The 228,461-nt window shown below is 40.5% G+C and overlaps 4 protein-coding genes and 1 pseudogene across 5 annotated transcripts; 3 read left to right on the top strand and 2 right to left on the bottom strand.

The window, feature by feature from the left end:
• Positions 1-9,200: 9,200 nt before the first annotated feature.
• Positions 9,201-48,211, top strand: LOC139443127 (tight junction-associated protein 1-like). 2 transcript variants are annotated; one of them, XM_071224075.1, is made up of 8 exons: positions 9,201-9,577; positions 16,221-16,303; positions 20,438-20,481; positions 41,204-41,368; positions 42,155-42,221; positions 42,480-42,587; positions 43,384-43,467; positions 44,917-48,211. In XM_071224075.1, exons 2-8 carry the CDS (start codon positions 16,247-16,249, stop codon positions 45,346-45,348), a joined length of 957 nt encoding a protein of 318 aa, XP_071080176.1. In that variant the 5' UTR covers positions 9,201-9,577; positions 16,221-16,246; the 3' UTR covers positions 45,349-48,211. The 2 variants fall into 2 exon arrangements, with proteins under 2 accessions (XP_071080176.1, XP_071080175.1); XM_071224074.1 differs by lacking the exons at positions 9,201-9,577; positions 16,221-16,303; positions 20,438-20,481 and adding an exon at positions 25,463-26,091.
• Positions 48,212-56,270: 8,059 nt separating this feature from the next.
• On the bottom strand, positions 56,271-85,417 carry LOC139442456 (xanthine dehydrogenase/oxidase-like). The gene is made up of 34 exons (XM_071223266.1): positions 85,365-85,417; positions 82,937-82,994; positions 82,480-82,576; positions 82,193-82,301; positions 81,734-81,860; positions 81,303-81,364; positions 80,277-80,339; positions 80,075-80,167; positions 79,543-79,687; positions 78,789-78,956; positions 77,958-78,034; positions 77,155-77,248; positions 76,646-76,758; positions 75,900-76,084; positions 75,598-75,760; positions 74,823-75,033; positions 74,042-74,220; positions 73,730-73,849; positions 72,049-72,270; positions 71,448-71,511; positions 71,222-71,291; positions 69,716-69,803; positions 68,924-69,010; positions 67,818-68,009; positions 66,762-66,907; positions 65,913-66,000; positions 64,465-64,560; positions 62,981-63,109; positions 62,008-62,076; positions 61,463-61,515; positions 60,861-61,062; positions 58,096-58,263; positions 57,114-57,281; positions 56,271-56,817 (listed from the first exon to the last, which is right to left on the bottom strand). Exons 1-34 carry the CDS (start codon positions 85,407-85,409, stop codon positions 56,764-56,766), a joined length of 4,005 nt encoding a protein of 1,334 aa, XP_071079367.1. The 5' UTR covers positions 85,410-85,417; the 3' UTR covers positions 56,271-56,763.
• Positions 85,418-92,065: 6,648 nt separating this feature from the next.
• LOC139443807 (xanthine dehydrogenase/oxidase-like) lies at positions 92,066-112,981 on the bottom strand. The gene is made up of 33 exons (XM_071224720.1): positions 112,937-112,981; positions 112,058-112,115; positions 111,545-111,641; positions 111,312-111,420; positions 110,462-110,588; positions 110,050-110,111; positions 109,509-109,586; positions 108,950-109,094; positions 108,404-108,571; positions 108,225-108,301; positions 107,795-107,888; positions 107,256-107,368; positions 105,003-105,187; positions 104,702-104,864; positions 104,013-104,205; positions 103,040-103,218; positions 102,677-102,796; positions 102,293-102,514; positions 102,139-102,202; positions 101,874-101,943; positions 101,362-101,449; positions 101,041-101,127; positions 100,414-100,605; positions 99,175-99,317; positions 98,300-98,387; positions 97,755-97,853; positions 97,066-97,188; positions 96,557-96,631; positions 96,137-96,189; positions 95,633-95,834; positions 94,542-94,709; positions 93,699-93,866; positions 92,066-92,119 (listed from the first exon to the last, which is right to left on the bottom strand). The coding sequence occupies exons 1-33, from the start codon at positions 112,979-112,981 to the stop codon at positions 92,066-92,068; spliced, it is 3,909 nt and encodes a 1,302-aa protein (XP_071080821.1).
• A 31,702-nt stretch (positions 112,982-144,683) lies between these two features.
• Positions 144,684-169,849, top strand: LOC139442826 (xanthine dehydrogenase/oxidase-like; annotated as a pseudogene).
• A 23,925-nt stretch (positions 169,850-193,774) lies between these two features.
• LOC139442867 (xanthine dehydrogenase/oxidase-like) lies at positions 193,775-221,413 on the top strand. Its single transcript, XM_071223771.1, has 33 exons — positions 193,775-193,855; positions 194,164-194,221; positions 195,195-195,291; positions 195,441-195,549; positions 196,607-196,733; positions 196,943-197,004; positions 197,260-197,349; positions 197,808-197,909; positions 198,023-198,161; positions 199,430-199,597; positions 200,566-200,642; positions 200,980-201,073; positions 202,238-202,350; positions 202,602-202,786; positions 202,929-203,091; positions 203,847-204,057; positions 204,732-204,913; positions 205,510-205,629; positions 206,578-206,799; positions 207,391-207,454; positions 209,149-209,218; positions 209,690-209,777; positions 210,387-210,473; positions 210,952-211,143; positions 211,596-211,741; positions 212,868-213,051; positions 213,746-213,874; positions 214,470-214,544; positions 216,144-216,196; positions 216,978-217,092; positions 219,628-219,714; positions 220,453-220,620; positions 221,180-221,413. Exons 1-33 carry the CDS (start codon positions 193,799-193,801, stop codon positions 221,411-221,413), a joined length of 4,068 nt encoding a protein of 1,355 aa, XP_071079872.1. The 5' UTR covers positions 193,775-193,798.
• Positions 221,414-228,461: the final 7,048 nt, after the last annotated feature.

Raw genomic sequence — 228,461 nt, 5'->3', positions numbered from 1 at the left:
TTCTTTCATCTTGTTCATGATGTGCCTGTCTGAGAGAAAGGATTTCTGAGAGTAAGGATTAACCCTTGTTTTGCTATAGTGGATGAAGATTTAGAGTAAAACCTTGAAAAACAATTTTATTTTATTTCTTGTTTGGTGCAGGTTTAGATTAATAGTCTAACTTGTGTCCATTTTATATTTGGTGTAGATTTAGTTTAACATATATCCATAAATGAACTCATGAAATACAATATTTTGGTGCTGATCACTAAGTTGTCATGACAACGTGTACTATGACGACTTGACCACAAAGCAGATTTGCTCGGGAAAGTCTGACAACAACCGTTGTCCACTGACAGTTGTAGTGGCAGCACCAGAGTGTCAGTGTTGTTTCAGGAGATGTTTGATTGATGCAAAGTAGTTTTACAATAACCTGGCAAATAGTACACTTAGAGTTATCATTGTTTAGTTGTATATTGAAATGCTTTTACTTTCTGATAGCCAGTAGTAGTGTATGTTAAATAATCTCAAATTTGGAACATTTTCATCTTTAATAGGCCAACTTATTCATGTTGCTTGGATCACAGATCAACCTGCTTGCATGTTCTTTAAAAAGAGAGATGAGAATTTTTTTTGGGAATTTTTGGTTTCTGCTGATCATATTTACATTTACATTTAGACTCAGGGCAGACATTGCCATGTAAGTTTGTCTTGAAACTGCTGCCACTGAAGTGAGATTCGAGAAAAGGACAATTTGTCTGTATTCTAATGAATATTACTTAAGTTTGATCACAGTATTTCTTGTCCAGTAAATCTCAGAGTGCTGCTGTTAGGTGACCATTTTATTTTGTTGTTTCTCAAACTGCTGAAGCTCAAGTTAAAATTGTATCCAAGTAAAAAGAAAATGTTGGCCTTTTAGTCCCATTGAAAGGAGATATGGTAGAATGGACCATTGAAAATACCTTTAGTGTCATGGTTAACTCTGCTGTGATAAACTGTATCTTTGTGTGTAATAATGAGTGTTGTTTGTAGTGTGTCTCGTGCTGTTGCTCATCAATGTTGTTATGCTTGTTCAGTGCTGTTTCGTGTGTGTTATATTGTGACCCCTCTGCCCTAATCAGTACCTGGACATTTAACAAAGCAGGGGCCATTTCATTTGGGGGTGACCTTTAACAAAGCGCCTGTCAACTGGGTTCGACAGTAGCATTGAGAGCATTAAAGTGTGTCTCAGGTATCCTCTAGGAGTTGGGGGGACGGTTGGGTAGCCTAGTGGTTAAAGCGTTTGCTCGTCACACCAAAGACCCGTGTTTGATTCCCGACATGGGTACAATGTGTGAAGCGCATTTCTGGTGTCCCCGCTGTGATATTGCTGGAATATTGCTAAAAGCGGGGTAAAATCATTCTCACTCACTCACTCTAGGAGTTGGGGACTAGTTTTAAAACATGCGGCACAGAAAGTTGACTCAAATCAAAACAAGTACTGAATGAAAGGATGCCATATTTCATTATTGTTTGCAAATGCTCACATAAGACACTCAAAGGGTTTAAACCTTTTCCTGATCATCCATTTTACATCATCAAAATAATATTTTTATAACATACTTGCATTTTATGAATCTTTTGATAAAATGAATTGAAAAACAATTGGGAAAATATTGCCATCTTTAAAACCAAGTCATGTTTGCCACAAAACAAGTCATATACCTACTAAGAATGTATGGAAAATAAATTTGCCATGAACCTATTGACTTATAATTGTTGAATGTGTCCCACACTACTTTCTACATTTGATGTTCATGGGCATGTTCTGTGCTGCCATCCAGACTGTATCACATAGCTCAAGAGGATTGCCTTCCTTCTGTCTAGGCCCAGTAGAGGGGCCGACAACAGGTGTCCAGGGCTTTCAGATGTGATGTCCCTTCATGTTCAGATCCTAGAAGTCAGGCAAGACTTCTCCTATTTCTTGGTTTATTGGTGACAAATCTTGGTTGTAGTTGGAGAAAACAGATGGAACATTTGAGTCGTGTAGTTTTCTTTAAAACATGACCTGAATTTGTTGCCGTGTTTACAGCGGTGGTTAGGCTGGTCCTGTTGGTCTTGTGACTTTACATCATGTATTTATACTTTTTCAGGTTGAAAAATATTAGAAAAATACAAAATGTCAAATAAATTGAAAAAAACAATTATGAATTTTATAGGGTCGTCAGATGACAAAACCTATTTTTCGAAAAGATCTCACCTCATGAACGTATGTTCAATCCTCTGTAAGAATACACTGTAGGAATGTTTTGTTCTGGTAGATACCTTAGAAAGAGGGATAAGTACCAACTCCCTTTTCAGATAAGTACCAACTCTCTTTTCAGATAGTGTGGAGAGCTTCAATACCGTTATGCCAAGTATACAAGCATTCATTGTCAGTCTACATGTTACGATGAAACTCTGTTTTCCAGACAGTACCTTTCCAAGTAAAATCATCAAGATTATCAAATTTCAAATTTCCAAAAACAAATGTCATTTTTTTTTTCTATATTCCAACAGCCTGGAAGTCATGGTTTCCATAGTAGCAGGGTCTGGATTAATAAGGTTTCAGGGTATATATGTAGTGAAGAAATGGAGGACATTGTCTCTGGCACTGTCTTGCTTAGTCAATACAGAAGTGTTTCTTGTTACTCAATGTATCCAGAAGGTGTTTAGAGTTGTGGCTTGTGTGAAATTTGATCAGAAGTATTCTTCTATTATTGCGTGATGTTATACACTAAATTATCAGTATAGTTTGTGATGTGAAGTTTTGAAATATTATCCATATTGTGTGTTAAAGTGGTACTGGGGTATATATATATATATATATATATATATATATATATATATATATATATATATATATATATATATATATATATATGAACTGCTAAGTAATCAGAGACTTGATGCCTTTGGGCAAGAAGCATTTAATTTTTATTAATATTCTGGGAAAACAGAAATATAGCAGAAGAAAGCACACACCCGCAGGAACTGCATATGAACAAGACCAGACAGGAGAGCAATGTCAAGATCAGGTGTTGACATGACGCCATGACCAATGAATGATACTTCCGCGTATGTTGTCTTAATTGTCATCAGTATGTGTAGATGCTAGATCTGTAATGACACAGCTATTATAACCACAGTTTTTTGTTTGCATTTCTGTGTTTCTGTGATCAGGAAAACATTCATTTGATTTGTAAATAAGATACTAGAATCGGATAGGCATTTAGAAAAGGAAAATTCATCCAGTCTGATATATATATATATATATGTGAGTTTTGTTTGAAAGTAATTTCACAAGTGGTCAGTGAATTATGGAACCTTGAATACTTAAGTCAAGTCAAACAGTAAATTTCTTTGTATATGTGGACAATTTTGTTATGTTTATTTGTGAATCTAATTCAGATGTATAGAGATACTGTTTGTAAAAATGATGTTTTTTATGATTATATTTATTTTTTAAAGAATATACAATATATGCAAGCATTGTTATGGAAATAAAATACAGTTTGACAAAGTTGTTTTTTGTTCACAATGTAGCGGAAAGCTTGTTTTTCAGAACGGTACGTGTTGATGCGTGTAATCTTCATATTGGAAGATGGGAACGTAAAATCCTACCTTCGTGGCGTTCAGACGACAAGGGCAGATAACTCAACAGACACTTCAGTGTTCAGCGCCACGACCTGTGACAAGAAAATGGTTGTGCAGATCATCAAAAACGCGCCGTGTATGGGCACCAGTATCATTATGATGTTGATAATGTTTGGGGAGCTAAAAACGAAACATATTGGACATTATAACATAGACTTGATATTTCTGAAATTCTCCGTAAGCAATACGGAAACATTTCAGAGTTGTGCTCTCGTAAGAAAACCTACTCGTGATTAAACTTCAGCCTAGTTCTAACAAATCGAAGGTACAAAATAATTTATCTGGAATGTCTTGGAGAAGTAGTGAAAGGTTGATAAACTTGTAACTGGATACAAACCCTACCTTCAGTTGAAATTTCTGCTAGGAAAGCGAAAGAACTGAAATTTCATATTCCTGTAAAGCAACAGGCTCCAGTTCAGTTGTTCAATGTACATATTTGTGTGTATATACAAAGTAATTACAAAGAAAATAATTGAACCGTTGATAAGTTATGTTTCAGCAGTGAACCCTACCGATATATGAAAAAGTGATATTTTGTTTTGCCTTAAATTGGAAACGAAAAATCTAAACGTTTGAGATATCAGGAATGGCAAAGGGAAACAGTTCAATACTTCGTCTGATTTGTCTGCCAAGATTAACATGTAATATTCAGTTAAGCAACAAAAATCAACCCCGTACCCTCTTTTGGACTTAAGCCCGGCGGTGTTGCCATGACAACGCACAAGTTTCCTCGCGAACTACTTCAGAACCAGAATGCCTGTATAGCAAAGAGCATTAGTCTTGTTTGATTGTATACACAGTTTTATAATTAATATCAAACAAATTATAACTTAAGCTCGGGATATGAACCCAGCTTGTATTTCTATGTGAGTCCGATTTCCTGCCATGTCAACGCAAATGGAAAAAAAACTTACAAAAATCCTTCGAAAATACTGGTTTGTATACAAATTTTCACGTTATTCTCCGGAAGCGAACGCTGCCATTAAATTTGACTAACATACAGTAAATCTTAGTGTAAACGCCGGAGCAACGAAGAGATATCGAGGAGCGTAATACTTAAAACGAAACTTGATATAAAACAACGTCTAGCTCCGATAAGTGAGTGAGTTACAATTTATCATCCAAAACTATCGCTTGGGTGAGATCAAGCGTTATCTCCTCTGTAGATATCGCTGCAATGAAATTGCAACACAATGCTTTGCAGACCATTGTGACGTCATTGATTACCATGACGTCACAATCAAATGAAATCGCTAATGGCTCTGCTATTGAAGCTGTTAGCAGGACCTTTTACGTGGAAGACATTGCTTATTACTGCCTATATACTGAAAAAGTTGGAAGAATGATGTTGGATGATCAATAAAATCTCACCCGAGTGTCTTTGATATCAAATATATCAACACTCGTTGATAAAAGTGGGGAAAAAATCCTCGGCAAGCCCCGGAGTTTTTCCACTTATCAACTCGTGTTGATATATTTGATATCAAAAGACACTCGGGTGAGAGTCTCTATTTAACGTCACATCGGTATTATTTCAGCCTTATGGCGACTAGCTCCGATAAAAACGCCAGTTGATCTGAAATTCAAGTCGGACGCTTATTCGAACATTTGTGGTGATTAGCGTGTGCTACTTTGAAAAGGCAAACGAAATAAAACAGTTTGTTTTAATGAGATTGTATGACTGGCGTAAAGGACAACCCATTCAGTACACGAAATGTTGTGATTATACCAAACGTCTCCTATAAATATAACAGTGTCACGTGGTCTTTCCGCAGGAGGTGTGGTGAGGTGAGGTGAAATGGAGTTTAACGTCGCGTTCAAGATTGTTGCACTTATATAGCGACGCGCGCGAATTCACCTTTATTTTCTTGATTAGATAAATAAAACATGTTGAAGACGCCCAGAAGAGATAAATTGACTTTTGGGCGACGCAGATTGTTAATCAATATCCTCCCGACAACCTGTGCTATATACATTACATGATTGATGCGAAGTTACAGAAAAAAATCGTGTTTTATCAACCGTCAAAACAGTCGCTTGACACCTTCCGACATTCAAGTCGATGCTTATCGATTTGTTTCCGAAAATCGACGATTGAGTAACAATAGCAAGTCAGTAGACGGGGTATGGTATTACCTTCTGTGTCAACCTCTTTCCCTATGGCGATAAACCATCAATATTTCAGAGTTAGCTTGCCTTCAATAAACAACATGTATTTGTACGTTCCAGCTGTTATAACTGTTTATAAACCATCAATACTTGAAACATCTTCCCGAAGCAAGTGAGTTAACTGACTATAACAGTCCAGTTTCCACCCTTGCCGAACCAGGCTGGTATTATGGAATTACATTTTGGCTGGACTAACGAGTCTATGTATCGTCCAATTAAAATCGCGCAACGAAATCGAATGCCGGTTCGTAAACTATCGCGAGATTTTGGTCGATTGCCGGATTTGCAGTACATGTGCACCGCCAACTCGTTGTTAACAGATATTTTCCAAATCTGTTCCTTTTTTTTAATCAAGGTGCTCACGTGTTTTGATGCATTTCGCGATGTAAGACTCGTTTTACCACAATATACATCTTGATTATCGATCAGATCGTCCTGAAAAGGCGTCGATTTATTTTATTGAAGCAAGTGCGTAGTACGAGAGGTGGAATCTGATTGGTTCATAGGAGAGGCTTAGAAGGGACATAATAACTCATAACTCATAATAGCCACTGGTGGCGCTATGATCGAGGCCAGGAATTCCAGCCTAGTTCGGCAAGGGTGGAAACTGGACTTTTATAGTCAGTTGACTCTCTTGCCTCGGGAAAATGCACTTGAGAACGTAGCTTGCAAACAATAAACAACTCATTGTATAATTTGTATGTTCCAGCCTTAATAACTGTCTGTAAACCATCAATATTTGAGAAAATAGGTTGCCAAACTAACAACTCCTTGTACAATTTGTATAATAAATTACATTTAATAATTGCAGAAAACAGAACTGTTATGTGACAAACAACCTGAAATAATACTACACTACGATTGATATACAAGTTATTAAACACGTCTGGAACACACACGCACGCATGCGTATGTTCGTGTGTGCGTTCTGGGTATGAGTATTGTCTCAAAATATACTATATACGAGCAATATCTATGCTTGCGATAACGAATACGTCAACATTCTACGTAAGATATGCGGAGCTGACGCCTCTTTAAGGATTTCCCATTGCGTATACGTACGCGTACGCTTACGCATTCGTAAACAAGTATATGAAATACGCGAACGAAAGAAATGTGCTTTACCCTGCATTATTACTTTATACCAAATCGATTTTTCTGATACGGATAACGAAAACGAAAATACACAAATGCAAAGACTGTGTTTGAAATAAGGAAAAGCTTTTATGGATGTCAACGTTTTTTTATGAGGAACACAACGTTTCGGAAGACACGTGTATATACTTACTCACTATCGAGTAATATTTTCTTTATTTATAGGGGAACTTTCAAAAGCTATAAATGAAAACGCTAACCATGGCATACAATTATTTCCAGATACTAATGAAATTGTGTTACTGTTATTTGCAGATGACGTCATCCTTGTCTCAGAATCTATTGGGGGTTTACGGACTCAGCTTAATATCATTGGTGTTTTTTCAGATACATGGGACTTAACTGTTAACATACATAAATCAAACGTAGTTGTTTTCAGAAGGGGAAGCACCCTGTCTGCGAAGGAGAAATGGACATACAAAGACATCCCCTGCCCATAGTTAACAGCTGTAAGTACTTAGGTGTAATATTATCTTCAACTTTCAAGATGACAAAGTGTATTGCTGATCTAGCAAATCGTGGAAAACGGGCTTTGATGGAAATAAATATAAATTTAAATAAAATAGGAATGATTGATCCAAAAGTATATTTTAAAATATTTGATACACGGGTATTGTCAATACATGTATATGGGTCAGAAGTATGGGCTTACCAGCGGTATGATCAATTAGAACGAGTTCATCTTTTGGCATGTAAAACTTTTTTAAAGGTGGGACAACAAACGCCAAATGCAATTGTCTATGGTGAATGTTGTCGCAGATCCGCATTATAAAGAATGGGTTAAAATTAAACAGGATGCATGAAGGGCGTATTCCAAGAAAAGTATATAACATGTTGATGTATTTAGACAACATTGGTCATAATACTTGGGTAGTATCTGTTCGTAACATTTTATGTTCCCATGGTTTGGGATTTGTATGGTTAAACCAGTCTGTTGGGGACAATCTAGCTTTCATTGGGGTATTTAAAACGTATTTTGTAGATGAATTTCGTCAAAACTGGATGTCAACACTCAACAGTAGTACCGGATATGTCATGTATAAACAAAATAAAACACTGTTTGAACCTGAAAGATTTTTGTGTATTTACAATAGCAACATGTACGCAGTGTTTTTATTAAATTAAGATGTAATTTTTTACTTTTTAGGACAGAACGAGGGTAGATGGCAATCTATTGAATCATATTTACGTATGTGTCCTGTTTGCAATATGTCTGTTGAAGATGAATATCATTTCGTATTGATCTGTAAACATTATACTGAACTGCGTAAAGTTTATTTGCCAGAATTATATTGGAAATTTCCAACTATATTTAAATTCAAAAGTTTATTGTGTACAACTCCGGATTAGTTATTAAAACGGCTGCAATATTATGCATATTAAGCATACAAAAAAAAACATGAAGTCGTAAAATCCATGTAATGCGCTTCACTATTTGCATTGCATTTCTTGCACATGGGCCAAAGGCCTACACACAAATACATGTAAACTAATTTTGACTTTTGACTACATACTTACTCCTTCATCAGGTAAATAAATGCCCTGAGTCCTTACCTGGTGAAGGAGTAAGTTTATAATAAAGACATCCAACAATTCTCTTCCTGATGTGTATCACTTCTAAATGCCTTTCAAAGACTTGAGTGTTTGAAATAATTTAAAACCCAAACAAGACAGTCAGGCAGGTGACCCATAAGTGTTGCCTGTCGATCTTCAAAGTTACATACCCGCATTCATAAATAAGAAACTACTAAAAAAGCGCTAAATGAAGAGACCTATACGAGGAGTTATGTATATATAATTATACATAATAAAACTGAATACAAAATTAGTCTTAAATATATCGTGCAGACGGTCTGGCACATGGAGGAAAATTTCATGCAGCCTGACAGATATGTTACCAGCCACGGGTTCTTTCGGACACTGATTGTAGATCACATTTTGAGAATGATATCTTAAAAGCTTCATTTGACACAAATACACGATGGAACTGTCAAGCTAGGCAGTAATTTGGACATGTTAAGCTTATGTGGTATCTACAAAGTGCATCTGATCTATCAAGTAAAATTATACAGTTTGGTTCAACACTAAATGTACTTCCCCAATCAAGCAAAGACAATCTCGAAAAGTCAAAATTGCGAACAACGACTTCGCAACAGCCCACTGAGTTATCATCCTCTGTAGGGAGTTTTAGATAATATTTCCGATCATGCGCAAATGGTTGCGGAAGTGAGGATGTTTGTTTGGAAAAATGTGTACACGTCAACTTGTCAAAATAAGTGATTTACCACGAAAGTAATCTGCACACCCCGACACCCCCAGGTCTTCACCACCGGGGCTCCCACATACTGGTTTCAACCGCACAGTGTGAATTTTACATCAAGCAGCGTCCTTGTTTCGTCACGGAAGGCGACCAAACACCTGTCCAACGTCCCGGTTTTCGTGCATACTGATGACGACAGTGTCTGTTAAGCTTACATTGTTTCATATCAATGTCGACTAGTTAAACTTTTTGGACAGTTGATAGTTTGTATAGGAGCCTGTTGGAGTTGAAAAATGATGGGTTCTTATTCAAGAGAGCAGAAACGCAACGTACAATAAGGTTGGTATGATTCTGAAAATGCATTGCAACCAGCTGTAATCATCTTAATCTTATGTCAGTGTGAACGCAGGATCTATTTAATTTGTTTGATGGACACGTGAAGATCCTGGGTATAATAGGTGTTTAGCAACCCATGCTTGTCGTGAAAGGTGGGTTTGGGTGGTCAGGCTCGCTGACTTGGTGGATGCATGTCATCGTATCCCACATTGCATGGATCCATGCTCATGATGTCAATCACTGGATTGACTGGTCCAGACTCGATTATTTACTGACCACCGTCAGAATTTTGCTGAGTGCAGCGTTAAACAATAAACAAACGGACAATCATATGTTTGATGACATTTTAATTTCTGTGTTGATGTAAGGTTAAACGATACAAATGTTAACAAACGCTGTTTTATATTTATTAACAAATATACCAAAAATTATTGCACTACATACAGTTTTTGCATATTTGCTGTTTACAAAGTAGACAGAATTTATGGATAACAACTGCTTTATTTACTGTAAATCGACATTTCGGTATAGATCCTTCTACCGTTATCAAGCAAGTCCACTTTGTCATCTGTCAACTGCAAAGCAATGCCTATCAAAAAATTTATTGCCACAACTTCAGTGTATTGCAGTACTTGTTATGTACACTAAACAGAACAAAATGCACTCAATAACCCTCATTATTATTTGTGTTCTCTATATCAGATGTCCTTGATTTTATCAAACTGTGCATATTATACCGATTAAAGTTCATTATTTACATAAGTCATGCTTAGTGACATCCAGGCATCATTGACAAGGGAGAAAGCTCCAGCATATCACAATAGGGAAAAGTTGTGTATGGGGCCTGAATTGAACAATAACGGGCATCATTCTACATCCCACAAAGTATGATTGTGCCAGACTTCAGTAATTTATCCAGGCAAGTACAAAGACAGCAATTTAGATGACACATCACAAAGATTTGTCCAATAAGGATAAACCCCACTATGAAGATGATAAACAAAGATATTGCTGTGGTTCAGGAGGCAATGTAATATGTCCTAAGCAATGAAATAAAACAAAACTAAAAAATATTTCGAGGCAATGTTCACAAGGCCCTTGAAGAAGAGTGATATCCAGTCAATCTGACCTTACACAGAAGGCTGATGATTGAAAGTCAATTCTACACATGATAAAACATTGGCAGAATGTGACATATTGTGGCTACTAAACTGGGCAGCAAAAGAAAGTATAGGTCCAGTTCCATGATCGATGAAAAAATAACAAGAAGAGGTTTTGTTGTGAATTATAATATAATCTGGGGACGGGTAACAAATGATTGATCAACCACAGTTTGAATGAAATTGTGCAATCACAGGTAATGTAAGCTCAAGGTAAACAATGATGGGGTAAGAAATTTCATTTTCAAAAGTTGTCTGAAATGTCACCAAAACATTTGTCAGACACTACAAGTTCATTGTCGACACAGTTGCCTTCAATAGCGTGTATGACCTCCAGCTGTCTCAATGCATGCTGTGATACGCCGCCTCATCGATGACGTTAGTCTTCTGATGACATGGACTGGAATCCGTTGCCACTCGTCTCTCAGGGCCTGCTGCAATTCTTGTCTGACGGGAGGCTGATGGCGTGCTCTAATCTGTCTGTCAAGATGGTCCCACAGATGTTCAATAGGATTCATATCGTGTTGGTTGGTTGGTTGTTGTTTAACGCCACACTCAGCAATATTCCAGCTATATGACGGCGGTCTGTAAATAATCGGGTCTGGACCAGACAATCCAGTGATTAATATCATGAGCATTAATCCACACAATTGGGATCGATGACATGCATCAACCAGGTCAGCGAGCCTGACCACCCGATCATGTTAGTCGCCTTTTACGACAAGCATAGTCACCTTTAAGGCAAGCATGGGTGAGTGGGCAGGCCAGGGCAAAACGTCAACATTCTGCTGGTTTAGAAAGTTCTGAGTCAGTCTTGCAGTATGGGGCCTGGCATTATCCTGTTGAAACAATGTCCCCTGCTGTTGGCTTTGTAAGAACGGAAGCACAACTGGCTGCAAAACTTGGTCTCTGTACTGCACAGCGTTCAGGTTTTCCTGTATAATTAGTACCATTCCTCGGAAAGGATGATACGCTCGGATTCCAGCAGCACGAAGTCGTCGTAGTATGTTGATTAATGGGATGTCCCAATGCTGTTGCTGCCGTCGCCGTCGCCGTTACAAATCTGTTTCGCAGGTGAATGAGCCGTATCTCACCGTCGTCCAGTGGTGTTGTCACTCGGGGTCGTACGGTTCTAGGCCTGTCCTGTGTCCTCCTTGTCTGCCTGTACCGTTGAATCAGCTGGGCTACTGTCAATGGTGTACAACCAAACCTTTTATAGCATTTATACAGCTAACATGCATGTGCAGTTTATGCCATAGGCGGGAAACCTGTTTCACCATTTTTTTGTCACCACACGAGCGCTGTCAAAGGTGGCGCATTCGGGTGAGGTGTTTTTTGGTACCTGTTCCTGGGCAGTCATATTCCCAATACCCACTTTCCACTAGTTATCGCTGTTTTTAGGAAAATTACAAATTGCCAACCTATACTTTCTTTTGCAGCTTAGTTTATTTAGGAGATAAACATACTGTGTTTTCAATGTAGAGCTAGACTGCCTGTAGATTTAACCCCACTGAATGGAATTTGGACCTAAACGTGCAGCTAGAGGTTTCAGATGTTAACAATTTACATCAAAGCGGCTGTTTAACACAGAGGGGGTTTATTTTGGTTTGATATCTCTGATTGACCAATCAAAATGGAGTATTTTCCAAATTCAAGCTGGTTATATGACATAGTCAGACATACATTCAATTAATCAATAATTTGTTTAATGACATTGATGCATGTTTTTTGTGGAGGCAATTGAACTCAAACAGGGTTTAGCCCTCTGTCTTTTTAGGAAATGAAGGGTTTTTAGCAAGGTTCCTGGACTGGCAAAGCATGTGTCAAGATCTCTCATGATGAGGACAGAACACTAACAGTTTGAATCTGGCCCACTTGTGGCGATGCAGTTGCACAGGCTGAGAATGTGCCATAGACCCTCTAGGCACTGCCTGCACTCTGGGCACTGCCTGCACTCTGGGCACTGCCTGCACTCTGGGCACTGCCTGCACTCTACTTACTTACTTACTTACTTTGGAGATTTAACGTGCGCTTTCCGACTGATGCGTATTTCGCACACGGGCCCGGCCAGGCCATTTAATGTGTTTCCGAAAGGGGCGAGGGTGGTCTGTGCAACCCAAGAGGGGGCTTTAGGGGTTGCTTATATAGAATTTGGGAATTTTGAGATTTGGGATAGATGCCGATGGGGTTGGGGAGGAGAACTAAGGGAGCTGGGTATGGTGGATGATTGTTTGTTTATGTGATTTTGATTTGGTAGGTTATTATGGTTTTAGATGCGTTTGATTAGTTCCGTTTTTATTAAGAATACGCCTAAGGCCTTGAAGTTTTCTAGTTTATTTTGTGGGTTTAGTATTGCTTCTAGAGTGAGAGCCTTGTTTAGATTGAGGGTGGTTTGTAATGCGGTTCGATGTGTTAGGTAGTGTGTGCAGTGGATGAGTGCGTGTTCTGGGGTTTCTAGTTGTTTGCAGTGTGGGCAGTTACCTGTAGTGTGTTTTTTAATTTTTTTTAGGTGGTTATTTAGGTTGGTGTGTCCTGTTTGGAGTTTAGTGATTACTCTGTCGATTTTTTTTGATGGATGGAGAATTTTTGGTTTGGTTAGTGGTTTGCTGAGCACTCTTTTGATTTGGCTATTTGAGTTTAGATATAGGTTATGCCATTTTTTTGTGATTTTTTGTTTGTTTACACTTTTAATTTCTGATTTTGAGATGGGTAAGTTTAAGCTTATTTCTGGGATTTTGAGGGATAGTTTAGCTGCTTTATCGTCGTTTTCATTACCGTATATTCCTACGTGGGCGGGTATCCACAAGAAGGTTATTTGTTTGCCTGCCTTAGTTAGGTCGTTGGAGCTTTTAAGTATTTGATTTATTAATTTAGGTCGGTTTTTGGTATTTTTGTTTTGGAGGGCTTGTAGTCCACTTAGGGAGTCAGTAAGTATTAGGATTTTTTGGTGGTTTTTGGATTCTTGATTGTGGAGGGCTGAGGCCATGCCCATTAGTTCTGCCGTCAATATTGATTGGTTATTTGGGAGTCGGAAGGATTGTGTGGTTTTAGTTGGTTGTGTGGTATGGACTCCGAAACCTGTGTGTTTGGAGGTCGGATCTGAGGATCCGTCCGTGTAAATGTGACACCAATTTGGCCAATTTTTGTGTATGTATGCTAGTGTGGTAGTTTTAGCTATGTTTGGGTCAGTTTGTTTATTTATTTGGCTAGCTAGTGTTGTGTCTATTTTGGGTATTTTAAGTTTAGGGGTGAAGATATTTGATTTTTTGCAGTTTTGTTTAAGATTTTTAATTTGGTGTTCATTTAGGTAGTTTGTTATTCTTTGGGATATTGGGGTAAGTAAGGGGTGTTTACGAGCTAGAGCTTGGTTTTTAGGGCTGATGTTTTGGTTTATTAAGTTTTGGATGAGAGGGTTTGATTGGGACGCGGCCCAGAAATTTAAGCTTAGCTGTTCCCTGCGTAGACTTAGTGGCATTTCTCCTGTTAAGGCCTGAAGTGAGGTGTAGGAGGTGCCATGTTGGGTGCGTGTAATGAGTTTGAGAGCCTGATATTGTATTGAGTCAAGTTTTTTAGATAGAGAGTTGTTTAGGGTGTTGTATATGGCGCAGCCGTAGTCTAGTTTTGATCTAATTAGTGATATGTAGAGAGAGAGGAGAGTATCTTTGGAGGCTCCCCAGTTAGAGCCAGTTAGGCATCTTAGGGTGTTTAGGTCTTTACTGCATTTAGTTGTTAGGTTTTGGATGTGAGCATCCCAGGTGAGATGTTCATCGAAAATAAGTCCTAAGAATTTGGTTTGTTTTTGAAATTTGATTGTTTGATTGTTTAGCTGGAGGATTGGGGAGGCGGGTTTCATGTTTTTATGTTTGAATACTATTCCTGTTGTTTTTTCTGAGTTAAGGGAGAAGCCCCATTTGTCAGCCCATTGTATGTCAGCCCACCCTGCACTCTAGGCTCTGCCTGCACTTTTAGGCTCTGTCTGCACTCTTGGTAATGGCTGCACTCTGGGCAATGCCTGCACTCTGGGCACTGCCTGCACTCTAGGCACTGCCTGCACTCTGGGCACTGCCTGCACTCTAGGCTCTGCCTGCACTTTTAGGCTCTGTCTGCACTCTTGGTAATGGCTGCACTCTGGGCAATGCCTGCACTCTGGGCACTGCCTGCACTCTGGGCACTGCCTGCACTCTGGGCACTGCCTGCACTCTGGGCACTGCCTGCACTCTAGGCTCTGCCTGCACTTTTAGGCTCTGTCTGCACTCTTGGTAATGGCTGCACTCTGGGCAATGCCTGCACTCTGGGCACTGCCTGCACTCTAGGCTCTGCCTGCACTCTAGGCTCTGCCTGCACTCTGGGCAATGCCTCCACTGGGCATCATAATGATGTCACACAACAACTGGCTTCTAAATTTTTTATGAATGAGACAATCGGCAACAGATCAATCAAGTCTGGACCAGATAATCCAGTGATTGCCGTCATGAGTATCATTCCACGCAATTGGGATACAATGACATGCAGGCCCCCTGATCCATTTTGTCACTGACAATGGTAGGTTGCTGGTGACCTGTATTCTCACCCGGATTCCCTTCACGTTCCATATCTTATGGAGGAGTAATGAACAGGCAACTGTTTATCTCTCCTTATATAAACATCATATATATAATAAAATTTGCATTTATCATGTATTTATAAGACTGGGTAAGAAATAAGCAAGTACCACATATGTATCATGATACATTGGATTTGGAATGGACTTCCTTACATGCTGTACACACTTCCATGTGTCTCCTCGTAAAACATAGCACTATGTATATAGTTTAAATCATACTTTGCAACAATATTTGCATGTATGGATTTCTTATAGATGAAGAGAATCATAAATTTTGTGAGCTTCCGGTGTGACAAGTTAATGTTATACAGTAGAGTTTATTTTGCTGCAAGACACAGAGAAATAGGAGGACGAGTATTGACCATGCCTTCTACAAGGAAGTGTTCACAAGCAGTGGCGTTTTCATGTTATAACATCTTTGGAAACCTTTCAGAAAACTAAGCACAGTGTCCTCAATGATAGCAGTTAAAAAGTTGCTGGATAAAAAGAGTAAAGAAGTTGAAACCTACAAGTCAAAGCTGTCTTAATTGATTCTACATCTTTGAATATTTTTTTTCAAAGAAAAGTTCATATCTATTCTACTGGTAGCCTAGCCACTGGTAGCCTAGTGGTTAAAACATTCGCTCGTCATGTCGAAGACCTTGGTTCGATTCCCGACATGGGTACAATGTGTGAGGCCAATTTCTCGTGATATTGCTGGAATATTGCTAAAAGCGGCGTAAAACCATACTCACTCACTGTGTCTATGAGGCCAAAACAGTGGTCAGTCTGACTTAAGGAATTTCAAAGAAGAAGACTGATAATAAAGCACATACTAATAAGAACTGATTACTAAGGATGCTTTTAGAAGCCCTTTGATATTATAATGCTTGTATGTTTACAGGGTAAGAACTGAAGGACAGGAGCGCCATGCATCGGCGAACCAACTCCGAGGTCACCATACCCAGGATGGCTAATGTATGCAAGGTAATACTTGTACTTTCATTCCATATTAGGCCACATTTTTTTTTCTTGCTTTACAGTTTTTTACAGTAAATACCTGTCGGTTAGTGAAAAATAAAACTTAATTAAAAACAAGCAATTCTGATATATATTTTAGTTTTCTCATCCACTACAAAGTTCAGGCTGGTATTAAAATAGAGTTTCTTTACGTTTATACATTGATTATTAAACATTGATGCAAAATTATTAACAGTGGGACCTTGTTTAGAAAATATGTTTGGGTGCAATATGCTATCAGCTTATCATGCTTATCGGTGATAAAAAGAGGGGTAAATTCTACATGATATATTTTTTCCATTTCTACCAAATGTACAGGATCTGTAAAGCAAGAAAAAGAAAGTGTGGCCTTAGCATGGATAGCAGAATAGCCATTGTTGATAACAGTATTGATAAATGAACAAAACAGATGTCAGCCTACCCAGCACTGTCCTACCCAGAGTTCCATGTGGCCAGCATAGTACCCCTGCCACAGGCCAATGCCATGTTACGATTCATCACATCTTACAGTCCATTCAAGATACTGCATATCTTTTACATCTGTTTCGTTTTTGACAAGTCTCCACATCTAGATAAACATAGGTCATAGAATGGTTAACTTTGATTGAGAAAATACTGTGAACAACTATTTCCATTTGCGTAGTTGTCCTGTGTTTACGTTGGTTGTACGGCTCCACGTGCTGTCATGGAAGCTCAAGGGATATGGCCAGCTTGATGTATAAAGACATGGCCAGCTTGATGTATAAAGATATATTGTCATGGACATAACCGTTGCAGTTGTAGTAGCATATCTACAAAATTAAACAAAACAATATGTACAGCTCACCGAAATATGGAAGCGTAGTAGGGCCACTATGAAATTTTATTTTGTCTAAGTATCTCCTATGTAGGACTTATTATCTCCTACGTAGGACTTAGTATCTCCTATGTAGGACTTACTATCTCTTACGTAGGTCTTAGTATGGCCTAGAATCACTATCTTCTTACGTAGGACTTATTATCTCCTACGTAGGACTGAATATCTCCTACATAGGCGATAGTTATTCAAGTCCATACTAAGTCCTATGTAGGAGATAGTAATTCTAGGCCATACTAAGTCCTACGTAGGAGATTATTAGACAAAAGAAAATTTCACCGTGGCCCTACTATGCTTCCGTACCGAAAGGCTTACATCAGGCCAGTATGTTTTGATTTCAGAGAGAGCATGTTTGTTTACAAACAAGAGAAAACTCTGATCACGTGATATGCAAATTAGCCTGTGGCAGTGGTGTTATGCTAAGTCACCACTGTGCTGGAGAGAGCCTACCTAGATCAAATTTCCATGTTGATCTCTGCCAGTACGACCAGGCAGACCATGTAGACATGCTTATACATGAGTAATGCTGAATGAACATTCACAGAAGTTTTCCATGTAATGCAGTTACAAGGTAGCCTGATCTGGTGCAGGCAGAAAGCCAGCAGCACAGATTAGTCTCGACCTCAGAGGCCGATATTTGGCCCCTGGTCTGCAGCAAGTGTCAGTATAAATTCCCAAATTGGAATTAAACATTTCCAAATTCATGTAATATAGTAATAACTTATGTTATGTCTTTGAAGAAGTTAAGTTTTTCACTGACCAATTTGAGCAAAATGAATTCTTTTTCCAAATTACCTGCCACTGGCATGAATCCTTGTAAAATCTGTGTGGCTGTGTGATGTAGGGAAACCCTTATACCAGTGTATACCATTCTATGGTCTTGTTGAACTTTCTACAATTGTAAATATTTTGCAGTTTTGTAATTTAGTCTATCTTGCTATTATTCTTTGCAGAAATAAGACAAATAAATGTTATATTTCTTTAATTGATGTGATAAGTGTAGGTAACTGGAAATTTATTTCATGTTCATTTAAGTGAAAATATTTCACATTTAACAATAATATTGATCTAAATTTATGTTTGAATAAAACTTGCAATACAAAAAGCATTTATTTGTTTATTTACCATGTTTACAATTGGCTAAGTTGGTGTATTAGTTGGCTCTATACTTTTGTTGAACACGATACAATCAGATACACGACATGTGATTAGTGCTGGATTGAGAAATATTGACATCTTGAGGACTGACAATAACACATTTCATTTTGATAGATTGGAAATGACTAGAGAGAAATAATGGGATATTAAAACTGTGTAAGATCATTTTTTCAATCATCATCAAGGCCAAAATAAGTGTATCAACACCCAATTTTATTTTGCAAATCATACCGTACCTTAAAAATGTTAAATGTGTCCACATATTCATAATTTTCCATGTGCCTTTCATTTTATTAGTGGTTTCATATATTGTCACAAAACACCATTAAAAATACGATTTTCTGGCATGCCCTTCAGGCAACCATGGCAACAGGAGCTTGTGTTAACCAAGCCATCCTGATGTTTACCATTCCATTGTCACTAAAATACAATGAGTTGTGAACCCTGTGATCCACCCAATGTAATCTGGCAGATATTTTATCATTGTACAGTAAACAATGGCATATATGTATTTCTAAAGTATGTTCAAATGCTGCTAAAGATTTCAACACAGACAATAGGGCTGCAATGAATACACTATGAGCATGATGAGGTGAATATGATATGTATCAACGAATACACTATGAGGAGAATATGATATATATCAACGAATACACTATCAGGCGAATACGATACGTATCAATGAATACACAATGAGGCAAATATGATGTGTATCACAAATATAGGGTAACGGATTTAAATATTTCTTCAAGTCAGCAGTTGATATATTATTTATTATATTCAGTGAAACTGTAACAAAATAGATTATTTGACATGGCTTGACCATGTTGACAGTGTTACTTAGTATTATCACATTATGCATTAATACACTGCACTTATCCAGGTACTAGTATCTGCTCAAAAACAACAATAACCAGTGACTACATTTCTGTCAAATTATAAAAAAGAGTGTTGTCTTTGAAGAAATCTGTGTTTGCATATAATAAGGATATTTTAAGGTACAGGGTATGTAAATGCACATGACTGCATAACCATGGTTGCAATAATATACAATGACCGCTTGCAACAACGCAACAGTTGGGGTAATTGATGAGCGTTTAACGAGTTGGAGTTGTAGATGACCCACACAACAGTGGGTGAGTGAGTGGGTATGGTTTTATGCCACTTTTAGCAATATTCCAGCAATATCATGCCGTGGACACCAGAAATGGGCTTCACACATTGTACCCATGACGGGAATCGAATCCTGGTCTTCGGCGTGATGACAGAACACTTTAACCACTAGGCTACCCCACCGCCCCACACACAACAGACTACTACATGGCTTGTGTATATTCCATCTTTCATATCTTCCTTTGATAAATAACAGACAACTTCAAGTAAAACAGAATCTTTGTTAATCATTTGTTGTTGTCAATATTCTATTCTTGTGACCATGAATAACAAATTCAATTCATTAAGGGATACGGGTTGATTCACCGAATACATAAGTGAATCGTAACAGCCCTTATAGACAAGTTTGTATTGGCTATACATGTAGCACCAGTATCCAACAGTTGCTCAGTGTGGCAAGTCTTAGGCTTAATGGAAAAGGATAGTCTTGGTTCCATCTGGAATGTGATGAAGTCCATGATTCTCTGTATTTCGTTTGGGGGGCGGTCGGGTAGCCTACTGGTTAAAGCGTTCGCTCGTCAAGCCGAAGACATGGGTTCGATTCCCGACATGGGTACAGTGTGTGAAGCCCATTTCTGGTGTCCCCCGCAGTGATATTGCTGGAATATTGCTAAAAGCGGCGTAAAACCTCACTCACTCACTCACTCACTCACTCACTCACTCACTCACTCACTCACTCACTCACTCACTCACTCACTCACTCACTGTATTTCATTTGGAAGTTCGTTCCATAGAATGGGCCCTGCCTTGGCAAAACTTCTGTCCCCTTAGGTTCTTGTATGGTTGGTAGGTGGGGTAGCCTCATGTCATGACATTGTTTTCCACTGGCTTTGAATGTAATTTATGCAAGATCGTTCATGTTGTCTTCTCACCCATCATTTGTGTTGTGGTCAAGATGATGTCTGTATTTTCAGGACTGTGGATGTGCTTGCCAGAGCTGCTTCAACAACGGTTCCAGGTGAGACACAGACACTTATTATCATGATTATACAGCATGTACAGGTAGCCATGTTATAGGGCAACTAAAGTGCCACAGTTGCATCCCTTACACGTGCCAAAATCCTAGAGTGTGTTCAAATCCAACATTTGCCTTATTGATGATGATTCTTGGTATGTCAGCACCATACATCTGATCAAAGTGGTAAACATCTAAGACCTGCACCTCTCCAGGCTTTCCGCTCACATTTAAGGGCAAGTAAACTCAACTTTGCAGATTTAAATACTTTAGGACATACTTAAACACAAATACCAGACAAAAAGCTAGTCTGAAAAAAGGAAATACGGTAAAACAGATGATACAAAATGACAGGCGAAATTGTCCCCCTAATGAAAAAAATCTGCCACTGTGTAATTCCCCTCTCTCTAGGGTTAAAATGTGTTCATGGTGTTTGATGTGCTGTGCAATTTCCTAGTTCACTCAGTGTGAATTAGGGATTAAAGCTTGTCCATGTGTCGTGGTTGTGTGAAATGCCAAGGTCACTTGAAGGTCATTATGCTCTTGAAATGACTTGAATGCAGTTTCAATCTGAGGGTTTGGAGACATCATATTTGTTGTACCACTATAACCCACGTCAAGAAATCTTCTTCCATGTGATAGACTGGTCAAGTTCACTAAACCTGCATATAACTATCTTATTAAGGTAGAGTACACAGAGGCAAAGGACTTCACGTGTGTATGTTGTACTGCACTGGGCTTATGTAAGCACTGAAAATGATGTCGTTACTACAAACATGATTGAAGGGCCACACTCAGTGCTCCAGATAAGCTGCGTATCTGCGTGAAATACGCATCAGAAATGCAGAAATACACAGTAAAATATAATCTAAGCGTATCAAATACGCAACGAACATTACAGATACGCTACAAAAATCAAACTTGTGCGTATCATCAAAATATTGTGAAGTAACCCTGCGTATTCGATTAGCAAATCAGCAACTTATTTTGAAATTATAATGGGCATTCCGTCAACCTTGCCAAACTCCACGATGACAGTTACATCATGATCATTTGCCATCACACTTTCTTGTGGAAGTATCGTGGTATTTTTTAGTCCTTTAAAGCTCGCGAACCCACACGACACAAGTTTTTAGGGACTCCATGAATAGTGTTTTTAAATATTTAACTTAAATACCCACATGTGTAAAAACTAGTGGGTAACAGAAATTTGAATACGCAGATAGAATTACTGATACTCAATGATTTTAAAATGCATGGGTAAAATACCCACAACACCAAAAGCTTATCTGGAGCTCTGACACTATAAGTTGTAGCAGTATCACAATGGGTATATGTGGTTATAACTTATATGTATTTGATATAGGTTTGATACCAGTCACTTACGGCTCGTATAAAACCTAAAGTAGGAAGAATAAAACCACATGTGCCCTTGTGATACTGCTACAATGAATTTATCTTGCTGACATGTTTCAATCTGCCATTGAAAAAGAATTAGAACAAACTGAAAACTGATAGAAATGTCTGTTGAACCTTGGTGAACTAACTTGTGCTGTGTCGCTTGACTTTCATTGACTCAGTAGCAACATGCAGCTTTTTTCTTCGTGGCCAGGAATATATTCTCCCCCTCAGAAATCCGTTTGCAGCCTGTTTTCTTCATGGTGGGGTATAAGAGATATATTCTCCTGCTCAGAAAGTTATTTCCCTCCCAGGCTGGATACATTATAAGTTGTAGCAGGATCACGAGGGGTACATGGGGTTTTACGCATCCCACATTAGGTTTTAAACTTAACGAGGGACCCATAAAACCCCATGTACCCCTTGTGATCCTGCTTTAACAAATATATCCCACCAACATGTTTTAATGTGAAATTGTAAAAGAGGTAACACAAATTCAAAATTGATAGAAAACAGCTGTTCGATTGAGCTGAGGTAACACGACTTTCATTGACTCAAAAAGGCGTGTTGCTTTTCGCTTTTCACTTGCAGCCTGTATTGCTTGTGGAGAGTGTAAGAGATTTATTCTCCCGCTGAGAAATTTATTACCCTCCAAGGCAGGTTACACAGTATTTTATCAAGATCATGTGGACCAATCAGATGTCATCATTCTGACATGGAGGCAAGATGAAGATGCTTATACATGTTATATGTGTTGATTGTGTATTATTGTATGGTATGAAAATTAAGTGTCAAATGCTTGTCTCTAATGAGATTGTCAAGAGTTCTCAAAACTTTGCTAGTTAAACATGTTTAATCATATTAATTAATGTATTATACAAATGTTGGGTGGGCATTCATTGATGGAATATGGCGCTTTCCGATGATACTTTCATGTATCATATATTTTGTTAAAATTGCAACCGTTCTGTCATCATACAGAGCCATATCATATTGTGACAATGAGCTTCATTAAAGGAAAAGTGTTGGAAAAAAGTTTAGGTCTTGGCTCTTCCTGCCCAAGATCCAGGTTGAATTCCTTACATGGTTAAAATGTGTGAAGTCCATTCTTGATTCCTGCCTTAATCAGAGAGTGACACTAAAACCAAGCATTCCTTCACACATAGTTAACCCATGAAGATCTGGAGTAGAAAAGGTCTTCAGCAACCCATGCTTGCCCTAAAAAGCAACTATGATTGTCGTAAGAGGTGACTAATGGGATTGGGTGGTCAGACTTGCTGACTTGGTTTGATGCATATCCCAATTGTGTGTTTCAATGATCATGATGTCAATCACGGGATTGTCAGGTCCAGACTCAATTATTTACAGACTACTGTCATATAGCCCGAATATTGCTGAGTGTGACATTAAACAACTAACAAACAAATCTCCGATAGTTACCTCCCTTGTCAGTGCTCCCACTGTCTATCACAGGCTCATCTGCTTCACTGCAGGGATACAGCAGTAGGACCTTTAATGTATAATATTTGTTTTAACGGATCCTCCCAACTGAAAAAAAAGGAGTTTGGAAAAGCTTTTGAAGCTTTATTTATATGAACGTGATTAAAGCCAAACCTGACAATTACACTTGTAAATATAAAATAACCTTTTTCCTCCTACCTGACTAAGACAAGTGCTCAATGACCTACAATGTTTTGCACAGTTTATGCCTTTTTACCCCCCACACCAACGAAGTTGGCAGGGAATATTGAAATGGGTTCCGTCCGTCCATCCGTCCGTGCATCCAGGTGTGCGTGGGTCCTGAAATCGTTTCCGGTAAATATTTCCCTACGACACTTTGCATGTCTATCAGACACATGCTGAACTGGTGCCTTTTGCTATTTAGGATTTTTAGAAATTTTTATTTTTTTATGTTTCCATGGCAACAAGTTGGACTTGGGTTCTATAAGGGTTGTGTTCATTTCCGGAGCGTAACTCAAAAACTATAAAATACTTTCTTACAAAACTTTGCATGTCTACCAGGCACATACTGAACTGGTTTTGCTATTTAGGAATTTTATAAATTTTTATTTTTTATGTTTCCAAGGCAACAAGTTGGACTTAGGTTCTTTAGGTGAGAGTTTGTTTCTGGGGTTTAACTAAAAAACTGTTAAGTACTTTCTTCCAAAACTTTGCACATCGACCAGGCACATACTGAACTGGTGCCTTTTGATATTTAGCACTTTTAGAAATTATGGTTTTAGAATTTCTATTGCAGCTATTTTGACATGGGCTAAGAGAAATGTTGGGTCAGTTACCTGGTTTGGGACCATAACGTGTTAAAATGGGTGGGGGATATAGATGACTTCGTCAACTATATGCTTGTTGTTTCTATTTCACATTTCACAAAATGTCTAACATGTCTAAAGGAAAGTAGAACTTTTGAGAAATTGGCTTTCTTACCGGTATCCTATCGACCCTATATCTGTAATTTCAAACAACATTGTTCAAAAACAAAATAAGAACATGAAGGGTCTAAGTTTATATATATTTCATAAGAAACTAATAAAAAGGGTTGGTGACTATAGCGTAAAACCTCAGACCCCTCATTGAAGTCGGCTGATGACAATGGGACGGATGATGAGGCTCCTCTCTCTTTGGCTGTGATTGATCCTGGGCCAGCTGCCGGCCCTGGTCACTCATCTCCCCCATGTATTGATTCCCCCATCTGTAGTGTCATTAACAAAACGTCCCCTTCCCCCACCAGTAATTGATTTATGTCTCACAAGTGAAGTTCTGGTAAACTACTGGCTTAGAACAGCCAGGAACTGGAGACACTTATTTCTTATCCGGGATTGTATTCGGACATGTGTAGTTTAATTATGTGGAAGGAGTTTCTTTGACCACAGAAATATTTATCTACATTTATTGACTACCTGCTACCTATTATTTGGTCATACTGACAACTATCAGTTTAATCTATAGGATCAGGAAATTTATGCTATTTTTGAATAAGCTTTGAAAACTGACCAAGCGTTTTCAAAGGAATCAGTAAACTTTGGGTATTTCCTCCAAATGAATGAAACTTGGGTATTTTTTGTTATTGATGTGAGTGTAATGCCTATTATTGGATGATTTGACAGGGAAGTAATTTGATGAGACGGGGTGATGGAAATAATTCAGCATTGAGCATTGTTAAGAGCCATTTTCATGTCACTCTATATAAATATCACAATAGCTGAAGCTGTCAAGCAGTAAGATAGCTTGGCATGAAGGAAGATTGGTTTCTAGTTTAAGCTGGAGAGTTTCAGATCTTAGCAAAGCGGCAGTCACTGTGCTGGTATCTTAGCGGCAGGCACTAGCTTTCTTTGCTGATGAGCCTGCAAATCCTTTCATTGAACGGTGCTGTAGTTTGTCATCATCACGCTCAAACAGTGAACTGAGCTCGCCTCACAGAAATAATCAATTTCATCTACTCCGGAGTTCCCTAGAAACAAAATTATTAGGCAGCATTTGTGTTCAGTCTGCTATTAATGATTCATCTACACTGAATGTAGGGTCGAGGACTTGTGTGCTGGTTCCCGTGTTGATCAGCCGAACTGTGAATCATAGAGGTCATGCATTGATGGTTCTGCATGATTGGTATAACCTCCTGCGACTCTCCTGACTCTTCTGACGGATCTGTTTCATTCCCATGCTTCATAAAGATGGAGGTGCATTAGCATGATGGCAGACAGTTATTCTGAGTGCAGTACGTGCATGCATGTAGTTCCGGCGGACATGTGTGGGTGACATCACATCGCCAGCCTCATTACTTCATCCTCCTGCGCTTTCCTGGTGCTGTTACTGAAGCTGGCATCAAGGGGATTTTCTACAGCACTGTGATAATAACACCATGTTGGACTGTTGTGTCTTGAAACTGCACTGAAGCCGTCCCTGCCTGCATCAGCTTTACTGCCTCGTCTGTGTTGCACCGATGCCTTACACCACCTAATGCACAAGTGCCTAACTCCATGTCTTCAAGTGCTTTAAAATCAGCCGTGATCCAGTGTTGACCTTTTAGGATACCATGGATGAAGAATATGGCATTTTTTCGATGGATGTAGAAATTGGGATTTCCTTAAACGATGATGAGGTCAGCCCGACCTAATTAGATTTTTACAGAGCAAGTTTAGAGTATTGATTGTATTGTCATCAACATCGCAAGATGAGTAAGAGACATTGTGGACCTGTTTGGTAAGACCTACTTCCTGATAATGCCATTATATCTTTCCAGACGTAACAAAATTGTGCCTTCTGCTGTATATTTGCTATCTAGCACAGCACTGTATGGGGAGCACTGGAGACTATATCACTGTTGTGGGTTGTCAGCATTGTTAAGTCTCCAGAATAGCTTTCGGTTGTGTGTCTCGTCACCAGACTAAGTAAGCGTGTGTACCTGTGGTTCAGTTAGATTTGGAATCAGTAAAATAATGAGGGTTTAATTAAGTGTTTGAATCTGAATGCTGAATTGGCCTTTGTGCTCAACATGCTCAATATTTCTACGATAATATTGATCAATGTCCATACCAATAAAAATCATTGCAAGGAATCGGTTCTGGCATACTGTTTAAACAACACTATGACATAAGAGGCATAAACAGTGAAAATTCATTGCTATGCTTGAAAATTCAGTTAAAAATTTATTCAGAAACTAACCTCTTTCTATAAATGTAAAGTAACGTCATGATTCTATGTGTTATTAAGGTCAACTGAATCAATATCATGGTAACTTGCTAAAACATATGAAATACGGATTATATTGTATAGGAATTAGGTGTGTGAATTATAGAGTGTATCTCATACATGTTATAATGTTTAGGTTGAATTATGGAAAATTGCATTTGACTGCTTGCTCGTTTGGACCTTCCGATCATTCTTCGATTATGACAATTAATTGGAACACCTCTGGTAATATATTCTTTTCACACTCAGCAATATTGAGAGAAGGCTGCTTATGAAACACAAACATTATTGATTATTATTCTGATAAAATCAGCTGTCAAATGGATAGATGATAAATCAAACTTGAAAACAATTAATCTTTAAGTATTTAGAAATGGGATTCACTGAAACAGCAATGCACTTTGATTATTTTGTTATAAGTATGTCACTCATATTGTGGCTTTGCACAGTCAATTTCAGTGTATCACAGCAGAGATTTTGACTGTTTGTCTTCATGTTTGTTAAATATGTTTGTCATATCCTGACAGCAGCTATGTGTGAGCGAGCAGTGAATATCTACCTAACAAACATGTGTTACGTATATTGTCGGTTTATATAAAATTGGGTATGCTGGCATATAAACCAAATTCTACAATGGCATTGAAGAATTCTTGATTCTGATTGGTTAAAATAAGGTATCAAAGCATTCGGTTCCAGATGATAAATAATAGGTATTGAATCTACAGTGATACACCCTCAAATTTCCGAATGCAGTAGGTTTATCTCCTAATTCACTGATGTACTGAGAATGCTTGGCTTTCATTTGTTTAGACTAAAATATGTTTTATAAAATGATGGTCCTGTAAAATATTGACGTAGACACAGAGCGAATTTTTGATAAAATTTGGCAGATAAGCTGAAAGCACTTGTTGGGAAGATAGGAATGTAGCGTACCACTTAAACAGATAGATGTTGTCTGTCTCTATTTGAAGAATGATTATGGGGATAAGATATGTCATTAAGCCAACAGTGGTTTAGGTGGTCAGGCATGCTGACTTGGTTGATGCATGTCATCGTATCCCAATTGCATGGTTCGATGCTCATGATGTCAATCACTGGATTGTCAGGTCCAGACTCGATTATTTACAGACTGCTGTCATATAGCTGGAATATTGCTTAGTGCGGCATTAAACAACAAACAAACAAAATTAATTAATGATGACATTCCATAATAAAGAAAACATTTATTTATGAAAGGTTAGAGAGTGCTAAAATAACTCAAGTTGACATGGAAAACCACCGCAAAGTAAATCATGACCACAAACTTCTGATTTCTTTAACATTCAGTGTTGATAAATTATCGATTATAATTTTTCAGGTCGATTCCCAATGCTAGTGTTTAGTATAACCAAAAAGCTGAAATGTATTTCTGCCTAATATGTGTTGGGTCTTTAACAAATGGAGTAAAAGACGACTATGCTTGTCGTAAAAGGCGACTAACGGATCGGGTGGTCAAGCTCGCTGACTTGGTTGATACATGTCATCAATCCCAATGTTGCGGATCGATGCTCATGATGTCAATCCCTGGATTGTCTGGTCCAGACTCGATTATTTACAGACCGCCGTCATATAGCTGGAATATTGCTGAGTGCGGCGTTAAACAACAAACAAACAAACAAACAAACAAACAAACAAATAATAAATGGAACATTTCAAAATGAAAGAATGTATGTATTGACAATTCTTAACTATCTACATTTGTATATTAAGACGAGCATCTTTGTAGTCCAAAGAAGTTTGTAATGATAAACTTTTTTAACTTGATGTTAATGTCCATCTCCACATGGTTGAATGTTCATGTTTGGTAATTTTGAACCAGTGAGTCCGGTGAAAAATAGATATAGGTTTAACACCATATTGAAAGTCATTTAGGAAGTCTAGACTATCAATTAAGTACTGTATTTGCCACGATATGAATACTGATGAATATGTATCACAATATGTAATATACTGACAATGAGAGGTGCACGGTATTACCCGTATTACACGATATGAATACTGATGAATATGTATCACAATATGTAATATACTGACAATAAGAGGTGCACGGTATTACCCGTATACCACGATATGAATACTGATGAATATGTATCACAATATGTAATATACTGACAATAAGAGGTGCACGGTATTACCTGTATACCACGATATGAATACTGATGAATATGTATCACAATATGTAATATACTGACAATAAGAGGTGCACGGTATTACCCGTATACCACGATATGAATACTGATGAATATGTATCACAATATGTAATATACTGACAATAAGAGGTGCACGGTATTACCCGTATACCACGATATGAATACTGATGAATATGTATCACAATATGTAATATACTGACAATAAGAGGTGCACGGTATTACCCGTATACCACGATATGAATACTGATGAATATGTATCACAATATGTAATATACTGACAATAAGAGGTGCACGGTATTACCCGTATACCACGATATGAATACTGATGAATATTTATCACAATATGTTTGGAAAGTACTGATGTATTGTGTTTTTCAAAATCATGCATATTTTTATCTTGTTAGCAAAGTTTACAGAAGTGACAAGTCAAATCAAAGTTATGATATCCAGAAATAAGCTACTGATTCCTGTGATTCGCAACATCATTTCTGTGTATAATATGTCTATTACGCATGCATTGTGACCATTGTAACATCTAAAAAAATGGCAGACGATTACAAAGTTGTCAAAAATGTGCAGAGAAACTTATTTTTTTCAGGTTCAATAAAAATTAAAAGATGCATGTAATTATTGTACATAGGGCTGCAATGATACAGGAAGGTCATGGTACGATATGCATCTTGATATTCTGGTCACGATACGATACGTATCTCGATACACAAGGATAAAAAAAAAAAACAAGATTGAAGGCATGTCAAGATTGAACCTTTCATGATTTTGGAACAGTCAAAATTATTTTATGATTACAAGAATATTGAAGTTGTTAAGCTTCAAAGTGGAACTTTCCCTAAATTTCCTTCAAAACAAATCAAAGTTCAAATGCCAGAAAATAATTAATGTACTTCACCAATGATACAACTTCAAAGAATTTTAATGCAATGGTTGAAGAAATTGTATCTGAAATTATTGTTTTATCAGGAATAATATATTTTAGTTGCAGCTTTTACTATATATATATATTTAAAATTATAAGAACCACAAACACAGCATTTTGGTACTGGTGATTGCTGTTGCAGGATATTTTTATGTATGGAACAATTTGACCAGTCACCGTAGGGACTTCCCGGGCTACATGAATTTCGATTACGAAAATGTTATGTTGACATATATTAGCCAGATTGCCACAAATATGATTTTTAAAGAGTCAAAGTATAGCATTTTTAATATATGTATCCATTCTCAAGGAACTAATGTTTGTTTCAATGCGTCAAAAGTGGTAATCTGACCGTGGTTGCTGTATCTCTTCACACACGATTTCACCTAACTTAATGAAAACAATATTAAATGAAATTTTGAATAAGATTAATAAAATATAATACAAACACAAGTCCAGATATACAATGAACATGTTTTAATAACAAGAAAGTATAATAATGGTATTGTATTGCGTACTTCAGTTCGGATTTGCTGACTGGTATTTCTGGTGCTATGTGCTTGCGGTGATTAGTTGATAATGTTTTTTGAGATGGGGAAAAACATCTGTCATTGTAAAACCTGAGCTTATTAAACATGTAAGTATGTTTTTGGGAGCCATGCATTACCGGGCGCTATGACCTAGTAAGCGGTTTAATGAAAGGCACAACAACAAGGAAACGCTGTACTTGAGATTTGCGTTCCACATCATGGCGCATCGATAAATGGGCCCACGTTTATCGTATATCGTATCGTGTGTCAAGTATCGCGATGCATCGGAATATCGGTGTATCGTTTCACCCTTAATTGTACGATGCATGTAATATATTGTACGTATTGCAATATATGTATCATTATTGCAATAAATTGCAATATGGAAGTCAGACCAATACCCATTTACTACTGACAACATCTTGCTGAGGCAAGAGTGTTAACTGACTACAAGAGTCCAGTTTCCACCCTTGCTGAACTACGCTGGAGTTCCATGGCTCAATCATAGTGCCACCAGTGGCTGTTAAGAGTTATGTCCATTCTTTGTCCATCCTATTGACCAATCAGATACCACCTCTCATATCACTTGCATTCGCTTGATACAAAATGGCAGCGCCCAGTCAAGACGATCTGATCGATAATTAAGATGTATGTTGTAATAAAACTGGTTTTACCTCGGGAAGTTCATGGAATTATTTGAGCAGCTTGATTTAAAACATGAAGAGATTTGGATATATCTGTCGACGCCCAGTCGACAAAACACATGCTTTTCAAATCCTGCAGTCGATGAAAATCTGCATGTTGAAATCCATGTTGTTTATGAACCTGATGTCTTGTTCGTTACACAATTTTGATTGGACCATGCATAGACTTGTTAGTCCAGCCAAAATATAACTCCAGAACTCCAGACAATTTCGGCAAGGGTGGAAACTGGATTTTACAGTCAGTTAACTCCCTTGCCTTGAGAAGGTGTACTGACAATGGGCTTATTAAAAGCTTATTAACATATCACTAATATTGATTTTTGAAAACGTTATAATAGAAACACATGTACCGTATTCGACGTAATAAGCGCCCAGGGCGCTCTCAAAATAAGAAATAGAGAGCTCTTATTAGAATATTATTTTGGTGGAAAAAACGGAGTTGAAAGATAAATTTCGTGGTTTATGCTGACGGCCTGAACTGTTTATATACGACAGATATATTTTTCCTGAATTTAATTGCCCATAATTAAGGGTGTATATAACACACGCGTGCGTATTATACACAAATAAATAAGTCTTGTGTACATTGATCAGTCGGAAGGGGTGCTAATTGGGATTGTTCACTTGCCAATATATTAACAAATATTGCCGTGGGCGTTTATTAGAGCGGAGTGCTTATTACGTCAAATATGGTATTAAGAAACCGCAAACACCCACACAATGCATGTTCTTGTTAACTTCACAAGGGTAAACCGACATCGTCAGATGTTAATACCTTGTACAGTTATGGATTTTTCAAATTGTACCTGGGTAGTCGTTTAGCTGACTCGCTCATCTCTTATGATATGCTTATCATCATAAAAAATAAAAAGCGAATCAGATTTATTTGGCCATGATATGATATAGCAAGATAACTTGCGATTAACACCTTATATCATAGGCTACCTTACAATAATGACACCATAAGTCTTTTAATATTGCCAGTTTTATTACTTTTCTATGAAACTGACTGATGTTGATCACAGAATGGCTGTAAGGTGGCAATACATTAAAAACATCATCTGCCGTTTCTCCCAGATAGGACTGCTCTTGTGCTTTCTGTTGCCAGGATACTTGGCATGCATAATCCAATTAAAGAACGCTATGGGACATAATGACAGTGAAAATCGTTTTCACTCTAAATGGTTTATGTAATATCCTATGGAACAGAAAATATGGAGAACTCATGAATCATGTCAATGAAAACTCAGTAAAGCGATGATTATTAGTGATTAGTTGATAACTAAATCCACATAATGTGATTATCACAAGTCTTTTTCTCCAGTTTCAAGCAACATGGCAACCGATATTTGACAGTCGGCAAATTGATGCCATTCAATTTGACACCAGCCGAAGGTTATTTAGCCTGGTTTCCACAATTTCTCAAACGAATGATCTCAAACTAACTGACCCTGCTAGATCACATAGTTGTTCAAGTCTTTGAAAGGCATTTAAAAGTGATACACATAAGGAAGAGAATTGATGGATGTCAACTTCTTTATCATGAGCAACACAACGTTAACGGTGTTAAAACCCAACTCACTCACTCACTCAAGACTGCCGATGATATGTGAATATTACTATTCATATTCATACTAGTGTTGGAAATAGGGACTGAAAGCAAGGGCCTATGTCACAATCCTCAGGTCAACTCGTTAAAGGGGCTCTGTTTGTGATTCAAATACCAGTACTGTAGCAATTACCCCTGAGGATTCCAGCACCCCTGTAATTTCTAACTCTGCATACTAAAGAATCTGTCCATTAACCTTTATGTAATGAAAAGTGAAAAAAAAAATCTGAAATGCTCTATTTATTTATTCTGCCGAACGCAACTTGCTGATCATATCAAGTAATATGTCAGTGGGGAATTCTGTTGCTGACCAATTTCCATGATGGACTAGCTTATCACCTTGTTTGAAAGTATAATGCAACTCACCTCTACGACATTTAGTTGCTTCTCGGAAGATGGTATTAACTAGGGATGAATCAGATTGGAATATTACGTTATCTCTAAGTGCAGTCCCACATCTCATCTCAAAACACAGTCTGTGTAACGAGGTAATTCTTAGTGTGATTTTCTCATGAATAGCAATGTTTTGTCAATGATTACTTCAACCTGAGCTAATAGTAGATTTAACTGCCTGTTATTCATGGTATTTGGTGCACTGCAGTGATATTGATGGAAACTGATTGTAGTGTAAAAGTTTACGTACAACAATTTCAAGACCTGTGAAGATTAGGGGTAGAATAGGCCTTCGGCAACCATGATTGCCATAAAAGGTGACTATGCTTGACGTAAGAGGTGACTAACGAGATCAGGTGGTCAGGCTCGCTGACTTGGATGATGCATGTCATCGGTGGTGAAAGCTGGGGTTAACGTGTTTTCATACACACTTGCGTGTAGCTTCACTGGCTGACTTACAAGGTACCATGATGTCAACATGACACAGGACATACTACCGGATGTCAGGAACGTTATGAAAGTGTTTTCATTCTTTATTGAACATTACATTTTACACACTTCTATGACCCGTGAAGATCCAGGGTAGAATAGGTCTTCAGGAACCCATGCTTGTCGTAAAAGGCGACTATGCTTGTCGTAAGAAGCGACTAATGGGATCGCTGATTTGGTTGATGCATGTCATGCCAATTTCGTGGATCGATGTTCATGATGTCAATCAATGGATTGTCAGGACCAGATTCGATTATTTACAGACCGCCGTCATATAGCTGGAATATTGCTGAGTGCGGCATTGAACAACAAACAAAAAAACCCAAACATTTCAATGATTTCTCTTGGGCTTGTTTAAATTATTCAATATATTTAATTGAAAGAGCTGTATGTATTTGCTTTCTGAACATAAGACAGTTCCTTCGTTGCTTGTTTTGTCCCGTCGATTTATTACCACAGGAAGAAATCACTCGCATCAAAATTTAGACTCTAATAAAAACATTGTTCTCTTTTCAATGACCCTTTTGCCCCACAAAATGTACACAGTACTGGAAGTAAATCTATTAGTATGGTATCCTTTTGAATGTAGGTAGGTATTCAAAGACAAAACAAATAAAATGTCTGTGTACCTGCCAAAATCAGCCAGTCATGATTTAAGCCAAATACTGTAAAATAATCATGTTGGTTGTTTGGTAGTATGGGCTGTGTTAAATACGGTTGAACAAGGATCTTGCCAAAAATTTCAGTTTCCATTTGAGACTGCTATGTTTTGAGCAAATGTATAAACATGTTATTTGAATCAAGCTATTTTCCTCTGATTTAAGCTGTATCATTTATTGCAAGATACTTTTATCTGTACAATCCTGAGATCTGGGTATTTTTTGGTTCTTATGAAGTTGTCTTGACTGAGATCAAGGTGTGAAAGTAATGTGTTTTGACTGGAAGTACTTGGTGGTACAGTGAGCGCTTTGAGGAAATGGTGATGAAAGGGGCCTGCTTCTGTTTTTGCAAGTAAAAAACGCCTCTAGTTTAAAATTAATATGCAGTTGTCATGGTTACAGGTTCCATCCCTGTGTCATTATGCTCTAATAATGTCCCCCAGAGAGGTGTGTTTGGTGCAGCCATGTTATTGTTAAGGAATGTCATGGTGCAACTCATCGTTATAAGCAGTCTGTTGTGGTCACAATTAGTTGACTCACATGTTATAAGCAGCCTGTTGTAGTCACAATGAGTTGACTCACATGTTATAAGCAGTCTGTTGTAGTCACAATTAGTTGACTCACATGTTATATGCAGCCTGTTGTAGTCACAATCAGTTGACTCACATGTTATAAGCAGTCTGTTTTAGTCACAATGAGTTGACTCACATGGTGTTTGATTGGAATGTTGTATCTTTGCCAAGTTGCCATGGAGTCTGTTCTAAGCTGTGTCTCTGTTACCATTGATACACTGACTTGAACTATTTCCACACTTTAAGTTATTAGTGCCGTAATATTACACTTTTTGTGTGATGAGGTCACAAATTGACACAGGATATAAGCTGCAGTAAGCGCTTAGACAATAGTTCCTGACCTGCCCTTCCGAAGTTCCATTTGTTTGTTAGCTTTTCAGTTTTGATATCGCAATCTAACAATCGTAGCATTGAAATAATTATGGTAATGTTTAGAGCTTGAGGAAAACCGAAGGCTTTGATCATTGCTGATAACCTTTGCAACCACTGGAATGACGTGTAAATCATGATGAAGGTGATTGTCGTGTTTGAAAAGATTCAAATTGTTGAGTATGAGCAAGATGAGCTGTTATTTGATTGGCTGGAATGTAATCCTCACTGCCTCACTCTAAGACTCTCCACCAGTCGTTCAGCTGCTTTTTTTCAAACGTGAATCATGGTAAATCACATATTCATGGTATATGCAGAAACAATGAGTGAATGAGTGAGTTAACGCCGCTTTTAACAGTATTCCAGTTATATCGCGTCATGTCAGCTTAATGTGGGAGGAAAGCCCGAAGTGATGCAGGTCTCAGACGTTTACCACTTCGGTGAAACCCACGAGCATGGGTATGGTGCTGACAAACCTAGAAACAAAATCGGGGTAAACCGGGATTCGAACCCACAATCCTGGGTTTCTGGCGTGCCCAAGGGTCGCAACTCTGCACAGCGAATCGCAGCGCCTTAGACGCCTTGGGCATTTGTGTGGCCTTTGACAAGAGACATTTACAGAAAGCTCCACGTGTGTGTTACTTACGTCTTAATCCCTGCTTAATGTGTGCCAACCCATCTCATCTATACAGTGACAGGGGTTGATTTAAGTGATGGCCCGTTGGCCTGTGGCCAGTTAAAATTACGAAAGGCTGACTGAAACATGAAGTAGATGTGAAAATTTCACCCCTTCTCTGTGTATGTGTAATTTGATTTAATTGGACACTGCTAGTATTTTTTTAGGGGGCATAAGATATTTAGAAGGCATGAGGTTGTGTGAATGTTTAACTCAAAGATCATCTCGGTAGAATGACACAACCGATGTCAATTATGTAATGTTCTGTATAACAACATCTGTATTTGCTCATACAATCGTCTCTGATGAGGCCAATGGAAGCCATACACACACACACACACACACACACACACGCACATGCATGCACGTTGCTATATAAGTGCAATAATCTTGGACGCGACGTTTAACCCCATTTCAACTCAGCTCACCTCAACTTTAAAGCAGTCCATAATTTATGTTACATCTGAGACCTTACTTTCTGCTAGCTATTAGCTATAAAGACAGCCATACCGGTTCGCCATAACCTCAAGTCTATATATCCTAATTTCAAGTCTAGACACAAGTATGCTAAGCTGAGAAAATGTAAATACTTACCACTGAAGAAATGCAAATAAAAAGTCATTGTAAGCCTGTAACTATGACTTGAGAGAACTATTTTGGAAGTTTGTGTTGAGTTAAACGTAATTAACATGTTTTAGGCTACATGTTCGTCGCCCCTTAAGACCATCTAAACATGCTAAAGAGAAAGATATCTAGGAGAGGTTTTCGAAAATTAAATGACGTAATTATGATAAAACACAGCGTTTGATCTCCTTCTCAATGTATGGAAAATGGAGTGATTTGGTCTGGTGTAAAGGATGCAAAACAAATTATTTGGACACAAAAAGAAATAGTCCTGCATTATATAATATGTCAGTGTTCGAGATTAAAAATGAAAGTCAAGGTGTCCTTGTCAATACCCTGATGTTAAAAGTTACAGATTTGGGGGTCCTTGTCATTACCTGATGTTAAAAGTTACAGATTTAGGTGTCCTTGTCATTACTCGATGTTAAAAGTTACAGATTTGGGTGTCCTTGTCATTACTCGATGTTAAAAGTTACAGATTTGGGTGTCCCTGTCATTACTCGATGTTAAAAGTTACAGATTTGGGTGTCCTTGTCATTACTCGATGTTAAAAGTTACAGATTTGGGTGTCCCTGTCATTACTCGATGTTAAAAGTTACAGATTTGGGTGTCCTTGTCATTACCCTGATGTTAAAAGTTACAGATTTGGGTGTCCCTGTCATTACTCGATGTTAAAAGTTACAGATTTGGGTGTCCTTGTCATTACCCTGATGTTAAAAGTTACAGATTTGGGTGTCCTTGTCATTACTCGATGTTAAAAGTTACAGATTTGGGTGTCCCTGTCATTACTCGATGTTAAAAGTTACAGATTTGGGTGTCCCTGTCATTACTCGATGTTAAAAGTTACAGATTTGGGTGTCCTTGTCATTGCTCGATGTTAAAAGTTACAGATTTGGGTGTCCCTGTCATTACTCGATGTTAAAAGTTACAGATTTGGGTGTCCTTGTCATTACCCTGATGTTAAAAGTAAAAGATTTGGGTGTCCTTGTCATTACTCGATGTTAAAAGTTACAGATTTGGGTGTCCCTGTCATTACTCGATGTTAAAAGTTACAGATTTGGGTGTCCTTGTCATTACCCTGATGTTAAAAGTAAAAGATTTGGGTGTCCTTGTCATTACTCGATGTTAAAAGTTACAGATTTGGGTGTCCTTGTCATTACTCGATGTTAAAAGTTACAGATTTGGGTGTCCTTGTCATTACTCGATGTTAAAAGTTACAGATTTGGGTGTCCCTGTCATTACTCGATGTTAAAAGTTACAGATTTGGGTGTCCTTGTCATTACTCGATGTTAAAAGTTACAGATTTGGGTGTCCCTGTCATTACTCGATGTTAAAAGTTACAGATTTGGGTGTCCTTGTCATTACTCGATGTTAAAAGTTACAGATTTGGGTGTCCCTGTCATTACCCTGATGTTAAAAGTTACAGATTTGGGTGTCCTTGTCATTACTCGAGGTTAAAAGTTACAGATTTGGGTGTCCTTGTCATTACTCGAGGTTAAAAGATACAGATTTGGGTGTCCCTGTCATTACTCGATGTTAAAAGTTACAGATTTGCGTGTCCTTGTCATTACCCTGATGTTAAAAGTTACAGATTTGGGTGTCCCTGTCATTGTCCTGATGTTAAAAGTTACAGATCTCAGGGTCCCTAGATTAGGTACTGCAGGGGCAGACTTCAAGGACCCAGGACCCACCTGCTACTTAATGCAGTGGGTCATGGTGGACTGTGAGTCTTCATATTTTCAACTGTGTCAGATCCGCGTTGGCTGCTGCGAGACTCTGTGTCATCCCGGCTTGGGTCTGTAACTGTCGGTCCGCCGAATGTCAGACGATCAGCCTAATATGGTGAGAATGTCAAACACGATACACACTGAGGGACATTTAACCTGTTTCAGCCTTAACATCACCATGTGATGAATGCTCTCAAGGAATATGTCTGTCACCCATTGTGGAGGCCCCTGTTTACCCTTCAGCTATATCTGTGTATAGCGATTTAATAACGATTTGGGATGGGAATGGTAATTGAAAGCTACTCGCAAGCAAGTAAATTCTGGTGATTACATTTGTGAAGGTTGTTGATTTGTATGCTTGCTTATCTTATACAGTAATCTCAGTCTTTCTTTATGAATTATCCTGTGCCTATCATGCTTCAGTGATTTGAAATCCAATATTTCTCATCAATTTGGAGATGGGAATACATGTCTTTTAACAGCTAAACTTTAAAAACTGAATAGACTTTATCTAACCATGCAAGATTCTGAAGTGGTTTCTGGATTTCTTCAGTTGAAAGTGAGTGAAGTAAAAACTGAACACGATTAAAAGTGCCACTACCAGTAATACAGTAACTACATTAGCAATGAAACGTATTGAAAGTTGGGACCAGTTTATTGATTCAGATGTGACTTTTGATCTTTTCAAGTTGTGTGAAGTTGTAATTGTACCAGAATGTGGGCGGTCCTTAAAAACTAGAGTGACCTTTGCCTATAGATAATGTACTTTTAGACAGTGGCAAGATTAAGTGGTCCCAGCATGTCTCCCTGGTACGTTCATTACAGACACAACATGGGATACGTTGCTGGAATGTAAATCTCCAGTCTGTGCTGTTAATGTGAGGACTGACACATTGTATGCATGATGACGGCACAGCTAGACAGAATGAGACATTATTGACATCGTACATGTTCGGCATGTCGCTAGACTCATTAGGTCAGCCAAGGGAGATTGCCTGAGTTTTCCACACAATGGGAACTGGCTCTCTTTTGATCTGGCAATTTGGACTTCTTAATGGTTTAAAAATTCCACAATTACAGCGTTTACTTCTGTTGTTTCTGAATGTCTTGGCTTTCCTACAAATAATCAATCAATTTCAACCATGTTAACCTAACAACTGCAGTAAGAGATTCAGCCTTATTCACTGAGACAGAACATTTAACCAATGTAGACAGTTCAGCCTTTCACCGCTGCAGAACATTTAACCCATGTAGACAGTTCAGTCTTTCACCGCTGCAGAACATTTAACCCATTTGTTTCTGTGCAACCATATATTGATATAAAATGATGTGTATTGACAGGTGTAAATCATCCTCTAGTTGAGCACTAGTAGCTTACGGTTCACTAACATTTCAAACTCGACCTTTGTATTCCTTGAAACCGTCAGGAGAAAGTGCTTATGAAACCTCTTTGTGGCCATTACTCTGCCCTTTTTGTTCAAATTGTGATTTGGTCTGTGTGTAGTTAGTCACGGGGCTTAACATATATTTCCTTCTTGCAATATTATATATTCTGACTGCGATTTGACCTTTGAACTTCAACCAAAGTTATAAGGTATTTGGGGCAGTCGGGTAGCCTAATGGTTAAAGCATTCGGTCGTCACGCCGAAGACCCGGGTTCGAAGCCCATTTCTGGTGTCCCCTGCCACGATATTGCTGAAAGCAACATAAAACCATACTCACTCCCTCACTATAAGGTATTTATGCAGAAGACATTTTTATATCAACGGTATTCATAGTCTGTCAGTGTTTTCTAAGATATTGACACTTTAAACTGTTGACTATATATGCAGGTGAGCTACAGTGCCGCCATGGGACTGTGTTTGAGATATGTCATTTGTATGTCCCGCAGTGTCTTGTTTATAAGGAGGAGCTAATTAAAGGGAAAGCTTTGCTGTATTTCAAGGCACAAAAAAATCAATAGGCACTACGGTAATTGATGAAGTTGCATTGGTCCTGCCATGCTTGCAGGTTAGATTCAATACAACAACACTGGCATGTGTTGTACATATTGACCAGTCCTTGGAGTGTTGTGTGGATTTCTGGAGGCAAGTTGTGTGTGTAGGGTGGTGGCTGGTATGCCGCAGTAATTGGTTAAAGCTGCCCGAAACATGTAAGGTATAGCAGTTCCTATAGTAAGGTTCCAATGTAGGCCTAAAGCTGTGTCATCATTCTTTAAAAGTATCTGGACATATAGCCCCTACATAGCCTTGTCATTGGTATTGTGTCATAACTAACATGATTTGTAGTAATGTATTCGTTGATGCAAGAACCTACAGGCTAACTGCAGTCATGGATGACTCTCATCCCGCTTGAATCCAACTTGGCAGTGATACTGCTGTTGACTGGGGTGGACGTAGGCTTACCTATCACATAGGTTCTTGCTTGCAATTCCTTTTTCCGAAACAATCATTACTGAGGGCTGACTTAATGTCAAAATTATACCTCCACTGTGCAATGTGATCTCATACATTTACAGTACAGCCCTACACCTTCATTATACAATGTGATCTCATGTCTACTACAGTACAGCCCTACACCTCCATTGTACAATGTGATCTCATGTCTACTGCAGTACAGCCCTACATCTCCATTGTACAATGTGATCTCATGTCTACTACAGTACAGCCCTACACCTCCATTGTACAATGTGATCTCATATCCACTACAATACAGCCCTACACCTCCTCTGTACAATATCACCTCATATCCACTACAATACAGCCCTACACCTCCTCTGTACAATATCACCTCATATCCACTACAATACAGCCCTACACCTCCTCTGTACAAAATCATTTCATATCCACTACAGTACAGCTCTACACCTCATCTGTACAATATCATTTCATATCCACTACAGTACAGCTCTACACCTCATCTGTACAATATCACCTCATATCCACTACAATACAGCCTACACCTCCTCTGTACAATATCACCTCATATCCACTACAATACAGCCCTACACCTCCTCTGTACAATATCACCTCATATCCACTACAATACAGCCCTACACCTCCTCTGTACAATATCACCTCATATCCACTACAATACAGCCCTACACCTCCTCTGTACAATATCACCTCATAATCATGATATGTTTCAGTCTGGACCTCCACCAACAGATAGAGGAGCTGCAGTGTCAGCTGATCCGGAGCAACTCACACATCTCTCTCATAGAGCATGAGCTGATAGACAGTAAGCAGCTCGCGGAATATGAAGTGCTGAAACTGCGGGAGGAGTTTGCTCGACTCAGGGACAGATACGACAGGTAAATAACTTAAAAACAGAATAAATGACAGTATTTATGAGTATATCATATGTGACTTTTGCCAATGATAAATAGCCAAAGGATTTACTATTCTTTAAGATGTATAATATCTTTTTGTTTCCTGTGATGCCAATTTGTTGAGGATTAGATCAGTGTTGTAAATAGGCAGAAGGTTGCTATGTGGACCACTGTCAGATTTAATCCTCTATTATTGTCAACAGTGATAAATAGATCCTTTATGATGCCTTGAAAAGTCCTCTCTTATTGTGTTCAGTAATGCACAGGATCTTTATTCCTTGAACAGTCCTCTATTATTGTGTTCAGTAATGCACAGGATCTTTATCCCTTGAACAGTCTTCTATTATTGTGTTCAGTAAGGCACAGGATCTTTATCCTTGAACAGTCCTCTATTATTGTGTTCAGTAATGCACAGGATCTTTATCCCTTGAACAGTCCTCTATTATTGTGTTCAGTAATGCACAGGGTCTTTATCCTTGAACAGTCCTCTATTATTGTGTTCAGTAATGCACAGGATCTTTATCCCTTGAACAGTCTTCTATTATTGTGTTCAGTAATGCACAGGATTTTATTCCATGAACAGTCCTCTATTAATGTCTACAGTAATGAATAGATCCTTTATGCATTATACAATCCTCTTTTATCATCTACAATAATGATTAGATCCTTTATGTGGCCTTATATGATCCAAGGTTCTGATGTTCGATAATGATTAGATCCATAAAAGTTTATGCACAGTGCCTTAATGATGCCACATGCTGTTTGCAGGCTGCTAGAGAGCCACAAGAGGATGCAGAAGGTGAACCACGACCTGGAGGACAAGCTACTTAAAGTGGTCAGTACGGGCTGCCTTCATCCTACAGCTGGAATACTGTCTCACTATCAGAACACAGAAGAAATGTTAACACTTGTGTGTCTTTGATAGTGTGCATTCATGGGTCATGTTCATTGACAACAATGGTTTAACTTCAACTTGATTGTCACATTATGTACAGGGCCTATAAATGGATGTTTTCTTTTGCATTAGAATATATGTGTTTTCAGGGTTAGCTATGTAATGTTCAAAATAATGATATAATATTTTTTGTTCAAGGTTAACAAATTTGAGGGAGAGAAGGTGTCCCTGCAGCGAGAGGTAGCAGCCTTGACCTCCAAACTTGTTGATGGCAAGGTCACTATCTGTGAGTTAGAAGAGGAAAATGTAAGTATTGAATTACAGGCGGATCTTCATTGTCCTCTCGTTACAGCCACACCAGTGTTTTAGAGCTCGAGGACAATTGCTGAAAGAGTAAATAGAAATCGAACCAAAGATGGCAAAACTTTATTTCAGTATTAGGTGCCTTGTGGCCAAATAGAATGATCTCTCACAGTTGTGTTGCTGAGATGGGCATTTCATTTTGATTCTTTAAAAGTTTTAGACAAAGGAGATGGAATATGGAATATCTTTGGTTGAAGTACTTCATAGTTTTTTGCTGTTACTTTCAGTATTTGATAAAATAACAAGCAGTTTTGAAGTGGATGTACTAGACAACATTTAAGTGATGGTGATATATTTCTCTCCTACTGGACTGCCTCTGTGGTCTAGTGGTAGAGCGCCTGCCTGGATAGTGGAAGGGTGTGGGGTTTTATTCCCGGCTGAGTCATACCTTAAGACTTGTTGTTACCCTGTCTGATGCTAGGGATTAAGGGGCTAGAACCAGGACTGGTCAGTTCGGAGTCACTAACTGTGTCTGAGTAGGATATTCATGTTAAACTGCGGCATGGTATCTCAGTGGGCTAGCACTATAAATCAGCATCATTCTGGACTAGCAGATGAGTACAATAATCGTTAAACGTTAAACTCCATTTCACCTCCATTTCACGAATCCCGACATGGGTACAATGTGTGAAGCCCGTTTCTGGTGTCCCCTGGCGTGATATTGCTGGAATATTGCTAAAAGCTTCGTAAAACCATACTCACTCACTCACTCACTCACTCATGTTTGCTTCCCTCCCAGGAGCGGTACCGCAATGACTGTAATCTCGCAGTGCAGCTACTCCACTGTAGACCATCCAACTTTGTGTCACATAAACTTAATTCGGTAAGCTTTAGCCAATTCTTTGTATATTTGTTATATTTTATCATTTAGAGGCACTATTTAGAGTGGTCCTGTGATCTATATATTGGTCACAATTTGCTCTGCAGAGTGGGCTCCCTTATCTCTGTCAGGATCCACTGGGTATAGTTATGGGTTTGAATCCTTGATTATGATCCTTGGTTTGTCAGCACCATACCCATGCTGATGAGTTTCACCGAAATGATAAACGTTTAAGACCTGCATCAGTTTCGGCTTTCCCTCCACATGGCATTTTGTTGCCATGACATGTGATGGAAACAATGCTCAATCCAGCCTTTATTCCAACTCACTCATGCAATGATGCATGTCATCCCAATTGCCTAGATCAATCACTGGATTGTCTGGTCCAGACTCGATTGTTTACAGACCGCCATCATATAGCTGGGACATTGCTGAGTGCGGCGTTAAACAACAAACAAACAAACAAACAAACAAACACTCATGCAATGTGTGACAGTAAACCTAAACTCACTCACTCATTACTGTGAAGACCCGTGAAGATCCGGGGTAGAATAGTCTTCAGCAACCCACGCTTGCGGTAAAAGGCGACTATGCTTGTCGTAAGAGGCGACTAACGGGATCGGGTGAGCTTGGTTGATGAATGTCATCGTATCTCAATTACGTAGATCGATGCCAGTGATGTCAATTACTGGATTGTCTGGACTGCCGTCAGATAGCTTGAATATTGCTGAGTGCAGCATTAACCAACAAACAAACAAACAAACAACAATCATTACTGAGAAACAAGAAAAACTGTTACCAAGTTTACTCTTCAGAAGGAGAGTGTCTGGCTTATGCTTTAAGGTTTACATTGACTCATTAAAAGTGTTGTGAAGATTGTTATTAGTGTGAATTTAGAATTAAATTATCTCTTATAGTGTCACAAAGATGGCGACTACCATAGGCGACTACCATAGGCAACGACCTAGTCGATCAAAAAACGAAAAACATTCACGATTTCATCCCTGACTCAAAAACACAGGCAATCGTTTAAAAGGGGGTTTAAAAGATGAAAAAACATATTCATGTCAACAATGACAGGCAGCGGTAAATCACTTTTATAGAAGGTGTAGCAATCGTGGATGTTTGATTTTATGAAACGTAATCCGATTGGACTATTGATATGTGCGATACTCCAGTCATATTTAGCACAGGAAAGTAGGCTTGGTGTGCAAGGGTGGAAACAAGACTTTGATAAAAAGGTAGTGGACACTCTTGCCTCGGGAAGATGTAAACTAGCATACCGGAATTAGTATCAAGTCAGTCATCTTATCTAGTGAGCATTTGTAAGTTCTGCCTTTGATTGGCAGGTTTCTGGAATTAGTATAGAGTCAGTCATCATATCTAGTGAGCATTTGTAAAACGTTTAGATCTCCTCCATCTCAATATTCAAATTGCCACACTCTGCTGCAGCTTCCAATGGACTTGCAAGACAGGGTGAAAAAACACATGACCAGAGAACAGATTCTCAACATGGAGAACAGTGTCAAGGAGTCCAAGTTGATCCGAGTGCCGATGCAGACTTTCCCACCATGTGCCATGGTCTACTCCGTCAACAACACCGACGCCGACACCAACATGGGGAACGTGTCCCCCACAGAAGCAGTGCCAATGTCCCTCATAGCCAAAGTGCTAACCCAACCCGAACCCAGGCGGAAACCTCAGAGGACTTACATCTGTTTGAAGTGTAAACGGGACGTTGTGTTGATTGACAAACAGGTCCAGGCGACGGGCCTGCGTGACCTTGAACGGAACAGTTTGCCGATGAGGGTGCATCGGACAGGAAGTACGAGTAGTAATGGTAGTGGTAGACCCAGACACAATTCTACGGAGACAGAGATCTGATACGAACTGTTGTGTCACTGTGTGATATGCCTTCATGGTGAAGTCGCCGACAACTGTAGTCAGACTTCATGTGTGACTGAGTGTTTTTAGCATAATTGCATTTCCAAACTTTCCTGTATGATGATGTATGATGCGTAGAGTCCACCAGGGTTCCGATTGGAACATATTCAGGTTTGCACAGAATTTGATACAGTTTTGCAATCTAAATATTCACAATTTATGCCTTGGATATATGAGTTTCAGGCCACTTCGTATGCAGCATTGTGTAAGGTCTTATGGATCCTAGAGACAGGCACAACTACCATTGTACCAATATAGTGACTGACGACTGTAAATATTTTTGCTACAACATTTGGCTAACATGGTAAATAACTCTTTAAAAACTAGTGCAGGCATATTGTCTTGTTGCTGAGTTGAATGTTGTTCTAAGGTTTAAAAAAATAAAAGAATTGGTTGTCAGGCAATACTTTTCAAAGTGTAGTGCAGATGGGCACTGTTTTTTGTTTGCTTGTTAAAATTGGTATGTAACCAAATATACAGCTGTGTATCATCAACCTTTGGAAGGGGCCTCACTATATATTAAAACAAGCCGCCATGACTATAACACGAGATGCGCCATAAAGTAGTGCACATGTAAAGGGAAGTAACTATGTGCTACATTGGATGACATTGTTTTATTAGGTTTATAAATTTTTGGGGAAAATGGAAAAAAATGACGTGCGGCGGACTTTGTGATGAAACGTGTCTGAGAGCCAAGACTATTATTTTTTTAGCCTAAGGTGGGTTGGGAATTGTCAGCTCACCTTGATTTGCTGAATGTGTCCGTGGCTGCTATTAGGGTTGTTATTTTAATAGATTTAAATGACATCCATATTTCCTAAATGTAATTTATTTTCGGCGTCATGTTTGTTACCAATTGTTTTGCCCTTTTAATTGAAATTTTTTTAAAAATATTTAGTGTTTAGATTTAATTATAAGAAATCAGCTAGAAATTTACGAAATTGTGTGCTATGTAGTACACACCTTGTACTAAATCACTGAGATGGCAATTTTAATACCTGGATCATTAGGACAGTATTGTTCAACCAGAATAATTCATTAACAAGTGATTGTGATTGAATCTTCTAGAAAATAGTGAACGATGGAATTATTATTTATTTTAGAAATTTGATTGTTTACATTGGTATCTTGTGTCCAGTCTGAGCTCTATCATTGGTCTTGCCTTTAATTGGCAGCTTTTCTGAATCTTGTTTCACATATTTGCTACCTCCAAATAACTGACTTGGGTGGAACAGGTATTGTTCTATAAATAGGTATATCGGGAACCTATTAGAAAACATAATAAACCCATCTATCTCCTTGTACCTTGAGAATGTTTTATGTGATTGCTCTAGCCAGTGCCAGTCGGAGCGAGGTTGATTCAGGTCCAAACTGACTTTGTCTGCTGACTCTAATTTTATGATGTATATAAGTGCAGGAGTTCATGTTTACCCTGGGGGCACAGGTGGCCAGTCGTCTAAGGCGCTGCGATTCACTGTGCAGAGTTTCGTCCCTTGGGCACGCCAGAAACCTATGATTGTGGGTTCGAATCCAGGTTTGCCCCGATTAGGTTTCTAGGTTTGTCAGCACCATACCCATGCTCGTGGGTTTCACCGAAGTGGTAAACGTCTGAGACCTGCGTCACTTCGGGCTTTCCTCCCACATCGGGCTGACACGCCGTGATATAACTGGTATACTGTTAAAGGCGGCGTTAAACCCAACTCACTCACTTACTCACTCATGTTTACCCTAAATACACAGATTACACGACCACACCTAGACCTAGACTGGAAGTAGACACTAGACTGTGGAACATACTCTTCTTCAAATCCCAGATGGGCGGTTGGGGAGCCTGGTGGTTAAAGCAGTCGCGCATCACGCCGAAGTCATGGGTACAATGTGTGAAGCCGATTTCTGCTGTCCCCTGCCGTGATATTGCTGAAATATTGCTAAAAGCGGCGTAAAACCACACTCACTCAAATCCCAGATAAGTTTTGTAGCCGCTGTTCTTATCATTCGCATAAGGTATTGATAGTTTCTATTGTATCTCTTGTATCTATATGGCTGAAATATTGCAGATGCGATGTTAAATCTTAACATTATATAATATTTCATACTCTAAAAAAATTCTGCTTAATATTCTATGTGAAATGATTTCTAATTTGTATGTTTCTGTAACACAAATGCACAACAGTGATCATGATGTTCAGTTCTTTTTAACAATAACCAAGTCACTTTCTTATGCATTATTCACTGCAGTAGAGCTCATGTATATGTGATGCCTGCATTGTTCCAGTAAATATAGATCTATAAGGAAATACAGTTATTCTACTTAAAAAAGAGAGAGGATACATTGGGAAATAGACTAACATCTAGTCTCATCTAGAATATGTTTTGCAAAAAAAACCAGTTGTAAATTAATAGTTATATGATATAATCAAAAGGAGCCAAGAGACTTTCTTCATTTTCAGCCTGACGTAATCCAGACTTGCCAAATAGTATAGACTTGCATGGGCTTTATTGGCTATATTTGTTTTGGGTGTCTGCATGATAGACCAATTGGGTAATTACTAATTACGCAGAGAGTTAATATATGATTGGTTGTTTTTGAAGTTTTCAATCAGTTCAAAATTAATTTGGAAATGGTGATTTATTTTATTTTGTGTATTTTACTAAACTATCCATCTAGTCTTGAACTCTGAATCCTCTCTATCACCTGAGATATTTGACACATGCACACTTCTGGGGTATCTTCCTGTGCCTAAAGCCTGCCGCTCTCCTTACAGCAGTGTAACAACACACTGTATACTCTCTTAACTGACCTTCCCACTTGATGGGATGTCTGCTAGTCTGGTTCTGAATGCTTCTGCTGTCTGACCAAGTCAGTTTGTCTGTTTGTATCTAACAACTAGATGAAGAATTTCCATTGTAGGACAGATAACTTCATGGCACTGGAAAGAGTGAATATTAAGTGAATATTGTGGTTATTTATGCTGTCATACTTAATACTCATGCCAGAATTTCATTTTGGCAGTGGAATGTCACTATATTGGAGAAATTCAAGGAAATCGATACACAGGGTTTGGCACTTTTTCGGAAATATAGCACAGGACATGCTGAAACTTTTATTTTCCAAACAATGAAAGCTCTATCAATATGTCAGATGTTTTAAAAAAATACAACCTAGCAGACATCCCAACGCTGAATGTTAACTTGACTGGGGCTTCAGGCCAGTGGGTACAGAGAGCTATAGACCATTACAACAATTTTCTGAAAAATTTCCTTTGGTAGAAAATACTTAAATGTTGTATCTTGTATGATTGTTATGATTACTGTTTTGTCAAGAGGATGTAAAAGATTATGTTCTTGATGCGTGGTGTTTGTGATCAACTATTTTAACATTTTTACTACCGGGTACTCAAAAGGAATTAAAAAAACCCCAATGTTTTCATATGACTATAGTTAACCTGTCATGCCATGACAGATTATCCATAGTTATGTGAAAAGTTTGGGTGTTCGGGATCGGGCGTTCAGGATGCTGACTTGGTTGATGCATGTAATCATATCCCAGTTACGTGGATCAATGCTCAGGATGTCATTCACTGGATTCTTTGGTTCCGACTCGATTGTTTACAGACCACTGTCATATAGCTGGAATATTGCTGAGTGCGGCGTTAAACGACAAACAAAAGAAACTTTGATAATGATTTTATGAGTGCTTGTATCAGTGTGTCTCACTATATCCTGCTTGTCATGAAACAGCTTCAGTCTTCCAGTCATGCAGCCTGTCTCCGGGACCGTGGTGATGACACTTAAGTATTTATTTTATCAGATGAGTTTATTACCACTGTTACTTATTCTTCTGTTAGGCTAAAAAATTAATAGTCTTGGTTCTCAGGCACCGCCCACATCATCCTAAAGTTTGCCTTACATTTTGTTTTTATTTCCCTTTTAAATTTAAAAAAAATAAAAATCCTTAAATATTACAAGTCCAATGGTAGTCAAAAACTGTATTCCAGTATTTTACTCAAGGAATACATTTATGTAGGGAGGCCTTTTCCCAGCTTGATTGTACACAACTGTTTATTTGATTACACACTAGTTTGAAGAACCAAAAAAAACCTCAAAAACATCACCCTCCCGCACTACATTTTCAAAAGCCATTGCCTGAGAACTAATTCTTTTATTTTTTAAGCCCCAAATCAGGGCAACTCAATGCTATACTTACCAGCTCTTCTTAACGTGACCATGGCAACAGTTGCCTTCTATGCTTGGTGTGAGCAAGATGGTATTTCAGTTTGAAGAACGTTTGTATTTATTTTTTAAGTTGTTTTGGGTGTGTTTATATATTGTGGGTTTGAAATACTTCATGTTTGTATATTGTGAATATGAATTTGACCAATATGAAAATGGCATGTGTATGTAGGACTGCCACTATGACAGAATGGTACTATTAAATTGCAGCAATATAGGTTTAGTGTTTGTACGTAGCCATTGGTTAGGATCTCAAGGACATTAGAATTGTAATATGCATGGTAGAGTATGTTTGTTCTAACAATGAGAAGTCAACTGAATGAATGTTTAACTGTTCTTATTCACAACCATTCCAGCTGTTTTAGTCCAGAATGATTAGAGTGACTGTCTCCAGAGTGTATTCATTAGATAACAGAAATTGTTATTATCAGAAGAGGGGGCACGGGTGGCCCAGTCGTCTAAGGTGCCGGGATTCGCTGTGCAGAGTTGCATCCCTTGGGCACGCCAGAAACCTATGATTGTGGGTTCGAATCCCGGTTTGCCCCGATTAGGTTTCTAGGTTTGTCAGCACCATACCCATGCTCGTGGGTTTCACCGAAGTGGTACACTTCTGAGACCTGCATCACTTCGGGCTTTCCTCCCACATTAAGCTGACAGGCTCACTCACTTACTATTGTCAGAAGAAAACCATGGTTGTGTCCGTCAGCCATGCCAGGATTTGCTGCTCATTTGTTCAAATCTCAAAATTGGACCTTTGATCAGTTGATCCAGGCATGGAAAAGGGGCATCACTCTGCATAGTGAATTTCTATGCTTTAGACTGATATCATCTGGTCATTAAGTGTTTTGATATTTCAAACCAAACTACTTTTGCAATATTATTAGATTAAAAAAGTAGTTGTAATTTAGTGTTCCATTGAAAGAGGTTTGTTACTATTTCGTTTGTGTATCATCTATTAAGCGAAAGAAATCTTATTCATAATCTCATCTGAAGCATACCATTTTGTTACATCTGTGGTCTATTCAATCTGCCTTAAGTCAAGCCATTTTAAGAAAGAAACACCTGGGCATCCCCTATTTAAGTGGGCATGACAACATACTCCATGATGTCCATATGTGTGATACATCTAATGTCACCACTGGCTATTGCTTCCAGTAACTGGGATGTAAGCCTCTCAATATGTATGTCATACGTCATTCACTTCTCAAACAGGGCATGTTGTAAATAACTCAAGTCTTTTCTTTAACTCTCAACTCCTTTGTGAGTTGTGAAAATGATCTGTCTATTGAAAGAAAGGCTGGCTACCGAGATTAAGATGTTCCATGAGTATGAGTTTGCTTCCATTTGAGCTGCAAGCCTTGCTTATGCTCATTTGTGACCAACGCGTGTTATTCAGGGACAAGCCGAATAGACTCGTGCCCCTCTCGTGGCCATTTTTATGACCGGGTTCCGTCTTAGTGCCAACAGGCATACCTAAAACAATTGTCAACTCGTATATTTCAGATGCAATTTAAAGCACATTGGAATTATACAGTATGATTGAACACATTTAACTGTGTCTTAGGTATATTTTTAGATGCAAGTCATGTAAAATCAAAAATTATTTCTGAGGGATTCTTTGACGAAGAATTTGAAATCATACGCACATTCTGATTGGTTTGTTGTATTTTCGCACATAACATTCATCGATAGGGGGACGAGTCTTCCTGCAGGTTACAGAAAGGGGTGAGTGGTGACAAATGGTTTATACTGAAGGGTTTTTGTTGTTGAACAAGGCAGTACTTATATGTACCTCAGGTAACCTTCTTCATATGCTTAGAACAAGTGGACATGTCCATTCCATAAACTGGAACCAGTTCTGCACCCAGTTCCGTAACTAGGGTACATATATGTATTCCAATTTTGGTTAGAGTACATATCAATAGCAGAAAGGTATCTGGGGTACATATTTATGCTACCCACGTTTGATAACCAGCACCGAATGAAATGGGATGAGGGAGTGCTGTCCAAGCAGGACATATATACCAGAGTCCTCCTCTTAACACTTAGCTACAGTATTGCATCGTATTGACTGCATAATGACTATTTACACTTGGTGTTTACTATACAGTTATTTATTTCTGTGAAGGAGGTTGAAGAATCTCCTGTTTAACCACACAAAGTTGGGACACATGATGTAAATATCTTGTCAGTATTCACTGCATCAGGGGTGCCACTTTCACATTCTCAACATCCATTAAAAACATTCTCAAAACATATGTGTACTTGTTTTGTCATGACATGTTCCAATACTGCTTGAAACAGGTCCATTGCTTGTTGACATGGGGTAGAATAGGTCTTCAGCAACCCATGCTTGCCGTAAAAGATGACTATGCTTGTCGTAAAAGGCGACTAACGGGATCGCGTGGTCAGGCTCATTGACTTAGTTGATGCATGTCATTCCAATTTTGTGGATCGGTGTTCATGATGTAAAGTGCTGTGTGCGGTGTAAAACAACCAACCAAAACCAAAATTTGTTGACATAAATTGTGCATCGGAAGTCAGGTCCAGCTATAGCGTGACGACATACATTCTGCTGGACTAACTAACTGTGATGAGTAGCACTGACCATCAGTGGCCAAGCAAAGTCCTTGATGACAAATCTACATCATAAGTCTGGCCAAGCTAAATCCTTGATGACAAATCTACATCATAAGTCTGGCCAAGCTAAATCCTTGATGACACAGATCTTGATCAGAAGTTGGATCCATCTAAATCCTTGATGACAAATCTACATCATAAGTCTGGCCAAGCCAAATCCTTGATGACACAGATCTTGATCAGAAGTCTGGCCAAGCTAAATCCTTGATGACAAATCTACATCATAAGTCTGGCCAAGCTAAATCCTTGATGACACAGATCTTGATCAGAAGTTGAATCCAGCTAAATCCTTGATGACAAATCTACATCATAAGTCTGGCCAAGCTAAATCCTTGATGACACAGATCTTGATCAGAAGTCTGGCCAAGCTAAATCCTTGATGACAAATCTACATCATAAGTCTGGCCAAGCTAAATCCTTGATGACACAGATCTTGATCAGAAGTCTGGCCAAGCTAAATCCTTGATGACAAATCTACATCATAAGTCTGGCCAAGCTAAATCCTTGATGACACATATCTTGATCAGAAGTTGGATCCAGCTAAATCCTTGATGACAAATCTACATCATAAGCCTAGCCAAGCTAAATCCTTGATGACACAGATCTTGATCAGAAGTTGGATCCATCTAAATCCTTGATGACAAATCTACATCATAAGTCTGGCCAATCTGAATCCTTATTGACACAAATCTACATGAGAAGTTAGGGAAAGCTGAATCCTTGATGACACAAATCTACATGAGAAGTTAGGCAAAGCTGAATCCTTATTGACACAAATCTACATGAGAAGTTAGGCAAAGCTGAATCCTTATTGACACAAATCTACACGAGAAGTTAGGCAAAGCTGAATCCTTATTGACACAAATCTACACGAGAAGTTAGGCAAAGCCGAATCCTTATTGACCCAAATCTACACGAGAAGTTAGGCAAAGCCGAAAGCTTACTGACACAAATCTACAGCTCTGCATTCCAGCTCAATTCTTGATGACAAAAATCTGCATGAGAAGTCGTGCCAAGCGCTAAATCCTTATTGACACAAATCTGTTCCAGAAGGCAGATCCAACAAGGTCCCAGATGACCAAAATTCTGCTGTAGGAACTAAGCCTAAATATAATATTTCTTATTGTTGACTTGCATTTGCAAGTGTTTGTTATGGGTGCAGGATATGCTTAGCTTTTCTCGAACATCTGGTATCGACACTATTTCATAGTGATTCGCATAAACACATGCTTATGATATGGCAATAGTCGTACAATGGACTGTTCTTTTAGCAGATATTTCTTATGATCATGGAAAGCACCTTCCCTTTTATTTGTTTGATGACACAGACTGCCATGCTGAAGCGAAGATCTTTATGATTTACAGACGCTTTCATCAAGATCACATATATCAAGCATATAGTCACCTCAGGTTGTTACTGCATTCGGGATTTTGGTATGAACTCTGTCTTGGTGGAAAAAAGCCAGCCCATATTTTTCTTGCAAAACCTCCACAAAAGAGGCAGACCAATACACTGATCTGCCAGTCATTTGTATTGCGTTATATTAGCGTCAAAGAAAGATCGGCCTTGTATAGAACAAGTTCTGGAACCACTGATCTGCCAGTCATTTGTATTGCGTTATACTACCATCAAAGAAAGATCGGCCTGGTATAGATCAACAGTTCTGGAACCAGTGATATGCCAGTCATTTGTATTGCGTTATATTAGCGTCAAAGAAAGATCGGCCTGGTATAGACCAATGGTTCCAGAACCACTGATCTGACAGTCTTTTGTATTGCGTTATATTAGCGTCAAAGAAAGATCGGCCTGGTATAGACCAATGGTTCCAGAACCACTGATCTGCCAGTCTTTTGTATTGCGTTATATTAGCGTCAAAGAAAGATCGGCCTGGTATCGACCAACAGTTAACAGTTATGTTAAAATGTGGCATGGTATTACAGTGGGCGAGCATTACAAACTCGGGAGTAGTCCGGACCTGTACACGCACGCACACACACACGCCGCTACATAAGTGCAATAATCTTCAACGTGGCGTTAAACCCAATTTCCCCTCACCTCCACGTGCATGTTTCAGACATATTAGGCATGGCGTCTGACCTGTTATATTTTTTGCTTTGAGGCAGATACTGTAATTGTCCATAGATTGTCGGTGGTGAAAGCTGAGGTTAAGGTGTTCTCATACACACTTGTGTGTAGCTTCACTGCCTGACTTACAAGGTACCATGATGTCAACATGACATAGGACATACTACGGGAAGTCGGGAACGTTATGAAAGTGTTTTAATTCTTTAGTGAACATTACATTTTACACACTTCTACGACCCGTAAAGATCCAGGGTAGAATAGATCTTCAGGAACCCATGCTTGTCGTAAGAAGCGACAAACGCGATCACTGACATGGTTGATGCATGTCATCACTTTCCAATTGCGTGGATTGATGCTCATGATGTCAATCACTGGATTGTCTGGTCCAGACACGATTATTGACAGATCGCCGTCATATAGCTGGACTATTGTTGTGTGCGGCGTTAAACAACAAACAAACAGACAGACAGACAGACAGACAGACAAATGTATTCGGTACTTCAGGCCATCGGCCCATAATACAATGGAAATATACTGTATATATATATTTGCATGCTGAGTAGATTTAATAATGATTTACCGTTCAACACTGTGTTTCCGTTCGACTTGGAAGAGAAATTTACCTAAGCTTTTTATAATTTGTTCGTTTTCAGCTGACAGTTTTATGAAATTATCAATGGCGGGAGGGGTAACGAGACGCTTGGGAAAAGAGTTTCTTCTTGCTCTGGAATACTGGTCACAAATCATAAGAACATGGAATTCATCTTCAACATGGTTATGTCCCTTCGAAAAACAGAAATTGCAGACACGTTCATTATATGGGATGTTGTTGTGACGCAGCAAGTCTGAAATTATTACACCCGAACATGGCAATAAGTCTACGTTGGTAAGAGTGAGTGAGTATGGTTTTACGCCGCTTTTAGCAATATTCCAGCAATATCACGGCGGGGGACACCAGAAATGGGCTTCACACATTGTAGACATGTCGGGAATGGAACCCGGGTCTTCGGCGTGACGAGCGAACGCTTTAACCACTGGGCTACCCGACCGCCCCACGTTGGTAAGAAGACATATCACAAACAAACAAAACACACTGTTCCCAAATACAATAAAGTAACTGAAAACATGTATACTGTCAACATGGATATATTTCCAGTAATATGCATGTAATATTCCTGATACAGACGTTGGTTTAACACTTTGTTAATCCTTCTGGACATGTTCATGATCACAAAGACCGTGCTTCTGCCACATAAGTAATTACACATACACTGAGTCGCTACTGTGAGAGCGACATTCAGAGATCATGCTGATCAGAACAGATTACCTTTTATTCATTTAACAACTTGCAGTTCACAACAATTTGTTGTAATTGATATGGCATATATTAATTGCATCTTAACAGTTCCAAGTCAAATATCAGTTATATTTAATAGTCCAGTTTAGTATTGTGAAAGGTTATTAACCTTCCAGCCCTGTTTGACACGTGCATGTTCTTCATCGGGAGAATTGTTGCTTGAGCCATTGAACCGTCTAAATATCCAGGGTTATGTACATAAACATAATGCTATATAAAAGATATGTGAAACAATACCTATGACATGCTTTGAAATTAAATCGTTTGTCAAATTTATATTAAACTTTATCATAATTTTATTTTTTGCTCTGTAATATTGATGTTCACAACAGATTGTTGTCATCCACAAGTTGTTGTTCAAAACGATTGAAGATCCGGATGAAAATGGTCTTCAGCAACCCATGCTTGTATTGAAGCTGTGCATACACATGCCGTGCAACGTCCAACCTACTTTCATAGATATAAGATCCGGGGTAGAATAGGTCTTCAGCAACCAATTCTTGCCGTAAAAGGCGACTATGCTTGTAAGAGGCGACTAACGGGATTGGGTCAGGCTCGCTGACTTAGTTGATGCGTGTAATACTATCCCAATCGCGTGGATCATAGCATATTGAGAAAGATTCTGTAGGCATGATATATTTGCGATATATTGACGCGAACGCAGTGTTATGGGGGGAAATCTTATCAATCTTGAAGCTCTGTTTGACATTTAGATATTCTCAGTTAAAAGTAATAACGGAAAAAGGATTTGACTTAACTGACCCTCAACTTCGTCAATGTACATCAGTCATAACATATTGAGAAAGATTCTGTAGCCATGATATATTTTCTAAGAACTCTTGTGTAGAAACCAAAACAATTATATATCAGGTAACAAAGCAACAAAAAGACACTTCTCAGCAGCTGTACATCCAGCTCTACCTTTCGTGCCAGTATAAGCGTAAATTAAGCTGTCACGTCTCTTCTTCCTGGTTACAGAACGTCATTGTGGGCAATCCTTTTATGAATTGAACATGAAAACGATGGACCCCAAGGATGCCTAAGACAATCGTACGGTCCATGGCTTGAAGTCTCCCTCTGGTGTGGGTTTTACCTAAAACATATATAGCATATGGGATATAAAATAGCATGGTCATTATGAATACGGTTAACTGCAGGGAAACACACCTGTTAATCTTTACACCCATGCGGTCACAAAACATTTAAGTTGCTTTTTTGAGGTTAAAAAAATACCAAAAAGTCTTCCGGTTACTGGAGTAAAGTCATGAAACGACTAACATGAACGAATGAAACCATGACAATGGATTTCTACGTTTATCATGAAGGCAGACCACAAGTTGAAACGTGGTTATACTGCAGGTATTTTTAGAAAGAATACAGGGAATCAACCTTTTTGGTAAACTGGTCCTGACAAGCCATTCTGACTGTTTCTGGAGTAGCCGGACAGTCCAGTTGGAACCGGTCTGGGCAGCCTGCATCTGCCCTGGATGATTTGACGGCGTCAGCAATGGCGAAGAACACGGAGAGAGCGAGGCCATATGACGCCTCTCCAACACCCTGTAATACAACAAGCACACGATACAGATATACAAGAAAACAGCCATCAATGTTCCTTGAAGCACATTTCCTAAGGGGAACAGATGTCATTCAAGAAGAGAATGAACTGGGTTTAACGCCGCTTTGAATATGACGGTAAGGGGTCAGGGTCATATGACACACACGTTTATCAGTTCTGTGAAACGAATCAGCACGGGTAGGGTGCTGGTTCGCATCGCGATTCTGATGTTCGAACTTATTCGAATTTATTAATTCAATTATTCCTTAAACGTGTTCCCTTCCATGACGCCAGTTCTCTTTTTTCCGATAAAGCAGCTGGCATCAATCTCGATACTATTGAACATAACGTAATTTTTCAGGGCCTTATCATTTGCAGAAGCCCGAGGTCTTCCATTAATTGACCGAGGGAATTTGTTATAGAATAAATATAAACAACAGTGTCGCTTTTGAAACATTTACTGCAATCAACACACAACGAAAGTAACTGATCCACTTTTACAAATATGGAAACATCATAGAACAAACAAGATGACGTCACCTAACAACGGGCGTGATATTGGCCCGCCGTCAAGCAATATGAGGGCATTATCAAGTTACAGTGGCCAGCTCATTTCTGATAACATGCAGGCGGTTTTATGATAATTCTATTCATTTTAGCTATACAATTTAATATAGAGCATACACACGAAGACAGACACATATTCTCGTTTAGATTGTTATATATAACAGAAAGTCAACAGAAATCATTTGGCCAATTGTTAGATTTATTTTTCTCGTGTATAAGTTCGGAAGATAATAAAATTCTTCTACTAACCTTGGAGCCATATATGGCATATTTATTGTGGCTGTCTCTGAGCAGTTGCACGTTCATCTGAGAGGGTATGTTACCGATGGAAGGTATCTTGTAGGTGCCGGGCCCCTGGGTGAGCAGCACCCCGTCGGGGCTGACCTGGTAGTCCTCGAGGACGTAGAGACCGTAGCCCTGTTGGATATACGTATAGAGTGCCTGTAGCAAGTTGTCTATATCCTGTACCACAGACTCAAAACGCTCAGAGGGTTGTGTGTGTCTACTTCATGGTTGACAACCACTGACAACGTACACCTAGGGTTCAACTTCACTGTTGACAACCACTGACAACGTTTACCTAGGGTTCAACTTCGCGGTTGACAACCACTAACAACGTATACCTAGGGTTCAACTTCGCGGTTGACAACCACTGACAACGTTTACCTAGGGTTCAACTTCGCGGTTGATAACCACTGACAACGTTTACCTAGGGTTCAACTTCACGATTGACAACCACTGACAACTTTTACCTAGAGTTCTACTTCACGGTTGACAACCACTGACAACGTTTACCTAGGGTTCTACTTCACGGTTGACAACCACTGACAACGTTTACCTAGGGTTGAACTTCACGGTTGACAACCACTGACAACGTTTACCTAGGGTTCAACTTCACGGTTGACAACCACTGACAACGTACACCTAGGGTTCTACTTCACTGTTGACAACCACTGACAACGTTTACCTAGGGTTGAACTTCACGGTTGACAACCACTGACAACGTTTACCTAGGGTTCAACTTCACGGTTGACAACCACTGACAACGTACACCTAGGGTTCTACTTCACGGTTGACAACCACTGACAACGTTTACCTAGGGTTCAACTTCGCGGTTGACAACCACTGACAACGTACACCTAGTGTTCAACTTCACGGTTGACAACCACTGACAACGTACACCTAGGGTTCAACTTCACGGTTGACAACCACTGACAACGTTTACCTAGGGTTCAACTTCACGGTTGACAACCACTAACAACGTATACCTAGGGTTCAACTTCACGGTTGACAACCACTGACAACGTTTACCTAGGGTTCTACTTCACGGTTGACAACCACTGACAACGTACACCTAGGGTTCAACTTCGCGGTTGACAACCACTGACAACGTTTACCTAGGGTTCAACTTCACGATTGACAACCACTGACAACGTTTACCTAGAGTTCTACTTCACGGTTGACAACCACTGACAACGTTTACCTAGGGTTCTACTTCACGGTTGACAACCACTGACAACGTTTACCTAGGGTTGAACTTCACGGTTGACAACCACTGACAACGTTTACCTAGGGTTCAACTTCACGAATGACAACCACTGACAACGTACACCTAGGGTTCTACTTCACTGTTGACAACCACTGACAACGTTTACCTAGGGTTGAACTTCACGGTTGACAACCACTGACAACGTTTACCTAGGGTTCAACTTCACGGTTGACAACCACTGACAACGTACACCTAGGGTTCTACTTCACGGTTGACAACCACTGACAACGTTTACCTAGGGTTCAACTTCGCGGTTGACAACCACTGACAACGTACACCTAGTGTTCAACTTCACGGTTGACAACCACTGACAACGTACACCTAGGGTTCAACTTCACGGTTGACAACCACTGACAACGTTTACCTAGGGTTCAACTTCACGGTTGACAACCACTAACAACGTATACCTAGGGTTCAACTTCACGGTTGACAACCACTGACAACGTTTACCTAGGGTTCTACTTCACGGTTGACAACCACTGACAACGTACACCTAGGGTTCAACTTCGCGGTTGACAACCACTGACAACGTACACCTAGGGTTCAACTTCACGGTTGACAACCACTGACAACGTATATCTAGGGTTGAACTTCATGTTTGACAACCACTGACAACGTACACCTAGGGTTCAACTTCTCGGTTGACAACCACTGACAGCGTATACCTAGGGTTCAACTTCACGGTTGACTACCAGTGACAACGTATACAATACACTTACAATTACAGATGGTGTCAAGTTGTTGCCTGTCTGGATAAAGATAGTTCGTACAAACACAGAAGACATATGAACATTTCTAAAGTGTATTTTGGGACAAATGAAACAGTTGAACATTGTCCTTACCTTACTATTATATAAACGGACCCCTTTAATCATAGAGACTAATATTTTTATCCCGATTCTGTTATAAATACCATCAACCCATTCGACTGCATAACTTTGTGACCCGTGAAGATCCGGGATAGAATAGGTCCTCAGGAACCCATGCTTGCCATAAAAGGCGACTATGCTTGTCATAAGAGGCGACTAACGGGGTCGGGTGGTCAGGCTCGCTGACATGGTTGATGCATGTCATCGTATCCCAATGGCGTGGATCGATGCTCATGATGTCAATCACTGGATTGTCTGGTCCAGATCTCGATTACTTATAGACCGCCGTCATATTGATGTAATATTGCTGAGTGCGGCGTACAACAACAAACAAACAAGCATAACTTGGTAGCTAGTGTAATACTATGCTAATTAAGTCACTAGGGAGATGTAGAAGGTGACGTCACTTTCAAACGAAGCTAAGACAATCTAATCAGTCAAGGGTACTTTAACAGTACACTGTATAATCGAGAATGCTGAAGAAAGCCACATATTAACGGTGCTGTGGTGCTCCAGACGTTCACGCATACTCCTTTTTTCGAGTGTCACCGAAATCACACCTAAGATATTATATAATATACAAATCAGGTACCAACCTGAATAAATGCACCCTCAATCTGACCGATGTCCACTGTCGGGTTCAGACTGTCACCGGCATCCACAACAAGGTCAGACCTGATCATGTGATGCTCGCCGGTCAAACAGTCAATCTCGACCTCCGAGCAGGCGGCGCCGTACACGAAGTAGTTGTACATGACGTTGTTGTAGCTAGTGGCGTTGTAGTGGAGACCATCCATCCTTTATCATATAAATGTATGTAATAACTTACACAGATGTCTTGGTTTCAATATCATGGTTTTTTACTATGTCGAAATTCACTTTTAGGCACAAACAAAAACCAAATGAGAAAATTTGCGTTGCTGATCTCTATCTGGGTCGGCTTGCGCACTATTGCAACTCCCATTCTTTAACATAGACTTTGCGACTGCTTTGTGCAAGAGGCCACTTAACTCACAGCTGAAGGCTCCATTCGCATAATAGTTCTACTTACAAGAAGTAATTATGCAATAGGATATTAACTTGAGGGAAATTTAAAGGATTGTTTTGAAATGAATTATTGGATAACACGTCTATAGCCTGCTTTCACTGTAAACGTATTCAGGGGTATGCAACCCAGTAAAGATAAAGCATGTGTTACTTGAAGAATCCTGTCGCCATCAGTTGGACTCGGTCCATGTAGGCGGCATTAACCTGGTAGTAAAGAGGTCACATTAGAAACAGGAGAAATATAGACGATGAGAACGATCTATAGGTAAAGGCCCTGAAGCGTTATGTCCAGGACTATCCCGTGGAACTACAGTAAACTACGGTTATAACGAACTCAAAGGGACCATAAATTTTAGTTCGTTATAACCGTAGTTCGTTATATGCATATATACAGCATATATACAACAAATGGCCGGGACCAAAAGAACTGTTCGTTATATCCGCCAGTTCGTTATAAGCGTGTTCGTTATAAACGTAGTTTACTTTATAAGAATAAGCATATGTTTAATTACTTCCAGAGAAAAAACGTTTTTGTTTCTGAATATTTCCAACGAACAATATTTTATTCGACGAAACAGAGACATGATTTTAATGTTTGATGATGTGTCGACAGTTTTTTATATTCACAGGAAATTGCCCCCACTTTCTAAGACATTCAGTTTACTCTGAATTATTCACAATGTCAATGTGACATACCCACTCCTTCCATGTTCCCTTGGGTTTCATGTATGGTTTAAGGCGGTTGAAGAGTTGGTGACAAGCATCCTAGGAAATATATAAATACACTGTTCATAATCACAGAAACATCATCAGGAAACAGACATGCACTTATCTTCGTCATGAAAACGTACAGGTTCCTATATTCATCATGAACACGTACATGTCCCTATTTTCGTCATGAACACGTACAGGTCCCTATCTTCGTCATTCACGTACAGGTCCCTATCTTCGTCATGAACACGTACTGTCACAGGTCCCTATTTTCGTCATGAACACGTACAGGTCCCTATTTTTGTCATGAACACGTACAGTACCCTATATTCGTCATGAACACGTACAGGTCCCTATATTCGTCATGGACACGTACAGGTCCCTATTTTCGTCATGAACACGTACAGGTCCCCATACTGGTCATGAACACGTACAGGTCCCTATATTCGTCATTCACGTACAGGTCCCTATTTTCGTCATGGACACGTACAGGTCCCTATTTTTGTCATGAACACGTACAGTACCCTATATTCGTCATGAACACGTACAGGTCCCTATATTCGTCATGGACACGTACAGGTCCCTATTTTCGTCATGAACACGTACAGGTCCCTATTTTCGTCATGAACACGTACAGGACCCTATTTTCGTCATGAACACGTACAGGACCCTATATTCGTCATGAACACGTACAGGTCCCTATATTCGTCATGGACACGTACAGGTCCCTATATTCGTCATGAACACGTACAGGTCCCTATCTTCGTCATAAACACGTACAGGTCCCAATCTTCATCATGAAAACCTACGTCCTTATTTTCATCATGAAAACCTACATCGCCTTATTTTCATCATGTAAACGTTCATATACATATAAAACACTTAGATTCGGGACGTGGATTTCGATGTATTTCGTTCGAAATATCAAGTAAGACAGTGCAAGGACCTGGTCACATACCTGCACCGCGACTCCATTGATGTCTGCAGTGGCTGAGCCAGCACTTAACGAGGCGTTGTTGATCTTGTCTGTGCTGCAGGCCTCAACGTGGATGAAGGAAGGGGATATACGCAACTCTCGACTGGCGACCTGCGACAGAACTACACCGTCAATCCTCGTTTGGGTCAATCTCATTAAAATCAGATCAACTTTGTTCTCTCTATCGCTTAACAAAGATCTGAGAACATCCCATTACGGGTCACGTCAGAACGACCTTTCATCCGACCAATCAACGCGGTGCTTACCAGATGATGAAAATGACAGTCGGAATGTGTTTTCTAATCATGTAACCTCGAAAACGTTAACAGGGAACGTTTGAACGGGAAGTCGTTGCACAGTACGTGGGAAGCACTGCTATACAATCTAAACCATATATTAGACATTCCGGACTGTTCGTTTGTTCAGTTTTCAAAATTTTAACCGAGAACTGTGTCAACATATTTTTGAAGCGTAGTCTGAAATGGAACTCGCCAGGTTGAAACGGGTGCATATAGCTCGAGAACGCTGCTTTCTAATTGGCTGATGTCTACATCTAGTTAGTGATTTCAGTGGTCGGTCAAAGTTCGCGAAAAGTCGTTCTGACGTGACCCTTAATGTGATATCCTCAGATCTTTGTTTTGCGGCAGCGAGAACTTAGATCTTATTTTAACGAGATTGCGTTGTATTAGTGTCGTGTTTGACCCGAGCCTTTAATTCAGGTTCGGCCTTCCTCAAGTGGCACTGCTAGGAACAGACATTGATTCCGAAGAATGGAAAAAAAAGCCGATATAGTCTCATTGCAGATGTTAATATTTCACCATCTGAAGCTAAAGTCATCATTATATTTCCCTAAACTGAGTGGGGCGGTCGGGTAGCCTAGTGGTTAAAGCGTTCGCTGGTCACGCCGAAGACCCGGGTTCGATTCCCGACATGGGTAAAATGTTAGAAGCCTATTTCTGGTGTCCGCCGCCGTGATATTGCTGGAATATTGTAAAACCATACTCACTCACTTTCCTAATATTGTGAGTATAGTTCTCATCTTCACTAAAAAATCGAACATTTCTGATGCGTATCCTCTATATTTCCAGTGCTCGCACCTACACCACGCCTTGCATCCATTCCAGTGATTCTCACGATCACAAATTACCCGTCCTTGATTGTTATTAGCCAATTTCATTTGCTACACGACTACGCCGATAAGAATCTCAGCCTCAATGTTTGGTTGGAGATATGAACAACATGGCGGCCAGTCTTATTGATCACGACAGAATTTAGGTGTCTAGGCAATACGAGTTACCTCCCTTACCCATTTCCAGTTTTCTTATCTCGACGTTTCATTGGTCGCTAAAATGTTTTTGAAAATCAAGGGCGGTAATCACGTGAATGGATCCAGGGGTTAGTGTAGGTTTACCGGAATGCGAGCCCTTGAGATACAGAGGATGGATAATCTGAAAGTGGACACCAACCTGTATCATCTTGGTGTGGATGCCCTGTCCCATCTCTACTCCTCCGTGTGCGATGAGGACAGAGCCGTCCAGGTAGATGTGAACAAGGGCACTGGCCTACAGGCGAACATGTGGCAACATATACACATGTAATAAGTCTTCATATTTTGAAAGCATCCTTTAATGTCAACCTGAGACATGAAATAACATACACTGTTAAAAAAAAGAAACGCACAGGTAGTATGTAGTTCACTGACCCTGACTACACCAAAAATCCGGTATATAAATTGGATGTATGTCATTGGAAAATGTTGGTGGCCTGATATTCGACAAACGGTGCGTCAAAACGCAGCCATTGTCAATTTGCAATGTCTTAAACGGCATTGTTTCCACACTTGTTAAAAATGTCATGGAGGAAAACAATAAAGCAAATGCAACAACGTCTTGCCCCGACCGTCGAAATCTCAAGATCTCAACCCAATCGAACACCTCTGGGATGAACTCGATCGACATGTACGTCAACGTCAGAACACGCCACAGACATTCCCTAAACTGGCCAACGTGTTTCAAATAGAATGGCGCAGAATTCCGCAGGACAGAATTCGTACACTTATTCTGTCAGTGCCGAGAAGAGCCGTGATTCCTGCCCGGGGCGGTCATGGGAGATACTTAGTTCAGCGCCACCTTGTGGCCTTCTGTGACATGTCCATATACAGTTTTCAATGCCTTTGTACAACATCATGTGACTATCGAGCTCCAACATTTCATATTTGTATCTGTGGTATTAAATTAAATATATCGACTTATTAGGTACAATTAATTTACTAAAAAGCTGCCTGTGCGTTTCATTTTGTGAAGAGTGTATACTTGAATTTGTGTTATAATCAATTTAGTTGAAGAGGGACACGAAATTGAGATTTTAAATTACTTCAACAAGGAATAGTTCTTGACTTTGTGTAGAAGAAGCCACTTTGTGTGCTGATCAATACGTCATGTTTCATGTGGCAATAATTAATTTGTTTGTATATTTGTTGTTTAACGCCGCACTCAGCAATATTCCAGCTATACGACGGTGGCCTGTAAATAATCGAGTCTAGACCAGACAACCCAGTGATTGACATCATGAGCAAGCATGGATTGCTGAAGACCTATTCCTTCCAGATCTTCACGGGTCGACAATAACTAGTACAGCAAGGGGTACTTATATTTTACTGAACCTTGAAGATCCGGGGAAGAATAGGTCTTCATGCTTGCCGTAAAAGGCGACTATGCTTGTCGTAAGAGGCGACAGACGGGATCGGGTGGTCAGGCTCGCCGACTTGGTTGATGCATGTCACCAATCCATTTGCGTGGATCGATGTTCAGCCACCTTGCACTGTGGCACTTTTTGGGAACCAAAGATAAACGTATTATTATTTCACTATTATCCAGGAGATACATAAAAGAACATGCAGTAAAGCGTCACATACCTGGTTTAACTGTTTAGCAGTTGCAGCAAAGCAAGCACTGAATTTCGCAGGTACCATTGAAAGACCTCTTTTCTTCCATCGGTTCTCACTAAATGCAAATTCAAATACACCCACATTGCATTGTATTTGCACCTGTAACTGACTATGGACAGTGTTTGTGACATTGGATATCTTTCTACTCAAGTCCTAAACTTGCTAAATTTCCGCCCCTCTGTGAAAATGTTAAAAACTGGTTACCTATAATGTATCTGAAAAAATATCTAGTTCAAAGTTTTGGTCAATTGTATTAATACTTGATTTTGTTTTCTATATTACAAGAGACTGTATACAAGGTGGTCCACTCTCGCCATATGGATTTATTATGAGCTGAAATATTATGAGAAATGATGAGAAATAACAGAACAATCAAAGGAACATCAGCAGAAAATTAGAACAAATGCTTCCGCAATTTACTGACACTACTATAACACTACTGTTATTTTAGAAGGAGCAGCGGCTTGTCTCCAAACCATGTTGAGCACTACAATCACACGCTGAATGGATAAGTAAAAGTTTTACTGAAATCTTTGTGAAAGTTGGAATTTGGAATTCTTTCACTTAACTCCTGAAGACACTGACCCATAATCAAGCTGAAATAGTTGAAAGAGAAATTATGAAGACAAACCTATGCTATTGATTCTGAAATGAAATTGGGGAAGTTAAGATTTCTTCAAACAGCAACACTAAAAAACGTGCGTAAGTGGTTCACTATACATAAGATTATATTCAACAAAATAAATAAATTGTCAATCAATTGTACAGATGTTTGTCCATGAGAAAGATTCCTCTGGTTTTTGTTGCTATGGTTACCTGTTGAAGACATCCACCTCTCGGCGGCGCTTTTCAAATTGTGAATTGGTCAAGCATTCATCCCAACATCTTCGACCACTACAGGAGGAAAGCTCTTGCTCAAAATGCGTGACATCACCAACGTTGTACATATTGAGAACGCGAATCTGGAAGCCGGAAGAATGAATACATTTACACACAAGGCCTTATTCAGTAAGCTAAAACCCAGTACAGAACAAGTTATATCCATTTCCATAAGTAATGTAAGATTGTAACATTATAATTTGATGTCAAATACACCACTAATGATCATGGTTACCGGCATGTGACTCAACACTGTCTTCACTGGTACTAGAGCTTGTAAACTGCAACGTTAAGATATTATACACCTCTTTCTAGACTAACCTTAAGTCTGTGAAACCTTATATTTCACAATATCCCTATGTTGATTTCATATAGCTAGCTAGCTAGAGCTGGCTAGACTTGCTTTTGTATGCGTTTCTAGATTTCTTTTTTCCTAAAATAAATATATTTCACAGTCATGGTGCAGGACTAGCCTCTTTCCTACGTAAAGAGTTAATTATAATAAACATAGATTTTCTGATTTCTGGGTGTTGTGATTATTGTGACCAACATCACAATAACATGTTTCACTTTTATTCAATTCAATGCATATAGGCCACCGGCCTTTGTGCGCAGAATATAATAATAGAGGCAGACTGTTAAACATTGGATAACACGTTTCTTCAACATGAGCATTATAATGTATTTAGCTAAATTAACTACAGTGTTAGGATCTTGCGATGATAAAAGGAGGCTGATTTTGTGATAGTTAGGATGGAGATAGAACTCTTTAACTCTAATTTAACATCCTGTTCAAACAATTGGTTTAATAGATAAAATGATCCGTAGGTATGTAAACAAATACACATATTGGCTATTATAAACCTAAAATTTGACTTTTAATAATGTTTTATCGTTGGAAATATTTCGGTTAACCAAACAATAACAAATCTAATGCATATTAGAGATTTTGTAATCTCTCAGCAGGAATCAACGGTAGGAACTGACAAGCACCTGTTCGGGGGCCATCTGTAGGATGTCAGCGACATGTTGTATCATCTGTTCGGTAATCAGGGTGGCCTGGGGTACCCCGAACCCCCGGAATGCTGTAGTTGAGGGTAGATTGGTCTTGCATGAGTGACCTATGCAGATCATATTTGGGATGTTGTACATTCCGTCGATTTGGAATATTATTTTACTTACAACCTGCGGTACAAAGGAAAAAGAAAACCAAATTAAATAAAGTATTTCTGATTGTCAGTTATATGTTTGTTGGGTATTAGCTGAATAATAAGGCAACACATTGAAGAACAAGCGACTATAGTGAGCTCAAGTATTTGTAAAACATTTAGTGACACAGGGCCATCAAACAGTATTCCTTGGACGTGCTGTACATTGTCCACTGTAAAGGCTTGAACTAGTACCCGCGGGCTCTTGAACTAGTACCTGCGGGCTCTTGAACTAGTACCTGCGGGCTCTTGAACAAGTACCTGTTACTGACAAGTTACTGATGATAGTGAGCCTCTTTTTTTGGCACATGGGTCTGCAGGTCTTCAGCAAGCCATTGATGCCGTAAAAGGCGACTATGCTTGTCGTAAGAGGCGACTAACGGGATCGGGTGGTCAAGTTCGCTGACTTGGTTAATGCATGTCATCGTATCCGAATAGCGTGGGTCGATGCTCATGATGTCAGTCACTGGATTGTCTGGTCCAGACTTGATTATTTACGCCATCATATAGCTGGAATATTGCTGAGTTCGGCGTTAAACAACAAACAAACAAACAAATGAGAAGCAGTATTCATACAAATAGATGATCCCTATACACTGGACCGATTGCTTCGGATCTTTGAGAACATTTGCATTATAGTTCAACTCAATGCTTTCATCGCGTGTGTAGCAAAAACTGGGCTTCACTTATTGTAGACAATCAAATCTGGGTCTTACGTGTGGCCTGCGTACGGTTCATCCATCAGAAACATCGGCACCTTTCAATAAAGTTGAATCCCTGACAATATTGTTGAACTTTATTTGTAACACCTGATTTAATGTACTGAGATGCTGTCTTTTATTTGTCTTGAGACATTTTTGTCTGAAATAAGAATACCAATTCAATACACACCGCCCGTGATTGGCTGACAGACATCCCACCGTTAGCAAAGACGTTAACAGTGTAGGCGATGATTTTGCCGTCATTGTTGAAGCCGACCTAAAATGGTTAAAGACAAAAATGATGTCCGATGCAATTCCCTATTTTGTCTTGTACCATATGTTCTCATGGTTTTTTTTCAGGTGAACAATTGACTTGCCTTTGCATGCATTTATAACTAGTGCCACCGGTGGGGCAGGATACGCTCACCTTTTCGCGAACACCTATCGTCACAATCTCAAACTATGAGATATTATATTATATATTTACATATTAACAATGTTAATATCGATATCAAGATGTTATTGTAAGGCGACAGTTCAAATACGGATGTTTTTCAAGAGGGTTGTGTATCAAGTATATAATCATTTCTTCCAAAACAACCTTGAAATATAAACTCAAAACTGTCTTAAGAATATAATATTCATTTTCTGAGTGAGTGAGTGAGTTTGCTTTTACGCCGCTTTCAGCAATATCACGAGGGGGAGCACAAGAAATGATATTCATTTAGATTCACTTGTTCCAACAAATACTTAAAATATGAACTCAAAACTGTCTTAAGAATATATTCATTTTTTGAGTGAGTGAGTGAGTGAGTTTGGTTTTACGCCGCTTTTAGCAATATCCCAGCAATATCACGGCGGGGGACACCAGAAATGATATTCATTTAGATTTTGAAGAAAGGTCTCATGAACATCCTCTGAAAACTTTAAACACAACTTGTCAATGAGCGGACACTGATGTCATGGTACAAACGACGCATACCTTGTAATGTGCCCAGGTCGGGTTCCGCGTCCCAGTAGTGGCCATATCCACCTGTCTGCCTAGAACACATCGCACTGGCCTCCCTAGTCTGTGAGGACAAACACCATACGTGGAGATCAACATAGTATCTGTAGTACTGAAGAGATTCCTCACAGTATATTGATATTAGAACAGTGACTAACATTGCCAGAAGAGGCTATGGATATCGTATTGAAGCTCTGCATACACATGCCGGGCAACGTCCAAACTACATTCATAAATATAAGATTCCGGGGTAGAATAGGTCTTCAGCAACCACTTCTTGCCGTAAAAGGTTACTATGCTTGTCGTAAGAGGTGACTAACGAGATCGGGTGGTCAGGCTCGCTGATTGGTTGATGCATTTCATCGATCCTAATTGCGTGGATCGGTGCTCATGGTGTCAATCAGTGGATTGTCTGGTCCAGACTCGATTATTTACAGACCGCAGTCACAAAACTGGAATATTGCTGAGGGCGGAGTTAAACAACAAATAAACAAATCATAAATATAATATGTCACCCGAGCAACCAAGTCGCTCAATTCACAACAAACTATATAATAGTACCCAGTCTGAAGCGTTGCACTATTTTCTTCTTTACAGCAAGATGATGGGCGGTGGGTGGCTTAGTGGTTAAACCCGGGTTCGATTCCCGACATGGGTACAACATGTGAAGCCCATTTCTGGCCCCCTCCCCCGTGATATTGCTGGAATATTGCTAAAAGTGGCGTAAAACCATACTCACTCACTCACTCACATCACGACGACTGTTGACCTGCAAACTTTGTGCTTTAAGAATAATACATGCCTATTAAATGGCCAATCAGAATCGAATATTTTACACATTCATGTGACAATGTGGACAACAACACCAATCTCATTAAAATCAGATCTTAGTTCTCGCTACCGCTAAACAAAGATCTGAGGACATCCCATTACGGGTCACGTCAGACCGACCAATGGAATGACCAATGAGAAGGCAGCTTTCTCGTGTTTCACGGCACAAATTTCAAATTGACGACTACGCTTCGAAACATATTTTGACAAATTCTCGATTACAAATCGAGGGGGGGGGGGGGGGGGGGGGGGATTTGTACAAGTATGATTTGTCCCCAACAGAATAAAGCTGTTTTCTATAAAAAAAAAGTCCAGGGTGGAGGGCAACTGCCCACCCTGCCCACCCGGCTGGCTACGGCACTGCGGGATGGCTTATAGATGGTCTAGATTCAGGATTCAGTCGTTAAGGATTTAGTCGTTAAACCCGTAACTATCGTTCGGAATACCCCCTGTTTTCGAGATTGCATGATTGGAAATCACATCCCGACTGTCACTTTCATAATCTGGTAAGCGACGCACTGGTCGGATGATAGGTCGTTCTGACGTGACCCTTATGGGATGTCTTCAGATCTTTGTTTAGCGGTAGCGAGAACTAAGGTCTGATTTTAATGAGATTGACAACAACACACATATTTGGTGTCCCTGACTTACTTGTGTGCGGCCACTGCTGCTGGGAGGGCGCTGAGCAGGTTTCGGGACTGTTTGCCGCCAAACGCGCCACCTGAAGGTGTTTCCGAGGAACGTCATTAAAATGAACACTGCCTTAATAGTTTGTATGATGATTGGCATGAATGAGGCTCATGTTTTCTCTTTGTTGCTGAATAGTTAATTCATATTAAAGCGCTAACGTACCAGGTAGCTAATACGCCTGACTTACCCGTTCGCTTGACCTTGACGACAACATTGTTTGAGGTGAGCGCCAAGGTCCTGCAGATTGTGTCCTTGGAACAAAAATAAATCTTAGATGAAACACGTTTGCGTTAATTGTGTAATGCTAAGAAACTGCGAAAATGTCTCTGAAACCATTTTATTGCAGTTTAGCTTTAAGTCAGTCTTTGCTTCAAGGAGAAATATCATTGCATTGCGTAAATGGATCTCCTTCGTGGTCTAATGGTAGAGCGTCCGCCAGGTGAGCGGAAGGTCCGGGGTTCGATCCCCGCGTCATACCAGTACTTTAAAGATAGTACTTGTTGTCATCCTGTCTGGCGCTCGGCATTAAGGGGTTAAAAGAAGGATAGGTCGGCTCGGAGTCAGTATACTGTATCTGAGTGAGGTATTCATGTTAAACTGCAGCATGGTATCTTAGTGGATTAGCACTATAAATCGGCATAAGTCTGGACTAGTACAAGCACACACACACACACACACACACACACACACACACACACACACACACACACACACACACACACACACACACACACATGCATGCACGTCGCTATATCTTGGATGCGACGTTAAACCCCATTTCACCTCACCTGTGTCAATGTTGGATTCTGTGTGCCGGTATAGACCTCCATCTTCCCATCCTCCACCCCAGGGATGACCAGGCTGCCCATTGTCTCCAGGTAGAAGTGCTCCTGGGCCCCGGTCCGAGCCTCCCCCTCCAGCACGTGGTCGCAGGTGTTGAAGGCAGACTCGGGGTCGCCACTGGTCAGAGTCTGGGGTGCTCCGTGGAAGGAGACGTTTTCGATGGCTTCCTGTTTCATGGAAATATAACTAGATCCGCATAAACCAGAACTTTTGTGTCGGAAGTAACACGCATTTGCACATCTTACACTGGAGCCGTGAAGATCCGGGTAGAATAGGTCTTCAGCAACCCATGATTGCCGTAAAAGGCGATTATGCTTGTTGACTAACGGGATCGGGTGATCAGGCTCGCTGACTTGGTTGATGCATACCATCGTATCCCAAGTGCGTGGATCGATGCTCATGGTGTCAATTACTGGACTGTCTGGCCCAGACTTGATTATTTACAGACCGCCACCATATAGCTGGAATATTGCGTAGTGCGGCGTCAAACAACAAACAAACAAACAAATCTTAACACTGAGTGATGACATATTGCGAACAGGACAAAAATGTACACGTGTCCAATATGAAAACGTTACAGGGACAATAACAGAAGTCGAGATCCAGAGAATATATCGTGTGGTACCATTAGCGCAAAGTATTGCGTATCCTGCCAATGGACGAAATGAGAGATCGCACGTTTGGGAATGTTAGCCCACTCGCTCTGAGGTGAGTCTGCAAGTTGTTGCAGTGGTTGTGAGTCAGGATGACGCTATCGTACGCGGAGACCAAAATCGTGTCATAGGAGTTCACATCTGGGGATTTAGAAGGCCATGGGAGGACATTAAATCGTGGTTCCGTACGCATGCTGTTGTTACACGTGTTATATACGCTTCAGCACGGTCGTGTTGAAAGATGACGTAACCGTTCGGCTGTAAGAATTTTTCACAGTAGCAATGGGCTTGAACTTGAACTTACATCAGGTTTGTTCTAATCATTCTGGGAAATTGCCGCTCACAAAGTTACTTTACAACCACTCAAACTGTTGGCGGCGAAACGTTTATGGCGACGACAGTACACCTTGGTTCTCTCCCTTTAGCACGATGCAGCATAAATTCTCACTAGTCGCTGAACCAAACGTTCTCCATCTCTGGTAAGGCCATATCAGTTGACGATGTTGTTCCGTCAAAACAAGGGCTCTAATAGGCCGGCCGTCTGTCTCGCAAAGGCGGATTTTAATTGTCAGATATCCTGCAAGAAATTGCTGCTGTTGTTGAGGATGACACTTTTGTCGCCAATGACGTCGACGTATAAAGCAGTCAAAGGGCGGCCATTGTGGGTCACGTGTCTTACCATGTCGTTGGTACTGAGATGGAGCTCTGGACCGACAGCGGCCGTTCTGCTTCCAACCGCCTGACGACGTTGTTTAAATTTTTCGTTTTGCTTAAGTTGGCATGACTTGGCAGTTAAACAGTTGCTAACAGACAACGCTTCGGCAACCGAGAATACACCTTGTGTATGTTTCAACTATGTGTTTCTTTTTTAATATATTACTCTCTATACGTAACAAACATAATCTGTTTCTCGACTTTTATACATTCTGCAATTGCAGAGCAATTTAATTTATGATATTACAAGCCTACACACCTGTATCGTAAAAATTGGTTTCAGATCTTCATAAATGACCTTGACCTTGGTAGCAGCATGTTCTGCGACCCGTCTACTCTCTGCAACAATGGCGCCGATTGTTTGGCCCCGACACAGCACCTGATAATGTTCATGATACTGTTACAATACAGAAACAAGAACAAGTTTTGTTGAAAAAAGACGTGATGTGTGAAAATTCTGGTATGTATCGGCGTTGTGTGCATGTCATAGTGTCACGGATCTACACATACGTTTGTCCTTATTTGCTTTAGGCCTTTAGGTTGAAAATTTAAATTGAAAGTAATGTTGCACCTTGTCCGAAGCTAACACCTCCTCTTCGGATCCCGGCTGTCCCCAGGTTGTCTCCCCTGGGATGTCTTTGTGCGTGATGAAGTCCACCACTCCAGACAGAGTGAGCGCCTCTGTAGCGTCAACACTGACAAGGCGAGCGTGTGGTCTCTCACTCAGCACCAGTGCCATGAACAATTCTCCTGCAATATACACTAGTAATGTCAGCATAGAAAATAGGGCCACATTCCACCATTTGAACAATTGTGTGTTCAGGTATACATTTGGTCTCCTACTCAGCTCCAAGGCCATGAACAATTTTCCTACAAATATATGTCCATTGATATCATCATGAAAATGTGACCACATTTCCACCCTTTATTGGAGAGCTAAGCGTTCCAGTTTAGTAACGCCATATGACATGCAAATTAGGATTAAGATAATCGATCAATGAAATTATAAAGGAGCAATAATTTTTATGCATTTTTAGTCTTGAAGTTTGCAGATTTGTTCAATGTTTTTAACTGTAAAATGTCGTCATTCAAGAAACTTCGTCATGACGCCGACCTTGACAACTTCACTTTCTCTTGCAACCTCTCCCATCAACCATATTTCGTTCTCATACGCCCTGCCAATGTTCATGCACGCCAAGTCGTCCACCAATAGGATTTCACCATTTTCTTGGGTTTCAAACAAAGTTTTCTTTTCTTCACATAGCAAAGCTGATATTTGCTTCCAGGTGAAGAGAACACCAAGAAAAAATCACCTTCACTTCGTGTCACGTCACTCACTGAGAGAATCTCACCTTCTCTGGCTGCCATGTCGTCCAGATACACAGCCTCGCCTGTAGCGTGTTGCAGTCCAGACTCGTGGAGCAGTGACCTCCCCACAGTGTCGTCTGGTGGCTGACCGGAACTGACGTCATCATACACGTGACTGGTGGTTGGATGTGGGCAGTTGATGTCAGGCACAGCACTTCGGTAAGACATCGGAACCTTTGTCTTTGACACTCCGATCTATAAAGATGCATTTGTATAGGTGAGGTGATGTGACAAGGAGTTTAACGTCGCGTAAAAGACTTTTGTACATATATAGTGTGTGTGGCTGCTTGTACTAGTCTTGACTAATACCGATATTAAGTGACTGATACAATGACTCCGAGCCGATCAGTCCTTGTTTTATCCCACTAAGTCCCGAGGGCCAGACAGGGTAACAACAAGTACCATTTCTTTTACATGTTTTGGTATGAGGCGGACAGGGGAAGGAACACTACAAATGTGTCGTAGAATAAGTTGATGATGAATAGTGAGTGAGTGAGTGAGTGAGTATGGTTTTACGCCGCTTTTAGCAATATTCCAGCAATATCACGGCGGGCGACACCAGAAATGGGCTTCACACATTGTACCCATGTCGGGAATCGTACCTGGGTCTTCCGCGTGACGAGCGAACGCTTTAACCACTAGGCTACCCGACCGCCCTGATGATGAATAGATGTGTGACGTACAGTTTTCCAATTGAACGAATACATTATAAAGACAATACGAGCACTAAATATGCACACACTTGAAGCATGGGCCTACCTGATGACACAAAGCAAGTTGTACAGACAGGTAGAACTTAAAGAAGAAGCTGGTTGTAAGTGATTGTCTGTATTCACACATCCCTCCAGGAACCCCCGGTTCCAGCTGCAGTTCCTCAGCCAGCAGGGAGGTTGCCTTGGTTACCAGATCGTTCTGCCAACGACTGGAACAATATTCACGTATATATGAACTGTGTGTTATTAAGCGGAATATATTGTCTTTTATTTGGATTGATAACAGTAGCATTAATGAACATATAGGAGACAAGTATGAGACGAGTGACAGATAAGTACAAATTTTACCTTCCAACCAAAGAGGTCATAGTTCTGGTAGCCATGATGGTCGTTGGTGCCATACCGCCATAGACTAGGTGTATTTCTTTGATTATATCCGAGTCTTTCTCAAACACAACCCTCATACCAGCGTTCACTATGGAGATGCTGTCTTCCTTTCGTGGCCCTTGTTTGAAACTTTGGAAAAATTCGTTCTGAAATATTATGTCACGTTACAAAATGATGATATGAGAAGTCAAACTCAAGTGTTGTCATGCCTTCTTATGAGAAGAAATGACATGTTATTTGACACGACATGATTTTAAATAATAATGAATAACAATCTAAACCATGGGCAGTAACGAGGGTCAATACAAAGACAGTAATTCCTCATGATATCTTTAAACCCTAATTCTATGATATAAACGAAGAGTGAGTGACTTAGTATGGTTTTACACCGCTTTTAGCAATATTCCAGCAATATCACGGTAGGGGACACCAGAAATGGGTTTCACACATTGTACCCATGTCGGGAATCGAACCCGGTTCTTCGGCGTGACAAACGAACGCTTTGCCCACAAGGCTACCCGAAAGCCCCGTATAAACGAAGAAGACTATGGAGGGACTATGATGTATTTTGAAACAGGGGCAAGAAGACAATATGCATGAGATAGTCAAACATCTCCATGTAATAACCGATAAGCAACACTTGTAAGTCTGTGATGGTAATTTGACGTAGTTCAGCGTTGGTATTAATAATTGTTAGAAGCGCCCACCTTGTTTGACGCAGGGATTTCTACAGACAGGAGGACGTCCTCTGGTGCGAGACACGTGGTTCGGTACTTGGTGAAGAAGTTGCTGTCAACCTTCATCCCGCGCACAGCACCACCTAGTATAAGACATTGCAGACTTCACCTCTTCAGCAAAATGCATAAAAACTAGATTTCCCCGCCAGAAATACATGCGCTTTTGGGAAGTTTCTAACTGCAAAATGGCACTATATAAATGAATATTTAATTTTAATGATTGATATTAAATGATTTTACCAGGCATTTAACATGGCCCAATGATGAGAACCGAAACCGAAACCATATATGCCTGTATAATATGTTCTCGTGTTTATTCATGAGAACACTTTCCTTGCCTTTGCAAGTGTTTGTGCCGGGTGTCACCGGCGAGGGAGGATATGCTCACTATTTCGGGAACACCTGTCATCAACAATATTCATGGACACATGCTTATCATATACCATGATCATAGAAAGGGTTTTGTCTCTTTTATTTACCTTTCCTGGTAACCTTGACGGTGGCACCTGCAGCCATGAGGAGAGGATTGAGATCTGACACTGGACTGGCCGTCATGATGTTACCAGCGATAGACTTCAAATGAAACAGGAATAATATTTCTGCGTACAAACAGTGAGAAACCGATCATCCTATTATCTGGGTTGTTTTTCAAAACCATTGTTCGCGAAATTTCTGGAAATTGCATCCTTTTATGATCATGCGCTGTGTCTAATTCCCTCAGGTCATGAGTATTTAATGAATTAAAGTTTTGTCCCGTTTTAGAAATATTCCATCCAGACAAGCATGGGTACAGTAGAAATGGACGTGGCACATTCTGTGTTGAACCCGGAGGGTCGATCCAATGTTTTAACTACAAGGCAGCCACACAAACCCAACAGCGCTTTTTCCACAAACGGACTTATTATTAGATAATGTAGTATCAGCCTCTTAATGCCGAGCGGCAGACATCAAGTAACATCTTTTAACGTGAGTATCCTAGGATCGAACCCGGACCTTCCGCTCTCTGGGCAGACGCTCTACCACTAGACCACGTAGGCGGTCGTAGGTGGTATGAGTGTAGATGCATATACAAGTATACAGATAACAAAGCGGTTTGAGAGATCACTGTTATTTAAAATACCTTTATCCATTTCTCTACTGTCCCTTCTATCATATAATATATCAGTTGTAAATGCATACATGCAAATAAATAGAAGAGGGCTATCTAAGATGTGATAACTTATGCCCAAACCTTTTCATGAGAATAAAATATTAAACACAAGGATCATGCATTGTCTCTTACAGCCACGTTCCTGATCTGTGTACTGGCGAACCATCGGATAACGTCCAGAAAACCACGGAACACACGTGTTGTCGCCTCTAGGAAAATAAGGACACTGATTATAAGTGTGAACAAAAATACTAGAATATTATTGTTCACATAACATTTTGCTTACGTGTGTTGTTTGAAAACTTTTATGGTTGACATGTGCAGGATATCCACACTTGACGCATCAATGACCTCAATTATTTCCGATGCAATTCCTTATTTTGACTTGTACCATATGCATATATTCAGGTGACTTGACTTGACTTTGCATGTGTTTGTAACGCGTGCCACCGATGGAACAGGGTATGTTCATCTTTCCGCGAATACCTAATACCATCACTATTTCATCGAGATAAACACATTCTTATGATGTCGGAATCGTACATTGGACTTTCAGCAGAGAGTTCTTATGATTATGGAAGTGGTTTTATAATTTATGATAATTTATAGAGGGGTAGACGCATTGAAATAAAACATGTACCTCATCTTGGAAACAACAAGCACATTTAGTGATGTATACATAATAATTTTCTGTTATTCAATACAAACTTAAAGCAAATGTATTATTCATCCGAAAGCAATATTCGACAGTAGTGCTAATGCTGATGTTTTCCTTAATATCGCGATGCGATTTTCAAAAAGAAGAAAACCAAGTGTATTAGTACAGAGACACTTATTTCAGCGTATCGAGGTAAAATGTTTATCAGTATGTGGAGACTTTATTAAGTAAGGTTACTAGTACTGATGGTTTGTTTGTACCCCAATCGTAGGCCAAGTGAACACAATATACTGAATGGTTTTCACCTGGCATATCTTTGACTGCAGTCTCTAATGTATCTTTGATTTCGGTCAAGGTGACTGCAGAACCAAACGTGATGCCGGAGGGGGCCTTTGTGATCTGGTTGAGCTCAGGCACCTTGGTGACATCTATCTGAACAGGATAGCTCTGACCTTTGAAGCGAGTTTCAATAGCTGAAATAGTGAAACAGGAACGTATATCACATACCTTACATCTCATTTAAATACAATAATGATAATGATGTGGGTGAAATTGGGTTTAATGTCGCGTCGCGCATTTATATATCGACGTGTGTGTGTGTGTGTGTGTGTGTGTGTGTGTGTGTGTGTGTGTGTGTGTGTGTGTGTGTGTGTGTGTGTGCGTCTGCTTGTACTAGTCCGAACTGAAGCCGATTTATAGTGCTAGCTCACTGAGATATCATTCGCAGTTTAACGCGTATACCTCACTCCGAGCCGACCAGTCCTTGATTTAGCCCCTAAATGCCGAGCGCCAGACAGGTTTACAACAAGTACTATCTGTCAATGTCTTTTGTTATGACATGTCCGGGGATCGAAGCCCGGACCTTCGGCTCTCCGCGCGGACGCTCTACCACAAGACGACGGAGGCGGTCTGATGATGATGTTGATGATGATGTTGATGATGATGATGAAGACATTGATGCTGCTGCGGATGTTGGTAATTTTACGAATGGTTCCAGAAGAGCCAATTTCGCGCACGGGTCAAAGCTTGAAATACACATAAAATACAAATGACGTTCACCTATTTCTGTGTTTCCTCGGATTATCTTTGAACCTGGATGTCGGGTTTTCAAGTCAAGCAGCTCGGTCAAGGTAGTTGGTCTGTACCACGTGACCCGCTCGTTCTTGAACACAAGTGGCGTCTCCTGGTACTTGCTCCAATTGTTCTAGTAACAGATATAAACATGTTTTTTTTATAGACAACACTTACCTGACGTTCAATGAAAAACCCGTCTTGGATATCCATTAACGAGGAACACGTAGGCATGAAGCCTTCGTGGATAACAACTTCTTTATCGTTTGTTAGGCCCTTTCATGGTATTTCTTATCATATGAACGGGCAAGGGTTAGCCCTGAAACTCTGTTACAAATAGTACATAATTAGTTATGCATTTTTTTTGTGAATGTAGATCTGCCCATTGACGTCACGATAACCGTTGGCTTCCAAGGCTTGTTATAGATCTACAGATGAAGCGTGGACATTAACAAAAGTTGAAGATCACGTTGTGGGAAGGAATGCAGTTGAACACAGTGATGTTCGGTTAACTGTTTACCTTCAACTCTGGTGGGAAGATAGGTTCTTGCGTTTGGTCATAGGGCGGATGATATGTTCCCTTGGTGGCAGTGGTGCATTGTGCAGACACCGGCTGAAAATATTCGAAACATGCTACACTGTGCATTTACATAATTCTTCGAAATGCGTAACTTACTTTTACTTTTGCATCGCCTTTGAGTATGCATAAAAGAATATCTTACCCCAATGGCGACGTTGTTGTAGATTGAGTTCCGACAGCATTCTTCTCCCTTGCCACAGACGCCCTGCAGAACGTGAAGAATTTCATAGAGTATGACAGAGAGTACGACAGAGAGTGAGTGAGTTTATGTGGGAAGTGAATGCAGGGGTAAATACCACTTTGGTGAAACAATACCATACTAGCGCCGACAGATCTAGAGACATAATTATGTTTAATCTGAGATTCGAAACCACGCTGATAGATCCACCTAAGGGACGCATCCCTGCATCTATAGGACGGCGGTCTGTAAATAATCGAGTCTGGACCAGACAATTCAGAGATTGACATCATCAACATCGTTCTACACAACTGGGATACTACAAGTCAGGGAGCCTGACCACCCGATCCTGTTAGTCGACATGCATCAACCAAGTCAGGCAGCCTGACCACCCGATCTCGTTAGTCGACATGCATCAGCCAAGTCAGGGAGCCTGACCACCCGATCCTGTTAGTCGACATGCATCAACCAAGTCAGGCAGCCTGACCACCCGATCTCGTTAGTCGACATGCATCAACCAAGTCAGGGAGCCTGACCACCCGATCTCGTTAGTCGACATGCATCAACCAAGTCAGGGAGCCTGACCACCCGATCCCGTTAGTCGCTTCTTACGACAAGCATGGGTTGTTGAAGACCAATTCCTACCCTCATCTTCACCTAGGTCCTAATGTATGAGCATAACGCCTGTGTATATCAAAACAAAGATATACGATTATATTTGCCTCGCGTCTCTCGTAACACTGAAGAGAATACTTAACTATTGTTTTGTTGAATGGTAAGCAAACCCAAGAGATTTGATTATATTTGTCTCGCGTCTCTCATAAAACCGTAGAGAATACTTAACTATTGTTTTGTTGACTCGTTAGGAACATATGGTGTCTACTGACATGCTGATCATGGGTATGTTTATCCGTTGTTTGTAAAACGTGTCATTAATTCCTCGATATAACGAATGTACACCACATGTATCAGCAGATCAGGGGTTCTCACCTTTGAAAAGGTATTGAAACCATCCAGTATTGGTCTGTACCCAGTGCAGCGACACAGATTCCCTTCAAGAGAACCAATATGCAGTAGAAGAATATGTGCGTACTGCTAGACAGAATCATTAACCAGTGGCATTTATTTAAAAAACACCAACGCTCTTTCGGGTATCTTATTATCTCGTATACCTTTGTGTGAATGACGCCATTGTCTCTTCACAATTGTTTCTCGGTCAAAATAAAACAACACTTTAAATGAAACCAAAAATCCATCAATTTCCACTCACGAAACAAGCAAAAACTTAAAATATCTCTTCCATTGAACCGATTATCATGGTCAAGTGTGGTAAGTCTTAAATTAGCATGTTAATATGTGTTTTTTTAATCAATTTTAAATCTGGTGAAGAAGAGTGTCACAATTATGATCCTGTCACTCACCGTCTAAAAAAGTTCGTATTTGGTCTTCAGTTGGCTGAGGGTTGTTCCTGAGGAGCGCGTACATAGACATGACCATACCAGGGGTACAGAATCCACACTGGGAGCCGTGCGCCTCCGCTATCCTTTCCTAGAGTTTGAAAGAAAAGTCTGTTGATCTTAAACTTAAAGAAAAACAAAGAATTGTAAGAATTGAATAGATTGTAACTGTAACTAAGTATTGGTCCTGCTAATACTGATTTATAGAAGGTAAGGCCGTATAAATTGATATATGCTGCTTCTTCTGTGGTGGCAGCAAGAAACGTGTTAGGGTCTTGTGGCTGGCTGCCTTTACCCTCTACTGTAGTGACAGCCCGACCATGGAGAGAGAACACACTTACCTGTACTGGGTGTAGCCTGGTCTTGGTGCTGCCTATGCTCTTTACTGTAGTGACAGCCAGACCATGGAGAGAACAGACTTACCTGTACTGGGTGTAGCCTGGTCTTGATGCTGCCTATACCCTCTACTGTAGTGACAGCCATACCATGTAGGCAGCATAGCGGCAGAATACAGGCATTGGCAGAATAATGTCTTCAACAAAATATATTGGTTGATATATCATATTATGCATACACTGGATTAACTTAAGAGAAAAGTATATACGAAACAATGTTATTACCTATATAAATCATTCTTTCAGATGTTTGACCTAAATATTGGTGGTCCATTTGTTTTGAAGAGGGTTTCATAAATGTATGTTTTTGAATACCTGATTTTTTCTGAAGTTTTGTCGTATTCCGACACCATGACGGTACAGGCGCCGCATCCTCCTTCTTTACACCCAGCCTTACTTCCGGTCAGGCGCACTTCACTAGTTAAGGTGCATCAAAGGATGTTATTGCATTGTTCTCGTGACTTAGGCATTGCCGATGCCACGTCTAATGTTAACCAGCTCACTCATGGTATATACCATAACACAAGAGTGATAGAGATTATGTACTGAACCTCAAGCCTTTTTTCATCATCCATCTCTGTATTAATGAAGCCTTCAAAGTAATTTTATTTTTTAAATGAATAATATTTGTATTCATAATACAATGTATGTAAATCACAAATGTGAATTTTGTATTTATAAATCATTAGTGGTTCGGAAGCCGAGTAATGAGAAAAATAGCCTTGTTTAAATCCCTGCATTTATTAATGCATACGTAAGTAGATAAGGATACGCGTGTAGCGTAGATAATCCAAGAGACTGGTGAGGGGTTCCGGATCCTTCTCTTCTATCTGTAGAGAAATATTCATATATTTATGGGAAATAAGCAAAATATGAATGTGCTGTTCACGTTCGAAATGTTGTGTAGCCCTTGTGATCGGAGTAATTACTTCCCTTTAACTGATTTGCCCACCTGAACTGGAAATAAAGGAGACCAGTCAGACCGCTTCATCTGTTTCATATTGAGATCTTTGCAAAAAGATTCGGAGTGACAAAACACTCTCCGCAAGACTGTATGACAAGAGGGATGACTTCAACTTTCCAATAGTCAACTTTCTCTTCATGTTCAGCAATATTCCTGCAGCTCCAGCCCTTGGTGTCTATACTAGTATTTCACAACTTTTAAGAAACAATCAATCAAGCTCTTTCTCCCAAGATATCAAAAAGCGTCATTCAATCCCTGCTCAAAAAGTGTTTGATTAAGGTGCTAACATTCAAGGTCTCAGTAAGGCTTTCAAAAAGTCTTATGGTGGACATGTGGAGGACAAGTTTGACCCATCAGTCACAAAAACGATGTCCGATACAATGCCCTATTTTGACTTGTACTATATGTTCCTGTGTCTTTTCATGTGAACATTTGACCCGCCTTTGCATGTGTTTGTGATGGGTGCCACCAGTGGGGGTGGAATACGCTCACCTTTTCGTGAATACCTGGTATCATAGTATTTGATAGTGATTCATAAACCCTTGCTCATGATATCTGTTTTTTTCAGTTATTTCTAATGGATATTGAAAGGGTTTTGTCGCTTTTATTTCAAATGATAAAAAAGATGAAAGAAACATTCGTGAACTGGACAGTCAGTTTTGGAAAAGGCCTCAATTAGTTGTACTTGTGTAATAAAAAGCCCCAAAAATGTGGTTAAGAAAAGTTCACTAATTATAAATTATTGGCAAAAATGTTTCGATTTCAGTAAAATGACCTTTCTCTGTCTCAACAGCCTACTGCAGCGTGCTCGAACTAAACTCTACTTATTCGTTACTGGCAATGCAAAGGACCGAGCCAAATGTACTCATAAACGAAGGTACGTTTTCATCAGATGTCATCGTGTTTAAATGTCTGTATTAATTTTCTGTCCTTCGTTTTCTTTTGTAAACTATAAACATGTAAATACAGGTAGCAGGGTCATGTTGGGCTTGTTGTAAGAGGCGACGACTGTGATCGGGTGGTCAGGCTCGATGATTTTGTTGATGCATGTCATTGTATCCTTATTGCGTGGATCGATGCATATGATGTCAATAAATAAATAAATAAATCGTGTAAGGTTTGCCCTATTATTGCATATGCATAAACATTGTTTAACGTGATTCACATGATGTTTGCACTTTGCACTTCTGTCTCATCGCGTTCTACGCGGTGTTAAGATCCGTGAATATCTGGGGTAGAATAGGTCTTCAGCAACCCATGCTTGCCGTAAAAGGCGACTATGCTTGTCGTAAGAGGCGACCTGCGGGATCGGGTGATCAGACTCGCTGACTTGGTTGATGCATGTCATCGTATCCCAATTGCGTGGATTGATGCTCATGAAGTGTATCACTGGATTGTCTGGTCCAGACTCGATTATTTACGATTATTATTTGCCGCGTTAAACAAAAAACAAACGAACAAACAAATCATACTTAACACCCACGTCAGCCTAAGACCGGTGATCAAATCATTTTTAGTCACCGAACGGTGTTATAAATCACACTGACCTAAATACATATACATGTACTGTGCACTGAAAGCACGTACGGTGCAGATCGGGTTATCAAGTAGGACGTTGCCCTGGAGGCCTCTACGCTATTAACTCCTTGTCCTTGACAGACAAAGTCACCAGCTATCCTATGGTTGTAGAGGCCGGCTGTTGAGGATCGGGTTTCAATCGAAAGTTAAAATATTCTAAAAGAATCAGTCAGAATAGGTAGACAAACACTGTAAAGGGGTTTACGGATGACTTACAAAAGAACAGACACGCATTTGTTTCTATATGTAATGAACACTTACTATTACTTCCGACGCAGTATTTACCAGGTTTCATGTTAAGAGAAAGAAGTAAAGTCAATATAAAACATCAACGAACGAGAACAACCAGCATCGATTATCAGCCGAAACATTGGACAAAAAAGACAAAAACAGCGATCACTGAAACGCATGTTGTCCTACAGTGACACCTGCTACTCACAGTGAGCGTTCGTTGCCTGATGCCGGTGCACTCAAGAACCATTCTCAGCTCCCTGGAGAGTATACAACCCATGCTGCCTGTTAGGCGCTAGAAGGTTAACAACATTGCCACCTCCTCCTACCGGGTACCGAAAACCACGAGATCACCCGGATTAACAAATGTTCGGATTAACGAAAATACACGGAAATATTATTGATTGTGTTGTCTAAACCCACGTACCTTTCTTCCATTGACAAAGAAAATCAAGGTGTCAGCCCCCGCCATCGCGTGGTGTCTCGTTACACTGAGGAACCTGATAATGACAATCTATGTATAGTTGTAACCTAATTCGGTGCACATAAGTGCTCTGCCATACGCTGATCACAGATTAAGTTTGTTTAAATTTGGCATCAGGTCTTGATAGTTCAGGCAGAGTTCAACATCAGGCACAATCTTCAAGCAGTTTGATCTAACTGTACAGTCGTCGGAATGTCACCATGTTATTTGCGTACAAGATAAACACGCGTGAAGCACACATCGCTAACATGTACATACCTGTTCCAACCGGGTGTCGAAAAATAGGAAGGTCATCAGCTGGAGGTACGTGGGATATGGAGAATCTCACCCGAGTGTCTTTTGATATCAAATATATCAACACAAGTTGATAAAAGTGGAAAAATTCCGTGGCTTGCCGAGGATTTTTGCCACTTTTATCAACGAGTGTTGATATATTTGATATCAAAAGACACGAGGGTGAGATTTTATTTATCATCCAACATCATTCTTTCAACTTTTTCAATTTGTAGACAGTAATTAGCAGTGTCTTCAGTGTAAAAACAGTGTCTTCAGTGTAAAAAGTACTGCAAACAGCTTCAGTAGCAGAGCCATTAGTGATGTCATTTGATTGTGGCGTCATGGTAACAATGACGTCACAATGGTCTGCAAAGCATTGTGATGCAATTTCATTGCAGCGATATCTACAGTATAGATATCACTTGATCTGAGATCAAGCGATATCTCCTGTGGGAGCCAGTTTCGGATGATAAATGGAGAATCACTCCCAAGTGTCGTTTGATATCGAATATATCTACACGAGTCGATAGTGTTTTAAACTTTTAACGACGAGTGTTGATATATTTGATATCAAAAGACGCAAGCGTGGGATTCTATTTATCGTCCAACATCATTCGTCCAACCTTTTTAGTTTGTAGACAGTAATAAGCAGTGTCAAAGTGTTAAAATTACTGCTAATAGCTTCAGTAGCAGAGCCATTAGCGATGTCATTTAATTGTGACGTCATGTAACCAATGACGTCACAATGGTCTGCAAAGCAGTGTGATGCAATTTCATCGGAGCGATATCTACAATGTTCGCTTGATCTTACCCAAGCGATATCTCCTGTGGGACAGTCCTCTAACGTGTTGTGTCATGTTGCGCTGAATCTTTCAACACAGTTTCTCTCACATACATCATCCCGTCACACAGAGTCTATTTGCTTTCAGACAATTATATTCTGAATATTCATAGAGCGACGTTTTTTTTCCATATTACACCGCACCACGAAACTGATTCATAAACCTTTAAAACTAATATGTCTACAGTAGTATTGAGAGAGATGTGACTGGAAAGTAACCGACGATAGTCTGATCAGCTTTCAGAAATCGGACCCGTGAAGATTCCGGCGTAGAATAGGTAGAATAGGTCTTCAGCAACCCATACTTGCGTAAAAGGCGACTATGCTTGTCGTAAAAGGCGACTAACAGGATCGGGTGGTCAGACTCGCTGACTTGATTGATACATGTCATCGATCCAAATTGCGTGGATCGATGCTTATGATGTCAATCACTGGATTGTCTGGTCCAGATTAGATTATTTTACAGACCGCGGTCATATAGCTGGAATACTGCTGAGGGCGGCGTTAAACAATGCAAGGACAAAGCGTGATAAAGGCGATGTTTGGTCACAGGACATTTTTATTTCACGGAAAACAAGAGCGAACACAACATGAACAGCAGTCTAACTAAAAAGTATAACATAACACTGAAGTCATTCAATAAAAGAGTAATACAGTTTACTGCCTTCTCAAATTGATATCAGATCGATTTCTAACAATATTATATCTACAAGTAATTATAATCATCGGAAATAATACATTATGTACCTAGGAACAATATTGACTATTCTATTGACATGCTACTGGCAAAATGAGTTGAATATAAAGGAAGATAAAGAGGTGTATATGAAAATCTTCACCAAGCCGTTATATGGTTATACAATCCTTGTCTTGATAGAGGGTACTGCGAATATTTATGTCCAGTAAATATTAAACAGAGAGATATTATTACATCTCACCCATAAGGGTAGAAAGAGTGTAATAACTTTGCACATGTGTATTTTAGTGAATCTGAATGTTGGTTTTTCATTTGAAGCCATACGAGGGGCACGGGTGGCCCAGTCGTCTAAAGCACCGCGATTCGCTGTGCAGAGTGGCGTCCCTTGGATACGCCAGAAACCTATGATTATGTTTCTAGGTTTGTCAGCACCATACCCGTACTCGTGGGTTTCACCGAAGTGGTAAACGTCTGAGACCTGCATCACCTGCTTTCCTCCCACATTAAGCTGACACTCCGTGATATAACTGGAATACTGTTAAAAGCGGCGTTAAACCCAACTCACTCACTCACTCACTGAAGCCATACGACTACACGGTGCTTCATTGTTGAGAAACATACTATATGACGTCATCGATTGTTCATGACGTCACAGGCGACCAGCTTGACATTGGAACAAGATATTATTACTCGCCCGTGAAGAGATCATCGGTTTAATATACATACATGAGATTACTACACGAGCACCTGTCAGATACCTACGCTCGTTTTGAAACGTACCAGATAAATGGTATCTGACAGACACGAGTGCAGTAATCTGTTTCTTATACACCCTAAAATCGCACCTTTTTAGCAACGAATCGATGCATTTTGTCTGTTCTCATGAGTGAGTGAGTGAGTTGGGTTTAACGCCGCTTTCCAAGAGAATTTGTCAGAAATGCAGTTAACCACCGTCGTCGTTGTGCGTGAATTTGCGTCGGTCATGACGCAATCTCATTGAAATCAGATCTTAGTTCTCGCTGCCGCTAAACAAATAAAAGATCTGAGGACATCCCATTACGGGTCAGACCGACCTTTCGCGAACTCTGACCGACCAGTGGAATTACTGACAAGAAGTCGACATAAGCCAATCAGAAGGCAGCTTTCTCCTGCTTTACGGCACTAATTGCAAATTGGCGACTACGCTTCGAAACATATTTGGACAAATTCTCGCTTACAAATTTGAAACCTGAACAAGAGAACATTCTCGAATGGCTAATATATGGTCTAGATTGTACAGATTCAGACGTTAAGTACGTAACTATTGTTCGAAATACCCCGTTTTAAAGTTTTCGATGCTGCATGATTAGAAATCACTTTCTGACTTTCACTTTCATGACCTGGTAAGCGACGCTCTGATTGGTCGGATGAAAGGTCTTTCTGACGTTACCCCAAATACGATTCCTCAGATCTTTGTTCAGCGATCTGATCTGATTTTAATGAGATTGCTCATGGCGTCACACAGGACGGAAACTTCTACGATTTCTGTTGAATTTCCCTGATCATTGTAATGTATACATGTTGGATTTCATAATTCGTGCTACGATACTCTTCCCACGAATATTCAAAACGCGTCAGCCAATGTATGCAACAATAAGACGAACTGATCTCTCAAAATAGGAGAGTGTTAAATCAGAATTTTGCTTTGTTTACATTTCGACAAGTACGGTTTTCCGAGCACAGTGTTTGTTACCACACCTAATTTATTTCGCTTGATGTCATCTCAATAATTTGTATTGGTGACAAAAACCATTTGTCATTTGGTTCTAAAATGTATGCGGAAATCAGGGATGCATGTATCGCAGCTAAATTTGAAATGTACGTGATCTAATAGGTCTCTCATAACCCGCATACGTGAAACGTGATTTTGTAAACACTATCCAATATGGCGGACTGTACACTTCGGCGTTCGTGTTTGCGTATTTTCAAAAACGATTCCAGGTTCCTCGGCGACGTTTCAGAATTATCATTGGTATTTTGGTGAAAAACAGAGTCCCGTGATCACTAATATGCTATTTTGAAATTCAATCCTTCGACTAAATATCTGATATTTAGATTTCTGAACACACAGTAATTTTGCTTTGCCTAAAATGACAGAGGATGATATCACAGAAGTGGGAATTTCCAACATAATTAAAAATAATTAGTGTGCGTGATGTATTTCGAATTTTAGTCGACTTCGAAGCGAGGGTTGAAGAGGAGAGACCTATATATCGTCGGATCATATGTTTTCGAACATCAAACGTTTTCAGACGGGCATGTATATCGCGAATTGCTCCTGCTTTAACGAGGTTGTTGTGTCAGCAGACAATGCAAATACTCAGATGATGGTTTGATTTTTTAGATAAAGCTGTCTCTGATAAGTGAATGAGTTGTTTCACGGTTCTTGTGATTAGCGAATGTTTCTTAAGCGTCCGAAAACCCACAACACGGGAATATATCTAAAATACCACGTGTTTGTTTACAAACAAGAGAAAAGTCCGATCACGTGATATGCAAATTAGCCTGTGGCAGTGGTGTTATGCTGAGTCACTACTGCGCCGGAGTGTGCTATTATACTCTTAAACCATTACGTTCAACACAGACGTAGGTGGACATTCCACTGACGCACGAGCAACTTATCAGTGACTTACGACCTGGAAAGTAGTCCCACAATCCGGCGCAGCGGTGACTCAGCACAACACCACTGCCACAGGGTTATGTGCATATCACGTGACCGAACTTTTCTCTTGTTTGTAAACAAACGCGCTTTTTCAGAAATCAATATAGAACGGACTAATGCAAGTATTTGGGGTCGCTTTACATATTGTTTTTCATAATTATATAGATATGCTACTACAACTGCGACAGTGAGTTGCATGACAATATGTATTTATACACCAAAGTGACCGTATTGCTAGCTCTCCTTTGGGCGGATGACAGCACCTGGAGCCGTACTACCAATGTAAACAAAGGATAACTACGCAAAAACAAGTAGATTTTCACGTATTAGGATACTTTCTTAATGAACCGTAACCATTCTTTGACATTTGTTTATGAAAATGTGTAGACTTGTCAAACATGAAACGGATGAAAAGCATACGCAATATCTTGAATGGACTGTGAAAGATGTGACGAATCGTCACATGGCGCTGGCCTGTGGCAGAGGTACTATGCTGACTGCCTGTCGGTGGCATGGGACTCTCGGTAGGAGAATGAAGTAGTCCGTCATAATCTGACCTCAGGTCATCACCACGGAGAAACCAATCACTGGCCTGGAATTTGATCTCACACATATGTTTGATACCAGTTATCTCAAACGGGTTTCTCACCCACAGATGTGTAAGAAAGCTATATTACACATTGTGTAATACCAAAGCGCGTGTTCATGAACTGCGGGAACACGTTTCATAAACAAATATTGAAAGCTCTCAACATCGATCCCTTGGCTTATTCAACGACATTGCGTGTGGAGATGATAGATCACTGAGAGGAGCTTATTCATACTCGATGACTCCAGCAACCTTGTTGCTAGGCTGACGTCACATGGCATTGTTTCGCCGGTGAATCTTGCAACACAATTCCACAAATTACGTCATAATGTATTGTGACGTGATTGTAAACTTTGTGGTGCAGGGCCCCGTTCCACAAGGCGACCGTATTGTAGCGCAACGACAGTCGTAAGTCTGTGTTAAAGTATGTGAGTTGCGATAACCTTAGCGCTACGATAACTTTGTGGAACGGACGCCTGAATTCTAAAGGTGGGCCGTTGTACGTTATTAAATTAATACTTGTTAACATTTGACGTGTTTGAAGTATTATTCTGTTCAACTCAATTGTGTTATGCTGTGGAGCGTGTATGTGTCTGCCTATTTACATGCGACAGTTAGATTCTAAAAAAAGGTTCTAAATTGCAAGTAATACATCTAATACTAAACTCCTTCCCGTGTATTACCAATTTTACGAAACTCATGAATAGTTCTGGTATACCAGAACTATTCACTTGTTTCATAATATTGGTATTACACGGGAGGGAGTTTAGTATTCTATATGTATCTGTCCCTCATGAATGAATGCCGGACATCTTACATTCACCCATAATTCCCTGTAGCTCCTTCATTATTCTCTAAGTATTTTCCACCTTGTAGAAAATAGTACTCTTGAATCGATATATTTGTTTTGATACGGACAGATAAAGACATATGTCTTCTCAGTAATACACACACACTCTGAAACATCGTTTATAAATTTACGAACATATTTACAGTGTTTTTTCCTACTAATTTTCAAAACGCATAAGGGGCGGTCGGGTAGCCTAGTGGTTGAAGCGTTCGCTCGTCACGCCGAAGACCCGGGTTCGATTCCCGACATGGGTACAATGTGTGAAGCCCATTTCCGGTGTCCCCCGCCGTGATATTGCTGGAATATTGCTTAAAGCGGTGTAAAACCATATTCACTCACTCAAAACGCATAAGCATGTATAGTACATGACCTTCCAACCTCAAACCTTGAAATTATATATATTATATTTTGCTTTTGTTTGCAAATGTTCATCGTTATAAATGGGTCCATATAGCTAGGTGTTTGAACAATATATAACACATTCTTCGAACAATTACATGAAAGGTAACCCGACGTAGAGGTTTCGAATGGAAATAAACCGTACAAAATGACAACACAATGCTCCATTACCACAATTCTCTTTCAGCACACCGTGTCAATAACTAGTTGCATGTGTGACAACTAGTATTTTCCCATGCGTAATCACAATATGTCAACTCGCCCAATCCACACTGCCATCACAGGATGCCTCTAGGACAGGTCTATGGTCGTCGAAGTATATGAGTCGTCTGACGAATGATGGATCTGTTGAAAAAAAATTCAGCATTACTCGTTTAAGGGTCTAGGCGTCTGATTGGCAAGTCAACCACACGAACTTCGTCTTATGTCGCCTATGCAAGTGTTTGTGACGGGTGCCACTGGTGTGTTTGGATGCTCTCATCTTTTTCGCCAACGCTTATATCATCTTTATTTGATAGTGATTCAAAACACATGCTTATAATATAGGTTGAATCGTTCAATGGACTCTTGACCCGTGAAGATTCCGGGGTGGAATAGGTATTCAGCAACCCACGCTTGCCATAAAAGGTGACTATGCTTGTCGTAAAAGGCGACTAACGGGATCGGGTGGTCAGGCTCGCTGACTTGGTTGATACATGTCATCGATCCCAATTGCGTGGATCGATGCTCATGATATCAATCACTGGAGGGTCAGGTCCAGACTCGATTATTTACAGACCGCCGTCATATAGCTGGAATATTGCTGAGTTCGGCGTTAAACAACAAACCAACCAACCAACCAACCAATCAATGGACTCTTATTAGAGATTTCGTATCAGAAGGAAAGGTTTTTGTTGCTTTCAGCCACAAGGCTCTACGGATATAATGACGTCATAATGTTTGACGTGACGATTCTCTCTCGTCACTCTTTACTCTGTTACCATACCAAAGGTCTGCGAGATAGCATTTACATTTTACACGCAAATATTTCACCGAAATAGATTCTTTGTAACTGACCTCGTAATTATAAATCCGTTGTATGTGTCAATTCGGCTCGTAAAACCAATATCACACCGCTGGTGACAAATTTGTATATGAAATATAAAACACAAACGACAAAAAAAAAACAGTCTCGATTATCCGCCGAAACACGATATTGGACGTAAAAGGCAAACGAGCGGTGTTAGGAATAATATGAATGGATCACTGAAAATCAGTGATTGCACCTGGTGTTTGCGGAAAGCCAAGGGTATGAACATTCATTAAATGTTAACCACTGCCATGGCTGCAACCACCACTTGTATTCAAATATATACGCAATTAAGATATGTTGAAATGCATCATCAACCAAGTCAGCGAGCCCGACCACCCGATCTCGTTAGTCGCATCTTACCACAAGCATGAGTTGCTGAAGACCCATTCAACACCGGATCTTCACGGTTTGTATTCAAATTGAAAGTGTACACAAAAAGTAAATAATCTCAGTAGAGATTTGCACTATTTGTATATACTTCGGTGACTGAAAATGTTTTGACCACAGGTCTTAGGCTGACGTTGGTGTCAAGTGTGATGTGTTTGTTTGTTCGTTGGTTCGTTGGTTGGTTGGTTCGTTGTTTAACGCGGCACTCAGTCATATTCCAGCTATATGACGACGGCTTGTAAATAATCGAGACTTGACTAGACAATCCAGTGACGGATGTTATGAGCATCGACCCATGGCGTTCGGGTACGATGATGTGCTATCAACAGAATTACCGAGTTTGAATACCTGATCATTTTACCCGCCTCTTACGACAAGCATCCGACGGAGTGTGAAAGGTCAATGTGGGATGATGCATTTGACGAAATGTTAATTTCTAATGTTGAATCTTATGACGTGTGTAACCTGTTGAGTAAACTGGTCTTGACACGCCATTCTGACTGCTTCAGGAGTAGCGGGACAGTCCAGCTGGAACCGGTCTGTGCAGCCTGCATCTACTCTGGCTGATTTGACGGCGTCAGCGATGGCGAAGAATGCAGATAGTGAAAGAACCACTGACATGTCGGTAACACCCTGCAAGATGATGGACAAGGATCTAAATGACCATTTGTATGGTTCTTAGTGGTAATGAGAAGTGAGTGAGTGAGTATGGTTTTACGCCGCTTTTAGCAATATTCCAGCAATATCACGCTGGGGGACTCCCGAAATGGGCTTCACACAAAGTACCCATGTGGGAAATCGAACATGGGTCTTCGGCGTGTCGAGCGAACGCTGTAACCACTAGGCTACCCCACCGCCCCTGAAACATGGTGCATGTATACTTCTGTATGTACAGCAGGACGTTCAGGGGTAGTTCCTTACCCAATCTCCCACATGGCGATCATTCTTTCATTGACAATGAGAAAAGAGTTAATTGTGTCAGTGAGATGGGGTTAGCGCCGCTTTGAAACGCATTGATTTATTGTTACAGTATTCCACTCAGCGGTGTGTCAGTTTCTGGCGTGCAAAAGGGACGCAACTCTGCAAAGGGACATACGACGCCTTTGACGACTGTGTCCCCCGTGCCCAACAAAAGACCTTAGACAGTATACGTAAAGTACATTTAATGATGCAGTGCTATTTCATCATGGTGTGTGTTTGGGAAGAGCGGGACACTGATAAATACTGGCAGCTTCAAAATACCTTAAACCTGAATCACCACATCTGAGTGTTGGAACCCCTTCCAAATTAACAAAGTGTTCTACCAACCTTCGGCTCGTGCATTATCCTGTCACTGTCGACATCTTTTAGCAAGTGTACGTTCATCTGGGTGGGTATATTCCCGATGGAAGGTATCTTGTAGGTACCGGGCCCCTGGGTGAGCAGCACCCCTCTAGGGGTGATCTGGTAGTCCTCGAGGACGTATAGGCCATAGCCCTGTACAGAGGAAGGGACCATGAGTAGGGTGGAAAGCTTAGTGAAGAAGTGAGTATGATTTTACGCTTTTTTAGCAATATTCCATCAAAACCACAGCGGAGGATACCAGAAATGGGCTTCACACATTGAACCCAGGTGGGGATAGAACCTGCGTCTTCGGCGTGACGAATGAACACTTTAACCACTAGGCTACCCCACCGCCCAATGTTTCTATACATGACAACGGTGCTATTAAGTTCATATGCAGGCGCACACTGTCACTATATACTGTGTGATGGTGTTGTGTGTGTAGATTAACTTAATAGTATCTTTCGGATGTATGGCTGATAGAGGTTCGCTGTACTAAACCATTGACGACTTTCCAAGGTACCTTAAAGTCACATCTGTCTTTTAAAGCCATGGCTGTACTGGTATAAATTATTGGTTTAACAATGTACGCCTCCGACAACAAACTGTCACAAAAACCTGATTTACACAAGGGTATTGCGGTGTAGCGCTGCGACGCGTCACTGAATGCCATTCAACACAAATGAACAAAATGTCAATAATTCAGCTGAACCCTTTCCATATCCAATAGAAATCACATGTCGATGATTTAGAAATGTCCCCCACGTGACTCTTTGAAAGCTTTACTGAGGCCTTGAATGATGTAACCTTGATCAAACTTCTGAGCAAGGATCGTATGACACTCCCATCACGGGAGGATTCCTGGGTAGAATAGGGTCCTGATGAAGGGACTAAACTACAATGTGTGACAAGCCTGATTGTGTGTTTTCGTACCCTGGCAGCGAGGGTCGTTGTTTATACACTCATACACTCACTCACTCACTCACTCACTCGATCACTCACTCACTCACTCACTCACTCACTCACTCACCAAACGCCCACCCACTGATTCCCAAAAACAAAAAAAACAAACCCACTAGTATAAATGCACCCTCAATCTGGCCAATGTCGACCTCTTTGTTTGAACTGCGACCGGCGTCAATGACGAGATCAGTCCTGGTCACGCGAAGCTCCCCGCTCAAACAGTCGACCTCGACCTCAGAACAGCTGGCCCCACACACAAAGTAGTTCCGGTCAGAGGCGTTGGCGCTAGCGGCGTCGCAGTGAAGACCAGGCTCCCTGTAGCAATATGCGTCATTTTATAATCTGTGTTAAGCCGTTCCGTCCGTGTAAACGACTACTTAATAACAATGTAATGTAATTATAACTCAAATATTAATGTTCTGGTGTTCCCCGCTGTGACATTTCTGGAGTATTGCTTAAAGCGGCGGAAACCCGAAATCACTTACTCACTCAAAAATCAATGTAACAAATTTGAAAAAGGCTATGAAACGACAAAGACGACATGTATTCCGTGTAGATTTAGACTTTTTATCATTTCGCCAAGATGCATCTTATGGCGGTTTTCTATTTGCTGTTACCTGTAGGCACCAGAAGCCATCAGGTCGACTCTTTCGCTGACCGCAGCAAAAACCTGCAGAACATAAACCGCTAAAAGTAGGAATCTGAATAGTTCACTGTTAAGTACCAATACGATCCATATCTTAACATCTACGCACGGTCATGCAAGAGCTATGATAGTTTTTTTCAAGAATAAGGCTGTGGTAGTATTTTAATGGTTGTACTTTGATCGAAACTATTTTGATGGTTGTACTTTGATCGGAAATCAGTACTTAGTGAGAATGAGCCTACCAGATCCTATTTTGATGGTTGTACTTTGATCGGAACTATTTTGATGGTTGTACTTTGATCAGAAATCAGTACTTAGTGAGAATGAGCCTACCAGATCCTATTTTGATGGTTGTACTTTGATCGGAAATCAGTGAGAATGATCGACCTACCACATCCTCCCATTTTTCACCAGAGCCGACACCAATAAAAGGAAGTAGGCGGCCATGGAGTATCTGACACGCATCCTGGAGATGAAAATATGATGAGACGTGCATTGAAAAAAACACGAGAATTTATCTAAAACTTCCGGCCAAAATAGTATACAAACAGCTCACTGTTACTCACATTCAATCAGTATACTGAAATGTAAAATACCACTAAACACTTTAAGGCTGGGCTTATTACGTAACAGTCCCGGGCCCACTTGCACACAGCCATCTTAGCGCTATGATGATCGCAACTCCCATACTTTAACATAGGCTTAGGACAGTATTTGCGCTAAGATCGCTTTGTGAAAGTTGGCCCAGGTTACTAATTCAACTATGACAGGCTTACGCAAGGATAATGGGGTTCGCCTCGTTGTTGGGCACAGGGCACAGCCCATTTGAAAAGTGCACAAAAGAACAGACAGACTATAATGTTGAACTTTACGTCCTTGTAAACAATCAACACGACTGACCAGCACCGCAAGGCCCCAGATGTCTGCATTGGGTGCGTCTGCATCAAATGACGGGTTGCCAGTCTCGCTGCTCTCATCAATCCGGATGAAGGATGTGGGCACATTTAGCTCATCACTGACGATCTGTTGGACATACACCAGGCAGTTGGTTGTGTAGGGTTGTGAATGCAGATTATATGGTATTGTATTGTAACTATAGTCTGACTTTAGTCAGTACCGCTGAAGTACCTTCTCAGGGAACCACATGAGTTTGTTTATTTGTCTGTTTGTTGTTCAACTCCGCACTCAGTAATATTCCAGCTCTATGACGGTGGTCTGTAAATAATCGAATCTGGTTCTGACCCTCCAGTGATTGACATCATGAGTATCGATCCACGCAATTGGGATACGATGACATGCATCAACCAAGTCAGCGAGCCTGACCACCCGATCCCGTTAGCCGCCTCTTACAACAAGCATAGTCGCCTTTTACGGTAAGCATGGGTTGATGAAGACTTATTCTACCCCGGATCTTCACGGGTCTCGAAATTGGTGTACGTAGACTTATACACTACAATCAGTTTCCAGCAATATCACAGCAGCGCACCGTCTTGAGTGGTTTAGAGTTTCTACGGAAGTGTAATGATTTATGAAGCCACTGTAATCTTCGTTTGTATAATGTCATGAGTTATGTGATCGTGGACAGCTACCTGGACCATCCGGGTGTTATCGTTATGCCCTGGTGTCCCCCCGACCGGCGAGATGACGACAGATCCATCCACGTCAATCTTCACAGTGACACTCACCTCCTGGGGAAGTACAAATGTATAATATACATATGTGTGAATGTTAGGTGTAAATGTCATGTGTAAAAGACAGATGTGAATGTTTAATATAATTATCAAGTGTAAAAGATAGGCGTAAATGTTTTGTGTAAATGTCAAATGTAAAGGACAGATGTGATTGGCTGGTGGCAATGTCATTTGTAAATCTGAAGACTTAGGAGGAAATCGACTTGGATGTGAATTAAAGAGCACAGGCATAATTATACAATCTCACAACGAAAAGTAAATACTGCCAACCCTTAATAACATGATTATCCTGAAACATGTTGCATAACAAAAAATCAAATGAAAGGATATGCATTCTATTGGCATTTCTTTAGTGTATTTTCAAACTAATCTCCTTGTGTACGGAGATTGGTGAACAACACGGAACGCGGTTGCAACCTATCAAAGATTCGTGTTGTACTGACCTGATGTATGCTGTATTCTGCTGCAGGACAAGGAGTGGCGAGTCTCACTGGTACCATTGATACTCCGCGCTTCCTCCATCTATTCTCACTACATACAGAACAGAGAAACAGCATGACAGACATTGCGGGACAGACAAACAGTGAGATTATCGTGGACAAGCATTATCTTATATACTCCCGTTAACAATAATTATACACGCATATTCCCGTGAGTGAGTGAGATGGGTTTAACGTTGCTTTGAACAGTATTTGATGCAGGTCTTAGACGTTTACTACTTCGGTGAAACCCACGAACACGGGTATGGTGCTGACAAACCTAGAAGCATAATTAGTGCGCATTCAGCGCATTGCTGAACCCCAGTAGACGACTAATGCATATTTATAGAAAAAAACCTTTGACTCATTAAATGCTTATGTCATGTAGTATTACATGCACCAAGTAGACTACTACTACTACTACTACTACTACTACTACTACTACTACTACTACTACTACTACTACTGCTACTACTACTACTAATGTGTCAGGATCACCCAAACCTCTTTGCTGCATTTTTTATTTTAATCTATAAATAATAATAATAATAATAATAATAAATACACAAATAAATAAATAAATAAATAAATAAATAAATAAATAAATAAATAAATAAATAAATAAAAAAAAAAAAATAAATAAATAAATAAAAAAATAAAATAAATAAAGCTACAAAACCCTTTCCATATCGAATAGAAAAGAAAACCCATTGAAAGAAGATCATAACATAATTGACACGATTTGACTGCGGCAAGAGGACGTTAATTGTATATTACACATTGTACGCTATTCAGTTATCAGTTTCTTGTCTTCTTATCTCTGTGTTTGTTTTGGTTACCTGTTGAATTTATCAACCTCCTTTCGACGTTTCTTAAACTGGGAGTCCATCGCACATTCATCCCAACAACGCCTGACATTGCAGGGACACAACTCCATACAAAGTGCAACGTCATCAGTTTTGTACATGTTGATCAAACGAACCTGGAAATAAATTCAAGAAAGCGATTAACTCGATATTCTAAAGCATTAACTCGATTGAGAAGATATGTGAAGGCTTCCTGAGAAATGAAGCATCATATATAATAATTAATGTGAAGTTTATATGATATACAGCTTTTCTACATGACCGCGAAACTGACGTCGATAAATGAAGTCACACGTACTAAGTGACATTAGGCAGGTATAAAATAATGATATAAAATTATGAGAATTGACATTTACTTTTGAATCGCAAGCTCCGACGTTTATACAGTTTGGTCCTCACTTTATGAAAGTTCATTTTTCAATGAACTCACGCAAAATGAAAGCCAAGTATTAAGTGTTGATAACTAAACCCCTGTATTGATGACTTCTACTGGTCTATGGCTTGGTGGGAACATGGGTAACCCAGTGATTCGCACCGATTAATCAAACAATTGAACCTTTCATTACCCATATACATGTATCTCTTTAGGTGACTTCACATATTAGGAGCATGTCTATGGTGGCATAAGGCCGCCACCGTGGTCTAGTGGATAGAGCGTCTGCCCGGAGAATGGGGGGTCGGGGGTTCGATCCACGGCCGTGTCATACAAAATGACCATAACAGATGTATAGTTACCCTGCCCGGTGCTCAGTGTATCTGTGGTGTATTTGTGTTAAGCTGTGGCATGGTATGTCACACACACACACACACACACACACACACACACACACACACACACACACACACACACACACACACACACACACACACACACACACACACACACACACACACACACGTGTGCAATAATCTTGAAAGCGACGTTAAACCCCCATTCACCTCACCTCACACCACCTCACCAATGGCGACATTGACTTTTATGCATAGCGCATAATGGCTTTCTCGCCCTCTTCAATAATACCTGGTGTTATCACTGTAACCTTTCCATGATTCCTGAGCTTAAAGAGCTTGGTTGTGTCCTCCGCCTTGGAAAAGCTAATAACTACTTATAACTCACTCACCCATTGACGAATTTATTATCCCAATTTTGGAAAGGGGTTTTCATTGTTGTGAGAACAATATAGATGGATATTAAAAAGATGGACACAGCACCTGTTCTGGGGTTTTTTGAAGGGTGTCTGCTACTAGGTGTATCATCTGCTCGGTAACCAGGGTGACTTGTGGGAGGCCAAATCCTTGAAGAGGTGTATTAGAGGGTAGGTTCGTTTTGCAAGAGTGCCCTCTGAATGTGAAGTTGGGGATGCTGTAACTGGCGTCGACGTGCATCATCATCTGATGAACCACCTTCAGGTCAATAGTGGGAAGGTTTTAACAACATCATCACACGAATAGATTCAAACTGGAATGACGCTGCCTAAGTATGGAAAACTCGTGTAAGATCTCACAGTATTCGTCCATGCATAAGAGTAATAAATTTCGTAATACTACAGGGGAATATACGTCTCAGTCGTCTAAGGCTGTGCAGTGTTTAGTTCCTTAGGCGGGCCCGGATGCTATGATCGTGGGTTCGAATTCGACATCTGTTTATCTGTACACGCGCCCGTAGCTTTTAGTCGTAACTGTCTCAGATTTTGACTTGCTCCTAAGCTGACATGTCCAAATAGAACTGAAATACGTGCCACATGACTCATAAACATGTTATTTTTGTATGTTAAAAAAGTAATGTAGTCGTCAACAAATTGTCATTAGAAAAGCAGAGACACGTTTAACATTCCACACCTCCCGTGACTGATCCACTGACATCCCTGCGTTCACGTAGATGTTGACACTGTAGGCGATGATATTGCCGTCACTGTTAAATCCAACCTGTGAAAAGTAAACAGTATTATTTATTTGAATAACGAAGTATTTGGGTTGCGTCCCTTTGTATTACCATGATCAGCTGACTGTGAATTGGAATCCAAGATTCAACCTGATCCTTTGTCAGTCAGTAGAATCCTCTCCTCATGGGTTTAACTACTGTGATACACGCCCAAGACCTACTAATTTGAAGCTCACTCATTAGAAATGTATACAATAAAACTCCTTGCAAAACTGTACCTTGAAATGTGCCCAGGTCGGGCACCGAGTCCCTGTGATGGTCGTGTCAACGTGTCTGTCCAGGACACACCGTACAGGTCTCCCCAATCTGTGGGGTCAATTACAGTTACACTTGATTGGAACGAACTATTTGAGAGACAACTAAAACCGTTTCTGTTCCTCACATCACAACAGACTCAGTTGATTGTTGGTCTTCGAACTTGTAACATCAATTCACAAGATGAATCTTTGCATCGACAGAAAAACGTTTCTCAACGGAGTTAGAAACCAGCATCTATTCTTTTGTTTGGAATCCTACTTATTTTGGAATATTGTTTCAAAAGACAGATCTGGAGAAAATCCTTACAGCAGTAACTCTTTGATCTCAGCTATGCTTAAGTCAATATGGCCTACAGCTTTACATTATATGACAGAAACTACACTAAGTGGTCTTCGTTTCAAAGTGAACATACGGTAAATCCCATCTTAAAATGAACTGAAATAAATATCAATGTCACATGTGTTGTACTTACCTGTGGGCTGCCACAGCTGCTGGTAGGGTTGTGAGGAGGTTGCGTGTTTGTTTGCCATGCAAAGGTTCCCCTAACAATAAAAGAAAACATATCATCATATTGTAGTTATATACTTATGCAGTTACCTCCCTTTCACGTTAATCCCAGGTTAAAGCATTATGTTTCCTTTGATAATCTGAAGTTCCTCAAAACAACCCTTGCTTAACAGCGTGTTTTAAAAAATGTCATTGTATGTAGCTTATTATGTCAACGTCTTTTATCTTACCAGAACCTTTGACTTTGACGACGACCTTGTTTGAAGTTACACCCAAAACCTTGCCGATGGATTCCTGGAACAGTATTAAATAAGGATTCATTCTTTGTAATTTACCTCAAATTGAACTGCGCTTTGGAAATTGAATTTTCATTGCTTCTCCTACCTGTGAATATGATGCAGATTGTGTGCCGGTATAGACCTCCATCTTCCCATCCTCCACCCCCGGGATGACCAGGCTGCCCATTGTCTCCAGGTAGAAGTGTTCCTGGGCCCCGGTCCGAGCCTCCCCCTCCAGCACGTGGTCGCAGGTGTTGAAGGCAGACTCGGAGTCGCCACTGGTCAGAGTCTGGGGGGCTCCGTGGAAGGAATCGTTTTTTATGGCTTCCTGGAAAGAAATGATTCCTGCCAGGGCTGTCACATCTCTCGAAGATGACGCTCTAAGCGACAGTTATTCATAGCATTCTTGTACTGGTTCTCCTGCCTCACCAACATGGGCTGTTGGTGTTACTTTCACCCTTATTTACTGAATGACATGTAGCTGTGTTACCTTAATTGTAAGAATATACGGAAGGTCTTCGTAGACGATCTTGACAATAGAAGCAGCGTGTTCGGCTGATCGTGTACTCTCTGCAACAATGGCGCCTACAGTCTGACCCCGCCACAGCACCTTATAAATGAACACATTTACACGTTACCGTCGCAGAATCGTATCAACTTGTTCAATATCAGGTAATTTTATTAAATTATGTATAGTTTGTGGAACCGGAAATATTTAAGGATTTTAACAATCAATGGAAATTAAATATTGATATTTAATGAAATAGATATAGTTTTTACACACATGCTTTGTAAGGTTTTATCAACGCACCTAGAAAAGTCAAATAATACTATAACCAAACATAATATGCACCACATCAGAGGCGAAAACCTCTTCTTGAGATTCCGGCTGTCCCCAGGTTGTCTCCCCTGGGATGTCTTTGTGCGTGATGAAGTCCACCACCCCAGACAGAGTGAGCGCCTCCGTAGCGTCAACACTGACAAGGCGAGCGTGTGGTCTCTCACTCAGCACCAGTGCCATGAACAATTCTCCTGCAATATACACTAGTAATGTCAGCATAGAAAATATGGAAACAGTGCACCATTTGAACCGTTGTGTGTTCGGGTATACATTTGTGGTGTTTAAGGGTCTACATTTTAAATCTGCCATAAAATTCTACCACCTTCACTCGTCGCCATGCAACCAACATAGATAATCCCACCTTCACCTGATGCCATATCCCCAACATGGAGAATCTCACCTTCACCTGATGCCATATCCCCAACATGGAGAATCTCACCTTCACCTGATGCCATCTCCCCAACATGGAGAATCTCACCTTCTCCTGATGTCATCTCCCCAACATGGAGAATCTCACCTTCACCTGATGCCATCTCCCCAACATGGAGAATCTCACCTTCTCCTGATGCCATATCCCCAACATGGAGAATCTCACCTTCACCTGATGCCATCTCCCCAACATGGAGAATCTCACCTTCACCTGATGCCATCTCCCCAACATGGAGAATCTCACCTTCTCCTGATGTCATCTCCCCAACATGGAGAATCTCACCTTCACCTGATGCCATCTCCCCAACATGGAGAATCTCACCTTCTCCTGATGTCATCTCCCCAACATGGAGAATCTCACCTTCACCTGATGCCATCTCCCCAACATGGAGAATCTCACCTTCACCTGATGCCATCTCCCTAACATGGAGAATCCCACCTTTACTTGACGTCAAATCGCCCACATGGAGAATCTCACCTTCACTTGACGCCATCTCACCAGCATGGAGAATCTCACCTTGAATTGACGCCATGTTACCCACATGGAAAGTCTCACCTTCACTTGCCGCAATGTCGTCCAGATACATTGTCTCTCCTGTAGCGCGTTGTACCACACACTTCCTCCCAATGTCGTCTGGTGGCTGACCGGAACTGACGTCATCGTACACGTGACTGGGACTTGGCAATGGGTAGTCGATGTCCGATAAAGCACTTCGGAAATGTCGGGGTATCTCTGATGCAGTCCCATTCTGTAAAGAGGAAGACATCTTTTAGAACAAAATCTAAGTGAGCTGTTCTATTATACCCCGCTTTGAACACTTACATCGTGGCGAGTCAGCATACTATTGGAGGAAAGCCGGATATATTACCAGGATGTGAAACCCACGAGGAATAGGTTGGGTGCTGACATGCCAAGATTCATACGCAGGGTAAATCACGGACCAACGATAATAGGATTTTGGCACGTCCAAGGGACGCAACTCTGCAAAACGCAATGCGGCGCCGTTGACGACTAGGTGCCCCGTGCCCCGCAGAAAAAAATATACACATATGTACAGATTGCTGGGATATTGTATGCAAAGGTATCGCAAAGAGAAGTTTAATTAACAGAATTCAGTGACATTGATTTTTTTCTAGTTTTGTCAATTACACACGCTCAACAACCATTTAATGACCGACAGTGTAAAATTAACTGTAATGTATACTTGATAGATTGTATTGAAAAGGATAATGAGTTGTTCATACCTGATGACACAAAGCACGTTGTACAGACAGGTAGAACTTAAAGAAGAAGCTGGTTGTAAGTGACTGTCTGTATTCACACATCCCTCCAGGAACTCCCGGTTCCAGCTGCAGTTCCTCAGCCAGCAGGGAGGTTGCCTTGGTTACCAGATCGCCCTGCCAACGACTGGAAAAACAAACAATAAAAGGTGTCTTGATTTCAACTTTGACATAAAAAATCATTAACGTTGATAAAAACATTCGAATGGTTTTGAAGATTAATGTTATATGATTTATAAGAAATTTGTAAAACGTATCCCAGTACCTGCCAATAAGTGCGTTCCTTGTGTTAGTTGCCAGGATGGTGGTCGCTGCCATGGATCCATAGGCAAGATAGATGTCTTTAACGATGTTTGAGTTGTCCTCAAATACGACTCTCATACCTGCATTGCATGTTGCAACACAGCTTTCCTTCCTGCCTGCCTGCTTGTAGCCGTGGAAGAACTGGTTCTGAAATGGATGGGTCCACGTGTCGTACATGCATGTAGACGTTATATTTTCCATGAATCGTTAATAAATCAGCAATTCCTATTCCCTGAGAAAGATGCTGAAAGATACACCTTGTTTTATGACACACACACAGACTAGTTATTATACGGATGTCACCTTGGCTGTGGCTGTTATATGGGTATCACCTTGGCTATGGTTATTGTACGGGTATCACCTTTGCTATGGTTGTTATACGGGTGTCACCTTTGCTATGGTTGTTATACGGGTGTCACCTTGGATATGGTTGTTATTCGGGCATCACCTTGGCTATGGTTATTATACGGGTATCACCTTGGCTATGGTTATTGTACGGGTATCACCTTGGCTATGGTTATTATACGGATGTCACCTCGGCTATGGTTATTATATGGGTGTCACCTTGGCTATGGCTGTTATACGGGTGTCACTTTGGCTATGGTTATTATACGGGTGTCACCTTGGCTATGGTTGTTATACGGGCATCACCTTGGCTATGGTTGTTATACGGGCATCACCTTGGCTATGGTTATTATATGGGTGTCACCTTGTCTATGGTTGTTATACAGGCATCACCTTGGCTATGGCTGTTATACGGGCATCACCTTGGCTATGGTTGTTATACGGGCATCACCTTGTCTATGGTTGTTATACAGGCATCACCTTGGCTATGGTTATTATATGGGTGTCACCTTGACGATGGCTGTTACACGGGTATCACCTTGGCTATGGTTGTTATACGGGGATCACCTTGTCTATGGTTGTTATACGGGCATCACCTTGGCTATGGTTATTATACTGGTGTCACCTTGGCGATGGCTGTTACACGGGTATCACCTTGGCTATGGTTGTTATACGGGCATCACCTTGTCTATGGTTGTTATACGGGCATCACCTTGGCTATGGTTATTATACTGGTGTCACCTTGGCGATGGCTTTTACACAGGCATCACCTTGGCTATGGTTGTTATACGGGCATCACCTTGGCTATGGTTATTATATGGGTGTCACCCTAGCTATGGTTATTATACTGGTGTCACATTGACTATCATTTACTGTAAGTTCCATCTCGTGAAGTCGAAGTCAATTAACTCCAAATAAGATCGTTGGAGATGATGTTACGTAAATGGCCACTGTCTAAACCCTGCGGGCACCATGGTCTTATATCGTCATTCCGCTTGTCTCGAACTCTCACCACTTGATATGTTTTCTATTGGCCCATCGCTGATCTGAGGCCTATGATAAATCAAAGGACAAAGTAAGACTCTTTCTTTGCCCACCGTATAAATTCTAGACTTGATGAATACCGAAACGAAACCTTTGAGCTATTGATGGAAAAGAATTCATTTATGGCCAAATGGCTGACAACTTGTATTCCTTTTCTTTCTCACACTTGCTTTTTTTTAGTTTCTGGCACGTTAAGGGACACAGTCTTGGTTAAACTACGTGTCAAATTGCTGGGTCTTTTTCAATTTCAAGTCATGTTATATTAATTCGGGATCTTATACCATGTTTCTGAGCTGTTTTATTTATTTACAAACATTGACTCCTGTTCAAATATCACAAATTGCTAAATGAAAAGCTCTTACAACAACCTTCTTGACACATTTTAGTCTTATTTATTTATCTGGTGTGGTATTAGATAAGTCCAATATGCATCTGTTGAAATGAATAATTCATAATGTTATGAACACAACTTTCAGAATGATCTCTAAATGCTTAGCTTTACAATTGAATGTGTGGGCTAAACTAGATCTCGGCAGTTTCTTTCTTTCTTTGTTGTTTAACGGCGCACTCCAGCAATATTCCAGCTTTATGACGGCGGTCTGTAAATAATCGAGCCTGGACCAGAAAATCCAATAATTGACATCATAAGCATCGATCAACGCAACTGGGATACGATGACATACATCAATCAAGTCAGCGAGCCTGACCACCCGATCCCGTTACTCGCCTCATGCGACAGGCATAGTCGCCTTTTACGGTAAGCTTGTGCAGCTTAAGACAAATTCTACCCCGGATCTTTACGGTTCGGAACTCGGCAGTCACCAACCTTGTTTGATGCAGGGATTGTTACAGACATCAGGACATCATCGGAGTCCAGACACGTTGACCTGTACTTGACATGGAAGCTGGAGTCAATCGTAAAGTGCCTAATAGCGGAGCCTAGAATTATTGAAACCAGAGTATATTGACTGAACTACATCTGAACTACATCACACACACACACACGCACGCACGCACGCACGCACGCACGCACGCATGCACGCACACACGCACACCATCACACAAAAAACAAAACCCAAACAAAAACAAAAAACAAAAAAAGAAACAGGCTGAGACACACATGCGCACAGATGCACGCAAACACATTTCTTCTTGTGCATTTCATTTCTTGTCGACTATTTAGACACAAAGGATCAATACGGATATTTTAATTTCAAATGGTGACAAGAAACGGTCTTTCAACATAGATCATGTGGATATATTTCTAAAACGGGTACTTCATGTGCTTAAAAAAGCTTATCGTTGATTTATAAGACATTTATAATGTATATAATATATTTGTGCACGTAAATACATGTGCAATACCTTTCTTCGCCACGCTGATGGTGGCACCGGCAGCCATCAGCATCGGGAGGAGGTCAGACAATGGACTGGACGCCATAATGTTGCCACCGATACTCTGTCAAGTTATAAAACATTCCTGAATATAGAACACTGATTCATCACTTTTTGATTTAACACATAAATATCAATGCGTTTTTATAATCTATCTTCATTGTTTGCCATTTGGGTTAAACACCCTGATTGGTACTTTTCCGCGATATGTTACCTAAACGTAGCCCTATGTATAACGGGTCGTAGAGAATAAAATTCATTGAAACCATATGCAAGCAGATCTTGACCCATCTAAGGGACACAACTCCGGACAGCGAATTGTGCCACTCTTGAACACTTTGCAATCTGCATCCCAACTGAATATCTCATTGTGATTGTTGGTCTGCCGCGTCTTACTCACTGAAATATTCCTGACCTGTGTGTTGCCGAACCATCGCAGAACGTCCAGAAAACCACGGAACACCCGTGTTTCATACTCTGAGGAGAAATTTGTATCAATTACGAATCATTATAATGCTGTAGTTTGCTTTTAAAATTAACATGTCTTTCGTTTGAACACATTCTAACTTAACTGCTTACCTGGCGTGTCACTGACAACAGTTTGTAATGTATCAATAACGTTGGTGATAGTGACGGCCGAGCCGAACGTTATCCCTGACGGTGACCTTGAAATCTGCCTGAGTTCCGGGACACTGGTGGCCTCGATCAACGCATGGTATGTCCGACCCTTGCAGTGAGTCTCAACTGCTGTAATATTGTCAGTTTATGTGGATTAGAGTCAGTTGTCTTTATACTCCTATAACAATAAATATATATCACACATATATTTTATGTTTTGTTATGTTATGAATGTGTAGACATAGATGATCACATACACGTACATGAATAATATGAATGCACGAGGTTTGTTTGTTGCATTGCCGGTTAGCGTACGTGTATTTCATAGTATTCCGTTTAGAAGAAGTAGTGAGTGAGTGAGTATGGTTTTACGCCGCTTTTAGCAATATTCCAGCAATATTACGGTGGGGGACACCAGAAATGGACTTCACACATTGTACCCATGTCGGGAATCGAACCTGGGTCTTAGGCGTGACGAGCGAACGCTTTAAGGTGATTAACACTCACATATCTCCGTATTCCCTAGAACAATCTTTGCTTCAGGATGTCGACACTTCAGGTCAAGTAACTCAGTCAGGGTGGTTGGTCTGTACCACGTGCAATTGCCACTTTTGAACACGACTGATTTCTCTTGGTAAAATCTCCACTTGTTCTGGTAAATGAAAGAAAAGGATTTCGACAGTCTTGTTACCTAAAAAGAACATGTTGACGGAGAGGTGGACAGGTGTCCTCCGTGATTATTCTCGATTTATGCGATGATCGTCGAAACTCCCACTGATGGATACTTTGATGAGATTGATTCTTTCGACCCTTCAGAACATAACAAATAATATTAAGAAACTGAACAGAAATACATTAAGAGCTGCATTCAAATTGCATGTATAGTAAACTACGGTTATAACGAACTCAAAGGGAACATTCAATTAGTTCGTAATATACCGTAGTTCGGTATAGGCATATATACAGCATATATACAACAAATCGCCGGGACTAGAAAATAAGTTCGTATATCCGTAAGTTCATTATAAGCGTGTTCGTTATAAACGTAGTTTACTGTATCGCCCACCTTAAGCTCTGGAGGAAAGATGGGTTCTTGTGTCGGATCGTAGGGCGAATAATACGTCATGCTGGAGGCATCCTTTGGCTGGAATATCAACACAAAGCCGTAGATATATTACATCATCATCATAGATGATACGGATACAGTGCAGTTCATCGTAGTTATCTCAATGTATTTATTTCTGAATAACGCTCTTACTTTAAGGTGTTTTAGTAGGTTTTACCAAGAATGATGGCTTTGACCATACCTCATCTTTGGCACTTGTGTTATTACGACAGCAATCCATTCCCAGGCCACAATTACCCTGTAATTGAGTGTTCCATGTTAACACGTGTCAATAAATGATAATTATTCATTTATCACGCTTACAATACTTTATACTATTATATTGGTTAAGCTATGATGAAAATGTGATAATTATAGTTGTACATTCCGTCATGGCCATTGAAACGAAAACCAAAATGTTGATGATCAAGGGTATCGTTGAGATTGATATGTCAGGATTGGTGACTGAAAAGTGTTTGACGTTTCGATAATATGGAAATACCTTTGCGAACGTCCGAAATCCATCAAGTATAGGTCTGTAGCCAGTACACCGACACAGGTTTCCTGCAAGGGGCGTTATGGGAGGATATTGAGATCAATTTAAGGTTGATCAAACAATTACAACTTGTCATTTAAGGTAGGTAATAAATTCGACGATATCATTGTTTGTTTATCTGTTGTTTAACGCGGCACTCAGCAACATTCCAGCTATATGTCGGTGGTCTGTAAATAATCGAGTCTGGACCAGACAATTCAGTGACTGACATCATGAGTATCGATCCATGCCTGACTACCCGATCCCGTTAGTCGCCTCTTACGACAAGCATAGTTGCCTTTTACAGCATGGGTTGCTAAAGACCAATTCTACCTCGGATATTCATGGGTCTCGCCGTTATCAAATGCCAGAGACTTACCATCTAGGAATCTGCGAATTTGGTCTTCAGTTGGCTGAGGGTTGTTCCTGAGGAGCGCATACATGGACATGACCATACCAGGAGTACAGAATCCACACTGGGAACCATGCGCCTCTGCTAATCTTTTCTGAATTATTAAACATATTTTTAGAAGAGCAAATGATCACTAAAAACGTTAAGATTATAATTACATTGTGCCTGCAGTGTAACCTGGTCTTGGTGCTGCCTGTACCCTCTACTGTAGTGACAGCCAGACCATGGAGAGAACAGACTTACCTGCACTGAGATTAACCTGGTCTTGGTGCTGCCTGTACCCTCTACTGTAGTGACAGCCAGACCATGGAGAGAACAGACTTACCTGTACTGAGATTAGCCTGGTCTTGGTGCTGCCTGTACCCTCTACTGTAGTGACAGCCAGACCATGGAGAGAACAGACTTACCTGTACTGAGATTAACCTGGTCTTGGTGCTGCCTGTACCCTCTACTGTAGTGACAGCCAGACCATGGAGAGAACAGACTTACCTGTACTGGGTGTAGCCTGGTCTTGGTGCTGCCAATACCCTCTACTACAGTGACAGCCAGACCATGGAGAGAACAGACTTACCTGTACTGGGTGTAGTCTGGTCTTGGTGCTGCCAATACCCTCTACTACAGTGACAGCCAGACCATGGAGAGAACAGACTTACCTGTACTGGGTGTAGCTTGGTCTTGGTGCTGCCTATACCCTCTACTGTAGTGACAGCCAGACCATGGATATAACAGACTTACCTGTACTGGGTGTAGCATGGTCTTGGTGCTGCCAATACCCTCTATTGTAGTGACAGCCAGACCATGGATATAACAGACTTACCTGTACTGGGTGTAGCCTGGTCTTGGTGCTGCCAATACCCTCCACTGTAGTGACAGCCAGACCATGGAGATAACATACGGGCAGGATGCAAGCAAAGACCGAAAAATGCCTAAAAGAAAGATTTAAAGAATTATTGACAAGATTCATTATGGAAATTAAAATGTGAAAAATACAATCAAAATTCAAATTCAGTTAATTCGAAAGGTCGCAATGAGAAAGATAAATCAGTCAACCTGATCTTCTGTGCTTTGTGGTCATACTCTGACACCATTACGGTACACGCGCCGCATCCTCCTTCTGCACAGCCACCCTTACTTCCGGTCAGGCGCACTTCAAGTACAGTTAAGTAATAATGAATTGTATAAGGATCTATACCGAAACGTCGCCTTTACTGTAAATATAGTCGGAGTTATCCATAAATTATCTCTACTTTTTTAAGTTATAATGTCTTGCATTTCTTGTACAGTAACTATAATGGTAGCAAAGTAAAATCCACATGGCGTATGTCCACATTAGGGATCAAGACTTCACGCCATCTTCACAATATATTGGTCTACTATTTACGCTTTCACCAGCCATGTATTGAGAAATGGCATACTTTTGATTTGCTTAAACTCAGTTTATTCTTTTGTCTTAGTTGAAATGCTGGCGATTTCAACCTCACGCTTTGTCGACGAAATAATGTTAATCTCACTCTACATTTGTATAGTGCAAAGATTGCGTCTCCCGACAAGATTCAAGGATACATTTATGACGCAGGTACTGCAGCAATGAGAGACCTGGATCAGGCTGCCTTTCCTCTATCTGGAATACAACACATTACACAGATAGTAAACAGCACTGATATGCATGGGTAAATATGAGTTCACATGCTGTGTATCTCTCATCTGCCTTTTACGCATCATGTCATCTGTTTCGGGGGATACGCGAGACTAACAATTCTTTGGAGTTGCCGTTTTGAATTAAGGATGTAGGATGTAACCAAATGTTGTGATTACATAAAGGCATCACAAAATCATGGCATGTTTGCTTTCGTATATAAGATATGTAATGGACAAAAAGTTAAAACTTTTGCGTTTTCTCTGAAAAGCGTGTAAAGTATGATCGAATATTTGTGTAACAGACAGGAGGTCAAACCGACTGCAATTTGTCTGAACGACATATCAGGTAGGGTCAATCAGACGGTTACCATGGTAACAGATGTAAAGCGTACATCATTTTCTTTCACTCACTCACCTATCAGCAAAACAATAAGTATTCTTTCAATTTCAGCAGTTAATATTTAAAACAAAAAGCAAACGGCCAATTCCTTTACACGAAATACAAACTGTTGTTTTTTATGCATTGTTATCCCGGCATTAAGGGGACAGAACAAGGAATGGTTGGCTCGGAGTCAGTATAAAATGTCCAAGTGGAGCATCCATGTTAAACTGCAGAATGGTATCTGGATGAGAATACCTGATCATGGACACGTTCTCATGACAATTTGTGTATTATTTGTTTTCATACAGACTCCCAAACAGTATTCGTCCGGTATTACCAATTAATGTATCCAATGAAGTAAGTACCACGTATCATCAAAACATTCGCAGTAAAACATAAAAGATTAAGGAATATAATATCACCTTTATACCATTCACGAAGAACACCAAACTGTCTGTCTCCGCCATCATGGAGTATCCTTCTATGCTGAACGACTGTTACAGTCCATGTTGATACAGAACCACATTAAGTACAACCGTCACGATGACTAGCTGCATATCACAAGTTTTGGACGTGATGCGATTGCCATGTGATCTGTGTGGCCTGATTTGAATAGGACCGATCTGGAAAAATATCCCTAGCAGAAATAGTGAGTGATTATAGTCAGGACTAGTGACTGTGTTTTCATCTATATCAGGGAAAGGGATACCGTCACACGTTGTGCGCGTGTGCGCGTCACACGTTGTAGCCATGTAGGGAATTGAACCCAGGCCTTCGGCGCGACGAGCGAATGGCTTCAACAAATGGCTACCCAATGACAACTAGGCACCAATGACGTTATATGACGGTGATGTGGAAACTAACAAAGGCAGACCTGATACTACGGTTATCATATAAACATTATGCTGCAACCAGCATGTCAGAGGTAAAATTAGTAAACTTAGGCCCGAGTGAGTGAGTGAGTTGGATTTTTAACCCTCTGGGTGCCGAGTTTTTGTCTGACGCACATTTTCCTAAGATCGGAAAAGTGAAGGTTGTGCGAGAATTGCGCTCACGCGGAATTGGATCTATCTCTGGCTATAACATTACGCAGAGGTGGAGAATATTAAATTTCCTATTTGGTGGTGTAAATTTAACTGCAAATATTAAACCGGTTTAAAAAAAAGACACTTCTAAGTGTTATACGAGAATTTATTATTTCCCGCTTTTTATGGTACACTGATAAAAGTACTGTGCGACGATTTTTTTTATATTTAGAAGCTTTACAGAAACTGTGAGCGAACGAAATACTGCCTAATATCTGAACCACATTATCAAATGGAGTTATATACGTGTGTAAAACGACATACATTCAATGCCAAAATTAGCCACATTCTGACAATCTATGTACTGATATTTTTTGTTATATTTTTCATTGAAACCAACGGAAATAGTCAGAAATTTTGCGTCAGTCATGGCGTCATACAGGACGGCAACTTTAACAATTTCTGTTGAAAATATCAGATCATTGCAATGTATCTATTTTAAATCCCCTAATTCTTCCTACGATTCTCTTCCCATGCATATTCTGAAAATGTTGAGCCAATATCTTGAACGAATAGACGAATGGATAGCTCAAAATGGGAGAAACTGCTACACTGTGTAAAATCTGAATTTTGCGTTGTTTGCATTTCAAACGAGTGCAGTTTGCTTGATTTCATCTAGGCACTTTGTATTGGTGACACAGACCATTAGTCATTTGATTTTAAAATGTATGAGGAATTCAAGGATGTATGTATCGCAGCACAGTTTGAAATATACGTGATGTTACAGGCATCTCATAATCGGTGTACGTGAAACGTGATTTTGTAAACACTATCCAATATGGCGGAAAGTTCACTTCGGCGTTCGTGTTCAAAACATTCGAAACGATTGTAGGGCTATAGGAGACGTTTTGGAATGATCATTGTTGATTTCATAAAAGACAGATACCAGTGATCACTCATATGCTATTATTGAAATTCATTTCTCCGAGTAAATATCCGAAATTTAGATTTAAAAACATGCTGTAAATAACGCCGTGAGTGGTGATTAAGTAATGTGTAACAAATGGCCACATTTACGATGTACCTAATATTCAGAGGTAATTATCAGTACTTTTGCTTGGCCTAAAATGTCAGTGGATGATATCACAGAACAGGGAATTTCCCACCTTATTCAACACTGTGGAGTGTATCTGTGGGTGATGTATTTAGAATTATATTCGACTTCAAAGTGAGGGTTGTAGAGGAGGGACATTACTCCCCATGGTGCCACAGGGACATATATGTCCCTTCTCTACTACCTTCACTTTGAAGTCGAAAAAGCGTCAAATTCCGTTCTACACATCGATTTGAACGAAAATTACGGGAGATATATATTAATCAAAATACCATAAATATGAAAGACATAAAACCAGCCAAGACGTCAAATAGAATGGTGTTATATTTTGGTATTTCATTACATTTGATGATAAGACGACTGCTCCATTAATAATGGTGAAACATTAGTCAAATTACAGTTACACAATCAGGAGAATGTTCGAATCTAAGGACTAAGTTACAGGTTACACCAAGTGACCTGAGTTACCATAAACTAGTGCTAAGCATAGCGGAGTTATTCCCCCTTTTCTTTGAACGTGTGTAACCTCTCTGTCGCCTTTTGACGTCATAGAGAAAAGTCAGTTTTAATATCCCAAACTGGCTCCCCCAGGAGATATCGCTTGGGTGAGATCAAGCGATATCTACACTGTAGATATCGCTGCAATGAAATTGCATCGCAATGCTTTGCAGACCATTGTGACGTCATTGGCTGCCAACACTCGTTGATAAAAGTGGAAAAAATCCTCGGCAAGCCTCGGAGTTTTTCCCATTTTTATCAACTCGTGTTGATATATTTGATATTAAAAGACACGAGGGTGAGATTCTCTATTTCGTCATTTACGGCATGCTATTTTTGGCATTGAATGTATGTCGTTATACATGCGCATATAACTCCATTTGATATGTAGTTATGTCGTTCAGATATTAGGCAGTATTTTGTTCGCTCACAGTTTCTGTAAAGCTTCTAAAAAAAAAAAAAGAATCGTCGCACAGTACTTTTATCGGTGTACGATAAAAAGCGGGGAAATTGCCTGTTTTTCAAAGCAGAATATAATTCTCGTACAACGCTAAGAAGTGTCTTTTTTTAAAACCGGTTAAATATTTGCAGTTAAATTTAGGAAAATTTAATATTTTCCACCTCTGCGTAATTTTATAGCCAGAGATAGATCCAGTTCCGCGTGAGCGCAATTCTCGCACAACCTTCACTTTTCCGAAAATGTGCCTCAGAAAGAAAACTCGGTACCCAGAGGGGTAACGCCGCATTTAACAGTATTCCAGTTATATCGCGGCGTGTCAGCTTATGTAGGAGGAAAACCCGAAGTGATGCAGGTCTCAGACGTTTACAACTTCTGTGGAACCCACGAGCAAGGGTATGGTGCTGACAAACCTAGAAACATAATCGGGGCGAACCGTGATTCGAACAATCTTAGGTTTGGCGTGCCCAAGAGACGCAACATTAGGCCCAAGGCTGGGTAAAACGACATAAACAATATGACTTATTGCAATATCTATTCACAATTTATTACTTGCCCGTGAAGAGATCATCCGTTTTATAAATATACAGCTGTATTACACATTGTGTATTACCAAAACGCGTGCTTATGTACTCTCGGAACACGTTTCACGAACAAATATTGAAAACTCTCAACATCCCTTGGCTTATTCAACGACATTGCGTGTGGAGTTGATAGATCACTGAGAGGAGCACTCTCCTACCAAGAGTTCCTTGCGGCCGGCAGCCAGCCAGCATAGTACCTCTGCCACAGGCCAGCGCCATGTGACGATTCGTCACATCTTTCACTGTCCATTCAAGATATTGAATATACTTTTCATCCGTTTCATGTTTGACGAGTCTACACATTTTCACATACAAATGTCAAAGAATGGTTACGGTTCATTAAGAAAGTATCCTAATACTAATAAATACCTAATAAATCTATTTGTTTTTGCGTAGTTATCCTTTGTTTACATTGGTTGTACGGCTCCACGTGCTGTCGTCGAAGCCAAAACGGAGAGCTAACAATACGGTCATTTTGATGTATAAATATATATTGTCACGAAATCCACTGTCGCAATTGTAGTAGCATATCTATATAATTATGCAAAACAATATGTTAAGCGCCCCAAATACTTGCATTAGTCCGTTCTATACTGATTTCTGAAAAAGCGCGTTTGTTTACAAGAGAAAAGTCCGGTCACGTGATATGCAAATTAGCCTGTGGCAGTGGTGTTATGCTGAGTCACCACTGCGTCGGAGTTTGTGAGAGGAGCTTATGCACACTCGATGACCCAAGCAACTTTGTTGCTAGGCTGACGTCACATGGCATTGTTTCGCCGATGGATCTTGCAACAAAATTCCACAAATTACGTCATCGGGTATTGTGACGTTATTGTAAACTTTGAGGTGCAAGGCCCGTTCCACAAGGCGATCGTATTGTAGCGCAACCACAGCCGTTAGTCTTAGTTAAGTATGTGAGTTGCGATAGTCTTAGCCCTACGATAATTTTGTGAATTCTAAAGGTGGACCGTTGTATGGTATTAAATTCATACGTTTAAACTTTTGACGTGTTTGAAGTATTATTCTGTAAACTCAAATGGACTATGCCGTGGATCGTGTAGGTGTCAGCCTATTCATATTCAACAGTATCATTCAAAAAACGTTATAAATGTCAAGTAATAAATAAAATACTAAACTCGCTCCCGTGTAAAACCAGTTTTATGAAAATTCGCTCGTCAGATACCAAAACTTTTCACTCGTTTCATAAAAATTGGTATTACACGGGAGCGAGTTTAGTATTCTTTATATATATCCAAAGGTGAGCTCTATAATTTTACTCAACCGGCTTCACGCATGAGATTTTACATTTATACCGTTACGCTGTTTTGACGTCACAGTGCACGTCAACATGGTATGACGCCATAGTGACGTCACAATAAGATTGGCGTAAGACGATAGGGCAGGCGCACGACACAGACAGATATAAGTATTGTAGTGGCAATAAAATGTACAATACATGTAATTGTATAAAATAATTCAATTATTTCAGGCCATTTAATTTTGGTTTGAAAATATTAATAAAATAACTTTCTTTTATCTTTCTCACAGCATCATTGTCACATTTGTAAAACGGGAATATCACAAAATTTGGTGTTTTATTCATGGCACACTGATCGATGTGTTGACTGAGTAGGATACACCGGCAAGAGGGGTCCTTTATTTGTTGTCGGTGGACCCTCACTGGCGCTCTTTGGGTGTCCCCCGTCTGTCCAATGTATTCGGCCTTGCATCCAGCACATTGTATGACATAAATCAAGTTTTTCGAAGCACAATTCATATTTTCACGGACATAGAAAGTTTTTCTGCCTTTGAACGTAAAAGAACAACATTGTAAAACATTAGGGCAAGTACCACAATTTGGTCTGTTACACTTTTGTACTGTTTTACATTTTTGTTTTCCATTTGAGAAAGAAGCCCTAGTAAGAATCTGTTTCAGATTTTGGCTCTGTCTTTTACTTTTAATAAGTTTATTTTGTTTTAGTTATTTACACATATTTAAGGAACACTTCCAAATATACTGAACCGCAAAAGAAACGTCAACATGGATATATATATGAGAAACTTTATTTGTCCAAACACTGTAAACATACTTTGAGATAAATTGATGAAACTTGGCAAAACTGATCATCAAGGTTGAAATAAGAGTGTCAAATGTTCTTAAAGCAAAACACAAGACTAGTCTTTGAGAAAATGGCATCACAAATCAGTACCTCGTGTGTCCGCCATGTGCATTGATGACTGCCGTGCAACGTCGAAACATGGAATGGATAAGGCGGTTGATAAAGGCCATAGGCACTTGAGCCCACACTCTGAGGAACGCCTGACGCAGTTCAGCTGCAGTTGTCGGCCTTGCTCGGACGTCATTTAGCCGTCTTTGAATCTCGTTCCACAGGTGCTCAATGGGATTTAAATCGGGATTGAGGGCAGGCCACTGCATAGTCCTGATACAATTCTGCTGGAGGATGTAGTGTGGGCACGTGCGTTATCATGCTGAAACTCGTGGTTGCGGCGACGTGCCAAAGTAGGTATGGCGTGTGGTCTCAAGACTTGATCAATGTACCGATCTGCTGTGACACCATTGCCTCTCCCTGGACTGATGTTCTGGAAGACCACAGGTCCGACCCTCTGTGCAAAACCAATTCACCCCACACCATGATGCTCGGATCACCCCACGAGTCTCTCTCAACAACACAAGCATCCAAATAACGTTCCCCACGGCGTCGCCAGAGTCTCACTCTCTGCCACCTGCCACCTGCTGTTGAGATACAGTAACGGCTCTCGTCTCCACTGTTGGTGGCGTCAATGCTCGTGCTGTGTTGCCCACTGAAGACGGTCCCGGCGATGAGGTGGTGTCAGAATTGGTCCTCAGTGTGGCCTGTGACAATGGCGGTGTCTGCTGGTCAATCGTCGACGCACGGCGTCCGCACTGATGTGTCGCTGGTGTGTCCCCATGGTCTGTCGAGCAGTTTCCGCAGCAGTAACAAAGCGAACTTGAAGATTCTGTCGCACTATCTGAGGAGCTTGACGTCGGGTGGTGATCCTTGGTCTTCCACTATGTAGTCGGTCATCTGTAGTGTTGGTGATCTGGTAAGGTTGCTGGAGCCTGTATATGGTCCTTATATGGAATTGAAATGCATTGGCTACTTGCCGGGCGGTTTGTGCAGCTTGCAATCGTCCAAGGGCTTGTTGTCGCTGATTTCTTGACAATCTTGGCACGTGTTAGCAATTCAACAACGAATGAATGTTATCCGATCTGGGTGGATTTTTATAGGGCAAGAAATGGGGGAACGCATGTGCATTTCAATTTGCACGGAACTAACGTGCATCGGGTTACCATGGCCGTTGCCGTGATGCGTTTGAGGGATCGGTTTTATTGTCATCTGCTTTGTTTTATATTATCAAGTTTCATTTTTCCGGACAAGGTAATGTTACATTTTAGAAACTTTGACAAAAATTACCCAGATATTTAAATGACAACTTTTCATGCAATGTTACTTGAGGTGGCGTTTCTTTTGCGGTTCAGTATATTTCGGGGTTTTGGAGATTTAAGGCTGTAACAAAAGGGGGGACAGGTTTATCTTTAGGTTTTAAAAGATCCCAACGGCTTTGTGATTTAGCCTTGTTTATTGCGTCTTCTACTATTTTTCTAGGGTAGTTTCTTTCTAATGGTGACTCCCTCAGTTCATCGAGTCTATATTGTGCACGATCTGAATTAGCTACTATCGCGAAGATTCTACGTGCTAATTAGTAAGGGACACTGTTTTTGGTATGACGGGGTGACAGGAATCGGTTGGTTTGTAATATACATCTGTTTCAATATTATTGTTTGAAATTGTAACCATAACATCTAGAAACGATAGGTTGTTATCGCTCATCTCTAAAGTAAAGATTAAACTTGGATGGAGTGTCTGTAAAATATCTATCAAACACTGTAGATCGTCTTCATTCCGATTCCACAGAACAAAACAATCATCTAAAATCCAATTATCTTGAAATCCCTGTCCAAATTCGATGCCGAATGTTTCATCAATTTTTGAGTACAGCTTTTCCTCCAAATAACCAAGTACAAGGGTTGCAGAAGTAGGGGCCATTTGTGTCCCCATTGCTGTGCCTTTAACTTGTTTGTAATGAGAACCATCAAAATTTAAAGTATTATAGTTTAGAATAAATTTAATACTATCGATAATGAATTCCGAGGTCATGTCTTCTCGGATTTCCTATAAGTGTTTATTTATCCAGTTTTCAATAGCTTCTATGCCGAGATCATGGGGAATGTTTGAATATAAACGAACTACATCAAAATTGACTAACTTTGTACCATTTTCGACTGAGGCGGGAAGTTGATTCAGAAAATCAGTGGTATCTTTTATGAAGCTCTTGACATGTTTAGTTATTGGTTTCAACACTTTATCCATAAGGTCACTGATTCTGTGTGTGGAACATTTAGGCCCCGCGAATAATTGGCCGTAATTTTAAATCATTTACGGGGGTATTTTGACATAAGCAGAATTCAATCTTGATCATTTTTCTTGGATCTGTGCTCTCTTGACGCCATAAAAATTACTTTCCTTCGATTCAAAATTAATTAAATAATAAAATACTCTTCGTTTTTAGTAAGGCAATGAGAATGTGAACATACTAATCTTTTAAGATTAAGTAATACAGATTTCTCCGAACTGCCTGAAAATTTCTGTAACAAGATTCATCTTTCAACATATCCAATGAGAGTTCTTGGTAATAATTACTGTCCATAATTTTTATAGCACCTCCTTTATCAGCTTCTTTAATAACAATTGACTCGTTCTTTGATAATCTGTTTAGAGCCGCTCGTTCATTTTTTGTTATGTTTGATTTACCTCTTTGAGGGTGTACAGTAAAGGGTAAATCTTTGAGGCGGTTAATAACATTGACTACCACATTGTAAGTTCCAGGTTTTGGAGTGAAGGTGCTTTTGTTTTTAACTAATGAAGTATCTTGGGTTATTGGCATAAATATCAAAATGATTTAATAATCTCAATCTTCTACACTCACACACACACACACACACACACACACACACACACACACACACACACACACACACACACACACACACACACACACACACACACTCACTCACTCACTCACTCACTTACACACACACACTCACTCACTCACACACACACACACACACACACACACACACACACACAAATATATATCTATATAGAACAAGTGTTTTCCTCGGTGTATAAGCATTAAATATAAAAACAGACAGTCCTCCTATTTGTGCTGGTCAAAACACCTATATGCACACAAGATCTGTCGCTGTTCAACGCCTCTTTTTAACTAATGAAGTATCTTGGGTTATTGGCATAAATATCAAAATGATTTAATAATCTCAATCTTCTACACACACACACACACACACACACACACACACACACACACACACACACACACAATATATATATCTCAATATATCTATATAAAACATGTGTACTCTTTGAGGTTGCAAAGGTTCAAGCAGATAACAGCTTTTGAGTTTGGTAGAACCCACATGGTAGTATTTGCACTTGGTTCAAATACATTCCGAGAATATAAAGCAAGTTCGTGATACCGACATTCCTCTTTACAGAGCGTTGGCGAAGCCCCCCTTGCTCTTGCTACTTCTGTCATCTGTGTCATAAGAGTCGCCGTCAAATCTGCGCGCGCTGATGCCGGATATACGGGCTACTTCCGGTTCGACTGTGTTGCCACACCTGACCAGATACGTATGACATGCATGGATGAATTCACAAAATAGGTGAAAAGGGTTCAAACACAGATGAAATACTTTCTCATTATGACGTACGTCTAACTCGCCAGGATCTCGAATAGTGTAAACAGTTTATTGATGATTTTTCAATAACAATGACAATATATATCTTAAAATATATATGAATATAGACTTTTAATAAAAGTAAACTTCACGTTTATCTCTCTTAATCTTCTCATATTCGGTCTGCTTCGTTCCGAAAACAGTAAATATACTGTATATAACTCCTTTTGTCTGTTTCAGGTAGGCTCTCTCCAGAATGCAAAAGTTATATGTTATGCCGTTTCAGTTATGTACATAAAGCGTGTACAGAATCAAGTCATGAACGTGACTAGCATACACGGCCCAAAACGCACCAACTCAACAACAACGTCAGCACTTTGATCCTATTAAGCTTACAGCAATATAATGTTTGCCATCAAATCATACATTGATTAGATTTCAACTTCTATATTATTCTATATTATTCTATATTATTCTTACCTTCACAAATTTATTAATGAAGTTCATTTACGACCATCAGATCGGAGTTAATAGCAACTTGTGTTTGAGGTCCTAGATGCTTCATGTCAGCGGTTTTGGTGGCTCACTTTCCACAGGCCAAGAAATCAACCTGTCACGAAAACAGGGTACACCCGAAATCCTGGTTACTCCAAAGAACATATACATGTATTAATATGTTTCTTATATACCTCTGTATTTATCTTTGTAGATTGCCTTGTATTGATAAAAGTTTATATAGTTGTATTATTATGTATTTTTTCATTCCAGTTATGTAACTATGGATTGTTCAATAGACATTACTCAGAATTTGACGGATGTAGACACAATGTATTTATAACAACTTCATTATTTTACTGTAAAGGCGACGTTTCGGTATAGATCCTTATACCATTTTTCTACTTTGCCTTTATGTAACTATGCACCAGTCTCTGACAAAATACTGTTTCTGTGTCAACCTTTCCCTGGTTTGACATCGTGATATACCCGCCTCTCACTCACTTAACAATCTGACTGGAAGAAATAAAGAACATTGATTGCATCATTTTTACTTTGTTGTCATTTGATAAAAGCGACTGATATAATAGAAACAAGACTCTCAAAAATCTTTCAAATTTTCTCGAGGAGCAAGGTCGATCTACTCTCACAACTGCAGAATTTCTGTATTCCAAAAGTAACAGATCGTGATCATGCATATATCTGTCCTTGGATTTGACGGACCCCTATATTTCCATAGCTAAATAACGCATGTTTATGTCCCCGCAATATTGAAGAAATGATAAAAAATGTGTTGATGGATATATCCCAAAGGAAGGAAGATATTTTCCCCTTGAAAATTAGCTTGCACTTAAAGTTTAATGACATATATGTTCCGTCAATTATAAAAGTAGAGCCGATGTGGTTTCAATTTATTGTTTGTGTAATGTCGTGTCGTGAGTTGGGACAGTTATAAGGTACGTCCACCGCGCTTTTGTGAAAGCACAGTTGAATCAAAGTAACCAGTGACCTAGTGTGTGTGTGTGTGCTTGTCAAAACTCTTTTATATATTAAATACATTCAAAAATGAGCCATAGAGATAGTTTTACATATACAGTTATATAAGGTCACAAGAACATTTAACAAGTTTTCATTACACCTTAAGAGCCGTTGAGCAGCGACAGATCTTGTGTGCATATAGGTGTTTTGACCAGCGCAAATAGGACTGTTTGTTTTTTATATTTATTGCTTATACACCGAGGAAAACACTTGTTCTATATAGATATATATTTGTGTGTGTGTGTGTGTGTGTGTGAGTGAGTGTGTGTGAGTGTGAGTGAGTGAGTGAGTGTGTGTGTGTGTGTGTGTGAGTGAGTGAGTGAGTGAGTGTGTGTGTATGTGTGTGTGTGTGTGTGTGTGTGTGTAGAAAATTGAGATTATTAAATCATTTTGATAGTTATGCCAATAACCCAAGATACTTCATTAGTTAAAAACAAAAGCACCTTCACCCTTCACTCCAAAACCTGGAACTTACAATGTGGCAGACAATGTTATTAACCGCCTCAAAGATTTACCCTTCACTGTAAACCCTCAAAGAGGTAAATCAAACATAACAAAAAATGAACGAGCGGCTCTAAACAGATTATCAAAGAACGAGTCAATTGTTATTAAAGAAGCTGATAAGGGAAGCGCTATAATAATTATGGACAGTAATTATTACCATGAACTCTCATTGGATATGTTAAAAGATGGATCTTGTTACAGAAAGCTTTCAGGCAGTTCGGAGAAATCTGTATTACCTAATCTTAAAAGATTAGTATGTTCACATTCTCAATGCCTTACTAAAAACGAAGAGTATTATTTAATTAATTTTGAATCGAAAGAAATTAATTTTTGTGGCCTCCCAAAATGTCATAAGAGCAGACAGACCTAGGAAAAATGTCGAAGACTGAATTCTGCTTATGTCAAAATACCCCCCGTAAATGATTTAAAATTACGGCCAATAATTGCGGGGCCTAAATGTTCCACACACAGAATCAGTGACCTTATTGATAAAGTGTTGAAACCAATAACTAAACATGTCAAGGGCTACATAAAAGATACCACTGATTTTCTTAATCTACCTCCCGCCTCAGTCGAAAATGGTACAAAGTTAGTCAGTTTTATGTACTTCGTTTATATTCAAACATTCCCCATGATCTTGGCATAGAAGCTATTGAAAACTGGATAAATAAACACTTTTAGGAAATCGAGAAGACATTACCTCGGATTTCATTATCGATAGTATTAAATTTATTCTAAACTATAATACTTTTAATTTTGATGGTTCTCATTACAAACAAGTCAAAGGCACAGCAATGGGGACACAAATGGCCCCTACTTCTGCAACCCTTGTACTTGGTTATTTGGAGGAAAAGTTGTACTAAAAGATTTTTAGATGATTGTTTTAGTCTGTGGAATCGGAATGAAGATGATCTACAGTGTTTGATAGATATTTTACAGACACTCCATTCAAGTTTAATCTTTACTTTTAGAGATGAGCGATAACAATCTATCGTTTCTAGATGTAATGGTTACAATTTCAAACAATAATATTGAAACATTTGTATATTACAAACCAACCAATTCTATAAGCAATACCTCTATTACAATTCCTGTCACCCCGTCATACCAAAAACAGTGCTCTTACTCATTAGCACGTGGAATCTGCGCGATAGTAGCTAATTCAGTTCGTGCACAATATAGACTCGATGAACTGAGGGAGTCACCATTAATAACCCTTGAAAAATACTAGAAGACCAATAAAGAAGGCCATTTTTTCAAAACCGTTGGGATCTTTTAAAACCTTAAGATAAACCTAACGAGAGTGTTCTCCCTTTTGTTACAGCCTTTAATCTCCCAAACCCCGAAATATACTGAACCGCAAAAGAAACGCCACCTCAAGTAACATTGCATGAAAAGTTGTCATTTAAATATCTGGGTAATTTTTGTCAAAGTTTCTAAAATTTAACATTACCTTGTCCGGAAAAAATGAAATTTGATAATAAATAACAAAGCAGATGACAATAAAACCGATCGCCTAAACGCATCACGGCAACGGTCATGGTAACCCTATGCACATGCGCTCCCCCATTTGTTGCCCTTTAAAAATCTCACCCAGACCGGATAACATTTATTCGTTCTTCAATTGCTAACACGTGCCAAGATTGTCAAGAAATCAGCGACACCAAGACCTTGGACGATTGCAAGCTGCACAAACTGCCCGGCAAGTAGCCAATACATTTCAAGTCCATGTAAGAACCATATACAGGCTCCAGCAACGGTACCAGACCACCAACACCACAGATGACCGACCATATAGTGGAAGAACAAGGGTCACCACCCGACGTCAGGATCGCCAGATTGTGCAACAGCATCTTCAAGATCGCTTTGTTCCTGCTGCGGACACCGTGCGTCGACGATTGACCAGCAGACACCGCCACTGTCACAGGCCAAACTGAGGACCAATTCTGACACCACCTGATCGCCGGGACAGTGGGCAACACAGCACGAGCATTGGCGCCACGAACAGCGGAGACGAGAGCCGTTACTGTATCTCAACAGCAGGTGGCAGGTGGCAGAGAGTGAGACTCTGGCGACGCCGTGGGGGACGTTATTCGGATGCTTGTGTTGTTGAGAGAGACTCGTGGGGTGATCCGAGCATCATGGTGTGGGGTGGAATTGGTTTTGCACAGAGGGTCGGACCTGTGGTCTTCCAGAACATCAGTCCAGGGAGAGGCAATAGTGTCGCAGCAGATCGGTACATTGATCAAGTCTTGAGACCACACGCCATACCTACTTTGACACGTCGCCGCAACCACGAGTTTCAGCATGATAACGCACGTGCCCACACTACGTGAGGAACAAGAGACATCCTCCAGCAGAATTGTATCAGAACCATGCAGTGGCCTGCCCTCAGTCCCGATTTAAATCCCATTGAGCACCTGTGGAACGAGACTCAAAGATGGCTAAATGACGTCCGAGCAAGGCCGACAACTGCAGCTGAACTGCGTCAGGCGTTCCTCAGAGTGTGGGCTCAAGTTCCTATGGCCTTCATTAACCGCCTCATCCATTCCATGTATCGACGCCGACGGCAGTCAATCAATCTTTATTCTTGGTACTTATGAGGCCAAAGTTCTATGGTACATTGTCTGGGGCGTGTTACAAATTTATACCTTTTCCTAGTTTCATGGCATGACAAATGAACATTGATAAATTTCTAATAGTTTCTGTACAATCACAAGTCATTAATTTACAAAATTTGTTAACGTTTGGGTTGCGGTAGAAATTGTTATTTAGATATTTTGCTCTTAAAACTTTATACACTGGACATACACATAAAAAGTGATATTCATCTTCAATACAATCAGTTTTACAAATCCTACAAAGTCCATGTTCTCTTGCAATACCTTCATATCTGCCTGTTTCAGTAAATAGATCATGTGAGCCACAACGAAATCGAGAAAGAGCTGTTCTAAACTTATGTAAATTTACACTTAATAGATAAGGTTCTAGTATAATAGTAGTCTTAAATGTAGTGTAGTGATTTGCTTTTCTAGAACTGGACAAAGAACCATGCCATTTTTGAATGTACATATCTTTTAAAGTCTGTGTCAAACGGGAGACGAAATGTTGTGGCATATTTACATGTTGCTGTAACCAAATATAACCATATCCACATTCGTATAACATGTTTTTAACTTTTGATGCCCAATTTTGTTTCCCATGGCTGTCGTAGAGAAGCATCATATCATAACATTTTCTCGGATATCTTGAAGATGGCATATTTAATAGCTTGACCAAGTATTTAATAACCTTTAAATAACTATTGATATACATAGGAAACCGTCCGCATTCACCATATACCCTTGCGTTTTCTGTGCTAGATTTTACCCCCAAGAACCTTTTACATGCATATAAATGTATTTTCTCAATAACATACAAATGTTCTAGGCCCCAAATTTCTGATCCATACAATAGAATCGGGCTTATTTTTATATCAAATATTTTAAAATAAACATCATATGTTATATTGTCCAGAACTCTAAGACTTTTTAATATGCCTACAAACATTTTCTTGGCTTGCAATGAAATGGTTTTTTTATTTGATATGCTAAATCTTTTATGAAAAAGGAAAATAAGAAGGGACGTAATATACACCCTTGTCGGACACCCGTGCTACTTACAAAAGTATCCGATATAGCGCCATTGTTCCGGACACACACCTTCACATTTTTATATAGAGAGGTAATAACTTTCCTATTTTGCTACTTAGCCCATGTCTTTGAAAGAGTGACCACAAGTTATCCCTTTCCACAGAGTCAAAAGCTTTTGCAAAATCTACGAATACAGCATATAGCTTCCCTCGTTTCACTGATAGATATCTCTGAATTATAGAATATAGGATAAAAGCATTGTCAGTGGTGGAGTATCCTTTTCTAAAACCTGATTGTAACTCACTTATTTTATCCAAAGAATCCGCCCAGAAAACAAGTCTCTTATTAATAATTGAAGCAAATATTTTACTGAATGTACTTAGGAGAGTTATGCCTCTGTAATTATTAACATCGCTGGTTGCGCCCTGTTTGTGAAGAGGAACAATAATGCCAACTGTCCAATTATCTGGAAAATATGATCTCTCTAAAAGGATATTAAAAATAAGTTCCAAACATGGTATTAAAATATCTGAGGAATGTTTAAAAAACTCTGCTATCACATTATCATTTCCAGATGCCTTATTATCTTTAAGGTTGGATATGCTGTCAATAATTTCCTCTTTAGATATTGGACATTCAAGAATATCATCTGTTACACTGTCAACTGTATCTTCGTTGAATTCCATGTCAAAATATTGTTATCGTCATGGCTAAATGGAACTGAAAACAGTTCCTGGAAATGCTCAAACCAGGCTTGAATATCAATGTCATTTTTGCAATATCTATTTGGTTTAATGGCTTTTAGCGATGACCAAAATGTTTTAGAATTATCTATGCTTGATTCCAACAGTTTCTGTTTTTGTTCGAAATATTCTGTCTTTTTCCTTACAAACATCGTTGTACTGATTTCTTACTCTATCATAGTCGGTTAGGGATCCTCTGCCTTTATTCTTTCTAAAATTATTTAAATGTTTACATCGTTCCTTTGTAAGTAGCTGGCATTCGCTATCAAACCATTGTTGATCATATTTACAGCCCTTATTCATTATCTTCATATCAGATGCAGCAATAATAACAGCTAGAGTAATATACCAAATACTTTCTTCAACGTTAACAAATGCTACATCTACAGCCTTCTCCAGTAAATCATGCGCAGTTCCAGAAATAAGGTTTATTCTAAACTGTTTAGCCTTCTCTTCAACTCACACAAATTTGAAGGAAGCATTGTTACGTGTATTGCGTGGCATAGGGTCACTTACTAGAAGCGTACGTACCCTAGTCGTGGCAGGAAGGTGTGATGACTCGGCTCGAGACGGTATGTCAAAGCTATGGCACATATCAAACAACTCGGACGAAGCAATAACATAATCCACCACACTCGCACCCTGGTTTCCTATAAAAGTAAAATCTCCCACCCCGGCGTCTGACCCGGATCTTCCATTCATAATATGTATATTTAGTATACTGCATAAATCTAGTAAGCTCTTACCAAAATTATTCAAAGTTAAATCCACAGAAAATCTTTTTAAGCTGAAATTGTCTAACAGAAATCCCCTTACATTGTTATCATGTCCCTCGAGATGTTCAAGGATATCATCTTCTACAAAATCAGATTCAGTGCGAGATACCATGCCGCAGTTGAACATGCATACGCCACTTGGACCATTCCTTGTTCTGTCCCCTTAATGCCGGGATAACAATGCATAAAAAAAAAATGATATAAACTTGGCTCTTTTTGTCTTGATTGATTTAAAATTATTCACAGAGCTATTTTCTTGAAAATATTTAATGTTGCATACTTGTTTGATTTGAGGGATTCACTTTCATTGCCCCAAAAAGGCGGCTGGGTGGCCGGGCTGTTGTCACGTGACTCGTGTCGTCTGCTCATCCGACTGTTTGTACATACAATAGAACATGTGTCTCCTTAAAATACTGATATAGATCATGTGTCATAATTCAATTCCGTTCTAATCGTTTGAACTCTAAAATATATACGCGTCACCCCCTCGCTATGATATCTTGAGGAAATAGCAGATTTCATGTTGAACTAACAACAAATGACCGTTTTATGTCAGGTCATGGAAAATTGTTAACAAACGAATTACCCTGATGGCAGAGTTCACAACAAACATCACACAAAACATACATGTACCATACTAGTCCCTTATTCCTATATTTGTAGTATTTTAGATACACTGCAAAAAACACATGTAATTCTTTATATTTGTATTGTTTAGTATGTTACAGTATTAAACATATATATTTCTTAGGAGTGAGTATTGTTGAAAGCCGCATCAGCAATCGTGTAGATATTCGCGGCGATTGTTACATAGGATTACTACTCACATTTAACCCAGTAAAGTGAAGCCGGGCGTCCTGTTATCTTGAAAATTGTTCCCTTTATTATTATTTGTTGTTGTTTGTTTGTTGTTTAACACCGCCCTCAGCAATATTCCAGCTATATGACGGTGGTTTGTTTACGTGTCATGTCACACACCTCAATCCTATTCAGTTTCCTAAGCATGGTTAAATATGTGTTATGGTTGCAGTGTAAACTGATCAACATGTGTTTATGATATTTGATAACAGCTTGTTTTCATGGATAAGTCGACCCGTGAAGAATAAGTCTTCAGCAACCCATGCTTGCCGTAAAAGGTCGTAAGAGGCGAGTAACGGGATCGGGTGGTCAGGCTCGCTGACTTGGTTGATGCACGTCATCGTATCCCAATTGCTTAGATCGATGCACGTCATCGTATCCCAATTCCGTAGATCGATGCTCATGGTGTCAATCACTGGATTGCCTGGTCCAGACTCGACTATTTACGGACCTCTGTCATACAGCTGGAATATTGCTGAGTGCGGCGTTAAACAACAAACAAACAAACAAACAAACAAACAACATGGATATGTCAAGTAGTCAAGGATACTATAGTGCTTTACTATCACGCCTGTGCGAACATGTGTGCGTGGCTTGCCTACAAATACACAAGAAGAAATTAACAAACATACCTTATGAAGCAGTTTCAGTTTGTGTACAGCAAAGAAGTACTTTTGCTGCTTCATTCCGTTTTCATTCATTCAAAGTGTAGGCGATTTAATTAAATTAAATCAAATGGAGATATTTTTTTATAAATACAAGTTGAAAATGGAACTACTTGTCATGGCTTTCTGTTCCTAAACGTTCGTGATTGTGTTATATTTAAGAAATAAACATCGAGTGGGAGTTGTTTTTCGTACAGGAAAACACTTCAGGTAAAAAAGACCATGAGGGGTGCAGCGACTCAAACACAGTATACTGACTCCGAGCCGACCAGTCCTTGTTTAAGCCCAATATTGTCGAAGAGGGTAAGGGTAACCCAGGCAGGGTAACAACAAGTACAATATTTTAAGCGTCGGGGATCGAACCCCCGAACTTCCGCTCTCCGGGCAGACGCTCTAAGTTTAGACCACGGAGGCGGTCTTAACGATTGAAGTACTATCAATCCTACACGTAGTCGCATGCCCTGGTCGCATGCCGTGCAGCGAGTAAGCTAGCCTACAGGAACATATTCACATCATCAACAAGGATAATACACCATCAGGCCCTGGCTCAACGGAATGTCATGTGATCATTGAATCACTGTCATATTCACATACACTCGACATAGCGTACACTCGACACAGCGTACACTCAATACAGCGGAAACCGGCAGGGAGCGAGGAATACACCGATCCAATGTGAAGACTGTGATGGTGCGGTGAGGTGAAATTGGGTTTAACGTCGCGTCCAAGATTATTGCACTTATATAGCGACATGCATGCACGTGTGTGTGTGTGTGTGTGTGTGTGTGTGTGTGTGTGTGTGTGTGTGGCTGCTTGTACTAGTCCAGACTGATGCCGATTTATAGTGCTAGCCCACTGAGGTACCATGCCGCAGTTTAACATAAATACCCCTACTCAAACACAGTATACTGACTCCGAGCCGACCAGTCCTTGTTTTATCCCCTTAATGCCAAGCGCCAGACAGGGTAACAACAAGTGCCATCTTTTCACGTCTTTTGGTATGACGCGGCCGGATATCGAACCCCGGACCTTCCGCTCTCCGGGCGGACGCTCAACCACTAGACCACGGAGGCGGTCGAGGACTGTGATGATCCATGATTCCTCTATATGACAATGTAAAATACTGTTTGCATAGGAAATCGCTGACTGATTTGCAAAAGCAGCAATAGTGAGTGAGTATGGTTTTACGCCGCTTTTAGAAATATTCCAGCAATATCACGGCGGGGGCACCAGAAATGGGCTCCACACATTGTACCCATGTAGGGAATCGATCATTGAGTGTTCGGCGTGGCGAGGAACGCAATAGCCACCAGTAGTAGTTTTTTCGTCCATCACTTGATAGTCTGGCCGCCGTTGCATGACAGGTGCGCGGCATCAGGCAACGAACAGTTACTCTTTTTACGCGATATGTGCGGTGTGGCGAATGTTCTCGCAATTTTCGCGAGCACCCTGATTTCCGGTGATTCATTCGTGTGGTTTCCACCGGTGTTTTGCCTGTTGCTCCCAGTGGAATCTGATTCCCTAGATGGTCGAGACTGGTTGTTCCCTGCCCTGGACTCTCATTTTTTCATATATCAACAGAGATATGCCCCAAAGATGAAAGTATTCGCGAGGTACAGGTTAGAATTGCATATTGGTTCGGATGAAGTGTATTTACCGCGGTTTGTCAACATTATTCTCGTGTGGTTTCATAAAACCAGACAACGCTCACGATATGTTTATCTCTGGGCAGTCAACTCATATTGTGCTGACATACGCCACGTGAAATATAAAAAAAAATCTACAAAGCGTAACATGGATAATCAATTTCACTGGATTCGGGACACAAATAAAAATCCTGTAATGGTTCGACCAGTCGCCTATAACACAATTCTTCAGCAGCCATTTGCGTCCCTGGGCCCTGTTCCACAAAGCGATCGTAGCGCTAAGGTGAACGTAACTCCCATACTTTAACATAGACTTACGACTTCAACTAAGCCTACACATACAACGAACCATTAGCTCAGCCACGTGGTCCTGTACGGTCTTGTGTAAAATCACCTAATGTAATTTTTAAAAAAGTAATAAATGAATAAACATGAAATGACAAAAAGTACACTTACGACTGTCGTAGCGCTACGATCACTTTGTAAAACGGGTCCCTGTTTCATTGTTATATTGCCTTACGATCGCAAAGTTGTAAATTCACACTATGGTAAGCGATCGTAGCGATCGTAGCGCTAAGGTTAACGTAACTCCCATACTTTAACATAGACTTACGACTTCAACTAAGCCTACACATACAACGAACCGTTAGCTCAGCCACGTGGTCCTGTACGGTCTTGTGTAAAATCACCTAATTTAATTTTTAAAAAAGTAATAAATGAATAAACATGAAATGACAAAAAGTACACTTACGACTGTCGTAGCGCTACGATCACTTTGTAAAACGGGTCCCTGTTTCATTGTTATATTGCCTTACGATCGCAAAGTTGTAAATTCACACTATGGTAAGCGATCGTAGCGATCGTAGCGCTAAGGTGAACGTAACTCCCATACTTTAACATAGACTTACGTCTTCAACTAAGCCTACACATACAACGAACCGTTAGCTCAGCCACGTGGTCCTGTACGGTCTTGTGTAAAATCACCTTATTTAATTTTTAAAAAAGTAATAAATGAATAAAAATGAAATGACAAAAAGTACATTTACGACTGTCGTAGCGCTACGATCACTTTGTAAAACGGGTCCCTGTTTCATTGTTATATTGCCTTACGATCGCAAAGTTGTAAATTCACACTATGGTAATTGCTACCGTTATTCTAACCTTCGTGGTTTACGTTAACTTTACTTAGTTCAGCTTGTTTTATGTAGGCCCTAGTGATAGGCCAGGGCATGCCAGCACCATACCCGTGCTCCCCTGGAGTTTAACATTGAGAAGACATTTATCACTTCGGACTTTCCACCCACATGAAGCTGACACGCCCTGAACTACTGACCACGCGGCGTTGAACCAAATCCCCCAACCGTGAGGAGGATCACACATCCAAATGTGAGTCAATTACAAAGTACACTCAATTTATGGATAACAACTTTTTTTATACTGTAAAGGCGACGTTTCGGTATATATCCTTATACCCTTGTCAAGCAAGAAGTCAATTAGTGTACGAAGTGTCAAAATAATGTTCTAAACAGTGATCATTGAACATATTATGTTGTTCTGTTTCACAAAAACTGTTGGTGTGTTTTATGTTATTTTAAATTAGGTTTCAGTAATTTCTAGAATGTAAAAATATTGTTAAAAGTGACAATGAATCTGTACAGAATCTTCGGAAGGTGGGTCGTCATTACAATCAACTATACTATCGTATGAGTTTGATTTACAGGGGCGGGTGGCCCAGTCGTCTAAGGCGCCACGATTCGCTGTGCAGAGTTTGCGTCCCTTGGGCACGCCAGAAACCTATGATTGTGGGTTCGAATCCCGGTTCGCCCGATTATGTTTCTAGGTTTGTCGGCACCGTGCTCGTGGGTTTCACCGAACTGGTAAACGTCTGAGACCTGCATCACTTCGGGCTTTCCTCCCACATTAAGCTGACACGCTGTGATATAACTGGAATACTGTTAAAAGCGGCGTTAAACCCAACTCAATCACTCACTCACTTGATTTACAGGTGAAGTGTGGACTATTGGCCATGTAATTAACTATTTACTATTTCTACAGGCTACGAGACATGACATAACTGAACTGAGATTGCAAAAACTCGGGCAAATCCTTTGAGCTTTTGAGAATTGACATGGAATTAATTGTCTCAAATACTTTCTGTGAATATAAAGGTTATCAGGCGAGTATGTTTGGGGATGGTAAATATCCTGTATTAGGAATAAACATTGTTTTTAGCGAGTCTTGGCACCCGGATTCGTCTGTGATATCGCTGTTGGTGGAACTTCGTACCCTGCTTGCTCATGTTGTCTGAGATAGAGTGGACATGCCCTTTCTTGTGAGAGCAGTCTATTGAGTATAGGCTAGGGCGTTCGGATGGATTAACGCTGTGTAAAATGTAAGTACATATAAATAGAAACTGGTAAACAGGGCATATACTTGTTGCTAAGAATGTTTAGTAATGCCTCATTTGACTTACAACGCAAAAATGTGATCTCTGAACACCAACAAATAAGATGAAGCTCTCCAAGGTATCAGAAAAAAACAAAACCAGATTTGTGTACAGCCTTCGTGTATAACGCAGCGTATAACTCAGGGCTTGAATAAGTATATTAGACGAATCCTGCTAATGTTCCTGCCCTGATCCGATGTTGAGGCACATTGTCGTCCTGTGACTACGTCCGTATGATTTACGATGGTGTGATTTGAGAAGATAATATACATGTGTAGCGTCATAGTTGCCCGAGTGTCTAAAATCGAGTGTAAGGGGTATAATCATAAGTGGGAGTAAGTAAACTGATAACTGTATCTATCAACAATGCACGGATCAACCACTGGACAATAGTGCTTGTAATAGCTGTGAAAAAGAAAGCAAAGACGACCTATTTTCACATTTTGAAAAGTAATCCCATATATGATATACAACGGACACATGTATCAGAGAAGGTAATTTTTAATCATTAATGTCCAAAGAAGGATTTTAATTAACGATGGTAACCATAATTTCTTCCAATCACCTACGGTATTCGGTAATAACATCAACAATTTAAATCATAAGTCCCAAGCACGAGAATCTGATGGCACACAAGTTCAGTAGCGTGTATGGCCACCATGTGCATTGACAACTGCCACACAACGCCTCCGCATGGACCTTGTGATGCTTGTGAACACATGATTCGGAAGACGACGCCGTAGTTGCTAAAATCAGGACTGGTCTTCTCGGAGTCAGTATACTGTGTCCGATATTCATGTTAAACTGCGCCATGTTATCTCAATGGGGTAGCGCTATAGAAAATTGCATTAGTCCGGACTAGTATAAGGAGCCACACACACACACACACACACACACACACACTTGCATTTACGTCGCTGTACAAGTGCAATACTATTGAACACGACGTCAAACCCTTTTCACCTCACCTCATCTCACATACCTTCGGACAGGGGGAAGTTTTTGTTCCTGTGTTCATTCGTTGATGTTGATATAGATGATAAATGATATGGAGTACATTCGTATATTGGATGTAACACCGACTATAACTGACCATAACCAATATATGCAATACAAGCGTCATGGCAAGAAGGTACGAATAGCTCTAACTAGGGTCAATTCAGATTCATTAATTTATTTACAAGTTTGTATTATTTCAATAAATTGACTAAACCCTTTCCATGTCCAATAGAAATCTCTGCATAAAGCAGAGTCGACTGTACGACTATATCATGAGCATGTGTTTATGAATCACTATCACATAGTAATGATAAAAGGGGTTCGCGAAAAGGTGAGCGTATTAAGAAACGCTGACTTTGTTAATTGGAATCCAAGATAATGCATGTAATATCTTTATATAAGGCTACACTAAATCCCACCCAACCCTATCTCACTCAATCATAGAGTGGGCTGATGTCTGTAGATATCTTGATTTGCATATTTCTGTAAGCATTTTGTACACGAACATGACAATATATAATACACTGCCGGACAAAAGAATGTTTGCACTTGAAAATACCTGCTTCATTTATTACTGTGTAGCGTGAGCTTGCCATCCCTGTGTTCCTTGTGACGTCATGTGCACGTCATCTGTTGTTTGATACTCATTGATATGATTCATGTAATATCGCCTACAATACCAATATCAAATACATCAAATAACTATATCTTGTTTTTCAACCACCATCAAACATGGGTGTATACTTTCCTTTGCCCGGAAGTTTATCATTTTTTAATTTTAATTTTTTTTAAATAATTCTTAACATGACACCTTCACGTCAAAAGCTGCTTTGATCTGCTGATTGGTCAATGTTGAGAAGATATTTTATGTTTAATTAAAAGACGATCTAATTTCAACAAAGACGTACAAACCAACGACAACGGAATGCATAGATCAGCTGTTTTATTGTACTACAGTACTAGTCTGTACACCCTACCTCAAGCTTGTCGTAAGAGCCGCATGAACTGGTTATTGGATGGTTACCAAATGCGTGGACCTGAGCATGCTAACCAGCACTGGTTGCCGAATAGAGATTCGATATTATTTGTTTGTTTGTTGTTTAACGCCGCACTCAGCAATATTCCAGGTATATGACGCCGGTTTATAAATAGTCGAGTCTGAACTAGACAATCCAGTGGTTGACATCCTGAACATCCATCTTCGCCTTTGGGATACGATGAAATGCATCAACCAAGTCCGCGAACCTGAGATCCCGTTAGTCGCCTCTTACGACAAGGATAGTCGCCTCTTACGACAAGCATGGGTTGCTGAAGACCTATTCTAAACCGGATCTTCACGGGTCAGATACGATACCTACAGAATGACATAACGTGGAATATTGCAGATTGCGGCTTTAAATCAGACAAACACACGCAGCTCTTTGTTAAGAACCTACTGTATACTTGTAATTCATTGTTTAAAGGGGACACTGGTGGCCAAATCGTATAAGGCGCCCTTGGGCACGCCAGAACTCTATGATTATGGGTTCTAATCCCGGTGGGCCCCAAATATGGTCCAATGTTTGTCAGCAAGTAACGAAGTGGTAAGCGTCTGAAACCTTCATCACTCTGGCTTTCCTCCCACATTAAGCTGACACGCCGTGATAAAGTAGTAATTGAAATACTGATCAAATCGGCATTAAACCCAAATCTCTGATTCACTCTTTCTGGTGGCATGCCTGAAGACATCCATGATTTATGTAATTGTCATTTAATCCTGCTGACCATGATATTCTGATACTGCAAATGGAATTGGAGTTTGCCTTAAGCTGTTCCATTTAATTGAGAGGGTATATTAATATCAAGTCAATTGTTTAAGGTTTAAATTTAGTTGAAGGGAGTAGGCAACAGCTGTACAGCGATAGGTTAGTTGATAACCCCTAAACACAACGGTATTGTTCAGGATAATGCGGGATCACGTATGCTGATAACCTCATTGCATATATGTACAGTACCCTATCGCTGCACATGAAGTCGTCCATTGAGATAATACATCACGTTTGCATAAAAGATTGGGTTTTGGAAGGTTCTATTTTAGTTCGATCAGCTCATCGGGAGGTAGTGTTGAGTTGCCTGGTACTACTATGGATCAACAACTGGTTTTCTTTGTCAATGGGAACAAGGTAAGATTTAAGTATTCAATCAAACAGCCTGATTGCATTTATGTTACATATGTAGGTCTATATAAGTACTATGTTCAACACGCTTATTAGTTTACACTGACGCACCGCCAAAGGTTACTTTGAACAGAGCTTCATAGTGTCCACAGAATAGTAACAAGAGTCGCCTTATATTAAAAAGCTATAATCTCCATCCCTCTGTAACAGTGGGCACTGATGCCAATGATTCGTATATATTGAGGGGTTAATGCCAGAACCCCTTATCTCCTTCCCTCGCCGTTTTCAGAAATCAGCACTTTCACGTTTAAAAGACGCTTAAAAGTAAACACATTCAGTTATATATGAAATGATTTGTTTGTGTTGGGTTTCCTTTTCTGACTGTTCCAACTTGAAATCAGATATGCCAACATAGATTTAGATAGGTAAACATTTTGTCAACGCAAAATACATGTTCTTGTATGATTCCCTGATGCGTATGTGGAGTACATCTGCTGGCGAGAAACTGTCGTTATCTGTCTTCAAGATGGGGAGACACTGTGATAAAGCGCCAAGGTCCCAGTTCAAAATGTCGTTAGCTGCGAGTGGTAGCTTTTGGCAGTGTATAATGTTTCAAGTTGTGCCCGCTTCTCCCAATCTTAACAGCACCGGAGTGGCTGTCTGCGTGTGGGGACAATTAAGAGCAAAAAAAAGCTAATTTGTCAGTTTAAGTTGGCAGTTCCCGGCAGATTCGAGGACTTTTGCCTGAAACCGCGTACAGGTATCTTACGTTATATTGATTAAAATAATCTTCTAAATACAACAATGAACTTCAGAAATAATTCATAATTTGTTTTCATTTGAATTTTAGTTAAACACTTTTCTATCTATCTGGGTTGGTTATTCTCTTACTTTGACAATTAATATCTATAGACTAAACAAATCAATAATGGAATATGTATAACATGAAATAAAATAATAATTTCCAATATAATGTATTTTGATAACATCATACATGTAAAATTACACTTGCTATTTTGAAAGATGACAATATGTCTTTTAGTAACAGTTTTATATGCCCAAAGTAATAATGAGTGAGTGAGTGAGTGAATGAGAGAGTATGGTTTTACGCTGCTTTTACAAGCATTCCAGCAATACAATATTTTAGCAATATCCTAAACAAATGACGAATGGAATATGTATTACATGAAACAAAATAATAATTTCCAATATAATGTATTTAAAAAAAATATACATGTAATACAATAGTTGATATTTGCTAGAAGCAGTGTGTCTAGAAATCTGAAATATGGATACATGACATAATCAATACGTTCTTTTTATCCTTAAAAATATTATATTTCAGATATTTATTATAATTAAATATACTAGAAATATACTTTGGTGTCTTTCTTTAAATGCTCGTATACGTATTACTATACCTCCAACTAAACGAGCGCCTAGCTTGATATGGGGCGTTTAATATACTTCTGAAGAAGGGAGGAATTTTGCAAATTTATTCAATTATGCAATTCAGACTATTCTAATAAGATTAATACGAACATAAACTTCAAATATATAAGTTTTTTCTAACACTGATAACTGATCGAACCAGTTTTACCAGAGAAATTCAATATAAATACGCAGTTGAAAATATTAGCACAAAGTACTAATGTACTAATTGCATCTGTAGCATGTTGTAATACATACCTTGTAAAGTGAGTGAGCGAGTGAGTGAGTGAGTGAGTATGTATTTACGCCGCTTTTAGCAATATTCCAGCAATATCACGGCGGGGGACACCCCTTGTAAAGATAAATCCATTCAATTGCTAACACTATATAGTATGACAACAAACTTGTTGAAATGTAAAGCTTCCAAATAACTTGAAATCGTTGGTCTGAAAACATTTCACGGTACATGGTTATCTTCATCATGAGACTTAATGTCAATTTTGAACACATACGTAGTTCACTCAGCATCTGTGTCGGTATCGTCCTCGAGAGCATCTGGCATTTGCAGATTATCAGGAGAGCCAGCATGAGAGGGCAAGCTTTTGTAGAACTCGCGATATTGATTTGGAATAACTACTTTCAGCCGATCCCTCTTCTTGGCTGCATATATTTATTGTTTCTATTCATATCTTCCCGTGAGTGAGTCTGTTGAGGTCTGAGGTCTCCCTCTGCCTCTTGCTACTGTTACTTTGATTTCACTGAAACTGTCATCACTGAACATGATGCAGTCAGGGCTTGCTTGCACAAATTATAACCCGCATATTCTTTAGTATTTCTCAGCTTTTGCACGTAGTAAATATCACTGACTAAAGTACAAGGTGCAAGCAGCTCAGTGCAAGTCAAATGTTCCAGCAAAAGTAAAGGTAACATTTTTTGTAAGATCCTCATCTTTACCTTTTGCCTCTCAAGCTTTCATTTTTCTGTCCTGGTGTTCTGTTTGTAGCTGCTCAGTAAGAGAACCGTTGTTCTTCTCCCTCTGTAAAACATCTGGCACAAGGAACACCGATCATATTTGTGAACATAAAATGAATTTTGTTTATTAATGATTGAAACATTTCTTCTGAAGGGCAGCAGAGACTGCTCCAATGTGACGTGTCTCACGATGTTCTTTATACAAATCATACATTCAGGGCCGAGATATTTTCTGTTAGTGTCTTTGCCGTTGTAATGGGCATCCATTGTTGGGACTGACAACATACCCTAATCATTCGTCGGCAGTCCTGTTGTGGGGTATGTGTTTTCCTTACTTGTCAGTACCTATAAATATGCCTGGATTCTTAGAGCACGGGTGATGTAAGCCTCTGGGTCTCTGCCCTTCCAAATGAAGGGCTCATACCCAGAGACGTACACCTCCGATTACCCCTACTCTTCTACATTGGAGTGAGTATTGTTTTGGGCCTCTTTTAGCAATATTCCAGCAATATCCCGGCGGGGACACCAGAAATGAGCTTCACACATTGTACCAATGTGGGAATTGAACCCGGATCTTCAGCATGACGAGCGAACACCATAACCACAGGGCGACCCTTCCGCTCATCTACAATAGAGGTGAAGTGAATTGTGGTTTAACGTCGCTTTCAAAATTATTGCACTTATAAAGCGACGTGCATGCACGTGTGTGTGTGTGGCTGCTTGTACATGTCCGGACTGATGCCGATTTGCAGTGCTAGCATCCCATGCCACAGTTTAACATGAATACCCCACTTAGACATATTATATATTAGTATATTGGCGTCTATATCCAGGATGCTAGCTACAGTATTGTAGGTATTTGGATTTTCCCGTATCCTTTGCAGGAGGCAAGTGTTGCATACGTTTCTCGCTACCTAGTTGTTATTCGGTGAACCTTTCACTGATGTATTACTTTTGCTTGACATATGAAACACTATGTGAAGAAAAGCCATCTTCATTCGGGAGTTATTCATCTCAAGGTGATTGGCAGCTTCTGTCACTTGAAGAGTTTATCAGGGGCTCATCAGAGCTTTCAAAATCATTGTCATCCCACTAGGTGCTGGTTGCTCTTGCCAACAGTTCCATGTCTGCTTGAACAGTTTTCTGTTTGTTCATTGGCCTGTCCTCACCTTCTGTTTCTTCACTCCGTTGTATATGATGTTGGTTGTCGTGTCCATCTATCTGTTTACCCCCTGACTGTTGAGTTGCTGTCTGTTCTGTTTTGTGCTTTTCTTGTAGCTGTACATCATCGCCATGGTAACCTTTCAAGTCCTCTTTCTCTGATCTATCCCCGTTCCGCAGGCTGCAGTTCATTTATGTTGTCCTTATTTCTCTTTTCACACTCACTCCGTTCTATTTCTTCTAGATCTGTGCTCTGCTCTACCAGTCGCTCGCTTTCGTCAGGATCAATAATCTATTCCCTTTTCTGAAATAAATTATTTTAATTAACTACGCAACTACACAAAAGGTATATCATTGATATGATATTCCACGTGACTTGTTTCTCATGACGGAGGAAACAAGATTTTTTAACCAGTGGCTACGTCACTCTACAAGAGAACGTGATATTTCACTCGACACATGAATAACCTCTATTTATTACACATAGTGTTTGAAATAAACGAGTTATAAAAATCACATGTGTACTGGTGAAAACATCACGTCAGTCACCCTGGTGTGTTGCTTGCGTCATCTAGACGGTATAGTTGACGTCATCTGGACGGTATAGTTGACGTCATCTGGACGGTATAGTTGACGTCATCCGTTGTCATTGTAATTTACTGACGAACTTTACGTTGCATAAGACCTTCACATGTCGGGCACCGCCTCTTGCACCGTGCCGCTTTAGAGAAATGCATGCGCATAGCCTAATCGGCGATAATACGACACAGATATGGGTACGCATGTAATGAAAATATACTTAGGTTTAAAAGTGTGACATACAATCATCAAGGGTAGCTGATCCAACCGCCTCGCTTCGAACGGCCTTCAAATGGTTTATTATCACACTTACGGGTTAGTGAAGGGAAGATAATTAAAAATTGTCATTCAATAATTGTGGTTTTCTAAGGCCGTGATATTTTTTTAAAGGGGAGCTCAAACAGTTTGAGAAATAAAGAAATTATTACACTCGCATGTGTGTCATGCGAATCTCTAGTACGGGTTCGTGTATGAGCTTCGCTTTCGGTCGGTAAATACAAGAATTCTGACACTCGTTTCGTGAAATCAGTACGACACACACGCTCATATAATAATCTCAATATACATACTGCATTTAGGACTTTTAATCCTGTCGTATTGTCAATCCCACTGAAATTCAGATTTTAGTTCTCGCTATCGCTAATTAAAGATCTGAAGACATCTCATTACGGGTCATGCCAGAACGACATTTTGCGAACTTTGAGCGACCAATGAATGACTAACAAAAAAGTCTACACCAGCCAATCAGAAAGCATCTTTCACCAGCTTCATTGTGCTTCCTTCAAACTGGCGACTATGCTTTGAAAATATATCAACTCAAAATTTGAAAACTGAACCAAAGAACATCCTGGAATGTCTTATAGATGACCGATCTTATACGGCAGTATTTACTACGGTCTGTGGGATGTTTTTTTCCCCGTTTCAAATGATTATCCCATTGAAGCGGATTCAGTCGCCCGTAACTGTCGTTCGGAATACCCCCTGTTAAATGTTTCGAGGTCGCATGATTGGAAAACACATTCCCTCTGTTACTTTCCTGATCTGATAAACGACGCTCTGATAGGTTGGATGAAAGGTCGTTCTGACGTGCCCGTAATGGGATGTCCTCAGATCTTTGTTTTGAGGTAGCGAGACCTAAGATCTGATTTTAATGGGGTTGGACATATTGGCTTCTTCTGATTCTGTTGATTGCTATAAAGTGGGAAGCATAGGCAGCGTATTTGCCGCAACCAATATCGCTTCCACTATTGTCGTGAGGTGAATCATAGAACTATAACGAGATATGAAATGGATGCATTTCTTGAGCTTGTTGTCCTTAATGTTAGTTCGAAACACATCATTAAGGAATCGCTTCGTTGGCAAAACCATTGTCATTGTTTACACATTACTTTAGATCTAACCTTTGGATGTACTGTCTTTGTACGTGGTTGATGCTTCTTTTGTGGAAGCGGGAAAGGAACCTTACCCTCAAGTATATTCTCTAAGTTCACGGATTTGGGTTTTATTTCCGAAGATATCTCGAGCTTTGGAATTGTAAGTTTAATGAACGACATTTAAAATTAATGGGGAATCAAACTTTATAACTGCAGAACAGTTCTATATGTTCTACAAATTACATTTTGCAATTATAATGAGTTACATGTACCATGTATGATGTGTGAGTAAATAGAGTTTCTATTTTAATTTGTCTTGGTGGGGGTTCAGAATGACTGAATCATAGAATCAAACCATAAAACGATTGCTCCGCACTGTACCAGGTCGTGGAGGCGAGCCCGGACCCAGAAAGGACGCTTCTTCAGTACTTGAGGACCAAGTGTAAGATACTTTAATCCCAACATATTTAAGTCTTAATATAATACAATCTTACCTGTGAAGATCCGGGAATGAATTGGTCTTCAGCAACCCATGCTTGTCGTAAAAGGCGACTATGCTGGTCGTAAGAGGCGAGTAACGGGATCGGATGGTCAGGCTCACTGTCTCGGTTGATCAATGTCACCGTATCCCAATTGCGTGGATCGATGCTCATGATGTCAATCACTGGATTGTCTGGTCAAGACTCGATTTTTACACACCGCCGCCGTACAGCTGGAATATTGCTAAGTTCGGCGTTAAACAACAAACAAACAAACCTGCTGCTTAAACTGTTTTCAAATTCAGTTCACCAATTTTCTGTTATATTAAATACTTTGGTAATTACTTAGGTCTGTACAATATGTTATAATATGTTACCGATGTAGTAATAATATGTGTTATTTTAAAGATATATGAAACTCATTGGGATTCTGTATTACAATCGGTACCCTGATTGTCGATCTGCCGACCAATGTTGATCGGATGATCATAATGTGTGACCTGGTTCGTTGTCATGTTGCTATCAACCTCTAGTTTGCCTCGAGTATATACCGATCGACGTGCTATGGCTGGAATAATGCTTGATATCACACTGAAAATTAATCAAAGCACGGGACTGATAGATGGACATGTGTTTTTGCATCACTTGTCGAAACAGCCGACTTCATTTTTTAATAAAAAGCTATCCTTTCTAGTACGTCTGACGGGCAGTAAGCTGGGATGTGGCGAGGGCGGATGCGGAGCGTGCACCGTCATGGTGTCCCGATACAACATCCACACGGACACCATATCGTATCCTTTTAAGAATAAACATATAAACTTCAAAATAGATGCATTGAATTCGATGGAAATAGTAACAGGAATTACTTCATCACCAAGCCACATTGGTATCCAAATACTTGTATTTGTTCATACCAAACAAACATACTTGGCTCACACATACGTCTTATAATTACCAACCATTAAATGTATCACCAATAGGTAAATATACACGTTGATATTTTTCTTTAACAACACTGCCACTACTCAATAAATGCGTGTCTGGCGCCCATCTGTTCCCTCCATGGTCTGGCTGTCACTACAATAGAGGGAATTGGCAGCACCAAGACCAGGCTACACCCAGTACAGGTAAGTCTGTTCCCTCCATGGTCTGGCTGTCACTACAGTAGAGGGTACAGGCAGCACCAAGACCAGGCTACACCCAGTACAGGTAAGTCTGTTCTCTCCATGGTCTGGCTGTCACTACAGTAGAGGGTATAGGCAGCACCAAGACCAGGCTACACCCAGTACAGGTAAGTCTGTTCTCTCCATGGTCTGGCTGTCACTACAGTAGAGGGTATATGCAGCACCAAGACCAGGCTACACCCAGTACAGGTTAACCTATCACACGAATTAGTAGTCTGTTGTGACAATGCTACCACTGTAAGTTACAATGTTATTGCTATCCTAATATATTTATTACCAAGTTCACATGCAATAACAACTTATGCTTGTTGTTTCCAGGAACGTCTGGCTAAAGCCCACGGGTCTCAGTGTGGGTTCTGCACTCCGGGCATTGTCATGTCCATGTATACTCTGCTCAGGAACAACCCACAGCCGACACAAGAACAGATAGAGGACAGTTTCAGTGGTACGTATACAATGCACCTCAAGTGATTAAAGTGCTCGTCGCTCATCCAGTTTTCATTGTCATAGTAATGGTAGTATATAGTGAATGTACAGAGAATGTGTATAAAGCGACAAAACCCTTTCCATATCCAATAGAAATATCTGCATTAAGCAGAGTGGATTGAATGATTCCGACTATATTATGAACATGTGTTTATGAATCACCATCAAATAGTAATTATACCAGGTATTCGCATAAAGATGAGCGTATCCTGTCCCACCGGTGGCATCCGTCACAAACAAATGCAAAGGCAAGTCAACTGAGCACCTGAAAATGGTCAACATATAGTACAAGTCAAAATAGGGAATTACATAGGGAAATCATTTTTGTCACTGAAGCTTCAAATTTGGAAATATCCTCCACATGTCTAAAATACAACTTTTGGAAAGCTTTCCTGAGGCCTTGAACTGATGCACTATATAACTGTACACTTAATGAACTATGTTAAATTCGCTATACTTCTAACCTTTTGTTTGATAGAGGCTTCAACTACTCTCGTTGGATAAAAGATTTATTCACAGAGCCGTACACATGTCTGACATCGACGATGCATGAATGTCAACAGACATATATATTCAAACATCAGGGGCAGTTAATTCTGATCATCATTTCCGGTTAACATACATGTACATGTATAAGATCAGGTAAAGCATATAATAGTGCAAATAAAACGTCCATAAAATATTAATACACAGTAACTTAGGTTTACATTCTGACAAACTACGAATATAACTGAGCAGCATACACATTTAAAACGTCAACCACACAACATATCTCGATTATCTGCCGAAACAGATTCCATACGGCGTAAAAGGCAAAATAGTGATGAAAATAATATGAATAGACCATTGAAATTCGGTGATGACACAAGTTTCGGTGAAAGGGGTAAGGATGTCCTGATCTGCCAGTAGCAATCAGCATCCACACAATTTCCATAAATTGGTCAGTGTTTGTTGCCTTATCGCTGTACGCCAGTGACTGGTATCCTGTGCAATGATCCACATCGTCGGGGTACCACGGTTCTCGTGTCCATTATTCTCTCAACAAGCTGCAACACAGTATGTTTGATTGTTGTTAGCACATCACTCGGCAATATTCCAGCTATTTGACAGCAGTCTGTAAATAATCGAGTCTGGCCCAGAAATTCCAGAGATATTTCACTCGACACATGAAATATCCTCTATTTATTGCATTTTAGTGTATTTTTACGCATCAATCGTTAGTAACACAGATTTGGTTGACAGGAAACCTTTGTCGCTGTACTGGTTACAGACCCATACTTCAAGGAATGTCATCATTTGCCAAGGTAGGTTCCTTACGTTTGTACCAACGTCTGGTTCAGAGCGGGTGAGTGAGTATGGTTTTATGGCGCTTTTAGCAATATTCCAGCAATATCACGTCGGGAGACATCAGATCTGGTTCAGAAGTTATAGGGTGATTTGTTTCTGTGACATTCATGGACACTACACTGTATGTCTTTATGTATGTCTGTAGTTACCGTTTTCATGTGTTTTGATATTACTGTAGTTAAAGGGGCAGTCAGGTGGCCTAGTGGTTAAATCGTTCGCTCGTCACGCCGAACACCCGGGTTCGATAGTCTACACGGGTATAATGTGTGAAGCATATTTCAGGTGTCCCCCGCGGTGATATTGTTGTAATATTACTAAAAGCGCGTAAAACCATACTCACTCACTCACTGTAGTTATTATAATATGTCATGGCAACACAGATTATTTGTAGTAATATGAAGGAATCGCGTGGTTCTTAACTATTCTCGAGTAGTATATAACGTTACAGGTTATTATGTTATTGTTACCCTTCTTTCTATAATGGAGAGTGACCAAATGCCTTAGTTCCCCAAACGTTTACTACACGAAGTCTCACGTAGGACCAGGCGGTCGGGTAGCCTAGTGGTTAAAGCGTTCGCTCGTCACGCCGAACACCCGGGTTCGATTCCCGACATGGGTACAATGTGTGAAGTCCATTTCTGGTGTCCCCAGCCGTGATATTGCTGGAATATTGCTAAAAGCGGCGTACAACCATACTCTCTCTCTCTCTCTCTCTCTCTCTCTCTCTCTCTCTCTCTCTCTCACATAGGACCAAGAAATGAACTATTTGGATGTGTTAATTTGTTTTGTTTATTGATATACATTGCTCACACGCATTATTATTATTAATCATTCATATTGAAGAACATTCACGCATCGTGATGTATGTATTATTGCAGGGTGGATGCAGAATGGGAGACCGATGTTGCCGGGTGAATGCCTCAGTGAGCAATTTCCTTCATACCAATATCATCAACGACTGCCACACCAGAGTTACTCACAAAGTCAATGATATTTCCATATTTACACTAATTACATACATATCAAGTCTTTTACATGTGGTAGCAGTCCTGTGTTCGTGGGTTCGAGGGCGGTCGGGTAGCCTAGTGGTTAAAGCGTTCGCTCGTCACGCCGAAGACCCGGGTTCGAATCCCGACATTGGTACAATGTGTGAAGCTCATTTCTGGTGTCCCCCGCCGTGATATTGCTGGAATATTGCTAAAAGCGGCGTAAAACCTAAATCACTCACTCACTCACTCGTGGGTTCGAATCCCAGTTATTCCTGATTGTGTTTCTGGGTTTGTCAGCACCATACCCGTGCTCGTGGGTTTTACCGAAGTGATAAACGTCTAAGATATGAATTATTTTGGAGTTCCCTCCAACCTAATTCGACATGTCGTCATGATGAAATACTTGGCGTTACACCCAACTCACTCCTTCCGGAGTATCAGATTAAGGCAACTAATTTTATCCTGTTTTCTCTTGATAACGCGCTGATGGATATTTGTCAATAATATATGCAAATCAAAACTCAGACGTGTAACTCTCTAAATTCCAGGACTCGTCTCCTGGCGCCATAAAAGGGTCAGGCGACGGTGGTTCAAGTGATGTCTTGAACGATGTGGCTGATAGTCACCTAAAGTATGACCCGACACAGGAGCCGATCTTTCCTCCAGAATTAAAGGTGAAATTAACTGGACAATCAGTCCTTAAATGAGTTGTCCTTCCACCTTTGTCAAAGTGTCCTATTGTCATATGTGTTTCATATTTCCTGAATCTGTGTCCACACAACAAGCATTTTGTTCTCATATTAAATAACTTGCTTCATACTGATTTCAGACCAAGTCTCATTTGTACGAGACTTCATTGAGATTCTCATCTGAACGCGTCACCTGGCATCGTCCTGTCACCCTGGGTGAACTCTTCGACTTGAAGAACAACTTTCCCACTGCCAAGATAGTGGTTGGCAACACAGAAGTAGGTTAGTAGCAACTGGCAGCTAGTTAGGCAGCCAATTAGGAGGACAATCTCACGGATGCTAAAACCATCCATCAATCCCTTAATGTTCAATCTATCTGATATCGTTATTATTTAATAAAGGTTTATCTAAATTTATTATTCTTTGCATTCAAAGGAATTGAAACCAAGTTAAAGAACATGGAGTATCCCATACTGGTTGCTGCTACTCACATCCAAACGCTGCATCAAGTTGAGACGTCAACCAAAGGCATCACGTTTGGGTCATCAGTTTCACTTGCAACCGTTGATGATGTGCTCCGTAAGGCAATTGCGGATGTGGCAGGTAAATATGGGTATAGCCTATAAAATAATTACAATGCAAGTTCCGAATATATGTTATAACAAGAAACACGCATCTGCTTAAAAATCTTAAATGTTGTTGTCTGTTTCAGAATACAAGACAAGAAGCTTCAGAGCCTTTGTAGAGATGCTGCAATGGTTTGCCGGTCATCAGATCAGAAATGTGGCGGTGAGGACGCCAAAATCATGCACAATAAAACAGCACATGCATTATCCTCCATGCTGAATATATTCTTGTAAATTATCTGCTATTCATATATCAATAACATTCAATTTTAAATCCAGACTCTAGATTATGAATATTGAAAATGACTGCTATGTTGCCATGTGATATTCTTTGAGTGAGTGAGTGAGTATGGTTTGACGCCGCTTTTAGCAATATTCCAGCAATATCACGGCGGGGGACACCGGAAATGGTACATTGTACCCATGTCGGGAATCGAACCCGGATCTTCGGCGTGACGAGCGAACGCTTTAACCACTAGGCTACCCGACCGCCCCTGGTATTCTTTGAAAACAATTGCGGTGGGATGTTCGCTCTTGACCTCGACGGCCCGGGTTCGATACTCCATGTGGGTACAATGTGTGATGCCCATCTGTTATCCCCGACAAGATGTTGGAATATTGTATTCTGCGACATTAAACCCGACTCGCTCATTCATTGTAAATACTCACATTTACATGATGATGCTAAAATAGATCATTACTTTATGGGGGCGCTGTGGTAGTCTAGTGGTTAAAGCGTGCGCTCGTCACGCTGAAGATCCGGGTTCGATTCCCCACATGGGTACAGTGTGTGAAACCCATTTCTGGTGTCCCCCGCGGTGATATTTGTGGAATATTGCTAAAAGCCGCGTAAAACACTGCTCACTCACTCACTCATGAGGTGAGGTGAGGTAAAATTGGGTTTAACGTCGCGTCCAAGATTATTGCACTTATATAGCGACGTGGACGTACGTGTATGTCTTTGTGTGGCTGCTTGTACTAGTCCGGACTGATGCCGATTTACAGTCCTAGTTTACTGAGATACCATGCCGCAGTTTAACATGAATGCCCCACTCAGACACAGTATACTGACTCCGAGCCGACCAGTCCTTGTTTTAGCCCCTTAATGCCGAGCGCCAGACAGGGTAACAACAAGTACCACCTTTTAACGTCTTTTGGTATGACGCGGCCGGGGATCGAACCCTGGACCTTCCGCTCTCCGGGCGGACGCTCTACCACTAGACCACGCAGGCGGCTTCACTCACTCATGACTTTATGTATGTCTTCAGAGCATCGGTGGAAACATAACGACGGCTAGTCCCATATCGGACCTCAATCCTCTCCTTGTCGCGGCTGGGGCAACACTCACTGTGGGAAGTAAACGTGAGAACATTCTTTTGTATACGTTCCTTTATATACAATAATCATGTGTATGTATTTGCGTAATCCAAGTGAGATGAAATGGGATTTAACGTCGCGTCCAAGATTATTGCACTTATGTAGCGACGTGGATGCACGTGTGTGTGTGTGTGTGTGTGTGGCTTCTTGTACTTGTCCGGACTGATGCCGATTTATAGTGCTAGCTCACTGAGATACCACGCCGCAGTTTATCATGAATACCCCACCCAGACACAGTATACTGACTCCAAGACGACTTGTTTTCTCCCCTTAATGCCGAGCGCTAGACAGGGTAACAACACGTACCATCTTTTAACGTCTTTTTGGTATGAAAACCACGGAGGCCGTCCGTAATCCAAGTACATGTATACATATGTGATATAATGACGCGATTGAAATAAGTGAAATATAAACGATAACATAAAATTATTACAGCTACATCATTGTCGATAAGTCGTTTTTTCTGACATGTTTGATAAAGTTATATTTCACTTCTCCGTTCATGTTTGTAAATATGACCCGTATAGAGGTTTTGATTTGGGCCGTTTTCGAAGGTTGATCAATACATTACATACTGTTCAAAACAAATTTACCCTCGATCTTAACAAGAAGAAGCAATTTCTCGTCATGTTCGCAATGGCGTTTACGTTTGTTTAAATAGCAGTTACTAAACAGCCATTCCGACGAAAGCAAACGTGACGGGAATCTATCACGTCCCTGTCGCGATCGTGGGGAGTTTATTCTGAACAGAAGAGTACATTTCTTCCAGACAGTGCCCCGCGAGATATCGTCATGGATCGTCACTTCTTCAAGGGCTACCGGAGGACTGCAATCCAAGCTACAGATATTTTGATATCTGTAACGATACCATACACATTAAAGGTAACTTCAGTATCATTTGGAGTTGTTCAGAGGATTGTATGACGTTTACCCCAATAGAAATACCGATATATATTTTACTGGCTTTTAAATACAAAAAAATCAACCTATCACTTCAGAACGAGTATTTCAGAGGTTTCAAGCAGGCTCATCGCAAGGAGGATGACATCTCAATAGTAAACGCCGGAATGCGGGTGAGGTTCCTGGAAGGAACCGACGTCGTGGAAGACCTTGTTTTGGTGTACGGCGGCATGGCAGCAACAACAGTATTGGCATCCAACACTCGGGCAGGACTCCGACAACAGTTAGTGAACATACTAATTATCAATACTGTTGCAATAACTGGCCAAGCCTGCTTCTGTTACATTCACAACAAACGCCCCGAATGTTGAAATGTGCAATCAGATGTTAAGAAGATTGACATATCATTGTTTGTGCATTAGGGAATGGAACGACCAACTGTTCGAAAAGGCTTGTGTGTTACTTGAGAGTGATCTCCCCTTGGATCCTGGCTCACCAGGTGGCATGGTAGAATACCGGCGTACTCTCACAACCAGCTTCTTCTTCAAGTTCTTTGTTGATGTCAGAGAAAAGCTGCACAGTTGTAAGGTAGTCACATTACAAAGATGATAAATGCAATGGATTGAGATTCGTGTAAAGATTAAAATCTGATAAGGTGGTATATTTACAGTGCGGATGTGCTAATTTAAATACATTTGCTCCGATTCGTTATGTGGGGCTGTAGGTTAGTTTGAAATGCAAAAGGTCACCAAAAAGGCCTCGACGGCGGCAATCACCTCATCATAATTGGCAGCAACTATACAACGCAGTGTGGTTTGAGTTTCGGAAACAGATGAAAGTCTGATGGTGCTAGGTCAGGATATTTTCTTCGATGGTTTCTATCAATCGACCATAAGTCTGTGGCATTGTTTGATCAACATTCGAGGCCTCAGTAAAGGACGATGCAATTTCCTATTTTGACTTGTGCTATATGTTCCCGTGTTTTTTTAAGGTGAACAATTGACTTGCCTTAGCATGTGTTTGTGACGGGTGCAACCGGTGGGACAGGAAACGCTCATCTTTTCGCGAACACCTGTTATCGTTACTATTTGATAGTGATTCATAAACACATGCTCATGATATATTCGGAATCGTTCAATCGACACTGCTTTCTATTGGATATGGAAAGTGTTTTGTCGCATTATTTATTATTATTATTATTGAGAGTCTGACCTCGTTGCTGAAAGTAAAACCATGAATGTCACGTTACTGTCCCAGTAAACCAAGGCCATGACTTTACCAACTTAAGCCACCATTTTGTACTTTGATGGGGGTAAAGCCGCATGTGTCCACTCTTTGCTCCCACGTGATGACCCAGCTCTCGTCCTTGGTTACAATTCGCATCACTTTATCAGGATTCTGCTGATCCTGGTCAAAAGGCTCATCGTCTGTGCTTCTTCGTCCTCGGTTAAATTCAGCAGACCATTTCATATTTTATGCTGGTACTCAATCACAGCTCGTTTCTCAGTTTTCGCAGTTTCTCTTCCACCTGTCAACCTCTCCGGTTTAATTCTCGAAAACAGATGCAGTTATCATTCTGCAACGTGGTGTTAATAATATTCTTTAAACACGGGTTGAAACCTTACATGTGTGTGAGTTGGGTTTAACGCCGCTTTTAACATTATTCCAGTTATATCACGGCGTGTCAGCTTAATGTAGCAGGAAAGACCGAAGTGATGCAAGTCTCAGACGTTTACCACTTCGGTGAAACCCACGAGCACGAACCTAGAAACATAATCGGGGCGAACCGGGATTCGAACCCACAATCATAGGATTCTGGCGTGCCCAAGGGACGCCACTCTGCACAGCGAATCGCGGCGCCTTAGACGACTGGGCCACCCGTGCCCCCGAAACCTTACATGACACAAAGCAATATCTATGAGACAAAGAACATGTATTTCTGCCATTGACTTTGATATAATAATGAACTCAAATATGATATGGGCTCTCACATAGAGTTGATGTCTTCTCCAGGAAAACGCACAGGATGATACAGGAGATGTTACACAGGCTGTAACACGAGGTTTGAGTGAGGGCGTGCAGTTGTACCAAGCTGTGGCACCCGAACAGGACCCGGATGATGCAGTTGGTAGACCACTTGTGCACACTTCGGCTCTCCAGCAGACGACAGGCGAGGCCATATATGTGGATGACCTGCCAAAGGTCGAAGGTTAGAGACAGACTGTATGCAACATCGACATGAACATAATGAAGAATACAAATTGTACAGTAGCCCAAAGTTGTATAATGCCCCACGATTCGTAGGGCAATGTTGAATGTCTTGTCAACGTGTCCCCGATTGTATTCCCTCCTCCCTATCTATGAGAATCACAGTGATCTATTTCATAACACACCAACCGCGGGCACGGGTGGCCCATTCTTCAAAGGTACCGCAATTCACTGTGCAAAGTTGTGTCCCTTGGACACGCAGAAACCTATGATTGTGGATTCGAATCCCGGTTCGCCCCGATAAAGTTTCTAGATTTGTCAGCATCATACCCGTGCTCGTGGGTTTCACCGAACTGGTAAACGTCTGAGACCTTCATCACTTCGGACTTGCCTCCCTCATTAAGCTGACACATCGTGATATAAATGGAATACTGGTTGATGCATGTCATCGTATCCCAATTGTGTGGATCGATGCTCATGATGTCAATCACTGGATTGTCTGGTCCAGACTCAATTATTTAAAGACCGCGGTCATATAGCTGGAATATTGCAGAGTGCGGCGTTAAACAACAAACAAACAAACTCTTAAGTCACAACAACACCAGGGAATATACATAGAAATACACTGGGCAATGCACTCGGCAATGATAGACGGATGGTCAGTCTGGGTACAATTCCACACAATTGTTACGTAATTGTAGACGAGAGGCTTGACGTATTTGGGACTTCTTCTTAACGGAAATCCAAACGGGAATTACGATAGATATCACCAGTACAAGACAACAAGGATAACACAAGAATACAATACCTAAAAGAGCCTGCAGACATACAGGCGTTTAGTTAATTCGACTTTATTCTTGCAGGTGAGCTGTATGCTGCGTTGGTCATGAGTACAAAGGCACATGCTAAACTAGTGTCTGTAGATCCTTCAGAGGCACTACGCATGCGTGGGATTATCGACTACGTCAGCCTCAAGGACATCCCCGGTTCTACAACATGGGGTATGATTGTACCTGACGAAGAGGAAATATTTGCGTCTGAAAAGGTTGGCATTGTACTTAAGGTTCATATTAATGACGCTTTATTCTGTGTGTCATAACTTCATTCCATTAAACATATTTGACATCATAAAAAATGAATTAGATAACCGAGGATGTATGTGACAATTCGTGATGATAAAATCATGAAGATTCTTTATAAGATGTAATCATTCGATGTAATTGTGTGTTCGCGAACACCTGGTGTCATCCATGATTTCTAATAATCTATTCAAATTATTTGAATCAATGTTTTGCCTTTTACGTCTGAATGAATTTCTTTCCTGGGGTAATCGACACTGTTAGAGAATAATATCTGGCGTTGTCTTCTTGTTGTAGTGTATAAAATATGCAAATGATTAACCTTTGGCGTCCAGGTGCTATTCGAAGGCCAGGTGATCGCGTGCATAGTAGGAAGGTCACAACAGGCGGCTCGGAGGGCAGCCAAGAAGGTCAAGGTCGAATACGAGGAACTAACACCAGTAATTACAATAAAGGTATGCAAAAGTAGAAGGAATTGGAAAATACAATTCTTCTATTATACGGAATAAGTATTTAAATATTAGACTTTTTCCAGACAGGACAGAAACGTTCCAAGTGAATCAAATTTCCTGGTAAACGAATCATTGTTACGGCCAGCGCCGACTTCTAATATTCATTTGTAATGGCGCTTCAAGTACTCAGTGACAATGTTGAGGATTCTGAAGATAAGAGTGATTATTGTTATTGCGCCGCTTTTAGCAATATCCCAGCACCATCATGGCGGGGGACACCAGAAATGGTCTTCCCGGTATCTGACCTGGGCCATCGACATGACGAGCGAACGTTTTACCAACTAGGCTGAACAAAAGAAATATCGCATACGTTTCTTAGATAAGATTCCCTGTAGTGAGTCCCAATATATAAACAAGATGGCGAAAAGGGTATATCAAGTGAATATGTGTTCATATAATTGTAGGAAGCCATTGAGGCCAATTCCTTCTTCGGACCTGAGGTAACAATCGAAACTGGTGACTTGGAAGAAGGATTCGGGGGATCCGATCATGTCATTGAAGGAGAGCTTCATATTGGGCCTCAGGAACATTTCTACCTGGAGACTCAAGTGGCCGCAGCGAGACCCACCAATGAGGATGGAGGAATAGAGGTCATCTCTAACACACAGTTTCCGTCGGGGACTCAGGTATACATTGCAATTTATTATCACCTGGCCGTGTTTAACATTTTTGATCAGGCATGTAGTTATTCAGATGTATATTTTGTTTAGACGTATAGAGATTATAGATATATGGACGGGTGTATTATATTAATTATTTTGTAGATTATAGATAATCATGCATATGTAGATGTGTACAATATGAATAAAATATACATAGTTAGGTAACATATAGGCTTGTATTGTCTCCCATCACAGCACAAAGTTGCAGCAGCACTGAACATCCCGGCAAACCGAGTAGTGTCGAGAGTGAAGCGTTTAGGTTTGTATACCCTCATAATATCACTTCATCTCCGACTTTTAGTCAATAGTGGTATATATCTTTGAGCAATATATCGCCATTCTACAATACCTAAATAGCCAATATTTACACTAAGTATCTCTAGGCAACAGTCTCAGGGGTCTTTCATCCAAATGTTCAATGTCGGCAAAGACGATGCGATGAGTCTCAGACATTGTTCTCTTGTAATAATGGCAATCATTAACTGGCATACTATTGTACATGGTAAAATCTTATTTGCTGGGATTGTTAATTTGATCGAGCCTGATCAATCATATATACTGAACCGCAAAAGAAACGTCACCCCAAGTAACATTACATGAAAAGTTGTCATTTAAATATCTGGGTAATTTTTGTTAAAGTTTCTAAAACTTAAGATTACTTTGTCCGGAAAAATGAAATTTGATGATAAAAAACGAAGCAGATGACAATAAAACCGATCGCCTGAAACGCATCACGGCAACGGCCATGGTTACCCGATGCACGTGAGTTCCGTGCAAATTGAAATGCACATGCGTTCCCCCATTTCTTGCCCTATAAAAATCCACCCAGATCGGATAACATTCATTCGTTATTGAATTGCTACCACATGCCAAGACTGACAAGAAATCAGCAACACCAACCGCTTGGACGATTGCGAGCTGGGCAAACCGCCCGGCAAGTAGCCAATGCATTTCAAGTTCACGTAAGGACAATATACAGGCTACAGCAACGGTACCAGACCACCAATACGATAGATGACCGACCACTTAGGATCGTCAGATTGTGCGACAGCATCTTCAAGATCGCTTTATTACTGCTATCTAAACTCCTTGACAGACCATGGGGACACACCAGCGAGTCTGGCCACGTCGTGGAAAACGTTATTCGGATGAACATTCCAGAACATCGGTGAAGGGAGAGGCAATGGTGTCACAGCAGCTCGATACACTGACCAAGTCTTGAGACCAGACGACATACCTCATTTGGCACGTCGCTGCAACCCCGAGTTTCAGCGTGATAACTCCCGTAACCACACTGCGAGAGCAACAAGAGACTTCCTCCAACAGAATGGCATCAGAACCATGCAGTGGCCTGCCCTCAGTCCCGATTTAAATCTCACTGAGCACCTGTGGGACGAGATTCAAGGACGGCTGAATGACGTCCGACCAAGGCCGACAACTGCAGCTGAACCGCGTCGGGCGTTTCCCAGAATGTGGGCTCAAGTGCCTATGGCCTTCATCTACCGCCTCATCCATTCTATGTATCGACGTTGCACGGCAGTCATCAATGCACATGGCGGACATACTGACTTGTGATGCCATTTTCTCAGAGACTAGTCTTGTGTTTCACTTTAAGAACATTTGACACTTTAATTTCAATCTTGATGATCAGTTGTGCCAAGTTTCATCTTTCTAATATGTTTCAAAGTATGTTTACAGTGTTTGGACAAATAAGGTTTCTCAAATATTTATCAATGGTGACGTTTCTTTTGCGGTTCAGTAGATATCAACACTCTTCCCCCTATGTATTTTATGCAGGGGGTGGATTTGGAGGCAAGGAGGGTAAGACGAATATGGTAGCTCTCCCAGTAGCGGTAGCAGCAGCAAAGTAAGACCAAGATGTATTTGTAATTCATGCCTCGAAAACATTTTATTACATCCTCTCATAACACATTATTTTACAATAATGACAATTATATGTAAAACTGATGTATGTAAAGGACTTAAAAGGTGTTTCAGCAACGACAAACATTTAAATGTAGAATGCTTTTTCAAATGTTATATTATTCTGCGTTACTATCCAAACCAGACCCGTCGAAATATTTGAATCAGTGAACAGTAAGATCAGATTATCAGAGAGTCGTTAGACACGTTATGCATATTATGTCATACTGAACCTACGAACTGTTTAATGGGTTAATCAGATATTCTGTGTGTCAACGCGCAGATTAAACCGCCCAGTCCGGTGCATGTTGGAGCGAGACGAGGACATGGTGCTGACAGGGGGGAGACACGCCTATTTGGCCAAGTACAAGGTCAGGAGGAGGTCCTTGTGAAACTCCTGGTTTGGGCGTTTTGCTATCTCACAATATTGCAATAAACAACATTTCCTTTACCCGCATTTTTCTTTGTACTTCAATGAAAATCGCAGAAAGTATGTGAAAATCAAATAATATAACCGCTGCCTGAGTTCTGTCCTGTTAACAGCTGGTGACTGTCACAGTCCGCAGGACCGCAGGTCGATTTTGACGAAGGATGCAAACGTTGTTTCTATTATACCAACCAGACACCCTAGTTGTTTGTTAATAGCTATATGATACAGCTTTGTGTCAAGCTGGGCAGTAGGTGAACATGTGTAACATTTCTGTTGAAGAGACGTTGCTGACCTGCTGATAGTCTTATTAAATAACAAGAGTCTCCTAGACCATTTTCATCCTCTATTTCTCCAGGGCTAGCCTTTCTGTAAACCTACACTAACCCCTTGATCCATTCCCGTGGGTCTCGCAATCTCAAATTACCTTGAATTCAATTGGCAAATATGATTGGCTACGCTACGAGGTCTAACGGACCATTCAGAATGCGAGTTACAAACCAGCCTCAATATTGGATTGGGTAGTCCCACTGAATTTGATCAAGGTTGCGAGAAATTGAAAAACTGACTGACACGCAAATGAAAGCCCTCAAAAATCTGTTTGATGGATATCTTCACTGGCGGTGACTTTGGTTTCTAGGTAATACAAATTACCTCCCTTACACTTTCCCTTATGTCGACGTTTGATTGGTCTGTGAACTGTTAATGAAAATCAGTGACGGGTATTTTGCGATTGCAAGAACAACGGGTCTTGATCCAGGCCCTAGTGAAGGTTACCCAAATGCTAGCCATGGTGATGTAGAGGATGGGCCATTGCATTGTAGGATACTGCTTTATGAAAGTATGGATTCCAATTTACATTACGATCGAAAGCAGCGTGTCATGATTAAGTGTGTGCATGATAACACGTTACAAACTTATGTCACCGATTTGTTCACAAAATAGATGTGACATTCATACTCCTTTCATCAACATGCGGGGCGGTCGGGTAGCCTAGTGGTTAAGGCGTTCGCTCGTCACGCCGAACACCCGGGTTCGATTCCCGACACGGGTACAATGTGTGAAGCCAATTTCTGGTGTCCCCCGCCGTGATATTGCTGGAATATTGCTAAAGGCGGCGCAAACCATACTTACTCACTCACTCACTCATCAACATGCACAGGGATATCCCGTCAATCCGGATTAGATCGTCCCAAGTATAACCGTCTGGATTAATGAACCATGGACGTAGTAATGTCCTCAATAGCCATGTAGTGGTAGTCGTCCTTTTTCATCTTAATTTCAAAAGTGATAGACATACGTTTTTACATATACTTCATATCGATGATTAAAGGTAACACTGGTAGCTCATTTCAAGGGCTATCTCCAACGAATATTTACATTATTAGGGGGCACGGGTGGCCCAGTCGTCTAATGCGCCGCGAGTTGCGATGCAGAGTTAGGTCCCTTGGGCACGCCAGGAACCTATGTGGGTTCGAATCCCGGTTCGCCCCGATTATTTTTCGAGATTTGTCTGCACCATACCCGTGCTTTTGGGTTTAACCGAAGTGGTAAACGTCTGAGACCTGCATTACTTCGGGCGTTCCTCCCACATTAAGCTGACACGCCGTGATATAACTGCAATACTGTTAAAAGCGGCGTTAAACCTAACTCACTCACTTACATTATTGTGCTATTTTTAGAGCCAGTGTTTCTTTACACTTAGTATTGTGGTAGTTATAACACCACCGTATTATGCAGATATAGAATTCCACTGTGACGCATTTAGGTCACGTGTTACTTTAGGTCTTTCTGTCTTTGAGCATCGATCGATGGCTTCCTTTTAGTATTACATCTTATCGGTTTATTTTAACTCTTGTTATTCAGTCGATGGGTCGTGTAAGGCTTTGCTCGCATTTGATAAGGTATCCGCCCTTTAGGTTGGATTCACGAAGACTGGACTGATCAAGGCTCTCGATGTCAATCTCTTCTCCAATGCTGGTTGCACTCTGGATCTGTCACATCAAGTAAGCTATGTTGAGAACAGTGTTAGTTGTGTTGTTAGTCCGAAAACGCCCCAGTTCCATATCCAGAGATTATTATTGCAACTGGTTATTGATATAGTAGTAATTGTGAACACTGGTGTTCTGTCATGACTGGACTTACACTTTGCATATTAATGGTCTTGCTGCTGGAAAATGCAAAAGAAACTTTACTTCTCAGTTGATTTTATCATATGTTTGATTTTCAGTAGTTGTTGAAAATATCTGAAGTTACCGATATTATACTTAAGCATATGAACTGCCCTGGCACTTCGTCAACACTCAAAGAATACTTCTACACCATTTTATTCTTTTTTCTTTAAAATATATTTTGTTTTAAAACTTTAAAAACCTTTAAAAGATTTTTAGCATAATACACAACTTCTGATCCGAATTTTAGACATTTAGTTTCACCACAAATTTACATTTCAAACATGGTGGGGGCCATGTGGTTCCAAAGGAGGTCATTGGACCAGTTTGTTTTTTACACGAACTGACCCAGCCACAGATTACTTTTTTACAAATTGTATAGTGCGGGAATGAGTGATGGTTTGATAGACAGTCAAATTTTATAACAGTTCTTTCAATTTTCAATTACATAAAAAACAAACTCGGTATACTTTCTTTTGCCTCCACTGTAGTGAGGAAGTTCTTTCAACAAGGACATGATAAGCGATAACACCAAATTCAAAAGAAGTTATTTTGAAATGTCTAATTCATAATAATATTCTATTAAGTTCTTTGATAAAAGTGGTAATAAAAAACATGATGTGATCAAATAAAAGTTTAATGTGTGAAGCAACATATTTCAAATGATCATGAATGATTTCGTTCTTAAGCTGCTTTGAACATTTTGTTCGGCATGTCAGCTTGATCATGATTTGGACGGAAAGCCTTAAGTGATGCAGGTTTGCGCGAGTAAATATGAATATATTGAACGCTGTATATTCCTACCCGTAGGTGATGGGTCGTTCTCTGTACTCCAGCGACAACGCTTACAACATCCCCAATATCAAGGTGACAGGGCATGTGTGTAAAACTAACACTGCCTCAGCCACAGCATTCCGGGGTTTTGGTACTCCCCAGGCGATGTTGGTGACGGAGACGTGGATGGATGCTGTGGTGGACGTCGTCGGGAGATCGGCTGTTGAGGTACCGTATTTCTTTGCTAAAGGGGGCGGTCGGGTAGCCCAGTGGTTTAAGCGTTCGCTCGTCACGCCAAAGACCTGGGTTCGATTCCCGACATGGGTACAATGTGTGAAGCCCATTTGTGGTGTCCCCCGCCGTGATATTGCTGGAATATTGCTAAAACCATACTCACATACTCAGTCTTTGCTAAAGATAACTTAATGAATAATCTACATTATTTCTGTTTAGATTGTACGGTATAATTTTGCATTTGCTTGTTGGTGAAATTGTTAGTATATTTATTACATGTTTTGAGCGCGCCATGTAAGAACCAATGTAACTTTCATACCATGAATATGTGATTTCACTAGTTCATTTCTCTAATTAAGTTTTTCTCGACACTCACAAGGTACGAGAAATAAATCTGTACAGGGAAGGTGAGATGACCTACTATGGAATGGAGGTCAAGGGCGCCAATGTCAGGAGCATGTGGGATCAATGTATCAGCCAATCAGATTACGTCGTTAGACGGAACCACGTGGACGACTACAACAGGTGTGTTAAACATACATTTAGGGGTTCTTTAATAATAACTGTAACTGGTAGTTGTCACTGGTTAAATCAGTTCTAATGTGTGGTTAAATTAACATTCCATTCGTTTCAAATGTAACATATATGGCATGGAATGTTCATGATCTTTTCCTATGAGACTCAATTAAAATAAGGTTAACATTATTAAGAATGTCAAACATGGACAAAATATTTCTGTTATTTCTTTAGTTTTATTCAATTTTTTGTCTGAATATAATAAATAAATGTTGTTTGACACATGTATTGAATGTATATAAGCAAACATCGCTGGAAGAAGAGAGGGCTGGCGCTAATACCTACCCAGTACGGAATAGCGTTTGCAGCTCCCATCAATCATCTGAACCAGGTGTGTAAGTTTTGCATATGGGAGTGAGTGAGTGAGTGAGTGAGTGAGTTAGGGTGTGTAGCTGCTTTGAAAAGTGTTTCAATTCTGTCATTATGTGTCACGGCAGATTTATGTGGGAGGAAAGACCAGAGTGACGCAGGTGTTTTTATACACATGAACGCCAGTATTGGTGGCGTAACAAGAATGGTTTTATTCAACATTAAATCTGGTAATTATTATTATCATTATTGTAGCCAGGACTAAAGAACTGACCGCCTCCGTGGTCTAGTGGTAGAGCCCCCGCCCGGAGAGCGGAAGGTCCGGGGTTCGATCCCCGTTCGCGTCATACCAAAAGTCGTTAAAAGATGGTACTTGTTGTTACCCTGTCTGGCGCTCGGCATTGAGGGGCTAAAACAAGGACTGGTCGGTTCGGAGTCAGTATACTGTGTCTGAGTGGGGTATTTATGTTAAACTGCGGCATGGTATCTCAGTGAGCTAGCACTATAAATCGGCATCAGTCCGGACTAGTACAAGCAGCCACACTGCCACACAAACACACACACACACGTCTATTGGTTGGATTAAGGAACGAACATTGTATATTCGGGTGGGTAGGTTATACTGGTTGTTTAAAAAATTAATATAATTTGTTCAATAACATATGCACTCATATAAAGGAGGTCGATGGTTTGATACCCGGCCGTGTTATACCAAAAGACGTTACAAGATGGTGCTTGTTGTTACCCTGCCTGGCTCTCGGAATAAAGGGCCTAAAAGAAAGGACTGGTCGGCCCGGGGTCAGTATATTGTGTCTGAGTGAGGTATTCATGTTAAAACTGTGGCATTGTATCACAGTGGGCTAGCACTATACAAAACAGACAACGCACGCACGTCGCTTTCCAAGTGCAATCATCTTGATCGCGACGTTACACCCTACCCTTATATGAATAATTATCATTTGAGAAGTCATCTCCATATTTTTAATATTTTCTGAACCTTGTGTTCCAGGCATGTGCTCTAGTGACAGCCTACATGGATGGTTCGGTGCTGCTTGCCCACTGTGGAGTTGAGATGGGACAAGGACTGCACACGAAGATGAAACAGGTGAGCTACATCATGTGCAGCTGGCAGTGAGTGTGTGTGCATGCTAGATTATGCATACTAAACATATACCGTATTCGACGTAATAAGCGCCCTGCTCTAATAAGCGCCTACGGCAATATTTGCTAATATATTGGCTAGTGAACTATCCCAAATAGCACCCCTTCCGATTGATCAATGTACTCAAGACTTATTTATTCGCGTATAATATGCACTCGTATGTTATATGCAACCTTAATTATGGAAAAATATATATGTCGTATATAAACATTTCAGGCTGTCAGCATAAACCACGAAATTTATCTTTCATCTGTTTTTTTTCACCAAAATGATATTCTAATAAGAGCCCCCTATTTCTAAGTTTGAGAGCGCCCTGTGAGCTTTTTACGTCGAATACGGTATTTGAAGACAGTACCACGGATAGGCGGCCTTTCAGTTGTCATTTGGAAGACAAGCAAAATTTAAGTGAGCATCTTTCAGGTGGCTAGCCGCGCACTGGGGGTCCCCGTGGAGAACATCTACACACAGGACGTGTGTACTGACAAAATCCACTTCACAAGTGCCACTGCTGCCAGCACTGGATCTGATCTCAATGGAGGCGCTGTTCAGGTATTGTGGCATGACTTCGTCATGTATCAAGATGTTGTAATTTCCCTCCTCCTTGGTCTAGTGACAGTGCGTCCGCACGGAGAGCGGAAGGTCCGGGGTTCGATCTCCGGCCGCGCCGTACCAAAAGACGTTAAAAGATAATACTTGTTGTTACCCTGTCTGGCCCTCGGCATTAAGGGACTTAAACAAGGACCGGTCGGCTCGGAGTTAGTATGCTGTGTCTGAGTGGGGTATTCATATTACACCTCGGCATATTGACAGTAGAACATTGTCATAGTCTTTATTTGTTGTTTGACGCCACACTGCAGCATATCATAGCCTGTCGCCGCGTTCGACCAGCATGGGTAGCGGGGATCTATCCTAACCCAGAATCCCAACGTAATGACATTATTGTTCATCCTCATTTTTCAGAACGCCTGTGAGATTCTGTCCAAGAGACTGCAGCCCTACAGGGACGCCAACCCGAAAGAGACGTTGAAGGATTGGGTGAGCGTCCATACCCATGATGACGTGATAGCGACCATGCATGATCATAATAAGGAGCGGTGGTAAAATACTCTGAGCTCTACCAATGTTTCCTAGGGCTTTCCTCCCACAAACACTCACTCTTTCACTCACACGCTACCGACTGTGGTTTTCCGGCTCCTAGGGTGTACATCTCCACGGGTAACTTTGCAATATATGATTGGCTGACAGTTAAGGTCAAAAGATCATGAAAACTGATGACGCGATTTCAATACGCCCAAGGGACGCAACTCTGCATAGCCACAAACAACCCCATATCATAACCGTATTCGAATTCATTACAAACACTCGTAACACATATGATTGGCTCAGAGTGATTATTATTTTAGGACTAGTTCTACTGTTGGAACAATTGTGATAAATTCTATTAAAGACAACTGCAAAAATCGCAAGAAATTTCTTCATACCAAAACTAATAAATACCTTATGTTATGATGAATCGTAGATGCGTTTATAAAGCCGTCGCCTACTGTCAAATGTCATGGTGAATATGGGGGGTATTCAGAAAATGCTGACAATAATGTATTGGAAATATTATACATGTTTTTGTGTTTATGTATGTGTGGTACCTCATGCATACAATGTTTGTGTCAATGTAATTGTTAATAATTTCTCCAATGCTCATGAGAACGATAGCCTGAGATATTTTGATAAAAGTTAATATCAATTATGATTCATCAGTTGAAGTATATTTCTGTGATATTTCAGGTAACAGCCGCATACTTCGATCGGATACATTTGTCAGCAGCGGGATTTTACAGGTGCTTCCCGAACTCCTGTCCTTTGAGCTTTTTGTTTGGTTCAAGTGAATGAGTAAGTGAGTTGGGTGTCACGCCGCTTTTAGCAATATTCCAGCAATATAACGGCAGGTGGCACCAGTAATGGGCTTCACACATTTTGTGACCCATGTGGGGAATTGGACCCGGGTCTTCGATCTGACTAGCGAACGCTTTAACCACTAGGCTACCTAGTGCACTGTTCGAATCCAGGTTCGCCCCGATTATGTTTCTAGATGTCAGCCCCATACCCGTGCTCGTGGGTTTAACCGAAGTGGTAAACGTCTGTGACCTGCATCACTTTGGGCTTTCCTCCCACATTAAGCTGAGACATAATAAGCCGCGATATAACTGGAATAATGTTAAAAGCGGCGTTAAACCCAACTCACTCACTCACTCTCAACACAAGAAGTTTTACAGGTAAAATGTACATAAGCTTCGCGAAACGATGAAATTTATATAAATCTAGCTGTTACTAACGGTGACTACCTAACGCTTGTCCCTTTTCATCTCATTGGTGGAATACTGTTAAAAGCAGCGTTAAGCCCAACTCACTCACTCACTCCTTCGAGCAATGAGATTTCACCATTTTTGCTTCATTATATTAACGTCGTTTGGCGATCTTTTAATTCAAAATTAATATGAGAGTAAATGTGCTTAAATATGCATAAATTATTTCAAACGAAGTGAGACACAGAAAACATAGTTTAATAAAATTATTGATGGATAAAAACACCATAAAATATTGATAATTTCCAATGTGTTAAGAATGACGAACAAAATTTATCAAAATATGTATATACGTTCGAGTTGTAGATTTTTATTTACGTTTACACATGCCATGACATAGATTAAATCTTGTTTCGCTGAATTATGTAAGCCACAGGTTTCATAATAATCACTTCGGTCTGACCTATATTATCTGTCCATGATTAATTCAAGCACAGCTTGGGTTGCACGGTAAATCAACCACTTCGTGTTCATGAATACTCCAGAACAGAAGTAGTAGGCTACCGCAATATTCTCCAGAGGTTTGTATTCAGTGAGGATCCTTAGCGTCAGGCGGCACAGTGGTTCGAGCGTTGTCCGGGGACGCACAACCCCGGGTTCGTTTCTCCTTTAGAGTTCGCGAAGCATATCCATGGTTCCCTATATTGAATGTAGTCTGTTGTACTCAAATATTTACAAATCCAGAACAGAAGAGTTGGAAGTGGATCCTGCAACAGGGAAGGGCCGCTACTACAGCTACTTCACGACTGGTGTGGCGTGTTCTGAAGTGGAGATCGACTGTCTCACGGGAGACCATCAGGTTACATGACACGATCAGTGATTAATAAACATAAAAATATTGATAATGTTCATTAAGATGCAACTGAACTGACGTACTATATTCACGAATAATTCGTTGTAGTTGACAGAAATAGTACCCGTGAAGATCCGGGTTAGAATAGGTCTTCAGCAACCCATGCTTGTCGTAAGGGGCGACTACCGGAATCTGGTGGTCACACTCGCTGTCTTGGTTGATCAATGTCATCGTTTCCCATTTTCGTGGATCGATGCTCATGATGTCAATTACTGGATTGTCTGGTCCAGACTCTATTATTTACAGACCGCCGTCTTATAGCCGGAATATTGCCGAGTGCGGCGTTAAACAAAGAAACAAACAAGTAAACAAGAACGGAGAATGTGCTGTATTATATCATTAATATATCATGGTGATCTGTCACCCAATGGGTGATAGCGTGAGTATCTCCCATACTGCCAGGCATGCGGATACACAGTGGCATCCAGAGAACAATCTCATCACTGTTGGTTTTGTCAAATGTAGTCCTTCAACACAGAGAAGCAGAACTCTGCAGATGTCTTAAATTTAAGCTACTTGAAACCTGTGGAATATCACTTAAGAAGAGCGGAGAGTTTTACCTATATATAATGACTGTATTTTAGGTTTTACGGACTGACATTGTGATGGACGTTGGCAAGAGTCTCAATCCCACCATAGACATTGGTCAGATAGAAGGTGCATTTATGCAGGTTCGTACATAAGCTGTGAACACCATTATGTGATGTGCAAATGTAGGATCCGGAATATCAGATTTCTTTCTTGTAAAATTGAAAAAAAGCATGGTTCTTAACCGCTTACATGGTAAATGATAAATGCACATATAACGACCTGGAAACGTAAAAGAGGAGTGAGTGAGTTTGATTTAACGCCGCTTTGAACACTATTCAGTTGATTTGAGAAGAAGGCGTATGGTGTACAAACCTTACAACATAATCGGGGCGAACCGGGATTCAAACTTGTAACAATATCTCGGTTTGTTCCGGTTTATATTATGCTATGCAAGAACCGGAAGTGCTCCGGCAGTTAAAAACCTCGTGTTTAAATGAACACGGTGTTTTTTGTTTGTGCTTGGTAGCCACAAAACTACAACTTGAAACAGAACCCGTTGCGTGGCTAAAGGATGCAATTCTGCACAACGAATTGCGACGCCTTTGACGACTGGGCCACCCGTGGTCTTCTTGAAAGAGGAAGGCGTTAAAGTCAGATAGAGGTTAACGTACCTTATGTTACCTGTCGTGTTTTATGCCTGATTGGGTGAAGAACCATGCCAAACGTTCAGCGAAATACACTGTGGACAAAGAGTACACATGTGTTTCAACAGTGTCTAAGCTGTTGACGTCTGTTTCCTAGTGATATGGGCTGTTCTGTTTAGAACAACACAAGACCACGCCATCGGGGAGCATACTGACACGGGGACCAGGGACCTACAAAATCCCCAGTTTCAAGAACATTCCGATAAAGTTCAACGTCAGTCTACTCAAGGAAAGCTGCAACCCTAAGGCCATCTACTCGTCAAAGGTTTGTGATTAGATACTTCCAATAAACAGGATTATATGATATTATATTGCTTTGTGCATTAACATTATGCAATATAAATATATGTTTTGGATTATTTGTTTGTGGTTTAACGCCGCACTCAGCAATATTCCAGCTACATGATGGCGGTCTGTAAAAAATGGAATCTGGTCCAGACAATCCAGTGATACGGAATTGGGATACCATGACATGCATCAACAAAGTCAGAGAGTCTGACCATCCGATCCCGTCAGTCGCCTCTCACGACAAGCATGCATATAGATTGCTGAAGACCGATTCTTACCCGAATCTTCACGGGGTCTATTTTTTAATAATCTGACGTCACATACATAAAGATGTTCGCAACAACACAAGCATGTTGTTATCTACTGCGTATATGTAACTAGAACCAATGTATCTGACATATCCAGTAGCTAGTTGCAAAGATTACCGCCATGAAAAATAAACTATTGATTGTTCTGTGAAACATTTGCTTGGTCATGGTGCCAATAGGTTTGTGATCACCATGTGTTACTAAACTCGAGTACTTTAATAGGGCATCGGTGAGCCTCCTCTGTTCCTGGCGTCGTCGGTGTTTTTTGCCGTCAAGGACGCCATCAAGTCGGCGCGAGAGGACGCAGGGGAGAGTCGTTGGTTCCGTTTGGACAGTCCGGCCACGCCCGAGAGGATCCGGATGGCATGCCAGGATCAGTTCACCAAACAGGTGAGACAAGTGAGCTCTATACACTTATGCCTTTGTAGAGCACAATATGTTCCAAAATGAATATTACTACTAGCATTAGAGACACGGTGGTCCAGGGATCTACTTTTGTTTGTTTGTTTGTTTAACGCTGCACAATATTCCAGCTATATTACGGCGGCGCGTAGCGAGTCTGGCCACCAGATCCCTTTGGTCGCCTCTTACGATCAGCAAGGTTGCTGGGGATCACTTCGTACCCGGAATCCCCACGGGGTCCCGGGATCACAGACTTATGCAGAGTTGTAACGTTCCAAGACGCTCTGATTATTATCCGAGTTTTACTCTCCCTTTCCTTCCAGTTTGCCCCTGCCGAGGAGGGGACGTTCAAACCATGGTACGTGGAGCTGTGAGGAACCAGGAACACCAGGATTCAACTATCATTAAATATATATGAATGCTGCATAGATGCTTTGCGTAATAACACTGCACATTAGAGGCTTCGATAACAACCTACACGGAAAACAATGGCTTGGATGTTGATTTTACGCTATGTGTGTGAGTGAGTATGGTTTTACGCCGCTTTTAGCAACATTCCAGCAATATCACGGCGGGGAACCAAAGAAATGGGCTTCACACATTGTACACATGTCGGGAATCGAACCCGGGTCTTCGGCGTGACGAGCGAACGCTTTACCCACTTGACTACCCGACCGCCCCTTTGCCCTATGTAATCATGTTAATGTTTTGTGCGAGGACAAACACTGGTGGCCTAATGATGGCATAGCGAATATTAATATCAGGTATGTACGATGACTAATGTGCATGGTTATGCGACTCATGCACGATCATCAAAACATGGCTATATATAACCCAATGAAACGTAACCTGGATACAAAAGCAATAAATCTTCGGAGGTATCGAAAATAAACTTTCCCAATATCAATATTGTTAAATGCGTTTTCTTGATTAGGTGAGTGAATACTGTGTACTGCCGCTGTCATCAATTGTTTACCCGTGTCTCGGCGACTCGTGAATGGTCGTGTCAGGCCCGAGCGCACCAGTACACGAAAACAGTGGCCCACGCCATTGGGTACCAGGACATTCAACCATGCAAGCGTAAGTGCCTGACAAACTGATCCCGAATAACAAGAGAAATGAACATGCCATTCGATGGCGAGAACGTACATGTACCTTTAACGTTAAACCTTAAAGGCTGGAGCTGCTGGAATATTGTTTGAAAAAAAGGATATTTGACTGTTGCAAAGTTCCTCCCACATTTAGCTGACACGCCGTGATATAACTGGAATACTGTCAAAAACTCGCTCACTCACTCACTTAGTTGACATACAACATTGCATGAGTGACTACTGAAATTCCACACAAAATTGAAGTAAATTAGGCAATGTGATGTGCTCTCTGGAAAAACAGGTTTGAATGGGGATTTATTTTTGCAGTAGGTGTTATCTTTCGACGGTCGGCCAAATAGAGCTGTAACGAACTATCTTGTTACACAAAAGATTGTGTGTGTTAACCGCATTATGTGCACGGAGCAACTAGACCTCATATATCGGATATACATTTTAAAGGAGCAGTTTCAAATTTCTATGTCGCCATGTTCAAGCCTTGGACAAATATTTAACTGAGCGTGTCATGGACTCGGAAAATATAGTTAAAGCCAGGTACATCAATACTATGTATTATTATTTGCTGATATTATTATTAAGCTACATGTAATCAGATAGGCAAAACAGCAAAGACCGGCGGAATAAAAAACTCCTCTGCCATTGGTTGATAATTTGTAGGTTGTTGGAACATCATTCACAATCTAAATGCCTGACTCACAAATCCACAAAGTTTTTCGGATACTTTGCAAAAGCGTTTGGCTCTTAAAGGGATATCGTTAGTTTGCTGTATTCTACGTCCCTTGAATGCTGAATTTGGTGTTGGGGGCCCAAAAGATAAAAAGGGGAAGAAATAGGCAGCATATTTTCCTCTCTGTCAAATACCCTTTCGACAAAATGCAGCGCGGGTATTTTTATGAAACAGAACATTCGCACATTTGTTTATGAGGACGAGATGATATATTTTCAATCATGCGAATGTGGATACGAAAACCTTGTTTGTAGGGCGTGGTAGTCCATGCAATTTACAGGGAGGTTGTAGCAAATACAATTTACAGGGAGGTGGTAGCCGACACAGTTTACAGGGAGGTGGTAGCCGATACAGTTTACAGGAATGTGGTAGCCGATACAGTTTACAGGGAGGTGGTAGCAGATACAATTTACAGGGAGGTGGTAGCCGATACAGTTTACAGAGAGGTGGTAGCGGATACAATTTACAGGGAGGTGGTAGCGGATACAATTTACAGGGAGGTGGTGGCAGGATTCAGTTTACAGGGAGGTGGTAGCCGATACAGTTTGCAGGAAGGTGGTAGCCGATACAGTTTACAGGAAGGTGGTAGCCGATACAATTTACTGGGAGGTGGTAGCCGATACAGTTTACAGAGAGGTGGTAGCGGATACAGTTTACAGGGAGGTGGTAGCGGATACAATTTACAGGGAGGTGGTAGCGGATACAGTTTACAGGGAGGTGGTGGCAGGATTCAGTTTACAGGGACGTGGTAGCCGACACAGTTTACAGGGAGGTGGTAGCCGACACAGTTTACAGGGAGGTGGTAGCGGATACAGTTTACAGGGAGGTGGTAGCGGATACAGTTTACAGGGAGGTGGTAGCGGATACAGTTTACAGTGAGGTGGTAGCGGATACAGTTTACAGGGAGGTGGTAGCCGACACAGTTTACAGGGAGGTGGTAGCCGACACAGTTTACAGGGAGGTGGTAGCCGATACAGTTTACAGGGAGGTGGTAGCGGATACAGTTTACAGGGAGGTGGTAGCCGATACAGTTTACAGGGAGCTGGTAGCGGATACAGTTTACAGGGAGATGGTAGCCGATACAGTTTACAGGGAGATGGTAGCCGATACAGTTTACAGGGAGGTGGTAGCGGATACAGTTTACAGGGTGGTGGTAGCCGACACAGTTTACAGGGAGGTGGTAGCGGATACAGTTTACAGGGAGGTGGTAGCCGATACAGTTTACAGGGAGGTGGTAGCGGATACAGTTTACAGGGAGGTGGTAGCGGATACAGTTTACAGGGAGGTGGTAGCGGATACAATTTACAGGGAGGTGGTAGCGGATACAATTTACAGGGAGGTGGTGGCAGGATTCAGTTTACAGGGAGGTGGTAGCCGATACAGTTTGCAGGAAGGTGGTAGCCGATACAATTTACTGGGAGGTGGTAGCCGATACAGTTTACAGAGAGGTGGTAGCGGATACAGTTTACAGGGAGGTGGTGGCAGGATTCAGTTTACAGGGACGTGGTAGCCGACTGAGTTTACAGGGAGGTGGTAGCCGACACAGTTTACAGGGAGGTGGTAGCGGATACAGTTTACAGGGAGGTGGTAGCGGATACAGTTTACAGGGAGGTGGTAGCCGATACAGTTTACAGGGAGGTGGTAGCCGACACAGTTTACAGGGAGGTGGTAGCCGACACAGTTTACAGGGAGGTGGTAGCGGATACAGTTTACAGGGAGGTGGTAGCGGATACAGTTTACAGGGAGGTGGTAGCCGATACAGTTTACAGGGAGGTGGTAGCGGATACAGTTTACAGGGAGATGGTAGCCGATACAGTTTACAGGGAGATGGTAGCCGATACAGTTTACAGGGAGGTGGTAGCCGATACAGTTTACAGGGTGGTGGTAGCCGACACAGTTTACAGGGAGGTGGTAGCGGATACAGTTTACAGGGAGGTGGTAGCCGATACAGTTTACAGGGAGGTGGTAGCGGATACAGTTTACAGGGAGGTGGTAGCGGATACAGTTTACAGGGAGGTGGTAGCGGATACAGTTTACAGGGAGGTGGTAGCGGATACAGTTTACAGGGAGGTGGTAGCGGATACAGTTTACAGGGAGGTGGTAGCGGATACAGTTTACAGGGGGGTGGTAGCGGATACAGTTTACAGGGGGGTGGTAGCGGATACAGTTTACAGGGAGGTGGTAGCGGATACAGTTTACAGGGAGATGGTAGCTGATACAGTTTACAGGGAGGTGGTAGCTGATACAGTTTACAGGGAGGTGGTAGCCGATACAGTTTACAGGGAGGTGGTAGCGGATACAGTTTATAGGGAGGTGGTAGCGGATACAGTTTACAGGGGATGGTAGCCGATACAGTTGACAGGGAGATGATAGCGGATACAGTTTACAGGGAGGTGGTAGCCGATACAGTTTACAGGGAGGTGGTAGCGGATACAGTTTACAGGGAGATGCTAGCCGATACAGTTTACAGGGAGGTGGTAGCGGATACAGTTTACAGGGGGTTGTAGCCGATACAGTTGACAGGGAGGTGATTGCGGATACAGTTTACAGGGAGGTGGAAGCGGATACAGTTTACAGGGAGGTGGTAGCCGATACAGTTTACAGGGAGGTGGTAGCCGATACAATCCGTTATTAGTCACTGGTGTTGTTTGGGAATTCTTTCTTCGAAAGTCTATTACTATTACAGTAAACTACGGTTATAACGAACTCAAAGGGACTTCTAATTTTAGTTCGTTATTACCGTAATTCGTTATAAGCATATATACAGCATAACTACAGCATATAGTCGGGACTAAAAAGTTAGTTCGTTATATCCGTTAGTTCGTTATAAGCGTGTTCGTTATAACCGTAGTTTACTGTACTAGTTTTCTGCACGTTGATAAATAATAAGGTGTCTTTCCAATGTCTTGCTTACTAGTGTTTTCATTGAAAAGTAGTCTGCTAATAGCGGCATCATCAGCAACCCTCACTCTTGAGGACATATTTGCCACTGTTGGAGTTTAATTCACTGTATTGTTTGCCTGTATTTCTATCAACCTGTATGTTTAATTGGCCGGTGTTGTGTGGGTAATCTTAAAAACACTATACACCTGGATATTTGACAAAGGCACAGTCGTTTTTAGTGGGATTTCATATTTTAGAATTTAGATTGTAATTCTGAAGCTCATTCGTATAACTTAATTTGATGAGTCAAATGAAACAACCTGCTTAACTGACAATGTTAACTACATCCACTTCATACATAGAGGAAGAGGAACACAGGTGTGAAATAGATCAACATACAAATCAAATTTTAATGATACATTATGATCAATATCTTTACCTTATTGAATTCTACACATATTGTACTTGCTACAAGCAATCATTTTCACTCAAGATGATCATATGTTGATTCATAAATATTTCGTCTCCAAAGGTCACTGTAAATGGTTTTCACGACATGTTGGAATTGCACATAGTCATCAACAGTAGATATGTATTGTCCTAGAGATGTATTCGAACAGAACCGATTTGGGAAAAGAATTCAAGACCAGTGGATCAAAGATGAAAACTTGGCCTTGCAATGTAAATTTTGTTTCAACGTCACACGCTGAGCTGTAGGGTGGGTGATTTAACTGTACAACCCAGACTTAGCCCCCAGTGACTATTTCCTGTTCCGGCTTCCAGGATGACGAGGACATAAAGGCTGCCACAGAGGCGTGGTTAGAGGGCCAATCTGCGGATTTCCATAAAAGTGGTATTAAAAGCTTGAAGGACAAATGGAATAAGTGTATTGAGGTGAATGGAGATTATATTGAAAAATAAAACTGCAAAAGATATTCTGCGACTTGGTCTTATATTGAAGCTGCAAAATGTATTGAACGCCCCTCGTAGCTGTTTTCAGGCTCCGTGGTGGCGTGTACATACATGTAATACAATCTGATATTTGAGCGGTGTCCCAATCCATGGAGGTATGACACATGGTGTACCACGTCACTGAGGCTGATCACGAGATGCATTTAGTCGGGGCTTACAAGACGCGTTGCTGTCACCGACTGGGAACACAACCCCTGTCAAAAAAAGAACACAAGACCAAATACACGTACTATACTACAACATATTCAGTTTTATCTCTTAAATATAGGTTGAGTGTGAACGTATAATACCACGTGTAATCTTGATCCCACCTGGCGGCTCCCAGTGCCAACATAAAGACGTGTAACAGTGTATCTTATTTGTGTAAGTCAAAAGGACAACGACATTTTCACAAAAAACAACACTGTTTTCTTATCATCTGATAACCACGGTGCATTGGCCTCTCGCTCATTCAAAATACATAATTTGAAGTAATAGAATTGGTTATATCAAGTATGTTACAATACGAATGTTAACGTTCCCTTCATCTCAGCAGCGTTGCTCTTGCTGTGTAGAAACTCTTAAATGAACATAGCACACGTGTGTCGTATAAATACATATCAGGGAATTTGCATCTCTTGTTAAATAATAGGTTGATCTTATCTCAGGATCGGACAAAGCCTTATAGTCAAAATGTGAACATCATAAGATGAGGTCATCATGCTGGACAAGAAAATACATGCGATATAAAATGTTATTGCACTCGAGTAAAATATCGACCGATTTTATATCGCTTGATAGATATAATAATGTTATTAACAGATAAGACATTTCAAGTAAAGAATAAATATTTGTATCTATATTTATCATCGATATTTTCCTAGATGAGCGAGAAAATAAAACATAATACGAAGAACATTCTCTGGATTTTTCGATTAATCAAATATCATTGTTGAAGTAGAACAAATATCTTTTTTGGAGTAATTTATTATGACGTCATTGCTATCATCATCCAGTCGTGTATTACGTCTATACTGTTCTCACCAGTTATAAATTGTCTATTATCAGTCTAAAGTAAGCATGAATATGTCAATTTGTAATAAATTTGGAACGCACAAGTTGCTTTTGTCATCATATCCATGTTATTTTTACTTCTACTTTAAGGCGTAAGACAAACGTGATCTCATTGTAACATTAAGAAGCACTTGCGATCTTTGAATGATCCAGTGCCAGAGCATGTGTGTCGTATTCTGTACACAAGACATGTTACTGTGTGCCTTCAACTTCCTTAAACACCATACCATTGGACACGTAATGAGATTTACCCCGATCAAATTACGGGGTGCAAATATATTCCCTGTAAAGTTATCAGTATCTATTTGATACTTAGCATGTACATCAACCAGTTCGTATAACACAAGCTGCTGTTTGACATCATATCCACATTATTCTTACCTCTACTTTAAAGACTATTTAGCTTTAGACAAACGTGATTTCATCATTACACGTAGAAGCACGTGACCAGAATGAGTGTTGTATTATCCAAATACCTCATACAAGACATCACAGTGTGCCTCTAACTAACATAAACACCACAACATTGGACAACGAGGCGAATTTCGCAAGGTGCAAATATATACTGAACCAAATTAAAAACTTCACAATCCTAAAATTTTAACATTTTGACCAGTTATCATTGTGCGCCCTTATTGTGTATTTAAACAGTAATTACCACGTATTGTCTTTAGATAACACCCGTTTTTGTGCAGGTGAATCGTTCAAGTGAGTGAGTGAGTACTGTTTTACGCCGCTTTTAGCAATATTCCAGCAATATCACGGCGGGGGACACCAGAAATGGGCTTCACACATTGTACCCATGTCGGGAATCGAACCCGGGTTTTCGGCGTGACGAGCTAACGCTTTAACCACTAGGCTACCCGACCGCCCCGAATCGTTCAAAATCATGTGCACAGCACAATAGTGGCAAAAGTGTTTTTTCACGTGCAACTGGTCACGTGGCCATAATACCGTGCGTGTTTTCAGCTATACTTGTTAGCAGTCATTAACAAAAAAGAAAAACACAAGAAAACAAAAGTCTTTACGGTCATTTGTCATGCCACGCCTTTTAAATGTGCAACGTGAACGTGCCAACGGCATGTTGCAGACGGGAACGTCCGTAGCTGAAGTCGCAAGGACGATGGGTTGTAGTCGACGGACTGGTTATGATTTACAGACGCGTCCACAGCAAACGGGTACCACTGCTGATCGCCCACGGCCAGGTCGACCACGTGTGACGTCACATGCAGAGGATCGTCAGATTGTCTAACGGCTACATCAACCAGAAATGAACTGCTTAGGGGTAGACTGAGTGCGCAAACTGTTCGAAACCGTCTGAGAACTGCTAACCTTCAAGCACGACGGCCCTACGGCAAACGTCAATTGTGGGTACAGCGACACTTACGATGGACTCAGAGGAATTTGAATCAAGTCGTCTTAAGTGATGAATCCCGATTTAATCTTCGATTTGCTGGTGGTAGGGCGAGGGTGTGGAGGCGCCGTCATGAACGTTACGCCCAGTGTTGTGTACAGGAAGTTGACAGATTTCGAGGCGGAAGTGTCATGGTGTGGGGTGCTTTCTGTGGCAATGCACGTTCCAGGCTTCTTGTCATCCGTTGCAACCTCAACGCTGCTGCTTACCGCGACCAGGTACTGGCACCAGAATCTGCCTTTTATGGCAGCACATGGACCCGGTTTGATCTTCCAACACGACAATGCCAGACCCCACACAGCAATCTTGACAAGGAATTTCCTTCAGAATGAGTCAACGTCATTGACTGGCCGTCAAGGTCTTCCGACCTCAATCCCATCGAACACGTCTGGGATGCTCTTGGCAGATGTCTGCGCACTCTCCAGAACCAACCACAGAATTTGCAAGATCTTGGCACCATTTTGCAGCAACAAGCATCACAAGGTCCATGCGGAGGCGTTGTGTGGCAGTTCTCAACGCACATGGTGGCCATACACGCTACTGAACTTGTGTGCCATCATATTCTCGTGCTTGGGATTTATGATTTAAACTCTTGATGTTATTACCGAGGTGCTTGGAACAAATTATGGTTACCACCGTTGATTAAATGATTAAACATTACTTTCTCTGATACATTTGTCCGTTGTATATCATATATGGGATTACCTTTAAAAATGTGAAGTTTTTAATTTGACTCAGTATATTTCCTGGTTACATGGTAAAACACTATTTGACATGAGCATTTTGTGAGCCCTAACAACGGCACTGTATAATTGACCAACTCAGCCGAATAATAATAATTGGTCAGCTGACCTACTTATATAAGCAGCCAAATTGCTGACATAGCAAATGTCAAGGATTTATATAAACAGCATAATTGCTGACATAGCGACTTGTCAGAACTGACAAGCTCGGCAGAATAATGATCGGTCAGCTGCCTTTGAAAGCAGTCAGGTTGTGTTAACAAGGGAGAACCGGCAAACCATCGGATGTGAAATGTCTAATGTCTAATGTAAAAGTAATCATTATTTCGTTAAATTGTAAAGAATGGACAAATAAATACGTGGTCATACTGATCCTTGAAGAGCCACATGCACAGGTCGCTTCAGGATGCATAATGTCTGAGGGGGGTGGGGTGGGTGGGTGGCAGCACGCACACCCCACGTCACCAACCACATACGCCTTCTATAAATCTATAAGTATATACACAAACATACACGAACATCTGAGCCTAGGCCAAAATCACCCCAAAGTAACATGAGCCTAAGCTCAGATCACTCACCAAGGGTGAAGGAGTTGGGCAAAGTACACCGGTGTGGACACAACATACTCCTTTACGGATTCCGGGTCAGCATTGGTCATCGGCACACCATGCTTGTAGGTAGAACCGACTAAACTGGGGAATGGGTTTGTTTACTTGCTATTGTTTGGCCGTAGGTGTAGATCAAAAATCGTCGTGAGATGGCGGTCTGAGTGTGTCGGTTTAACGCCTCCATGAACAGTAAGTTATACCACTACCTGTCAGTGATAAGCTAAGCTTCAGTGTCCGAGGAAAGTCAGACGTGATGCTTGCCACTTTGGTGAAACATGTGAGCACGAGTATGATGCTGACAAATCAGAAATATAATCAGAGCGAATCTGGGATTCGAATAAATAAAAGCGACAAAACAGCGTTGATTGTACCATTCCGACATATATCACGAGCAAGTGTTTATGAATCTCTATCAAATAGTAATGATACCAGGTGTTCGCGAAAAGCTAATCGTATCCTGCCCCACCTGTGGCAGCCGTCACAAACACATGCAAAGGTAAGGCAATTGTTCACCTGAAAAACAACAACACGGGAACAAATGGTACAAGTCAAATTAGGGAATTGCTTCGGACATCATTTCTGTCCTCAACATGTCTACCATAAAAAAAATGTTTTGGCGCGCCAAAGGGATTTATCTCTGCGCAGTAATTTGCAGCGTCTCAGAAAACCGGGTCACCCGTATCCCCAAAATCGCATCTAGAACTATTTTAAATCCAAGTCTTTTCTTCAGTTGCCATAAAACCTTTTGAATCTACTAAAGTTTTGAATGCTGTTACTCTGACCAAACAACTTGTAAGAAAAAGTCGTATAACCGCTTTGAGCTCTTTGAAGAGCATGCTAGGTTGTACTGAAAAAGTTGTGATATTAACTGAGTGAGAGAGTTGAGTTTAACGTAGCTTTTAACAGTATTCCAGTTATATCACAGCGTGTCAGCTTAAAGTGGGAGGAAAGCCCGAAGTGACGCAGGTATCAGACGTTTAGCACTTTGGTGAAACCCACGAGCACAGGAATGGTGCTGACAAACCTAGAAACATAATCGGGACGAACCGGGATTCGAACCAACAATCATAGGTTTCTGGCGTGTTCAAGGGATGCAACTCTGCACAGCGAATCGCAGCGTCTTAGACGACTGGGCCACACGTGCCCCCTGTGATATATAGACACCAGGGTCTGGAACTGCTGGCATATTGGTCCACATGAAGGGAATGTTGAATACTGTAAAGTAGAAGTCATCCCTATTTCATGTAGATAGGTGCTCGTGGGTTTCACCGAAGTGGTAAACGTCTGAGACCTGCATCACTTCGGGCTTTCCTCCCACATTAAGCTGACACGCCGCGATATAACTGGAATATTGTTAAAAGCGGCGTTAAGCCCAACTCACTCACTCACTCACTCATGTAGATAGTTGTTTATCACACCGAATCTTTATGTATAGATCTACATATGAGGTGGTTTCACTGATCTCATTTATTTCTAGCTCGAACTGGTAAATCAGAGAAAGGGAATTGGCTTCTGGACCATTATTCAACAAAACAAGATGATCGCTATATCTGAAGAGTAAGTAAAAATTCTTGGAAAATCATTCTGTTTTAAATTTGCCAATGCTATCATAAATGCCGATTCCTGTGCATAAAGAAACGGACGGAGGCTATCCATTTTGGTGATGCATCATTTCACCCTGAAGAGAAATGAACCTGGACAGATTCCACTCTACAAATCAAGGAAACAATTATGTGTTCATATTATCCTGCGGGAAAAGACATAATGGTATTCGTGGTCTTGATAAGAACATACAAACTGACAATTAGAAAGTGGTCAAATGTAACTAACGTTATATTGGGATAACACTTTCTTAGTAAAGTACAGATTCTCGTACTTTTCCCGTCCGGGATTCGAACCCACACTGCCAGAGTGAGGCACCTAATCGCCAGCACACAAAGTCAGTAGTCTAACCCGCTGAGCCACCCGCTTACGTACATTGCTCCATATTGTCAGTCTTAGCTATAAACGAAGTTCTCTCGCTTGTCACTGAATAGGTCTTCAGCAAACAATGCTTGCCGTAAAAGGCGACTATGCTTGAATAAAGTAATGTAATATTTGATATCAAAGTGTTCATTTTGTAGTAAGTTTATTAAAGTATAGATTGTGTAGGCTTTCCGAAGATATGTACCATCATATTTAAGTCTAACATCTACATGTCTAAGTAGGACATGAAATTCATTTTCAATATAATATAAAATGATTTATATATTGTAATTATCAGCATATACGCGGACTCGCAAAAACAGATATTTCCTTCACTTTCAATCTTGCTTGATCACGATAGTGCGGATACACTTATATGATAAATATTTAAAAGACATTGCCAAGTCTGTGCGTATTTAGCTGCAGAAACAGTTTTACTTTTCGTGTATTGTATTCTTGACATACGGTCACAGACTGGTTAAATACATTTAGCTGCAGATGCTATGCTACTCATTATATTGAAACATGAAATGTTTCCCGTGAAAATACAAACAATGAGACGAATAACATGACAAAAATATAAATGCAGATAATACCAAGTGACTTGAAAAAGAAAAACGTTAAACACATTGAACATAATGTTTAATAAGCATCTACGACTTCCATGACGAAAATGGCGTAATATGTTAGATTGATACTTAAACGACTGGAATACTAACGCTAGTATCTTATCCGGGACACTCTATTATTCTCTATTATTCAGTAAAGTATTTGATGTCTAGATGAGCTACACGAAATTAACATATAGCCGCCAAATCGTTCTGATATTCTCTGTTATTAAGTACAGTATTTGATGTCTAGTTGAAGTACACGAAATTAACATATAGCCGCCAAATCGTTCTGTTATTATCTATTGTTCAGTATAGAATTTGATGTCTAGTTGAAGTACACGAAATTAACATATAGCCGCCAAATCGTTCTAATATTCTGTTATTAAGTACAGTATTTGATGTCTAGTTGAAGTACACGAAATTAACATATAGCCGACAAATCGTACATTGTAGATTTCGAACCGTACTTTTTGATTAACTGTAACATAAGTTCATTGTACCAGCAGATTATAATAACAAAGTTAGAGTAACATAACAGCTGTTACAGCTGGTTAAACGCCAAGGGTCAAACATGACTCGCTGTGGGGTTGTGATCGGTTTTATTCAGACTTAGAGATGAATAAATGTTAAAACAGAATAATAACGGCCATAAATTATATCAGTTATACATACCTATCACAAGTAGCTTATATAAAGAATATATTGATACTATTGTATCTCATAACACATTGTAAATTGTTACAAATTTATCAATTAGTCATGACATATGTTATCACGCCAAGGGAGACAATTTCCCACCAAATAAATTTTTTTGCTCCACACTCAAAATTAAAACAATATTTACACATATACCTAACATACACATCATTCCACAAGTAAGATGACGTACATTTAAAAAGCATGTCGTAACACTCAAAGATTACACAAAAAGTGTACATGAAGATAAAATAAACTGACGTCCAAAATAAACTTTACGAGAGTTTGAAATCACTCTTGCTCAAAAACAACAAACCATACATGCATGAAGGAAAGTGTATTGAGAAGATCAATATATCAACATAATCAACACTGAAAATGACAATCATACCGCGACCGAGAATGACGTCAGAGCTTTCAGAATCATAAGCAATTGCTCACGTTCAATAACAAGTCATTAGTAGCGTGTGTGACCACCAAATGCCTCAATACACGCAAAAACTCGTCGTCGCACAGAAAAAGTCAGTCGTCTGATGAGGTCACGTGGGATTTGACGCCATTCTTCTTGGAGGGCCAAGATCAGTTCTTCCCGGTTGGCTGGAGAGTGTGGTCGTTGTCGAACACGACGATCCATCAAGTCCCAGAGGTGTTCTATGGGAGACATGTCGGGTGAGCGTGCAAGCCACGGCAGGTCGTTGACGTTGTTGGCTGCGAGGAATTTAGTGACAATTCTGGCTGTATGGGCTCTAGCGTTGTCATGCTCATAAATGACACCACGTGGCTGCTGTTGGAGAAATGGTAGGACAACTGGACGAAGAATGTTATCCATGTAACGCTGAGCTGTCAAGTTTCCGTCAACGATGACCAGCAGTGTCCTCTCCTGCCCACAGATCTCTCCCCACACCATGACACTCCCTCCACCATATGGTACGACCTCCTGCACGCAACACGCCGCCGTTCGTTCATCCCTTCGGCGGTAAACACGTTGTCTTCCATCAGCCCTAAACATACAGAATCGACTTTCTTCAGTGAAAAAACCCTCTGCCAGTCACGTCGTTGCCAACGTCGCACAGTCCGGGCTCATCTCAGTCGCAGACGACGATGTTGCGCTACCAATAGCTTACCTCTGTATGGTCTAAAAGCCCTGATTCCATGAGCCCTGAGTCTCCTGGCCACCGTCTGTCGATTAAACCTATGACCTAAGGCATTTGTCGCCGATGACGTCACTGTCAGGAAGCGATTTTGGAGGTGCAAGGTACGCAAGTACCGGTCATCATGGGGCGTTGCCACCCTGGGTCTGCCTGTTCTTGGCCTGTCAGCGGTCCGCCCTGTCTGTCTGTAACGTTGCATCAAGTTGGTAACGGCAACACGGGAGCAACCGAAGGTTCGTGCAATATGGGCGTGGGTGGCTCCCATCTGTACCATACCCAAGGCTTGTTCACGTTGTTCAACTGTGAGTCGTGGCATTTCTTTTGTGTTTTTTTTATCACTATGGATGTCTGACTTGCCGTTGCAATCGTTTTATACCCTTACCCGCACGTGCATTTGCAGTAGTCCGTGGTGCATGTGTTTTTCACTCTTTCGCGTGTTATCTCGCAAACATGTAACAGACGATTAACGTTTTCTGCATACACTATTGTTGCATTTAGGTTATTTGTTTGTAACAGGGATTAATTTAGTTAAATTATGTCGTGTACATAAATGTATAATTAATCATTTTAATCTTATTTCAGGTTTTAGTGATCCGGCGGACGACGATTGGTTTATATATATACAAGTTGAAATTAGTTGTCAGTCCGTCTGTCTCCTGCTTTTATGTTTACTGTACAGTTCTGTGTCACAGGGCTGGTCACATTTTGGGTATAAGGGTATTTGGGTTGGACTATTTTCATGTCATTGTCTTTGGTGTTTTAACAATAGCCCAGGCCAAGCTTCTCACTTGATTGGTCCTGTTTTCAAATATATATGTCATCCGCCATGTTACTAACCAGTCACACTATCACTGAATGAGGATTGCACACCTGCTTGATTATTGCACAACTCAAAGGTTAGTTAGTATACATTTTAGTTGTTATATAAATTGTAAATTTAAGTTTAATATAAATCATTACATAAAATAGGTATAAACATGTTCATGGTCAACCTACTGTAAGTATATACACAATCTGCCATTTAACCTGTATGAATGTGCGTATGGTTTGTTTTCTATGTTTAATCTGGTCACTATGCTCGCTAGAAATTATGGTTTTGAAACTGTTTAATGTATGATGTAATATTAATATATCATCAATCCTGTATTGTTGATGAAATTGTAGACTTTCATTGTGGTGGTCACTATTATGTATATATGTTTCACTAAGTATAATGGTAGCCCTTGATCAATGTATTATCCCTTATATAGGTTTACTATACGAGTTTGCTGTTGAGCTACTTGGTGCGTGGACTCACTCCCGTGTCACCCACAGGGTAGGTTTCTTTGTACAGACTCTATGGTCTGTTTCATTATTAGGCCATGTTATGTTTTATAGTCTTCATGTCAAGAGATACTTTGTTCATCACATGTAAACATGTAATCATATAAAGTCACTTGTGTAATGTATTATTGTGTTATACCTGTATATGATGATATATATGCGCATGTATGTACTTAGTTCATAATGATGATAGGTTCACCACGTGTGATTTTAATTCACGTATGTTGTTTATTTTTATTATTATTACAGAGTGCCTTCTTCCACTACGCTGGAATAAACAGATTGTACCTCACAACCCGTAGCCTGTGGTTTATGTAATAACACCCTAACACCACTATATCATGGCTGCAACATGTTTTAGATAGACTTCATCGAAAAAAGTTATACTTTGTCTGAAATTATATTTTCAGTTGGTAAAGTTTCTTTTGGACGTCAGTTTATATTTAAACAGGCTAATAAGCCTTACCTATTTGTGGAATTGAGCCATGTAATTGAACGTGGTGACTAACGCTCGATGACCATAGATTGCCTGTAATTCACAAACACCATCATACAACATTGTGACAATGCATTCACCATCACTCAGGGTCTCCACTCACAAAATTCAAACAAAACCATTTGCCATTTTCAGAACCAAATTAAAAACTTCAAAATCCTAAAATTTTAACATTTTGACCAGTTATCATTGTTCGCCCTTATTGTGTATTAAACAGTACTGGCCACGTATTGTCTTCAGATAACACCCGTTTTTGTGCAGGTGAATCGATCAAAATCATGTGCACTGCACAATAGTGGCAAAAGTGTTTTTTCACGTGCAACTGTTCACGTGGCCATAATACCGCACGTGTTTGCAGCTATTCTTGTTAGCAGTCATTAACAAAAAATGAAAAACATAAGAAAACAAAAGTCTTTACGGTCATTTCTCATACCACGCCTTTTAAATGTGCAACGTGAACGTGCTATTGGCATGTTGCAGACGGGGACGTCCGTAGCTGAAGTCGCAAGGACGATGGGTTGTAGTCGACGGACTGTTTATGATTTACAGACGCGTCCACAGCAAACGGGTACCACTGCTGATCGCCTACGGCCAGGTCGACCACGTGTGACGTCACATGCAGAGGATCGTCAGATTGTCTTACGTCACCTTCGTAACCGATTTTTGACGGCTACATCAACCAGAAATGATCTGTTTAGGGGTAGACTGAGTGCACAAACTGTTCGAAACCGTCTGAGAACTGCTCACCTTCAAGCACGACGGCCATACTGCGGGCCGATTCTGACTCAATTACACAGACGTCAACGTCAATTGTGGACACAGCGCCACTTACGATGGACTCAGAGGAATTTGAATCAAGTCGCCTTAAGTGATGAATCACGATTTAATCTTCGATTTGCTGGTGGTAGGGCGAGGGTGTGGAGGCGCCGTCATGAACGTTACGTCATGAACGTTAAGCGGAAGTGTCATGGTGTGGGGTGCTTTCTGTGGCAATGCACGTTCCAGGCTTCTTGTCATCCGTTGCAACCTCAACGCTGCTGCTTACCGCGACCAGGTACTGACACCAAAACTTCTGCATTTTAAGGCAGCACATGGACCCGGTTTGATCTTCCAACACGACAATGCCAGACCCCACACAGCAATTTTGACAATGCGGGAGTCAACGTCATGGACTGGCCGTCAAGGTCTCCCGACCTCAATCCCATCGAACACGTCTGGGATGCTCTTGGCAGATGTCTGCGCACTCTCCAGAACCAACCACAGAATTTGCAAGATCTTGGCACCATTTTGCAGCAACAATGGCGTCGTCTTCCCAATCATGTTTTCACAAGCATCACAAGGTCCATGCGGAGGCGTTGTGTGGCAGTTGTCAACGCTCATGGTGGCCATACACGCTACTGAACTTGTGTGCCATCAGATTCTCGTGCTTGGGACTTATGATTTAAACTCTTGATGTTATTACCGACATTAATGATTTATAATTACCTTCTCTGATACGTTTGTCCGTTGTATATCATATATGGGATTACTTTTTAAAATGTGAAGTTTTTAATTTGACTCAGTATATATACACACAGCCAACTGACAAAAGCTGACGTTTAATAACTATTTTTAAATCTAATCAGAACATTTGTTGCAACTTTCTACGCTACCACATGGACTTTAACATTGACTTAGTTGACCAACAGATACTTTAGATACTTAAATACATTTTTTCAACATTATCATATTTAACAAGATACTAAATAACATTAATTTCTAAGAATCAACATATTTAATGGACACAGAAAAGGACTAAATGTTTAAACCTAAACATAATTTAGTGTTTAAGTATTTAACTGACCTGTTTAATCCTGCCGCCACCTTGTTGTTGCCTTATGTGCTGTGCTGTGATTGTGAGGTGGTTAGATTGGTGCAAAGAAGACTATCTTAGTTTTTAAATTAGACAATGAGAAGCTAAGAATTAGGGTCAGGTGGTAAACAACTTTCATCCTGGATCCAGAATGAGACAATACTCTTGATCCAGCATTATACCTTACATAACTCTGACGTCATAACCATTCAGATGAATGAAATTAATATGAACTAATATATAAACAAAACCAAATGTCAATCTTATTGACATTCGCTTAAAACCACAAACATTAGAATACTGCCACCAACCATCAATATTTTTAAAAACCTTTTTATGACTTATTCGTTATTTTTATTCTTATTTTACCATTAAACCATAAAATATAAAACACCATGTTACATCCAAAAATTGTAAAATAGATATGTTCAAAGAAACCAAGCTAGGCCTTTGATAAACCCTTAACCGTCATTGATACACAGCAACATCGACAAAATTGGCTATGTAATAAATATAAGTAAGTTACCTTCAAAAACAGACAAAGAGGTTCTCAGGCGAAAGGCAAGAAAAACTCAAACCAATTATACCCCTGCATTTATGCCCGAGATCTCCAGTCCTCGTTAGAAAGCATGTCACTACCCATCTGTCAAGTTTGAAATTCATAACAATGGCTTTTCCACATGTTGGTCAAATTATGCAGGATTTGATGTGCTTAGTTAATTGTGTATAGGCTTGTCGGCTGTGTCAGAAACTGATCAATCGGGTCTAGAATTTCAATAGCGCTAGCTGATTAGCATCTGCCAGCTCGTTTGACTGGATTTGACAGCTTGCATCTCCAAGCGTTACGTATTTTGACACACGTGCTGTAAACTATGTAGCGTTCACTCGCTTGGGAATGTGAAACCTAAAGTAGTAGAATATATTTGAATTTGATAAAAACTTGAAGAAAATTGTAAAGATTTTAGCACTGTTATAGTGTTTTAGATTTAAGGTGAGGTGAGGTGAAATTGGGTTTAACGTCGCGTCCAAGATTATTGCACTTATATAGTGACGTGCATGCACGTGTGTGTGTGTGTGGCTGCTTGTACTAGTCCGGACTGATGCCGATTTATAGTGCTAGCACACTGAGATACCATTCCCCACTCAGACACAGTATACTGACTCCCAGCCGACCAGTCTTTGTTTTAGCCCCTTAATGCCTAGCGCCAGACAGGGTAACAATAAGTCCCATCTTTTGGTATCGAACCCCGGACCTTCCGCTCTCCGAGCGGACGCTCTACCACTAGACCACGGAGGCAGTTTTAGATTTAAGACGATATATATTTGACCTAATGAATGAGTGCGAAGATGTCATATTATGTTGACAAAAAGAGTAACTCGATTTTATTCAACGTTTTTTTCCTAAGTGATCATGGATGCTTTCGAAATAAATTATAGCTTATTCATGTAAAGTTATACAAATTAACTAGAAACGTGAAACTGAACCCGCCATTGGGGAAAGCCTTTTACTAATTGATCTCTGAAATTAACGAACACAGTTTCAGTACATTCGAGTATATAAACAAATATTTCCTGAAGCAGTAAAACTTGGAAACTATAAATATCAAATGAGAGTCGTACATTTACTACGTATTTCCGACTGATTCCAAACCCAACAAATCCACATTTTCGTGTCATGTAATTATGTTTTCCGCACCGATCGATGCATCATATCGACATGGTGATAATACAGAGGATAAAATATTTGGTACTTAATACCAAACATTGCTCAAAATACCATGCGTGTGTACGCGACGTATCAACTGGAGTCACGTGACAAAGAATAAATATAGCGAGGGTATGCGTCCATGCTGACACAATTCTGTCCATGTCCTGTGAGCACAGCTGGAGACAGAGATAGTATCGACACGTGTTTACATGGCCTGACAGACCTGTGTCGTGTATCACATAACAGGTGAGTTTCACTGCTTAAAAACACCATTTGAAATCTGTGTACATTGTATCTGAGGATGGCTAAAGGTGCGTGTGTCATATTCTGTTTGCATATCAAGGGAAGGTCCGTGTACTGGTAACTAATCTCAAGGAATGGGGGGTCACGAGTGTCTGTCCCTACTTAAAACACACCCTAGTCACCTCTGTGATGTACGTGGAATGTGTTCCCAGTACCCCTCCGATTGGCACAATTTATTAAATGGAGTTCAAACTAACAACACGTGGTGAGTGTGCCTCTTAGTGACTGTTTTAAGTATATAGTTGTATGTGACACATATAACTTTTTGTAGTCTTTATCCCACTTTTGGTCGTATCCAAGTTCTGGTCGTTAAACACGCACGCCAATCTCCATGGCGTCTCGATCTTTACAATCCATGATGCACCTCTCTTCACAATGTAGAGGCATCCTAAACAAGCATATTAGCAATCGTTGCACATTTAAAACAATGATGACGGGGATTATAGGCAATACAGAGACCATATATGTGACCCACCATGAGATCACATTCGGACTTATTATATTCTAAATCTACATTTTTGGGACCAAAAATGACTATTCATTAGCAATTAAATGTGCGACTGGTTGTGTCAACGTATGTCTACATGTCATTATCCCTAAACCGGGATCAACTGGTTATGTAGTCGTAGAATATGCTTGCACTGTACTAACTAGGCATAAGTGTGCGTGACATGGTTTTAATTATCTTTTCACGGAGTTTTCTATTCATCACCATTGCTAGTTATGTCCGCACATTCCGAGATTGTGACGATGCATGACCTGTTGATCTGTGATGTTGGGCATTTATGATGTCCCGATGAAGAGAATCTCAAATTCCTCTCTAATTTATTTGCTAGTATGCCACTGTCCCAAAATACTGACAGTTTACTGAATGACATGCATGCGTCCACGAATAGGTGTGCATATAAATATATCATTGATAACCATAAACATGGTAACAATGGAATATTGTAATCTAATTGAGGTATTTTAGACCCTAATAATTGTGTTTATACGTTATAGGAATAAAGTAATGTAATATATAAAATCAAGTTTACAAAGGTATAAGTGTAGGCTTTCCGAAGATATTTACCATCATATTTAAGTCTAACAGCTAAATGTCTAGGTAGGACATAAAATTCATTTTGAAAATGATATACAATTATGTATATATTGTTATTATCAGCGTATACGCGGACTCGCAAAAACAAATGTTTCCTTCCCTTTCAATATTGCTTGATCACAGAAATACGTATTTATATATTCAGCAAAATTATTATCAAATGGGACAAGGTGACCTGTGCAAAACGTTTTATATTTCCCTTTACAATGATCAATTACAGGTTACTCTTTATGCAACGTGAGGAATACATTCTGGCTTCACGTCCAAGTTACTTTGTGTGTCACAGATAAAAACAATTAGGTTATCAGGTCTCATCACTGGTCGTCACATGGCAACCGAGGAATAAAGTGTTCTATTTCGTGTTGGTAACATTGTATGCTGGGTTTGTTAACTGAATCTTTTGAAGAGGAACACTCAAGTCCACAAGGGTTTTTGGTATAATGAATAAAAACACTGGGAACGATAAGTTCTGCCTGAAGTAATACTGAGGTGCCGGATTCAAAGCCAGGTTGTTGCTTGATCTTTTCAACTTTATTATAGAATCTACATTCTGGCTCCTGATCACATGACCAGGAGCACATGTTGTGAGTTGGGCAGAAGGTCTCTATGTTTGGACCAGGGCTTGGGGTTTGTTGTGGCAGAAAACAGTGAGTGAGTGAGCGAGTTAAGTTTTGAGTCTCATCGGCAATATTTCAGCCATATCGTGACTATCAAAGGTTTAAGATTATAAATACTTTGAAAACGTATAAAAAACCTGCCAACGATGGGCAGTAAAATAACTAGACGTATCGCAGAGAAATATTTAAAACTAGTATGGAATCATATAATTGATATTACGATACATAACAATACATTATAAAAACGGGGTATGAACGTAGATCACCATACTGGGGACCATGGGGACTAACAGTACTTTTGCTACCTGCATGGACCCCAGCTGGATTTACATCATCCCTTCAGGTGTTGGCGATTATTAACACCTTCAGCCATATTAAAACAACATATATTCTACTGTTAAAGGATATGGTAAGAATAAATCTACTTTGAAAGACGTGGTCTTACATACCCTCTCCAGGGGACCGCAGAAAACAGATAAAGGTTTGTTTTCCTTACCTTATAATGTCTTTATGTAGATACGATCTAAAATAGAAATATTTGATTTAAGCAATTGTTTACTTAGACAATTTGGAATTTGAATAATTGTATACTTTGACAGGTTTGTGTTGTATACTTTGCAAGTGGTGTATTTCTCTTTGTAGTTTTTTTTCTGAAACTTATCCTTATTGCTCAACAAGACAACCTTTATATTCTATTAACGCTAACGCTGCAACGCTATAATGTTACAAGTAGACGCGAATTTGTGCACGCGAAACCGGTAATAAACCTTCCGTGAGAGAGTATCACCATACTGTGTTTCTTGCCGCATCATCATCATCGCCTTGAAAATCAACAGATGTCACATGAACGTTTTTGTGGAGGGAAACACAAGGTTGAACTAGTTATCAGTATACTGGATGACGTCACTCATGTATATATTCCCTATTCGTAATTGCGGCATTTGTCCATTAAACAAATACAAAGTTTAAAATTATTATTTTGTGTTTTTTCAAATTCGGCTCTAACAGGTCTTCATAAATGATGATGCGCTACCTTTACACTTTACTCTTGTATGACACGCCATTAAACATTGTTTGTTTGTTGTATAACGCCGCACTCAGCAGTGTTCCAGCTCTATGACGGCGGTCTTTAAATAATCGACTCTGGACCAGACAATCCAGTGACTGACATCATGAGCATTAATCCACGCAATTGGGATACGATGATATGCATCAACCAAGTCAGAGAGCCTGGCCATCCAAACCCGTTAGCATGGGTTGCTGAAGCCCTATTCTACCCTGGATCTTCACGGGTGCACTAAACATTGTGTTAAACTGCACACATACACAGATAGATCTTCCGCGAGATACCGACCGATACACGTAAAAAAAGTAGGGTATGGTGTTGTGTTTCCATCAACGATATTTGGACCCAGTCGGAAATTAACATGAATAGGACGCTGCAGAAAATTGTAACATATTCAATGTAGTCACGAATCAGATACGAATTCTGCAGTAAGTGGGCCAAGGTGAGATAAGATAACCGTATCTTGACCCCGCAAACACCTGAAGAGAACGTTAACAAGGCTCAGTTCATTACACACGTCTTGTTAAGGGAGAGTGTGAATGCCACACATGGCAACATCTGTTAGTTCCAGTTCTTACATAGAGATTACTACACCTGTGACCGTGAGATGAAACATATCTTACAACCAGTTATAAGATAAATGATACATGGCAGGTACAAATGTAGTAATCTGTTTCTCACACTCTAAAATTGGTCCATTTTACGAAGCAATGCATATTTGTCTATTCTCTTGATAGCAGACACATTAACAAAAACGTTTCTGTTACATCTCTTGACTTTCAATGCAAGGCGATAATGATAATAAAGCAAAATAGGTAAGATGAAAGAATATTTATTCACTCTAAAACCATAAAGTTTCGACACAGAGGTGGGTTAATTCGACTGAAGCACGAGAACCTTATCGATGAGTTACAATGATTTACAGGAAAGAAGTCCGTCTTAACCTGACTGCAGGTCATGGAGAAGCCAGTCACGGACGTGGAATTCGATCTCACACATGTTTTATACCAGTTATCTCAAATGGGTTTTTTAGCCACAGATGTGTAAGAAGAGAGGTGAAATGGGGTTTCAAGATCCACGTAGAGTTCAAGATTGTGTATGTGTGTGTTTGTGTGTATGTTTGTGTTGTTTTGGGTGTGTTTGTGCGTGCGTGCGTGTGTTTGTACTAGTCCGGACTAATTTTGAAGTGCTAGTCCAATGAGATACCATACCGCAGTTTAAAATGAATGCCCCACTCAGACACAGTATACTTCGAGTATACACCGAGTCGACCAGTCATTATTCAAGTCCCTTAATGCCGAGCGCCAGGCAGGGTAACAACAAGTATTATATTTTAACGTACGTTGGAATGACGCGGCCGGGAAGCCAACCCTCTACCTTCAGCTCCCCGGGCGGACGCTTGACCACTAGACCACGGAAGCGGTCAGGTGTATAAGATTAAAGGTACTGTGTCAAGTATGAAAAAATAATGAATGACCACCGTGGGTATTCCGGATTAGAACAGGTTCCCAGTATCTATACTTGTCGTACGGAGTGGCTTACTTGATCGGGTGGTCAGACTCGGTGACTTGGCTGATTATGTTGCATCCTATCCCGATGGCTTGACCTTTCTCATGATATCAATCACTTGTTTTCCAGGTCAAGATAAACTTCATGTATTTGTCAAGATTGACCAAAACTGTAGTTTAATTATCAATAAAGGCTCATCATTTCACAACTACATGTATGCACGAGCCGTGAAGATCCGGTTTAGAATAGGTCTTCACGAACCCATGCTTGCAGTAAGAAGCGACTGTGCTTGTTCGAAGAGGCGACTAACAGGATCAGGTGGTCAGGCTCGGTGAATTGGTTGATGCATGTCACCGTACCCATGTGGAATTGATCGATGCTCGTAATGATCATTACTGGGTTGTCTGGTCCAGGCTCGATTATTTACAAACCGCCGTCGCATATAGATATATATACGTGCGTGAGTGTGTTTGTACTTGTCCGGACTAATTTTATAGTGCTAGTCCATGTACAAATTGTAGCCTTATGACAATGAACAGTTTTCAATGCCTTTGTACAACGACAATATGTGAATATCGAGCTCCAAAATTTCATATTTGTATCTATGATATTAAATTAAATATATCTACAATAAATTGACTGATAATCTACCTGTGAGTTTCTTTTTTTGAAGAGTGTATGTGGTTATGAAACTCATGTTGTGTCAAGAGACAGCCATAATTCCTAAAGCAACAAGTTTAACCATTTCAACGATTAGACACTGGGTCCTCGTGGTCTTACCTATACATAATAAGAATTTTACCCTCTCCAATAACCTCTATCTGTGATTGCAGACAGGACGGCATCTACGCAAGTTCTATAGCAATGGGGCACAGAGGCGAGGTTACGGATGAATTGATCTTCTTCGTTAATGGTCTACGAGTAAGTATATATGTTGAGATACGTATGCTGCACATAGCTTTAATCGTGTCAATTGTCTGTTTGCCCACAACAAAACGATTTCCCAAATAACACAGAATTGATAATTCCGCCTAATACATGACGACCCATTCCATAAACACATGCTCATGACAAAGCTAGAATTATAATATCGACTCTGCTTTATGGAGGGATTTCTATTGGCTACGAAAAGGGTTTTGTCGCTTTACTTGCTGTCATCATACCGCTCTGTTGATCGGTCCAGTGATATAACTGTACACTTTTTTTATTAAGTCGTTTTATGTTTACAGATCGTTGAGCCGAATCCTGATCCTCATGTCACGTTACTACAGTACTTGAGAAACAGACGTAAGCACAGTCAGTTTACTTTAAAACGAGGGGTGGCTGAAAAATTCTGAGCCTAATATAAATGTCAAGGATGTATATTATACCCCCCAACAGTTTGTATGTATTCAAAACAATACTTCCCATGTTTACAGACCACATTTGAACCAAATATATACATAACCAGACATCATATTTCTGCCGACCTCAAAGTGACCAGGTATTCTCTGTTGATGAAAATTGGAAGAATTGGCAACCATGCTGTAATCAAATAGCTGTCATTCACCCAGCTTAAAGGGTTAACTCCAGCAGTCATCCATATGGTCGTTCATGAGTGTCAATCCGTTATGTATGTACTTTATGACATTATTGGCACGAAAGCGTAATTCGACATTCGTCACCGAATCCCGGTAGGTAAGGGACGTGACTTCGTAGTATAACATGCCCCAGGTAGTATTAGATTCACTTGCATAAGTTCATATTTACATTTCATTTCTGTCACCAACCAGTTGAGGTATACGTTGTCTGCCAAAATAAAATTGATATCCATCTTTGTGAAGTGCACTGATCCATTCACTACCAATGCAAATTTGGTTTTGGGAGCTGGGTGTAGCCTGGTCTTGGTGCTGCTTATACCTTCTACTGTAGTGACAGCCAGACCATGGAGAGAACAGACTTACCTGTACTGGGTGTAGCATGGTCTTGGTGTCCTCTTTTGGTTATATTTTGAAAGGCGCTGTACGTCCTATTACTGATGAAGCACATTGAATTTCTTATGTACATATAATACACACATATGCATACATTTGTATTGGGCGTTTATGAAAATTGTTCTCAAATATGGAATCATTTACATGCCAATTTAATTCGATTGAAAGTACAGTACTCTCCCTTCAGTCTAATGAATTGTTCATGTTTCCTTCGGCATATATAAGATCATTATTTGCTTAGTTTCAGTGTCTAAGTTTTGAAATAATAATTCGCGTATATGTTACAGTACGTCTGACGGGCAGTAAACTTGGATGTGGCGAGGGCGGATGCGGAGCGTGCACCGTCATGGTGTCCCGATACAACAGCCGCACGGACACCATATCGTATCCTCTTATGTGAAAACACTTTACAACACTGCTACATCGTGTATATATATATTTTTCACTGTTGTTATTTTAAGGGGCATGTAATAATGTAACCTACTGAAGCATGTTCAGAATTCACAAAAGCTACAATGACCTTAACAATATAGCCACTACTCAGTGAATGCGTGTCTGGCGCCCATCTGTTCCCTCCATGGCCTCGCTGTCACTACAGTAGAGGGAATTGGCAGCACAAAGACCAGGCTACACCCAGTACAGGTAAGTCTGTTCTCTCCATGGTCTGGCTGTCACTACAGTAGAGGGAATTGGCAGCACAAAGACCAGACTACACCCAGTACAGGTAAGTCTGTTCTCTCCATGGTCTGGCTGTTACTACAGTAGAGGGAATTGGCAGCACAAAGACCAGGCTACACCCAGTACAGGTAAGTCTGTTCTCTCCATGGTCTGGCTGTCACTGCAGTAGAGGGTATAGGCAGCATCAAGACCAGGCTACACCCAGTACAGGTAAGTCTGTTCTGCCCATGGTCTGGCTGTCACTACAGTGGAGGGTATAGGCAGAACACAGCCCTGGCTACACCCAGTACAGGTAAGTCTGTTCTCTCCATGGTCTGGCTGTCACTACAGTAGAGGGTATTGGAAGCACAAAGACCAGGCTACACCCAGTACAGGTAAGTCTGTTCTCTCCATGGTCTCGCTGTCACTACAGTAGAGGGAATTGGCAGCACAAAGACCAGGCTACACCCAGTACAGGTAAGTCTGTTCTCTCCATGGTCTGGCTGTCACTACAGTAGAGGGTATAGGCAGCATCAAGACCAGGCTACACCCAGTACAGGTAAGTCTGTTCTGCCCATGGTCTGGCTGTCACTACAGTGGAGGGTATAGGCAGAACACAGCCCTGGCTACACCCAGTACAGGTAAGTCTGTTCTCTCCATGGTCTGGCTGTCACTACAGTAGAGGGTATTGGCAGCACAAAGACCAGGCTACACCCAGTACAGGTAAGTCTGTTCTCTCCATGGTATGGCTGTCACTACAGTAGAGGGTACAGGCAGCACCAAGACCAAGCTACACCCATTCGAGGTAAGTCTGTTCTCTCCATGATCTGGCTATCACTACAATAGAGGGTACAGGTAGCACCAAGACCATGCTACACACAGTACAGGTAAGTCTGTTCTCTCCATGGTCTGGCTGTCCTACAGTAGAGGGTACAGGCAGCACCAAGACCAGGCTACACCCAGTACAGGTAATGTTTTCAATGAATAATTATGTTATCTTAAACTATCATAAAACATAACAATGTATGCTTGTTGTTTCCAGGAACGTCTGGCTAAAGCCCACGGGTCTCAGTGTGGGTTCTGCACCCCGGGCATTGTCATGTCCATGTATACTCTGCTCAGGAACAACCCACAGCCGACACAAGAACAGATAGAGGACAACTTTGACGGTATTACCCTGAATCACTGCGTTCATGTTGTCGCGAACATCTGAAAATCTCCTGATGCGATGTTAAGCAATAATCTAGCATTCACTAATTTCATGCTTGGTATAGAATTTTTGTCATTTTCTTTGTTTTTATAGAAACGTACAATAGATAAACGTACCAGTAAGGACTGTTGATGCATGGTTTGATGAAATATCTTGACTTATTGACAGGAAACTTGTGTCGGTGTACAGGATACAGGGCAATTCTTCAAGGATTCGAGTCATTTACAAAGGTTGACTTATTTTTGGATTAGCGAAAGTATTATCTGCGACCAAATGTTTACTTGCAATTGAAATAGGGAATTGAAATAAGTTGAAAAATTGAGTAATTTCATTTGGGATTATAATTGAATGTCTTCTAATTGAGAAATATATCGATAGTTTCCAGTTCATCTCTATTATTGCTATATGAAACACTATTGGATTGGCATGTCATACATGTAAACATAAACCATATTCCTATTTGTGATAATTTTGTTTTCGGCCAGGGAGTTTGTGGCATGGGCGAGGCATGCTGCAGGAACAGAAATGGGTCAACACTCAACGGAGCGCATGTACGTATTTCAAAGCAATGTAATGTATGTACAATATGTATCAATGTGTATCTATTTTGAAATATATATTCCTACGTCCATGGAGAGTTCAGACGGTCATTAAAGAATCGACCTCGGTAAACTCATCGTTACATCTTTGAGTGGATAAACTTCTGTTCTTTTGTGTTCCCTGGTTAGTGAAGTGTCTGGATCAACACATTTCGGAATAAACGAATAAATCAGCTTTAATCTTGAAGCGGATTTCGGATGTACCTTTTGTGGGATACAAATGGAAGCGCATTAGTGCGTATTAGTCTAAAAAAATACCTACATCTTCGTAGATATCGATGATAATTACATCTGTGGCTGTGGCACTAGTACGCTTTCATAGATATATACCGTCATGCTGTTTGTATATTTATTTTATTGCAAATGTTCGATTCAAACTTGGTTCCAAAGTCTTCATTTGTGCTACAAGTAGTTAACGCCATTTTCATTTCCAGGATAATCCAAGCAGTGACGGAGTCAGTAACGGGGCAGCTAATGGAGTCAACACAATGCCTTACGACCCGTCACAAGAACCAATATTCCCTCCAGAACTCAAGGTAAACGACAATGATCTACATGTGAAGCTTAGAGCGAGTGGTTTATTATTTCAAACTGAAACCTTTTGGGGACCTATAAGGGAGTTTATTGACGTCCTCTACATATGTTGTAGACGAGAAACAGCGCTTTTCAAACCTCATTATGCTACAAAAACGACGTGACGTGGTTCAGACCAGTGTCATTGGAGGAGGTGTATGAACTCAAAGCCAAGTTTCCTTCTGCCAAAATGGTTGTTGGTAATACGGAAGTGGGTGAGTAACGGAATAATTATCTCGATATATAGTATTTTCGAGGGCTCTATATTATCGCGGTGTTGATAAATCTCATAATCCACACACCCTGCTGACTGTTTACTTAGGCAAATCTAAGCACGATATTTCATCGCTTGGTCGAATACAGACCTCGTTGCGGTATGTGACGGCTACTCGTAAGCATACAGGTTAACTTTCTTATGATAGTTTCTGGAATGTTTTGGAAGTGGAATTACCCCTACATGTACCTCCATTCGAAATTGGTAAGAAAAGATTCCATATGTTTGAACGATGCCCGTTGGCCTAACTTAGGTCGTATGCATACTGATTGTGCATAATCCAAAACAATCCACACGTATCACGCCACAAAATAGTGACACCGCGATAATATAGAGTCGCTAATGACAGGTACTTTGTTTACCGAACTCAGTAAATAAAGCCACAAAACCCTTTCCATATCCAATAGAAATCTCTGCATAGAGCAGAGTCAATTGTACAGTTCCGACTATATCATGAGAATGTGTTTATGTGTCACTACCAAATAATAATGACACCAGGTGTTCGAGAAGAGGTGTGCGTTACCTGCCCCACCGGTGGCACCCGTCACAAACACATGTAAAGAAAATCAGCATCGATCAATCCTGATTGATGTGTCATGAAAGTTAAACAAACAACAAGAAACATTTTGCAATGAGTGAGTGAGTGAGTTAGGTTTAACGCCGTTTTTAACATTATTCCAGTTATATCACGGCGTGTCAGCTTAATGTGGGAGGAAAGCCCGAAGTGATGCAGGTCTCGGACGTTTACCACTTCGGTGAAACCCACGAGCACGGGTATGGTGCTGACAAACCTAGAAACATAATCGGGGTGAACCAGGATTCGAACCCACAATCATAGGTTTCTGGCGTGTCCAAGGGACGCAACCCTGCACAGCGAATCGCGGCGCCTTAGACGACTGGGCCACCCGTGCCCCCCATTTTGCAATGAAATATTTAAAACGTTAGTAAGCGTTCGCCATTACGATCCATTATAAATTAACTACAGCGATAATATGGCGTATCATGCTTAATAATTCTTGTGACTCTTTTGTTTAACCGTGTTTTGTTTTCCACGAACTATTCGCAAATCAGACACAAATGTGTGAAATTCTAAACTTAGTGCTTGTAATAAAATTGCAGTCACCACCCAGACTGATATTAAAGATGTAATAGAAGTGAAGTACAACCACCTGACCCAACAATTAAAAGTGTTTTTGTCATATGGTTCAGGTATTGAAATAAAGTTCAAGAAGATGGACTACCCAGTGCTGATTTCTGCTACTCACATCACTGAACTGATGCAGACTCGAGTCACAGACACGGGGTTGGTGTTCGGTGCTTCGGTTACCCTCTCATCCCTGCAGGCTGCCCTAGAGAAGGCTGTAGCTGAAAGACCAGGTGAAACTCATTGATCGAAGCAAAATTCACGTATAATGGGTGCTAATGGTTGATGTAATGAGATTGTGGCGCACTCGGGCGTTTAAGAGGTTTTGGGCCAATTTGAAATTTGCATTTTTGCAGCCAACGTCACTGATATTGGGTAAAACCACCTCTGTTGACCAGACATGCACGATTTCTTCAAGACTTGCTTCTGATGAGTCGACCAATGTCAGACTGACTCATGTTGCTCCACTCATCAATGAGAGCAGCATTGAGATCATTGAGAGTGGTTGGTTGATTTTGACTTTTGCGTGTCTGCCAATGACGTCCCAGGCGTGTTCAATGGGGAAAAGTCAGGACAGTGCATTGGCATGGCATGCCATGGATGTTTTGCTGTTGGAGAAATTGAGTCACAATCCTGGTACTATTTGCATTTCTATTATCATCCTGAAAGATGAAACTTTATGCAAATGGCACCAAGAGTGGTGCAAAGATGTTGTCCCGATAGTATTGACATGTGACTCTGCCATGGACAATATGGAGCGCACTTAGGCTGGTCATTGTGGTACCACCTCTCACACCATTATGGTACACCACAACCATACACCACTGACGATTTCGCACCGTCTGGGCATGTACTCTTCCTACAACAGTTGCCGTTTGCAATCGGTCCCTCTTCTGAGAGGCAGTTTGCCACCGATTTCTTAATGCCATGGTTCTGACTAATCGACCTGTGGAACGTAAATGTTGAGCACGTTGCAAACGTAGCATGATGAATGATGTTGCTTCCTTAATGGTTAAATGTGTTTAATAAAGTACCTTTGAGCGTTTGGGTCAAAGAAAACAATATACGTCTACTCACAGTGACAATGGTAAATCTGGCATACCAACCCATTAGCGTGCTGTCCGAAGTCAAGTTCTTCCTGACTGTCACAATGTTGTGTTTGGGAGCTTGCTGATATAACTATAATTATATGTCTCTCCAGAGTCTCAAACACGTGTCTTCGCTTCTATACTTGAAATGCTGCGATGGTTCGCGGGTCATCAAATCAGAAACGTTGCGGTAAGCGCTTGTTCATGAACTCAGTCAGGGAGTCAATGCAGCCTTGTGGTGTCTGGCATTCGCTTTTTTGCGCCCGGCTATGGTTTTCATCATGGGTGTTTTGTGTGAAGCCTATTCTTCGTATCCCAAACCTTGATATTACTTTAATTTTTGCTACATTTACGGTCAATGTTAATCAAAACTAGTATTTTTTTCAAAAGTAAGATATGTTTTATTACTAATACGTGTACGATTGAAAATACACACACGTGAATACAATCAGAGCTTTGCTGGTGATAACAAATTAGTAGGCTGGTTATACTGATTGAAACATTATAAATATTGCTTACTGCACCAGAGTATCGGCGGTAACGTCATGACAGCAAGCCCTATCTCGGATCTGAATCCGCTCTTCGTTGCTGCAGGCGCGGAGCTCACTGTCGGATCGAAAGGTATGTAAACTGAGTGTGTGTGTGCTGCAAAACGATTGGTTGAAAATACAATACAAATGAAATACAAAATAGTGTATTAATGTCTCACCATTTCTACAGTACATAACATAAAAAAACTAAAAACAGTTGTTAATGGGAATTAAATCCCTGAAGTTTTTCGGACTTTTCAATGCAAATGAAGACTTTTTTCTTGATAGGTAACGTTTTTCTTGTCAATTCCAAATTTAAAAAAAGGGTCATTTGTATTGGCGAAATGAAAACCACTTCAATGTTCATCAGGACAAATTCGTTTTAGTATTTTATTGGCACATTATTTAGCTTACCAGGAGAGTTCAGATATCACGGAAGCATATAACGTCGACAAAAAATATGGGTTTTTTTTATTTGCGGATGATATTAAGTATTCGATGCATGGAAATTGTAAGAAATCAAATAGAGGTATTTGATGCCGGAAATTCTGATATTTGAACCTTCGGCTCTCACCGTCGGTTTCCCGGCATTGAATACTCTATAACATCCGTAAATCTGAAAACACATATGTTTATCTACGATTTGAATACTCCTGATGATCTTGGGATAAATAGGCCCCAAATTCTCCGTCGAAAGAGCCTATAAACAGTCGGGACGAGTAAAACACGATGTGACCTGGGCTCACTTCCACAAAGCGATTAAGGCGTGAAGATTGCTGTAACTCTCTGACTAAAACATTGGCTAACGATAGCTATGATGTTAAGAGGGTCGGTCGGGTAGCCTAGTGGTTAAAGCGTTAGCTCGTCACGCCGAAGACCTGGGTTCGATTCCCGACATGGGTACAATGTGTTAAGCTCATTTCTGGTGTCCCCCGCCGTGATATTGCTGGAATATTGCTAAAAGCGGCGTAAAATCAAACTCACTCACTCACTATAATGTTAAGGGGACCATGGCGAACTGTTTTTGTTAACGTCAACATGTTTCATATCAATCAGAGTGAAACCAGATGACTGACAGGCTGCGGTGAAATAACTGGAATATTGTGGACTGTGGCAAAATACCATTTACTCTCTCACAAAAGGTATTGTAGCCTTCCAACAGTAATTGTGTCAGTGTGAAATTTATGTGATCAACGCATTTGTTACATATATTCGTCTTTCATGGTAAAAGACCTTAGAAACGGTTTTATTTCAGCAAATGGGATCCGCGTGGTTAAAATGGACAAAAACTTCTTCACTGGATATCGAAAAACAGCCATAGCTTCAGAAGAAGTTCTGATATCTGTACACTTACCTTACACCTCCGAAGTAAGTTTGGGCTATTGCATTTATCTGGGCCATCTGGGTACAACTGTATAAACAATAATAGTTAATTACAGGTAATGCATGATATGTAGTAACAAAGTAACAAATCTTTACAATATCAACACAAAAATGTTAAAAATGCACATCAAATGTTAAACCCAGTTCCGCTCAAGGACGTCGTTTCAAAACTTTATCCTATTCCATCATACAGATAAGAACACAACTGAGCACTTAACAATTCGTTTCGCCTTCAGAACGAATATTTCAGCGGCTTCAAGCAGGCCCATCGCAAAGATGACGACATCTCCATTGTGAACGCTGGCATGAAGGTGGAGTTTCTGAACGGGACTGACGTCGTAAGGGAGATTACTCTTGCGTATGGCGGCATGGCCCCAACAATAGTCCACGCCACGAAGACTATGGAGGCTCTAGTGGGACGGTATGTGCACATGCAAATGTATAATATCAGTGATCATGTTTTGGGTTATTGATGCAAACTTAATTCGTTGCGCTAAAATTGTGATTATAATTATTTACTTCCGTATTCTTAGAATTTCTCTATGTTGATTGGTCTGTTTCAGCTCCTGGAATGATGAGCTTGTAGACGAAGCTTGCCGAACCCTTGAGCGTGATCTCCCCTTGGATCCTGGCTCACCAGGTGGCATGGTGGAGTACCGCCGTACTCTCACTACCAGCTTCTTCTTCAAGTTCTATCTGTCTGTCACGAAGAGACTTATTGATAAGGTACATGTACAATACCATAATTCCCGCCCAGCAACGAAGTCGCTCAGTGCAAACATAAGTACGTTTTACATACCCTTAATGTCATTATCAACAGTGATGTATTTTCTTTCTGTCGTATAGTAGTTATTCCCCGCCAGATTACCCTTGTGAAGTTTACGGGATGTGTCCTTCCTTTGGCACATTTAAAAACTTGAAAACATTGAAGATACTGATATAAAAGTTAGGATGTATATTCGAAAAACACTGCTTGTGTTCAGTTGCCCAAATCTGGCTCCAGTTGCTATTTCATTTTTTTATAATTATTTTTAATTTGACCATATGGAAAGAAAACCGTTAATCAGTGAAACCTTCGACAGAACCAAGTCATTGTGAGATAATGATGTTCTTGGTATTTAATTCCTCACAGAAACCGTTGGGTCTTTTATTGATCATCGGTCGCGAATCAAGGAATTTCATTTATATTCCAACATATCAAACGTAATGAGTGAGTGAGTTTGGTTTTACGCCGCTTTTAGCAATATTCTAGCAATATCACGGCGGGGGACACCGAAAATGAGCTTCACACATTGTAACCATGTTGAGGAATCGAAACCTGGGTCTTCGGCGTGACGAACTATCATATCAAACGTAACTGTATTATATTAAAGAGCGCAGAAGTTCATACGTAGTGACAGTATAATTAATGCTTAACCTTCGAAATGCGTCGTAAGAACAAAGGCAAATCTGGTAATTAAGCTTATTTGATGTATTTGTAGGGACATGACGTGAACAACAAAATAGTCTCGGAGATTGTGTCTGGTTGTGGCGACATCACACGAGCGGTCAGTAAAGGGGTCCAGGTGTTTGAGGATGTGCCGGATGGACAGTCCCCGGGTGACGCTGTTGGGAGGCCGCTCGTGCATGTCTCCGCCCAACAACAGACAACAGGAGAGGCTGTGTATGTTGACGATCTCCCTAAACACGAAGGTGAGTTAGTTGAGGTTAAAGCCACGGATGACAGTTTTTCAGTTCTACAAGGCATCTGGGACTGATGTGACATGAAAGCTCAAAACGAGAAAGTGTTTTTGTCAACGAAAGTTATTTTCTTGAATTCATCACCAGTTTCTTGAGAAAGTTTATTCACTTTACGAAGTAAATTTTAAACACCGTCTAGCTGAGACTCAATAATAATGCGAGAAATAACGCTTTTGGTTGACTTGAGATCTTATGAATCACAAGCATCACTGGCAAGGCATTTCAACGTTGTCCAGAGCACTATTTTCTGATTTGCACTGGGGGAGATATCAGCAACATAGCACCATTAGGGAACCTCTAGGATCACGGAGACCAGAATCACAACAGTTGCCCAGAATCGCTTTAACAACGGGTGAACATATTGAAAATGTATTAACATACAGACCGAGTAATGGGCTGGAATGCTTCACTCGGGAATTTATAGGAGTAACATTGACTCATGTCTTTCTGTGAGTAAGTGAGTGTTTTTATGCCGCTTTTAACAATATTCAAGCAATATCACGCCGGGGGACACCAGAAATGGGCTTCACACATTGAACCCATGTCGGGATTCGAAACCGGGTCTTCGGCGTGACGAGCGAAGGCTTTAAGCACTAGGCTACCCGACCGCCCCTCATGTCTTTCAGATGAACTGTACCTTTCTATGGTGATCAGTACCAAGCCACATGCTCGCCTGGTGACAGTGGACCCATCTGCAGCTCTGGATCTCCCCGGCGTGGTCGACTACATAGACCACAGAGACGTCCCCGGTACTAAGAGATGGGGAGCCGTCGTGCCCTATGAAGAAGAGATCTTTGCAGCAAATAAGGTGAATGAAAAACCAAGTTGTAAATTAATTCATTCAAACGATGCGAATTCAAAAAGATTGTAAACCAATCGACCCGTTCCCCTGAATTCGGTTTAAGTTATATCATAACTATTATTGTGTTTTGTGCTAGCTTTCATGACATTGTCAAACCCATTTCTGGTGTCATCCGCCGTGATGATACTGGAATATTGCTAAAAGCGGCATAAAACCATACTCACTCACTCACTCATGACATTGTCCTTCGAGGAGTCATTAGTTGTAGTAACTTTGGACCATCCCTTACCAGTATCTATCATCCATATATGGCCAATGCCTCCTTTAACTATGTGAGTGAGTGAGTTGGCGTTAGAAATATCCCAGAAATGGGCTTTACATTTTATATCCCCATGAAGTGGATCTAACCAGGCCTTCGGCACGACAAACGAATGCCTTCACCACTAGTCTCTCCAATCAGCCTCTATGACAAATCGTCACTCTTTGTTCGTGAAACCTTCTAACCTTTGACCACATATCAATACCTCCAGCAAATTAGGCCTTTTGCTTGTGTGCATTGCCGTTGGTATTTAATCAGAACATAATCTCTCTTACAATTCTAGGTTATTTGCCAAGGGCAGATAATTGGTGCCGTGGTTGCTGACACACAAGAGCGGGCTCGTGTTGGAGCAGATAAGGTCAAGATTGTATATGAGGAACTCCAACCAATCATCACAATAAAGGTTTGCTGTCTGAACAAACCCCACATGTTCACCCATGACTTAATATGTGAGTAGACCCGTGAAGATCCGGGGTAGAATAGGTCTTCAGCAACCCATGCTTGTCCTAAAAGGCGACAATGAGGGTCTTGAGAGGCGACTATCGGGATCGGGTGGTCAGGCTTGCTGACTTGGTTGAAGCATGTCATCGTTTCCCAATTGCGTGGATCGATGCTAATGATGACAATCACTGGATTGTCAACCAACGCGATATTGCATAAATATCTGTTACAGTATATACTTTAAGCAATCCTCAACTCTAAAACGTTTCACCAGAAAAGGGCCCATTTCATATGTACCAACTAAAGTGACTTTAAAACAAGAATGCCCTACTGTTAAAAACACTTATAACAACATCAAAACAGCAGGACAATAGTATAAAAAAGACCTACGGTATCGCTGAGAAATTTCAGAGATAGGTAGGGATAACACAAATGTAGGTTTTTACCATATGTTAAAGCACCATCTTGTCCGTGGCCGAGGGTGACTCTCAGCAGCCTGTAGACTATCTCTAACTGGGCCCAATCTGCTAAATTCTCACTAATTCTGCTGACTTTAATAATTGCCTGCGCAATCATGTACAAGACAACACTCCCGATTGTGGGATTGCTGATACAATAACATTAATTCAGTTCAGTGTTTGCAATTTACGATTCAACTATTAAATTGTCCGTCATTATTCATAAATGACTTGCAACAATCATTTTATTGTTACTAAATGAAATATTGAAATATTATGAATGATTCGTATTAATCCAGACAGTATAAAGTTTAAGCAGTTTGGAGTTCACAGTGTATGTATCATCCCACATTACTGGTACAGTGTACAAAATAGTTCCGGTTTCATCGTTTCGCTAACTCGCGTAATAATTGTGATGTTTAGAATACCTTGTTTCTATATTTAACCTCCAGGAAGCAGAAGCGGCGAAATCTTTCTTCGACAAAGTGACCAGTTTGTCACGTGGTGACCTTGAAGCCGGTTTCAGCCAATCCGATCACTTTCTGGAAGGTGAGATTGAGATCGGATCTCAGGAGCACTTCTATCTGGAAACTCAGGCCGCAGCTGCAATTCCTAGTCGGGAAGAGGGCGTCATGGAGTTGTACACTAACTCACAGTTCCCGTCTCAAATACAGGTACAGTTGGCAATAATGAAGCTCGTCATCTACTAACTCGAAATCATCCTCTTCCACGTCTTTCCTTGGACCTGCTGAGGACCTGACCTGACTTGATTGAACAGTCCGACTGTTTAACGTTTTGATTAAGATTTATTGTAAAGCTTGATGCTTGAAGTGGGATGAAATCTCTAAGTGACCCATGGTCTAGACGCCTTAATGAACGCCAGGAGCGTGGACATGCTTCTGACAAACCTAGAAACACAATCAGGCTGAACCAGACATCGAACACCCGATAATGATTTCTAACACAGCTAGGAGACGGAACTCTGCACAGCGCAGGCCACCCGTGGCCTCATCATTTGAAGACATAGAGTCATATAAGCAGTATCCAATGTGTAAACTATGATGATCTTATTCACCCCTTTTTCCTGGAATAACTACAAAGAAATCACATATGTGGATTCACAGAAGTAGTATAAGTCGATAAAGGCTGTAAATTGAGATGATTACGTTTCTTTATTGACAAGTGAAATGTGTCTGAATGTCAAAGTGTTACAGGTTTTTTTGATAAATACATACAATTGATAATGACCACTGGGTATATTTCAGCACGCGGTAGCAGAAACACTGGGAGTGAGAGCCAACAAAGTGATATCTCGTGTTAAAAGAATAGGTAGGTGGTATCACGCAACACCGTGGACTTGTTCTCCTGAGTTTAAATCCACTTTGTTCACAATATATATCACTGGATTGTCTTGACTTGATTATTTACAGGCCGTCGGCGTATAACTGAAATATTGCTGTGTTTGGCGTTTAACAACAAATAAATTAAAAACAATGCGGGAAGAAAGCTAAAGTGACGATGGACGTTAAAGTTTATAACTGTGTGAAACCCAAAGGTCAAGGTCAAGGACACGAATACATACATACACACGAAACACAAGCGTAAAAAATTGTGTACGCAGGGCAACGGACTTAGTTCAAATGTGCCTCTGTTCACCCAGCAGGGAATGAGTACCCGATAAGTGAGGTGGATGAAAAAAACTCTCTTAGCGCCATTATGCAGTTTCGGTTGTATACTACCCAGGGAGTTGAGAATGATGAGCGGAATTCGAACCGAAATGCGAACGGATCAACTGATAAAACCGCTTTTGAGCAGATACTACATCTGGATATCTGAGGTATATAAATGTATGATATGATAATAATAATATTATCATTGCAAATTCGCGATTAGTGAAATGATGCTACTCTGCAAACGTATTTGTTATACCTCTTTTATATTATATTCCATTGGTTAATCCGTACCACGTGACCAAACATATACATTTCAATGTAGACCCCGAAATCATGTGACTGACACTGATCTCGAATATTGACGCGTCACATGATCAGCATTGACCTGTCACGTGATGAATATTGTCTCGTCTGCTAAACCATGTTTAAAGGCTTCATAAACTTTAAAGTGAGTTTCGGTATAACAAAACCGTCACGACCCGACCCCTTCGATGATTTGACCGTGTCCTGGGCCTGCAGCTTCGGGTTTCTCAGCCCATCTCAGGGGTCGGGTTCTCGTGTCCTTGTTTTCGCATACTGACCTCGTCAAGAGTAATTATTTGTATAGAGTTGATCCACCCGCGCTCAGTAACATGCAAATACAGCATTGAGCACAAACATGTCAGTGAACATCCTGACTTTCGGCGATAACACCAGCTGACACGTCGTGAAAGGACATGTTTGATACGGGTACTACAGTAAACTACGGTTATAACGAACACGCTTATAACGAACTGACGGATATAACGAACTTGCTTTTTTTGGTCCCGACTACTTGTTGTAGTTATGCTGTATATGTGCTTATAACGAACTACGGTTATAACGAACTAAAATATGTAGTCCGTTTGAGTTCGTTATAACCGTAGTTTACTGTATTTGTAAAAGGCAGTTGTTTTGGTGCCCTTCATCGGAGTGCGTTTCAGGAAGCTTCATACCCTGTTAAAGGACCTGGTGTTGATTATATTCTCTATATCAGATGATCTTTTCTTTCACACTGCCTTTTTGGAGCACGGGTGTCCCAGTCGTCTAAGAAGCCGCAATTCACTGTGCAGAGTTGTCTCTTAGGCATGCCAGAAACATTTGATCATGGGTTCGAATCCCCGCCCGCCCCGATATATTTTGTCAACACCCGACCCGTACTCGTGGGTTTAACCAGAGTGGTAAACGTCGGAGACAGAACTGCATCAGTTCAATCTTTCCTGAGCTAACACACCGTAAAATAACAGCAATACTGTTCAAAGAGGCGTTAAACCTAACTCACTCACTCACTCACTCACATACAATGCGTTTACTTGTTTCATTCATTCATAGGAGGAGGATTCGGAGGGAAACAGAGCCGAACTATCTCAGTTGCACTACCCGTAGCTGTCGCGGCAAACAAGTACGGCCAAGAACAAGTTTTGTTTTATTTTTGTAACGAAATATTATATTATTCTTCTGTCTCCCTCTCTACAATCAATATCTACTGCCTGCTGTGAGAACATGTAAATTTAAAGTAAGACTGTCCTATGCATTCATTGACAAATGTAACAGCGGAATTACCCAGGCGATTATATTTTGATCTAGATAATGTTAAAACGTCCAAAAGACGTACGACGGCAAGGTCAGAATGTGCCGGTATTGGACTGCGTGTGATACCATATCTAAACATCACAGTAAATTCAGTTGTCTCTCATGCAGTCTCGTGATTAAGTAATATATACAGACCATCTCAGATCGATGTTAAATAATCTCCACCCCATAACCAATTCAGCAATTAACCAATTGCCAGGCAGACCTGTAAGCGAAATTGTTGGCTACAATTTTAACAAGAAATAACGTCTATTATGCACGTCTCTACATCACATTCCAGACTTCGCCGACCCGTCCGCTGTATGCTTGACAGGGACGAGGACATGGTTATCACAGGAACACGTCATGCATTCATCGGCAGATATAAGGTATTCTGTGTGTGAGCTGAAATAAAGGATGTACGAATGGACGGGATGGGGGTGGGGTGGGGTGGGGGTAGGGGGGGGGGGGGGTGGTGGTGTAGTTTTAGGGAGTGAATAAGTGTGGGAGTGAATAATTGTGGAGGGTGTGTGTACCAAGGACACGAGGTCACTTAGCCAAATGCCAAGTTAAATAAGGTGTCGGAAAAAAGCATTCGCGCCCCACCTCTGTATCAACCAGTGGTTGAACACATGAGCAACAATCCATCCAACTACGATAACACACTTTCAGTCTGTTCATTCGTTTAAGTTACGAAAATCATGAGGTACAGTCGGCTATACCAAAATGTCTAAAGCACTTGAGGACGCGGTTCTGGCAATTTAATATGCTGCTATGGGCCCCGTCGGATAAGCTAGCTATACAAATAATGAATATGTTACGGAGGTATTCTGTTCCCGAATCCCCACGGGGTCAAGGTACACTGCTGTCAATAGTGTGTTTAAATATGTATTTATCCTCCCGATTATGGAATGTTTCGGTATTGAATCTTGTATAATATAAGTAAAATGTTTAATTTTATATATTACACTATTCAAAAATGTGTATTGTTTCAACAGGTTGGGTTCACATCCACGGGAAGGATTATGGCGTACGATGTGAAGCTTTTCTCCAACAGTGGTTCCACCATTGATCTTTCGCCAGAGGTAAAGGACAAGGGCGCCATAAAGTAAAAACATATAAATAGATTGCCAATAGAATGATTCAAATCTGTATTGAAAGGATACCCATGAAGATCCGGGGTGAAATAGGTCTTCAGCAACCCATGCTTGCCATAAAAGGCGACTATGCTTGTCGTAAAAGGCGACTAACGGAATCGGGTGGTCAGGCTAGCTGACTTGGATGATGCATGTCATCGCATCCCAATTTCGTGGATCCATGCTCATAATGTCACACACTGGATTGTCTGGTCCAGACTCGAATATTTACAGGCCGCCGTCATATAGCTGGAATATTGCTGAGTGTGGCGTTAAACAACAAACAAACAAAAACAACTGTATTTAAAGGTGACGGTATCATCCTCCTCCTCATCATCATCATCCTCCTCAATCCACCCCTCCATCCCTCCATTAGGTCTTTTCCGGACTGGAGTAAGATGATTTTACATAGATTGCATGTACCCAGGTGATGACAAAGGCCGTGTCTGGTGTTGACAACGCCTACTTCATTCCTCACATCAACGTCGTGGGCCGCATGTGTAAGACAAACATCCCATCAGCAACCGCCTTCAGGGGATTCGGAGCGCCACAAGGCATGTTTGTGACCGAATCTGTGATAGACAAGATGGCGGACTTCCTCAATATACCAGGAGAAGTGGTAAGGGGTCAAGAGTGACATCATCGACCCCGCATTCCTCTACCTGTAAACTGTTTATTTGTGATAAATCAGAATTCAAACGTTGAACTGATATACGGAAGAGGTTCTAACATATAAATTATTTGCTCGTCTTAATTTGACAAATGTATGCAGCTTACATAAAATGTCTCATTCTAAATTTTGCAAATGCATTTAAAATGAATTTACATTAAGGATTCATAGCTGTGCCTTTTTATTTTTTCATGAAGGGGACCACCAAAATCCACATATAAGACTGGGAAAAACGCAATAGGCGACTCGGATGAATTGCTGTAAGCGTTGCTTATGGATCTTCTCCATGGATTGAAAATCTGTATCTTGTTTGTGCTCAGTGCAATTCAAAATTATGAATTAAACACTGCTTTATGGTGAAACAATTATGGATATATCGAAACGTTTGAATAATGTTTCAGATTCGATCCAAGAACCTGTACAAGGAAGGGGAGCTAACCCACTATAACCAGCCTGTCATTGACGCTAACCTGCCACGGCTCTGGTCGGAATGTGTGTCACAGAGCTGTTTTACACAGAGAAGAAAAGAAGTAGACAAGTTTAACAGGTACTTTTATTTATGCGATATTATCTATTTATGACCTGTTTGTTCTACCCCTTACACAAGACATGAATACGATCAAATCGGCGTTCATTAATATATAATGCACCCAAAATTATGTGCGCGACAAACATTTGAGATTAAGTAAAGGGAATGGCGGATACTGGTATGAATTATATGCTTCATCATTACCTGCCTATCTTAATATAATTTGTCCTGGTTAGGAATCTAGTAGCCTATGCTTGTCGTAAGAGACGAAATAGATGGTGTGGTCACTGGTTCGTTGACTTGCTTGATGGCATGTCATCCTACCACTTCGATATGGGAGGTTACCAACAATATCAATCACAGGCCTGGTCAAACTGGATTCAGGTTTCAATGGGACAAAAGCTAAAATAAACAAATAAACATGGCGTTGTGTATTTTGTCTTTCACTCCAAAATGAATCTGTTTCGGCGGACAATTGCCAATGATTAATCTCTGACTTTGACGTTTAATATTTACACAACATATGTTCAAATTGGTGATATCGTAAAATGCTTTGTTTGCTTGTTTGTTTGTTCGTTGTTGAACGCCGCACTCAGCAATATTCCAGCTATATGACGACGGTCTGTAAATAATCGAGTCTGGACCAGACAATCTAGTGATTGACATCATGAGCATCAATCCACGGAATTGGTATACAATGACATGCATCAACCAAGTCAGCGAGCCTGACCACCCGATCCCGCTAGTCACCTCTTGCGACAAGCATAGTCGCCTTTTATGGCAAGCATGGGTTGCTGAAGACCTATTCTACCGCGGATCTTCGCGGGTCCTGTAAAATGCATTACATGATAACGTTACCTGCAAGACGTGTAACCTAGCACTTCTGACCTCATACCTATATACGTGACCACGTCTGGAGTACAGGACGATGACAAGAGGCGACACAAGATATGTATCCTGAGAGAGGTTTACATTTAAGAAAGAATGGAAAAAACCCACTGACGTCACTTCCTGTGTTATTCCCCAGACGCACAACAAAAACAACTAATCCTTTCAAATCGAAAAACTAGCGAAAGCAACTAAATCAGATTTACAAAAACTCAATGGTACTTAAATTAAAATGTACTGACTTTATATACTTCAGTGAAAGCCGATGGAAGAAGCGTGGTTTGAGCGTAATTCCAACCAAATTCGGCCTGTCGTATGAGGCTCCGTCTAAGTTCCTTAATCAGGCCTGTGCCCTGGTGACGCTCTACCTGGACGGGTCTGTGTTGGTATCTCACTGCGGGGTAGAGATGGGACAAGGACTTCACACGAAGATGATTCAGGTAATTCCTAAATTAGTGCATACATCATTATGTTTGACTAAATCATAATGCTTTTATACTGAAGATGTATTATATACATACTGCCTTCATCCATATAGGCTGAGACCTTGTGTTGATGCTATTTGCTGACCTTGAAACATAATACTATACTCTAGCTATATTACGTGCATACTGTTTATACTTATGTATACAATCTGAAACGTTGTGTTGGTGATATATACTGATCTTTTAACAGCTCACTGAACTTGCGATTACATACGCTACAATTTCATAAATGATAATTATTTACTAACCGCCAAAAGAAACACGAACCAAAGAAACATTTTGAGAAGTATGTACTTTAAGAGATGTGTACCACAATGTGACAAAACTAACAATCAGTTAAGTGTTACCACAGTGTCTTTGTTCTTATCACGATATGCTGCACATGATTTCCAAACTTTACACGCTAATCCTGCACCAGACAAATGGTGCATCTCGAGTCACTGGTCTATGACGTCACATGTAATGCGTGCATGAGCGTGGATACACAACATCGAACCAATCTATTATTTCTTGAATATGAGTAATTCTTTAAATATTAACCAACATGGTATGGTATTCGCGTTTCTTTTGTCGGTGAATTTGTATCACAAAAGGTCATATATGTCAGTGATGATGCATGATTTCCAGTAATTATTTTTGTATTTGACAGGTGACGAGTCGAGCGTTAGGTGTTCCTACATCTGATGTCTTCATCAATGATACTGCAACAGACAAAATCCCATACACCAGTCCCACCGCCGCCAGCTCCGGGTCAGATCTCAATGGAGGAGCTGTGCAGGTGCGTGAGTATATACCTGGATGGGCACGGTGTGTGGCGGCGTATTTTCATAATCACGCTTCCCATCCTGTTTTTCCTGCCTAAAAATAACTTTTGTCAATCCAGCTCTGAAAATAACCTGCCCAGAAGAAATATTATAAGGGATTAGGAGATTAAGAGACATGACGTCTACTCTTCTGCCATTCTTGACGAGAGGTTAGGTCGAAAGGTCAAAAATGAATGTTAGAAACGAATTTCTCAAACATTAAATGATAGTATTTGGCTAATAAAGTGTTGGGGTGCACAGAAGTATTGAAGGCTCCGGATGGCCTGAAATAACATAACCTGAGTCACACAAACATTCAAATATAAGTATTATTTCAGCAATGAGAGGGGTAATATGTAATCCTATACTTGTGAAAAAAGAACACCCGTAATACTACAGGAGGATTTCTGATGAAACATGGAGTATTAATGTGTGCCTTAGATCCACTTGTTTGCATGTCGATTATGAAAATGTAATTGAGAAGACAACGTATGTTCTTAACTGTTCTTAAATGCCACTTAAAGAAGTTATGTTCTTAACAGTTTGTAAATTACATTGATCACCTTTCAGAATGCCTGTGAAATACTCAGAGGACGCCTCGAGCCTTACATCAAGGCCAAGCCAAAGGGAAACTGGTCCGACTGGGTACGTCCTTTCATATTGTTTAATATATCAGGTTAAAGAATGAGATATGGTCCATATTTAGAAGTTAATGTGAAAATTGCTACTACACTCTTAAAAAGAAAGAAACGCATATGTGTTTTGAGAATTCCAATTTTATTTTTTTTATCCAGTAATCGTTATAAAAACGTTAATCATGTCATCTTTGTTGTGCATTTCGCGCAAACACATCTCAAAATGTTTTTTGTAAACGTTTATCTGCAAAAATGCAAAGTTTTCAGCACAATGCACGTGCAAAGTGTTGGAAACAAGAGCAGAGACACTGACTATAAGTTCTTTACGAATTTTCTGACGTGAACGGAGATCGAAAAATGCCAAGATTACCTGCAGCTGACCGAAATATCGCCATTGGACGTTTGGAAGCAGGTGAGTCCCCGACACTTCAACGTTCACCAACGTTCATCGATATACCCGCACTAATTCGACTCAAGATCATCCCAGAAGTGGAAGACCAAGAATGACCACCCCTGCTCAGGATCGGTACATCCGGTTGCATCCTCTTCGGAATCGATTTGCTATAGCAACGGAAACTGCAGGACAAGTGCCTGGTATGAGAAGAAATTCCGACCAAACCATCAGAAATCGTCTGTGGGAAGTGGGAATTCGAGCGAGACGACCAAATGTTGGATCTGTCTTGCGACGTCTACACCGTCAACGACGTGTCAGGTGGTGCAACAGAGTACAGGCATGGGATCTCAGGAACTGGCAACGCGTTTGGTTCAGCGATGAGTCACGTTTTGTTCTTCAACGACGGGATGGAAGACAACGTGTATACCGACGTCGACATGAACGTTTTGCGCCGAACTGCGTTCGACAGGTGGACCGATTTGGTGGAGGGAGTGTCATGGTGTGTGGCGCCTTATCCTACACAGGTAAATCACAGTTAGTGGTTGTCCAGGGCAATCTTACAGTAAACCGATACATAGACCAAATTCTGCTTCCTCACCTCCTCCAAACTTTGGAACGCCAGAGGGAGCTGTTCCAACTTGACAACGCTCGGCCCCACGCAGCACGTGTAACAGTTAATTTCCTTGTTAATGAGAACATCAATGTCCTTCCAAATCGCCTGATCTCAACCCGATTGAACATTTGTGGGACGAACTTGATCGACGCATCCGTCAACGTCACCAGCGTCCCCACACACTGGCACAACTCGCCAACGCCTTACAGGAGGAATGGCGAAGATTTCCCCACTTGCGCAATCTGTGCCAAGGAGGTGACGGCTGCAAGAGGTGGTGTGACCAGGTACTGACCATGACGCCCCCTTGTGGCTACACATGTGCAATGACTGAACTGAATTAATGCTGACAATGACGACAATGCTTTTGTCGATCACTGTGTCTAATTTCATTTGATTGTGTTAACGCATATTCTGTGTAGATACTTTTACATCCGCTTAATAAATATCCTTATTTTTTAACTATGCGTTTCTTTTTTTGAAGAGGGTATATTCACGAATGATGACATCAATGTCAATACACTCCTATCTCATGTTGACTGTTTGTTGCTTAACAATGATTGTACTGTACAGTAAAAGACATCATGGTTTGTTCTGATTCACAGGTCAACAGTGCGTACATGGATCGTGTTCCGTTGTCGGCCTCAGGCTCCTACTTGTAAGTAATTTTATACCTTAACAGGTTTGACTCATTGTGATACTACTGTGCCATACAATATATACTGCATAAACAATATGTAACCCATTATCATTCACAACAAATAAAACCCTTGTTATAGTTCTAGTTATAATAGGGCAGGGTTGGTCCAGTCGTCTTCCGGCCACCATTCGCCGTGCAGAGTTGCGTCTCCAAGGTACACTAGAAATCATAGGTTCGAATCCTGGATTCGCCCCGATTGCTACAAGATTGCAGCTGGAGATAAGCCGCGAAGACCAGCATAGCACCAAGCTTACATGCCGTGATATAGCTGCAATACTGCTCAAAGTGACCATCAACCAAACTAGCAAGAAGTACGAGTGGTCTACTATGAGAATATGTCATGTGCATATATTTTTAAATATGTATTGACTACTAAACCGTAGTGGGTTATCAGTACGGCAGTCAGTACCACAATGCCTGACGTAAGATACGACTTAAATGAGTATCTAGTTGTTACAATGTGTGGCTTTGATGATTGTGGATCACCGAACCTGGATGGCGTGTATCATGGATTATGGCCTCCCTCACTGATGTGGCCGACCCTGACTCCTTTTTTTTTTACAGTTTTTAGCCATGTAGCTGAAATATTGCAGATTTTAGAAGCATCCAGTGACTTAGTCAAAGATAATGCACTGTGCCTATGTTGTAATGCAGATAGCAACACCATGCATCCAATAGAGGTGGACAAGGATGACTGCTGAGACAGTGACTATTTACAGTGCCTTCTGAATTATTTCAGCACGAAAGGTTTGGACTATGACGAAAAACTAAACAAGGGCACGTTCTTCAACTACTTCTCATGTGGAGTGGCTTGCTCCGAAGTGGAGATCGATTGTCTAACAGGTGACCACCAGGTAGGTTGTTCTCTTTGGGCCATGTCTAAATGGGATGTTGCGTCAAGGAGTTTTATTAGATCTTCAGGAATTATGGAAATGAAGCGCATGTTTTAGCACTTGCACTTTGTTAATTTGAAAATCTTGCAAAGAAGAAAGTTATGCAAATGATCCATAAGCACCACATTACGACACACACCTTTATTTTCTTTCACGTGTTTTACATGATCCGTATAAACAACAGAACCATACGTACCCTACTTTCACGTTTTACGTGATCCGTATACACTACGCTGCTTCACGTAACTTACTTTACTTACTTTTGCCCGATCCATGTACACTACTACGCGCACCTTACTTTCACATGTTTTGCCCGATCCATGTACACTACTACGCGCACCTTACTCTCACATGTTTTGCCTGATCCATGTACACTACTACACGCACCTTACTTTCACATGTTTTGCCTGATCCATGTACACTACTACACGCACCTTACATTCACATGTTTTGCCCGATCCATGTACACTACTACACGCACCTTACATTCACATGTTTTGCCCGATCCATGTACACTACTTCATGTACCTTACTTTCACATGTTTTGCCCGATCCATGTACACTACTACAGGCACCTTACTTTCACATGTTTTGCCCGATCCATGTACACTGCTACATGTACCTTACTTTCACATGTTTTGCCCGATCCATGTACACTACTATACGCACCTTACTTTCACATGTTTTGCCCGATCCATGTACACAACTACACGCACCTTACATTCACATGTTTTGCCCGATCCATGTACACTACTACGCGCACCTTACTTTCACATGTTTTGCCTGATCCATGTACACTACTTCATGTACCTTACTTTCACATGTTTTGCCCGATCCATGTACACTGCTACATGTACCTTACTTTCACATGTTTTGCCCGATCCATGTACACTGCTACATGTACCTTACTTTCACATGTTTTGCCCGATCCATGTACACTGCTACATGTACCTTACTTATACATGTTTTGCCCGATCCATGTACACTGCTACATGTACCTTACTCTCACATGTTTTGCCCGATCCATGTACACTACTACATGTACCTTACTTTCACATGTTTTGCCCGATCCATGTACACTGCTACATGTACCTTACTTTCACATGTTTGGCCCGATCCATGTACACTGCTACATGTACCTTTCTTTCACATGTTTTGCCCGATCCATGTACACTGCTACATGTACCTTACTTTCGCATGTTTTGCCCGATCCATGTACACTGCTACATGTACCTTACATTCACATGTTTTGCCCGATCCATGTACACTACTACATGTACCTTACTTTCACATGTTTTGCCCGATCCATGTACACTACTACATGTGCCTTACTTTCACATGTTTTGCCCGATCCATGTACACCACTACGCACACCTTACGTTCACATGTTTTGCCCGATCCATGTACACTGCTACATGTACCTTACTTTCACATGTTTTGCCCGATCCATGTACACTGCTACATGTACCTTACTTTCACATGTTTTGCCCGATCCATGTACACTGCTACATGTACCTTACTTTCACATGTTTTGCCCGATCCATGTACACTACTATATGTACCTTACTTTCACATGTTTTGCCCGATCCATGTACACTGCTACATGTACCTTACATTCACATGTTTTGCCCGATCCATGTACACTACTACGCGCACCTTACTTTCACATGTTTTGCCTGATCCATGTACACTACTTCATGTACCTTACTTTCACATGTTTTGCCCGATCCATGTACACTGCTACATGTACCTTTCTTTCACATGTTTTGCCCGATCCATGTGCACTGCTACATGTACCTTACTTTCACATGTTTTGCCCGATCCATGTACACTACTATATGTACCTTACTTTCACATGTTTTGCCCGATCCATGTACACTGCTACATGTACCTTACATTCACATGTTTTGCCCGATCCATGTACACTACTACGCGCACCTTACTTTCACATGTTTTGCCTGATCCATGTACACTACTTCATGTACCTTACTTTCACATGTTTTGCCCGATCCATGTACACTGCTACATGTACCTTACTTTCACATGTTTTGCCCGATCCATGTACACTGCTACATGTACCTTTCTTTCACATGTTTTGCCCGATCCATGTACACTGCTACATGTACCTTACTTTCACATGTTTTGCCCGATCCATGTACACTGCTACATGTACCTTACTTTCACATGTTTTGCCCGATCCATGTACACTACTACATGTACCTTACTTTCACATGTTTTGCCCGATCCATGTACACTGCTACATGTACCTTACTTTCACATGTTTTGCCCGATCCATGTACACTACTACACGTACCCTACTTATGCATGTTTGGCCCGATTCTACATGTACCTTTAAGTTACTATAATATGTTTTACTTCAATACAAATGTCAAATAAGTACATTGAATCAGTAGATTTAACAATTTATATATGTACATTGAATCAGTATTTTTCACATAAATGAAAAATTCGCTGTGGCGCTGAAATTTCTTTCAGGTTTTGCAGACTGACATTGTGATGGATGTTGGCAGAAGCCTGAACCCTTCGATCGACATCGGCCAGATTGAGGGTGCTTTCATGCAGGTAAATAAGTGCCTCGCATACCACAGTGTGGAAAGTATGTGTAGTGCAGCTGTAGGGACGTATGTAGTGCAGCTGTAGGAACGTATGTAGTGCAGCTGTAGGGACGTATGTAGTACAGCTGTAGGGACGTATGTAGTGCAGCTGTAGGGACGTGTGTAGTGCAGCTGTAGGGACGTATGTAGTGCAGCTGTAGAGACGTATGTAGTGCAGCTGTAGGGACGTACGTAGTGCAGCTGTAGGGAGTATGTAGTGTAGCTGTAGGGACGTATGTAGTGCAGCTGTAGGGACGTATGTAGTGCAGCTGTAGGGACGTATGTAGTGCAGCTGTAGGGACGTACCTACAAAACGGTGTTACTGCCTATCTTTCTTGTCAACACTGGGTGCCAGAAATGTGCTCCTCTCAGTTGACTCAGCTCAACCACGTTTCAATAATCGTCCGTACGTTGTACATGTAGCTATGCCACTCATAAACTCTAGTTCATTCATATGGACGTAATTAAACAAAGTTCGGCAGTCAGTAGAACGGGATTGAAACATATTCTGTTTCTAAGTTCCCTTGATATTCGAGGAAGCCATACAAATGAAAGCCGTGCAATTTGACTATTCTTAAATTATTTTTCATGTAATATTTTTGACTAACTGCTTGATATTGGAGGATTGAATATTTCTGTTCTTATGTTTTCTTACTGGATAAAAACATACTTATTACAAACATAACCACCATTATTTTTTCCTCAGGGATACGGGTTATTCTGTCTCGAACAGCAGAAGATCTCACCAGCAGGACTTGTCCTCACTCGAGGCCCGGGAACATACAAGATTCCAGGCTTTAAGAACATCCCGGTCACACTGAACGTCACTTTGCTGAAGGGCAGCGTCAATAAACGTGCAGTTTACTCTTCCAAGGTAAGCTTCAACACTTGGTGATGATAGTGAAGGTGCGATATCTGGCATAATGGGTCGATGTGGTGTTAAGGTTCGTTGTTCCCATCACCCATAGGTTCCCCGGTCATAAACTACTCCAAGCAACCCAGGAATGACATTATTATGAGTCGACTGAATCGTTATTGATTAGTTGTCCAGGGTCTGTGACTTAGCTTAATGTATCCCCTGACAACGAGGAACGTTGCTCACTCTGTCGACCACGTTGATCATTTACACACGCTGCCGTATTATAATTGGACTATTGCTGACTCCGACATAAAACAACATTCACCTATGCCAATCACCCGACTGATCCCATTTGTAGGTAACCATGCCAATTCATTTTCTTATATTTGCCACCCAAAATATTTTCCAAAAAATTCATCCATGTTTTATTAAAAAAAAGGTTTAGGTTCTATATAGTTTTGCAGCTTTAGGATATTCGATCGATTCATGATATCATCCACCAATCGATGAAAACGTATTTACATTTTCTTGAAAGGCAATCATTACAATTATAAATGATTGAAACGTTCTATAGGGCATCGGAGAACCTCCTCTGTTCCTGGCGTCGTCGGTGTTTTTTGCCGTCAAGGACGCCATCAAATCGGCGCGAAAGGACGCGGGAGAGAGCCGTGAGTTCCGTCTGGACAGTCCGGCCACGCCCGAGAAGATCCGGATGGCGTGCCGGGATCAGTTTTCCAAACAGGTGAGACGTACATGGTTTGAAGGTGAAAATAAGATGTACATGATTAACTCTGGTTATCAACGGTAGGGTGGAAGAACAATGCTCTTCCTACAACTAAGATGCACGAATGGTTCCAGGTAGACATGGAGACGATGTGTTTCTGCATTATTCTAATTCTTCTTACCTGACAGTTATTATTGTTTTGTGTGTCTGTGGCATTTTGACACGATATTCTTCTTACCTGTCTCAAAGCTGTTGTGTTTCTGCGGCATTTGGATACTTCTTGCCGGACAGGTTGTTTTAGTACGGCTGTTGTGTTGCCACTTGTTTAGATCCAGCCATTTTGGGGGGTTTTAGTCATAAAGTGTTTATCAGTTTTTTGTTACATATCAATTGCATTGATATCGATTATTGTTATTATTTCAGCATCGTATAGTTCCTATTCCCGTGAAGATCCGGGGTAGAATAAGTCTACAACAGCCCTTGCTTGCCGTAAATGGCAACCATGATTGTCGTAAGAGGCGACTAACGTGAACGGGTTGTCAGACTGGCTGACTTGGTAGATGCATGTCATCGTATTCCAATTGTGTGGATCGATGCTCATGATGTCAGTCACTGGATTGTCTGGATTATTTACAGACCGCCGTAATGTGGCTGGAACTGCTGAGTGCGGCGTTTAACAACAAACAAAGTTTAATTAGGCCCTCCCTTGTTACAACCCTTGTGGTGTTGTTACAATGTGTGGCCTGGATGATTGTTTGTGATCGTGCCCCAACCAATCGTTGATCATACCATTAACTTCTAGTTTGTCTGGTCCGGACGCGAACTTCTGGTTTGTCTGGTCCAGACGCGATCGTTTTTAGTTCCACGTAATATAGCTAGAGCGTTGCTAGCTGTGGCGTTGAACAAAAACCACCCACCTATCCACCCACTGACCTATTCACTGATTCATAAGTTAGGGTAGACCTTTGTCAGTGGACAAGTGATAACGTATTGTTGTTGAACTGTTTTATTTATTTATAATCTTTCCAGTATTTGTAGTATTTGTTATTGCAGTTCCCCGAAGCCGCGCAAGGCACCTACACGCCATGGTTTGTGGACTTATGAGGCGTTGGATTGGAAGGAACATGTGTCTTTTTCACAAATAATTTACACTAAATTCGAGTACATCTTTCAGAAGCAAGTGATTTGTAAGCAAATTCGTAATATTGACACACTTCTTGATAACTGGTTTGTGTATACTGTGCCTCCATACATTTACATTTAGATCCATCCTCGATTATACAGTATATTGGAAGCAATGACTCACTCTGATACTCCCCAACATAAATGAGGAGGATGTAGATCTGTCTCGGTGATAATGATTGCAATAGTTCAATTATTTCCACAGACTATTTAGATGCCAAATTTGAACATAACTCGTACAGCATCGTGTAAGACTCGGCACAAACTATACAACGAACATTTTGTACATCAAGAAATGAAATGAAATGTCCCTATCAAAAATTGAGTATTATATGTATGACCAAGTTGCACGGATGGCTCGAGGTACAAGTAGAATATTGATATACGATGTTTTCAAACAAAATGCTACTTTTTATCTGAAGTAGATATTGAGCCAAGAACCTTCGGGCTGTGTTCAATTTACGGATTCTCTCTCCTAAGTGAATGTTTGCTCGTGACATCCCACATATATTGACAAGGGGAGGTAATCCATAATCCAAGCATCTTGTTAGTTGAATTACCCGAGATAAAATATGATCAAGTCTGTAAATGCAACTACATTACTAAGCTCAAGCAGCAGAGGATGTTTGTCCCTAGCATATGGTGTCATCTCAACGTCAGACCTTAAAGAACGTTCCCGGTCACATATGAATAGCTTGGGGGTACCGTTTCACAGTATGCTTATTATTGTTCCGAGGCACGATTGGCCCAATCGCCTATAGCAGCTAAGAGTTGCGTCCTTTAGGCGTCCCAGAAACCTATGGCTGCAGGTTCAACTTTTCCAGTTCGCCCTGATTAAGCAAATATCCGTGCCCGTGGGTTTCACAAAAGTGGTCAAAGGCTAAATATAAATTTTTTATTACTTTGCGATTTCCCTTATGAAACTGACACATCGTGATGTAACTGAATAAGTGTTCAAAGAGGCGTTAAACCAGTCAATCATTGCTCCTCAGAATGTTTATTTTAGTTTTGTAGTTTCTGAAGTCTGCATATCTTTGCAGTATGCGTATCGTAAAAAGGTTATACCCATGGTGCACTAACACATCAATTGACATCCATTACTCCAGGTCGTCACGCCGAAAACCCGGGTTCGATTCCCGACATGGGTACAATGTGTGAAGCCCATTTCTGGTTTCCCCCGTCGTGATATTGCTGGAATATTGCTAAAAGCGCCGAAAACCATACTCACTCACTCACTCACCATTACTCCAGGGTAATAATTCAAGTACACCATAGCCAACATGGGAATATGCCACATTCCGAGGATGACAACCAACGGTACAAGTTGAAAGACTTCAAGAACGATGGAACTTCATCCTTTCACCAAACAACATTAAAAAGCATCCCAGATCATCCAAGTGAACATTTTTAACAGATCAAGCAAATCTATTTTAGGATATACGTTACAGCATATATCATACCATTCCACGAATCGAGAGATATATTTTTTGTACTCAAAATGGGAAAAGATAACATAAATATACAAAAATATTGTTTTATACTATATGTATTTACGCAAAAAATAAACAATGACAGATTTACGTTTTGTGCTGTTTTATACAATGTAGCAAACACACATGAACTCTGCAATTACTTGTGTTCAGAATTCTAAAACAGAGGTTGCGCTGCGGTTCAAGACACCGCAATTCAGTGTACAGACTTGCGTCTTAAGGCTGTGCCAGTATTCGTTATCTGAGATTCTACCCGATCACAATTAAAAGTCCATGTCAATACTATAATCGTAGTGTGGCTTATTAATAGGTGTGACCGCCTCCGTGGTCTAGTGGTAGACCGTCCGCCCGGAGAGCGGAAGGTCCGGGGTTCGATCCCCGCCCGCGTCATACCAAAAGACGTAAAAATATGGTACTTGTTGTTACCCTGTCTGGCGCTCGACATTAAAGGGCTAAAACAAGGACTGGTCGGCTCGGAGTCAGTATACTGTGTCTGAGTAGGGTATTCATGTTAAACTGCGACATGGTATCTCCGTGTGCTAGCACTATAAATCGGCATCGGTCCGGTCAACAAGCAACCACACACACACGTGCATGCACGTCGCTATATAAGTGCAACAATCTTGGACGCGACGTTAATCCCCATTTCACCTCACGTATTAATAGGTGTGTAATAAATATTAAAGTTAAAGAATATACAATGACCGTTTGTTTTTCCAACATACATACGAAAGTTCAAACACCAGTAAGACGAGAGCGAGTGCTATTCCTATTCCAGTTATATAGAATGCACTTTGTACATCCACAAGGCGTAGCGGCTGACCCTTGCGCTGCTTCAAGACACATTTGGATCGTGATGGCCACCACTTCTTTCTCCACAGGTCCATCAGACCAGTTTCATAGAAAGACAGCACCCTGCAACAATGTGGAAGTTTAACATACCAATGATAAGGTCAGATTATTAAAGAACATGGTTTACGAATCCGCCGACTCCAAAATTCTGAAATGTGAAGAAAATACTTGTAAAGTTGCTGCTTTTTTTTGCGCGGACCAGCTATAAGAAACATTTTAAGAAACAAAGCTATCGCTATCAACAGAAACATATTTTTTAAAATATTGTAATTATATCTTGATGAAATAAATATATCTTAAAACTTCAAAACAAAAAGAATCCTGGCGAATCGCGAGAGGAAAAGCAAACTCTGAATTTCTTTATTTGAAATTGGATCTTTGAAATTTTTATATTTTTGACATACCGATTTGCTTTGGTGGGCCAAAAATCCGGACACTCCTGGCATAACATAAATAAACAGTACGGCAAGAAAATAGACAAGTGTTTTTTGTTTAAGAACGTGTTTTGTTTGTTTGAGTGCGGCGTTAAGCAAGAAAAAATGTTTCAATTTTGGCAGAGGTTTTACAGCTTCAAACAATTCATTGTTGATTGGTGATGAGCACGCCGTCGGGTACGATGATGATACGCAATCAACCAAGTTACCGAGTCCGACAAACCGATCCATTAAGTCGCCTCTTACGGCCCCGTTCTACAAAGCGATCGTAGCGCTAAGACGATTGTAACTCACATACCGTAACATAAACTTATGATAGTTTTAGCTCTACGGTCGCTTTGTGGAGCGTGTCCAGTACATATTGCAGAAGACCTATTCTAAAATGGAATCTATACGGAGTTTGAGATGGTGAACAATGGCAATTTAATATCTACGATGCTGACTTTTACACCACTGTTTCCTCTGAGGATGATCATGCATTTTACGTGGTTTATTTGCATTACATTGTTGCATTTCTTACATCCGATCATGGGTACCTATCATCATTTATCTATTATCTTTATATTCCCTAGAAGATGGGGAATCATGTTGATAGAGTTAAGACGTTTGTTTGTTGTTTAACGCCGCACAGCTATATGGCGGCGGTCTGTACATAATCGAGTGATTGACCATCAACCATGTCAGCGAGCCTGACTACTCGATCCCGTTAGTCACCTCTTACAACAACCACAGTCACCTTATTCTACAAGCATGGGTTGCTGAAATACTATTCTACCCTGTATCGCCAAGGGTCAACGTAAGACGGTAGAACGCTTACGCGACTGGCTACTGTAGCACTGACAGTTACAGTATGAAAGTGAATGTCGTTTTACAACGCAGTCGGCAATTATCCTGTCAGACGGCCTGTAAGTAGTCCTACACACCAATCTCATTAAAATCAGATCTTTTACTCCGGTACGGCACCTCTCTGTGTTAAGGTCGGAGAACGCCTCCAAAGGAAGCCGCGTCAATTTTCAGTTTTCTTGTCAGCCAATCGACCCTGGCCATTCAGGGTTCAGCTGACACGACCTTCTATGAGATGTTCTCAGATACAGAGAGGTGTCGTATCGAGGTAAATGATCTCAATTTACCTATGTCGAACATACCAGTGGTACACATCATCAGAAGCTATCTACGCTCTGGGGTACGATGCCACAAGATCCTCCATGTCACTCACCATACCCCATCGATCCGAACTAGTCATTCCACACGACTATCATGTCTTGCTGTTTATATTAGAACCGATATTTACAATGAAATGCGACCACTATGGGGAACGAAAGTAACAACATTATAAAGCAAACACTGGTAGAGAAAAAGCTATTAGAGTCTGCTATTTTCAATACTTTACTATTTCCCCCTCAAATATGAAAGTCATATACGTAAGCCGATGTTATAACTAAAATGAAATGTTATTTCGATCACTGGCTGAGACATAGTCTTGAATTGTCTTGTTTTTCTCTCATTGGTATATTGTTAACTGGAAACAAACGGAACACTGATACTACATCTTCGACTGCCTTCATAGTTAAAGCCAACTCATGATACAACGGAAGTCAGAAACAGAAATACCAGTTTCACAATTTCAGAGTAGATGAGCAATACGTGTGTTCTAATTAACAGGACAAAGACTAAATATTTTGTGTTCCCCTAAACTTATTTTAGCCAGAATACAACATCGTGTGTCATGGCGTATAATATCATTGTATACTCACTGATCCGAGAATATCTTTGTTAGTTCTGAGTGTTTTGGCAGAGCGAAGCTTGTGTATGATGGAACAAGTGTCTCCTTCATGACGGTCAGGTCGCAGTTATCAACCATCCACAGGCCGAAAAGGAGCCGAGGACCAATAAATGCATATGATCCGGCCTTCACCTTTTGTAAATGCACATCAAGGTCTTTGCTGAGATGTGATGGGTCCTTTTTGGCGAATTCTTTTATTCGCTTACCCATTGTCTTATACAAAGGAATTGTCGTACCCTGTCAAAGGAAGATCTCTATAACACGGAGCATCACATAGATTAAAGATTTAAATCATATATTGGCATGTAAATGATGTGCCAGCGAAAAGACAAATGTATGCAATGGCTTGATGTTAACCACTTTTGTGAAATCAGCGAGTATCTGTTTTATCATATTGCAGTGAATCTGTTATTTAAGCTCCAGTCAAGCGGATACAGACTAGGTTGTTTTCAGATTGTTGATTGTCATATGAAATGTTATTGTTCTGATGATTAACGTCAACGTAAGAAATATTAAAAAGCATATATAGAGAACAGTTCAACAAATGCAGCCCAATTTAAAACCCCAATAACACTCACTGGTACAGTAAAACAAGTTCATATCCTCATCCTCATCAGTTCAGCAAACAAGCAGAAGGGTCATATGGCAGCAGTGTTTCCTTACCTCAAAGAAAGTATCATATGAAGAGCCTCCAACATAACCATATGTGTAGTCGCCCCGATTGACTATGTCCTCGAGTCCGTCGGATAGCGGATGTTCTACGTTGATGGTTAGAAACGCTATGAGGTTGCCACTGTAGACTGTTGCCATGATGAAGCTGAACAGCCACCAGAACGACATCATCACGTTGCCAGGGCGGGAACGTGGAGGGTCAACACCACCTGGGGTAATCTTTTATCAGTAAATGTTTACCACGTCTTGCAAAATGCTGGCAGTCACTACCGGATTTGGCATGTTTTTATTTTATTTGTTCCATGTCACAGTTAGTAAAATTCCAAAGGTCATCGATGCTGATCACCGATCCAGTAAACTCGCCTATTACGACAAGCACTATAGTGATGGGGAACTGTAGAATTGGATGTCTATGTTCATAATTTTAACTTCCTAATACACATTTCGTCCACTACACTATCTTCATCACGGAGTAGGAAAAAAGGTCCCTGGTGGTATACATGTAGTAATGCTGTTGATTTAACCTTTGTGTTGGAATTGAACGTGTAATGACGTTCTGAATCCCGGATAGAAAGAAATGCATATCTAGTGTATTTCAATTTAATCAAACAGTTAAACCTCAAATACTGCTTGGAACCTAATTATGAATATGATACTACAATTTTATTTTTTTTCAATATGGTTTTCTAGTTTAGGCATAAGACAGGTACATGATATAT

This window comes from Haliotis cracherodii, unplaced genomic scaffold (genome assembly GCF_022045235.1).
Source record: "Haliotis cracherodii isolate W230 unplaced genomic scaffold, xgHalCrac1.p SCAF_5, whole genome shotgun sequence".
Classification (NCBI taxonomy): Eukaryota; Metazoa; Mollusca; class Gastropoda; order Lepetellida; family Haliotidae; genus Haliotis; species Haliotis cracherodii.
The sequence above is the reverse complement of the archived record's forward strand: the minus strand, read 5'-3'. Positions and strand labels throughout refer to the sequence as shown.

Bases quoted from the DNA above. Each gene is read 5' to 3' on its own strand.
- LOC139443127 (XM_071224075.1), top strand. From the start codon at position 16,247: ATGCATCGGCGAACCAACTCCGAGGTCACCATACCCAGGATGGCTAAT. The intron at 16,304-20,437 runs GTAATACTTGTA...CTGTATTTTCAG, and splicing joins GGATGGCTAATGTATGCAAG to GACTGTGGATGTGCTTGCCA. The intron at 43,468-44,916 runs GTAAGCTTTAGC...ACTCTGCTGCAG, and splicing joins TGTCACATAAACTTAATTCG to CTTCCAATGGACTTGCAAGA.
- LOC139442456 (XM_071223266.1), bottom strand. From the start codon at position 85,409: ATGGCGGGGGCTGACACCTTGATTTTCTTTGTCAATGGAAGAAAG. The intron at 72,271-73,729 runs GTGTGTAGGCTT...TCCATGAAACAG, and splicing joins AACCAATTTTTACGATACAG to GAAGCCATCGAAAACGTCTC. The intron at 69,804-71,221 runs GTAAGTCAGGGA...TTGTCCTCACAG, and splicing joins GCAGCAGTGGCCGCACACAA to ACTAGGGAGGCCAGTGCGAT.
- LOC139443807 (XM_071224720.1), bottom strand. From the start codon at position 112,981: ATGGCGGAGACAGACAGTTTGGTGTTCTTCGTGAATGGTATAAAG. The intron at 101,450-101,873 runs GTAAGTACAACA...TTGACCCCACAG, and splicing joins GCAGCTGTGGCAGCCCACAG to ATTGGGGAGACCTGTACGGT. The intron at 98,388-99,174 runs GTAACCAAAACA...TTCTGTATGTAG, and splicing joins GAGGTTGATAAATTCAACAG to TGAGAATAGATGGAGGAAGC.
- LOC139442867 (XM_071223771.1), top strand. From the start codon at position 193,799: ATGGGGCACAGAGGCGAGGTTACGGATGAATTGATCTTCTTCGTTAAT. The intron at 203,092-203,846 runs GTACATGTACAA...ATGTATTTGTAG, and splicing joins CGAAGAGACTTATTGATAAG to GGACATGACGTGAACAACAA. The intron at 213,052-213,745 runs GTAATTCCTAAA...TGTATTTGACAG, and splicing joins TTCACACGAAGATGATTCAG to GTGACGAGTCGAGCGTTAGG.